Source organism: Furipterus horrens, unplaced genomic scaffold (genome assembly GCF_987537825.1).
Source record: "Furipterus horrens unplaced genomic scaffold, mFurHor1.1.pri manual_scaffold_4, whole genome shotgun sequence".
Classification (NCBI taxonomy): domain Eukaryota; kingdom Metazoa; phylum Chordata; class Mammalia; order Chiroptera; family Furipteridae; genus Furipterus; species Furipterus horrens.
Window position 1 is genome coordinate 169,929,698 of NW_028327174.1, and position 288,358 is coordinate 170,218,055.

General features: G+C 38.9%; 5 protein-coding genes, 1 long non-coding RNA gene, 1 other non-coding gene and 1 pseudogene across 10 annotated transcripts; 3 read left to right on the plus strand and 5 right to left on the minus strand.

Moving 5' to 3' along the window:
- The first annotated feature begins 47,322 nt into the window (after positions 1 to 47,322).
- On the plus strand, positions 47,323 to 102,488 carry NAA35 (N-alpha-acetyltransferase 35, NatC auxiliary subunit). Of its 4 annotated transcripts, XM_090274241.1 has the most exons (23): positions 47,323 to 47,564; positions 48,269 to 48,397; positions 54,010 to 54,043; positions 54,478 to 54,592; positions 55,423 to 55,497; positions 57,357 to 57,524; positions 66,935 to 67,001; positions 67,079 to 67,122; positions 68,312 to 68,362; positions 68,994 to 69,077; positions 69,888 to 70,002; positions 78,300 to 78,478; positions 80,923 to 80,982; positions 82,868 to 82,974; positions 86,386 to 86,452; positions 87,250 to 87,348; positions 87,952 to 88,130; positions 92,218 to 92,354; positions 93,368 to 93,435; positions 94,329 to 94,469; positions 94,854 to 94,976; positions 98,016 to 98,096; positions 98,856 to 99,245. In XM_090274241.1, the coding sequence occupies exons 2-23, from the start codon at positions 48,274 to 48,276 to the stop codon at positions 98,913 to 98,915; spliced, it is 2,178 nt and encodes a 725-aa protein (XP_090130367.1). In that variant the 5' UTR covers positions 47,323 to 47,564; positions 48,269 to 48,273; the 3' UTR covers positions 98,916 to 99,245. The 4 variants fall into 4 exon arrangements, with proteins under 4 accessions (XP_090130367.1, XP_090130365.1, XP_090130366.1 ...); XM_090274239.1 differs by lacking the exons at positions 47,323 to 47,564; positions 54,010 to 54,043 and adding an exon at positions 102,155 to 102,488 and having other exon boundaries at positions 48,379 to 48,397; positions 98,856 to 98,938; XM_090274240.1 differs by lacking the exons at positions 47,323 to 47,564; positions 54,010 to 54,043 and adding an exon at positions 102,188 to 102,488 and having other exon boundaries at positions 48,379 to 48,397; positions 98,856 to 98,938.
- Positions 102,489 to 103,975: 1,487 nt separating this feature from the next.
- On the minus strand, positions 103,976 to 156,072 carry GOLM1 (golgi membrane protein 1). Its single transcript, XM_090274242.1, has 10 exons — positions 155,926 to 156,072; positions 141,681 to 141,830; positions 139,957 to 140,136; positions 124,562 to 124,616; positions 122,103 to 122,205; positions 113,676 to 113,805; positions 109,457 to 109,616; positions 108,495 to 108,764; positions 106,680 to 106,802; positions 103,976 to 104,085 (listed from the first exon to the last, which is right to left on the minus strand). The coding sequence occupies exons 2-10, from the start codon at positions 141,807 to 141,809 to the stop codon at positions 104,042 to 104,044; spliced, it is 1,194 nt and encodes a 397-aa protein (XP_090130368.1). The 5' UTR covers positions 141,810 to 141,830; positions 155,926 to 156,072; the 3' UTR covers positions 103,976 to 104,041.
- LOC150013264 (ubiquitin-ribosomal protein eL40 fusion protein pseudogene) lies at positions 145,390 to 145,892 on the minus strand (annotated as a pseudogene).
- A 43-nt stretch (positions 156,073 to 156,115) lies between the features above and the next one.
- LOC150013265 (uncharacterized) lies at positions 156,116 to 157,977 on the plus strand. Its single transcript, XR_016510555.1, has 2 exons — positions 156,116 to 156,177; positions 157,676 to 157,977. It is a non-coding gene; the product is annotated as an uncharacterized LOC150013265 (long non-coding RNA).
- A 22,452-nt stretch (positions 157,978 to 180,429) lies between these two features.
- On the minus strand, positions 180,430 to 187,326 carry CUNH9orf153 (chromosome unknown C9orf153 homolog). Its single transcript, XM_090275236.1, has 3 exons — positions 187,261 to 187,326; positions 185,767 to 186,256; positions 180,430 to 180,656 (listed from the first exon to the last, which is right to left on the minus strand). The coding sequence occupies exons 1-3, from the start codon at positions 187,324 to 187,326 to the stop codon at positions 180,430 to 180,432; spliced, it is 783 nt and encodes a 260-aa protein (XP_090131362.1).
- Positions 187,327 to 196,741: 9,415 nt separating this feature from the next.
- On the minus strand, positions 196,742 to 210,058 carry ISCA1 (iron-sulfur cluster assembly 1). Its single transcript, XM_090274243.1, has 4 exons — positions 209,963 to 210,058; positions 203,127 to 203,180; positions 199,739 to 199,844; positions 196,742 to 198,349 (listed from the first exon to the last, which is right to left on the minus strand). Exons 1-4 carry the CDS (start codon positions 210,041 to 210,043, stop codon positions 198,201 to 198,203), a joined length of 390 nt encoding a protein of 129 aa, XP_090130369.1. The 5' UTR covers positions 210,044 to 210,058; the 3' UTR covers positions 196,742 to 198,200.
- Positions 210,059 to 213,337: 3,279 nt separating this feature from the next.
- TUT7 (terminal uridylyl transferase 7) lies at positions 213,338 to 267,534 on the minus strand. The gene is made up of 29 exons (XM_090274245.1): positions 267,387 to 267,534; positions 265,704 to 266,254; positions 260,656 to 260,837; positions 260,231 to 260,347; positions 259,561 to 259,738; positions 257,998 to 258,086; positions 256,012 to 256,063; positions 255,040 to 255,109; positions 254,115 to 254,241; positions 252,838 to 252,957; positions 249,802 to 249,954; positions 246,927 to 247,107; positions 244,430 to 245,526; positions 243,871 to 244,021; positions 242,356 to 242,442; positions 241,666 to 241,766; positions 239,751 to 239,808; positions 236,757 to 236,860; positions 236,045 to 236,134; positions 235,532 to 235,645; positions 235,295 to 235,372; positions 234,493 to 234,670; positions 231,129 to 231,176; positions 230,958 to 231,049; positions 229,588 to 229,703; positions 226,580 to 226,905; positions 224,297 to 224,373; positions 223,865 to 223,928; positions 213,338 to 215,123 (listed from the first exon to the last, which is right to left on the minus strand). Exons 2-29 carry the CDS (start codon positions 266,221 to 266,223, stop codon positions 215,056 to 215,058), a joined length of 4,638 nt encoding a protein of 1,545 aa, XP_090130371.1. The 5' UTR covers positions 266,224 to 266,254; positions 267,387 to 267,534; the 3' UTR covers positions 213,338 to 215,055.
- Positions 232,070 to 232,204, plus strand: LOC150013269 (small nucleolar RNA SNORA16B/SNORA16A family). The gene has a single exon (XR_016510967.1). It is a non-coding gene; the product is annotated as a small nucleolar RNA SNORA16B/SNORA16A family (small nucleolar RNA).
- Positions 267,535 to 288,358: the final 20,824 nt, after the last annotated feature.

Genomic DNA, 288,358 nt, shown 5'->3' on the forward strand with positions numbered 1-288,358 from the left:
AATCACCAATTTATGGAGCACCCCTTAATGTGCTAGACACAAGACTCATGATAATGCTCAACAAAATACCTAACAGCTCTCCTGTGCCAAACTGGAATGTTTATCACAAATAAACCATGTAGCAGAAATGCTCTAAGAATGTGAGCTGAACCTAAATGAATGTGGCATGGCTGGGAAATGGAGGGAAGCAACCCTAGCATTTCACACAACGGAGTTGTTCTGGAGGCAAAAGTTTTATAGTGACAACTCGTTTCCAGTAGTCATGTGGTAGGCTGTGAATGATATATGATTAAGGGACAAAAATAATTAGTTTAAAGATACATATCTGTAAACCACTACACTCTCACTTTATTTGTGAAATGGAACTTAAATATTCCTGCCACATCTAAACTTTTAAAATGTAGATACCATTTGATCCACTTACAGGAATTTATCCTGAAGAAATGACCAGGGAAGTATACAGAGATTTAGCTATAAGAATGATTATTCTGAGTGGTATTATAAACTATTTTTAACATTCAACAGAAGGCATCTGGTTAAACACATCATTATACATTCATAATATAGACCATTAGGAAGTCATTACAAATGATGTAGTAAATCAGGAGTTCTTAACCAGAGGTCCAATGGGTTTAATTCATGAATAGATGTGAACTTATCTTGAGGCTAATGAAGTAAGGAGCTAAAAGGGCTTTCTCAGCCCCTTATTTATGCAGGCCCCTGTGAGTACTAAATTGCTGAGAGTTAAAGAATTTTCAAGATGCTAAAGAAAAGCCAGATTGCAATCAGGAACCACTTCTACATGAGTATTTCTGGTACACTTCCTGACTAGATCTCATTTAAAAGGGACCTAGTTCTCCAAATACCTAGGAAGATATTATGATTTCTCAGTCTAAATGAACATCCATATAAATAATTTATATATATTTATACATTATATTATATTTTTCTTTTAGAGCGCTTCCTCACAGTGTGTGAAAAAGGCAATTTCTCATTATTCTCAAGTCAGTTTCTCAATCCTGCAGTCTAAACAAGTGTTTTGTTTTACTTCTTAATAACTAAAATAAAATACTAAACATTTTAGCAAAAATCACAAACATTAAAAGTACTTTTTCTTATTTAATAAAACTTTTCAGCATTTCCAAAAGACTACCTAATTAACAATTAATTGATTTGAGAACATTAAAGAAGTAATTTTTCTTACCAGCTAACCATTAAATTAGATTGAAACATAGACATGGAGAGTCCGAATAAATTCACTTTCTCACATTTAAGAAATACTATTAAATGTCTAATATAATATTATTAAATGATAAAAACAAGTTGTTGAACTTTACGGATTATATGATCCCATCTGTATTTTTTTAATCAATATTATAGAAAATATTATACATGTAGAGTTTCATAAACAGAGTTCTATAAGAGAAAACACCATTCTGTTTACCAGAATTACTTGGTGCCAGGTTGGGGTAAGTGTTGCCACTTTATATATTTTGCCTTGTTTAAATATTCTGAAAGAAAGCATGCAACCTAACAAAACATAAAATAGAGTTGAACGTAAAACAAATAACAGTTTCCAAAATTATATAGTGTGTATAAGCCTCAAATCTCACAAATCCTAGATCCTCTTCTGTGCATTCACTGATAAATTTCAATTGTTTATTTGCAGAGTCTTCTTCTGGAGCTTAGGAAACATAGCTTTCATTAGATTAAAAGAGGTCCTAATTCAAATGGATTAAAATCATGGTTTAAAAGGAATACATTTAATGACACAAAAACATAATCATTATATATTGTTAGGTAAATTAGCAGGTTATATGCCACATGATTCCATTTTTACAAAAATGTCTTTATATGTTTAAAAACTATACTGGAAGAGTATACATTAAAGTTTTAACAACAATTATCACCTGATAGTGGGATTATATGTCATTAAAATTTTATTATTTTTATTTTTCTATGTTTGTTAAACTTTCTACAACAAAAACTTAATGTTTTAACAAGAAAACATTATTTAAATTATCATAACTGACTTTGAATGTTTTAGAGTAGATTATTAAAAGTTATAGTATATGTAAAAACAGGTTGTAAATCATAAGACACCTACAAAGGTTGATTATTCTTTTTCTGGTTTTAAAGCAGCTACAGAACATGGGCACTAACAGGCTGCATTATCCTGAAACCAGAGGTGAGCATTGGAAAGTCTCATTCACACACGAACGTCTTTGTCACAATCAACCTTGTAGATCAAACCTTATAAAACAAGTGTTTATGCAAATATGAAGGATTTGGAGATTTTAATTACAGAGAAAAGTCATGCAGAATTATCTTAGTGTATTCAGCTTCAGGTTTAAAAACAGGAAATAAATTCTCATGAATTCTTGAAGAAACATTGTCCTTTTTAGGTTAGCATATGTTAAATTTGGGAATACTTCCCTCCTCTGAGGACTAGACCAGACTGATTCTTCCCATCACAGTGAGGTGGAAATTTCAAGACAATAATCAATCAAATTAATGAAAGGGTTTATTTAGTTTCTATCTGTTATTTGTTCCCAGGTTCAAAATCTGGATCTTGGAGAAAGCACAAGAGTGACTCACTGGATGACAGAGAAGTCTCTGGGGTGTTGTGCTGGCAGAACTTGCTACAAATCTGTCTTCTGGAACTTACTGGAAATCCATCATCTAGTGTGCTGGAGAAAGCTATTCATGGAGTGGTATCTCATCAGAGACATTCCACTATGAAACTGCCCGAAGGGTGCCAGCTACTGACTGCTGGGTACTGGTGGTCACTGTGAGCTACAGAAGCTATGTGTTGGAGAAACTGCCCAAGGGGATTTAATGATGATCTTTGCTGTTGACAGATTAAGCACTCAGCAATAGCGTTAGCCAAGTCAGCCTTAATACAGGTAAATCCACATTTCTGAGCCCATGAATAACCTCCATCTCAGTCACCACAGCCACTTTTTTCAGGGACCCATTGAGCAAACACTGGGAAGCATAAAGAAAATAACTGACATGTCAGTGAGCATCATTTTGTCCACCTGATAAGTAAGAGCCTTCTCTGCAGTAGATGCCTTTGGATGGACTTTCATGTGGAGCACAAATATCTGCACAGTTTGTGCCCATTCAGAGAGGTCCATCCACGTTTCTCTTCCCCAAACTTCTCTGTCACCAGTCTTGCAGTCCTGTTTCTTTCAAGTCCCTAACCCACCAGCGCAACAATTGGTAACTGCCCATGAAGCAGTATAGATCCACACTTCTGGCCATCTCTCATTCTAAATATAGGCAAGCAAATATATTGCTCCAAGTTCTGCCCATTGGAAGGATTTTTCTTCACTGTTGTCCTTCAGAGTCACCCCTAAGTGGAGCTGTAATGTTGCAGGTGTCCACTTTAGAAAAATTGCTTCTTTCCCTTGGGAATCCATTTCTCTTGATCCCTGTGGTAGGCAGAGTAATGCCCCCTGAAAGATGTCCACATTCTAATCCCAAGAACTTGTAAATATATTACCTTACATGGCAAAGAGACTTCGAAGATTTGATTAAATAAGCACCTTGAGATAGAAAGACTACTATGGATTATTTTGAATTATCTGGGACCAATCTAATCACTTGAAACCTTAATAACAGAGAGCCTTTACTGGCTGTGGTCAGAGGAAGGCATAACTCCAGAAGATGGATCAGAGAGATGCAACATTGCTGGTTTTGAAGGAGAAAAGAGACAGGAGGTCATGAGCCAAGAAATGTGGGCAGGCTCTAGAAATTGAAACAAGGAAGGAAAGGAATTCTTCCCTACAACCTTCAGAAAGGAATGCAGCCCTATCAAAATCTTAATTTTAGGCCTTTAAGACCTGTTGTCAGACTTCTAATCTACAGAACTCTACTATAATAAATATGTGTTACTTTAAGCCACTAAGTCATGGTAATTTGCTACAGCAGCAATAGAAAACTAATCCCACCACCATGTTGGCTATACACAAACAACGAGTACTGCCATATCTACACTGACTTCCTAAACATATGTTACCTACTCACCTCTAAATGTAATTTGCTGGGATTTTTTTCTTTTCAACTTTCTAGGCAGAAAATATAGATTCTTTACTTCTGAAATGGAGAAAATATAGTTGTTATGCAATTATCATCTTGCGCGTTGTGATCCCCAAAATCAAGATAATTCATTCTTTAAGTGAAAGTACTCTTACAAAAAACCTGCATACCATAGGGGCTTACTTCATGTTTGCTGATGATTATTTCAATAGTAATGACCATACATGAGATAGTCATAAAAGAAAATAAAGCATGAAAACAAAACAACAACAAAACACTTTTCTTAAAAATGCTAATGGATTGAAAATGTTTGAGCCCTACTTCCATATATAAACCAGAAATCTTTTAAATTAGCTGTTACATTTTACAGGTATGCTTGTATATGCTCAGAATATCTCTGAAAAATAAACAAGGAACTAAAAACAATGGTTTCTTCTGCGAAGAACTGGCAAGCTGTGGGAGAGAGACTATGTTTATTGAATACCATATAATACTTTTAGATTGTACTAAAATAACTACTTGATTTTTTTAATTTGAAGCTTTTATATTAGCCTTTATTTAGAATTTTATATAAAGAAGAGGACTTTCTTATATAGATCAACTTGCACCCATGTATAACAGATGAGGAAACTTTGATGAGAACCAGTCAAGTGCCATTACTTTGTGGACTCAAGTTTAAAACTCCTCTTTTAAAAAAAGGTATGTGTATATGAGTGAATATATGTGTATGTATAAAGAGCTAGAATATACACAATAAGGAAGAGTGACTGTCTTTAGATGGTGAATAAAGTGTTTTTCATTTTCTTCTTTTTGCTTTTGTCATTTTCTAAATGTTGATTATGGACATCAGGGTCACTTTCCTAATTAGAAGAGGAGCCATTTTAAGAGACCAAAACTTCCCATGACTTAAGCCCAGCTCATCTGACTGACTCATTTTCCAGTTTCCAGTAGCAAAGAGCCAGTTACCCAGCTGCTTCATGTAAGAGGGAGCTAACAGAAAGGAGGACCTGCTGACCACCCTGATCAAAATCCCAGAAAGGCAATTCCTCACCAGTGGGTCTGGTCCTCAACCAGGTTAGTTAAGAGACTTAAATTTTCAGTCAGTACATCCCAACTTTATCAGTTGACAGGAAACTAATTGAGGTTAACTGAATTGTAAGTAGCTGAATTATACCCAGAAAAATAATTTATTGACAGTATGGGATGTGCTTTTCTGATTAAAAAAAGAGCTCTGGCCTACTCTTTTCAAGCTATTTATTGATTGATTGAGTGATTGATCAATCCATCTATCTATCTATCTATCATTTATTTATTTCTCTGTTTATTTATTTACTTACTTTAGCAGCAGTGTGCTTTCTCCAAGCAACTGTTCTGTTTCATATTTTTGTGGACAACCAATACGTAAAACAGAGAAAATGAAGCAGCTCTGATTGCAGATAGATGAAGGACCTACTCAGCCTCATGTGATGCTTCTCCTCCCTCCCCAGCTGTCCCTTAAGAGGGCTCCTTAGAATCCCTGGGACTTCAGGGAATATCATTTAGCACCAAGTCATCTACTGGTACCAAACAAATAAGCAATAGGTTGTTTATTGAGCATAAATCTGAAGCAAGGGAAATTGGAGGAATACTAGATCCAAATTCTGGAAATGTCTGGTGAACTTTTCTAGTTCCACAACACATTCTTCTCTAAGAGATGGGAATATACATTTTTTTGACAGAATCTCTCTGCCTTCAACAGCACTAGACACTGGTGGACTGGTAAACCAGCTATCTGAAAATAAAACAAAACAAAAAGCCCTCATCTATAGCAATTACCAATTTCAATGGCATAAAGACTCCCACCATGACTGCTTTCAAGCTATCAACAGAATTTAACAACAGCTTTCAAAATTTGTGATTATTTAACAATCAGTTCTAAACCTGCACTGCTGACTCCAGAATAACATTGCTATATATGTGTGTGCACTGCTTGCAGAACATGACCTGCTGTTTCTTTATTTGCTCACATATTTGGGTTATAGTTTACTAAACTATAGCTTTCTTTGCTGACGTTCCTGTCTTGATGATATATCTAGATCACCTTTATAAAATGGAAGGGTTTTCTGAATCTCTAACAATCACATATCTACAAACCATTTCTGGATGGTTTCTGTAAAAGGCAAAATTACTTGTCATGTATCATCCCTTATTGGTTTTGTTCAGAAGGCAAACAACTTCCCATTATTTATTGATAGCAATGATTCTGACAAATTGTAGTCATCTCTTTGTCTTAGTGATGACTTCATGCCTTACAGGTCCTTTCCACCATTATGAATCATGCTACTGTTTATTCCTGGAAATGAGATGGACAATTTTTAATAAATACAATGTTTGGGTGGCCATGGAAGAATTAGACCTGAACAAATAATTGATTTAGTGCTTTTTTACTGTTTATTATCCATATGTTCTAGTTTGATACTGAGGACCTGGATGACCAGTTCTACCTTCAATGATAAAGTAGCTCCTTGGTTCAGTTTTTCACAGAATCATGTAAGATTACCATCTTGTGCAGAATCACAAACATTGTAAAGTACTTCTATTCATTTCCTCGGCAATGTTAGCTAGTGTTAATGACTGCTGTGGAGCAAAGAAAACTTAAAATAACTGTCTACCAAGATATCCAACATCAGGTACAATACATCAAGTTACCTGAAACTCTCCACGTAGGAGTCACTTATTTGAAGTAAATTTTAATTCCTCAAAGGAACTTATAGCTTTGAAATATTTAACCTGTGTAGGAGATGTCTTAGCAGTGAGAAACACAATTTTTAGACACTTATAAATTTAATGAAAAGGAAATATGCCACAAAAGAGAGATTATCACAAAGAGATGGTAGGAAAGTTCAGAGCTTGGAAGAATGCCCCGTGCAGCTCTGGGCAGAGTAAGGCACAGAGAGCTTTGAAAGTGACTAGAAACCCACAGTAATAGGAGGTGAAGGAGAGGAAGACAGACTTAAATTCTATGACTTTTCTTTTTTCCTGTTGCTGGCTTTGGTTACAGCACATACATGAGTCTGGAAAACAAACCACAGTGTTCCCTTTTCTTACTGAAGAGCTTTAAATTCCATTGGCACTGCAGCTGAAACTGAAAAGCGTATGAGAATACTACGAAGACATAGCAGCCCAGTACCTAGCCCTTTCCTCTATGAATTAGCAACAATCTTGAGTATTTCTCAATAGATTACGCCTTGAAAGGCGCCGGAGTGTTAACCGGATCAGGTATCACTGAGGACTACAGGAAGATGAAAAGAGACGGTGGCTAAAAGGGGAATGTGAACTGGGCGCGCAGCCTGGAGCAACTGGAAAGCCCAATCATAATATGTGCAAAATCAATCCTTCCAGTCAGTCTTTGGTAGACTCCCTTATTGCCAAGAAGGATTTAATTCAATTAACAAAGACCGGGGCGGGGGGGAGCCTTGTGTAACCTTGAGCCTGGATGGATATTCTTAGTTCTAAAGAGAAGTTATTTTAAGAGAATCATCATAATTCACTTGCTTCAGCACCTTCAGCTTCCACTGCCTCTCTACTGCATATCTTTATTTCACAGGCACAATCTAGTCTGTCTTCTGTATACCCCTCGCCATGTGTCATCAGCATTGTGGGCAAAATCCTGGAAATTTTTTATTTTATATATGAAGAAACTGAAACTCAGAGAGGGTAAGTAACTTACTCATGGTCACACGGCTACAAAGAAGAGCAGCCATAATAGCTATTATTTAATAAGTATTTATCATATGTTGAAACTATACTGAGCAATTTATATACCTTCTCTTAGACTCCTAGGGCTCAGCTCTGGCTTTAGTGCTCTCTGCACAATATATAAATATATTTATAGTTAATATGAAAATTTCCATAGTACAAGTCAATGTAATACACTGGGGAGGTACATAGCAGCTTTATTCAAATAGACAGAAAACTAGAAACAACCAAAATGTCTAACAACAGGTGAACGGTTTAATTCTGGCTTATCCACACATTGGAATAATACTCAGTCACAAAAGGAACAAACTACTGATACATACAGCAACATAGACAAATATCAAAAATATTACCCTGAGCAAAATAAGCCAGAGACAAGAGTTCAAATTGTTGATTCCACTTATATGAAATTCTGGAAAACACAAATATCTAATCTATAGTGACAGAAAACAGATGAGTGATTGCTTCAGGCTAGGTTGGGGGAGTGGGGGGCAGCTAACTAAAAAGAACATGAGAAAACTTTGGGATGGGCAGAGGAGGGCAAAGGGGAAAAAACTGGGATGACTGTAATAAAATAAGAATTAAAAAGTATAAAAAATAAATATCTTATATATTAATTGTGGCAATGGATACATAGGTATATACATTTGTAAGAAAAAGATTGAGCTGTACACTAAAAGTGCATGTTCACTATATGTAAATTATGTCTTAATAAAGCAATGGTTAAAGAAGAGGAAATGAATAAAAATAGAGGAAATGACTAGTTAAACAAAGAGGTAAAGGATGAATAGAAATCAGGTAAAGGGCTTTGAAGGGTGATTTGTTAAGCAGCAAAAGCTGACTGATAACAAAAATATGTGTTATAAAAATAAAATATCATGTATTGACATTAATACTTTAAACTAAAATCCAAATTTACAGTGTTTCTACTTAAGTCTTGATCTTCCACTGAAACATCTTTCTCCTCCTCCAAAAATTCTGATTTTAATCATGATTATGATTACTTACTTGTTTTATCTCAAAGTACACATATTAAAGTCTCCAAATAATAATACTAATACTACCTCTGTCACAGATTGGGTTCTCTGGAAGTACACACTGGGACAGCCACATGAGGATACATGAGAAAGGAAGGAGGACGACACAGAACCTGGCAGAAGCCAGGTAAATGTAGTGTAAAGTGATCAGCGTCCTTCAAAACTTTGGCCAACCTAGCAGGAAATACTGGAATTAATTGTGCCGATCGCTGATGCTGCACATTGAGTCAAACTGGCCAAACTTTTACATTCCTGTCCTACTTGGTCACCAAATGTGGGCTGCACCGGGAAAGGCATGCATTAGGCAAGGTGGATCTGAACTTGAGGTCAATCCTGAAGGAGCTGATAGCCTAGAGCTGTTTATCGACCATTCTCCCTTCCTTGAGGTGAATCTGAGTGGCACTTCTCCCTATCTACCACAACCTCCAACACTGACTACTAAAAAGAGTTTAGGATTATTTTTATGGCTATTTTTGTCCTTAGGGTATATACCTCTAGATATATGCAGTCAAATTACTGTATTATAAAGACATAACTGTGAAGTTATGCCATCAATTGAATCTGTTTTTAATTTCATTTGTTTATATTTTAATTTTACATTCAATTCTATATTATGATTATGTAAAACATTTACATGGTTCCAAAACCAAATATAAGAACAAAATATATTGAAGAATTCTAACTTCTAACTCTATTCTTTAGGTAACCTATAATTTTTTTAATTTAATGCTTTGTCTTTCCATGTTATTGTTAATTTTAAATTAATTAAATACTTTTAAATAAAATAAATTATTTTGTTTGCTAATAAGATAAATGTTGTTAAGTCTTAACATTTGCCTAGAACTTCCTAGTTTAGAGAAGTCTTCCTTGGTTCATGAATGCTTTGTGTCAGGGGCTTCAAGAGGAAAATGTACCATTAAATCTCTTTATGGACCTATCCTCAAGTGGGATGTGATTCTCCTCCCCTGAAAATGACAAAGCCTTAGGCAATTTTTACTTTTTGCATTCAAGCCTTCATATAGGGGTATGCATGCCAGTGTATTGGAGTGAGCCATCTGAAAAATAAAGGAAGTACTATAGGTGATCTAATCCTTCTTCCCAACTGTTATTTGGCTCCAAACGCTAAATTAAATGAATATGAATTTGTGAATCACTTCCACCATGCAGTACATATGACTTGGAACATGGTGACTGGGTGCTGGGGTGATACAACAAAAGACAAGACCCGTGCCTGACTCTAGAAGCTAGGAATCAAGTGGATTTTTAAAAAGCTGTTTCAACAAATTCCCAGCATTTTTGTTCATTGAAAACAGCCATACTTTGTATAGAATTTATATTTTCAGGAAGCCTCGCCAAATGTAAAGCTTTGAACCAGTTTGCAAGTAAACTAAAATGCTCCTGCTTCTTTTGTCTTCAGATTAATTGCTGAAAAACAGCCTTCTGACTTCAGGATTATGCCAATGGCCCTCTAAAACCCATACCCACAATTCTTCAACATTTCTGTGCAGGATGATAGCAAGAAGGTAATATACAATGGCTCCCTTCAACAGAGAATGTTCCCACTGTGAACAGAGCCTCACGAAAAACAAGCTAAACATGCTGTCAGAAAGAATTACGTAATTTTTCCACATAGCAGCAGCTGTTTTCTCTCTGAAGTTTCAAACTGGAATCTCCAGAGAACCTTTTCTAAAACAAAGCTGGTTGAAGCACTTTCACAAAGAATCTATATTTTTTTAAAAAAAGACTTATGAAATTATTTTTTATTCATATTTTATTTTTAAAACCTCCTGATTAGGAAAGAAACTAAAGAAAAAAGAAAAATGATTTTTTTTTCAATGTTGTCAACCCTTTGAAAGTTAAGGATGCAAAGGTCTGTCATTGTAAAATTTGGTAGTTATGACGGTATTATTTTGGTATTTTTAAAGGAGATTGTAGCAAATAAACAATTGAAATTATAAATCCAAATTGCATATCTTATAAACATTCACTTTCTAGCTGCTAAAAATATAAAAGAAATAGATGGTAATACTCGTTGTCGTCGGCAGCCGTCCGTCTCGAGAGACGATGGTGTAGCTTCTTAAGAGTCTATCTGCACCGCAATTACAATACTACTAAATACCTTTTGAATATAGTGAATATCTTGTACTACCTCAGGGGACAGCAAACTATGCCCTGTAGGCTAAATTCAGGTGCTGTCTGGATTTAGGACCCTAAAAGTATCCAAAGTACCCCCCCACCCAAAAGATATCTACCTCAAGTCCGTGTAACTTGTGAATGTACATTATTTAGGGAAAGGATTAAGAATCTTGAAATGAGGAGGTAATCCTGGATTATCTGGGTGGGTCCTAAACTCCATCACACATATTCTTATAAAAGAGGCAGAGGAAAGACATACAAAGAGAGGGAGGTGATATGACATGGTGGCAGAGATGGGAGTAATGCAACCATAAGCCAAGGAGTGTCTGAAGCCACCGGAAGCCAGAAGAGGCAAGGAATGAACTCTTCCCTAAAACCTTCAGACAGTGTTGCCCACCAACATACTGATTTTAGACTTCTGACCCCCAGAATTTCACTTGTGTTAAGCAACTCAGTTGTGGTCAATTGTTATACAGCCACAGCAAAGTAAAACATCTATGTATATATATATGCATAAATATTTCTATATGTGATTATCTATATTCACATTAAACTAAATGTGAGATTTTTTTTATGTGAGTTCTGACTGATGTCTCCAACTCTAATTTATTACCATGTGAATCATTCTAGCCTCTAGCCTCCTACCCTTGCTGATCTTTAAAATTCTTACGTCAACAGTAAAAAACCTGGCTCCCAAGTCTGTCATCAATTTGCTTTACTTTTGAAATCCAGTATACATGTATGGAAGCATCAGAATTCCCAAGGCAAACAACTTTATCATCTAGAAAAGTACAGTACTATGTGCCATTTCTTATTTTACCTTTTGTTTTACAGACGCCATTTGTTTCCAAAGTTATTTAGGTCAACAACTGCCCTCCCATCCCCATTACCTTCAGTAAGATTGTTTCACATATTTCTACTACAGTTAGTCTCTTGTCAGGGTCTGCATTTTTTCCTGGAATCCCCTGACCACCCAACATTTTTTCTAAATCCTCACCTGAGGACATGTTTATTGATTCTAGAAAGAGAGGAAATGAGGGAGAAAGAGAAGGAGAGAAACATCCATCGGTTGCCTCCTGTACGTGCCCCAACCTGGAACAGAACCCCAAACCTAGGCATGTGCCCTGACCAGGAATCAAACCCGCAACCTTTAGATCTGCTGGATGATGCCCACCCAACTGAGCCACACAGGTCAAGGCCCAAGTTGGCCTTTAAATTTTCATACATTACAATTTACCCTTCATGTTGTAGGTTCTGTAGGTTTTGACAAATGCATGATGTTTTGTATTTACCACCACAGTATTGTAAGAACAGTTTCACTATTCTGAAAATTCCCTACATTCCACCTACTCTTACCCTCTCCCCATATCCTTAGCAACAACTGAAATTTTACTATTATCTCTATGGTTCTGCCTTTTCTAGAATGTCATACAGTTGGACTCATACAATATGTAGCCTTTTCAGGCTGGCTTATTTCACTTACTAACATGCATGTCTTGTTATGCCTCAATAGTAGCTTCTTTCTTTTTTTTTTCTTTTTTAAGGTTTTATTTACTTATCTTTAGAGAGAGGGAAGGGAGGGAGAAAGAGGAGAGAAACATCAATGTGTGGTTGCTTCTTGCACACCCCCAACTGGGGATCTAGCCCACAACCCAGGCATGCGCCCTGACTGAGAATTGAACAGGTGACCCTTTGGTTCACAGGCTGGAACTCAGTCCATTGAACCACACCAGCCATAGCTTTATTTTTTTTTTAAGATTTTTCTTATTTCTTTTTATTGCTGAATAACATTCCATTGTATGTATATAATATAGTTGTTTTGTGCAACTTAAAAGGGTAAATTCCTAGTAGTGTGATTGTTGGATCGTATGGTAAGACTTTGTGTAGTTTAAAGATATCATTTTCTATGCATACTCTTATTCTAAAAAGCAAATGTATGTCACTGATAGCCTTACTCTTTTAGGTAAGCACCTCCTTTGTGTTTTTTAATTCTCCATGTCATTTTATTGCATTAGCAATAAAATTTTACCCATTTGTAAGACCAATTTGAAATAAGAAAAACTCTGAATTAGATAATTTTTAAAATAGTTCTATATCTTTCATATATGTAGAATTAGGAAATTAATGGCCAAATCTGCACTGAAAAATAAAGTTCTTATTGACTTACCTTTATCTAATCTTTACCTAACAGATAAGAATAATTAAATGTAGAACAACATATGTAACTAAATTTGAACACTGTATGAAAGCAATTTGTTTATTAGTATATGCCTAACATTCTTTGTAGTTTTACTAGAATTACAAGCTTGCCTATTCTCTTCCCCACTACTGATAGGGTAACCTATGTACCTATAGTCTGCATAACTCATGTTATATATCTCCTCCTAATCTCCTTGAAGGCAGGGACTATAATCTTTCAAATCTGAATTCTTAGCCCAATATCTGACATATATTGGCCACTCAATAACTGTAAGTTCATGGATGAATAATCTTGAATCTAGAAAGAACACTTGGTGGAAGTTATGGCATCTTGCAGGTAAATAACCATCATGCCAGACCTTGATTGGACTATCACATATTCTAAATGAGTAGAGTATAAATTAATAAGAAAACTGTTGAAGAATTTATGACTCCACACTCAGTTCTTTTAGATTGGACTTCTACCTAGTATTTATTGTTTACTATGAAGACAGCAATGTACAGTCAAACATAACCTGTACAATTTATCTCCCAACCACAAGAAGGCCAGCTCTACGCCTCTGATAAGTGACTAACCCAATGTCATATGCCTGGTTGGACAGGATTCCACAAAGACCAAGGAAGCCAGAAAATTTCCGGGAAAATGGACGTATTTTCAAAAAATCAGCAAAACGTGAGATTAATGAAGAGGGAGATGTGGGAGATCCTTCAAGTCCTTGCAACCAGGACAAGGGAAAACCACAGTAGAGCAGAGAAAGTAAGGCTGGAGATCAAATTGAGACAAGCTTTCCTGTCATCGGAGGTGAACCACAGTGGAAGGTTCAACTGTCTGAGAGGCACATTGTTTGGCAAGCTGCAGAGATTCAGAAGTTGACCTTGACAATGCACATAAAAGGAAGAGAGAGGCAGATGCTGTATTTCAGGATTTCTCAGATTTTAATGTGTGTATAAATCACCTGGGAATCTTGTTAAACTCCTGATTCTCATTCGGGGAATATGAATTAAGATCTTCATTGTGAATCAGGAGATCTGGGGTGGCACAAAGGCTCTGCATTTCTAAGAAGCAATTAGATGGTCTATGCTGCTGGTCCATTGACAACTACACCTTGACTAGCAAGGCTGTGTTGGACTGAATTTCAACTGAAGTTCTTAAGAAATCTCTATATTCAGCTGAGTTTATCTGGAAGTGCCTAGATTAAATTTTCTAATATCAGGCAGAAATAGGGACTTGAGATGAAAATTAAGTTCAGTTTTAGGAAAAGAAAAAGTTATATTTTTAAATGCCTGGTTTTATTGCTTGAGAACCCAGAATTGCCACCATTATTATTCTTTGGTGTCCAGGTCCAATTCACTCTCTTCCCTGAAGACTTTCCAGATAGTTCCCCAATAAGAATGAACTATTCTTGAGAATCCTTCTCTCATATGCTATGGACCGAATGACACAACATTAATATGTTAAAATCTAATCCCCAAAAGTAATAGTATTTGGAGTTGGGAGACCTATGGGAGATAATTAGGTTACAAGGGTGGAGACCTCATGAATAGAATTTGTGCCCTTAGAGAGAGTTAGCGTGCCTCTTTTTCAGCTGTGTGAGCATGTAATAAGAAGTCAGCCATTTGCCATCCAGAGAAGAGCCCTCACTAGAATCTGTCCATGCTTTCACCCTGATCTGGGACTTCCAACCTTCAGAACTATGAGAAATGATTTTCTGTGGTTGGTAAACCACACGGTTTATGGTGTTTTGTTACAGCAGCCATAGACGACTGAGACATCATGTTCATGTTACATTTTAGTATATATTTCATGTATTTCATTCATTACAGTTATTTATTATAAAGGCAAAGGTGTGGGTTTTTTTCCTAAGCACAGCGACTCATAGAAAAATACATTAGTGTTTGCTCCTAGAATTGAAAATGTTGGTTTAAAATAGATTAGTGATAGAATGGAAATAGTATCTCAAAAGCTGAATGCTTCATAAAATTGAGTAATTAATCCAAAAGCATTTGAAAAAACAGAAATGAAACCAGTGACTTTTGGCTGGAAACTTTTCTAGACAGCAGAAGACAATGTTCTCAGTTTGAAGAAAAAAGATGATTCAGCTGAAACAAGTCCAGAGTTCTTTGGATGCTTAAGTATTTAACTTTTAAGACAGCTAAAAGACTTATTTTCAGTAAATCTAAAATTATGTTGTAAACATTATAAAGCTAATAATGTCTGTAACATGCAAACTTTTAAAAATATTATCACAGTTAGTTTATAACTTACAGAAAGCTGCCAAGCTCCAGGTTTGTTTTTTGTTTGTTTGTTTTTTGGTAATGGTACTTCTTAAAAAGTAGATACAGTAGAATTATTTCATACACGTAAGTTAGGTTCTAATATAAAAGAACAAAATTGAGTTTAGTTAAAAGTCCTCTTTAAAATCCTTTAATTTGCTAATTAAATATTTTATATATACAGTACTCCTTCCTTATCAGTGGGGAATATGTTTCAAGATCCCCTGTGGATGCCTGAAACCAAAGATAGTACCAAACTCTACATATGCTATGTTTTTTCCTATGCATAAATACCTACCAGAAAGTTTAACATAAATTAGACACAGTAAGAGATTAACAACAATAACTAATAATAAAATAGAACAATTATAACAATAAATATAAGAAAAGTTATGTGAATGCGACATTGCTAAATAAGGGTTGCTTGAACACAAACACAGTTACTGTAGCATGACAGTCAATCTGATAACCAGGACTACTAAACCAAAAGGTCTTCTTTAACAGAGAGGAATGTTCGTTGTGCATTATCTGCTTATAAGCAAATCTATGATGAAAAAAAAAAAAAAAGAAACAAAGAAAACAAACCACCAAAGACATATTTCTGAAAAAGCAACAGCTCCTCAAGAAAAGCCTCAGGACATACTGATTACCAATAGACATATGAAAAGATGCTCAACATCAGTAATCATCAGAGAAATGCAAATTAAAACCATAATGTGATATCATCTTACCCCTGTCAGAATGGATTTCATCAAAAAATCAACAAACAAGTGCTGGTGAGGATGGAGAAAAGGGAACTCTTTTGCACTGTTGGTGGGAACACAGACTGGTGCAACCTCTGTGGAAAGTAGTATGGAGTTACCTCAAAAAATTAAAAATGAAACTGCCTTATGACCGAGCGATTCCACTTCTGGGAATTTAACTGAAGAAACCCAAAACCCTAATTCAAAAGAATATCAGCACTGCTGTGTTCATTGTACCATCTAGGTTTTGTCAGTGCATTCTATGATGTTTGCTCAACAATGAAAATTTTCAGAATGTATCCCTATCTGTCTTTTAGTGACACACGACTATATCTATGAATGGCAAGCAGTTCCTGCCATATCACCTCAGAAAACCATGCATAATTACAGTTATTTGAGATGCTGTTTTCTAGATGTGAGAGTCATTCAGGTTAAAAGTTAGGTGAGCATTTCACTTTGTAAGATTTGAATCTGGAAGAGTGAGTTTGCTTCCACTGTTGGTGATCTGAGATCTATATCATGGGAAGACACCCAGGCACACAACCAGCGCAAAGGAGATTGCCTTTCTTTAGGAATAGGGACTGCTGCCTCCTGGGGGATGAATGCCCGAGTGAAAATCCGATTCACTGGACACTCAGAACATCTGTGGGAATGCATTCTCTCTTGTTGTAGAATTTCACCTGCTGCGAAATGGCACATGGGCACCAATCTTTTTCTTTTCCAAGTGCCCAAGCAACCTGTAGCTGGTTCAGAACTAATCTCTGCTTCTTTCCCTCAAAAGAAATAAATACGTCTCATAAAATTACATAAATGAGCCACGTCAAGCTGTGGGCAAAAGCGTTGAGTGCTAGTAACAATGTTTTGCTGAGGGACTTTGAAACCTTTGCACTTAGACGTGGAAGAATTGACACATTTATTATGTTGATTCTTCCAATCCATGAACACAGTATGACTCCCAATTTGTTTACATCTTCCTGGATTTCTTTCATTAACATTATATAGTTTTCAGTATACAAGTCCTGTACATTTTTGTTAGATTTACACCTATGCATTTCTCTCTTTTTTTGGAGCAATTTTGAACAGTATTATGTTTCAAATTTTGGTTTCTATGTTTACTGCTAGTATATAAAAATACAATAGATTTTTGTATGTTTATTTTGTATTTTATATCTTGATGAATGTATTTATTAGTTCTAGGAGCAGTTTTGGATACCTTTGGGATTTTCTACATAGACAATCATCTCACCTGCAAATAAGGACAGTTTTATTTTTTCCATTCCAAACTTTATGCCTTTTATTTCCTTTTACTGTCTTATTACACTGGCTAAAAATTCCAGCACTATGTTGAATAATAGTGATGAGAGCAGACATTCTAGTGTGTTCCCAATTTTAGGAAGAAGATATTATTTTTGATGTCTGCAGAGCCTGTAGTGATATCTTCTACTTCATTTCTAGTATTGGTAGTTTATCAATTTTATTGGTCTTTTCAAAGTACTAGCTCTTTATTTCCTTTATTTTTTTATTGTTTTTCTGTTTTTAAATTTCATTGATTTCTAATTATCTTTATTACTTTTTCCTTATGCCATCTTTAATTTATTTTGCTCTACTTCTATATTCCTGGGAGCTTAGATTATTGATTTGAGACTTCTGTTCTAATGTATATGTTTAGTGCTATATATTTGCTCTTAGCACTGTTTTAACTATATTTACAAATTTAGATACTGCCATTTTCACTCAGTTCACTGCATTTTAAATTTTCTTTTGAAATTCCATTTTTGACCCATGGATTATTTAGAAATATGTTATTTAATTTCCAGGTGTTTGGAAATTTTTCTGTTATTCTTTTATAATTTGATTTCATTTTGGTCAAGGAACACACTGTATAATTCCAATTCTTTCATAATTGCTTATGTTAGTAGCTATTAGCCCAATATGTAGTCTATCTTTATATATTTTCCATGGACACTTGAAAATAATGTGAATTCTGTTGGGTGGAGTATTCTATAAATGTTATTTAGACTCTGATGTGTTGGTATGGATTTCTTTAGGTTTATCGTATTTGAGGTTCACTTAAGATTCTTGAATCTGTAAGTTGTCAAATTTAGGGAGTTTCTGGCCATTATTTCTTTGAATGCTTTTTCAGGCCCATCCTTCCCCTCCTTCCAAGACTCCAGTGACTCAAAAGTTAGAGCTTTAGTTATAGTCTCTCAAGTCCCTGACCAAAAGAGTGGTAATACAGTTCTTGAATTCTAAGTAGAGGCCTGGGGTGAGGTATAATAGGATACCACTAGTTCCACAGATATGATGCTTGAGAAAAAGATTGTCCTTTCTTTTGGAAGCTTATGGTAGAAAATCTACCAGAAGTGAAGGACACATACCCATGTGCCTTTCTAAGTGAGAATCAACCTAACCTAGTTTTAACAAATGGTAAAACATAAGCCAATGACTATATTTCATTGGCCATCAAATAATGGATTTAGCAAAGAGAAACAGGAACTAATGAATAAACTCAGAATGGTGCACCGATTGCATTAATGTGTGCTATCCTTGTCTTTAATCATGATAATACAAGAGCTAGCTATATAATAGGGACAACAATATTTTTTCCTTATTTATTTCTTAGTTATTGAGGTGTTCTGAAAACAAATATTTTTGACAACCCAATTTATCACATATTCTAAAATTTACAATGCATGTGAAAAAAAGAGAAACTGTTAGATGAATTACTGAAAATAAAGCATTGATTTTTACTGTGGAATGGTTTCAATATTCTAGGGTAGATATATTTGTAGCAGTCATGTGGATTGCTCTTTCAAAGATAAGAGGATTGAAGAGAGGAGAATTTCATTTATGGAATAAAATGAGTGTTTAACTTCTGTTGAATAAGAATAAAAATTGCCTCAAATTGAAGCAAGTTTTATTCAAGTCATATATTTTCAGTCTAGTATCCCTATCTTTGAATAGCATATAAGTTTCTAAGAAATAGACAGGGAGAATGCTGGATTTGCATACGAATATTGTTTATTTTCCCCAAAATTTAACTATCCAATGCAAGAAAGCTATCTGAGTTGCTGACAAAACATATTTGAATAATGGAATTTAGGGTCATAAAAGATCATATATCTGATGCTTACATTGCAATCTATAAATAATCACAACTTAATTATTTTTGCACTTTAGTATATTAGTATAAATATCTCAATAACACATTGAGACTCACTTAGCATCTTGTGTATTAATTTAGCTATCCCTTTGACATTTCATAATTAATTACTTTATTCAACAGATTTGATATGTGCCAGGCAGGCACTGCTCTAGGCATTGGGGATGTAGTAGTGAACAATATGGGTACAGTCTTTGTCCTTGGGGAGATTCCATTCTTGGGAGGTGGCAAGAAATAACTAAGCAAATGAATGAACAAGGTAATTTCAAATCGTGATAGACAATGGGACACGATGATGTAATAAAGAGTGATGTAGGGGTGCAATATTAACTGGTCAGAGGCCTTTAGAAGGTGGTTTTTTATCTGAGACAGAAGTGATGCAAAGGAGGCAGGCATGTGCATAAAAATCTTCATTCATTCCAATATGGATAACATACTCATATATAAAGGAATACTGCAGCACTAGCATAATGCCTGATTCCTTATAGCTGGTTGGTGCTCAAAAACATGTTTTCCTAAAAACTGTCACATTTACACCAAAATACTTATAACTGTAGATATTATTTTGCCATGCAAACTATGATCAAGTTTAGCTTCTTGCTTCAAGATACTATAGTCTGATGTCTGGATTGGGAGTCCCTGAGGACTAAAGGAAGATATGGGAATTACAAATTTATATTTCCAGTTGTACTAGTCAGTTTCAATTACTACAGTCTCATCAAATACTGTTTGTGTCAATGTGAGTATCTTTGGCTGCATTCTTGTTGTTTGATTTTAAGTTGGAATACAAGTTACATAACAATACAAAAAAGTGAAGAACGGAGGATCTTTCATAGGCCTCAGAAAGACACATCTCTCTTAAATATTTCCATTTACTCTCACTATAACTATGAAATTATAGACATGGTCAGAAAAGAGAAGTACAATGTGCTGTTGTCCAAAATATTCCAGTTGGTAAACCTTCACAAAAACGTATGTACCAGGAAACATTTCTATCCCTAGACCTTTCTCTAATATTATTTTTTAAAAAATCTTTAAAGCAATTTCAAGAAATAGTAAAATTTTGTAAATGCTTTAAATTATCCAAAAAGTATGAAATGGCCCATCTTGAATACAATATGTTTACATTTCCTCAAAATGAGACCAAAAATTATTCTAAGAGGACTTTGTTTTCATAAAAGTCATTATTTAACTGTTGCATTTACAAGGTTGTAAAGGGAAGCAAAATTAATATAAAAGACAGGAGATCCCACATAACCTGGTATATCTCAGACAGTTAATGGATGAGGGGGGAAATTAATGAGGATAATTAAGACATGAGAGTAGCTTCAAAAGAAAATAAATTAACTATCAAAGGATTAAGAAAGGCCTCTTGAGAAATCTGATGATATCTGTATTTTTGAAACAATATTTTTGCTGTGAAAGTCAATTATAAAGGATGGTATCTCACTCTTTTATAAAATCAATACTTGAATTCTTATTTGTTCTATTATTCGATGCTTATTTGAAATTATAATTGAAATTTTCTTGAACATAAGATCAAGTTTTTATGTTTTTTAGTTTTAGGTTTCAGGTTAAATTTCCAATTTAACCTTTTTTTTTTCACTATTTTTATGTTTTTGTTTTTTTTCATTTGAACTTATCTCACTTTAGAGACCTTTTTCCAGGGCTAGTTATCCCTGATACTGAACACCTAGGCTACTTACAAAAGATTCTATTCCTTAACCAGGTTCTCACTTGGACCTGCAGCCTTGGTTCTCTCTTAACAAATAGAAAATAATATATTTGTCACATAAGTAAACAAAGGGCAGGTGAATGGAGGCATGTTATGTGTCTGCTAATGATTCATAATAATTCTTCCACTATGACTTCTTTCTCAACCACAGAAGGAATTAGAGGAGCTAGTATGTTAACGCTGACATTCACTGAGCTGTATTATATCCTAATAAATCTCAGTACAGCTACTGATCTGTCTCCCAGACTCCATTTCCTTCTTTTTTCTATACACTCTCTGCTGGAACTATGTGGTTTTATTATTCTGTGTTCATTTAGTTTATAGACTCTCAATATTGTTGTTTTTCACATTATCTGTTTTTTACTGCTTGGCATTATTTCTATTAAATTATCAGTTTATTTTATTCTCCTTTTTACTTTCCTTTGATTTTAAAATTAAAATTATGCCTGCATTTTATCATGTCTTATTTTTTTACACCTCTTCTGTAATTCTATCTATCTGTTATATAGCTTTTTCTTGCCATTTTAGTTACACAGTATGCTGTTCAGCTGGTTTTGTAGGGGGGGGGGGTTGTATCTTATTTTTTACCCCTACAATTAATAAGCAGGAAGCCCAGACAAAGAGGGTATGTATAGTGCGAGATCTCTCTTCATCCCAAAGGAAGGACAGATGTCTCTTGAGTTAAACCTGCAGTCACCAGTCCAATCTCTGCAACACACTTTTAAAATACAGTATTCCCTCACTTATCATGGGTATTACATTCGAGACTCCACCCCGTGATAGGTGAAAATCCATGAAGTAGGAACCTTACATTTATTTTAGTATTTATATATATTTTAAGGCCTTATAAACCCTTCCCACACACTTATAAACCATTCCCAGTCCCTTATTAACTTTTCCCACTCCCTTATTAACCTTTTCCACACTTTTATAAACACTACTTATGTTCTTAAACATATTCTACACTCTTAAACCTATGTAACTTTAACGACATATGTATACAGTACCGCAAAATCCCACAATATAGCGAAAAATCCGTGATAAATAATTAAATCTAATATTTTTAAAAATCCCGCGATACAGCAAGGCTGCGATAAGTGAACCGTGATATAGAGAGGGACTACTGTAATGACTTCTGATGCAGCTTGAATGCTTCTACACCATCTGTACCTTTAAAGAAATCTTTCCTGTTTTTTTTGTTTTTACTGTAAAATAGCTAAGGTTTTTTTTTCCTCTTGAAATCTTCAAACTTAAATTCAATTTGTGACTTCATCTTGAACTTATTTGTAGGGGGATGGAGGGAGATTCGTATATTCATTTTCTTGGTAATTTTTAATGTTGATATAATTTTTAAATTGCAGAAACATTCTAATCATATGATAAAATACACCTATAATCCTTTGACCAGATAAGCCAATTGCTTACATTTTGATCCATTTGCTTTATAATTTTCTCTCTATATATCACACACACACACACACACACACACACACACATATACACATACCCATATTCAGTGTTTCTTTCTTATGAACAAGGATATTCTCTTAAATAATTACAATAAAATAATCAAAATCAGCAAAATTATAATTGATGCATTAATAGCATTTAATCCAGGTCCATATTCAACTTTTGACAGTTGTCCTAATTACGTCCCTTGTAGCAATCATACCCCTCACTCCCTCCCTCAGATTCAGTCTAAGATGACACTTAGCTGCCAAGTCTTCTTTAATCTGGAACAATTTCTCAGTCTTACTTTGTTTTTTGTGATTTTGATATCTTTGAGAAGTACAGACCAGTTGTGCTTAGTAGAATGTGCCTCACTTTGAGCTTGTCTAATGTTTTCTTGTTATTAAACTCAAGTCATGCATTTCCGGCAAGAATACCAAAGTAATGAATTCTTGGTGCATATCGGGAAGCACATAATGTTGGTTTGTTCTATATTAGTGAGATTAATTTTGATCCATTGGTTAAAGTCATCCTGTATTTTGAATATAGAGAGCAAAGACCTTTGGTTATGAGGAAAGAGCTTCAAAAATTTCACTATTTATTGTCAATTATTTTGAACTTGCTTTAACAGGCATAATTTACATCCTGGTCATAAAAAAAAGTGAACTGAAATGATTGGCACGATTACCACCATGAATTTCTCTCTTGATATTCCAGACGAACCTTTTTATTGTGCTCAAGTTATCAGATAAACATTTAAATTCTAAGTCATTAAACAGAGAAATCCTGTATTTCTATAGGCCAAAATTCTATTCTCTACTATTTTCCAAACTCCAGGAGAACTCTCTGCATTGGCCTTTTTCAATGTTTCAAACATGTCCACATAGTAACTTTTTACGCAACCATTGCACATGGACTTTCGAACTACTATAAATGTTACCAAACAAAGTGGGATTTCGCCACCTACCATCCAAAGACAGGCAAACTCTGGAAGCAGAGTTTTGGTGAAAAAGGAAAGGGATCTTTTATTGAAAAGCTACATGATTTTGGAACAGTGGCAGGCTTCTGCCTGAGGACCCAACCCCTTTAAAGAAAAATAACCCTGCCACCCTTTGCCAGGCCGAGGCAGGCCAGGCCAGTCTTAGGCTGGGTCCAGAGTCCCTTCCCCATATAAAAATACTATCCTCTGGGAAATGCAGGCAGCTTAGCTGGTTCCTGGTCACAGTCTAGCTTCAGGCATCTTTTGGAGTCTATGTGTGCAGGCGTCCTATTCACTGCGCGCTGCCCTTTTCTCTGCTCCTGCCTGCTAGCCCAGTGCCTGTGCCCCATCCCTCCAGCTGTCTGCTCCCCAGTGGGTCCTTGCACCTGGCAGAACAGGGCCACACAAGGCAGCACCAGTTGCCCGCCTCTCGTGTGGGGACAGCCCGTGAATGCTGCCATGCCTCACAATCTCCAGGTGGCCCAGGACCACTTGGGCCCCCAACCAGGCAAGCGATCCACAAAAAGGGGCAAGTCTCTGCGCTCCCTACATTTAAAAGTCCAGGCCCCAAATCCTATGACTCTGGAAGAGTCTTGCTTTTCTAGCCAATCCCAGCCAGACTGGCAGGTCTGCACTTCCCCTCACCTCTGAGGAGGGCTTTTCCCTTGGTCCATCCTCATGGCCTGCACAGAGTCTCTGCCCTGGGCAGTGAGTCACCGCAGCACTAGCTCAGTTGCAGGGCCTGGTTTGTTTAACCTACTGCGGGTATGGAAATCCTCGAAATGCTAGCTGTGGCTTCCCTGCTGCCTCTGGCACTTCCTGACCACTCCCTTCTCCAGGGAAGGCAGGCTCTACCAGGTTCCCTCCCATCTGCCCAGCAATCTGGCCAGATCCCCTCGGACATAAACTCTTGTCGTTTCTGTCCGCTTCATACTTCCTCATTCACTCACAACCCACTGATTCCATCTTATCTCGCATGTTTCTTGGTTCTATTTTTTTGTGTCATGCAATTTGTACTGCTAGAATCCAAACCAAATGCCTCTTCATTGCAAGCTCGTTTGTCGAGGGGAGCATGGGAGGCAGGGGGGGCTAAGGGATGAAACAACATTTTTCATTCAACAAGCAACTTGCCCAAGGATACTCAGCTAGTAAGCGTCAGATTCAAAACCAGTGCCCTTAATAGTATCTACCTTGAGGGTCAGCCTGGAGACACAGGCTAGAGCGGAGTGCTTCCTGGTCACTTCCTGACTCCCACCAGCTGCATGAAAACCCAAGCTGGGTGGAGCATTGTGCCATTTTCAGCTAGGAATGGAGTTAATTCTCTCCAGCTTCTAAATATGACCAACCTGAACATCTGCTCCCTCCCCTTGGTACCAAGTTTGTTCCCATCAGCTATACCCACCCATTCAACCTTTCAAAAGTAGCAGAAGGATAAGGCTGGGGACACGGGGAAGGGGAGGATTTGTCAGTTTTTCTCTCCTAAGTGTCTTGCTGCTAAGATGTTTGTTTGGAGGCTCCAGGAAGTGATTGAGGAAGAAATGGACTTTTGCTTATTCAAGCAAAAAAGTAGTATTAAATCTCTGAATAACATTCTTCAAACAAAGCATTGTGATCCCATGTTAGCCTCCCTCTTACATAATTTTCACTAAACTGGTTCACCTCCCTTCAGGTTAGTTTTTGAAAGGTTTTTCACCATGTGCTTTCTTCTGGGTTTTCCCTTCTAGGAGTGGAGGTAAGAAGAACCAGGGTCTAGTAGATTCATCAGCCCAGGAGGGCTTTCTTTTTTATCATAGAAGTAGCTGCTTTTATACACTTCTTGTACAAATAATATACAGGTCACTCATTAACCAAACTGTCCGGAACACTAAAGTTCATTAGAAATCCCTCCCTCCATGGGTTTGAAAAAAATGTCTATTATGCAATCCTATAAATTCTTTGATTCCTTCTGGATTTACTGAAGGAAAAAAGTGGCAGAGGTAAGTCTTAGCCAATCATGTTAATGTCACAGAACATGACACTTGATAGCTGAGCTTTTGTGATTGTGTAATCAAAACATGTGTCTTCTGACCTTCATTCATCTCCCCAGTGAATGGAAATGGTATGTCTCAGTATTTATATTCCTTCTGCCAAAGTGCATACATATTCTTTAGACATCAGATCTTGATTTGAGTCTTCTAAACTCAGTATATTTTATAGGAGGAAGCCTGGTATGTGTAAAAATAACTGCATGAGAGATTGTGGTCTGTTACTTAACTAATCTCTATTAAATGGAGATAATGACACCTAATTTATAATCCTGTAAATCTTAAATAAATGTATGTAAAGTGCCTGACCTTTGATGAACTTTAGTTTATTGAAATCTTCTACTCCTAAATTCAAATGTATACTTGCTTTAATGAAGGTATTGCCAAACTTGCACCCACAAAAATTCTAAATTATGAGAAGTATTTTCCCAGGAGTCATCTTTAGGTTGAAGATAGATGAATTGACGAAGAACTCACTTGGCTGAGCCATTCGTAACCTTCATGTTGATTCCCCATGCCCCTCAATCAACCACTCTATTTCTTTGCTCACTTTATAACAAAATTCCTCTAAGGACTGTCTCTATTCATTTATCAGTTTTGGAACTTGGCCATGATCTTGTTAAGTGTTGTTTCCTCCCCCTCTTTAGCTCCACCATCGGGACCACATGTAAGTGCTTCCGATCTGATGATCTTTCTTCTGCCCAGTGCTTCTTCATGCCTTCCTTTTTTTCACTTGTATGTTGTTCCAAAATCCAGGTAAGAGTCAACTGATGTTTTGGTCATTTGCGTGAGACACTGAGAGAGCCCACAGATGGGGATATGAAACCATTTTTTCCACCTAATGAGCTGTTAAAGAGGAGAGATTACCTTGTGTGGATGTGTGTCGGTAAAGCCCCTAGGAAACAGAATAGGTATGCTGTACCAGCATAAAGCTTCACAAAGAAAGGCATCAGCCTCACCTGGAAGGCTTGTGAAACCAGATTGCTGAGCTCCACCCCCAGAGTTTTTAATTAAGTAGATCTGAGGTGTGGCCTTAGAACTTGTGTTTCTAACAAGTTCCCAGGTAAGGGTGAAGCTGCTGGTATAGGGGGCACTCTTTGAGAACCACTGACCACCCAAACTAATAGATAATAGAGGCTTGGGTTGGGGAGATGGAGGGAACTTACTGATAGTTAGAGCAATTGCTTTTCTTCTAAGTTTGTGCAAAGAAGTTTTGCCTTCTTTCCTGATAGGTCTTCCCCAGCCCAATAAACCTATTTCTGGTTCCTACTTCAGAAAGTTATCGGACTTCAGTTGACTTTCACTTATTCTGAAAAGAATTGAGCTGCTAAAAGTGTGTTTTGTTTCCAAATGGTAGGCATTTGAGTAAATTGAGAGTTCAGAAAGACCCTTCTATTTAAAAATTAATTTTAAAATTTAGAGTCAAAGAGGTAAGTTCCAATATAAAAGAGGTGAATTATGAAGGGAGGAAAAAGAACTATACAAAACTTTAAGAAGCAAGAATTATCTAGGAATGGGGTGTAGTAGTTGTGAGGATTCTTAAATAGTCCTAAGGTTTTTAGTAAAATAGAATATTTAAGACTATGTGTAACTCAGTAATATTGAAGTAAAAACATTGAGTAACCTTCTCTAGGCCAGAAGGATAGAGATCCATTCATGTCCTGACTGTAATTTTTTTCCTACTTTCAAGTTACTGAAGTGCTTGGAGGGAAACACAGAGAACTGGTTGTAGCAGCTCTTGAGGTCATTACTATGAAATGATTTAGAAACATTTAGGTATTGGACTCAATAACATGGTAATTTGTGATTTTCTCATTCCTTCCCCTCAGTTGCCGAGAACTATGCTGTAGACAACCAGACACTGTCCCAGAGTCTTCTTATGCCTGCTCCTGGGTGTACTTTTCTGCTTTCTGAAGAAGCAGCAGATGGGGCTTCTTATGATCAAACACCATGATTATTAATCATATGTCCACTTGACCATAGGGTGTCCAGGAATTTGATCAAACATTCTGGGTGTGTTTGTGGGTGTTTCTGGATGAGATTAACATTTGAATTAGTAGACTCAATAAAGCCGATTGCCCTCCTAAAGCAGGGGGCCTCATCTAGTCAGTTGAAGGTCTGAATAGAATGAAAAGGCTTATCCCCATTTCCACACCCTGTGAGTAAGGGGGAACTTCTCCTGCCTGACTGCCTTCATATGTGGAATATCAGGTTTTTTTAGCCTTCAGATGCTTAACTCAAACACTGGCTCTTCCTGAGTCTTGACCGTCCTGGAACTATAGCATTGCCTCTCCTGGTTTTTCAGCTTGCCAACTGCAGATTTGGGGACTTAGCTTCCATAATCACATGAGCTACAAAGTCTTTCTTTATTTACTTTTATTGCATTTTTCCATTACCATTTATCCCCCCATATCTTCTTACACCTTCACCCACCCCCCATCCCCACCCCACAATCACCACACTGTTGTCCATGTCCATGAGCTCTTTCCCCCCCTTTTTTTTTCTATTTTGCTGGATCCCTCTACCACCACCACCCCACCTATCGCCAGTTCTATATCTAGAGAGTCTGTCTCTATTTTGCTTGTTAGTTCAGTTTGTTCATTAGATATAAATTCTTTAAAGTAAACACACACACATTCTATATCCTATTAGTCCTATTTCTCTGGAGAATCCTGATTAATAAAACCACAGATGATCCCAACCTCAACACAACTTGACCATAGAAGTCTTCTCAGAGGGCACCTGATGAGGAAACCAGCAAGGGGAAGGTGCTTTGAGCCCAGTGATTCCACAGTATGGACTATGCTTGGAAAAAAACCTGAGCCTTGTCTTCGGTATGTCAATTCTTCTTCAGCATAATCCTCTCTTTAGGCTAAACCTAGGCTATATCAGTTAAACTCACTATACAGATCAATGGTTTGGTCTCCCTGATTTATATTTTTGCCAGTATTTTTCTACAGCAGTGGTTCTCAAGCTTAGCTACATATTAGAATTACTTGAAATGGTTCTAGAAATTTCATTACCCTAACCCTACTGCAGACCAAGTAAAACAGAATTTCTGGAGGAGAGGTTTATTGATGAAACCCCCTCGTGATTCCAATCTGCAGCCAATGTTGAACCTCTGAGTCCAGAACATCCTAAATTTGCTAGAAACTTAATATTATCTAAATTACAGCCAATATTACTTTGGTTGTAGTGTTTAAGTCTCCTTGACAAAGTGGATTCAGAAGAGCAATAAATATTTAATAACTCATCCTTCTTCATTACTCAAGATTATGTTATTTTGTAAATTAAAATTTATAAACATCTTGATGATACCTCATTTAATTCTTAATCCAAATCTAAAATATGAGTAGTGACATGACTACTCCTAAGACAGTAAAACTGAATCTCGAGGATGTTGTGACTTGAGAAATTCATATAGGTAGTAAATGGTGAAGTCATAATTAGATCTCAGATGTTAGTGGACCCAAATTCATAGTCCTTTCTGCCTATTAGTATGGTAAAATAGTACATTCCTCTGTGACCTGAAAAATTACTGTTTTTACTTTGCAGTAAACTCTGGATGCCTAGTGGGAGACATGTAATAGATAATGTAAAATATAACAATTCTCAAAACTAATGGGTTACTGGCAAGTTAGTAACCTAAATAGGCTGGGCTGGGCAGAGGAGGGCAAAGGGGGGAAACTTGGGACAACTGCAAAAGGATAACAATTAAAAAAATAAAAAATGAAGTAACTTAAATAAAACTTCTTAAGGAAATAGACATGTTCAAAATACTCATTGAAATATTACATTCCTTAAATAATTATTCAATTATTGCTGGGTTTTTTTCAGACTTTATCTTTCTTGAGAATTTGTCATGGAAATGTCACATCTTATTTAAACAGAAATTGCCTTCCCTATCTTGATAACCTATATTTTCCATATGCTTGGTTCTTGATTATTAACAAATACAAAATTTGTCCTCACATAAGTCTATGCCATTTTTTTGTATCATTATATCTTTCTGCCCTTTTCCTCTTATTCTGTGGCCTTTCCTGGGAGTGGCAGAGTATCTCACTTATTCAGGAGAATAGAAAAAATGATCTCATTTCATATTAAACCAAAAAACTAAAAGACAGATGGTGTTACAGATGATGAACTTGAAGTGTAGCCAGGAAAAAGAAGCTTTACTACTGACATATTTAGCTAGTAAATGGCAGAGCAAGAACTGAAGCCCAGCTTCACGTAGCTCCAATGCCCATGCAATCTGTACCACTTACCCTTTGCAGAAGACCCCCCCCAAAAAAACTTATATGTCCCTAATTTACCCCTGGAAAGCCTCTTGCCTTAAGGACTTCCCTCCAGCCCAGTCTGAGAACTTCAATCCACACAGGTTAATAACTTGATGGGTTGTTCTAGAATGCAATCCTTCAAGTTAATTCTCTATCAATAATTTTTTGTTTTCTATTGCAAACTATGGTACTAATCTTAGATGAGGTCACATGTAGTAGACCACATTAATTTGGTTCTTTTTTCTTTACTTTTTAAAAAAAAAATTTATTATTTTTTTAACAAGGTTACTTTATTTTTATTTTGTTATTTTTATTAGTTTATTTTATTTACCTGTTTTTATAGAGAGGGGAAAGGCGAAAGAGAGGGAGAGAAACATCAATGTGTGGTTGCCTCTCACGCGCCCCCAACTGGGGACCTGGTGTGCAATCTAGTCATGTGCCCTGACTGGGAATCGAACCAGCAACACTTGGTTCGCAGGTCGACACTCAATCCACTGAGCCACAGCAGCCAGGGCATTCGTTTGGTTCTTAGTGGTTGGTAGTTCTTAGCGTAAGACCAAGGATGGTATATACAGCATTGTTTGTAGGTGCTACTTAGAGTGTTTAGAGGGACCCTTCTGGATTTAGTTGTGATACCACAGTGGATAGTTAAGCTCAAGTGACCAGTGTTGCAAATTTGACCATAAACTAGATACTTATTTTTACCTTATAAAAATTCTGTGTGCCTGACTGGCAGAGAAACCAGGTAATTAGATGAAGCTCTCCCACCGTTGTCCAAGGTCAGACATGCCTATCTCTGGGTCATGGTATATAGTTCTTTCTACATCAGTGGCTAGGCATATAGATACGTTCTGGCCTGGATGCGAAGGAATGGGGAGGGAGCAGAGACAGCAACTAGGTATCTCTCTACTTCTCTATTTTCTCTCTGACTATCTGAAAGGTATGAACTCTGACTTTTGGAGTTGTGTAGATGAACACTTCCCTCAACTTATTTGACCTATGGAATTCTCTGGGAGGGGTGGGGGGGTATTAGGCCATTTCACCCACCAGGAACTACTCCAGCAACCCCACATGACTACTGTCCCAAGAATAACTCCAGTGTAAGAAGACACCATGGATGATTGTGCTCCACTGGGAAGCCCAGTATACGTAGAGTTCTGTGCTCTGGAGGTTGGGTTGGGGCTGTAAAGACATGCTCAGCTTCACAAGTCACCCATTCTTTGCTACCTAACCACTTGAAAATCAACATATGCCTAGTTAACTGGAATTTTTGAAATCCTGTTGCCTGCAGGAAGGCCTCTGGGCCTTGTGAGTAGCCACAAACCTCTCCAGTGGTCCCAGGCTGGCCACAAAATAATGTGCCTTACAGGGAGCATGACTTCTGCTTCAGAAAGTGTGACCGTTCCAGGAATTTGAGTTCTGACCAAGAGTATTTTTTCCCTCTCTGAGCTGGAATCCCTAGCCCTCTAAGGCTTTACATTAAGAAAATGTTATATTAATGTATAATTTATATGCCACAAATTTCACTCATTTTAAGGGGGTACACTTCAGTTATTTTCAGTAAACTTAGAGTTATGAAACCATCACCCTAATCCAATCTTAGAACATTTTCACCACCCAAAAAATATCCCTTATGAACGTTTGCAGTCACTCTCCATTCCCACTCCAACTACCTCAAATGCTTTCTTCATATATCACACAATTGACCCATTTAAAGTGTAAAATTCAATGGTATTTTAGTATATTCAGAGCAACCATCAGCACAATAAATTTGAGAACATTTTCATTACCTCAACAAAGAAACCCTGTACCCCAGGATTCCCCAACCCCTGGGCCACAGACTGGTATGGTTTGTGGCCTGTTAGGAACTGGGCTGCACAGCAGGAGGTGAGCTGCTGGCGAGCAGCAAAGCTTCATCCACATTTACAGCTGCTCCCCATCGCTGGCTTCTATTACTGCCTGAGCTCTGCCTCCTGTCAGATCAGCGGTAGCATTAGATTCTCATACAGGCATGAACCCTACTGTGAATTGCTCATGCAAGAGATCTAGGTTGCGTGCTCCTTCTGAGAATCTAATGCCTGATGATCTGAGGTGGAGCTGAGGTGATGATGCTAATGCTGGAGGTTTGACTGCACAGAGACCAATCCGAAACCATCCCCCCACCCTGGTCCATGGAAAAATTGTCTTCCATGAAATCAGTCCCTGGTAGAGCCAAAAAGGTTGGGGACCACTGCTGTACCCTTTAGCAATCACCCCCCAACTCTTTCATCTCCTCTAGTCCTATGCGACTACTAATCTATTTTCTGTCTTTATAGATCTTCCTAGTCTGGATATTTCATCTACTCTGAATCATATAATATGTAGTCTTTTGTGACTGGCTTATTTCACTTAGCCTAATGTTTTCTCTTTTTTATTTTTTATTGAATTTATTAGAGTTACACAAAATTATATGGGTTTTAAGTATACAATTTTATAACACATCATCTGTATATTGTATTGTGTGTTCACCACTCAAAGTCAAATCTCCTTCCATCACCATTTATTCCTTTACCCTTTACTATCTTCTCTCACCCTCCCTTTTCCTCTGGTTGTCACCACTCTGTTGTCAGTGGGTTGTTTTTGTTGTCATTGTTTGTTTGTTTGGCTTAATCCCTTTAACCTATTTCACCAATGCCCCTCCTCTCTGACAGCTGTCAGTCTGTTTCTATTTTGCTTGTTATTTCAGTTTGTTCATTAGATTCCACATTTAAGTGAAATCATATGGTATTTGTCTTTTTCTGACTGGCTTATTTCACTTAGCATAATACTCTCCAAGTCTATCCATGCTGTCACAAAAGGAAAGCTTTCCTTTTTTTGGCTTAGTAGTATTCCATTTTATAAATGTACCACAGCTTTTTACTTATCTGTTTCATTATGATTTCTGTCTGTAGAAAGGTGTACCTCATAGCTTAAATTCTTGTAGCACCTAGACATTATGATGCATCTCCAAATTCTTTAGTTTGAATATTTCAACATTCAAATGCTGACATTATATTATAAAGTTAACTTTAAATTTCATATATTGGAACATTTGCAGCAATCCTAGTTCATGAACATTCCTAAGGAGAAAAAGGCTAGAGCAGTACTGGAAACATTACTAATCATGGTTTGTAACACATGGTGTTTTTTTCCCCTGCACACTCACCAGTATATTTTCCCTAGATTAGTTCCAAATTATTTAAGTAATTATTTTTTAAGAAAGATTGTTAGAGTAGGTTTAATTTTGCCTTCTTTCTTCACTACTGCATTCCAGTTTTGAATGATTCATATCTTAGGCTTAACTTTGTTATGTGTTCCCACTTAATGATACCAATGAATGTAAATCTCATTTTGTTTGTACTCAAGCATAGTTTAAGAATAACTCGCACAGAATAATGGAAATATATCATTCTATAAATAGCAACATTCTTTTCATTATTTTCTACATTTGTTTGAGTTGTTCAAACTTAAAAACAAACTTGACAGAGTTCTCCAGGACTTAGGGTTTTTAGGGACTATGCAGGTTTAAGTAGCATTTGATATTTTTTAAGTAAGAGGTAAACATGGTCACTTCATTTTTTTTTAAGTCTTGTCTTAAGGATAAAATGAGAAATCTATATTTTTGGTTCAATTTAGTTTAAAATAAAAGTGGTTTTACATTTTCTTTCAGGGCTGAAGATCATAGAAACAATATAAATCTTCAAGCATCTAAAAGGCTGCTTTTTAGGCAACTGAAATGATTTTTTTCATCTACACTGACTACTCATAAATAGCTGAAGCATGAGGGTCTTTATAGTTTTAGGAACTCAAATCCTTGAAATGGATTTTTGAAGAGAAAGGAATATAAAATACAGATCCTTTTCCTCAAAGATGTTTTTAAAATGGGATAGGCAACCCGTGAATCTGAGTTTGACAAACGTAAAGTACTGGTACTTCACTTTCAGTACTAGTTTTCCAGACAATGTAGTCAAGTTATACTGAGTAATCAAGACATCAAAAAATCGATAAAAGGAAACAAGATGGCGGAGGAGTAAGTGGAAGCTACACTAACTTCCTCCCAGAACTAGTCTGGATTTACAACGTAATTTTGGAGAAATCACCTGGAATAACCAACCGAACACTAGCTGAAGAGAAGTGTTATAACCACGGAGAGACAGAAAAGGCCGCTACATCGCAACGTGACCGGTAGGGAGTGCGGAGACGCGGAAGGGCTGGCTGGGCTCCCACGGGTGGCAGCTGAAGGGACTGAGAAACAGCTCAGCAGCCGGGGATTCCCCCTGAGAAGGGCAGGGTCTAAACCCCCAGCTGAGCTTCCCAGCCTACAGCAACAGAGTGGAAAGTAAAATAGTATCCAGCTGAGAAAAGCGAAAAGCCACAGGGTTTCTTGCTAGCTGGAGAGAAACAGCTGGAGAAAAAGAGCTCTTAAGCGAATCACATATGAAAGTATTCTGCCCCCACTTACCCTGGGCACAAGCAGAGGGAAGACAGAGAGGACAGGAGATACTTGGGGAGAGTTTGGTGTGGTGGCTTTGAGGGGAGAGCTGGGGAAGCGGCCGGCCGGGTCCCAGTGCTGACTCATCCCCACACTGCAGGCAGACCATTCCCGGCCAAGTGGCGTCAGCCTGAGGGGAAGCAAAGGCCCTGCCTACAGGAATTAAGCTGCCACACCCACGGTCCTTAAACCTGATGGCTAATCACAGATTGAATAGATTAACAACTAAAGGAGTCAGACAAAGGCAGTAGATCCCTGGAAGTCTCCAACAGGCTGCCTAGGCCCAGACTGGTACAGGATCTGACGCCACCAGGGGCAGACCCAGGAAGTGCAGATCATTCTAAGAAGCAGCAACAAACAATAGGAGTCACAAAAATGGGGAGACAGAGAAACAACCCCCCATCGAAAGGAAAGGTAGAGTCCCCAGAAAGAATGCTAAATGAAATAGAGGGGAGCCAACTATCAGATATGGAATTGAAAGCATGTATTATGGCTGGTTTGGCTCAGTGGATTGAGCGTCGGCCTGCGAGCTAAGTGTCGCTGGTTCGATCTTCCAGTCAGGGCACATCAGAGAAGGAAAACTGACTCCAAAAAACCTCCGCTGCCTTGCGGCATACCTCTTCAGGGGAAAGGCTAAGGGAGTAAATCCCGACAGAAAATCCGGAGCCGGAGTCCCTAAGGCGGTTTGACGTTGTAGTCAACACCGGCAACTCCTGCGGCGCACCTGAAGCCAAGCTGTATTGACTCCGTCTTTCCCTTGGATCCTTCAGCTGCGAAGAGAAGGGGGGTCTGCTGCATGGGCAACAGCAGACCCTCCATATCACCCTGCCCAGGCTCTGTAGCTTCAGCTTCACTGGAGAGGACACTCCAGCGTCATCGCAAGATGTCGATTTAACAAGGGAGGAGACAGATACCGTGTCACTCCCGAGTCGGACTGCACAGCCATTCTCGGCGGTGCAGATAGACTCTTAAGAAGCTACACCATCGTCTCTTGAGACGGACGGCTGCCGACGATTATGGAGAAGCTCAATGAGCTCAGCAGAAACTACAAAGAACTCCAGAAAAACTACAGTGAACTCCAGAAGAACTATAAGGAACTTACTGAGAATTATACCAGCATCAAAAAGGACATGGCAGCTATCAATAAGAGCCAGGAGGAAATGAAGAATACGATCTCTGAATTGAAGAACACAGTAGAAGGAATTAAAAATAGGCTAGAGGAAGCAGAAAATCAGATCAGAGAGCTGGAGGACAATGTAGACAAACACTCACAGACAGTGCAACAAAATGAAAAAAGGCTGAACAAGACTGAAGAGGCTCTAAGACAGCTGCAGGACAACATGAAACGTAATAATATCCGTATCATAGGAATTCCAGAAGGAGAAGAAGAAGAGCAAGGAATAGAAAACCTCTTTGAAAAACTAATGACAGAAAACTTCCCTAACATGAGGAGAGAAAGAATCATGCAAGTCCAGGAAGCACAGAGGGTCCCAATGAAGATGAACTCCAACAGGCCCACTTCAAGACACATCATAATTAAAATGCCAACATTCAAAGACAAAGAGAGAATCCTAAAAGCAGCAAGAGAGAGACAACTAATAACATACAATGGAGCTCCAATAAGGCTATCATCAGATTTCTCAGCAGAAACACTACAAGCCAGAGGGGAATGGCAAAATATATTCCAAGTAATGAAAAACAAAGGCCTACAACCAAGAATACTCTACCCAGCAAGGCTCTCATTCAAAATGGAAGGTGAAATAAGGAGTTTCCAAGACAAAAGAGGGTTAAAAGAATACATCTCCACCAAACCAGTATTGCAAAAGATGCTAAAGGGTCTGCTTTAAGAAGATGAAGAAACAGAGAGAGACAGAGAGGAACACGAGTACAAAGGGGGAAAATGACAATGAATAAGTACTGAAAGAAAGAAGGAACTTCTACCATTTGCAACATGATTGGAACTAGAGAGAAGTATGCTTAACGAAATAAGCCAGGCAACAAAAGAAAATTACCTTATGCTATCACCTGTTAAAGGAAACTAATGAACAACACAAACAAATGAGCAAAATTGAACCAGAGGTATGTGAACAAGAAATAAACTAACAGTAACAAAGGGGGAGATGGGAGGGAGAGAAGTGGTAAGAAGGGGAAGGGTCTAGTCAAAGAACATGTATAAATGACCCATGGGCATGGACAACTGGGTGGGGACTGAATGTGGGAGAAGGGAGGGACAGGGTGCAGAGAAGCAAGAGGGGGAAAAAAGTGAGACAACTGTAATGGAAAAACAAACAAATAGAAAAATTTTTAGTGGGGGGAAAAATAAAAATATAAAGAATAGAAATGCAAGTTCAGTGAATATTAGAAGGACAAGGATTTTCCTTCACACTGTATATATTTTCTCCCTATCTGATCCCTCCAGAATTTGGCATTCTAAAGAAGTAAGTAATGACCTAAGTTTCTTTGCATAAAACTAATAAGACCAGTTGTTAATAACGATTTTTTTTGACTAAGACTTTGACTGGAATGTCATGCCTAAAGGGGACATGCTTGGGCTTTGGTTGTTACCAAAAAGCCCTGAGCAACTGGGACTGACCTTCAAAGGTAATAAAAGTCCACGAGATAAAAGGTCTGGTACCTTGGATGGATGAGCGGTCCATAGCAATCTTTCCAGGGAAGGAACGAAGGTTGTTTTCCTGAAAGATGGCTAGAAGGGACCTTAAGGCACAATGGAAAACCAGGAGGACCTGGAAAAGACAGGTGTTTACAGGCAAGGCTGAATGCCAGGTATGTGGCTCAGCTTCTGTGCCCTGAAGGGCAGACTGAAGGTCACCCTAAATGTTCCTTGCGTAAGTTCCAGCAAAGCAGAACTAAAGATCATAAGTGATCATTTGCTGCTCTTGTTGTGTTTATGCAAATGAACAGGATAAATTAAAAATGAACTTAATGCAGTTCCTTTAATGACAAGGAGGGTAATCTTAGGGAGAAAAATCAAGATTCAAGGAAGATCACAATGCCCAGTGGTAGACTATAAAATAGTGCAGCTAACCATCTTTAAAGTTTCTTTTCAATTAAAATTTGTTTTCATTTGAAAGTTAAACTATGACTGTGGCATTATCAAAGATGTTTAATTTACAGGCAAGAAGAATGTCAAATGCCTTGCAACTGGATGTCTTTCCGATAAGACAGTCCTACAGATTTAGAGACATGTATGTGGGTTATGTTACATAAATTAACATGTGTTTTCTGTTTTCAAAGGGCATAAGCCTACGATCTCATTACCTGAGTGATTGTCTGTACGTATAGGCCTCACTTAATCCTGTCTGCATTGCTGCCTCCTGAAACTCAATGGTTTGGCTGAACTAAGTGGCTGGGTTGGTGAAGAACGGGGTGGTCTGTGGGCTTCACTTTAAAACTGGTTTCTCTTTTCTATCCTAATGGCTTGGACAGAAAGAACCCAGAGGCATGAGTGGGGGGATACCTAAAATATTTCCCTCAGTCCAAACTAAGTATAATGGGCAAAAGGGTCTTGGACAGGTGAGATGTACCTGGCATACCTTCCTCCAAAGAAACCCTTCTTTTCCCTAATGTGGGACATTGAAAAATTAATACCTGTCTTTTGTCATCTAGAGGTTACGGATTGAATGATGTCCTTTAACCCTGTTGCCCCCAGAATACAACAAGGATGCCAGCCTGTTAAACCAAGCATGCCGTTGTCCAGAGACAGCCAACCAACCTGGAGTCTGCACGATCCTTCCCCTTGTGGGAAGGCCACCCTCCCCTCCACACCCCCACTCTTATTAGGGATTTCTTGACCCAAGGGTAGGTAGGATGACGAACATGTCCAGCTTGAAGCAGCTAGAGGAGCTCGAGACCTTCGTCCATTGTCCTTTATAAGATTGTAAAGGGTCTCAAGTCTGAGAGGGAGGGATTGTTATTTTTTATTGTTAAAATATTTAACTAATTAATTAATTATTAAAAAAAAGAAGAAGAAGAATATATGAAAGGGTGAGCCATGGGCATGGACTTGGGGAGGGGATTGTTGGGGAAGGGGGGTGCTGGGCGGAGGGGAGCAAAGGGGAAAAAATTGGAACTATTGTAACAATATAATCAATAAAATATACTTAAAAAATAAAATAAAAATAAATAAATAAATAAATAAATAAATTTTTAAAAAATCGATAAAAGTAACAACATTATGTAATTTTACAATTCACTAAACTCTTGGATTCTCATAACCCTGTAAGTTATGTAAACTCATTGTTTTATAAATGATGACACTGGGATTTAGTATATTCAGGAGACTTGACTAAGATCTCTTAGCTAAACTTTCTGTTAAATATGGAGGTCTGAACAAAGGTATTATAACATCCAGACTTTCAGTCAAGATGGCGGCATAGGTAAACACAGCTCACCTCCTCACACAACCACATCAAAACTACAACTAAAATATAAAACAACTATCACTCAGAAACTGAGTTGAATGGAAGTCTCACTACTACAGGTTAAAGAAACTGCATCCATCCAGACTGGTAGGATGGGCACAGATGTGAAATGGGCTGGTCCCACATCCATGTGTGGTGGATAAAAATTCGAGAGGGACACCTCTGGAGGCATCTGGTTCCATCAGTTCTCGGGTCTTCTGGGTATTTGTATGGTACAAAAGTGGGTCGTTTCTTGGCTTTCCCCACAACTGGCCTTTGATCCGACTTTCTTGGGTCTGCCAAGTCAGTGTCCCCAAATATCTGCTTCATATCTTCAAAGATACTGTTTTTTTCTTGATCCATTTTTTTATTTTTTTGTCATTGTGATTGTGTGGAAAGAGAAAAGGAGAGAATATCTGGCAAGGAGTGGTTAGCATGGGGTAGGGAAAGGATACTAGAACAGGTGAGAGAGGGGAGTAGCTTAAGAAAAAGGAAGATTAAATGAAAAATGTCATAATGGATGTTGCAGTTCTCCCTCCTCCACCTCCCAGCCTTCTTCTTCCATTCCAATGGCTGTTTAGCTAGCAGATTTTTGGAGCATAGCAGCTAAATTGCACAGGTCTCAGGGAGGCTTTCATACTCACAGTTTGTGCGAATGACACGAATGAAGCTGTGCAGTGCCCAGGTTTCACAGCCATGCATAAAGGCCCTCGATCAGAAGGACTTTCCCTGAGAAACTGAACCAGCCCAAGACACAAGACCCAAACTTAATGACATCACAAATTCGCCAACTGAACAGTCCTGCTAAGTCTCCTAATAGTGAAGGCAACATTTGACAAGCCTGTACTAGGGACACAGAGCCTTAGATCTACTCTTTGAAACCCCAGGCTTCACTATGAACTTTCAGCCAAGAATCACTAGACTGAAGAAGTCTCTAACATGAAAAACAGAGACTAAAATAATTAGAAAAAAAAGTTAGAGGAAATAAAGTCTGCATGGAGAAATGAAAATATCATTAATGTTATCAGAGAGATGAGAAGATAATGCATATATGGAAAATAAACAATATTTCACTCTGGTAAGGAATATCTATGGAATAAAAAAGACCTTTTGGAAATTAAAGAATGGGTTAGCAAAAATGAAAACTAGATAGAAAGTTTAGAAAATAAAGCTGAAAGGCTCTCCAAGTAAACAAAGCAAAAATCAGCTTTAATTTACAGATCTTTTTTAAAATACAGAAAATATTTTTTAAATTAAGGGAACAGTTTAATAAATCTGACATCTGGATAGTAATACTTTTAGAAGTTGACGACAAAGGAAAAGGAGGAGGATACAATAAAATACAGTTTAAGAAAATTCCCAAGAGCTAAAAGATGTGTATTTTCACATTTAAAGAGCCTATTTAATGACCAGAAAAATGATGAAAATAAAGAAAATAGATTTATACTTTAGTATGCCATTGTAAAAGTTCAGTACTTTAGGATCCTATCTTACTACTAACCAATAAAGTTTAAAATATATAAAGATAAAAATACATAAATAGGTGGTTCCTCAAATTTTTAAACAAAAATAACCTTAGATCAAGGAGGAATTTTAAAAAGATGAAATCAAGAAATCAATGGAAATAAAAAAATGTTATAAACAAAACCTATAGAAGGAAACTTTATCATCTCAAATGTCCTTGCTGTTAGATACAAATAGTGAAAATTAAAGGAACTAACTGCTCATCTTATGAATTTAGAAAAAGACTACTTGCCTTGGCTGGTGTGGCTCAGTGGACTGAGCACTGGCCTGCAAACCAGAACATCTCCAGTTAGATTCCCAGTCAGGGCACATGCCTGGGTTGTGAGCCAGGTCCCCAGTTTGGGGTGTGCGAGAGGCAACCACCCATTGGTGTTTCTCTCCCTCTCTTCCTTCATTTCCCTCTCTCTAAAAATAAGTAAATAAAATCTTTTTTAAAAAGAAGAAAAAAAGAAACAAAAAGACTACTAAAAGAGTCTTAGAAGGCTGGGAAGGACAAAAAAATAAAAATTAGTTCAGGGCAAAAAACACAAATAAAAAAAATTGCATGAGCTAGATAAATTTTTGCAAGCCTTAATCAGGTGAAAAATTTGACAAGATTAGAAATCACAAAGGAGAAATAATCACAACTAAGAGATTTTTGAAAATCCTGAGTGGAAACAATTTTTATTAATCTGAAATATATTTATAATCCTTTTTGAAGTTAAAAATAGAATAGAAAATAATATGTACAATGAGGACCCATTTTTAATAAAACAAAATAAAAGCATATGTGTATATTCATAGAAAAATAAAGGTTTTGAACATACTTAAACAAAGGTCTTCTTTCAGCCTAGAATTATGGGTGACTTTCATATTTTGGCATACAAATATAGGGTTTTTGTTAAGTGTTGGTTTTATAACAAATATTCCTAAAAGTTATTGTAGTAAGAATTTAATAGACATTAAAAAGGAACTTACATAACTGAACAGTAACTATTTAGTGTAATATTTGAGGGAGGGCAATTTTAAATTTCCCAATTTACTTTGCAGTATCTACACTAACTTTAAAAATTATTATTATTATTATTATTATTATTATAAAGAGGGGAAGGGTGAAAGGAGAGTTAGAGAAACATCGATGAAAGAGAGAAACATCAATTGGTTGTCTCTTGTATGTGCCCCAACTTGGGACTGGTCCTGCAACACAGGCATGTGTCCCTGACAGGGAATCAAATCACCGACCTTTCATTTTGCAGGATGTTGTATAAACAACTTAGCCACAAGGATCAGGGCCCAACGTGTTTTATTTTGCAGCAACATACTCCTTGCAATGTTTCATGTTACTAATATTGCTGGGACTATGATAATAGAGCATAGTAAAGATCATTTTCTCCTTCAATTTGATAAAGCCATTAAGGATAGACATTTGGCTATTAATTTCTTTCTTAAAGGAAACTCCTGTTATGGAAAAATTAAACACATACAAAAGTAGAATAGTATAATGAACTCTTATATTCATCACCATCTTCCACAATTATCAACAAATCTTATTCCTGCCCTGGCTGCTGTGGGTCAGTGGATTGAGCAACGGCCTGCGAGCCAAGTGTCGCTGGTTCGATTCCATGTCAGGGCACACTACTGGGTTGCACGTCAGGTCCCCAGTTGGGGGTGCGAGTGAGAGGCAACCACACAGTAAAAAAAAAAAAAAAAAAATCTTATTCCCTTTATCCATTTATCTGCAGCCCCACAAGGTGATTTTGAAGTAAATACTAGGCATCATATATTTTCAGTTACAAATATTTCAGCACAGATCTCATGAAAATAAAGATTATTGCTTTTGAAAAGGTTACTACAATATTATACTACAAAAAAATTCATTTCTTAACATAAAATATCCAGTCAGTGTCTAAATTTGCTCAATAGTTTCAAATTGTTTACAATGTATTTCAATTAGGATCTAAAGTTTATCTCATTCATAAGGTTGTTTTTCAATATTTCTTTATCTTCTCATTTTCTTTTCCAATTCATTAACTTCATGTTTAATCTGCAATTGGTCATGTCTGCTATGCACACTTCCTTCTTAATAGAAGTTTAAGAGTTTCCATATCTGTGCCTTAGACAATTCATTAATGGAATATAAGAGCCCTACATACATAGTTAATCTTTTCCTAGTAAAAATAAATCACTTGATAGGTGTCAGGAAACTGATTAAAAATCATTCATCTTGGAATTTTGAAAAGATTTTTTATAAAAAAAACAATGCTATAAATTATGTTATGTGCATGTGTTGTTATCAAACAGATAATTGGGAGTCAATATTGATCTTAGATTCAGTGAATCACTCTCCTGTTTTTTTCTTCTGATTCAGTCTTTATTCTCAGAGTCCTTCACTAGGTCTTCTTCCTTTACCTGATCTCTAAATGTTGGGGTTCCTTAAGACTCAATTTTGAGTCTTCTTCACTCTCGACGCCATCTTCTTATGAGATCTCAATATCCATGACTCCAAATGACATTTTTGTTGATACACTTGACCAAAAAATACTTTCAGGTAACAAATGTAAACAAAACAAAATAAACGACCAAAAAACAACGTAAAAAGACAAATGATACACTGGCTTAAAAAATTCAACTTAAATCACAAAGAGTTAATATAGAGATTCTTAGAAGTAAAAAAAAATAAATTATAATCCTATAAAAATGAGCTAGACATAAAAGCAGACATACCACAGAAAAAGATGCAAATTGTGCTTTCAGAAAAATGTTCTACCTCACTCATGATAGACAACGCAAATTAGAACTACACTTAGACAGCATTTAACAAGTTGGCAAAATTCCAAAACTTCAGCCACATTATTGATGAGATAAGAAAGTGAGCACTCTCATATGTTGCTGGTGGAAACATGAAAAAGGAACAAACTTGATACAGGCAAAGTTGGCAATAGCAAAATTACATATGCATGCATACCCAAATTCTGCTTAGGGAAATTTAGCCCTAAGATCACAAGCAAAACCATGAAAAGGTGAATGCACACGGATATTCATGCTAGTACTATTTACAATGGTAAAACCCTGAAAACAACCTAAATGTCCCTCAATAGAGAATAGGTTGAGTAAGTTATGGTACATTCACTCAGTGAAGTAAGGTAACTAACTTTTTAAACAGTCAATCCAAAACACAGCCATACAATGAAAAGAAAGATATACAATAAATATACACATGTGTTAACATAAAATTATGAAAAATAGATGTTTCTTGAAATTATATATTCTGTATTTAATTTTCTGTTACTTAAATGCATTTATTTAAACAAAAAAACAGAACTAGTTAACAGTGGCAATTAGTAGTAACGGATAGTAGGAACAACTAATTTAAAATATGTGTGAACCCGGACCAGTGTGGCTCAGTTGGCTGGGCGTCATCCTGCAAATCAAAAGGTCGACGATTTGATTTTGTTCGGGGCACATGCTTGGATTTAGGGTGCAGTCCCTGGTCGGGGTATGAATGAGAGGCAACCAATCAATTATTCTCTCTCACATAGATGTTTGTCTCCTCTTCCTTTCTCCCTGTTCTCTCTAAAAATAAAATATTTAAACAATATATATGTGAGAAAACTATATTTATAATGTTACATTATGAACATTATAGCAAAGATAATTATATATTATTTTAGTACAGTTTAACTTTTTAATAACTATGAAATTACTGTGTGTTCTTAAGGTACATAAAATTAAGATTTTTTAAAAAGAGAATGTAAATGCAGTAGAACTAACTAAACATTATTGCCTATACCTAATAAAAAAATAGTATCATGTTTCTTTCTGTCACATGATACAGTAGGATATTTTTATTCTTTCTATTTCCTTTTCTGAAACATTTCTCTGAACTGCCTAAGCCTTTAGGATACCCTTAAGTTCCTTTATATAGTGGTAAAACTGAATACAGTCTAATTATAAAAGCAGCTCTGCTCTTTTTAATATACACATGACAGAATCAGACCATTATTTATTTTTAAATTTTGTATTGTATTTTTTCCATTACCATTTAGTTCCCTTTACCCCCTACCCACAGCAATCACCACGCTGTTGTCCATGCCCATGAGTCTTTTTCATTTTTGCTCAATCCCTACACCCCTAACTTTCCCCCATTAGCTGTCATCCTGCTCTCTCTATGAGTCTGTTTCTGTTTCGCATGTTAGTTCAGTTTTTTCATTAGATTCCACATATGAGTGAAATCACATACTTGTCTTTCTCTGATTGACTTATTTCATTTAGCATAATACTCTCCAAGTCCATCCATACTGTTGCAAAGGGTCAAAGTTTCTTCTTTTTTACAGCCAAGTAGTATTCCATTGTGTAAATGTCCCACAGTTGTTTTATACACTCACCTACTGATGGACACTTGGGCTGCTTTCATATCTTGGTGACTGTAAATAAAGTTGCAGTGAACATAAGGGTGCTTATGTTCTTTCAAATTAGTGTTTTGGATTCCTTCAGATATATTCCCTGAAGTGGGATCACTGAGTCAAAGGCAGATTCATTTTTAATTTTTTGAGGTATCTCCATACTGCTTTCCACAGTGGCTGCACTAATCTGCATTGCCACCAACACTGCACTAGGGTTCCCCTTTCTCCACATCCTCACCAGCACTTGTTGATTTCTTGATGACTGCCATTTTGACAGTTGTGAGATGGTATCTCATTGTGGTTTTAATTTACATTTCTCTGATGATTCGTGACATTAAGCATCTTTTCATATATCTATTGGCCATTTGTATGTCCTCTTTGGAGAAGTGTTTATTCAGGTCCTTTGCCCATTTAGTAATCGGTGTTGAGTTTTGTAAGTTCTTTATAAATTTTGGATATTAACCCCTTATCAGATATATTGACAAATATGTTCTCCCATTCTGTGGGTTATCTTTTATTTAATTGATGTTTTCCTTTGCTGTGCAAAAACTTTTTAGTTTGATGTAGTCCTATTTTTTAGTTTTTTTTTTTTTTTAGCAGTTCTGCTTTTATTGAATCCATGTCATACTTGTTCCTGGTGTCATCAGTCAATATGATGATATCAAACTAAATTTTCTCTCAACACAAGTGTTTAAGCATGGAATATTTAGGATTTTACAAGTCAAGATTTATACTCCTAGGAATTATTTTCCAACTCTCCAAAAATGCCTATCAGCTCTGTAACTGTAGGTTTATTTAGGTAGACCAACTATTTGTTAATCAGTTTTTTCGCATTTATTTATTCATCATGTGGTATATCTAATGTCTAAAATGCCCATAATTTTTCAACACTGAACCATATAGGATGAGGATAAGTTAAATGTTAAATTAAACTCTCAGAAAAAAAATGTTTTTTACAGAAGAGGTAATTAGAACTAGTGAAAATAAGCTTGAACTTCAAATAAATTAGAACTTAAGTAAAGAAATTAAGAACATTTTATTTCACTTGACTGCCTTGTTCTGGTAATTTCTTTCTTTCCAAAAATTGGTGTTTTTTTTTCCCCCTGGACCAGTTTTTATCACAATCTACACATAATACTGAAAAACTTAGATGCATTTAGTTCTTCCTTTTCTAGATTACTTGTGGCTCCTGTAAAGATCACCAAATGGTTTTGGAGAAACAATATAAATTTGTTTTATTGTCATTCTTTTCCACATTCTCATATCCAGTGTATAATACTTAGTGAGTATCTATTATACTATACGGCAACCACTGTCCTAAATGCCGCGAATACAGATTTAGTCAAATCAGGCAAAGCTCCTGCCCTTAGGGAAACATATTACCCTGTAAGAGATATAAAGATATGTTCTTTATTTTTTTCAATCAATTTTACCGAGGCTTGGCTCACGAAAAATAAGTGCACATTGTGTTTATTTCAACGAAATTTTACACATACATTCACCCACATAACGATCACTATAATCAAGATACAGAACATTTCCGTCACCTCAGATCACCTATCTTTTTTCCAGTTAATCATTTCTTGACACTCCCCCACCTGCCCACCCTCCCAGTCACTGTTGTTTTCTATCCCTGTGATTTATTGTCTTTTTATAGTTTCATATAAATAGAATCATACTCTTTTGCTCACAGTCTGATTTTCTTTGCTCTACATAATTTTGAGATTCATGTTTTTGCATGTGAAGTAGTTCACCCTGTTTGTTGATAATTATTTTTAATTAAATCGATGGCTATGCCCCAGGTTCTTTATGCATTCACCATTCGATGACCATTGGGGTTGTTTCCAGTTTTTGATCGTTACAAATCAAGCTATGAAAATTAATGTACAAACACATATTTTTATTCCTAAGTGAATAGGAGTGGAATTGCTGGACCATATAAGTGCATGATAAACTTTACAGTAAAAGACAAACTTTACCTAAGTAGTTGTAACCCTTTTGCATTCCCATCAGCAACGTGAGAGGTCCAGTTGCTACACGTCCTAATGGACATCTGGTATCTTTTAAATTTTAATGGGTATGTAGTGGTAAAGATGCGTTTCTCACTTGTACCATTCTACTCATGTAACCCTAATTTAAAACTGATTATTCTATTATTAATAATTTTTTAGAATTTAAAACATGTAAGAGTTGAAAAGAAAATGGCTGGCTTAACCCTGCATGTATTTTGTTTCTATTTTCCCTCACGAAATCCCCAGGCGCTCTCTAGAAAACTTAAATCTGGTGTCATGCAGCATTAGTTTGGTAGAACTCTTAAGAGCTGGGCTCTAGGGTCAAGACCGCAACCGCGAGGATATGCTCGTACTTGCACGATATCCTTGGTCCCTCACGTCACCTTTCTGAAAAATTTCCCAGGGATCACTGCGGGGCTGGGCGGACTCGGCGGCTTCAGGCTCCGCCCCTTACAGGGACTTGCCCACTACCCAGGGACTTGGCCGGGGGCTGGAGAAGAAAGGTATCTTCCGGTCTCGCGATTAGCTTTAGTCCCGCGAGAAGAAAAGACGGCCGCAATCGGCCGAACGGTGGCGGTGGCGAGGAAAGGGGTGTGGCCGCGGAGCACGAAGTACCCTAGAGTGAGGGAGCGGGGGCGGGGTCGCGCGCACCGGGCGTACGCATGCGCGCACGCAGCCGGTCGGGCTGAGCTGGGAGGGTAGGGGGCTGCGGCGGCGGCAGAGCGGGCTTCGTGATTTCCGCGGTCGGGCGGTGCGTGGCCGCGCAGGTGGACGTTGTTGTAGTAGGCAGCGGTCGCCCGTGCGGAGCCATTGAGACTTCCTCTCTCCGGTATCTGAGCGCTTCAGTCCCTGCTCTTGTGGCAAACCCTGGGGACGCCAGGTCACACTGCGGCCCCGGCCCTCCCGCCGCGTCTCAGGTAGGAGCTGCGGATTCCCGGGTGCCCACCGCCCGCCGAGGCCTCGGCTTTGACGGGTGTTACCAGGGCGAAGACCCGGTACCAGGCGTGCCAGCTCTCTCGCGCGACACTAGCCCTGTCCTTGCTTTCGCGCCCTGTGGGGCCGGGACCGGGCCGAGCTGACCTGTGGGGTGGGAGGGGGGGGCGGGTTCCCGCCTCAGGTGCGGCCCCGCTCTGGGCCTAGAGGGTGGGACCCCGCGGTGTGCTCCGGCACGCCCTGCACCTTGGCGAGGCTGTGCCTGTGTGCTGCCGGCCCAGCCAGCGCCTGGAGGGCGAGGGACCACCTTGACTTGAATTGTTGCGAGAGGGGACCCTGAAGAATGCGTTGGTCATTTGTGGCCTGTGTTGAAAGTTGGAAGCTCCGGAGTTGGTTCTGTTTGGCCAGTGGTAGGATGGTTTCTGATTTTTCTCCCTGAATAGCGAGAAGGCAAACTCTTTCTGAGCTCTAGTAGGTGGTTGGCCATTAATAAATGAGCAGCAGTCGTGTTAATTATTGTGCGATTTAATTGTATTAAGGTATGTTTCTCCAGTACCAGCCTCAAACTCAGAAGAGCTCAGCTTAAACAGTGCAGTAAGATTTTCATCCAATTCTTAAATACATATGGTTGCAAACATGCTGGCCTTGCAAGCTACATTCTCTTTTTTAAACTGTATTAATTTTGTAGGCATAATGGTTATGAAAGCTTCTGCAGAAGAGGATGATTCAGGATGGGAACTCAGTATACCAGAAAAAATGGAAAAAAGCAATACAAACTGGGTGGACATAACTCAAGATTTTGAAGAAGCTTGTCGAGGTGAGTTTGAATTTTTGGAATAGAAGTTCAGAATCTGGGCAAGGGTAAAATCTTAATTGTGATTTCTGCATTGTGTCAATAAGTCGGATCAGTAGGTAAGTGTGGTTTATTTAAGTTTGTTAACCACTGTATTCATTCTGTCATGTAGTTTTAACTTTCATATAAAGCCAGTATACACACACACAGCATTTAATACTGATGTTGATGCAATTTTTTTCTGTTAAATATTATAACTTTTTAAGTAAAGGTTAGAGAGTAACAGTAATTTTGGACTGTGGAAACAGGCATTATGTGGACCTGAAGACAGTAGTGTTATTTGAAGTTTGAAAATGATTAGATTATATTATTCTCTGCTTAAGATCCTCCAGTGGCTTCCTGTTGCACGTAGAATAAATTCCAACTTCTTCTCTATGACCTATATGATCTGGTGTCTGCCTACCACTCAGATCTACTACTACTTTTTTTTTTTTTTAATCACTCGAGGACATGCTTATTGATTTGAGAGAGAGAGGAAGGGAGGGAGAAAGAGAGGGAGAGAAACATTGACTGGCTTCCTCTCTTACGCACCCTGACCAGGCACCAAACCACAGCCCAGGCATGCACCCTGACCTGGAATCTAACCCACAACCTTTCGGTCTGTGGGATGATGCTCTAACCAACTGAGCCACACTGGCCAGGGCTCAGACTTCATTTTTGTACCACTGCCGCACTGAGCTCATTGTGTTAGTTATAAGTCCTTCTTATCTCATTAAACACTCCAAAGCGGTCCCCCTTCTTTTGCATGTTTTGTTTCCTATATCTTAAGATTACTTTGCCCCCAGATCTTCACATAACTGATTCCTTCCTAACCAATTAAATGTTACCTTTCCTGTGAGGACTTGTCAAAACAACCAGTCTAAGCAAATTCACCCCTTCATTCACTTTTGTCCAACTCTGTTGGATCACCCTGTTTTATTCTCTTCATAGCTTTTATCTACTGTCAGAAATCATCATTTTCAGTATTTGTTTATGGTCAGCCTCACCCACTGGAATGTAAGCTCTGTGAGTGTAAAGGTGTTGCCAGTAACCCTAGCACACAGCACTTCCTGGCATATAGTAAGTTCAATAAATGTTTGGGCATAAATGACTGGAGAAGCAACCTTGTTTGTTGTTTGAGGGAAAAGAGCCTTAGTGAGGTGGGAGGTTGAAGATAAGAGAAAGGAACAAAGAGTGAGAGCTTGAACTTTGAAAGAGAGGATTGGATCAGAAACATGGTAGAGAAATTAACAGGGTGGAGAAGAACAGAGACAGACTGAGGCAGGAGGAAGGGAGTTTGGGATGGTGAATTTATAGATATATTCCTAAGTCCTAAGTGAATGGAGAAGAATGGTTGAGAGATTCACACCTTGATGGCTTCTATATAATTAGTGAAGAAGAAGGGTAGGTCTTTGGTGATGGTGAGGTGGAGTGTTTAGAACAGGGCTGTTAGGGAGAGGAGTAAAGACTTGGAGCATCTGCAGGTAGAAAGGGAGGCAATTAAGTTATAAGCAGAATGATAAATCATGTGCCTACCTTTCACTTTTTTAAAATGCACATCCAATTAAAGTGACTAAGGGAGATAGTGGAAAGAACATTAGACTGGGAGTTGGGTGACTGCCCGTATACTTCTACCTAAGGGAGAGAGAAAGTGTAAGTTACAGTGTAGTTTTTCTGCTCAGAGATCTTAGACTATTAAGTGGATCATACCTTATCATCTTGCACTGATTGTGAGTGAACTGTATTAGAGGACCATCATTATGAACCTGAATAGAAAGGTTTTATGAAGTACCTGTGGCTTCAGTTGGGCCTTAAAGGAGCGATTGAGTTTCTCTAAGTGACTATAAGGCAATAATTCTAGATTGACATGAACCATTAGAGCCAGATAAAGCTTTTATGTTTGAGGAACAGTGAATAATTCTGCTTCTTCATGGAAGGAACCTGGAGTAGGAGATATGGGTTAATCTTCCTTCAGTGTGGATTGAGAGAAGGTGGCATGTCATTTTGTTGCAAACATGAAATCATCCTGTTAACTCTTCCATAATTAGCTCTTGCGCTCTCTCAGGTGGACCAAATGTGAGGCGTACATCTTGAAACTAAAAAGTTGATATAGAATTAATCTTCCTTTACATGTAGATTTAGGACTAAAAGCTGTTGGCAGGTCTTGAGCCTGTGGTATTAATAATTTGTTTTCCCCTCTTGAAATAATCAGATTTATTGCCTGGATTATAATTTAAACTTCTAGCAACTTTCGGAAAACTAAATTTAAAATAGACATCATTACATCCTTTTTCTTTAACTGTTGCAGTGGTTCTCCTGTTAGGTGACAGTATAATGGCATTTGGCTAGGTTTTGGTGGATTTTTTTTTTTTGGTACAGTAAAATTATCTACATAAGGATGGCAGTGTTTTCCATGTACATTTCTACTTATAGTGGCTCTTCAAAATCCTCTGGATCAAAGGATTAATTCTAAAGAGGTGGTTTATTATCAAGATTTTCCAAAAATTTTCTGTATCTAATTTTTTCCTTTGCTCTGAGTGGTTTAAGCCATGTACTGTTGCATCTACTTAAGGCTTTAACTTAAAAATAGAAGTAACTTTTAAAAAATCATTATGTTAACTTAGTTTAGTGGTTTGGTGTAATCCATGATTCGTGGGATCCCCAAGACTGTTTCATTGGGATATGTTAGGTCCAAATTATTTTCATGTTAATAAGACATTAACTTCCCTTTTGACTCTTGTTCTCTTATTAGTGTACAGTGGAATTTTCGATACTATGTGATGCGTAATGATGTCATTGCCTTGCCTGCTAATGATAAATGTAAAACATTATCCTCAATAAATTTTCTGAGAACAGCTGCCCAGTTGGATAAGACCTAAGTTACTTGTGTCTGTTAGTGCTATACAAGATCATGATTCTATGTCCAGTTATTGATCATGCAGTGAGTGCTGGTACTCTGCTTAGTGAGTAAATTTTAGAGTTTACTGCCTGTGATTTACTAGTGAGTGAACTGATTACTGGAGTTCTAAGGGACCTTATGAGGGTCATCTAGTTCAACCCCTTGTTTTAGAGATGAGGAAACCAAGTCACAGAGAGACTGACTTGCTTCTAGGTCTGTGGATTGTTTTTCTTTTTGGTGAAGTTATTTGGTACCCAAATATACTCTATGTATATAATAAATTATTATATCAGTTCTTAATTATTTTTGGTCTCAGGACCCCATTACATTCTTAAAAATTACACTCTTTTATTTTTTCCCATTTTTTTAATAGTTCTATTACAGTTGTCCCATCTTTCCCCTATTGCTCTCCCCACTCTTACACTCTTAATTATTTTTTATGTGTGTTATGTATAGATGTTGACTATTAGAATTTGAAACAAATTTTAAAATATTTATTAATTCATTTGAAAATAATAATAAACCCATTGCATGTTAACATCATGTTTTTCTAATGAAAAATCAATGTATTTTCCAAAACAAAAAAAAACTTTGACGAGGGGAGTCGTTTTATATTTTTTTAAATCTCTTTAATGTTGGCATAATAGGGTGCACCCGAATTCCCTATCGGCTTCTGTAATCAGTTGGTTACCCAGGTTGTTTTGGTTGAAATATATGAATTAAATCTGACCTCACCAAATATGTAGTTGAAAGATGGATTAAGTTTTTTATGTAATTGTGAATATTCTCCTTTGACTATTCTTTACAGATGGTAGTTTCGTAAAGATTCATTATGTGGAATCTGAAGCCCTATAAATGTATTTCTCATGCTCTGTTAAATTAAAATCCATTGGTCTGTCTGGAATTTTGAATGGCTCTTTTACCCATGCCTAATTTTGTAACATACGTTGTCATTTACAAAATACTGGTTCAGTGAATTAAGCAGATCCTCTGAATGTTGACTCACTTCATTATACAATATTAAAAAGCAATATTTGTTAATATCACCAACAGTATCATCACAAAAAGTATAGGTATTAGGATATTGTCAAGTTCACAGTGGCAAATTAAACATCTTCCAAAATTTTAGTTTTTGCTTGAAAACTCAAATTTTATTATTGGCAACAAATGTCAGTTGTTTTTCCTTAGAGCAATAAACATTTATTTTAAGAAAATGTCATATTCTCAAGTCTGAATATCTGTAGTTTGTCAGTTCTTTCAGGTAAAGATGGTGTTCTGATAATTGTGTAAGTGCTTTTCCTTGAGACAGCCTCTTACACTGGTTATGCATTGGAAGTGTTAATATATACTTTCCATTTTATCTAGTAAATATTAAAAAGACGTGTACTCAAAGATTGAGATTTAATACACTAAATCAGGGCTGGCACTAGGGTGAACCAATAGGGCACTTGGAGTGCAAAATTAAAGGCACTACGGGAAGCAAGTGCCTCGTTAAATTTTGTACCATAGGTGCCTTGCTACATCCTAGTCCTGCCTCTGAGATTAATTTTTATTGTTTCATCAAGGACTTCTTGAGTGAAATATTTCTTAAAATTTTGTCTTTTTTAACTGCAAGTACATGGAGTTGGAAAACTCACTCTTTAGCTTGGGGTCACTGTCTTGATTTGTGCCGAAGCTACAATTTTGCTCAACATTGCCTTTTTCCCTTCCTCTTCACATCATTGCTTTTGTAGTATCTGTGCAAATGTCAACACAATGAGAAAGAGAACATTTTAGTATTACTAGGAAAACAGTTTTAACATCACAGACTTTCGGGTTCCCAGACCATCTTTGAGAACTGCACTTATGTTCTATTATGTGCTTTATTGTAGCATATTGATATATGCCGCTCATTGATTTGGTACATAGAACTGTTAAAAATGATTGTTAATTTAACTGTTAAATAATTACCTAGGAGGATTGCTGTTATTTAATTTAGGAATAGCTGGGAAATTCTGAAAACTGCTTTTTACCTTCCACGGGATTTGACTATCAATATTTAAGCTACTTAAAATGTCACAGTAGTGGTTCCCATTTTACCTGCCTATTGAAATCACCTGGAGTACTTTAAAACCATTGCATAAACCCCACCCCTCGTTGGTTTGGGGTGCTGCTTGGACTTTGAAGTTGTCAAAAGTTCCTTAGGTGATACTAATATGCAGCCACAGTTGAGAACTGCTTTAAAGGGGATGAACACTGTTTGGATAAGCTTTCTATGAAAGTGTCTTCTATATTGTTTAAATAAAATTAATTTTAAAAAATAGTTTTTAACACTTTCTGGGACAAAAGTAAATTAGATTGACAACAGCGGGTTTGTAAACAATTTCAGAAATAGTAATCAGTTCTATGAAAAAGTTTATTTAGAGGAAATACTAGTAATTTTTCTAAAATGAGGTCGGTAATCTAATTGGATTATTTTGGCCCTTGATGGGTCATTTCTTCTTAAAGGTTTAGTTTCTGGTTAGTATCTAAATATTCACTGTGTAGAAGGCATTATGTTTGTAATTGAGTGGAACTAATATAACAGTACCTTAGAATATTAAGTTTAAAGTATGTGCAAGCACATTCTTCAGGTGATAATATTTTGTTTCACTTATTTCCTAGCATTAAAAGTTAAATATGGTATTATTCAAAGCATTTTTCTCTTTCCTTCTTTTAGAATTAAAATTGGGAGAACTGCTTCATGATAAGCTGTAAGTATTTGTGTCCTTTGAAATAGTGTGGTATGATATTTCCATCTGTTTTTTTCTCATGTGCAGCAGAGTTCCTTGAAGTCTGAGTACTTTTACATTCAAAGCTATAAAAGTAAAACTTCATTATAAATATCTTTTTAACCTTGGTGAGCTATTTTGGGGCAGCTGACCCAGGTTATGATACAAAATGTTTGTATCAGTGAAACTGTGACTTAATGGTTCTTTCCTTGAGTAATTTTAGTGACAAGTACATGAAAGAATTTTTATGTTAAAGGAAGGTTATTTAATTGAAGTAGAAGTGTTAGCAAGTTCAAAAGACTTAAATACACCAAATACTGTAGTTATTTAAAGTATTATAAGTATACCATTGTGGGAATCTTGAGTAAGCTTACTAGTTCAGAAACAATTTGTGGAGTCAATTTTTTTTTTTGCAGATTTGGTCTTTTTGAAGCCATGTCTGCCATTGAAATGATGGATCCCAAGATGGATGCTGGCATGATTGGAAACCAAGTTAATCGAAAAGTTCTCAATTTTGAACAAGCTATCAAGGTAGTCACCGTTGTGCTTTTTGTGCTTTTTTTATTCATATTTTAAAACATTTTGATTACTAATGGAAATGAAATTTAGTATATTAACTTAAAGTATACTTTTCTAAAAGTACCAAATATATAAATAAGAATTAGGTTACATAACCTTTAGTGATCTATATCTCTTTCTTTTGAAATCTGAAAATAATTATTTAAGGTCTTCAGTAAAAGTTTGCTCTAAATCTGTGTGTGTTTTTAAAATTGATCTTTGAAAGCATCTGAGTATACAAATACCAGAGTAATTAGCTTAGGGATTAAATCGTATCTATTAATATACTAAGTAAAATGCTTGTGGTAGTGAATTTGAAATGTAGTCATTGAGAATTGAGTTAGAAATATACTCATAGTTACCACAGTTTAATTTTGCATATTTTTGAAGAAAAATTTGCTGAATAACGATATTTTAAACAAAATTTATAAGTACTGAAGTTAACCAACTTAAGGGAAGTATTTTTAAAAATGTTTATTCTTTGTAAGTTTTGGTTCATTAAAATGATTCATATTAATGCTTGAAACTTATTTGAACTGTACTTTTAAAATACATCTTGGTTTAGCTTTTTATTCCTTTATAAATTTTATTGTTTCAGATGTAAGAGCCTTTTATTTTCTTACTGAAGAATTGTTTTAGATCTCAGTTTTATCAAATAATGTGATAGTTTCCTTAGAATTGTTCTTTTTAAATACTTAATTTTTAAAAGCCAGAATGTATGAATTTGATATGTCATTTGCAAAATGCTTCTTTATATACATTTAAAAACTTCTTTTTATATGTCATATTTCCCTCCTCTTTAGGATGGTACCATTAAAATTAAAGACCTCACCTTGCCGGAATTGATAGGGATAATGGATACATGTTTTTGCTGTTTGGTAAGAGTTAAAATAACACTATTAGTTCATTTTAAAACTGTGACTTACATGAATCTTTAAATTTAAAAGTATACACACCTATGTTGAGTATGAAATAATATGTAATGCTTGACCTAGTAAGGTGTGCATAAGATTAGCAAGCCAAGTATGTTGTAGGAAACAACATTTTGTCTTCTCATCTGGGGATTTTAGGTTCTCATTTTCTGGGATAATAATGTAGCCATCACCCTAAGTACCTTTTTTGTTTTCAAGGTATCCAGGGAAGCAACTCTAATTAGAAGTTTCCATAAATAAGCATAGAATTGAAACAAAGGATTGGCTTTGGAGAGATGTTTTTCTAATCTAGAATTAATTGTAGTAAACTGGCCATGTTTTTGAAGACAGACTTTTTAGTGCTTTCTGTATGCTAGATAAGTTGTCTTCGCTAAACAGTGTTGGTTAATTGTGGCAAAATTCTCATTTACTGCCTGTTTTCTTATCCTTTTTTTGCCTACTTTCTAACCATCCGGTTTTTTTTGTTTTGTTTTGTTTTGTTTTGCTTTTTTTAATTTTTAATCATTGTCCTTAGAAATATGTAAATTTTGTTCATTTGGTCATTTAGTAAGTATTGATTGCCAATGTGTATGAAGTACTTCTATTACATATTTTATGTGTGTATTTTTCACTTAGGTCATATGTCAGCTCTATTCAGTATATGGCATTGTCTTATTTGCCTAAGGTTACATTGCTAGAAAAGGGTATAACCAGAGTCCCAATCCTGATCCTTCTTCCTCCAAAACTATCTCTTTCCCTCAAAGATACCCTTCTTGCCCTTTATCAGTTCACCGTCTCAGTGGAATAGGACAAATTGAGGGAAGCGGGAGGATTTTTGTCATGGTTGAGCAACCGTTGTATGATAGTTCTTGGGACTGTATCTAAGAGTTTGGCCTTTAGAGGGTTTTTGGTCTGGAAAGTCTTCTGCACGCTGGTAATACAAAATGCATTTATTACAGTAATTTTCATGTGCATTTCTCATTTTGTAGCAGCATTATGTGTCTTACTCTGTTGCAGAATTCTTGGACTTAGTGTAAAACATAAGTATATAAACTTGGGCAAAATTATTTACACCTTTTGAGTGTTTCTTTATATGAAAAAGGAGAAAAATACCATCCTCCTCATGTTTAGGAAAAATGAGATAAGATATATGAAAATACCTAGCATAGCACTTGGCACATAATAGTTACTCAAGTTTGGCTGCTATAGGTATTACCAGCTTTGAGTATCTGGTACTTGGCCCATTGTAAGTACACAGTAAAATAATGTTGAATGATTATTTTTGTGTTTTAGAAAGATTCCTCCAGTTGGAGGTATTGAATTAGAGATAGGGGCAGTAAAACGATTATATAGTTTCTTGCAGTAATATAGGCGAGATGATGCTCTTAACTGAGTTGGAGTCTTAAGGATGAATAGAATTAAATGAGTGGTTAGGCACCTAGTTTGTTCTAAAATTATAAATTCCCAAGTTGATGGGTTTTTATTGACTACATGTGGTATTAATTGCTTTTGGATGCTATATTTGGAGGCACTCTAATTTCATTAGTCTCTAAATATATTGAAAACTGAATTATATATAAGACTTTTCCATATTTATATCTTTCAGCTAATCATATTTATAGTATATGGATTTAGAAAGACATTAGTGAATGAAAGTGAATTGTAATTTTTTTTGTCTTTCCTGACCTTTAATCACCTTTTAAATCTTGTATTAATATTATATTTATTTGGGTCTGTGGCACTCTGGCCTTTGACTGTTGAATCAATTTAGACTTTGCAGACTATGTGTCACCTTAAACATATCCATTCTTTTATTTCTTTTATAGATAACATGGTTAGAAGGTCACTCCTTGGCACAGACAGTATTTACATGCCTTTACATTCATAATCCAGACTTTATAGAAGATCCTGCCATGAAAGCTTTCGCTCTGGGAATCTTGAAAATCTGTGACATTGCAAGGGAAAAAGTAAATAAAGCTGCTGTGTTTGAAGAGGTAAGATTTTGTAATATAAGAATTCCTGAAGTTCATTGACCACTTTATTCACTGTGATGTATTTAAATGATTTTATGATACATATTTTTGTAACATATATAATTAAAAACAATCTTTAAAACTGATGCTTTCCAGCCAAGATAAAGGTGTAGGTAGGCATATTTCTCCTTCCACAACCATAAGAAGGATTACATCTACCTCAAAATCAAAACAACCAGAACTACCAGAAAATCAAACTGCATGGAAGTCCAACAAAGAAATAAATAAGTAATACTCGTCCAAATGAGTAGGAGGGGCAGAGAGGACATGGTGTAGTGGTGGCGGCAGCAGCAGTGGCAGCAAGGCAGTAAGGCAGTGGCTGTGACCAGCCTGTGGAAAAACTAAAAACACATTATAAAAATAGGGAGGGACACTTGGGGAGCAATCCCAGTCCCAGGCTGGACCACACAGCTCACATTTCCAGTGCCAGGAAAATAAAGCCTCATTATTTCTGTCTCTGAAAACCAGTCGGGGTTGGGGTGGTGGAAGAAACTGCTGGTCTCCAGAGAGTCCATTTAGAGGTCCCCCACAGTCCTAGAATGTCTGTAAACCCACCCACTCTGGGAACCATCACCAGGGCAACAGCTACAGGGGTGCCAGTCCCATACGGGAAATGGGTGAAGTGACGGGAAAAGGGGCAAGTGCTGAGCAAGTGGCATTGTTCCCCCACCTACAGTGCCACAAGGCGGTGAAAAGGGTCTCCTGGCACTGACGAATACCTAAGGCTCCGCCTTCTACAATGTAACAGGTGCAACAGCTCTACCTAAGACATAGAGGCAAGCACAGAAGGCTGTCAAGCTGAGGAGACAGAAGTATGGCCCAAAAGAGGGAATGGATCAAGGTTCCAGTGGGAGAACTAAATGACAAGGAGATAGCCAACCTAACAGATGCAGAGTTTAAAATTTAAAACACTGGTGATAACGATGCTCACAGAAATAATTGAGTACGGCAAAAGCAAAAGAGAAGAAGTGAAGGCTATGATAAGTGAAATGAAGGAAAATCCACACTAAACCAGTGGTGAAGGGAAGGAAACCAGGGTTCAAATTAACGATTTGGAACATAAGGAAGAAATACAGTCAAACAGTAAAGAATGAAGAAATAAAAATTGAAAGAAATGAGAGACTTAGGAACCTCTGGGACAACTTTAAATGTGCCAACATCTGAATCATAGAGGTACCAGAAGGAGAAGAGGAAGAGCAAGAAATTGAAAAATTATGTGAAAAAATAACGAAGGAAAACTTTCTTAATTTGGCGAAGGAAATAGACATGCAAGTCCAGGAAGCACAGAGAGTCTCAAACAAGGTGGACCCAAAGGGGACCACATCATAATTAAAATGCTAAAGGTTAAAGAAAATCTTAAGACCAACAAGAGAAAAAAGTTACCTACAAAGAAGTTCCCATAAGACTGTGAGTTGATTTCTCAAAAGAAACTGCAGGCAGGAATGGACTGATAGGAAGTATTCAAAGTGATGAAAAGCAAGGACCTACAACCAAGATTACTCTATCCAGCAAAGCTGTCATTTAGAATGGAAGGGCAGATAAAGTCCTTCCCAGACAACGTAAAGTGAAAGGAGTTCATCATCACCAAGCCCTTATTATATGAAATGTTAAAGGGACACGTTTAAGAAAAGGAAGAATATCAAAACTATGAACTGTAAAATGACAACAAACTCACAGCTATCCACAACTGAATCTAAAAATAAAAACTAAGCAAACTACTAGAACAAGAACAGAACCACAGATATGGAGATCATATGGAGGGTTATCAGTGGGGAGGGAGGAGGGAGAAAATGGGGATAAAGGTACAGGGATCAAGAAGCATAACTGGTAGGTACAAAATAGACAAGGATTTAAGAATAGTAAAGTAAATGGAGAAGCCACAGAACCTATATGCACAACCCATGGACGTGAACTAAGAGAGTGGGGGTTTGCTGCAGGGAAGGAAGGTACTGGGTAGAGGGGGGGGAAAGGGAAAAATAATTGGGACAACTGTAATAGCGTAATCAATAAAATATACTTAAATATAAATGTATGTCTTGTGAGTTATTTATGAAATACTATTTTTTATACACTCATGGTTACTTCACTATATATTTAAATTGACATAGTTGCCATTATGGAAAATCTAATCCATTAGGTGGAATTTTTAAAAAGATTAGTTTAAGTTAATAAGTGAGAAGAGAAATACAAATTATTACATTTTCAAAGTACACCCGAAGGACATCAGAAATCAATGGGGCAGAGAAATGATTCATTTAGCAAATCATGCTGGAACAATTGATTATCACCCTTGAAAATTAACTTATTTCACATCTGCCTTAGTCCCTTTGGGCAGCTATAACAACAACATAGACAGATGGCTTATAAACAACAGAAATTTATTTTTCACTGTTTTGGAGGCTTAAGTCATCCAAAATCAGTGTCTGGTGAGTGCCTGCTTCCTGGTTGATAGGCATCCATCTTTATACTGTGTCCATGCATGGAGGAAGGGAAGAGGGAACTCTCTCTGGGGTCCCTCTTATAATGACAGTAACCCCATTTATGAGGTGTCTGCCATTGAGACCTAAACACCTTCCAAAGGCTCTGTATCCAAATACCATCATGTTGGGCTTTAGGACCTAACATAATGAATTGGGGGGGGGCAGGCGGGTAATAGCAAAATAATTTGCATAGATGAAATATTTTGTGTTAAAATTTTTTTTTTTTTTAATCAGAAGATAGTTGCCGTGGCCACATGGCTCAGTTGGTTAGAGAGCCGTTCCATGAACCAAAATATCGCTGGTTCAATCCCTGGTCAGGGCATGTGCCTTGGTTGCGGGTGTGATTTCAGGTTGGAGTGTGTCTGGGAGGCAGCCACTTGATGTTTCTCACATGGAGTTTCTGTTGCTCTCTGTCTCTGTCTTTTGTCTGTCTCTCTCTCTCTGCCCCCTCTCTCTCCCTGTCTCCCCCTCTCTCTCATTCCCTCCTTCTCTCCTCTTCCCTTCCTCTCCTCTCAAATCAGTCAATAAATGTTTTTTAAAATCAGAAGATAGTTTACAAAATAGTTTTTAAACATAAAAAAAGATACTTAACCTTACTTAAGAGAAATACAAATTAAAATATAAGATACCATGTTTTACCCATTATTGGCAAGGATTAGATGTTTTTTATAATACAGTAGTCCCTCTATATTGTGGTTCACTTATCACGGCCTCACTGTATTGCAGGAGTTTTAAAAATGCTATATTTATTTATTGTGGATTTTTTGCTATATTGCGGGATTTTGCAGGACTGTATACATATATGTTGTTAAAGTTACATAGGTTTAAGAGTGTAGAATAAATGTAAGGTTCCTATTTCGCGGGGGTGGGGGGGAGTCTAGAATGTAATACCTGCGATGAGTGAGGGAATACTGTACACCATGTTGAAGATGGGAAAACAGTCATGCACATGCTCTGTGTGTATAATATGAATGGTCATTGTTTCTCTCTCAACTTTTTTTATTCTCTAGATAAATTTGTCTCAGTTGTATAATTAGAAAAAAAAATTGCATAGTAAAAGTCCTTAAGAAATATGGTAATGAATAAACGAGAATGACATAATCATTTCTTTCTTTGAAATGGATGCTTCTGAAGTTCCTAAGTGCTGGTGTATTTTGTCCTCAGATATGCCTCTTGCTTTGTTTTAACTCCTGAATAGGATATATTTTTAGCTGCCTAAAGATGTTTCATTCTTAATATCTTGCTCACACATACAAAATGGAAACTATAATTTCACCCCTTAAACCGTTTTTCCTCTTGCATTCTGTATCTTGGAAAATGGTATCTAGAATGTTATCTTTGATTATTTTTTTTTTTTAACCTTCTACATCAAGGTTCTTTTGTTTTTCCTTGCAAATATCTTGAATCTGGGCACTTTTTGCTTCTCTCTCATTGTTCCTGTTTTAGTTCATTTCTTTGTTAGCTATAAGTTTAGGCAGACCTCTTCTTTCTGGCCCAGTCTTTCCCTCTAGTTCATTCTCCACTTGTCCCTCTCAACAATAGGTAATCTGGTCATGTTCAGTTTTGCTATTTAAAAGTTTTTCCTGGGGTATATGTTTTAATGAAAGTGATAATACTTGTACATAGTCAAATAGCCCACAAATTATTTGTGATTGTATGCTTTTTATTTCCATTCTTTATTAAAATTTGATTCTTTTAACTTTTTTTTAAGTTGTACATATTTAATATATAAGACTTGATGAGTTTGGAGACAAATACACACCATGAAACTATCACCACAATACCATTAACATATCCATCACTTCCAAGTGTCCTTTCACCCTCTGTTTGTTTATTTTTGTGTTATAAGATCACTTAACATAAAGTCACTGGATACATACGCAGTTTGAACATAATGGTGATACTAAAAAAAAAATTTTTTTTAATTTATTTATTTATTTTTCACTGTGTGGTTGCCTCTCACTTGCGCCCCCAACTGGGGACCTGACGTGCAACCTAGTAATGTGCCCTGGCTGGGAATCGAACCAGCGACACTTGGCTCGCAGGCCAATGCTCAATCCACTGAGCCACAGTATATTTTTGTTTTTAAGATTTTTATTTGTTTTTGAGAGGTGGGAAGGAAAGTAGAGAGGGAAAGAAACATCAATGTGTCAGAGATACATTGATCTGTTGCCTCTCGCACAGCCCCAGCTGAGGACCTGGCCTGCAATCTGGACATGTGCCCTGACTGAGAATCAAACTGGTGACCTTTTGGTTCACAGGCCAGCGGTCAGTCCACGGAGCCACACCAGCCAGGGCCTCTTTTGTTTTTTTTTCTTTTTCTGCACTTTATTCTTTGACATTATTACCATAATCTTACAGCTTTTTCTTGCTTCTTATTTCCATATTTCTGGATAATAGTTTTATATTCTAATTTCTGGATTTAAGAGTTTAACAGTATTTAGCTATGGTGTATCAGTACATCTTTAGCAAGTATTTAGCATTCATACATTACTCCCTCTCCTACCCCAAATAGTCATTCAGTTTTTGGTTGTCATTATTCGTTTCTGACATTGTGATTACGTAAATATTAATGACAGATGAGCCAGAGTAGTGTATGGCTACATTGTCTTTCTCATACAAATTTTTGTTTTTCACCCCCTGGCATATTGTTCAGATGTTCTCAGTATATTATTCTTGTTCATTATTTCATGCTAGTGCACAGGATTTCTTCCTGCTCTTGAGCCTTTTCTTCCCCCCCCCCCACCCCCCAGGTTTTAAAACATTTATTTGCACATTAAAAATTGTGCTCTCCAATAATTAAAATCCTTTTAACAAAAATGACACACTGATTTAACTGCATTTTACAGCCTGCAGGACACCTTGGACCAGCTTGGTTTTTACTCTAGATTTCACTGTCAACCCACCCAGCTTCTTCCTTGACCAACATGCAAGTTCTTTTCCTTCGCTGCCAGATGGAGAGGCAGATGGGAGAGGCAGGTGTGGTCTTCACTGTCAGTTCTCTGCTATGAAAAGGAGCTGCACAGTCATTTAGATTGATCCAACCTCTTTGCATCTTACAAAGTTCAACAGCTAAAAAAAGTAAATTGTGGAACATACATTGCATATTGGCGGTGTGCTCCCTCATTACATTTTGCCTGCTTCTGCTCAGTCTTTTGTTTAGAAGGCAGTGTTTTTTTCTCTTGCATTTATGTCTTCAATTTTGACTTACTGAATTTCTCAATCTCAGCCATATCAGGTTTGTCAGACATTGTTGCAGAGGAAGCGTTTTGGAGGTCAGAAGTACCACACAGGTCTCACAGGGCCCAAATCAAGGTACCTGAGGGCCATGCTCCTTTGCAGAAGCTCTAGGGAAAGGTCTGCTTTCTCGCCTTTTGCAGCTTCTAGAAGCCTCCTGTGTTCCTCGGCTTGTGACTCCATCATTAAAGCCAGCAATACCGCATAACTTTGATCTTTCCCTGTAGTTAATTTTCCTCTGGTTCTCCTTATGCCTATTCTCTTTTACTTGCCTTTTAGGGAAAAGTCCTCCTTATCTTTAAACTTGTATCCCACTCTCCTGACTTGCCCAGATAGACTTCAGTTTTCTCCTCTGCCCTTTCTTAGCACATTCTTTTGCAATATCTGGCATCTTTCCATACTGGTTTGCACAAAACAGTTCTAATTGACACCTTTTATCCTGGTGTGATTATTAATAGCATCCTCTTCTACTCTCAAGAATATACCAGTTTGACTAACAGTGGTGTGGTACACCCCTAAGAATCTGCTCACCTCCAAAATCTTGATTCAAGCATACTGCCTGTAATTGCTGCCTCTTTCTTATTTACTCTGATTTTTCTACTCTCACTATCCTTCACTTCTATAGAGACCTTCAATTTATGGGCGCTCTTTATTTCTCTCTGTTAATCACCTCATGTCCTCATTTCCCTGATCCTGTGCTGAAATCAATCAACTCCCTTGCCCCTTCCATTTCATCATGTGTCACTTACCTGGCAAAACCCCAACCATCTGCCTGCTCACTGCTTGTACCCAAACAGTAGAAGGCTGCTAGAGAAAACCCTTATCTGTGTGTCTGTTCTCACTTTAATTTTAGGACTGCAAATCTCAGACGGGCACTCAACGCTAGCGACAGTCCTATCCTATAACTTGCTGTAGTGAGCTTGCTTTTCCAGTCTCTAAGGTGACTTTTCCACATCTTTTCTTCTCAAACCTCTAGTGCCAACCCTTCTATCAGCTTGCTTTGTACCTTAATGAAATATTAGATGAAATCATACCTAATTAGAAGTACACCATCTTCTATCACAAGTGCTAACCTGTGTTAATACCCATATACTGTGCCTTCTATCTTGTGAAAATTTAAAGTATCCCTATGACATTCTAAGCTCAGTCCCTCTACTTGTGTTCTAGATTCTGTTCCCTTCTCTAATGCAGTTATTAACCCTTTCTTTGTTTTGCATTACTGGTGTTTTCTTCACTTCTAGATTATTCTTTTTGGCATATAAATGTACTTTAATATTACTCTATTTAGAGCAAAACACCAGTTCCCTTGATCCCATGGTTCCTTATGGTTATCTTCTCATTTCTCTGCTACCCTACACAAAAACTCTTTGAATGAGCTGTTAACCCTTACTTATTTTACTCTCTCTAAGTCTTTTCTCACAGACATTCTTCAACAGGACATTCTTTTCTACCACTACATAGAAACTGGTGTTAACAAGGTTCTTAATGATATCTACCTTGCTAAATCCGTTGTTCTCACCCCAGTCTTTTCAGCCTGTCAGCATCATTTGACCCAGTTGACCGCTCTGAAATACTGTTTTCTCATTAAGCCCTATCTTAGATTTCCTTCCTCACTGGTTATTCCATTTAAAAATTGGAAGATTTTACATTAAATTAGGTTTTTGTTCTGAAAAATTAGGAGACCTTACCACACTAACCTTGCATTAATTAATGGTCACAATAGGGTAACTAGTGACCAACTTCCTTTAGATGAAGGATATGTTCTCTGGTTTGCTATAGTCTCCACCATTCCCCGAGGTGTCTTGTAACCAGCCTGATGTGCTCAGGAAGATTACCAGCTGTTTACATTTGTGGCCCTAGCCCTACAGTACATTCACCGAATGTATTTTGAACAGTATTCTGTGCGAAGCACTATTCTTAAATCTTGGAATAAAGTAGTGAATAAAGCAAAGCCCTGATCTCATGGATTTTGCATTCTTTTGGATAGTGTGCAAGTAAACAAATACATATATAATGTCAGGTGGTGATTAGTTTTATGAAAAAGAAAGTATGGGAAAGGGATAGAAAGAAGGGGAGGGTGCTGTTTTAGAGAGAATGCACAGGGGAAACATCTGTATGAGGAATTGACATTAGAACAGAGGCTGGAATATAGTGAGGATGGGGCTTTGTAAATATTTTGAAGAAAATAATTTTGAGGAGGGAGCCAGTAAGTATAAAGGTCTTGAGAAGAGATGTGTTTGATGGGTCTCAAGGACACAAGAAGGCCAGTGTGACTGCAGTACAGTGAACATGGAGAAGAGTGCTAGGGAGGAAATGAGATTGGAGAGGGAAACCAGAGCCCCATGTTGGGAGGGCTTTAGAGGCCATGGTGGGCTTTTGGATTTTCCTGTGAGGAAGGAAGCTAGATTTTGAGTAGAAAGTGCTGTGAAATGACTTATTTTAAAACAATGCCTTTGACTTCTTGTGGCAGATAAATTATAGCAGGGACAAGTGTGGGAACATGGGGACCTGTCTGGAGACAGTACAGAAGTCAAGGATGGCAGTGACTTGAACTAGAGACAGCTGTGAAAGGAATGAGATGGTTAGATTAGAGATTGAAAATAGAACCTACAGGGTTTTCTGATGGATCTGATATGGACTGTGGGAAAATTCGAGAACTTGAAGTGCAGGTTTTTTAGCCTGAGTAACGGTGGATAGATAGAGGTGCCATAGCAATGTGGTAAATACTAGGAGAATTCGTTTTTTTAGACACATAAAATCTGAGAATCCTATTCGATGTTCAAGTTGAGATAGAGTATAAACTTCACCTAAAGGATAACCTTACAGCTCGTAACATACCAAGTTCTTTGAGACCAGGGGCATAATCTGTTTCCTTTCTGTTTGTAAGATTGTAGTACCTGATGTGAATTGCATGGTCACTGATGTTTTTGTCAAGACTTCAGAAATTTTGCTATAATCCTGGCCACTGCTATAAATACGTATTAGTCCATTATGTTAGGCTTATATATAAATATTTATAAGAATTGTAATATGACAGAAACACTTCTTAAATAGAGCTTCTGACTTAACCAAATCATCCAAATGTTATTAAATTTATAGTCTTCAATGTAAGTCAGCAAGCCACTTAATTTGTTAATATCTCAGTAGTGTTTTAAATGATTTTAGGGGTGGGAATCCATGTGTGAATAATTTTTCTTTAGAATGGGGCTGAAGTAGGAATGTGGTTTTGCTCTCACTTTGAATAATTCTATTTGAGAAGGCTTAACCTTTGTATCCTAACAGTGAAATAGGCATTTAATAATTTTTGAAGTAAGAGTCTTATTTAAATCTTGCAATCTTATAATCAAACAGTAATTACTATATGATACTGTTCACCTGTGAATGTGAGAATACTTTGTAAGTGGGAATTCCCTTGTGATATTATCATAAGCGTTGCCTAAGGAAAAGCAATTGAAATTAAGGACATAAGAATATTAGAATATTGTGTTTACAGATACAGTGATAAGGAAAGCTTGGCTGTTTGACAGCAATATTTAGACAAGCAGGCTAACATTCCATTACTGTTTTCTTATTAGCAAATAGTGATTTTATAAGAGAAACATAAGCAAAGGTTTTGCTACTACTCAAGGACTGAATTACTTCTTTTCTCTTTAGGAAGATTTTCAGTCAATGACTTATGGATTTAAAATGGCTAACAGTGTGACAGATCTTCGAGTTACAGGTAATACCATTTATAAAGATTATTCACAAGTTTAACGTTTGGATTTGTTATCCTTTTAACCTCATGTCTCTCTTTAGGCATGCTAAAAGATGTGGAGGATGACATGCAAAGAAGAGTAAAGGTATATATATATTTTCTCTTTTCTTTGGTATAGGATTTTTGTTCTCTTCTAAATGGCAGGTTAACTTACCTTAAGTACAAATAGCTAATGTAGGTAGGACCATCAGCTTCCTTTGTGCTGTGTCTTTTTGGTAATGACTTTGAGGCTGTTATATGAGCTAATAAGTTACTGTCGCTTTCAAGTATTGAAAACTTAACCCTCAGTTTTTCAATTTTGGGCCAATGTTTTAGAATTTTTATATGCTATTTTAAGAGTAGCATAATACTGTAGAGTTTTAAGTTACTCTAACCTGAGGACTGTCTTCATCTTCGTATCTTTAATAGCTAGGAGAGTGTCTACAACACAGTGGAAAAGCTCAGTAAATGATGGTATCCCAAGTCTGGTAAAAACCTTCTATGAATGACATCTTTGAGCCAAATGATCCTGATGATTTGGTTCCCACAGAGATTAAAAAAGGAAAAAAGTTAATGTATCTACTGTTTTTTTTATAGTTGTATAACACAGCATGGTTGTCAAAGCAATTTTACATTGCTATCTTACTTGATATTTGTAATTAATTACTCATTGACATAGACAATAAAATGCACACAATGCCCCATGTTTAGATGAGGAAAATACAGCTCAAAGAAGTTTAGTAACGTTCTAAATCTTACTTAAGGACATGCCACTAGTCAGTGGCAGCTCCAGTGCTAGAAACCAGCTCTTCTCCCAGATCTTCCTAGGATTTTGTCAAAATAGTCAACCATGTATTTCTAGTGTATAAACAAGACGTTTTGGATTTTAGTGCAGAAGAGATCAGTATTTACTGTGTGACTTAATTTTTATCACGTGATTTTGTAAAGGTTACTTTTGTTTCCTGGCAAGGTTAGTTTTAAAAACAGCAGGAATTTCAATGAGTAGATCTTTTTAAAAGAAAGAAGTACCGTGTGCCATGTGCTTTGACTTATTTTACTGTTTGCTTTTGCTGTTTTTAATACCATTTTTGTGTGATCTTTGCAATTTATATCAAAATTAACTTTATGTGCATAGTATTAATAGGAGAAAAATAAATACTAAATACACCTTTTTCCTAAGACATTTTTCTTAAAAATAGATTCTTACAATAAATTAATTTAGTGTTTTACCTTATATATTTATAATTTACCACTTCTAAAGTTTTGTGTTTAATTCACCTTTTTTAAAATTTTAGAGTACTCGAAGTCGACAAGGAGAAGAAAGAGATCCAGAAGTTGAACTAGAAGTAATTGAACTTATTTTCTGGTAGATAATATCAGAGAAGTCTACCTCTTAATGTTGTAGTTTTATGAACTGCGTTATAATTTATGGAAGCCCTTTTTAAGGTATTTCTTTAAAAATTGGACTTTGCAAGGGATTTTATTTCCCTTGTATTTATTTTGATAGAATGATAATACAGCTCTTTCAAATACATGGTTTCATTGCTGAATCTTCAGTATTCCTATGGAGGTAGGAAGAAAAAGTGACTTTTTACAGATGGTACCTCAATTCTTGGCAAAACTCAAGAACTTGCATAGTATCAAAAGTTGACAAACCTTTGTTGAGATCCTAAGTTTTCTAGCTCTGCTTAAAGTACTTTTTTAACCATCCTTTTTAAAATGCTGATTGGATCCTTTTTAGAGATGATAGTGTAACTTTCTTTTGATTCAGAAGCCTTATGTTTCTATTTCAATAAGAGTTGGCTTTGTTATGTTTCCTGAAGCTCTGGTTTTCAGGTATATAAAGACTGAGTGAAGGTGTTGTTATGTAGTAACTTGTATACTGAGATTTAGGACTTAAAATATTGTATTTTAAAAAGAAATTGTTTTTGACATACTTTACATCTTTTAACTTCCAGTTCTTCCTTTATTTTTTAGCACCAACAGTGTTTAGCGGTATTCAGCAGAGTGAAATTTACTCGAGTGTTACTGACAGTGCTTATAGCCTTTACTAAGAAAGAGGTAAGGGCATTTACTGTAATCTATTTCAGTGGTTTTTTTTGTTCGTTTTCTTTTGGATGGAGTCCTATATTGAAGTAGTTCTCAGACTTTTCCATTGAAATGCCCCTGGTTGTATATATACAGCACCAACATTTGGTGCATTTCCATCAGAGCAGCCCTGATGATTTTCTCAAAAAGTCACATGAAGTTTACATTCTGCTCCATAACATATGCATGTATGTTGTTTTAAAAATAGGGTAGTCATATTTTGTGAATTGAAAGGGGAAAGTAAAAATGAGAATTTTAGGGTGTCTTCTTTCAGGAAATAATTAACGTTAGATTTGCGAAGACCCCGGAGTAAGCCCTAGAGGGTGGATATTTTCTTTGTATGTGTGTGTCTCAGTTACAGACCAAGTATTGCATAGTTAATAGGTAGTGAGTAAAGAGCCAACCTTTACCATTGTTCTAACTCCTATACTTTTTTTTTCTGCCCTTTTTTTTTTTAAATTTCTTGTTGATGAATGACAAAGTAGAAATGTTGATATTTTCCAGTTGGCTGCATCTCACTTTTTTAAACAAAAGATAAATGGCATAAAGCAGAAATGCCTTTTTTAAAATTTTTTAAAATGGTTTCTACAAAACATAGATACAGGTAAAAAAGAATTCTATCCTAACAGGATATGGACATCCTGTATTAAGTGAATAGTTTGTGAAAACCAGTGTCATTACAACAAGCATTGAATTTCATTATCGTTTATAGGATTTTCCTATTTAATGTATATCTTTCAGTGAAAGAATATGTAAGAATGTTTTTGGTGATTTATTTGCTAGACCAGTGCTGTAGCAGAAGCTCAAAAATTGATGGTGCAAGCAGCAGATCTTCTTTCTGCCATTCATAACTCATTGCATCATGGCATCCAGGCCCAGAATGATACTACAAAAGGAGGTAAGTATCTGTTTTGCTCCTACTCTCTTCTTCATTCTTTTCTATCCAGAGTGTATATATAGTGTTGGTTTGTTCTAAAATCTGGACCTTGGAATGTTTTTATCCATAGACTTATAAAGTGTGTATACCCCCTCCTTTTAAAATTTTTTCTAGAATAAACAATAGTGTATCTCACTCTCTGTGCTCTGAGTACATACCCTGTCTGGTGACATGTTGTGATGTCAGTGGTACCTTCTTTTTTAGTCACCTCTCCCCTTTGCTTCTCTGAGAGATCATCACCTCCATTATAAAGTCTTCCCTGACTGCGCCAGGCAGCCTCAGTATTCCCTCATTGCACTGATACACGCCTGTGTTACAGCATTTTTTAGTGTATCATATTGTGGTTGTTTACCTATTTGTCTTTCCATGACTTTTTGGTACTTTAGGCCATGGACCATCTCATTTGTATATACCTATAGTGCTTGGCACATTGTTGATAGAATTCATTTATGAAATAAGCCTTAAAGTGAAAGGAATAGTGTACTTTTAAAAAAAAAATTATTTATTTTATTTTTAGAGGAAGGGGAAAGGAGAAAGAGAGGGAGAGAAACATCCCTGTGTGGTTGCCTCTCACTCATGCCCCCGACTAGGGACCTAACGTGCAACCTAGTCATGTGCCCTGACTGGGAATCGAACCAGCGACACTTGGCTCACAGGCCGATGCTCAATCCACTGAGCCACAGCAGCCAGGGCTAGGAATAGTGTACTTTTGTTGTAGACATTGCAACTGAATTAACATTTTAGATAATTGTGGCAATTTTGATTACCCTTAAAACTTATTAAAAATGAACCCTGGCTGATGTGGCTCAGTTGGTTGGGTATTGTCCTACAAACCAAAGGTCGCTGGTTCAATTCCCTGGCAGGGCACGTACCTGGGTTGCGGGTTCATTCATTGCATGCAAGAGGCAACCAATCAGTGTTTCTTTCTCACATTGATACTTCTCTCCCTCCTTTACCCTCTCTAGAATCAATAACAAAAATATATATAAACTTATTAAAATGAGATGAAATTTATATTCTTTTAATTTTTTTTCCCAGTTGTTGGTATTGTAACCAGAAAGGCCAGTTATTACTAATTTAAACTGCTTTCATTTTGCACCCCTCACATTTTAAGGACAGCAGTTGGGTATTCCCCTTCCACAAATTTTTTTCTTACTCCAGCATTAGGTAGTGTGTCAATGCAAAGGTAATTTGGTTTAGGAAACCAGTTTTATCATAATTTTATTTATCTAATAATTATAATGAGTATATTAATTCATTAACATTTTTTCATTTTATCCAGGAGGGCAATACATATATAAGGTGCCTATCTAGGTGGCATTCTGTAACCGTGGTACATTAAAAAAGGTTGTTATGCATAGCAAGTGATCTAGTACCTATTTACAGAGAAGTATAACACATCTACAACTCTTCAATACTTGAATTCTAGTGCAAGAATAGTTTTGTGAAAACTACTGGATAATACATTACTTCAAAGTAATTTGTTGAATTATGAATCAAGAAGTATTAATAATGAAAAATGAAAGTCTTCCAGATGATATTCCTTTTGCCATATCCTGACTACCATGGGCTGTTCTGGTCCATAACTGTGAGGATAATAATCACCACAGGATCATTAACTGTCTGTGTGGTTTGTGGCTTCTCTGTATTGCAGACTAGTCAGGGCTTAAAACGTATCTATATCACCGGTGTGTATATCCTCCACTGTTTGGTTTTATAGTCTGCCCAAAGTAAGCTTCAGGAAGATGTTTTGCTTAAAGTTGCCTTGATGACTAAGAAGTGAAGTTTTCAGTTTAGGGAGTACTCACTCTGCTTAGTTTTCTGTCTAAAACCTTTAGCTCTTAATTTAACGTTGTAATTATCCCTTAAATGTAAAGCTAAACAGTTCTGTAATAAAAAAACTCTTTGCCTTCCCAATAATGTCTTTTAAGAAGAATGATGATAAAATAATAATGTAGATTAGTTTTCATCTCAGATTACTCATTTGCTTTCTTAATATTATTATGACTCCAACTGGTAAGAAAATGGCTATGTAAAGCTTGAAATCACTGAGCATTCATTTTAATTTCTCAGTGAAATATATAACCAGTAGAACTCGGAAACAGTGGTGTGAAGGGAAAAGTAGGAAGAATCAAAGTTGATCCAAGGATTACTTTAGTAGTGGGTTTACTCATGGATATGATGTCTTAAAAATGCAGAAAGCAGAAGTGGTTTGGGACAGGTGTTAAGGGGGGCAGCTCAGATACAAGGAATGGGATTTTTTGATGTGACATGGAGCATTCCACTAGTACAGTAAATATTTGGCTGTAGAAAATGGATGAAAAGGCAAGTTTTGGGAGTCCAGACCTCGCCTTTTCATCCATTTTCATATTAATTGCTAACTGAAGCAAATGTTGCTCTTTTCCTTTGCTTATACTGTCCTGCTATTCTTGAATTCTATATTTATTTTTATATGTTTTTGGAATTCTAACCCATCTTTCAAAATGGTATTCAGATAATTTCTAATGAGACTTTCTTGATTCCACTTGTCAAAATTTATTTCACTCTTCCATGTTCTTTCATAGTTATCTGGATTAAGTTTGGTTTTACTCTTTAGAATGCAAGCATCTTTAACAGTTGCTAATAAATGAAAAATTTACTTAAACTTAGGTTGCATGAAATTGATAGGTACTTTTGAAGTGTATTTTCAAATCTGGCACTCAGTTTCACGGGGACTTGTCATCCTTTTAAAATAAATTTTAAAATGATTGAAATTGATAGAACACATGCATTTACCTTGTGAAATCCCGATGAAACAATGAAGTATTGTTTTTGTGTTTTTTTATAAGTAGGCATAATCGATAAAGAGGAACAGACAGGGAAAGGAGACAATGGCAGCAAAATTTTAGAACCTGTAAAACAGAAGGACATTGATCTAACTGTCCCTAAATAACTGAATTCTTAGCCAATGATAGGGAAAGTCAAGGGACAGCCCACTTTGTACTGCAGATTCGCTTAAGAGCCCCATTTTTATATAATAGGTACCTCAGAAAATGAGGTTGAGAATTATGCTAATGACATGAGAACTGGTTTAAAATCTGTTTAGAAGCAGAGGTTTCCTCCCTATTTCTCCTGGATGACATTCCTGAGCTTCAGTAGGAGAACAGAGAGAGTTTGGACTGAGGATACCAGGCACAGTGGAATGGTACACATTATGGGAGAGTTAGGTAAAAATTTAAATATTTACTATTGTGACCAACCAACTTCTCTTTTCTCCCAAAGGCTAGCCTTATTTTCTTCCATTCTTAGCTTCCAAAACAGTACAGCCTAGCTCTTAAGAGTTTGGAAGATTCTTTTTAGAAAAATCTGTCACCCAGAGGTGGGAGAAAACAGCAAAATTTAAATGTACTATCATGATAGAATGGCTTGGTGGAAAAGCCTAAGTTGTACTTACAGAGCTCTTAATGGGTTTTATTTTATCCTTCAGCATCAAATCTAGTCAAAGGTGGAAATCTCTAGCCTGAAAGTAGGAACAAAACAGAGAAACAGACCACAAACTTTTAAAAAACAAGAAAAAAGAAGTGCACATTAAAGTAAATATAGGAATTTTTTTTTTTTTTTTTTTTTTTTTTAAGGATAAAAAGCCCTGTGCAAATGACTCGGTTGGAGTGCCATCCTGTATACCAAAAGGTGTGCAGGTTCAGTCCCCAGTTGGGGTGTGTACAGGAGGCAGCCAATTGATATTTCTCTCATTCATGTATCTCCCTTCCTCCATCCCTCCCTCCTGCCCTTTCTCCCTTCCTCTCTCTAAAATTAGTGAACATATCCTTGGGTGAGGATTAAAAAGGAAAAAAAAGAACACTGAGATGCAAATGTAAGCAGAAATGATAAAAATGAATAGAAAACAACACAAAGTTGAGGAAAACTTACAGAAAGTAGAGTAAAAAATGTGAAGATGGAAAATAAGGAGAATGAAGAATATTATAGGATCAGTCCAGAAGGTCTAATATCTAATAAGGATAATAAGTAAATAAGATAAATGAAGGGTTAACTAATAAAAGTTGTTCCAGAAATAGAGGTCAGAAAGTAGAAACAAACAAAAAACACACAAAAATTATTTAAGAAAATACCCTGGGATTTAATGATACAAATACTTAGATTGAAAGGGCCAATAAAGAACTACCTGGCACAACCAGGATGAACATAGACCTCTTTTAAAGCATATCATCATGAAACTTCTGATTGGTGGGTTAAAACTCGGGGCCCTAAGAAATTTGAAAGAGACAAAAATAAGTTACGAATACAGAATCAAGACAGAATGTCATTAGATTTCTCAGGAACAATAATGGAAACTATAAATCAGTGGAGCAAAGAACAAGATGAAGGAGTCATACTTCCTGGTTTCAAAACTTACTACAAAGCTATGGTAATTAAGACAGTGTGGGACTTGTATAAAGATAGGCATAGATCTGTGGAATAGAGTTAAGAATCCAAAAATTAACCCTCACACTTATGATCATCTTGAAACCTGTATTACTTTATTTGAAAAAAAAAGGTCCTTGCAGATGCAATTAAGTGAGGATCTTTCAATGAGATGGATAATCTTTGATTATCTAGTTGGGCCCTAAATACCATCCTAAGTGTCTTTCTTAAAAGAGAGGCAGAGGGAGATGAGACACTCAGAAGAGAAGATGATGTGAAGACAGGTATAGATTAGTATGAGGCAGCTAGAGGCCAGAGGATTCCAGCAGCCACAAAAAGCTGGAAGAGACAAGGAATAAGTTTTCCCTTTAGAGTCTTCAGACAGGGTGCTGCCCTGTCAATGTCTTGATTTCAGTCCAGTGAAACTGATCTTACACTTCTGGCCTTTAGAACTGGGAGGGGGTAAGTGTCTGTTGTTTTAAAGCACCCAATTTGTATGTCCCTATACATATGTATATTTTCTAGCTCTATCATCTAAAGGACCTGGGAGACCTATCATCCAGATCTTGCTTCCTAAGGACTATTGTCCACTAAAAGTATCTGAGGGTGGGACTTGATCAAGATGCTGACATAGGAGGCTCCTGAGCTCCCTTTCTCCCATGGACACAGTGAATGTACAGCTACGTACAAAGCAATTCCTATGAAAGAGATCCAGAAACTAGCTGATAAGCTCCTACACATTAGATGAATGAGAAAATACCCACATCAAAATGGGTAGTATAAACTGAGACATCCTCTTGCCATAAACCCCCTACATAGTGCCATACAGTCAGAAGAGTACCCCCAACTTCCAGCTTCTACCTGAGGAGTGGATGGTTTGGACCCCCATCTAGCATCCCAACTTTTAAGACTCCTTCTGGAGAGACAGGCTCTCAGAACACCTAACTCTGAAAGTCAGCAGGGCTTGTGTCCATGAGACCCACCAGACAGTGGCAAAGAAGCAAGCAGTTCTTAACAGGTTCATGAGCACTTGCCATGGCTGTCCCTACAGGGCTTTAGTATAGAGGGAGCAGGCAAAATTACCCTTCTCTCAGGCTATCTGAAATAGGTTTATCTGTATACTTCAAAAGCTGCTGCCTAAGGGGGCCAAGTGTCTAACTTAGCAGGCACTAGTGGCTGGTTGTGATCCTTCCCAGAGACCAGGGAAGCCCAAAGATACCTTGCTTGCCTTCTCCCTCCAGCCCACTCCAAGTCGCCAGTATCTCCCTGGAAGGACCTTGTTTATACAACTGCACCCCAACTTTAACTGCTACTGGCTGAGGGATGGAAGCTGGATCACCTAGCTCTGGTAGCCAGGGGGGGCTTCTATCCAAGAGTCCCAGAAGACTATAGCAAATGAAGAAGCAATTCATTTAAAAAATATATTTTATTGTTATTCTATTACAGCTGTCCCCATTATTACCCCTTTGCCCTCTTCCACCCAGCCCACCCTCGACTCCTACAGTCAATCCCCACCCTATTGTCCATGTCCATAGGTCATTCATACATGTTATTTGACTATTCGCTTCCCTTTCTTTCCAACCATATCCCCTTCTGGTCGCTGTCAGTCTGTTCCTTATCTCCATGCCTCTGGTTCCATTTTGCTCATTCATTGTTTGGTTCATTAGGTTCCTCTTATAGATGAGATTGTATGATATTTGTCTTTGACCTCCAGGCTTATTTCATTTTTTTACGGGCACTTGCTGTGGCTGTCCCTGCAGAGATCAGTGCAGAGGGAGCAGTCAAAATTACTCCTTTCCCAATCTTTCTGTGAAATAGATTTGTCTGCATACTGTAAAAGCTGGTGCCTGAGTGTTGGGCTTCTAATTTAGCAGGTATCTAAGGGCTGGATGAGATCTTCTTGAGACTGGGAAAATCAGCAGGCACCTTTCCCGCCTTCTCTCCAACTTGTCGCAATAATAAAACCCAGTTACTGGTTTCTCCCAGGAAGGAGCTTGTACACACACGGCAGGTGCTCAAGCTTTTGCAGCTGTCCAAGGGCTGAGCCCCCCGATCACCTGGCTCTGCTAACCCCCAGGGCTTGTGTTCAGGAGTGCCACGGGGCTATAAAACAAAGAAACAGTTATCAGGTGTGGGAACACCCTTCTCCCATGGGTATACACCCAGACCCAACACAGAGGGATTAGACAAAAATGCCCATCCCCCAGTTTCTGCCTGGAAGGGGCTTAACTTCGTACTTACCTAGCTGCTACATGAGGGTTTAGCTTCTAATTGGCCTGCATGTAGGTGCTGCTTTGGGACACTGGTGGGTCTTGGCACACCCTCAACTACTACTAAGAACTGAGGAGGAGGTGTGGACAGTCACAGAAGATCGAGGGGCAGCTAGCAGCCTGGGTGGGGCTGAGAATATAGGAAAGTATAAAACTGTTAAAGGTAAGTAAATACAGTCATCCTTTTGTATCAGCAGGGGATCGGTTCCAGGATCCTCCCTTGATGTGCAAGTCCCTGACAAGAAATAGCATAGAACAGTGCATACATGGGCCTTCTACATCCACAGATTTCCAGCTGTGGATTGATCTGTGGTTGGTTGAATCTATGGATGCAAAATCTGTGGCTACCAAGGGCCAACTAGTTTAATTCAGAATACTCTAGTATTATAATGGTAGTGTGCAGAGCACTTTAACAACTCTTATTTATATGAAGGTTAGAAAATAAAAGTATTTAAAATAACTATAACTGCAATAATTTATTAATGGATACACAATGTAATGAGATGCAAATTGAGACATCAAAAGCATAAAATATGACAGCTTTTAGGTGTGTTTGAAATTATTATCTGCTAAAAATAGACTTCCTGAATACAAATTATTTCATGCAAGCCTCATGGTAACCACAAAACAAAAGCCTATAGATATACAAAAAATATATATAAAGAGGAAGGAATCAAAGCATAGCACTACAGACAGAAAATTACCAAATAACAAAGGAAGAGAACAAGAGAAAAAAGAAGGGAACAAAGGAATTATAAAAATTCCAAAACAACCAGAAAACAGTCGACGAAATTAGAATGTCAGTTCCATATCTATCAATAATTAAATATAAACTCAATTCTCCCATCAGAAGACATATAGGAATAGCTAAAGGTTTGCCAATTTTGTTAATCTTTGGTAAACCAGCTATTTTGTTGATTGTTTCTGTTTTTCTGGTCTCTTACTTCATTTATTTTCACTCTGATCATTATTTCCTTCCTTCTGCTAACTTTGGGATTAATTTGTTTTCTAGTTCCTTGAGGTGTAAAATTAGGTTATTTGAAATCATTCTAATTTTTTTAATATGTGCATTTATTGCTGTGAACTTCCCTGTTAAAACTACTTTTGAAGCTCATAGGATTTGATATGTTTCCATTTTTATTTGGTTTGAGATACTTTTTATTTCCTTTTGATTTCTTCTTTGATCCATTGGTTGTTTAGAACTGTGTTGTTTATTTTTCACATATTTGTGGATTTTCCATTTGCCTCTTGGTGCTTCTTAATTTCATACCATTGTGGTCAGAAAAGAGAGTTGTTATGAGGGAATATATTAACCCTATTTTATCCCATTCTTGGCTTGGAGGTAGAAGCCCCTCTCTGTCACCACTACCACCACCATGACACAGGAAGTACAATTTTAAGTTATTAAATATACTTATCTACTATAAAATATTTGTGCATAGCTATATTAATTGTAAATTATAAAATCTAGAGAATATTATTAGAATTTGTTTGGAGATGCATTTGAAACCAGACTTTTTCACATGTAATAGTGTTTGAGGTTTAAAAGTTTGAGAAACATTGAAAATCTTATTTTTTTCTTTTTAGATCATCCAATTATGATGGGTTTTGAGCCCCTTGTTAACCAGAGGCTACTTCCACCCACTTTTCCTCGATACGCAAAGATAATTAAAAGAGAAGAAATGGTCAACTATTTTACAAGATTAATAGATAGAATAAAAACTGTCTGTGAAGTGGTAAATTTAACAAATTTACATTGTATCCTGGTAAGTACAAATCTCTATTCTCAATATAACTATTCATTTTAGAGATTAAGAAACTAAAGTTGAGTGGTTAGATAATTTATCCAAGTTATACAGATGGGAATTTGAACTCTGGATTCTGTCTTCAAAACCTTTTATATAAGTGCGTGTGAGTGTGTATACACTTAGTGCGTGTATATCAGTATTATTTCATACAAAAATTGGATCATGTTGTTTGGTAACCTTTTTCTTTAATTACTATTCTCTATATCATTAATATTTTTTCATGTCAACAAATACATATATTTCCATATTATTTTAATGGCTATGTAGGATTCCACTGTAAGCATATTTTCACTTTTTTTCAGTTCATTGAAATTGAATTGCATTTAATTCTCTTTCAGTGTTTTACTACTATAAACAATACTATGGCGAATATCTTTATAGATAAATCTTTATATCAGATTTTTTTTGTCTTCTTAAGATAAACTGCTAAACAGTGAGGTTGCTGGGTAAAAGAGTATGCTGGCATTTTTTGGATTACTCTTATGGATTTAAATATAGAAAAAATATAGTTTCGTTTTGGGAATATTAAAACATTCAGGGGCGGAGTTTTGTTAATTGGTAAGGTTATAGTGATATACATAAGGTTAGGAAGGTAGAAAATATGCAAAATAATACTGTTGGTATTTAGATAGAAGTACACTAATTTATTTTGCATTACTATATGTAGATATGCATTTGACTGTTGTTCCCTCTACATGCTGAAGTTCATAATTTCTAGCCCTATGTCATTTGCTCTGTGAAGTCTTCCTTGTTGGGTCTAGGTTTCTTCTGAACCCGTGTTGTTTGTGATGACAGATAAACCAGTTTATATTCCTAGAATTGAGCAGCTGCCTCCAGGATATAGCTGATGGTCAATAAAGAATTGCGCTTTTGTGCTTTTATTTATGCTCTGTCATATAACTTTATATTTTCTTGCACTAATTCTTTGTCATTAATGCCCAGCTTAAGTCCTCACTCCTTAGTGAAACTTTCACTGAGTATGCCTTTATTACTTCCCTTTGTATTTGCTTTCTTTTTAGTAGTCTGTCCTTAAGAATCAGAATATTAAAGGTAAAAATGTTCCCAGACGTAAGCCAATTCATTTTGCAATTCATTGTACAGCTAAACAAAGCTTTAGAGGGATTGTAAATAAATTAGATTGGTTAGTGACATATCTGGATAATAAATGGAGATTTTCTTACTCTTCTGCTGCATCTGCTTTTCTGTTCCTTAATTGTTACATGGATACCTATTTGTGTTCACCAGATTAATTATAGGGTTTTAGGAGAGGAGAGGTCAATGTGCATTGGAATAAGAAAGTATACTACAACAGTTGGAATTTGTATTCTGTCAGAAGATTATGGATTACTTTGTCAGAAGGATGAGTGCATAATGACACACCATAGAGTGTGGAGGGAGCCAGGCCTGAACTGCTGGTGCTGGACATGAAAAGAGCCTAGTAGGAGAAAAGACTCGATCCCTGGAAGACTTGGAACAGAGGAATGGGTAGTAGGGGTAGGGGACAGGGGTCCGGGGGTGGCAGAGGCCAAGAGTAGAGGAAAAGGGAAAAGTTAGGGAGGATAAGGGACCAAATGGTCTGGTGGATCCGCATAAGAAACTTGTTATTAGGATACAGTGCCAGATTATAAAGAATGTTGACACAGCAGTAAGATTTAATATTAAGCATCCACATGAAAAATTGGGAAAGGACATAGCATCCACTTTTAAAAAGAAGTAAACATTAAAGATGCTTAACCTGACTAGTAATTAAAGAAAATTAATTTATAACAACTAGGTTGAAAGTATAATAATTAATGTTGGTAAAAGGGAATAGTCATTCTCCTGTATTTCAGTGGCTCTTTCCAAAGTCTTAAAAATGCGTATACTTTGACCCAGCAGAATGCAGAAAAATATTAAGATGATAAATAACTATCCTACAACCTATAGATATTAACATTTCAGTGTGTTTTCTTATCTTTTTCTTCCATCTGTGTATAGACCCGTGTATAGCTTTGTAAGCATATCTTTTGATCTTACCCTAGAGTCAGAAACAGTCAGGCAGTAATATGAATCCAGGTGGCCTGGTTACTTGGTATTTATTTAGGTGAAATAGGAAGTAAACCTCTAGCATTCATTATTAAAATATTATTGACACTGTTATTTTCATGGTGTACAAATTTAGTATGAATGTCCACAAAACACTATTATTTGTCAGTTTGTTTAAAAAAAAGAAAATGAAGCTCTAAAATTATCCAAGGTCTCACTGATACAATTTAGATAATTCCTATAAAGATGATCTTTAGCTATTTGTCATATTCTAACTCTAGTAATATATTGTTTCCAATTAAATTTACACTCTGGAAATGTTTTCTACTTTTATTTAATCTATTATTGACATTACTTTTTCTCTGTTTATGTCGTAGGATTTTTTCTGTGAGTTTAGTGAACAATCACCTTGTGTTCTTTCAAGATCTCTATTACAGGTAAGTTCCACTTAGTATTGAAAATACTTTAAACATCAAATTATATGTCTGTTGACATTTTTTTATTGATTGATAGAAAAAAAGGCTGGTGCTTCTTTCTAAAGGCTGTTCCACAGTTAATATTACATTTTTAAATTAGAAGACTTGGATTGTTAGACATTCATTAAGGTCATAGCCTGGGCCATAAAATAAACCTTAATTTTAAAACAATTGAAATGATACAAAGTATGTGCTCTTAACTATTTTGGAATTTTCCATAACATAGCTGGAAAATTCTCCAAATATTTGGAAATTAATGTGTGTCTGAAGAACCTATGGACCAAAGAGGAAGCCTTAAAATAGAATGAAATGAAAATATAACAATTAACATGGTCAGTTTTTGACCAATCACAAAGGTAATTCAATAGAGAAATGGTAGTCTTCAATAGGTGGAGCAAGAACAAATGGATAAGCATATGGGGGGGGAAATTGACTCAGAATACATCATAAACCTAAATGTAAAATGTGAAACTAAACTTTTATAAGAAAGGATAGGAGAAAATCTTTGTGACTTTGGAGAAGGCACAGAGAATTCTCAGGGGTGGTGTCAAAGCACAATCTTTAAATTGATAAATGTAAAACTTTAATTCTGTGGAAGACATTTAAGAAAATGAAAAGACTGGAGTGGGAGAAAATATTTGCAAATCATGTCTTGACAAAGGATTTGAATCTAGAACATATACAGAACTCTACAAATATAATAATAATAAACAGAAAATCCAGTTTTTTAAATCAGCAAAAATTTGAACACTTTAATATGAAAAAATACTCGACATCATTAGTACTACTGAAGTGCAAAGTAACACCACAAAGAAATACCACTATCCACCTTTCAGAATATCTTTTTAAAAAAGAAAATAAAGTATCAAGTGCTTGTAAGGATGCAATACAGATGAGAATGTGAAGTGCTACACACATTTTTGGAAAACAATTTGGCAGATTCTTACAAAATGAAGTGTACAAATCTCACTTCTACTTGTTTATCCTAGAGAAGTGGAATCTGATGTTCTGGAAATCTGTATGCAGATATTTATTGCTGTTTGATTCATGATCACCAAAAACTGGAAACAACCCAAATGTGTTAGGAAATCAAATAATGTTTAATATAGCAAATATTAAAATGCACTGAGGTTAAGAGAAGAAATTAAATGCAAATTATTAAATAATATTTTAAATGTAATAATGTATTTTTTAATAATTATTGTTTTTTTTCCATTTTGGAAAGTATGTATGCGTTCCACAGTGTTTATTAGAGATAAAGGTTATTTGACTAGCTTAATATTTATAGCCATTTACTGTTTCGTAATTTCTGAAGCCTTTCTTACGTAATTAGCTCATTTGACGTATTTAGACTAGTCAGTTTATTTCTGACCAGTTCACAATTACTGCTCTTGACTTGGAAGATTTTTTTCTGCACTTTTTTAATTCTCCTGCATCAAACAACACCTTTAATAGGGATTAATAAGTAATATTTATTGTGGAGACAGTGAATTATAAAAATTTGCCACCAACTTTTTATATTTGAATCTCTTGTATTTTGTGGGTTTTTTTTTTTTTTTTATTAGAGTGGGAGGGAGGGAAATGTCAATGTGAGAGAAAAATGTTGATCAGTTGCCTCTCCTACGCTCCGCAATTGGGGACCAAACTTGCAATCCAGGCAAGTGCCCTGGTGGGGGAATCAAACCAGTAACATTTCACTTTGTGGGACAATACCCAACCAGCTGAGCCACACCAGTCAGGTCATCTGGTATTTTTAATAAGTATGTTCATGTCACAGTAATGGCCGCTATATGTGCAATATGTCAAGTTTGTGACAGCGTCACTAATATATAACATTTGTTTCAAGACCACTTTCCTGGTTGATAACAAAAAGGTCTTTGGAACTCATCTCATGCAAGACATGGTGAAAGATGCACTTCGGTCTTTTGTCAGTCCTCCAGTGCTTTCCCCAAAGTAAGTATCAGTAGATGTTTGATAACATGTCTCTTAAAAGCCCAAATTCTCTGTCCTTCTCCTTTTTTGCCAAGGCATAAAAAGTGTTGAAATCAAGTCTCTATATAAAAACAACAAATTTAATCATGTTAAAATTAATTGATTTATGCCACATATTGTTTAGATTTAAATTGGGGTTTTTGTGAAGTTGACATTATGAGGTCCAATATGAGTAGAAAAACTTCCAAGGAGTTATCAGAAATTCTGAAAATTGACTGTTACTATGTGCAAAGCACTGTGTTAGGTAGGCACTTTGGGAAATAATTACAAAAAACAAGGTAAGGTCTCTTCTCAATGAGCTGAGTCTAGATAGAAGTAGAAGATGAAGATGATTGATTCTTAAATTATGTTCTGATAGAATCACTTCCCCGAAAATGTGCTGCCATTAGAGGCTGGAAAGCATTTCAGGCAGAAAGAATCATCATTTGAGTTGGCATTTTGGAAAATAATAGAGCTTTCCATGGTGGAGGAAAGAATGGAGTCTTTTCTTCTAAACAGACCAACGTGTGTGAAGATGGGGTGTATGAGATTATGTATTATAAGAACAGTTAGTGGCTCAGCATTCAATTTGTTAAATGATTGATGCCACATCTCACATAGAACTCTTTGGTAGTGCACTTTCGTAGGTTGAGTCCCCTGGAAGCAGACCCTGTGACAAAGATTCATGTAAACGTAATTTTAAATTGTTCCCAGGTAAAAGCAGTCGAGTTGTGGGCAGGTGAGACATGACGAGGAAAAAAGCTGCCACACAAAGGTGTGCTCTATGGAAAGTAACTCCAGTTCAGTCCTGTTGGGGAGCCCTGGAGACAGTATGGGTGACACCTCAGAGCTGTTCTAGTCAGGGGCAAGGGAGCTTGAGCGTTTACCCAGGCACCTCTCAATTAACTACTGCCCCTTAGGGAGGAAGTAGATTCCCAAGCATCCTCAGTGTTGGTTAATATTCACTGTTTGAATCACAGTGAAAGCCAAAATCTTTATAACTGAGACCCCTCTCCTGATGCCTGTCTGACCCTCACCTCCTTTGGTTCAGCCACACTGACTTCCCTGCTGTTCCTGGAATGTACACGCTCTCTCTCATGGCCTTTACATAGCTTACATAGGAACAGGGGTGGAAGATGTTTTCCTCAAAAATTCCCAGGCTGGCTCCCTCACTACCCTCAAGTCCATTCACTGTCACCTCAGTGAGGGCTACCCTAATGGGTCTATTTAAAAAGTGTCGCCCTCCCCTCGCCCATCTCCCATGGCCCAGCACTCTATTTCTTTCTTCCATTATTTTATGGTCAGTCAGGAACTGCTTTGAGTTTTTAGAAAGGAATTGGCATGGTAGAGTAGGTATTTTTTTAATAGGAAGCAAACCAATAGTGATAATGGAGGCAAAGTGTTTAGCTAGGCTAATTTGGTAGTACAGGTAAGAGATGAGGAAGAATTAACCGGAGTACAAAGGAGAGGACAGATTTCAATAGTAAAATTAATAGGAATAATTTTTGTAGTAAACTTAGTAGAATGTGACAGCTTATTCAATCGGGGATGGACAGGGAAGAGAATGTAACTGTTGCTTTAAAATAAAAAAGTAAGCTGATTATAGTCGTCCCCCACTTATTCATGGGGGATACATTCCAGGACCCCCAGTGGTTGTCTGAAACCTCAGATAGTACCAAACCCTATATATACTGTTTTTTAAATATATATATATCTTTTCACATAAAGGAAACACTTTACAGCTTCTCTTAGGCATATCTGAATCTCCAGTATAGGGGAGGGGAAAATTTCACTTTTCCCTGTTTGGTTCGTCTTCCTGGTCAAATAATTAAAATGACATAAGACAGATTAACAGGAGAATATAACCAAATTTAATTACATATGTATGTACAAGGGTTCCATAAGAATATAGAGCTTTAGGAGAAATCAGGCAGTGGAGGCTGTGTGCCATCCTGAGCTAAGGAGAAAGGGAGGTAGTGGTTTGGGACTTCATAGGGGAGGAAGGATATTCACATGGAGATGGAAAAGCAAATGTTTGACTAATGTTTTCCTGGGCCACCTTTAAAAATGGAACACAAAGAGGACTTTGATCAAACAGCCCTTGCTAGGTTCCTCCCTGATTGCCACACCTCATTAATATTAAACTATAGTTATCTATGATGATAGCTCCTTTCCTGGAGCAGATCCTCTATCTAAATTCTTTTAACAGTTGGGGGAGAAGGGGATCAAAGGTTCATCCTGAGTCTTGTTTCTTAAAAATAACCAGCTTAAGGATACCATCTCAAAACGCTGCTTTTCTTCATCAGCATCACTACTCGTGCACTTTCAGGTCATTATAAAGTGAAATAAAGTAGTCCCTCCCCTTATCTGTGGCTTCACTTTTCGTGGTTTCAATTTCCAAGGTTACCTGCGGTCTGAAAATATTTTGAAAAATTCCAAGAATAAAATAATCCATAAATTTTAAATAGCTCACCACTGTAAGTAGCATGATGAAATCTTGAGCTGTTCTGCACTGTCCAGCCCAGGGTCTGAAGCATCCCTGTATCCGATGTGTGCACACTCTGTGCTGCCCTCCTGTTAGTCACTTAGTAGCCGTCTCACTTAGCAAAGAGGCTGCTGTGGTATCACAGTGTTTGTGTTCAGGTAACACAAAGTGAAAAGACGAGCACAGTACAATAAGATATTTTAAAAAGAGAGACCACATTCACATAAACTTACCAATTATTTATTTCTGTAATTTTTCATTAAATATTTCTGAACCACCGTTGACCATGGGTAACCAAAACCACAAGAAGAGAAACTGAATAAGGAGAGATGATTGTATATAAATAATGCATAGTTACACTTGAAGTTTTTTAAGATGCAGAAAAATATGTGAAAGAGAATAAAAATCACCTGAAATCTTAACTCTGTAATAACTGCATTTTGATGACCATCACTGCATATATCTTTGTGTATAAAGATACACATATATATGACTTTCTATGAATAGGATCACATTAACAGGCTATTTTTATGAACTATGGATTGCTTTTGAAGTTAAAAAAATTACTTTTATTTTAAATTGTTTACCTTTTTTCTGCTCATTGGAGTAGGGTCAGGAAAAAGTGTAGCTTTGGAATTTTCCTTCTTTCTTTGTATCCGATTCAACTCTTAATTTTCCAAATATAGAACTAAGGAAATTGGAAATGATGTGATTTATTGTGTGAACAACACAATAATGGTGAAATATTTCTTAACCTACAGCCACCAGACTTCAGCTTGGCAATGTATTTTGCTCCATTTTATTTATTTTTTTCCACTATCCCTGTTCGTTGGTAGCACCTACAGAAATCACTGCTGCTTTTTTAGGCCAAATAGTTTGATTTTAATGGCATGAATATTATATTACAGGTGCTGCCTATATAATAACCACCAGGCTAAGGACTGTATTGACTCCTTTGTTACTCACTGTGTTCGGGTAAGAACTACTGTTTGGATAATTATGATGGGTACTAATAAAGTGTGGGGTATAATTTCTTCAGTAGCTTTAATTTGTGCTATTTTCTCATCTAGCATTTCTTATTCATTTTCACTGAATAAATAGAAAGTTTCTTCTTATGCTTGACTTGATAGCTTCATAACCTAGTGTTTTCGGCAGGCTGTCAGGTACAGAGGCTCCTTTTTGGTGCCCTCTTACAACTCAGGAATCACAGAAATGGATTAAATTGGGACCCCTGTCTGTGAAAGCATCAATTCACATTTTCTTATAAATACACACAAAAACTTTTGACCTTATAAACAAGAAATATTTGTAACATTCCTAGACACATACCCTTGTGAATTATAGTAAAATTAAAATTATTTAGATGAGATCACAAACTTTTTTCAAATTTCAAGTAATTAGGAAAAAATTATAAATCTTGTCGTGGATTAAATTTATGATATCATTCTCATTTAATTATAGGCTCTATAAAGATAGCTCTTTGGGCCCTAATTCCAATTACTAAGCGCACACACACACACACACATAAAATGAAGACAGCATGGTATGGTCAAAGGAGAGTCAATGAAAAACCAGATCTCATTTTTATCAACTAACATTCTGTTATCAGGCAGATCACTTTACTTTTCTATAAATTTCCCAGGCATGATTCTTATATACACAGTATTTTTTTTTTTCCTCTTTAAACCAGATTTTGGAAACTTGGAATATTCATTTTCTATAGTTTCAGGAAATTTTGTATTGACAGTTAACAAATTTTATTTGTATTGCAGCCATTCTGTAGTCTTATTCAGATCCATGGGCATAATAGGGCTCGTCAGAGAGACAAGCTTGGTCATATTCTTGAGGAATTTGCTACGTTGCAGGATGAGGTAAGAGCCAACAACAAGTAGCTCTCCCTTCTAAAATTAAACAATTCATATGCCTTGATCAGGTTTTTAAAAACAATTCTTTGGAATAATATTTTGACTATTTAATTTTTCAATATGGTGAATTTTTTTTTTTTATGGTGTAACAGTTGCATATACCAAAGTAAGAGTTTACAAAAAAGAAACAATAATCCAAACTGAGAAGCATCGTAAATTATTTATTTGATAATCATGATGAATTATAAAATGTGTATATCTGTAATTTTATAGCAAATTCACATTAATATAAAAGTATATTACATGTTAACCTTAGAGTACATTTGTGAGCAGCAGCAGTATTAATTGATAATATAACTAAAGATCTGAAGTCTATCATTTTTATTTTTGTCCTTTAAATTGGATGTCTTTTTAGTTTTACGACTGTTTAGCTAAATGTTATGCATTGTCAAATGAAAAGTTTGGGTATAAACTTAACCATACTGCTTTTGTAAGTATGAGTTCTCTTAGTGGCAAGATTTGTATTTTCTGTTCATGCTGTTTTGGGCTGTTTATTTTAAATTCTCCATTACTTCACAAAGTAAATGTTATGATGTTTTATTCTGATAGGCAGAGAAGGTTGACGCAGCTCTTCACACTATGCTGTTGAAACAGGAACCGCAAAGGCAACATTTGGCCTGTTTAGGTACCTGGGTCCTTTACCATAACCTTAGAATTATGATACAGTATCTTTTAAGTGGCTTTGAATTGGAACTCTACAGCATGCACGAATACTACTACATATATTGGTAAGAGAACACTTTCAGTTAAAATTGGTAGTGGGTGGAATAGAAAAGATCAGAGAGCATCTGTATAGTATAATTCCACGGTACTTTTTTCAGTCAGTGTGTTTTAACTTTAGTTGTGGGACTGTTGGAAGAGCTCTTACCTACCTGTTGGTAGGAAGTACCTAGCATCACTGAATGTATTGGGTTGGCCAAAAATCTGTTTAGTTTTTTTCCGTAAAATGAAAGACATTTTTCTTTTTCACCAATAACTTTCTTCATTTGGATATTTTGAGTATGTTGTCTATCTCCCATGAGGTACAACGCTGATTGTTCTCAATGTCTCGATTTGGTTGCTATCAACTTCAACAGGTGTACCTGACCATGGAGCATCATCTGGCAAGAAATCTCCAGTATAAAACTTAATAAACTACTTTTGACACATTAGATCAGTCACAGCACCTTCTCATACATGGCACAAACCTTTTTTTGCATTTCAGTTGTGTTTTTACCTTTCTAGAAATGATAAAGCATAATATGCTGAAAATGTTGCATATTTTCCTCCATCTTCAATATTAAAATGGCTACATAAAAGTTTACCAATTTTGATGTTTTTTTAAAGTATATTTTATTGATTATGCTGTTAACAGTTGTCCCAATTTTTTTCCCTTTGCTCCCCTCATCAAGTATCCCCCTCCAGCAGTTCCACCCCACCCCCTTAGTTCATGTCCATGGGTCGTGCATGTAAGTTCTTTGGCTTCAGCCTTTCCTATATTATTCTTAACTTCCCCCTGTCTGTTTTGTACCTACCAATAATGCCTCTTAATCCTTGCACCATTTCCCCATTTCTCCCTGTTCCCCTTCCCAGCTCATAACCCTCCAAATGATCCCAATACCTATGATTCTGTTCCTATTCTGGTTATTTGCTTAGTTCGGTTTTGTTTTTATTTTTAGATTCAGTTGTGGATAGGTGTGAATTTGTTGTCATTTTACAGTTCATAGTTTTGATATTCTTCCTTTTCTTAAATGTGTCCCTTTAACATTTCATATAATAATGGCTTGGTGATGATGAAGTCCTTTAGCTTTACCTTGTCTGGGAAGCACTTTATCTGCCCTTCCATTCTAAATGATAGCTTTGCTGGATAGAGTAATCTTGGTTGTAGGTCCTTGCTTTTCATCACTTTGAATACTTCTTGCCAGTCCCTTCTTGCCTGCAAAATTTGTTTTGAGAAATCAGCTGATAGTCTTATAGGAACCCCTTTATAGGTAACTCTCTTCTTTTCTCTTGCTACTTTTAAGATTCTCTCTTTAACCTTTGGCATTTTAATGACGATGTGTCTTGGTGTGGTCCTCTTTGGGTCTAGCTTGTTTGGGACTCTTCTGTGATTCCTGGAATTGTATGTCTATTTCCTTTGCCAAATTAGGAAATGTTTTCTTCATTATTTTTTCACATATTTTTCAATTTCTTGCTCTTCCTCTTCTTCTTCTGGTACCCCTGTGATTCAGATGTTGGTATGTGTAAAGTTGTCCCAGAGGTTCCTGAGCCTGTCCTCGTTTCTTTCAATTCTTGTTTCTTCATTCTGTACTGGTTGACTGTTGATTTCTTCCTTTTGTTCCAATTCATTGATCTGAACCCAAGCTTCTTTCCGTTCACCATTGGTTTTGTGTAGATTTTTCTTCATTTCACTTACATAGCCTTCACTTCTTCCTTTCTGTATTTGCCGACTCAAGCATACCTGTCAAGTATGTGAGCATCGTTATCCACCAGTGTTTTGAACTCTGCGTCTGTTAGGTTAGCTATCTCCTAGTCACTTAGTTATCCGACTAGAACCTTGATCTGTTCCTTCTTTTTAGCCATACTTCTCTGTCTCCTCATCTTGACAGCCTCTTGTGTTGGCCTCTGTGTCTTAGGTAGAGCTATCACACATGTTATGTTAAGGGCAGAGCCTTAGGTATTTTGTCACTGTGGGGTGTCCCGTTTCACCACATTATGGTGCTATGTGTGGGGTAGTGGTCAGAGAGGGAACAATGTTGCTTCCTCAGCCCTCGCCCCTTTTGTAGGTACTTCCCCTGTTTTCCATATGGGACTAGCACCCCTCTTACCTGTTGCCCTGGTTGTGGTTCCCAGAGTGGGTGGGTTTCTAGATGTTCTACGTCTAGGGGGGCGCTCTAAACAAACCATCTCTGCTGAGAGACTGGCAGTTTTTTCCACCACCCCAACCCCCACTGGTTTGCACAGTCAGCAAGGAGGCTTTATTTTTCCCCAGTGCTGGAACTGTGAGCTACGCGGTCTGGTCTGGGACTAGGATAGCTCCCCAGCCAGGTGTCCCTTACAACTTCAACTTCTTTAATGTGTCACTGCTCTTTCCGCCACAGCCATTGCTGCCACCACCACCGCCACACCACATTCTCTCTGTTCTGGCTCCACCCCGCCTACCTGTCTGGATGAGTATTACTTCTTTATATCTTTGTTTGTTGAACTTCCATGCAGTTTGATTTCCTGGTAGTTCTGGTGGTTTTTAGTTTTGAGGTACAGTAGTCCCTCTCTATATCGCAGTTCACTTATCACAGCCTCACTGTATTGTGGGATTTTTTTTTAAATATTATATTTAATTATTTATCGCGGGTTTTCCGCTATATCACGGGATTTTGTGGTACTGTATATGTATGTTGTTAAAGTTACATAGGTTTAAGAGTGCAGAATAAATGTAAGGTTCCCACTTTGTGGGGTGGGGGGGTTCTAGAACGTAATACCCACGATAAGTGAGGGAATACTGTAGAAGTATTCCTTCTTTTGGTTGTGGAAGGAGACAAAGCATGTCTATCTACACCTCCATCTTGTCTGGAAGTCGAGCACTGTTGGTATGACAGCTGTCACAATACAATCTACCAAAATTGTTTCAAATGAAGTTAAAGACCACAAAGTACTACTGTAGTCATCTTACAGAAAAAAAACAAACTTTTTGGCTAACCCAATACTTAAATGAATTAAAGTAAAAAACTTGAACCAGATCTGTCTATTGAGAAGAAATCAAGGCTAAGATCATCACTAGGAGCATAATTATTGCAAACTGTGGCCCTAAGAATTTGTTTCAGGAGGTTTGAAGATGCTGATAAGAGATGATCCTAACTAAGCAGAGTATATTTAGTTCTTTGCTTTCACTTAGAGATGAGATGAAGAAACCTAGTAAGTGAATGCTTGAGAATATTATAGTCATGGAAAAGCTGTCATTGAAAGAAAATAAAATTCTGCACTAATGAATACAGTCATCTTGAATCTTTCTTAGTCTGGCAAAATGCGGTGGTAATTTTAAAATAGTAATAACCTATTATTCCTCATCACAAACAACTTAGTATATTAGCTCTTAATATAGTTCATTTTTTTAACTCATTTAAATTATTTATATTAGTAATTAAGATACTGTATGTTCCCTGGAGTAACTACTATGAAGGAATGAAAGTAATTCTCTTCCATGTTGACATGGTTTTGTTATGACTACTAGGGTTCTTTAACAGAAGACTTGGCTATGCAAATTGGAGTATCAACTATAGTAATAATGGGGAAAATATTCGGTATATTCTCCAGCATTTCAGTAGATAACAACTCTTACCAACAGGTCTTGGTATAGATATTTGGGATACATTTTGTTAACTCATAGTAGACAAAGACAGTTTATAGGGAAAATGCTCAAATTCTTTGTGGTTTGAGGCAGTTGATTCGAAGCTTTTGTGCTCTTGGTTTGGATTTATTTGCTTTCTTTTGTAATTAACTGGAAAATACAATATTTACATAATAGGTTTAAGTGAACAGTGCTGATATAGTAAAACCAACATAATGGACATTCATTTGATTTGCATGTATGCATCATTATCAAGAAATCTTTTGTAAAGTTGTAAAATGCATGGTATGGCAGCATAGATGGCTACGAGAAAGGGAGAGTTAATCACTTGTAATGCTCATTTTTATGAGCTCTAACCTATCAATTATCTGGATAATTATTTTTTAAAGACTATAGCATTATGAAAAATCTCTTTATTAGTACAATACATGTGTTGATAAAGCTATCTCATTTAGACATCTACTATTAACTAATATTTTTTATCCTGCAAGGTATCTCTCTGAATTCCTTTACGCGTGGTTGATGTCAACATTAAGTCGTGCCGATGGCTCTCAGATGGCAGAAGAAAGGATAATGGAAGAGCAACAGAAGGGCCGTAGCAGTAAAAAGACAAAGAAAAAGAAGAAAGGTGCCGTGGGTTATTTTTAAACCTAAGAAATAAATAACATTGGAGACACTTTAATTTCTACAAATAAATACATGGAGTGCTACCTGTCCCTTTTAATGAATGAATTAGTCATATTTTAATTATCATCTTCTCTTTGGAAAGTATAAGGTAGAAACTGAGTCCCGGTATTAGTGATATAAGCCTTATTGGTTCCTTTCCTTGTTTTTCCTTTATTTCTTTGCAAGTCCATGTGTCAGAGGACCTTAAGACAGGAAGTAGCCACATGGTGCCTACAAGCAAGATAGGTTAAGGAACAAGACAGAAGGCTGACAGCTGAGGGGGAAAGTAGATCTGGAGCTGTGCTGTTAGCACAGAAGGATAATTACATAGCACCTTGGCACACTACCCAAGGACCACGAGGAGAAAGAAAGGTTTCAGAGGGACTGCCTGGTCACTTATGGGAGGGTACAGATATTGCTGCAGTTGTTATAAAATATTACTCTGTATTTCCTTAGGATTTCATAAGTTTGGGTGGGCTATTAAATGACCATTCTTGGGTTTCCTATATATGAAGTTAAGTCTCTGAGCTATGTATGGTGCCAGGTGGGTACTGGAAATATTGGGAAGAACTCTTTTTGTTAAGTATATGATTGTCTTAACCACTGCTGTATACCTGGAACTGATACAAAATAATTTTGAATATAAACTAATTGAAAAATAAAATAGCATTTATCAGAACCATTTGGGATTAAAAATTCGAAACAGCATATAGAAAAAAAATGTCTCTATGTGATGAATTCAGAAGTTAAAATTACTTAATACTATAATTTTATCGTATTAGCCATTTGGGGAACATGATTTTTGTTTAGACTTTCAGTTATATTTTATTATTTGTAGATTTGGGTCATAAAATAAAATGTAGCCTGTGGGAACAAACTGTTTGAAACATGGTGGAAAATATTTTTTAGATTTGCTCCTGCAGTAATGCAAGAGGAAGGGTAAAAGAATATAGATGATTTTCTTTCTAATTGCAGTTCGCCCTTTGAGCCGAGAAATCACAATGAGCCAGGCCTATCAGAACATGTGTGCTGGAATGTTTAAGGTAAATTGTTGAAAATAAAGTTCTTTTTGCTTTTTAACTACATTGCTATTATACAGTTTAATTAAAATGGACTCTCTCCATGATATTTTTCTAGGTTCTAACTTCACCCTTGTTTTTATTAACCATCTGTTTGAAATTACCTTTTTTTCCAAGTCTAGTTGTTTTATTAAAATTATCTACCAGATACTTGAACCCATGTTGTATGCCAAACATTGTGTACTGAGTACATTTTGGATACCACGTCTAATCAGATGTGATCCTTTTCTCAAGTGACAAGCCAGGCAACATGTGTGACACAATAGTCAGAGAAGGAAGTTTACTTCTGATTGATGATCAACAAAGGTTTCTTGGACAGATGGGGTTTGGAATTTCTTAGGCATGTATTAGGGGTGGGCTCCACATTGAATGGCTTGAACAAAAGCAGGCATTTTCCAGGAGGTGTAGTGAGTATTGAGTCTTAACATGTACTGGGCAATTCAAGAAATGATTTAAAGCAACTTACATTAAAATACATAGAACATGGACTCCTATTTGGAAAACAGGCCCTATGCTTTTCTTACAAAAATTTATATGCTACTTGTTGCTTCAGAAGCTTTTACTTGAAGGTTTCAAAACTATTGTAAAGCATGAAGCACCGAAAAATTATGTGTATGTGGTATAATTTCACCGGGAAAAGTAGTAACATAAACACTAGACCTTGAAAACTTTATATAAAAGATGGCACATAATAAAAATGAATACTAAAGCCAGTTTTTCTCTTCCTGTTACTGATTTCTGAGCTTTGTTTTAGCTATCTGTTAATAGCTGTTTCTTGTTTTCTATTGTGAATTACTAAGAGTATTCACTTTTTTATATTGGTATCTTTTTTTTTTTCCTTCATTTTCTTCCTTTAGACCATGGTAGCATTTGACATGGATGGCAAAGTACGAAAACCCAAGTTTGAGCTTGATAGTGAACAAGTTCGATATGAGCACAGATTTGCTCCGTTCAACAGTGTAATGACACCACCTCCAGTGCACTATCTGCAGTTCAAGGTGAATCTGCTCATTAAAATCACTGTAAAATATTTAGTCTTAGACCTTCTTATAGATGTTTGTACCTAGCCATTTTGTTAAAGTCAGTCAAATCAGACTGTTGTTGGACCAATAGAACAAAGTGATAAAATACCAGGTTAAATAGTGTGAAAATTATTTGGCATTTTTCCAGATTATTTATCATGTTAACAGTTATTTAAGTATGAGAATAATATGAGGTAGTATATGAAGGTTGAGAATTTGTCATTATGTAGGGAAAAATAGGCACGTGCTGAATGTTTTAGTGTGTACTTATGAATGGATAGTGTAAAATTCTTTAAAAATGTAGTTTAGAGTTGTTCATATTAAATATGTTTTTGAATAATAGTACCTCCCCCTTCTTAGGAAATGTCTGACCTCAATAAATACAGCCCTCCTCCTCAGTCTCCAGAACTGTATGTGGCAGCTAGTAAGCACTTCCAGCAGGCAAAAATGATATTGGAAAACATCCCAAATCCAGACCATGAGGTAAGAGTTCAGTCACAGTAATTCTAGAGGAAAAGGTTAGTGGGAAGTACATCTCTCACTACTGGATGCCAGTTTAATTATAAAAACGAACTCTATAGTATTAGTAAATGAAGCCTGTCATGTTTCTGCCAAGGATTCCGACTGGCTTTGCTAACCTTACCTTGTCAGACTTAAAATAATTTGATGAGAGAGGTAATGTAAATGCCTCCTATGGATAAATTAAGAAATCAGTTTAAGGAGAAGTTAAAAATTAGAACCGTGGGCGGCCCCGGCTGGGTAGCTCAGTTGGTTAGAGCATCAGCCCAATGTGCTAAAATCACAGGTTCATTCTCTGGCCAGGGCACATGCAAGAAACCACCAATGAATGCATAAATAAGTGAAACAACAAATCTCAGTATCTCTCGTCTTAAATCAATTTTTTTTAAATCAATTTTTTAAAAAAGACTTAGAACCATGAAGAATAGAAATAAGATCCAGATTGATCCACAGCTTAGAAATGTTAATATTTAAAATATTTTAATCTGTAGCTTACTGTATTCAAATATAAATCTTAAATCTGAAAAATATCTGGTCATTTATCACAGGAAATAAAAACCATTTTCTCCACTTGACCATTTAAAATAAAGGTTATTGTTTTTGATGACTTTATTTTGAGATACCACTTTATAGAGTTTAGAACTTATAAATATTGTTTCAGGCTTTCATTATTTCCACAATTTGCTACATACCTAATTTTGTTGAAATGCATTTATTCTGTTAAGAGAGTTACCTGTAACACACACTACTTGGGGGAGTATATCTTGGTACAACCTCCATGAAAGGGGAATATAGCAGTAACTGTCAGAAGTCACAAATTCTTAGGCAAATTCTGCTTCGGGTTTTTCTTAAAGATAATGAGCACATGTGGGAAGTGATGAATATAATGGAGTATTGCCAACAGGATTCTAATAGCAAAAAAGTGAACTTTAGTGTTGTTGTATTTTTTAAAGATTTTATTTATTTATTTTTAGAGAGGGAAGGGAAGGAGAAAGGGAGAGAAACATCCATTGGTTTGCCTCTCGCATGCCCCCAACCAGGGATATCGTCCACAGCCGTCATGTGCCCTGACTGGGAACCAAACCAGCCACCTATTGGTTTGCAAGACGACACCCAACCCACTGAGCCACACCAATCAGAGTGGACTTTAGTGTTCTTCAACAGAGGACTGTTAAATAAATTATGATACATCATACAGTGAAATATTATGCAGCCTTTAAAGGGACAAGGAAGACCTTTATGTACTGTAATGGAACATTATTTAGGATACAGGAAGTTTAAAAAGCAAAATAGCGAATGGTATAATATGCTGCCGTTTCAGTCCAAATGGGCAAGTAATTTCTTAACATGTTTGTGGAAACATCTGTAAGAATAAGTGTTTCTTTGCAAGGGAGCTGAGTACCTTAGGGAACAGAGATGGAAGAGAAATGACTTGTCATACGTAACCATGTAATAAAAATAAAAGGGGGGGTATAAAAATTAAAGGAAGGTATCTGTAATAAATGGCATATTTCTTTTAGTGGACTTCCTTCCATGAATATTTCTTTAGTGGCTCCTGTATTTCTAGCACTATTGTAGAGTCCAGCAGTGAAAAAAAGAGGAAAAAAAAAAAAAAAGACGGAAATTCCAGCCCTCCTTGGGGTAAATAAATGCAGACAGTAAATAAATGAAAATATTTAAAAAGTAAAAATAAAATAGTATATTAGAAGACCCTAAATATTATAAAAAAAACCTAGCTGGCAATGGGATAGTGGCTGCTATAGGAGACAGGAGGTAGAGGGATTGAGCATTTTTAAATAAGGTGGCCTTTGAGCAAATCCTGAAAAGGTGGAAAAGCAAGTCATGTGGCCATCCAGGGATGGAGCCTTCTCAACACTGGGATCCACGTGTGTAAAAGTGCTGAGGCAGAAGTGTGTCTGGGTATCTGAAGAACAGCCAAGGACTGGTGTGTGCTGGAGTGAGGTATACAAGGGGTGAATTATTAGAGGGTTTTGAGCAGAGGAGTGACCAGATCTGTTCTGAAGAATCATTCTGACAACTTTGCTGAAAATAGACTGTAGTGGGGCCAGCGATGGAAGGACAGGAGCCAGTTAGTTAGTAGGCCACAGCAGTATCCCAGGTGAGAGTCGGTGGTGACAGTGGAGGTGATCAGAAGTGATTGCATTCTGTATGTGCTTTAAGGTCAAGCCAGCAGGGTTGATTGATGGATTGGGTTTGGAATGAAAGGGTCAAGGATGATTCCAAGGTTTTTGGCCTGAATACCTGGATAGATTACATCACACGAGAAAGAATGCAGGTGGAGTAGGAGCAGGTGGGGAGGCAGGGCTGGGAAGGTCAAGCAAGAGCTCAGTTTTGGACATGCCTATTGGATGCCCACCCAAAAGGAGCAGTCATCTAAGCAGGTGGATGTGTGATCTGGAGCTGAGGCATGGTTCTTGCACTTAGGGTGATCTGTTTGCTCAGTAGTCAGCAAGACGACAACAGTGGGAACTACTTTCATTCCATGATTATTCATGTGTTGCAGGGAAGCTTTTTAGAGGGCTGCAGTCAGAAATAATAACAGGCCTGGTTCTCAGCTCACAATATATGTGAATTCTTTTAATCTTCACAACAAATCCTTGTGGGATAAGTTAAATTATCATCCCCACTTTTGCAGGTGAAGAAACTGGAACAAAGAGGTTAGAGAACTTGGCAGAGGTTTCATAGCTAGCAGGTGGCAAAGCTATAATTTAAAGCACCCTAACTCCACCAGAGTCCACGCCCCACTCTGTGGTGCTGCCTTTGCAGCCTGGTGTCCTTCTGTTTTTATGGGAACAGGCGACAGTAGCCCTTTCACGTTTTCAGAGTTGACTAAAAATAGGGTTCTGTTATTAAAATAAATACATTTTAAAATTGTCTTTAATAAAATATCAACACGTAGTATCTATTAACACTTAGTATCTATTAAGACATTTTGACTATGAATTTTATGTTCTGATAAGTTTAATGTTGCTCCTTGTTTAGGTCAATAGAATTTTAAAGGTTGCCAAACCAAACTTTGTGGTTATGAAGTTATTGGCAGGAGGACACAAAAAGGAATCTAAGGTAAGTATACTGTGAGGAAAATAGATGGTCTCCAATTATTGTAAAACTTCATTTTTGTAATATTTATACATCTTATTGAAAAAAGCTAAGCACTCAAAAATTATTTTTAAAAAAGTTTTAACTTAAAATTTCAAGCCTGCTCTTTCGTTCCTCTCCCTCCCCATGTAAATTACTGAATGACTTGGGGTAAAAAAGAAAATGTATATAAATACATTTATGGGAGAGGTATTTAAAAAGTCATCTACCTATAGAAAAGTAAATCCTTCAATAAGGTATTCTTAATGGCTTGGGACATGGAAAATTCCATAAGCTTCCTTAGTAATGTTTTATCATCAGTGCTATATAAACATTCAACACAGGTTCTGCATCTTCTTGGAAGCCACCTGTGGAGGCATTTTTGGTGGCACCTGTCCATTATATGTGTTTTTCAGTCTCACTTCCTGTCCTGCTTTACCAGTGACTCATTTCATTGCTCAGTACAATCAGTGACTCTGGAACTAAACTTGCTGACCATGACTTTTTCCTGTAATTTACGTCCATTTTCCTTTGTTAAGTGTTCTAAGATGGAAAACAGAAGGTCAACTTGTTTTCTAATGATCTTCATAAACCCAGAAACAAGCTAGTTATATTTCTCCTGCAGGTTAGTTTTTGTCATTTAACTAGCTGCCTCATCTTTAGAAATACTTTAAAAGTAGTCTTTATGTTGTTTACTGTCTTAGTGTTTGTTAGATACATTGACTTCCTGATTTTTCTTTACAGGTTCCTCCTGAATTTGATTTCTCTGCTCACAGATATTTTCCTGTTGTGAAGCTTGTTTGAGACTGAAAGATGACCATAAAGGGGTAAAATCTACTTTTAGATTCTACTCTTAGCAGATCCATCCATCAGTCTTACCAGCTAATATGAAGTGAAATGGATTTCTTGGATTACTACCCATTATAAGGAATTCTTTTAGTTTCACAGCCTTATAAGACATGAATGAAAACTGCTGTTTTAAAGTGGTTCATTATGTCCATGGATGAAACTGGTCTTGTTGAATGCACTGAGGAACGCTATATGGTTTTATTATAGATGTAATCATAAATCATTTTTTATGAATGAGTGAAATTAGTGTTTGTAGAGGTTAATAAATTTCTTGACAAAAATGTATTACTGGAGATAAAAACAACAGCATTTTGTTGATACATGTTAAAAACTGAAGGTGTTTATTACTCTTTAACATTATTACTCTTTAACATTTTGGTAATTCAAATTATCCAAAAGAAGCTTCAAATCAAGTGATTTATTAAACACTTGTATGGGATTTTGGCTAAATACATTTGAAGGGATTTGAGGAGGGACTTTTAAGCTACAGAGGGAGGCTCAATTACATGGGGATTTTGATTTTGTGTCATGACATCTTAAAGTCAGGGCTCCCTCCTCTCTCCCTTCCCTGCCCCATCCATCCACAGCAGGTGAGCAGGCAGACTTCACTGAGCTTAAGTTCTTGGCCTCCTGTCCCCACCCCTCCTCACCTGAGCTCTGCCTCCTTTCCCCAACCACCCCATCTTCTACAAAAGTCTTCTACAAAACCACTCCCTGCTGCCAGAAAGGCTGGGGACCCCTGTCTTAAATTATATACCTGTAAAAAAAAATGCTATTTTAAAAACGTCTTTAACTATTACTTTGGTACTTTTAAAAGATTATAAAATTTAGACCAAGCCCCTGAAAAGTACTTAGCACTTTCAGTTGTAATTCAGTTACTTGTTTTTATCTTCCAAATGTAATATAAACTTGAGAAAAGGACTTCATCTTTCTAGAATCTGCTCATGGAATGTGGGCTTTTTTAATATGTAAAATGCATTCTGATGGCAGTGAGCTGTCCTGAGGTAAACTGAATAGAGAAGGTAAAAAAAAACAAAACAAAGAACGAGGCCACTAGGGCAGTAGGTTGGCTGCCTTGTTCAGAAGGAGGAACACCTGAGTCAACACAGGGCTGCTAGACATGCAGAGGAATTTGGAGGCAGCAAGTTGGAGTCTGGTACCTTGCCCTTAAACAGTTTGCTTCAGCAGTGAAGTTGGATTATTTGATATTTGCAAATCAATCTAAGCAGAAGTTGGTATATCAAATACCTCCAAATCTTAAGGAGAATAGGGAACCAGAACCGGTTGCTTTTGCAATAAGGAGTCATAAAATAAAACTTGAGATGACTATTTTTGTCATCCTACAGCTGCCAACAGTGTTTTAAAATTTTGCTTTTGAAGACATGAAATGACCTGGCTGATACTAAACCGGTCCATCTATGCATTCATTTACATTGTAAGATTTTTTTTCTTCAGTCGTCTGCTAATAATGCTTTCTATTCCTTGCATTTAAAAAGAGGATATAGCCCTGGCTGGGTGGCTCATCCCATGCACAAAAGGGTTGTGGGTTTGATCCCTGGTTGGGGGACATATGGGAGGCACTGATCAGTGTTTCTCTGTTTCCCTTCCTCTCTCTAAAATCAATAAACATATCCTTGGGTGAAGATTAAAATTTTTTTAAAAGAGGATGTATCTGCCTTTGGAAGGTCACAAAGTTATTTGACAACCCTGAACTTCTAAACTACAAAAATGCAGATATAGTATCTGTAACCTTCTGCCTATAATTCTAACATTAAGCCATGCTTAAAGGAAGGTGTGGTACTTCTGTTTTGATCACAGATACGTCACCTACTGAGTCCCGGAATAAATTGAATGAGCCCATCTCAAAAAACTAGAGCAGGACTGTCCTTTACAGAAAAAAAAAAAAAAAAAAAAACAACTGGCAGTTGTAGGCTGCTGATTGAGGTCACAGAACTACTCCTTTAAGTGATACTCAGATGTTAAATGTTAATAACCAACAGCTTTTTCAGAGAGTGAGTTAAAACATTCAGGTGAATGTTTAAATGTGAACATAAGATAAAGGCAGATATGGCAGGTACATCAACCTGGACGTTCTGTTAGTCATTTCACAACAGCTTCGAGAGAGACAAATTATTAAAAAGCAAGGAACTCCTTCACAAAGACTCTGGCTTACCTCTTACTGCCAAGTGGATTTTCATCTGCATTACTGTGTTTAACATTCATTCAAAAGGCATTCGTTCATTTAAATTCGTTTATGAAGGTTCCTAAAGGCAAACCTCAGTTATATGGAAAATTAGGTCATTTCATTGAGGACCACATCTCTGATCAATCACAATCATTTATTTGGACTTAAATAATATTTAGCAAGCCCTCATCATAGAATTGGAATCTTTGTAAGGGTAAAAGTTATATAAGCAATTTACGGTCTGTGTCATCACCTCAGGACAAGATAGCACTTTGTTCTAAGGAGTAAGAATAAAAAGCACTTGTCTCAACTGGTTAGGGCCTTGGTTTGTAAAACTCATTAACTGAAGTGTATATATATTTTAAAAGATTCAAAGTCATTTAACTTTCCCAGAGATGCACACCAACAAAGATAAAAGCCTTTTTGTTTTATGTACATGGGAAGATACCTACTTAAGAGTAATGCTTCAATGTATATATACAAGAATTTTACAAACCAGTTTTTAAAGAACAGTGCCTTAGTACACATTAAAAAAGTATTGCTCTTTGAGCTGAGAAATAGCCTACAAATACACAAACATTTAAATACACAATGAAAATAAAACTTCCCAACTTCCTGACACTATGAATGGATAACCAGCTCTTAGCAATTAAGTCATGTTAGTTATCAGTCTAGTTACTTAACAACAATGAATGGTTTATTTCTCAAACTTCACACAAAAGTACATACATTAAGTATGTGCCATGATTAATTACTCAGGAAATCTAATCCAAGGTCGCTTAGGCGTCTCCACCTGCAGTCTTACCTGCAGGAGAAAAGATAAAATGACTTCAATTCTGTCCAAATACCATTTGAGAGGAGAGAAGACAGTGGGGATTAAACAGCTTATGCCTATTAAAAATTGGAATAGCTGCTGATTTAATTTTGGATAACAACAAAAGGTCAAGGTCAGGGGTTTGATTCTACTTGATGCTTACTGCAAAGGTTTCTGTTTTGTTTTTTTAAACAGCCATGATACCTCTGAATTGTTGCCTCGGTATAGGTGCCTGTGATCCCAGCGGAAGCCAGTGGTCACAGCACGAATGCCGGGAGAAACCGTAAAGCGCACACCTGCTGAACGAACGGCCTTTGGCTGCCTCTGTAAATGAAGATAGTCATCATGGGTTATTCTTTCTTTATATTGACATTCCATCTCCACAATTTTAAAGCTGCTTCTTTAGGGATCATATAGGGGATGAACGGAAAAGTGAAAGCAGTTTTAAAAGCTGAACTAACAAATTATTTCATTTCTCAGCAACTCTATGCACACTGATTAAACATGAGATGAACAGAGGCTTTACTTGAAAAAGAGAATATCATCCCTAAGACTAAGGGATGTTGAACAAGGACTTAGATAAAATCTTATAAAGCTACTTTGACAGTCTTCTCTAGTTGCCTTTTCTGGGTGAAAAAGTTTAATCTTAGTGATTAGGTAAAAGGATATTATACATGGAGAACATCCAAGTTAGATACCTTAACCCGAACACAAAGTACATCCTGCCTCTGGTGACTGCCAGGGGCACAGCAAGTCTACGTGGGTGTGAGGCGGCTGGCTTGTGCTCTAACTCCTCTGGGCCCCAGTGTCCTCTGAAAACAAGGCAGTATCTACCACATGACCTGCAGAGACTGTATCTCAAATCCCATAATTCCAAAGACATTTTAGTAAGCGCCACCGCCCACTTACCCTTTAGAAAGTCCTCAATGAAAGTCCTTAGTGTGACTGCCAGTCATCCATAAGAGACAAAAGCTTATTTAGCTGAAATATTAAGGGCCAATACAAGCCAAATCTAATATCACTATTAATGGTAATTATGATTACAGTCATTTTCAAGGGAACATTAACTTTCAACTTTTTAATCAGTTTTGATACAAGCTAAAGGTGTAAACTATGACCAAGTACTATTGATCTTTCTCTTGCCTTTCTAAACTAGTATATACCCTTCAACATCAGCTTGCTCTTCTTTTCCTCTAGTGAAGCAGGCGGTCTGTCCACAACAAAGCTACCCTCGCTGCTCTACGAGAGGTCCCTGGGGTCACCTCTGCTCTGGCCCCTGTTGTATCCAAAGTCTAACCCACTCGTAGCTTTTCTTGGTAATATGGACTTATTACAGAAGATTTTGCTTTGCCCACACATTCGCTAAGTATAGATCACACGTTTTTAAAGTGCAAGCCACTAAACAGTAATGACAAGGGCTATTATACAAGTAGTATTTTTTTAAAATTTTTTTTAAATTCTCCTGCAAAACACGTGGGTATTTAAAATGACTGTTAGTGGTGTTTAAGAGTCAGAACCCAGACCACTGAGTGCAGGAACTAGAAATGGACATGCGCGAGCATAAACCCATAATCCAGTGCTGACAGAATGGAAAGGACAGGTTGGCGCCATCACTCGCCACAGCATTTGCAGAAGAGAAGGACCCCAGCAGCACTGAGAAAAAGGAGTTCTCCAAGTGCAGCAGATCTCTCCTTCGCATCAGAAGATGGTCTCTTCCCACAGGCTTGCTTTTATTTCAAACGGATTCTAAAATAAGAAGTGCCACTGTCGATATACTTGGAGACCTTGTGTTCTATTTTTAGTGTTGATCTTCTCATAAAATACCTATTAGCCAACAAATTTTAACATTTTTAATAGATATGCTTCACAAGTAACCCACCAAAAAAGTCTACAAGATATCATTTTCCTACATAAAGTACATGCCAAAATTCCATGATAATCATCTTCAGATGCATATTTTACTTAGTACATTTCACAGTATTCTGTCCCTCGTGAATATTTTGTGGTTATCACTGTTCAATCCTGACATGAAGTATGTGATCCCAGTTTGATTCAGAGTATTTGTTCCTCTCTTCATGCTGATCAAGTAAATTTATTGTCTCTCTTCTGATTTTCAGCATTCAGAACTAAAAAGGGGGGAAAAAAACCCATTATATTCTAATAAAACATTTTGAGAAACCAATCCAAGCAGGTCTCATTGAAGTATCTAGAAACTCATAAAGAAGACCATCTCCCATAACCACATTATAATGGGGAATTGCATTCCTACCAAAGACAAGCTAGCAAACAAGACCACACATATGGCCAACAAGGTGCCATGAAACAAAGGTAAAATATCTGAAGATGTATTGTTTGAAACAGTGACATAATATGCCATGTCCCATAAAATAGAAAACATAAAATTAATCTCAGAAAAATGTTGATGCTACCAACCTTCATATGCTATGTGAATGCCCCCACTTAGGCCCCTCCAACAGGAAGCACACTGCCTCCTCAGAGCCATTTACAGCTTTGGTCGGCTCTTGTTATTCCAAAGCTCTTACTTCACAGAGCTGAAGTGGACTGTGGCTTCCACCATCCTTACCTTATCCTCAAACAATAGACAACATGAAAGGATGTGTCACAAATAAGACCTAAAACCAGTACCAGATTTACAACTATTACACATTAAATTTTTAATGATTTTATTAAATTCATTAAATGGCTGCCTTATATTAATTACTACTGTCTCATGAAGTTGGAGCTAATGCCTCTACTATTCGCCCTAGTGCAAGCGGGGCCTTAAACTATTTCAATGGCAATCTTAAAATGATGTTGATGACATTTCTTCAACTTGAAACTCTTTAACGTTGTTGACTGGCAATTTTATACAAAAGGTATTCCATATCACAGGCTGTTTTCATAATTGAATATGAAAATGAAACAATTTACAAAAACTTTTTTACAAAAGCCTACATTACTCTGTTTTATGAATTGTTTAAGCTAATGCAAGTACAAACCTGAGTTAACTCATCATCAGTCAACAACATTAGGACCTGAAAACATGAGTTTATTCATGACCGGTCGACAATGTGTTAAAAAAGCTGACAGAGCATTCATCCTACCTTGCTTCCTCCTTTTTTTTAAAGTTGTGCACAAAGTCAGATCCTTAGGACAACTGGGTTGTAGGAAATGGGAGAGCACAAGCCTTCATTGCAAAGCCAAACATTTAGGATGATGCTAGGCTCATTTAAAAGTATGGTAAACAGATGTAAGGCAGTAACCATGTCAGTGAACATGTTATTCAAGAGTTGAGGTACTACACAAATGAGTATAAGCATTTTTGAAATCTGGCAACGTATGCCATAGGCAAAATCAAGATAAACTGGAAGAAGGTATTTGCAACTTAACGTCACAGATAAGGAGAAAACTCTGGCACATAAGTGCTCTAAAAAATGGAGAATTAAAACAAGAATCTGATAGAAAAATGTTAAAAGAAAACCATAAGTTCACAGTAATACTAAAACCAGTATGTATGAGTGTGTGTGTTGAGGGCAAGGGGTCCTTAATTAACGAATGGCAACTAATACATGTGACGGTGACAGAATCAGAAAGTCACCATGAGACTGGTTTTCAGGGGATGGCAAAGCCAACCATGTCAAAGCACCCCCTCTCCGGGGATGGGGTGTGCAGTGTGATGGGAGTGATTAACATGCCTTATGATACACATGAAAGTTGAGAGTGGGTCCTAAGTGTTCTCATCATAAGGAAAGAAACCTTTTGTATCCCTATGAGATGATGGATGTTAACTTATTGTGGTAATCATTTCACAATACACACAAATCAAATAATTGTGCATTACAACCTAAACTTACACGAGGCTGTATGTCAATTACATCTCAATAAAAATGGAAAAACATCCCATTCTAGATGACAAATTAATTACATGGGAAAACGGACTTGTGTAAGGGAGACACCTGGTGGGCACCCCCTAACCAAGCCATCAGCCTGCCATCACAGGCCTGGTGCAAAACAAGGACACTGCAGCTGCAGAAACGTCCAACCGAATCCAACCCCACCAAAACAAGTCCAGAATCTGATACATCCCACTGCCTGGACTCATCAAAAATTCAAAATCATAACAACACAAAGTGCCACTGTAACAAGCTGCCCGGACCCTGGCTGGTGAGGCTCAGTGGCTTGAGTGCTGGCCTGCGAACCAACGGGTTGCCGGTTCAATTCCCAGTCAGGGCACATGCCTGAGTCGCGAGCCAGGTCCCTAGTTGGGGGTGCACGAGAGGCAAGCACACACTGGTGTTTCTCTCTCCCTTCCCCTCTAAAAATAAATATTTAAAAACAAAAAAGATGCCTGGAAGCTCTGTGCATATTTATTAGGGCTTCTGATTGATACTATAAAGTGATCACATGGTGACCCGGCCATTTTGTTGGGAAATCCTTAAATGTCACTGAAGACAAATCCTCCAACTAACTTCCTCCTGAGGGCCTGAGCCCCATTGAACAGGTGGACTTCTTCATCCCAGACTCCTTAATCCTGCACCTCCCTCCACTGCCCCTACAATCAAAAGGTTCCTAAAGAAAAGATAGCCTTCAAATGACTGACCACTTACAGTGTTACTGTTGGGATTCATTGTATAGTCACTCCCAAAGCAAAGGACCACAGAGTAGATGGTTACAATTGCCCCGAGGAGGAGAGGACCCCACCACCCACCACAGCTATTACCATTGAAGTTTTTGCCATTCCCGTCATTCCCTGCAAGGGCTGCCTGCTTGTCTGTTTCAGATTCTGCCTCATTTTCGTCCATGTTGTAGTCGTCATCTCCTCCCATTTTTGGCTGGTTTCTCCCTGTAAAGTCAGTGCAGACACATAAAACACGAACCATATCATTTCTCCATCATTTCTCTCAATGCCGCAGAAACACCAGAGCCCAGACACGGGTTATCCCAGTCACGGCTTCCCAGTCAGATCTTTTTGCTGCATCGCAGGAACTGACAGGGACTCGTGTATCTGCTGCTAGTACAGACTGTGTAGGAGTGCCCTACTTATCTATGTCCACAGCAACTCTGAGTCCATATAAAATGGAATACCTCGCTAGCTGAACCTAATTCCCAGTTTTTTAAGAGACAATCAAGTCAAGGTTAGAAGACGCCGGCACTGTTTTTGGAAACACCAGGTTTCTACTGAATGCTGGCATCTCCTTAGATGAACTCACTGCTCCAAAAGAGGGAAACAGAACAACTGTCGTGAGCCAAAGGATACAATTTTCTATCATACATTCAGAATTAGATCACTCATTGCTACATTCATCCCTGGGGGGAACAGCAACCAGAAAAGATCAGGACAAAATGTATTTAACAGACACAGTCACAGGGTTTAATGTAAATATGTTATATTTGTACAGAATATAGTCTTTTTTTTTTAAAGCATGCTGGAAAAGTCAGTTGTTGTTATATTTCTCTGTACTCACTGCCTGAAATGGAAACAAAACCAGGTTGTGCGCCTGCAGCTTTATTTTGCAAAGCAGATCACTGAACTGCCCCTGGAACAAGGTGTATCCTCATGCCCGTGGCATCACGGCCCTGCTGGCTGGTATACTTTGTGATCAGCTGCTGAGTGGTCTGACAGCAGACTGCCACTGAACCAGCCACCTGAGTTTTTCCGTTTTTCAATTATTTTTTTAATTTTTTAAATAATTCTTTTATCCTCACCTGAGGACATTTTTTAAAACTTTATCATTGCTTTTTAGAGAGAGAGGAAGGGAAAGAGAGAGAAGCATTCACTGGTTGCCTCCTGTGCACGCCCAGACCAGGAGTCATATAAGTCAGGACTGGGGGTCACACATGCCAGGGGCCAGTGATCAACCTGCAACCTAGGTATGTGCCCTGACCAGAGTCCAACCTGTAACCTTCTAGTTACGGGATGACACTCCAACCAACGGGGCCACACCAGCCAGGGCTCAGTTCTTGAACTGAGAACACATTCTTCAGAAGGAGAAACATGAGTGAAAATTAGATTTAAATGGAATCAAGATAACTCCTATAAATAGGCATGTTCCCCAGCTTCTGTTACTTGGTCATTCCCAGAGCACAGGTGTCTTCTATTTTAAGTGGTCCTGGCTCAGCTGGGATACAAATTTCTCACATCTTTTAAGAAACCAAAATACATACCAGAATATTCTGTTGATCTCAGTTTCCCACACTTTATTTTTAAAAGAAGTCAACCAAACCAGAAAGGTGGGATTCATATGTCCCTTTGCTGTAAAGCTAAATTCCTCCCTCCCTCCCTCCCTCTCTCCTTCCCACCCTCCTTTTATCAATACTAAGCACCCATCAAGGTTTCCCACCTGAAATGCCCCCTCACTCCCTGTGAATGTTACTTCTGAAAACTCCCAAGTGCCAGGGAGGGCACTACTCTCCCCTCCTGCCTCCTACACGTGATAACGGATACCAAATAGAATGACTTCATGGGAACTCTTCCTAGGTCAGCAAGGAGACTGGGAAAGCAGGCAGCGGGCAGCCCACAATGCCTCTCACCTACCTTCCTCGCCAGCTCCCTGGTCCTCCTCCTGCCCATCCTGGACGACAAGCTGGTCCCGCTCAGGCTCCTCCGCCTCCTGATTTTCCTGGCTCACCAACAGGGAAGCTGGCACCTGTGGGGTTGGGCCAAGGTCTCCAGCATATCCCATTGCTCTTCCGCCCGCATGTCTGTCTTCTTCCACGGCCTGCTCTTGGCCTGGCTCCCGCGGAAGCCCCAGGCCGTCCCTCCGAAGCTCCTCCTCACTGCTGACATGAATGGCATTGGTTTCCTCTGTGCACAGAACATTGTTAGCTGTGACCTCAGTGGCATTTCACTTAAGACAAAAGCCCCCACACCACTCAACTCCCAGAGCCCTCCCAAGAACTGTGGACGGGGTGTGCTGGGGATGTGTGGGGTAGCTGGGTTGTTTATTTAGTGACCTCAGGAGAAGACTCTACTCCTCTCTATGCCTGTAGCTCATCTTCAGAACAATGAGGGAGCGGAAGAAACGTGGTTTAGAAAAAAAAAATCTAGAGGAAGTTATCTTGATTACAGTGAAAACCTACATGCGGAGGAAGGTGTACTGCTGAGGTTATCTGATCATCGTTTGTTCAAGACAAGTACTGGGGAGCCAACAGGTGCACAGAGCTCAGCCACCTCCCCTTCATCCCACAGTCCGCCCAGTGTCCTGAATAAAGGCACACCTGAGACCCTTCTTTACCCAGCTGCCATAGAACAAGGCACGCAACTTCACAGGGACGAGGCCAGCACGACAGAGAAAAAGCCCTGCAGCCCCAGTTCAGGTGCCCAGAAAGACCTCTGCCACCTGCAGCCCTGTGACCGAGCTCACTGACCACCTTAAACAGCGCATTCTGCCCTCGGAGTATTTGTACAGAGGGGAGGGCTTACACAGCCACTATGTTTTTTTATTTGAATGGGGCTCTGAAGAGGCTTTAAACATGGGATTGCCAAGCTTCACTTACCTTTCTCACCCTCTCTCCTCAAATCCAAAGCCACCTCAGAAGTGGGGGCTGGTATCTGGGGTTCGCTGTTACTGGACATGTTTGCTTTAGTTTGTGGCTCCTCTCCCTGGGCCAGGTCAGCTTCCTGCGACCTTGGCTGAGGCTCACTGGACGCTCGGAGCTGAAACAAGAGCACAGGATGGCCAGAGCAGGGGCTCCGTGACTAGAAACCTTGTAATGACCCCAAGCGATGCAATGGATCACCACGTCCTTCTGACAAAGGAGAGCTGAAACCCCGAGAAGCACCAGGCCAGAGTCTACCCCGATGGTGCCCCTCACCTGGCATAAATCAGAAGATCTGAGGTTGAGTCAAGATCTCCCAGAGTGTACTTTCAAGAATTAATCAACAAGAAGGCAGAAGGTCAACAAGGAAAAACAAATCTTGAACGACGTTAGAAACTTGACAAAACAAACATCGACAGACACTCAACCCAACAAGAGCAAAATACATTCTCCTCAAGTGCACACTGAGTGTTCTCCTGCACAGACAGAGGCTAAGCCACAAAACAAGCCTCAACAAGTTTTAAATGACTGAATCATATAAAATGTTTTCTAATCACAGTGGAATAGAATGAAATTTGAGGAATTCACAAATATGTGTAACTTAGGTAACACATTCATAAATAACCAATGGGTCCAAGAAATCACTGGACAAATTAGTTAAGTACTTGAGAAAAGCTAAAACAAAAAAACAGAGCATATGCCAACCATGGGAGGCCACTAAAGCAGTGCTTAGCGGGAACTTTACAGGCCTACGGTAAGAAAAAAAAAGATCTCAAGTCAATAATATAATCTCTCACCTTAAGATACTGGCAAAACAAAAGCAAACTAGTCCTAACCCAAGGAAGGACATCATAAAATTAGAGAGGGAATTAATAAAATAAGAAATAGAAAAATGGAGAAAATCAATGAAACCAAGTTAGTTCCTTGAAAATAGGAACAAAACTAGCCAGATTAACTGAAAAAGATAAGAGATTAGACTCAAATTACTAAAAGTCAAAAATGAAAGAACACTATTAATCGTACACAAATAAAAAAGTATTATTTTTAAGGGAATACTATGAACTCTTTGTCAACAAAACTGACAGGTGAAACAGACACATTCCTAGAAAAACACAAACTACCAAAACTGACACAAGAAGTAGAAAATCTAAGCAGACTTATAACAAGAGACTGAATTAGTAAGTTAAAAATTATCACCACCCCACCCAACACAAAAATAAACCCAGGCCTAAATGGCTTCACTATGAATTCTACCAAACACTTAAAGGAGAATCAATATCAAATATTCATAAACTCTTCCAAAAAACAGAGGAAGGAATATACCCCAAGGCATCTTATGAACCCACTGTTACCTTACCCTGATACCAAAGCCAGACAAAAGCATTACCAAAAAAACAAAACAAAACCAAAAAAAAGCTATAGACCAATAGCCCTTATCTAGACACCAAAATCAACAAAACACTAGCAAATCAAATCCAGCAACACATAAAAGAATTACAGACTAAATGGGATTTATCTCACGAATACAAGGTTAGTTTAACATCTACAAATCAATTAATGTAATACCATATCAATAAGGACCAAGGACAAAAAACACACGATCGTCTCAGCAGATGCAGAAAAATGTGGCAAAATTCAACACCTCTTCTTGATAAAAATCACTCAACAAATTCAGAGGGGAACTTTCTCAACTTGGTAAAGTATATCTATGAAAAATATGCAGCTAACTTCAAACTTAATGATAAAAAGACTTAATGCTTTCCCTCTGTGATCAGGAATAGGGCAAGGATGTCTGCTCTTACCACTTCTATTTAACATTGTACTGGAGGCTCTAGCCAGGGCAATTAGGAGAGAAAAAGAGAAGGCACTGAGATTGGAAAGAAAGATGTAAAACTACCTGTATTTTTATATGACATAATCTTGTATATAGAAAATCCTAAGGAATCACACACATATACAAAAAAGCCTATTACAATAAATATGTTCAGCAAATTTGCAAGATACAAGATCAATATAAAAATAAACTTCATTTCTCTACAATTTAAAAAACAATTCCATTCATAATAGCATCAAAAATATTTATAAATAAATTGAACAAAAGAAGAGTAAGACTTCTGAAAAATATAAAACATTGCTGAAAGATTTTTAAAAGACTTGAGTGAATGGAAAGACATCCCACATTCATACATCAGAAGACCTAACATTGCTAAAACGTCAGCACTCCCCAAACGGATCCTTGGATTCAATGTGATCTCTCAAAATTGACCAAGTGATACTAAAATTCATATCAAAAGTCAGTGGACGCAGAATAGCCAAAATAATCTTGAAAAAGAAGAACAAATTTGAAGGAATCACTCTTCCTGATTTCAGAGACTATAAAGCTACAGCAATCAGGACTGGGAGGTGCTGAAGAAAGGACACACAGTGCAATAAAAACGAGAGTCCAGAAATAAACCCTCACGGTCACAGCAAACCGATTTTGACAAGGGGCTGAGATGATTCAGTGTGAGAAAGATTAGATTTTTTTCCCCCACAAATGGTGCTGAGACAACTGGATGTCCAATGCAAAAGAATCAAGTTGGACCCCTACCCTCAGAGCATATAAAAATATTAAAGCCACTCAAAATGGATCACAGGACTAAATGTAAGCACTAAATGTGAAGAACCATAAAACTCTCAGAAGAAAATACAGGAGTAAATCTTCATGACTGTGGGTTCAGCAAAGTACTTTTAGATAATGACATCAAAAGAATAAGCAACACAAGAAATAAATATGACTTCATCAAAATTAAAACCTTTTGCTTCAATGAACACCAAACAAGAAAGTGAAAAACAACTCACAGGATGGGAAAAAATGTCTGCAAATCATATATCCAGTAGCTTTATATACGTATGAAGATATAAAAACTCTTACAACTCAGTAAAAAATAACTTTAAAAATGGACAAAGGGTCTAGATAGACATTTCTCTGAAAATATGCAAATTGCCAATAAGCGCATGAAAAAGATGCTCAGTATCATTAGTTATTAGGAAAATGCAAATCTAGTCACTTGAGGTGCCACTCCACACCCACTAGGATGGCTATAATGTAAAAGATAACAAGGGTTGACAAGGACACGGAGAAGCTGGGACCCTCACAAACTGCTGGTGAGAATGTAAAATGTTATGATCACTTCCCGAAAATAGCCTGGCAGTTTCTCAATATGTGAAACAGTTACCATGGCCCAGCAATTCCACTCCTAGGTATATACTTAAGAGAAATGAAAACTTATGTTCATACAAAAATGTGTACATGAATGTTCATAGCAACATTATTCGTAATAGTCAGAAACCAGAAAAAACCCAAATAACTATCAACTGACAAATGAATAAAGAAAACTGGTACACTCATACAATGGAATATTATTCAACCATAAAAAAATAATAATGATAAAGCTACAACATGGAGGAACCCCGAATGCATTATGCTACGTGAAAGAAGTCAGACACCAAAGGTTGCATATTGTATGATTTCACTGATATGAAATGTCCAGATTAGGCAACTTTCCAGAGACAGAAAATGGACTGGTGGTTGTCCAGGGCTCTGGGCTTTTGGGGTAAGGAAGAGGTGAGCTTATGAGTATGGGTTTCTTTGGGGATAATGAAAATACTCTAAAATTGATAGTGATGATGGTTTCACAACTTTGTGAATATACTAAAAACCAATAAATTACATGCACATAGAGTATATGGGTGAATTATATGGTACATAAAGTATATCTCAATAAATATATTTTTAAACAAAAAGGAAGATCTCCCAGGAGCAATCTCACGGGTTGCGCTTCACGAAGGAGGCAGCCTGAGGCACAGGCTCTGACAGCTCCATTGCTGACCACGTGTGACCTTGGCCATGGCATTTCACCGTCCCACGGGCCCCAACACCCTCAAAGCAGGAAAACAACAGCGCCTCTCTCCCAGGGTGGCTATGGGCTTTAAATGAAGTGATCCTGGCAAAGCCTGGAGCAGGGGACTGGGACCAGAGGCAGCCCACCCAGCCAGAGTCCCAGCATCCCAAGACCAGGCTGTGTGCCTCAGGGAAGCAAACCTGCTAGCCAGAGCAAAGAACAGAGCAAACCAGACAGTAGATAAGGGAACAAAATGACTTCTGGAAATCCTTGACAGAAAAACCCAGAATTACCTGCAGGCTTTGTTCCTTTTTTCCACTGAGGTCTCTGGAAGGCACAGCTTCGTTCCCCTTTTTGGTGACTTCTTCTATCTGCTCCTCACACTGCTCCTTCACCTCTTTCATCTGATTGATGCACTGACTCCTTTGGTGAAAGAAGGAAAATACAAGTATCTACAAGTGGGTCAACACACCACACGTGGCCCTGCTGTGACTGTGAAATCCACTTCCCTAAGACACAGCTCATCCTTTTCCTGCTCTGGGCAATTTATCTAAAGGCAATACGTAAGGCAGGGCAGCTTGTGTTTTCAACTATTAAATGACAAGAAAACAGTAGTGGACTGAAACTTCCTAAGAATATTACCTTGTTCTAAAACAGGTAAATGGCACTGGTTAGAAAAAAATATTTTAAAAAATGTAATCCATGGTATAATTTCTTTTTAATTCAGTCTTTGTCCTCAGCTACTGGCACCGAGCCCCTAGTACCCTTGGAATTTCCTGAGCAATAGGAGTGGCTTCTGTTGTCAAAAGGAGCCCATGCGGACCATACCTGAGCCTACAAGCTTTAGGATGGGGCTGATGGTCAGAGGAACCAATCACCTGATTAGAGGGCTAGACCTTTCAGCCCCATCCCCATCCTCCAAGGAGAGGGGAGAAACTGAAGATTGAGTTCAACCATGTGACCAAAGACTTAATCATGTCTATGTTAATATTTCTAAAACCTCAGATGAAACTCTGGACCGTTTCGCTGGGCAAACTTCCTGGTTGGTGAACATACCTATGTACCAGAAAGGTGGCACCCCAACCCCCACAGAAACTCCTGCCTGTCCCCTCCAACCCCAGACATTGCCTTATGAGTCTCTTCCATTTCATTTCACTGTTCCTGGGTTGTATCCTTTATAATAAAACTGTAATTGTAAAATACAGAACTTTCCTGAGTTCTATACGTTGTTGCAGAGATTGCTTGAACCTGAGGGGGTTGTGGGAAGCCCTGAATATGTAGGTAGCCAGTGCGGGGGCGGGGGAGCAGTCTTATGGGACTGAGCCCCTTAATCTGTGAGGTTTGTGCTAACTGAGCAGTGTCAAAACTGAATTGAGTTTCCTCTTCCAGGAAGATGGAACAGAGATATTTTCCCTATTCTTCCCACCAAGCACAACTGAAAACTCTGGTCATTATAGTTACAACAAATATAAGAAGATTCTGAACAGAGGAGAGAGGAGGGCAACCAGCAGAGAACCTCGGAGCTAAAGAACAACGCAGTGGTGTGAGTGCAGCTGTGTGGGAAGCTGCATTTCCCCTCCTTCTCCCTGAGGGCAGCAATGAAGAGTCGGGGTGTTACAGAGTGGGGGTCCCCAAAAATCCCCAGACCCTGCGGGTTGGGGGATGGGGAGAAGGGAACAGCTTTTAAGATTCCTTTGCATAACTATGGCTGGTAGCTAGTATCTTAGTTATGCAAATAGCTTTGGTTCTTCCAAGGCCCCAAGGAGATGGGAAGGGTTTTGACCATAGAATGGTGAGGAAAGAGCATACAGAACCTGCGCAAGGTTCTGTGAATGGTCAGAACTGGTTACCACGCCCTCTGCATCACAGGACACAGTCAAGGATTTAAAAATAGGCGGCAGGCATTTTGGCTAGGAGAATACCATGTGGCTTTGAGAGGGAAAGGAAAACTCCATGCGGTTTACAAGGAGGCTGGGAACTTCACGCGGTTCTGCATTAAGAGCTGGAGGGCACCGCAACACAGGCAAAACCTCCCCAGTCAGGCTCGAATGACTGGGAGCCACCAGTAAAACTGAACTGTGTCTGGGAAGTAGGAAAACTGTATCTCTGACTTTTCTAAAACTAGCCTGGTTTGGTAGCAGGAGGCAGAACTATGTGTTTGTGGGTGTTTTAAAGAAAATAAGACTTAACAGCAGAAATCCGCCAATAATCTAAATCTGTATAACCTTTAAATATTTTTCTTTTCACCAAACTCTGGTATTGAGAGTTATGCTTCTGGCGGTGGGCAATCAGGCCCCTCATAACTGAACAGCCCGTGGGTTCTGTTACAAGGGCTTTCACTGCCCAGAGGCTTTGGATCAAAAATCACTCCTCATATCAAGAACCAGGAAAATCTCACATTGATCAGAAAGAGACAATCAATGGCTACCAACACCGACATGAAGAATGTCTGACAAAGATGGTAAGGCAGGCACCAGAAAAATATTTCAATGAGCATTGAAAACATACTTGAAGCAAATGAAAAAAATAAAAATAGTCTCAGCAAAGAAACAGAAAGTCTTAGGAAAGAAACAGAATATTTAAAAAGGAATCAAATGGAAATTTTAAAATTTAAAAATGCAAAAACCAAAATTTAAAAGCTCAGCGAAGAAAGCAATGAGTGAACTGGAAGCTAGAACAACAGATGTTATCCCACTGAACACAGAGATAAAAACTGACTGGGGGAATTAAAAAACAAACAGAAAACATAACTCCAGAGACCTGTGTGACTAACTAAAGACCTAAGATCCATGTCATCAGAATCTGAGAAGGAGATTTCCCAGCAGGGCTCACACAGCTAATCATTTTCATGCCCACTCCCAAGATATCAGTTACTCACTCACCCCCAGGACAATATGATAGTATCTGCCTTGCCCAGATAGAGCACTCTGAGCTCCTCGGGTCCCCCCCACCTCTTTTATCGAACATCAACACCTCAATGTTCACGTGTAGGCTATGCACAATATCTTTCTTCCAAAGATTACAGTATGGAGGGAGAAAAAAGAGGGTAACTTGATTGTGAAGGAACATGACAAACACCACCTCAGTGAGGGACCAAGATTCACATCAACAGTGCTGAGTCATATTGACAGGATGTCCCCTGAATGTGAACCAATCAGAATGGCACTTGACCACTGTGGCCTTCCTCCCAAGGTGCTGCCATGGTTTAACCATAAGAAAAACATCAGATAAATCTCAACTGAAGGACATTCTACAAAATACCTGACCAGTACTCCTCAAAACTATCAAGATCATAAAATTTAAAAAAACAAGGGAAGTCTGAAAAACGGTCACAGCCAAGAGGAGCCCAGGGAGACATGATGAATATATGTAATGTGGGTCCTGGATGGGATCCTGGGGCAGAAAGGGACATTACGGAAAAACTGAAGAAGTCTGAATAAAGTATGAATTTTATTTAATATTAATGTATCTATATTAGTTCATTAATTGTGACAAATACACACTAATGCAAAGTGTTAACAACAGGGGAAACTGGGTATTGGATATACAAGAACTCCCTGTACTATCATAGCAATAAATCTAAAATTCAAAAATTCAAAATTTATTTTAAGACATAAAAATAATTGAACCCTGGCTGGTGTCGCTCAGTAGACTGAGCGCTGACCTGTGAACCAAAAGGTTACCAGTTCAATTCCCAGTCAGGGTACATGCCTGAGTTCTGGGCCAGGTTCTAGTTGGGGGCATGTGAGAGGCAATCACACATTGATGTTTCTCTCCCTTTCTCCGTTCCCCTCTCTAAAAATAAAATAAAATCCTTAAAAAAAAAAACAAAACATTGTTTATGCAAGCAGTTCGTTATCTATACTCTTAAAAAAAAAAAAAGACTGAACCGAATTGGGAGATACCCAGTTGGTATGAGAGCGCTGCTGGCAGAACGTACAGTCTACTTCAGCCTCAGCTCCCAGGTAGTGAAGATACTCTGAGCCATAACTTCAGCCTCCTACCTGGAATTTATTTTAAGAGTTCCTCAAGTATCAGTTATATAGTAATTGAGTTACCCACTTGTATAAATAAGGACGCTAAGCGGTGACCAGGTCTCACAGAGAGAGAGAGAGAGAGAGAGAGAGAGAGAGAGAGAGAGAGAGGTTAAAACCAGAAGCCAGACTTGTTTCTCTCTACCACACAGCCGGCTCTTCTGAGTCACACGCGCTTCAGAGCCAAGTGTAAGTGCACTCAACCTCTAACTCTTGGAATATGCCTTTTAGTTCAAAGGACTCACTGGATCTCAATGTACCACACACAGAGAGAGGCATCAGGTACTATAGAAATAATGAAAGACAGAGTTCCTGACCTTGCACAGCTTGCAGATCAAGAGAAGACCTGGTGAAAATTCACTTAAATAAAATTCTTACACACATGCAAGCCACAGGTGGTAGACTAGTGCCCAGTAGCTTCAGCATGATGAACAAAAAGACATCTGTATAATGAAAGAAGCAGATGTGTCTCCAATTCATTGTTATCCCCCAATTTCACAGAAGCTCGGGATTAGCAAAGGAGCAGGTGCAGCGCTGTTCTTAGACCTTTAAACCTACCAAAGGGAAGCACTGTCCTAGCCTGCCCTCAGCCCTGCCAGAATCAAGTACAAAGAGCCTCTCTCTCTCAGCCTCGCAGATTAAGAGCAGCTTTCCACATTTCAGCTCGACAGCAATGAGGGGAACAACCTCAGAACGAAGCTCCAGTTCTGAGACACAGGTCATACAGATCATGACAGTGTTACTTCCTGGAGGCCTCAGGCTGGCTTTTTCTTACGTGTACATGGTAAATGTTCAGGCATTAACTGGAGCTAAAATGAAGACACACAAGTCTTGGCCACCAAAGATTAAACTAACTGGTGCAAGTGATGGTCAGAAGACTATGAATGGAATGTGCTCAGTACATATAGGAATCTGTCAAGGTGGACAGCCTGATGATCCAGGATGCTGAGGTCCAAGTATTACTAATTACATCTCACCAACTCTACCTACTTCCTCATGGAGGTGAGATGGCAGGCAGTTCATCTCATACACCACCTCCAGGTGCTTTGGGGAGAGAACCCAAGGCCGTGTGTGGATCAAGTACAGTAATCACTTAGTGACTGATGTCTGCCATAGAATAGGAGTAAGAAGTGGGGAACGTGTGCTGACTCTGATATTTAAAGAACACTAACTGGTCCATCAGGAGACCTGGCCTTTCCACCAGCTTCTTCATTCTCAGCATTGCCTTGTACAAAATGTTGAGACCAGAGAGGGTGTTTTAATGAAGGATGGGCAAATTTATAAATGGGCGCATACACAAAGTTGGGCATTCAATTTGTGGGGCCCTGATGCACAAGTTTGTGTATACATCTATTTATACATTTGCTAACAAGATGATCATACCTTTTATCAGATCTTCACAAAGGGGTTATAATCCAAAGAAAGTTAAGAATTAACTCTTCCCAGTTTTCAACATTCCATGAACATAATCCCTTGGAAGCTCCAGGATACTGGTTCAGGGCTTTGGATACAGCTAATGAACTAGATGTGCTCAGCCAGAGTTTTCAATTTATCAACCTCCTAACAGGAAAACAGTGCTTCCTGCACACAGAGCCAACCCAAGTTAGCACACTCTGCTCACTGGCTCATCTAAATGCTCCCATCAGGAAGCAGAGCTGCCTTCCCTGTCACTGGGCCCTGGCTGATTTCCAGCTACAATCTTCTGGGTCAAATATATTAACTGAGGCCATTAATGGCTTACTGTAATCCAGTCAATGGAAAGGAAATATGTGCATTAAGGTGTCTTTCAAGGATGAATAATAATAAGACTAGGGTACTTCATTTTTGTCTGAAAGTGTTCATTGATTACCAGCCTAGCTCAGGGTTTCTCAACTCAGCACTACTGGTATTATGGGGCAGATAAAACTTTGTTCTGGGCGGAGCCCTGTGCTTGTAGGATGCTTAGCGACATCCCTGTTCTCTACCCACTAGATGCCCGTGTTCCCTCTTCTGAGCTGTGACACACAAAACTGTCTGCCAAAAGTTTCCTTGGGCAAAATGCCGCCCACTGAGAGCCATTGGCCTAGCTGAATAAGGTTTCATGTGCATATTTTCTCAGTATGTTCCTTTGCATTGGCTGCGAATGTCCTTTGTGTATTTATGTATTTGGAGATTCCTGGTTTGAGTTGTACTGGGTTTGAAAGTGATCAGGAAGATATTACAGTGAGTGGACAATCCTTTAGAAGACATCAGGATCCCTACAAGGGGTCGTACATTGCTGGTCACCATGCAGATGGCCAGAATCTTCTTAGAAGACAATTTGGCAATTTATACCAAATAACACACTAAACCTAGAATTGAGTCTTTTAGCAGGAAATAATCCAAAATAATAATTTTTAAAAAGTTATAGACATTCATATCAGGCCAGTTACAATAACTAAAACTTAAAAGTCAACTAAATATCCAACAAAGAGGGAAATGGTGAATTAAATTTGATACCTCCATAGTATGGAATATTAACTAGCCATTTTTAATGATGAAACATTTTAGAACATATAAATTTTTATACATACATAATGAAAGCTAAGTAAAAAATGACTTAAAATTTTAAATGGTGATGCAATTATGCAAAAAATTTGTGTGACCTTGGGCATAAACTAGAGAGGAATAAGTCAAAGAGAAAAAGGAGCTGGGGTCATGGGTGGCTGGATGTCTCTGAATCCCAGACTTCCTGGGCTTTAGTTATGTTGTTTTTATGAGGGAAAAAAATACTACGACTTTATTCTTTACCCTCAAAATTGGATTTTTACTATCTTACTCATTGGTTTAGCTAACCTTTTAAAAGTTTACTGTTCCGTCTTGATCATAAAAGTACTCCGATAAGTAAAACTGTAGGTTTTTTGATGTGACTAAAGTTGTAATCGGCAGAAAACAATGTCACAGAGCTATAAGCCAGAGGCTAACGTAGAGCACGGTGACCAGTTACTAGTAATGTATTGTACACTTGGAACTTACTAAGAGAGAAGCTGAAGTGTTCTTACCATACACACAAAAAAGGTGAGATTTTGGATGGTTAATTAGCTTGACTGGGGTACCATTTCACAATGTATATCAAAACGTGACATTTTATACTTTAAATATACACATCTGTCAATCAACCATACCTCAATAAAGCTGGAAAAATAAATGTACTCCATTCTCACTGCAGAAATTTGGAAGGACACTCAAAAGTCTCAAGAAAATAAAAGCGATATACCATATTGATACGCTATGCCAACATGCCTCTTAGTCTAGGAGTTGGACTTAGGTCACATCTGAACCCTACTGGAACACCTTTTTAAAGGCTTTAGAGTTACTGACTTACCCACTTCACCCGTGCTTTATAGTTTTAAGCTACCTTAAGTTTGAGAGTACGTTGAGGAGAACTGGCCTCTTATTTATCCTGTATTATGAGCCCACTGGCTCACACTTCCACAGCTTTCTGAAGCTCTACTGATGCTTAACCCTTTGAGTGCCAACATCACTGTGAGTGATGCTGACAAACCTTCCCAAAGTCTCAGCGACTCTTTTTTCGATGGCTATAAATGTAAATAACAATGGAATAATTCGTATTTTATGTTTTGTTCTCTTTTTTTGTACCTCAGGTTATATATTGATAAAACTTTTCCTCATGTTGATCCAAATTTCAAATTTTTATGCTTATTCAAATACTAACATATTAATTTTGTTATAATTTTTACTTATATTTTAAACGGTCCTTTTAATTTAATTTCATTCGGTAATAATTGCCGAAGTTCTATGTAGTGTGCATGACAAGGAAATTGCTAATGGACATTTTCATTGCTTCACGGTATAGCGTTAGCATTTTGTTTATAAACTGTTTTTCACTGTTGATAGCTATTGATATATGTCTCTAGTGTGAATGCCATTTGTGTTCATTTTTTTTGTACGTTATGAAGTTGTTTTTTTCAAAAATTTATGCAATATTTGGCATACTTCTTGCTTGTTATCCATGTTGCTATGTGTTTTTTCAAATTATAATCATAGGTTTTATATTGTGCCATATATTATACTTCAAAAGCCATATTGAAGGAAAGAATTTATTTTTTCTAAAATAATTGTTATAATACACCCTGGCTGGTGTGGCTCAGTGGATTGAGCATTGACCTGCGAACCAAGTGTCGCTGGTTCGATTCCCAGTCAGGGCACATGACTAGGTTGCATGTCAGGTCCCTAGTTGGGGGTGTGAGTGAGAGGCAACCACACAGTGATAAAAAAATAATAATAATAAAATAAATAAAATAATTGTTATAATAAAATAATTTTAATGCAATAAATTTTTTGCTAAGTTGCATCAAAGAACACTGCTTACAAAAGAAGAGTGTATCTACTATATGTCATGAAATTTTCAGCAAATTATTATGAATAATAATGTTTTTATAGACACTTTTCATAAACTCTGCATTTCTCAGCAAAATAGCCTGGCATTTCTCACACAAATTTTACCAATTACGCAAAGGGTTAAAAGATAAGATGCGTTATTTCTGTAGGCTCTGACTCCCTGAAGGGACTGGGCCTTTCCCGCAGAGCCCTGTGTGCTCTGTAATGAGCAGGGCAAGTGGAGATTATGCTGGACCCAGTCTGCTGGCCCTGGGCTAAAATTCAGTAGCCGCCGAGTACATGCACCTGATGCTGAGACACACTTACAGGTCATAGGAGAACTTCCTCTCCAGGTGGGTCTGGTTCTTCTGAAACTGGAGGACGTCCTGCTGCAGCTTGCCGTAATTCTTCTGCAGGGCCTTTAACTGGTCTAAGCCAAGAGGAGGACAGGAAGTCACAAGGTCACCAGGACAGCAGACACATCAAAACCCACAACCAGAACACAATGGGCAGTGGCACACCAGAGAATGAGGAGGGGGAAGAGGAAGGGATGAGACCACAGCCCCCTACCAGCACTCCTAACACCCCAGCCACGAAGTGCCCCTGCAAGACCTATGATCCTACAGGAACATACACCCTGTTTCTTTTCCAAACATCTCTTTTCTCTTCAATCTCCATTTTGACCTCCAGCCCTTAAAATGCCTGTTTCTTTTTTAGACACCATAAACCCTGAGCTGTCCCACAAGGCCACACATGCTACCAGGTACCCCAGTGATTTCGACACATGGTCAGATAAGCAGTCCGTCCAGCCGAACCCCCATCCTTGGCTGCCAGGCTCCCCACCAGCATTCTTCTGTCATTTATTCACAGCCAAGCTCTCAGAGGCCATGGATTCATTTAATCGGCTCCCCCTCTTATCTGGGAAACTGCAATTTTCTTTGAGGAAATTCAGCCCCATCCCTGCTGCCCGGCCAACTTGGCTCATGAAAGCAACATAGTAGGAAACATAGAAATTAAGTAGATATTTGCAAGTCTGAAAAGAACTGCAAAAGAGCAAGGATGGGGTGCTACAGGAACACTGAAAAGAATCTTGTAAAAGCGCTATAGAAAAAAGCAGCCGCTGGCAAAGGGTCAGGCCAGAGGTGGAAGGACAAGCTGCCACAGAGGTGATACCAGAATGGGCAGACGGCGGCAACCAGCGCCCAGAGCACAGCCCTGAACAGCCCTGAGTTCCCCGAGACCTGTGCGCACAACTCTAGACCTGCAAGGCTCCCTGGGGGGGAAATAAATGAAAGTGAAAGATTCAGTGAAAACACAGGTCTATCTCAAAAACATTTATGTAATGTCCTTGAAAAGACAAAACTGGGATGGGGTGGGGCGGAAAACTGCTCAGTGGGTGCCTAAGGCTGAACTGGGGGCAAGGGGTTGACCATGAAAGGCTTGGGGGGAACTTCCTGGAGTCATGGACATAAACTGTGTCTTGGCTGTGGTTGTGGTGGTTTAGGGGACCCTGCATTTATCGACACATACAAAAAGGCACATTACAAAGGGCAGACTTTATTGTGTGTAAATTATAGTTCAATAAACCTAACCTTAAAAAAAACAGATTTCATAACCAAACCGAGCATGGGGCAATGGAATACTACTCTGCAGAGAAGCGGAATATACTGCCATCTACAACAGCATGCACGTGGAGTGAAAGAAGCCATACAAAAAAGGATATGTATTGTCTGACTCCATGTATACAAAACTGTGAAAAATGCAAACTAATCTACAGAGACAGAAAGCAGATCAGAGGCTGCTGGGGTGAATGACCAGGGAGCACAGAAACTCTTCTGGGGGTGATGGATACATTCACTGCGTTGATTTTGGTGGTCATTTCTTGACATGCACACTTACATCAAAACTTGCAAAGTTGTGCACTTTAAATTTGTGTAGTTTACTGTATGTCAATCACACCTGATTCGAGCTTGTTTCAGTACAGTCCTGCTCCGCATAACAATGTTTGGGTCAGTAGCGGACCACATGTATGACAGTAGTGTACCACACAGCCTCGGCGTGTAGGAGGCTGTACCGTCTAGGTTTGGTGAGGGCCCTCTGTGCTGTTTGTCCAAGGACAAAATCGCCTAACGACACATTTCTTAAACCATATTCGTCGTGAAGCAGCACATGGCTGTATAGGGAAGGCGGCAGACCGTATTCCCTTCCTGACGTCTGACCAGGAACTTCAGCTCTGAGAAGCTGCCCCGCAACCAAGTAACCCACACTTAACTTTGTGTTACCCTGCGTTTCCCCTATTGATATTCTTAGAATTCTAGACCAGCACTGTCCAATCAAACTACTTTTGGAGGTTTACAGCTGTGAGTTTACAAAACAGTTTATTCTTTATTATTTATTAATTATTGTATTATTTTCCATACCTACAACTGTAAACCTACTTTTGCCCCACCCAGTATATATTATATATATGTATAAAACATATAACAGGTCACATACATATCATATATATGTGTGTGGGTATATATGTATTTTTTTTTAACATATCAAAAAATGAGTGTTAATTCTTCTGTACAGACCAGTTTGCAATGTAGTCACTAATATCTTAAAGGGAAAGCTCTTTAAGGAAATATAGTTAGGCAAAAAGAATGAATTAGAAATTACTCAGTCACTGGTAATCACACCCATCAGATTAGAACAAGAAACCCTGGGGAAGGACAAGAGGAAAGGCAGGTTTCTCCTTCCTTAACAGCCTGACATCTGGTGTAATGAAGAGGAGGGGAACTCACCTTGCAGGGTTCTGATGAGCCTCTCCCCTGTGGTGATATTATTCACCAAAACGGCCTGCAAGGGAGATAAACACAGGATGAAACACCCAGAAGCTAACAACTCAGAAGAGCCCTAGTAAGATGTACCTGCAGGGGTCCAGGGGTGGGGATTGAAGGGGAGCAGCCCCTCCCCCACCCAAAGCAGATGTCAGGAAGGTCCAGGCCGGCTCTCTCTGAGCTCCAGGATAGGCTCTTCTCCCTGCAAGGCTCTGGCCACGCCTGTCTGGAGCAGCCACTCTGGCCTTTCTCGGTGGGAGCCTGGTCTGGGTACAATCACATCCTCCATCAGGAGTCAAACTCTGAATCCCAGGCTGGCTAACCGAGCCAAGAGAAGGGCACTTGGTGACCACTCCCACCAGCACCACGTCCTGAGTCGTTTCAATCTCTGGCCTCTTCCTTCTGTCCACAGAGTCTACAAGCTTGGGGAGTGGAGGGTTCACACCCAGTTAGTTTCACAAAGCTGGGAAAGCTGATGACAGAGGAGGGAAAGCGCGACACAGGACTCAGGATAACCATGTAAAAAAAGTCAACAGAAAAGCGCGTGTGCAGTTACGCGTGACCAGCAGCCTGTGGGCACAGAGGAACCGCTTTACAGCAGCAGCTCTGCTGAGAGCTTCAAACCAGCTGTGTGAGGTGGGCAGAATACTATTCATCTCAGGGCGCAGGAGACTGAGGCACGGACTGCTTAGGCAGCTCAACGTCACATGGCTCTCTCCACAGCAGACAGGCAATGCCAAGCCGAAGCCCCCGCAGGCCGGCTCCAGGAAGCGAGCCCTCCGTGGCTACTTGCCAAATTGGATCTAAGCCCCACGCAGGACACCAGTCCAGTGGACTGCACCCATCCAGGGCTAAAAGCAAACAAACCAGAAAGAGAGGGGACTAGATTATTAAATATCAGAGCACAGAGCACTGGTTAAGCGTTGTTTTGCGAACACACACTGCGTATGGGGCCACGACAGGACAGTTTCTGTGTTACATCCAACAGAGCTTATAAAACGCCATACACTGGATATGCTGCCCATCACTTGGAGCCACATTTCTGTCCCATTCCTGGTTAATGGGGAGAAAGACAACCACACCACCTCCCCCTTCTGTGCCTCTGGTTTCCTCCTGGACCTCTCTGTCCAGCCCTCATCCTTTCTTTGGCCTGAACAGTTTTTTGAAGTAAGGTGTTGATGAATAAGGGGTGTGTTCGCAGAAATGAAACTTGGCCAAGCTACTCTGATGTTTATTTTGGGAGATCTGAGCACAGAACACTTCCTGGTACAACAGGAAAGCAGTCACAGGGATAATATCCTGTATGATTAATCTCTCAGGGAGAGACTGTCAAGAGGGGTCTTTATAGATATCCTATGCCAGCAAAAGAAAAAGAAAAATCTATATATTTTCTACATGAGCAGCAGAGAGAAAACCTGCAGTGACAGGCAGGTTCGCACAGCAGAGCATCAGATTTACACAGGTCACACACATTCCATTAAAAAATACAAAAGATAGCCATACAATCCAGCATTCTCACTTCTGGGTCTACCTCTGCAAGAACTCAAAGCGCGATCATGATGAGATGCCTACATCCCCATGTTTTCCAGCAGTACTATGCACAAGAGCCAAAAGCTGGGAACAACCCACTGACCTTCCACGGATAAAGAAAATGTGCACATAGTGGAATACTGTGCAGCCTTTAAAAATGAATGGCACAGCCCTGGCTGGTGCGGCTCAGTGGATTGAGTGCCGGCCTGCAAACCAAAGGGTGGCCAGTTTGATTCCCAGTCAGGGCACATGCCTGGGTTGTGGGCCAGGTCCCCAGTTGGGGGCGCATGGAAGGCAACCGCACACTGATGTTTCTCTCCCTCTCCCCATCCCTTCCTCCCTCCCTTTCCCTCTCTCAAAAAAATAAATAAAAACTTAAGAAAAAAAAAAAAAATGGCACATGCCACAACATGGATGAACCTTAAGGACAATCCAGTCACAAATGGACACATACTGTAGGATCCCCCTCAGCGAAGTATCTACAGCAGTCATCATAGGTACAGAAAATGGTGAACAGTTGCCAAGGGCTAGAGCAGGGGAGGGATGTGAGGTGTGGGGGGATTACAGTTGAATGGGCACAGAGTCTCAGTGTCATGAGACAAAAAATTTCTAGAGGTCCTTTGCACAACCTGAATATACTGAACACTAATGAACCGTACCCTTAAAACTTCACCTAATTTAGGGACCAAAACCTCCTTCTCCCTGAACATCAGAGCTGAAACACACAGAAAAAGAAACACTTAAATGGTTCTACGCTGATTATGTCTCAACAACTGTTATCTTCTGGGTAAATCATTCCTAAACTATAGCAATATAAAAAGTATGGTGATATGACTTTTGACCCTTCTCCACTTATTCCCCTCAGCCCCACCCCGCAAAATCCACACTGGAGTCTGCAACTACCTGGGTGTTCAGGAAGATGCAGAAATTGCTGCATTTGGAAATATCAGAAGATTTTTCAGTCTCCCACGTAACTTTATTCTTCCAAACAAAATATATTTTAGTTACCTCCCTCTACCTACTTATACATGGAAAAAGTCTCCACTTAAGTAAATGAGAAAAGGATCATAAAATGCCATCAAGACTTTATATGCAGTTTTACTATTTATTGTAAATTTCACTGAATCATTTTCAGGAAAATAATGCAAATGCTTATACTTTTTTGGTGTGTTCAACAAAAAGAACATTTGCATTAAATGAAATTATTTTTAAATGAATGACAGTCTACTTTAAACAACCTGGTTGTTTTTCACATACTGGTGCAGTGACTTCGGGGGGCACTGCACTTCCTGGTGCATATGAACACCCCAATGGGAACACTCGGCAGCAGACAAGGAGGCCCAGTAAGAGCCACAGGAATGTAACCAAAACTCAATTCAAAGACCTCAAGATGACTCTTCCAAGTACAAGTTCATTATAACCCATTCTATTCTGGGAAACAAGTGTATTTGATCAAATTATTTCTGCATTAGATTCCTAGAATAGGAAGTTCAACATTTCACAGTAAATTTCCAAAGCAGTAAATCTACCATAAATTATGTTCTGTAAGCTCAGTAAGATGTAAATGACTAAACTTTAAAATTACTAACTTTTGAAAAGCTCCCTTAAGTGTGATGCTGACTGCATTATAAAAAGGTGACTTTTACAGCGGTGTTTGTTTGGCTTATTAACATAATCAACTTGCCTTGAAGGTGAGGGTCCACCCTCAGGTAAGCCTCACTGAAGTCCTCAAACCACCTCACCCTTGTCAACCCATCTGCACTCAGGTGCCTTGATAACATCTTCATAATGACATTCTTGTTGGTGCCTTAGGGAGATGAACCTTAAAGTAAAAAACTTAATCTTAATGACCTGGGCCTGACATTAAGAATGAAGGGAAGCCCTGGCTGGTGTGGCTCAATGGATTGATCACAGGCCTGTGAACCCAAAGGTTGCCGGTTCGATTCCTGGTCAGGGCACAGGCCTGGGTTGCGGGCCAGGTCCCTGGCTGGAGGCAGGTGAGAGGCAATCGGTGGATGTATCCCTCACGCATTGATGTTTCTCTCCCTCTCTTCCCATCTCATTAAAAATAAATAAAATCTTTAAAAAGGACTTCCGGCCAAGATGGAAGCCTAGACTGACACGCTCCGTCTCCCTCCATAACTAAGAAGGAATACAACTACCGCAAAACCAGAAATAACCAGAAGTTCCAGAACATCAAACTGCATGGAAGTCCAACTTATGAAGTTATAAACAAGTGGTGCTCATCCAGATGGGTAGAAGGGCAAAGCCGGGATGGAGAGATCAAGCTGTGCTGGCGGCAGCAGCTGCAGTGATGGCGGCGAGACGACAGTAAGCAGAGACACCCGTATTTAAGGGGAGGCAAGAAGCACCTGGGGAGCACTCCTGTCTGCAGACCAAACCCATCAGCTCACAAGTTCAACGCCGAGGAAGGCAGACCCCCATTGCCTTGGACTGTGAGGCCTGGTGGGGGTAGGGACGGAGGAGGAGGCTCCCAGTCTCTCAGCGGAGAGTGAATGGCAGGAACCCATCTGGGACTCCCGCTCCAACACAAAATGCCACAGTGTGGTGAGAAGGGCTGCCCAGTAGTTACGAGTGCACAGGGCCCCGCCCCCTATAGCACAGGCGGTGTGACAGCCCGGCACAGGAAGCAAAGGTAAACACAAAACTGTCAGGATGGCACAGATCATGACAGAGATCCCAATCATGAAGCTGACCAGCCAGCAAATATCTGATCTAAGGGCTCGGCAGATAGGAAATCTTTCTGAGGCACAGTTCAGAGCTTTGGTTATATGAATGCTTACAGACCTAACAGCAGATCTTAAACAAGACAGGGAAGGAATGAAGGCTAGTCCTGCTGAAATGAATGAAAACACATACAAAACTAGTGGTGAGGGAAAGAAAACCAGGGATCAAATAAACAAATCGAAACATAGGAAAAGAACAAACAACCAGTGCAGAAAGAGGAAACGAAAAGTGAGTAAAATGAGGAGAGGCTCAGAAACCTATGGGACAGCTATTAGTGGGCCAACATCTGAATCATAGGGTTGCCAGAAGATGAAGAAGAACTAGAAATTGAAAAATTATGTGAAAAAATAATGAAACAGAACTTCCATAACTTGGGGAAAGAAATAGACTTACAGGTCCAGGAAGCACAGAGAGTTTCAAAAAAACTGGACCCAGGGAAAACCACACCAAGACACATTATAATGTCAAAAATTAAGGATAATGTCAAAAATTAAAGATAAAGAGAGAATCTTAAAAGCAGCAAGAGAGAGGAAGAGAATTACATACAAAGGGGTCCCAATAAGACTATCAGCTAGCTTCTCAAAAGGAACTCTGCAGGCAAGAAGGGACTGGCAAGAAATATCCCAAGTAATGAAAATAAAAAACCTACAACCACGAATTACTCTATCCAGCGAAGCTGTCATTCAGAATAGAAGGGGAGAGAAAGTGCTTCCAGGACAAAGTAAAACTGAAGGAGTTCATCAGATCCAAACCACTGTTATATGAAATGTTAAAGGGATTTGTTTAGGAGAAAGAGGATCAAAACTATGAACATTAAAATGAAAACTGTATCACAACAACCAACAACAGAAACTAGGGAATCAAAACAAAGGCAAACTAAGTAGGCAATGAGAGTGGAAAATGAATTATAGGTATGAGGAACATTTGGGAGGGAGGTCACCAGGGAAAGGGAAGTGGGGAAAGGGAGGGAGATGGTACAGGAATTAAGAAGCATAGCAGGAGGGAGTGGAGTAGACAGGAAGATGCTGAGAAGAACTATATGCACAACCAATGGACATGGACTTGCAGGGGGTGGGGGGGACAACTGGAGGGAGGGGGTCACTGGGTGGAAGGGAGCAAAGGGAAAAGAAATTGGGACAACTGTAACAGCATAATCAATGAAGCATATTAAGAAAATCTTTAAAAAGAATGAAGGAAAAATATGAAGTATTCATTAGTGTCTTCTTCTTACCCTTCAGGAATTTCAGAATCTCCCAGAGCAGTGCCATCCAACAGGAATATGTTATCACATATGGGAATTCTAAATTCTCTACTAGTGACATATAAGTAAAAAAGAAAAGGTTGGGCAATGGATTTCAATAGACATTTCTTTAAAGAAGATGCACAAATGGCCGATTAATACATAAAAGATGCTCAATGTAAGTCATTAGAGAAATCAAATAAAAACAAGAAGATACCACTTCACATTCACCAGATGGCTACAAGTTTTTAAAAAAACAACAGGGAAATAAGTATTGAGAAGGATTTGGAAGAACTGGAACCCTAATACACAAGCCGATGAGAATTTTAAATGGTACATTCTCTATGCTAAAGTTTTGTGGTTCCTCAAGAAGTGAAAAAGAATTATCACAGGACCCAGTAATTCCACTCCTAGGCATGTACCCAAGAGAGCTAAAAACATACATCCAAACAAAAACTCATCCACAAATGATCACAGGATTATTCTTAACAGCCAAAAAGTGGAAACAACTCAAATGTCCATCAAGTGCTGAACGGATAAACAAAAAGTGGTCTATCCATATAATGGAATACTATTCAGCCATAAAATGAATGAAGTATTGATACAGGCTACAACAGGGATGAATCTTGAAAACACTATACTAAGTGAAAGAAGCCAGACACAGAAGGAAACAACATGTATGATTTTGTTGATATGATATGCCTTGAACAGGCAAATCTATAGAGATAAAATAAATTAGCAGGGGATATGGGGGGTGATTGCTTAATGGTACACATTTTTTGCAGGGCATGATGAAAATGTTCTGGAATTAGATAGTGGTAATGGTTTTGAATATACCAAAACCACTGAATGGAAACTGGTTAAAGTAGTGAGTTTTATGTTTTGTGAATGTTATCCCAATTAACAGAAAGAAACAGCATTAATAAAATATCAGTATTTAATTTCTTTTAATATATATCCACATTATAGTATAAAGATGGCATCAACATATAACAGTATTAATGAGATATTTTACTTTTTTATTCATACTAAGCCTTCAATCTCTAGCATACTTTACAAGACAGCACATCCCAACTGGGACATTTTCAGTGCTCAATAGCCACGTGCTGGTAGGGACAGCACAGTCCTTGAAGAATAAGAAAGGAGGGCAGAAAGAATCCCAGTAGCAGAGAAGTGTCAGTTATTTATTTATGGCTCCCACTAAGTTTACATACTCAGGTAATTACCAGACCAAAGTCCATGTGCCTGATGCTTCAAAAGGCCAAAACTCAAAATGTCAGAATCTGGAGGAAAGGGTTATTGATTGAGAAGGTACCAACCAAGAGGATGTGAGACCTAGTGGTACCTCAAACCCATCTTAAGACTTCAATACAGAGTTAAGGCTTCCTTTATGTCAAGGGAAGGGGAAATGGGACAGGTAAGATGGGACTGGTGACCACAGACATCTGAGTACCAGCCAAGTCAAGAGGAAGACTATGAAACTTCTTTGTTCCTGGTCATTATTTTTTATCCTGACCTGACAATATGTCTGTTGATTTTAGAGAGAGAGGAAGAAGGAGAAGGAGAGAGAGAAACATTAATGTGAGAGAGAAATGTTGATCAGTTGCATCCCATATGTGCCCTGACTGAAAACTGAACTCACCACATTTTGGTGTACAGAACAACATTGCAACCAACTAAGCCTCCCCACCAGGGCGTATTCTTACTCTTTTGATTCTCGTTGATGTGAATCTGGTCAGGAGATTCCTGCAAATCTTTGATACACTATCATTATTTTCCGCCCTGACCAGTGTGGCTCAGTGGGTTGGGTGCCATCCTGCAAAGAGTATCACCATCTATCCAGGAAAACACACAAGCATGGTTTCTCTACACACCCGAAACAGCTCCTGCCAGAAGGTCCTTGTGTTATCAAGCCGCACCAGTGACCTGGAACATTCCTTGGCTCTTCTTTAACCAGCCAAGAAATTCCACAGTGACAGTGTTGGGCTCGTGCTCACAGCAGCAGATTCGAACCCCACCCAACCCCACCACACTGATGTGGGAGACGCCCTGGCAGAGCCCCTTCTGTGGCTTTAGTTCTTTCCTTCCCAAATGCGAATCCCAACAATGTCTCCGTTCTCAGCTGTGGGAAGGTCAGATCCTGACTTCCTGCAGACAGGTATACACAGACTTGGGGACTAAAGAGAAATGAAAACTGATCTAAGTGCACAGGTCAGAAGGCTGCGGCCAGTGCTCCTAACAGACCCTGCACGCTGATCTTCCACAGGAGGAATCGCAGACTCCCCCACACGCACCCTTGTCAGCACCAAAGAGAAAATAAATGAAAAGGCAGCAAGGTGAAATGTCCTCTACATATTTCACATCAAGAACTCGTCCTGCGGTGCTGGATTAAGTACAGAGGTGAACAGAGGGGCAGGGAATTCTGAGTGAAGAGAGAACAGGACAGCCAGCACAGGAGCACACTCTCAAGTGTCCGCCGTTACACCTTTCACAGCTCCGAAACATGGAAGGGCTCTGTGTAATAAGGAAGACACCAAGTTCAGGAGCGAGCACCTCCGCAGGCTTTGCTCCCATCCCTGTAGAACCAGAGAGCAATGCACAGAAAATGCAGCCACATCTGCTCAACTGCCATCAGGACAGGCAAGTCTCACTGCACAGCAATGCCCTCGGCGGGGAATTAATCCAAGGAGCCTCATAAAATCGAATCAGCCTTAAGTAAGCCTTCCTCAAGTTTCCACCCGAGGTCCAACAACAGACCCCAGGCCTGTTCCCTTGGCAACGACGCACAGAGCAGGCAAGGGACGGAGAACGCTTGATGCCATCCGGGGACAGTGCAGTAAAAGGGCGTCTGTGTAAATGTGATGCCTTTTGCCATTTCTCTTAACACAATTTTTTTTTTCAAATGTGGGAGGTAAATTACTCGTTTAATTACAAAGATGTCTTTGAAGGCTACATCCAATGACAAATCAGAGAATTTACAATCTGAAAAGATTGAAAAGCTTCTTAAATCCACTCCCCGCCCTCCCAAGGGAAACAGACTTTTGATGGATTCATTCCACCTGCCTTCCACTTTCTGCCTCTATGCAGACCTCCCCCTCACCTCTGCCAGGTGCACCTGTCACCCAGGCCTGTCATTTCCCCTGCTGGCTGTCGCCTGAATCTACTCACTTCTCAGAATTCATTCTATTCTTACATCAATTCAGCAAATAATTTTTGCTTCAAACATTTTAAGAGCTGCCTAAGTGACTGCCTCCTGTCTGCCCTGCTCCTCACTCCAAGGATGCCCCCCAAGAGCCAGGGGCCTACCTTTTAAACCCCTAGATCTGATATGATGACCCTGATTCACAGCTTAAACCCTATGATGAGGCCCCTGTCCTCCAACTCATGTTCAGACTCCTTAAATGGCTTAAAAGACCCCGTGTGAACGTGGACCCCCCAACCCTGCCTGCCTGGTGGAGGACGCAGATCAGCTCCTCCATGTCTGCGGCACACAACTTCCACTGCCTTCCTGAAGAGGCTTGAAAGCTAAAGTACATTTTCCAGACTCATTCCCAGAGGGACTTAGACCCAGTCAGAGGCATTCACTTGAGACTCGAATGCTGAACAGGGTCAGGGGGCTGGAGGTGCAGAATGGAGCAAGGAGTGTGGTGGGCCGTCTCTGAGCTAAGCCTGCAGCAGCGCTCCTGGCTCAGCCTCCGGGCCGGGCCCTGGGCCGGGCCTGACATGGTGGGCCGTCCCAGCAAGACTGCTCCTCCAGGCCCTTCCCACCACTCCACTGGCACCCACTTCCCTGTAAAGATCCTTTTCACTTCAAACTGCTAGTGACTTCTCTAAGACACATCCACTCCTCTTTCTCCAGCACTCACTGGGAAACGCAGACACAGACTGGTCCACACCTGGGCACGAGGCCAGCACCCAGCAGACTACTGAACGAACAGACAGAAATGAACACAGAAAATTAATGGGAATAAAAACAAAAAAGCTTTTCTAGAAACCTTGATTCTTCCATCAATCACAAGGATGAAAGGTGATAAAAAAAAAAATCAGAGAAACTACATTCATCTGCACAAGACCACCCTGGTCCTCCAAAATAATTAATTAATTAATTAATTAATAAACAAACAAACAAACAAACAAACAAACAAACCACCTCCCCAGAAGAGGCAAATCACCACGTTCTCAGGCGCACAAGAAAGCTGACCTGGAACACCCCTGAGAACCATGTTCTGCCAGCAGCCTGGGCCCAGCCCCCGCCGGCCACTCTGCAAGTCCCTGGAGCCAGCAAGGACCCCTCCGGGTGCAGTCTTCACCCCAGCCAGGGTAATGCCTGTCTCGCTGTCAGGCGCTTTCAGAAATTAAATGAGCTCTTACATGTGAAAGCACTTTGAAAATTCTAAAGTAGGACAAATAACCAAACATTTTCCCCAAACTTCTTAACATCAGTCATTTCTTCTTTAAGAGGCAGAGTCTTAGCGAGGAGGTCACTCACAGAAACAAACGCTGCTGCAACTGAAGGGAGTGGCCCGGCCCACGTCCAAAACATCCAAGAACCAATGACGTAAACCAGTTCAGCTCTTTGGGCTCTCACCACCCCACAACCTCCGCAACGCCGCCAGCTAGTCATTTACAACAAAAAAGTCCTCTGTAACACGATATTTCCATGCCGCACACCCTCAAATAACACTGGCCAGCGTCTCCTCCTGTCCCAAGTTACTGGGCAAGAGAGGAGAAACCTGGAAGCTTACTGAAGCCGCCTCAGCGTGGGCGCAGGTCACACAGGGGAGTGACTTAGGAAAGGTGAACGGCTGCTTGTCCTCCCTCCACCTTCCCAGCAGCCTCTATCTGTGAGCTTCTCTCTCTGGACACAAAACAGTTACCATGTCCTCAGCATCCCCTCTTCTTTCCTTTCACTAGTTTTTGGGTATGTTGCTTCCCTCCAGGAATGATACAGGAACTGTATTTCCATTACAAATGAAATGTTATTGAAATGATTTTCTTGGTACTACTGTACCGTCAGTTTACATATCTTAACAATAAATGAAAAGTCTGGATTTCAACATCAGATAAATGGCTGCAAATAAACCAGCCTAGCAAGAATGTCTCAAACAAAAACGCAGGAACTGAAGCTGCTTCAGACTCTAGCTTACGGCAATCAAAAACAAGCACAACAGCACAAACCTGGACATTCCCTGGATGACGTGCTACCAGGTAATACAGGGTCTCCCTGATTCTTTCCCCAAGCATTTCAGATGTTAGGTAATTTGTCCCATGCCTGCATCTAAGGCCACTGTGTGGCTATGAAGCAGCCACTAGCCAAGAGAGGACCCAAGACCTTGGTAAGTCTTAGACCCAGAAAGACTGAGCAGCCTTCTGACAACAAAATAAAAGAATGGACTAAACCACTCTGTGCCAACCTTAGAAGATAATGCAGACCTTTACAGGTGAATCTCTTATTAGCTTTTGCCAAAAACTAACTAAAACCTGAGGGTTTGTTTCTACTTAGGCCCCTTAAAAACTTGTTTTATACACACACACACACACATAAACCTAAAAAGAAAATAGTATTTCATTGGCGGCTGTGTAAAGATTATTTATAGCCATACAAATTTGATGGTTTAAAATGTGACCTCAGGTTTTCTGACACTGTCCAAAAATAAGAGTCTAATTTCCTCCCCTTCCACTTGGGTTGGCCTGAGTGACTCACTTCTAAGTAATGCAGAAGAAGTGGCCCTATTGGCTATAATAAAAGGTGTCGTGGGTTGTACTATAAAAATCCATGTCCACCCGGGACCTATAAATGAACCCTATGAAAAGCCTATTCAGAAACAGGGTCTATGCAGCTGAAATTAAGTTAAAATGAAGTCTCGAGGGTGGATCCTAAATCAACACGACAGAAGAGAAGAGGCAAAGACACAGAGACGGGGGGGGGGGGGGGGGGGGGGGATGTGGCCGTGTGAGAACAGAGGCAGAGACTGGAGTGATACCCGTGCAAGTCAATAATGTCACAGATTGCCAGCAAACACCAGGAGCTACGAGAGGCGAGGAAGGGTCCTGCCACAGAGCCTTTGAGGTTCTGCTGACACCTTGATTTTGGATTTCCAAGCTTTCAGACCATGAAAGAATAAATCTTAGTTGCTTTGATCCACCTAGTTCATGGTAATTCGTTATGGCAGTCCTGAGAAACTCTTACAAAGGGTTCAGCGTCCTCCTGGCTCATTCCCTCCCTGTCTCTGTCAGGATGCTCAGCCTGGGAATCCGGCCTCCATGCTTCAAGGAAGCCAAGCAGCCACGTGGAAAAGCCACATGTAGGTGCTTCAGCTCCAGCCTTACTGAGGTCTCAGGCCACTCATACCAGATACAAGAGTGAGGAAACCCTTCAGGCGATCCTGCCCCCAGCCTTCGAGGTTCCTAGGCAGTGACATGGTGTGGAATAGACATAAGCTGTCCCCACTGAGCCCTCCTGCATAGCAGAGGTGTGAGCAAAATAAACGTTGTCTGTCATGGTTTTAAATCACTGTTTTGGAATAATTTGTTACACAGCAATAGATAACTGAAATAACAAATGTATTTGCAGTCCTGTTCACCTGAATCACCTGTAGATCTTTATATCCAATACCTAGTCACCTAAGCCAATTAGCTATCAAGATAATTTACTGAAGTTCCTTTCAGCAAACTTTTGTGAAGAATTACCTTATCTCAAACTATACCCCCAATTTTCTACCTTTGAAGTGGTTACCTCAACAGCCCTGAAGTAATAATACAAAATAAGCCAAGAGTTTCTGGGTCTTTTCTAATGATGGGCAAAAACTAGATGTGTTCAAATATGTTCATCATTTAAAGAACCCCCTTTACATCCTACAATTTTCATGGCACACCTATCTGCATCACCATGATCTGAGAACTTCAAAAATAGGGTGCGTGTGCCCATGTGACTGTGTATGTAGAACCTTTAAAATAAAAATTTCTATATTCTCAAAGACCCAACACCCAGAGATTCTGATCCACTGTGTTTTAAAAAGCTGTCCTTTTTTTTTTTTAGAGAAGCAAGATCCCAGGTGATTGCTCCAGTTGAGGAATGATGGCTCAGCACAACTTCCATAACGAATTAGTTCAAAATCCGAAGATGTGTCATAAACAGCAAGTCAATCTGACAAGCTGGGTGATAACCTGCTTCACCGTACACTCGCAAGCAATGCACTCTCACCGGGGCACAGCCACTGATCAGAAGGTGAACTTGACTACCCGGCCTCACCTCATGCAGCTGAGGGACACAGACCTGAACACGCGTGCGCCTGACCACAGCCCCGTGCCTTTCACCAGCACACAAGCCTAGGGGAAAATCCTCCTGGAGCTAAGAACCTGCCCCCGCTCCCAAAATGAAAAGAATTATAGATCACATAGCCGAAAAGTCAAAAACTCTGAACGTAAAGGGACCTTCCAACCTTTTTCAACAGCTATTTGACTGTCTTTCAAATGTGTATTTTATCTTCTTTACTGGAACCCTTTGGTTTTCAACACACACCAGAAGATATTTACTGTGACTATGAGAGGCCCCTCAAGCAGTTCTGAACTTGGGGGTGGGTGGAAGGGCTCCAGTCACACATTGTGCCCCCTGTGTTAAAACAAACAAACAAAAAAAATCACCATAAAACTGAAGCATTAAGAACAGAGGTCAAACAGCCGCCTGGTTTCTGGCTAAAAGATGTTTTCCCTCTTGTTTCTTTCTACATGAAAAGATGTTTTTAGTCAATCATATTTCAAAGAAGTCCAAATTATGCTCTTATCTCCACAACAGATGGCACTCAAATGAACCAGCATTTCTGTCTTAGGACTTGCCTGTGGTGAAGACACTTCATTGACTGCATTACCAGAACTCTCTAGATCAAATGGTTCTGTACAGCACATTCTAAGGATTCTGTCCACATGACATGGGAGGCCCAGGTGTTTATGTTTCACAGGGGACTGGAGCCCCGCAGGCTCACACCCAGGCCAAGGCAGAACGCCCGTGAGCAGAAATTACCCTGCAACAACCTCTGTCCCCCATCTCCACCCAAAACATGCACACATACTTTTATGCAATACACAAAAATAACCAGAAGCTTGGAGAAGTATGAAAGAGATTAGTCTAGAATTTTGGATTTCATAGTTCTAGTAAAATTTCAGGAGCCACTGGTAGACTGATGGAATTACAAAAAGAAAAAGAAAAACAAACTAAGACACTTAAAAGCAACAACGGAACACCACACACAGATACACAAACAGAGACACACACACACAAACAAGCTATTTTCTATCACTACTATTTCAAAAAGAAAAAAAAGAGAAACAAAAACGTAGAATGGCCAGAGGCTTACAGTAAAACACAAATCTTTCTAAGGAAAAGGGCATTAAGTATTCAGGTAATGACATACACACAGGTTGGAAAGGCAGAGACATGCAGTAAACCTTGTTCCTCCCTCCTTACCTATGGAAAAAACTGCTCTGACTGGTCCCAGGCCCGCTTCTTCAGCCAGGGACTAAAGCAGCACCAAACCAGCATGAGCAGTCCTTTCTCCCCACCCAGTTCGGGGGCCCATCTCAGCCCAGGCCCTATGGGGCAATCACTGCTGGTCTCTGCTGGGTCCCCTTTCCCAGCCTAACGTTTCCCAGTTCCGGTCACTCCTCCTTCCTAACCAGGCAGAGGACCTACGTGCCAAAGACATTTTCCTGTACAACCTTACAAATACAAGAGGGAATTTCTGCAAACGCCATTCCTTGAGAATAAACTCTGCTTCTTCTCAAAAATGTGCTTTAAGGGGGTTCTGTCTGTGTTCGCCGGTGAGAAAAGTCTGGGCACTATTCTATTCGGTTAAAGACAACTTCATGGACACAATCAGTGTCACCCACATATGAGATGAGAGAAGTAAAGCGAAATTACGAAGCACTTGACTGTAATAGCATTAAAATTGGAAGAAGCCCCAGAGGAAAAAAAATATACATTTGTGGATATGGGAAAGTACTCTGCAAATAAATTTTAAAAAGTATCTCTCACATTTTTATACCAGTTAGGTAAGAAAAGTCCGAGGCCCTATCTAGAAGTGGCTCATTTTCTGAAGTGCTAGCCACTAATTCATACTAAAATCAAGTCATCTTCGAGATAATGGATCACAGGATGCAACCTCCTTCCAATAAATCAAGTATTTCAGAGACAGAGGTGCATGTATTAGTAAGAGCCAAACCCTCTAGGTAATAAATAGTCATGAGTTTGACACACTCCAGAAGAGACATTAGTAACTTGCACGGTTACACAAGTTAATAAACAAGAAGAAAAACAGAAAACACCAAGACATAGAAAGCTTAGATATGTACGTTAATTAGTGGGAAGCCCCTTCCTTTTTAATCTGTGTAGGATCTGACTTTTTTAAACTTAAAATCCAGTGTTCTTGAGTCCCCTACTCTCTTTGTTATTTCTTAGAGGTCTGCAACCCTTCCAATCCGTGAGAGGTCACAAGGGCACAAATGTTACTCTTCTCTGACACACAAACATCCAGCACAGGCCTGGCATAGAGTTGGGACTTAACACATTTGTAGACAGTAAGGCAAAAAAGCCAACAGGAGGATAAATCTGATACTAAGATAGTTCTTTTGCATTTCTCTCATTTATCACCACTGCAAAGGGTTTTACAAGAAACCCACCCGAGGACTAATGGGTATATGGGACAAGATACTCAAAGCTTCATCAAAAGGCTAACTCCATACATTTACATAAACACATACACAGCCGCTCATCCTCCCATCGAGAACTGGACACGTGTAAACGGGTATTGAGGACAGATGCAGGAGAAAACCAAGCAGGCCTTGCCTTTTCATCCTGGTGTAACCTGTTGACACTCTCCATCTGAAAGTTGTGGCTGGACTGGATCTTGTCAAGCTGCTCCCGCTGCTTCTCCAGCTCGCCCTGGAACTCGTTCTTTTTCAGCTCCACAGCGCCTCTCTCGGCGGCCGCCCTGCGCACCCTGCCTTCCAGCTCCATGATCTGCGTCTACAAGGACACCACAGCGTAAGGGCAAAAGTCAAGCCATCTCTGCAGGTCAGACCACGTGAGCAAAGGCAACACAGGCCCAAAGTCAGCAGCACGCCCTACACACACAGTGTGTCCCCAATGCTCAATCTTTAAGGTCGACTGTGGAGAAGCAAGAGCAGGTTTTTCTAAACAAATGGTCTAGAAAGCATGAGTATGCCTCCGCTGCATGTCTCCATGGAAACACCCCCACACCCCACTCAGGGAGTTTGTGAGGTTTAAATAAGTACATAAAATGCCTCCTGTTTCCCCACTAACAGAGCAGCACTTAACCGCTCCTTATCAGACAAAGGTTCTAAAAACAGATTCAGTTCTCCAATTCTGGACACCAAGACCACATCTGCAGAGAGAACAGGGCTGCGGTGGAAGCTCAGACAAAGGCACTACATCCCTGGTGTGTAAGCATGAGAGGAGGACAGACAGACATTCAGGTGCAATGAAGTTCCAGAGCCCAAAAGCTCTGACAGCAGAAGGACTGGGTGGAATCCCAGCTCCCCTGGTACCTTACCTCTCTGTGCCTCAGGCTGCCTACCTACAAAATGGGGAAAATAAAAGTCCCAACCTTGTAGAGTTGTGTACAGAAGATGACGATGTGTATAATGCACTGTTAAGGAAAAAACTATTCTGATGCTTATTAAAACAGTATGGAAAACTGTTTGAGACGACCACGAGAGGGGTCATGACTACGGCAGGAGGGGAGAGAAAGAGTGTTCAACTCTGAATACAGCAAAGATAGCAGAGGATTTATGGCCAAAGAGCAGACTGAGGGGGTCAATACGTGGACAAGTATTAAAGGAAACATCAAGGGTAAGGGGATTCTTGCTAAAGGCAGACCGAGGGCTTAAAGAATGAGGGATGAGGAGCTTGATCAGATATGCGTTGGGAGATACTTAGCAGGAGTCTCTGCTAAGTCCAGGCTGGGCAGGTCACAGACAGGAAGGGGTAGGGGGTGGGGGCAACACGGAGGCCTAGTGGAAAAAGGGGCCCAAGGAGCCCAATAAGTTTGGTCAAGGAGGGTGTGTGTCACTGCTAAGCACTGCTTGACCCATGATGGGCAACAATGGATGGGAAAGCTTAAATTATTACTATCATGAAGCAGTGATGATAAAGACCTTTTCACACCCATTGTGCAACCTCCTTTTCATCACCAGGGTTTGAGATCTAGTACGATGGGAGGACAAGAATGGGTGTGGCCAGTGCCCTTCATCAAGCTGTCTTCGCAGCACCAGCCCAAATGGTCCAACTAAAAGTTCTGAACTCATAGGAAAAGCAAAAAGGGATGTCCTGGCAGCAATGCTAGGGAGTCACAAGGGCCCAGAAGCAAAGCTGGTGTGGAGCGTCAGGGCCCAGGATGACTAGGGGCACATGCAGAGCCTAGAACTCGCACTGCAGGGAGCACACACCATTGAGCGCTACGCCTCAGGCAGCGATAAAGCCAAACCCCTCAGGCACCCCCCCACCCAGCAATGTTAAGCATATACAAACGAAACAAACACGCAGAACACCTGGAGGTCCACGCTCCGGGAGTTCGCCATCCAGTAGTTGAAGCCCAAGACAATGTTACAGGCCACCAGGGCAGCCAGCACAAAGGGCGGTGACTTCATGGTCCGACGCCCGTTTCCCAGTCCCATCATCTCAAAGGCCAGGCTGAGAATCTGCCAAATAAACACAAATATATAAGCCTCAATATTACTGTCCCATGCCCAAAGCAGGCCACGTCCATTGTCACAACCAACAGGAAAGCATCCTGTCCCACGGCGCAACTGGCATTTGCTCTTTGAAACGTGAAGCTGTTGAGAGAGAGAACAGAGAGCAGCACCCACAGTGGGCCATGTGGGTGGCTCCCCAGGACAGGTTCACAGACCTCAGGCAATTAACAGTTTCTCTTACGCATCAGCTTCCTCCTCTGTAAATCGGAGACAGAATTACTGATAGCACCCAGTTAAAGCCTTTCTTTAACAAAGCAGGAAAGCGTCCCACAGGAGTGTGAATTCACACTGGGCGAGTCAGGGACAGACAGGGCCCACAGGCAGAAATGAGGCCGCTCGTTTCTCCTTCTTCAGCGCCCTTATTTGTGCAACAGCAGCACGCTGAGCTGCGCGGCACATCCAAGTTACGGAGACTTCGAGAGCTGCAGAGAAAACGAGCTTCTGAAAAGAAACACAAATACGGCTTACAAGAAAGGAGCCATCCATTTGGCTCATGGACTTCAACTCAACACCACGTCTGGCTGGATCCCAGCCCTGATCACCAAGGACAAGGAAAGTTGACTTTGCCAAAAGGCTTTTGCTGAGTGGGATAAAACAGGATCTTATATGAGGGAGGGTAATAACCATTTTTATACCAGGTGGGGTCAACAATGGAGGAGGAGGGGGCGGGATGAAAGGGAAGGGGGTGGAGGGGGAGGAAAGACCACCGGGGACACACCTTTTAAGAAAAGTTTTTGTGAGTGAGAACACAGAAAACCTGACAGAGCCCACTCTTACCCTACGGGAGGTGTCCTCTTTCTTCATACAGGCACACCTTGTTGCATTGCTCTTCGGTTTATTGAGGTTCGTAGGTGTTGTATTTTTAACAAACAGAAGGCAAGGCCCTCCACCAGCAAGAAGATTGTGACTCACCTTCTTATAAGACCTGCTTTCTGCGGTGGCCTGAAACTGAACCCACAGTTCCCCTGCGGAATGTCTGTCCAAGGCACGGTCCCCACTCCTCCACTTCTAATTCTAAACGGGCAGGGCCCAGGTGTTGGTGTTTTTCAGTCTCCCCAGGTTATTCTCATGTGCAGCCACTTTTCTCGATCTTTCTTGACACACAAGGAAACAAGACCATTGGCACTATTCTGTACATATCATGAATCACTTAGTAATACATCTTGTCACCCTTTTCCTGGTAGCACATGATAGTTTGCTCTGTTCTTTTTAAAGGGCTGACTCGGGCTCCACTGTGCACCAGGATTTACTTAGCCAGTCTCCTACAGATGGCCATCAGGCTTTTCTAGGCTTGCTTCCAACAATGCTGCCACAAACACTCTTACACATCCGCATCTGTGTTTGCAAGATCTTATCCAGGTGTACAATCCCTTATCAACAATTCAGAAATCCAAAATGCTCTAAAAACACAAAGGAATTTTGAGTCACTCAGTCAGCAACAAAAAAATGACCTGAAATCAGATAAAGTCTGACCAGAACTCACCTGAAACTACTACTAATAGTCTTGATCTTTCTCCCTTCATATGAATACTCATATATTTTGTTGCAGAAAGACTGGTGTTTGACTGTGGGATGCTGCTGCAGACCTTCCTGGCGCTGTCACATACTATATAATAGATTGATCTGCTTTGACTTCATGCCTTTGTGGTGTGACCTCATGTAGTAGGAGACCTGTGGGATTCAGTGGTGCAGTCTCCTTGACCTCCTGAACCCAATGTCCTTCGGATGCCCTTCATACTGTTATTTGGGCTGTTTGGTTGCACTTGGGTTTTGATTGTTATTGTGCTGCCCTTTGGTGGGTCCTTCCCTCTGGCTAGCTGACTGAGACTCACTCCTCCCACCACGTATTATATACTCACACACTATATAATAAATATATTTTATTATCCTCTGAATTCTGAGAAAATTCTGAATTTCAAACCCATCTGGCCTCCAGGGGTCCTGGGAAGGGGGGGTAAACCAGCAGGGAGCTTACTATGTGTGAGGCACTGATCAAATTCTCCCAATACAGGGCTCACGGATGCCTCCATCAGTGTGAGGGAGCATTCTCATCCCCATATTGCAGAAGATGAAATATCACAGACAGCTGTGGATAAATTTCAGTCAGTGGAATTGCTGGGCCGAAATATATATATATGTTTAACATTGACAGCTCTTATCACCCCTAAAATATTTAGGAAATTACAGAGGAAAAACAATACCTTTACAGTGGAGAATCCTAGCAGACACCACCTTAGCTGGCTATGTGGTCAAGGTTAATATCACCAGTCATGAGGTATGTCAGCATCACGGACCACCTGGTAGGATCCATTAGGAGAAAAAGTCCAAGGAACTCAAATTGAGGGACAGTCTATAAAACATCTGACCAACACTTTTCTAAACCTGTCAAGATCACGAAAAACAAAGAAAAGGCTGAGGAACTGTCACAGACTTAAAAACTACAAAGACATGACAACTCAATGCAAGATGGGATCCTAGACTGGATCCTAGATCAGGAAAAGATCACTAGGGGAAAAACTGGTGAAATTCAAATAAGTTAGGTGCCTTGGTTAATAAAATAGGGGCCAAGTCAATTTCTTAATTTTGGCAAACTCTCTGAGAATGTAAGAGGGTAACATAAGGAGAAGGTGGGTATAGGATATATGGGAACAACCTGTACTATATTTGCAACTATTTCATAAATTAAATTTCTAATAAAGTTTTGATAAATCTTACCATGTTGCTTCCAAGTCATTTCCAATAATTTACCCTTCCATCAGCTGTATGAGAATATCTGTTTTCTCATACAATAACACATGAACTTTTTAATGTCTGGTAATCTCATTAGTAGTGATATTTAAAATAAATTCCTTTAGTTACGAGCATAAATGAACATCTTTTCATTCACTGGCCATTTGTATGTTCATTTTAGTGAAGACCTTTTCATAGCCTCTCCAATATAAACTGGGGTGTTCATCTTATTGATTTGTAAGAGCTCTTTGTATATTAAAGACAAACCTTTGTTTTTTCGTTAAACACTTTTCCTCAATTTTTCATCTATTCTTTAACTTTCTCCATGAAATTTCCTGCCCACAGCTTTTGGTTGTTGGCAGTGCTTTTAAAATAACCTAATATGCCCTGGCTAGTGTGGTTCAGTCGATTGAGTACCAGCTTACTGACCGAAAGGTTACCAGTTCGATTCCCAATCAGGGCACATGCCTGGGTTGCAGGCCAGGTCCCCTGTTGGGCATGCACAGGAGGCAACTGATGGATGTTTCTCTCGCACATCGGTGTTTCTCTCCCTTCCTTTCTCGCTCCTTTCCCCTCTCTCTAAAAAGCTAAATAAATAAATAAAAATAATCTAATCTTGTCAATCTTTTATTGCTCTGGACTTTCAGAATTAAAAAGACATTTCCTACTCTGGGTTTCAAAATACATTTACCCATATCTCCTCTCAAACATATTTATGGTTTCATATTTATACTTAAATTTTTCATCCACTTAGAATTCTTTTTTTTTTTTCCAGTCAATGAAAGGGAAACTTTATTGAGGCCCCAGGGTCACAGGGATTAGGCAGAAGACTGCCCTGTAGACCAGAGGTGATGGAAGGGCCTTATTTAACCTTCTTCTTGGGGCACAGGTTGTTGGTGTGGCCGCACTTCTTCTTGCGGCAATTGACAGCGCGTGGGTGCAGGCAGGCATAACACTTGCGGCAGATCATCTTGTCACAGTTGTACTTCTGGGCGAGCTGGCGGAGAGAGGGCTCAATTATGCCACCACGCAGACGAAGCACCAAGTGCAGGGTAGACTCTTTCTGAATGTTGTAGTCCGAGAGAGTGCGGCCATCCTCCAGCTGTTTGCCCGCAAAAATCAGACGCTGCTGGTCAGGCGGGATGCCCTCTTTGTCTTGGATTTTAGCTTTGACATTCTCAATGGTGTCACTGGGCTCAACCTCAAGGGTGATGGTCTTGCCAGTCAGGGTCTTCACAAAGATCTGCATCTCTGTGTCTGACACTCCGCCGCCTCGTTGAAAAGCGAATTCTTTTTTAATGTAAGAAGAAAATACAAGTTTTTTTCTTCTTTTGGAAATGGCTAGGCAGTTCTTTCAGTATCCTTTATCAAACAACCTATTTTTATTTAGTGCCTTGAAAGGCTATCTTGGTCATATACCTAATTCCCTCACAGTATAATTTTAGACGAGATCCTTCAATGACCTTTTGTTGTTCCAGCAGATACGTTAGTGGGTAGGTGTACTTTTAAGTCTGAAAACGGAATATGAAGTCAGTTCAGTCAGTTCTCACTTCCAGGGAAGTGTATAGATGACTGTTTAATATTCTCCTTCCTTTAGCCAGTCAATAAAAAAACTTATTGAGCAACCACCATGAGTCAGGTGCTGTGCTAGCAGCTCAGGGAGGTGTTAAGAGAACAAATACTGAAACTCACCTCTCCGGGTTCCACCCTTCAGAAGCCAGAAGACCCATGTGTGCCTCACCATCCTCCATCCAGGGTTTTTATGAGGATCAAATGAGCTAACATATGGGAGGTGCTGAGAACCACATCTGGCACATTGTAATTACTCAGTAAATGCTATCACCATTATCAGAGCTGAAAAGACGAATAACAAATTATTTCTAGATCTAGGCTTTTCCTACTTTACAAGGAAAAGGTGATGAATGTTTTCTTCCCACAATCATTCTACTGAACAGAAAGCAGCCACCTGCATTCCTGTCACTGCTGCAGCAGAACTGCCATCACCTGGAGCTGACTCACAGCGGCCGCTGCAGCAGCAGATGCCCCAGACCAGGCCCATGTGATGAAAAAGAGAGGTTCAAGGAAGCCACACACAAGGCCAGGCAGGTGTGCCGCTGCCCAGAGGGCACGGTCAGGAGAGCCCTGGGCTCCTGAAGGACACAGGGCTGCCCAGGTAAGAAGGTAACCACCAGGGAGGAAGGGCCAACACTCATCCTTCAGGCCTGCAAGGAGCTCCACCACTGCCTTGCAGGACTGAAGAAACCACTACTGCTGAATATAAAGGGACAGTTACAGGTAAGAAATGACAAAGACCGGTGAAGACTTCGCGTGGTAATGCAGCAGAGCCTGAGTTTCCAGTTGTCAAACACTATAAACACTCTCCTTTCCCCCACCTTAAATTCAATATATGTGCACTGAGGGGGTGATGAAAGTGGGAGGGAGATACACTGCGTCAGATATATTAATATGCTTCAGACTGTGTTTGTCTATTTGATTACAGGCATCTGAACATACTTAAAAAAAACAATTAACTTAAACCAACTATACTCTTGAAACCCCAGGCTTCCCTGCGGGTGAAAGTAGTGTGTTTCTGCATTGACAGTCTTGATAAATGGAAAAAATCACAAAAACACTGCAGATTCTTTCTTACTGGCTTAATTTTTAAAATGTGACCTACTGGTTAAAATTATTGGTGGCTGATAAGACAACATTTTCTATAAGAGAACACAGACCTCTAATTACTTTTTTAAAAAAGAAAAAGCACCTAAAAATGGGGAACCCGACAAATGCATCAGCCCTTTGACCCTCCTACTTAAATACTTTTTCTTTTCATTTCCTTATTTTCACATAGCGGTTTTTAATCATATGGGCAAATATATTTGAGCAATCAAATCAGATTAGCTTGTCTGGCCCACGTAGTCACTGCGGAACAATGCAGGGGCCTCAACGTCCAAGCAGTGGGGGAGCTGCACCTTTATTCCGTCTCAGGAAGTAGCATCACCTGGATATCAGATTGGCTTACTGCCAGAGAGCTGGAGGAGCAGAGTAGGGAGTTCAGAAATCAGGGCATGAGCAAACAGACCTGGAATACTCCAGCCCAGTGCTGGGGGCAGTGAAGGACTCAGCCATTGACATTTTCTTGAGGGTTTAAAAACATTCCACCTGGTCTCAAGAATGTCAGGTGAGCAAACTGAGGCCCACAGGCCAGAGTTGGCCTGTTGTGTAAATCCAGTTCTACTGAACACAGCCTTGCTCACCCTTTTAAGTATCGCCTGCAGCTGCTTTCTGGCTGCAAGGCAGAGTTCAACAGTTGAGACATCGCTCTCATAGGGTTATTGTGGGGATGGAACCAGATAAAATATTTATTACCTGGCCCTTTAGTTTGTCAACTCCTGCTCCAAACCACGAGGGATTTGAAATAACCAACTCCATCTGTTCTCCTTAAACTGCTTTCAAAACTTACTAGGAAGTACATAGAATCTCCTCTCACTTCCCAAATCCACAAGTATATTATATATATATGTTCTTCCCAATTCTGGAAGCTGATAGTTTATAAAGAAAAGACTTCAACAGTATGGTGACTACAGTTAATAATAATACTGTAACGCATGTTTGAAAGTTGCTGAGATCTTAAGAGTTCTCATCACAAGAAAAACCCTTTATAACTGTATATGGTGACAGATCTGTTGTGATCATTTCACAATATACACACATACAACTACTGAATCATTACATGGGAAACTAACGTTAGATGTCAATTACACCTCAATAAAAATTTTTAACTTTAAAAATTAATGTGCATTAATGTCATGTAGTAAAAATACCAAAAAGAGAGACAGATGAGTTACAATGAATGAGAGGAACCAAATTCCATCCTGTTTTTTCCAGCACTTGGAATTTACTGAAGAAAAACCACCTCCCACATGCATACCAAGACTACACCTTGGCAGGAGCGCCCAAATTTTCTCTCTAGTTCAAGAGTGGACAAAATGCAGCCCAAGGACTTAATCCTCCCAGCCACCTATAGAAACAGGTGCTTTCTGCACACAGAAAAGCCCGTGAGCTTATTTTTCTTTTCTTTTTTTTTAATCCTCACCCAAGGTCATGCTCACTGATTCTAGAAAGAGGGGAACGGAGGAGGAGAAAGAGGGAAAGAAACACTGATGTGAGAGAGGAACATTGATAGGTTGCCTCCCATACACCCCAACTGATGACTGAACCCGCAACCCAGGCACTGACACTGACCGAGAATGGAAACCACAACCCTTCAGTTTACAGAATGACGCTCCAACCGAACAAGCCACAGTGGCCAGGGCAGAGCTTAGTTTTTAAATGGGTGAAAAAAAAAATCAAAAGAATAATTCTTGATGGTACATGAAAAGTACATGAAATTAAAACTTCTGTTTCCACAAATAGTTTTGTTAGAACACAACCGTGCACACTCATCTACTCATTGTCTGTGGCTGTCAGACCACGAGAACTGAGTAGCTGTGACACAGCCGGTATGACCTGCAGAACCTAAAATGCATCACCTAGCCCCTTACAGAAAAGCGTTGCCAGCCTCTGCTGTAGCCCGTGATTCTCCAAGTGTGGCCAACAGCATGAGCATCACCTGGGGATGTTAGACATGCACATTTTCTGGCCCATTCCAGTCCTACCAAGTCACAGACTCGGGGTGGGGCCCAGCCAGCTGTGTTTAAAGTGCTGCAGGTGATCCTGATGCAGGACAAGCCTAAGAACCACTATCCTCTCTAGCCTACCCTGGACAAGTCTGACAGTGACCTTTGTTCTGGCTGCACTCATTTATTTTCCAGAAGCAGAAAGGCATGTGAGAGGGATGTTTAACCTTTGAGGAAATATTTGTACTTCCCTACTGTTCAAGGGTTGAGTTTTGTATGTTATGCCCCTCCGCCTGCCCCCCTCCACACACACCCAGCTGTTTTTTGGCCTTTGGTTTTACGTATTCTTCTGTTGTCTCCCATCTCCCATCTGTGCCACAAACATTTTTCCCAAATCTTATCTACTACTGCCTGCCCCAGAGAAACAATGTTTCCATTTACTTCTCTATGAAGTAAAGAATGACCTAAAATGGACTCCATTTGAAGTAACTTCTTAGTCTGAGGTTCTTTTCTCCTTTGAGGGGATCACAAAGTCACTGTATGTATGTGGATAAAGGTATTTGTTATTTAATCAGAATGAAATGTCACTAAGTCCAGAGCAACAGTTTATACAGGACCCTCCCCCTCACTGACATAGGAAAAAATGGGGAGACCCTAGCAGGGTAACTCAGTTGGTTAGAGTGACATCCCAATACGCCAAGGTTGTGGGTTCGATCCCTGGTTAGGGCATATAGAAGATTCAACCAATGAATGCATAAGTGGAGGCCCTGGCTGCTGTGGTTCAGTGGATTGAGCATCGGCCTGCAAGCCAAGTGTCGCTGGTTCGATTCCCAGTCAAGGCACATGACTAGATTGCAGGTCAGGTCCCCAGTTGGGGGCGCGAGTGAGAGGCAACCACACAGTGATGTTTCTCTCCCTCTCTTTCTCCTTTCCCCTCTCTCTAAAAAAATAATTTAAATAAATAAATAAGTGGAACAACAAATCAATGTTATTTTCTTCTCTCTCTCTTCCTCTCTCTCTAAAAATAAATATTAAAAAATAGGAAAAGTTAAGGAATAATCCATTAGATATAAATGAGAACAAGATCTGATGGGCTAGACTCTCCAGTTCTGACAGCACTGAAACCAGAGAACTATAGTTAATTTTTTTATAAATCTCTCATTAGTTTATAATTTTTTCTCTTCTAAAAATGTGTCAAGGCAATACTTTTAAAAACTGATCATTGCCAATGAGTCATCTTTAAACTTCCAGCCCAAATGAGCCTCAAAAGACTGCAGCCCTGGCCAATATCATACAAAGTAGAAGAACCATCCAGCTGAGCCCAGACAACCCACAGACCCTTGAGCAATAAAAAATAAAAATAACAAAGTGATGGTTTTAAGTTTAGAGGTGATTTGTTATAGATTAATAGTCAAAATATAAACAGTCAAGTGAAAAAAGTTCCAAAATACTAATTATCACATGATCCCATTTTTGCTGAAAAAATTTAAAAAACACACTCAATAAACGAACATATAGCAAATGTTTATAAGGATGGATACATACAAGGTATGTTGAAAGCAGAAAATATAGAGGAGAGGAAGATAAGAAATGAAGCTTTCGTTTTTTTACTTTATACAATATTTTTCTCCTCAATAAGCATATTTTTAATACAAAAGCCCAACAGTAGCAATAAAAAAATTAAGATGTAAGGAAGACATACATTGGTAATACAGTAGTCCCTCTCTATATCACGGTTCACTTATTGCAGCCTCACTGTATCTTGGGATTTCTTAAAATATTATATTTAATAATCACGGATTTTTTGCTATATCGCAGGATTTTGCAGTACTGTATACGTATGTCATTAAAGTTACGTGCGTTTAAGAGTGTAGAATATGTTTAAGAACATAAGTAGTGTATATAAAAGTGTGGAAAAGGTTAGTAAGGGAGTGGAAAAGGTTAATAAGGGACTGGGAACAGTTTATAAGTGTGTGGGAAGGGTTTATAAAGCCTCAAAATATATATAAATACTAAAATGAATGTAAGGTTCCTACTTCGCAGATTTTCACCTATCATGGGGGGGGGGGTGTCTAGAACATAATACCCGCGATAAGCAAGGGAATACTGTATTATCAAGTTTTAAAGCTGTATTTCTAGCATTCCCAGGTTAAATCATGGTATTTTATAGCTTCCCCTACAACAAAACTATTATACCACAGGTATATTCACGAAGTAGGGGAGAAAAAGTGAACTCATTCAAACATATCCTAAAGCTCTCTTCTGTGCTGGAACCCAGTACTGGAGACACCAAGGTGACAAAGGATCTCACCCTCATGTGACACAGAGAAGACCCAGGTCCCCATCTAGACTTGGGCAGGTAAACAAGAGGAGATGTAGTGCCATGTAAGGACCCATTTCTAACTAGGTGCTGGGCAGTGATTCATCTTCTCCCAGGCCTCTGGAATCATCTGTAAAGGAATAACCTTGGTGTCTGTCTCCTATGGCCGGTGTGAAAATTAAATGCAAGCATTTACTTGCCACCAAGTAATTACTTAACTGAAAGGAATTATTGTGGTATTACATGAGATTTTTTTAAAGATTGTATTTATTTATTTTTAGAGAGAGGGGAAGGGAAGAAAGAAAGGAAGAGAAACATCGACTTGTTGCCTCTCATACGCCCCCATCCAGGGCCCGCAACCCAGTTATGTGCCCCAACTGGGAATCGAACTCACAATCTTTTGGTTAGCAGGCCAGCACTCAATTCACTGAGCCACACCAGCCAGGGTGTTACATGACTTTTTTATTCTTAATTTATTCATTTTTAGAAACGGGGAGAGATTAATTGTACCTGTCTTCATGAGGTTCTTCTGATGATCAAATGAAAGAATTATCTGAGGCTAAAGTAAGAAACCAGCTATCTACAGAAGAGTTCATGCATCCCACAGAGTGCAGAAGATGCTCCACAGAGCTGGGGAAGGGAATCTCAGAAGTTGCATTTATTTTTTTATCCAAAAAGTGGTATAGCAACTATGTTTTAGTGATATAACTATTACATATAGTAAGTATATATTATAGATATACTAATTATGCTAATTAATTTAGTATAAAATACTAATTTTATTATACTATCGTAAAATTCTGTCCAGGGTTACACATCACCACCCTTCTGAAGTGCCTTCAGGACTTGCAAAGTGAGGTGGATTGATATATTATAACCAAACTAAACATTACAGAGGATATGAAGTTTTAAGATTCCCATAAAAGGCACAAAGTAGTTATACTAATAAACACAAGCCCAGGCAAACACAAGCCCGGTTTTGCACGTTTCTACCCCTATAAGTCAGCTTTGCATGAACCACACCAAAGTAAAAACCTATCCTCTGGCCCTGACCAGTGTGGCTCAGTTTGTTGGGCGTTGTCCTGCAAACAAAAGGTCACCACCAGTTTGATTCCTGGTAAGGGTACATTCCTAGGCTGCAGATTTGACTCCCTGGTCTGGGTGTGTTAAGAGAGGTACCTGATAGGCATTTCTCTCCCTCTCTTTCTCCCTTCCTTCCCCTCTCTAAAAACAAATAAATAAAAGTCTTTTTTTTAAGAAACACTAATCTGATAGAGAAAACAGATTGACAGCTGTCAGAAAGGAGGCGGGTTGAGGCGCTGGGTGGAAAAGGTGAAGGAATTAAGAGAGAAAAAAAAACCTCACAGACAATAGTATGTTCATCACTAGAGGGAAAGGTGGGGCGGGGAGGTAGAAGAGGGTAAAGGGGGGTATAAATGGTAAAGGAAGGAGACTGGACTTGGGGTGGTGAACACACAATACACATGAAACCTACATAATTTTATTAACCAATGCCACCCCAATAAATTCAATTTAAAAAAAGAACAAACTATGATTGGATCAGAAACAGGCAAAATATATTCTAAATTCAAGGAGTATCTGAAATAGTTTTACTTCCACTGTTATTAACAATGAATCCAGCCCTAAGTGTAAACTGGGTCTTGAGATACAAGATAACAATAGAACATGGGGAGAGCTAAAAAGTTATTTCATTGATATATAATTAACATATAACATTGTATAAGTTTTAGGTGCTTAATTTTTTTTTTTTGCTATTGATAATGACCAGAAAAAAAAAAAACTGGAAGCCAAAGCGAGTTTCAAAATATATCACTGTAACCATTTTATATAGTATTTTTACATATATTTTCTTCCTGTCAGGCATTAATCAGTCTTCAAAAGCCTTAGCTGGGGTAAGTATTATTAATACAGCCCTGAAAAGTTTGAAAGAAAAATAAGATTAAAATGTAAAAATCTGAAAATCTGAGAAGGCATGCCTATTTTTTTTTTTTTTTTTTTTATTCCTGAAAGTGTAGGGAAATTTGTGTGTGAAGCAAAGTAGACTCTTGGAGTTTAGGAAACACTTATTTAACTTCAAGCCAAGTCTCTCTTCCAATGATATCTCATCAGTAACTTGAAAGTCTACAAAACAACCACAATCAAATAACTTTTTTGGGGTAGCCTAGCAAATGAAATACCATTCACACTTTCCTAAGGCGAAAGCAAAAGCATATCAAGAACATTTCTTCTACTTTTGCAAATGTTTTTTAAAACTTTAACAAAGTTTTCTTTTGGGGGGGAGGAGAAACTGTTTACAAAAAAAGCATTCTTTTTCTTACTCCATTTATGGATACTATCTCCCATGTTAAGTCATTGAAAAAGAAATTTACCTCTTCCTAAAGCAACTTATTTTTTAAAGATAAACATAACAACATTAACACAACTGGAATGAAAGCCCAGTGCTCAGGGGCTCTCATCCCTCATCACAGCCTCCCTTCCCTCCCTCCCTCCTGGCCCCTGCACGCAGTTTTATAAGGGGGTGGGGGGAGGGCTTCCGGGACCACGTGGGCTTCAAGCTCCCTTTCACTAAAGCCCCTGCCCAGGAGCCTTACATCCCTGCTCATCACAGCCTGCTTGGTGACACTCACCCTCCCCACCCCTCCCTGCAGAGGCAGTTTCCTCGGGCTCTGCCCAGCTAGCCTGTGTGCTTCAGATGCAGAAACCCAGCCTGCACATTCCCAGAACTGTCAGTAAGGTTCAGCAACGCCCTCCATGCTGGCGAAGGGGGTCAACCATCCCTCACTGTTGTTTTTGCCTCAACCCTGAAAAAATGTGTAAATGAAAAATCTTTGCATCCCACCATCAAAAACTGGGCCAGCAGCTAGAACGCAGAAGGCATCCTTAGCTCCTAGTAGCAACGTCTCTGCTAACGGACCCCTCCCTCACCCCCCGCACTCCTTCCTCTCATCCTTGGTCTTTCATTTTTGAGCAAAACTGATGAAACAAATGGATCACCTTGCCATAGGAGAACAAAATACGTCTTGAAGAGCTAACCTTTCCCTTTAAACATCTTAAAAATTCAGTGTCTTTTAAACCACTGACACTTTAAAAACTGTTCTGGCCTAAGAAGAGTAAGTGTTAGGAAGTTATGGTTTGTATTTACAAGTAAAATTATTCTCCCCCATAGCATGAGCTTAGTTGTATCTCTAATGACACAGGAAGACCTAGGAAGCCCTAGGAAACCAAACGGACCTCCAGGAGATTACAGTGCTTCCCAGGTCTCATGCTCCCAGTAATTCAGAAATACTAAAACTGCCTAAATTTGAGTCCATCTGATTGCAATAAGCCAAACACAGAGTCACTCTGGAGCTGTTAAATATTTCATAAGGCTATTGGGCATCTTGATAATCCACCCCCAGGAATGTCCCTCAACATTCGCATAATCTCAGGCTGTATGCCCTTGGAGACCCCAACCAGACAAAGGAAATCTCAGAAGGCGGTGAAAGCCACACAAGTTTGTTAAGGCAAATTTAGAAATGGGACATCTGAAAATGTCTAGGATTATCATGAATTCTGAATATAATGACTCTTAAATTCCGCTAAAAAGATCATTCATCAGAATAGGTATTTTTCCCATTTTGTTTTACCAACCAAAATAGCCATTAAAACTCTTAACCTGGATGTGAAATAATAAAAGAGTATATAAACCCAGGAACCTCTTTTTACAGAAGAGCAAAAGTTTTGTAGATCCTTCACCACTGCCAATGGTGGAAAATATGGGAAAGGACCTGGATGGAGCATCCCTGAAAAGGGATCCACATGGGCTCCAGCAGAGCGGTCCGAGGACCCGGCCCCCAGCTCCCGGTCACCTGCCAGGACGCGAGTGCGCCGGGCGTTGGGAGGTGGAGAGAAGACGAGAAAGGAGGTGAGCGGCGCGACCAGTCCTCCCTCCCTGCTCTCGTGCCCATCACGCCCATAGAACTGGCACCGGTGCGACTTTGGGGACGCACGCTTTTGACTCTGGATGCCACCGCGCGTGACCAAGCTAAGAACAAAAAGAAAGGCCCCGCATCGTCCCAGACTGGCCTCCGCAGGCAGGGAATCCTCGCACGGCCTCTCGGCGCCGGGGGACGGAGCCCAGCGGGTCTGGGCGACCCCGAGGCGAAGGCTCGGGCGCGGAAATGTACAGAGCAGGGGCCGAGCCGACTCCAGGAACAGGCTTCAGCCGGGGCGTAAGCCGGGCGGTGTCTTCCCGGACCGGCACAGAGTCCCTGGGAGCGAACCCCAGGCTGAGAAAGGAGGAAGAGAGCGAAGGCAGCCAGGGCGCAGGGTAACGACAGGACGCGCCGGAGAACTAATGGCATTCACTCACCTCCTGCTGCGGCTCTGCTGGCCGCTTGGCGCTGTAAGCCTGGCTCCCAGGCCACGCGGCTGCTCTTCAGCTGCCGCCGGCCGCGCGCTCCGCTCTGGTCGCGCCGTGCGCCCAGCGCCGCAGCGTCTTCGTCCTCCGCGGTGGCGAGTCCCCGCCCCTCGGCAGCGCCCGCGGCGCGGGAGGAGGCGGCGCCGCAAGCGCAGGGAGATGAGGTGCGTGCTGCCGGGATCGCGCCACAACGCCGGCTCCAAGGTACAGAAGCCCGTCCCGCAGCCGCCTTTCGGAGGGAGCAGGAAAAAAAACATTGCTGGCCCCCCTCCTTGCCGCCGTACATCACCTCTTCTCGGCCAAGTCCACCGGGCGTTCGTTCGGGACACAGCTCCGTAGCAGACATTGAGCGGTCGGGACGCTTCTTAGGGAGGCGCATAGGTGGGAAGTGGCAGCGGAGCCAGGGGACCTGGAAAGACGGTTTCCCCCCCCCCACCCTGTGGCCACCAAGGAATTTTCCGGAAATCAGAGCCAACCACGCTCTGCGCCACGCACCTTGCCACACTCAAGACTCCTTCAGTGGTCCAGGCCCAAAGTGCCCAGAGTAGGGGAGCCAATGAAAAACAGAAATTGGGGGGGGGGCCTATACTCACGAAATTGTCTATTTGTCTGTTTGTTTTAGAGACAGAGGAAAGTGTGGAGAAAGAGAGATTGGAAATTGTCTATTTTTAAACGGCACACTCCTTCCCTGTTGGCCATAATCTCCGCCCCCGCTCCCCCCCCCACCCCCCGCGACTGTTATCGCTCAGGCCTTAGTTTGGGGGGCTATGACACTCCGATTGGTGGCAGACGAAATGAAGGTTGCTGGGCGCCTGGAAGTTTGGAAAGCACTGTTAGGACATACCTCCATGAGTGGATGCTACAAAACTAATATCTTACAGGGTTCCTACACCAGAAAAGCCTACAGCGATTGCTCTTACCCCTGACTGCACTGGCCAGAGGTTAGAATTATCTGGGAGCTTTTAGAGTATTCAGAGGCCACCTCTGGAGTTCTGAGTCTAAACGCTGGTATTTTTGTTTGTGTAAAGCTTTCCAAGCAATTCTAACATTTGGACGGGACTAAGAAAAGTTCTCATAGGATTATCTCTTTTGGAACCTACCTAGACCTGGTGTCTGGGGCAGGAACCCCTTCCTCTCACCCCTCCCAAATCCCAACAACAGAAAAAATAATCAGCGAAATATACAAACTCCTAAGGGAATGCTTACAGCCAACATTGTTTTCAACCTGAACAAAGACTCACCTTGAAAAAGGTGGCCAAGATAATTTACTACCACCTGACGCTGGATCTCCTTAAATGCCACAAAATACCTTTATGAGCTAAAATCTGCTGAACTAAATTATGGGCTGACAGTAATGACCCTTTGGAGTCATGTTCTACCATATTCCAAAGCAATATTTTCACTTCTTAGTGTTAGACTCTTACCTGGTCAGACCAAGGTTCAAAAGCGGAAGGTGTGTTAGACATCAGCCCTGCTTTCCAATGACTTGATTTGTATCACTTTGCTCTGATCTTCTAGTAACCTTAACTGACCACATGCAGGGGTGGGAGTGATGGGGGACTCAAATGTTCGAAAATTTTAGTTTCAGTAACAGCTAATAAGCTTAGTAAAAAATTATGTAAAAAGCTATTGTTTCAGGAAGTGGAGGTATGACCCACCTTGACTCCAGGAAACCATAAGCTCTTCCACCTTTGTGCCTCAGGGGGACTGCAAGCAACCAAGATGGTACCTGAGTCATTGCACTCCAGAGTGAAATGACCACCCCCAGGACACAAAGACCAACGCCCAGGACAGGAAGACTCACAGCCCAGGACACAGATGAAGGAATGCTGCAGCTTTTATCTGATTAACCTTTTTCCTGCATTCCAAACCCTTTACCTACACTTTTCTTCTCCTTATAAAAAGGGCTTGTTTATAATGGAATGTAAGACAGTCTGTTAGGGTACAAACCCTCAGTCTTCTCAGATTGCGGACCATCTGAATAAAGCACCCATGAAGATTCAATCCCTGTCTCTGCTTATTGGGTCTGGTAGATGACAGGCAGCATGGACACCAGCTTTTCCAGTTTCAGAGACAGATACAGTAAATTCCCTTTATTGTTCCTTTTGGCTCTCCTGGTTATGTTGTACCTTCTTAGACTGGTAGACCATAACTTTCATCCTATTTGCCTCTAAGTAGGTCTCCATTAATAACCTCTCGTTTATCAGCAACTAGTCAGTAGTGACTACACCAGTGATTCTTTTTATGGAACAAGTCCATATGTCTAAGTATTAAGGCAGCTGGCTGAATTAACTACATCTTCAGTGAAAAGGAAGCAGTCCTTTTCAAGTTGCATGAGAACCTTTACTACAGAATTTGGATTTTTTATTTTTTAGTGAGTTTAGAGAGAGGAAGGAAGGGGGGGGCATCTATTGTGTTGTTCCACTTATTTATGAACTCAGTTGATTCTTGTTTGTGCCCTGACCAGGAATTGAACCTGCAACCTTGGTATATCAGGACGATGCTCTAACCAACTGAGCTACCTGTCCAGGGTCTCAGAATATGGAATTTTTAAGATGAAGTTTAAAAATGTTTATATATATAACATATATAAATATATCGTCGTCGGCAGCCGTCCGTCTCGAGAGACGATGGTGTAGCTTCCCAAGAGTCTATCTGCACCGCCGAGAATGGTCGTGCAGTCCGACTCGGGAGCGACACGGCATCTGTCCTCTCCCGTGTTGAATCGACATCCTGCGATGATGCTGGAGTGTCCTCTCCAGTGAAGCTGAAGCTACAGAGCCTGGGCAGGGTGATATGGAGGGCCTGCTGCTGCCCATGCAGCAGACCCCCCCTCTCTTCGCAGCCGAAGCGTCCAAGGGAAAGACGGAGTCAATACAGCTTGGCTTCAGGTGCGCTGCAGGAGTTGCCGGTGTTGACTACAACGTCAAACCGCCTTAGGGGGACTTCCGGCCAAGATGGAGGCTTAGACGGACGCGCTAGGTCTCCCTCTACAACTAGAGAGGAATACAACTACTTCAAAACAAAGGATAACTAGAAATTCCAGAAAATAAAACTACACGGAAGCCCAACATATGAAGTTATAAACCAGCGGCGCTCTTTGGGCAGGTAGGACGAGCGAAAGGGGGCGGTGCTGTTTGCGGTCGCACCTGGGACAGCGGCGGGGAGAACAACCCCGGCTGCAGTCGAACCCCCGGCAGCTCGCGACCCCAACGCTGGGGAAAGCAGCCACCATATCGCCTTGAACAGTGAGGCCCAGGGGGGCGGGAGGACGGATCCCGGTCTCCTAGCGGAATAACTGTGTGAATCCATCTTGGACCCCCGCCCCCACACAAAGCGCCACAGGGCTGCGAAATAGGTCGTGGACAGGCACCGGTCGCTGGATTGTGACGACAAAGCACCACGGCACAACAAGAAAGGCTGCTGAACGGCGCCGGTCGCTGGGTCATTACGAGTACACAGGCACTGCCCCCTACAGCCGGCCCAAGAAAACAAAACGCATCTGTCAAAATGAGGCAGACAACTATAGAAATCCCGGTGGCACAGCTCACCAGGCAACAGATGTAGAACCTGACAGATGAACAGATAAGAAACCTGTCAGATGCTCAGTTCTGGGCCATTGTTATCAGGTGGCTTACAGAATTCACAAAAGATCTGGAAAAAGATGAGAAAGAAGCGAAAAACACTCATAACGAAAGGAACAAAACCACATACGAGACAGATGGTGACGAAATAAAATCCAGAGTTCATCTCAACAAACCGGAATATGGAGAAGGAACAAGCAGTCAACCAGTGCAGAGAGAGGAAATGGGAAGCAACGATGAGAGGATCAGAAACCTCTGGGACAGCTATTAAAGACCCAACATAAGAATCATTGGTTTGCCAGAGAGCGAGGAAGATGAACTAGAACTTGAAAAATTGAGTGAAAATATAATAAAGGAGAACTTCCCAGACTTGGGGAAGGAAATAGACTTACAGGTCCAGGAAGCACAGAGAGTTCCAAAAAAACTGGACCCAGGGAGAACCACTCCAAGACACATTATAATCAAAATGTCAAAAATTAAAGATAAAGAGAGAATCTTAAAAGCAGCAAGAGAGAAGAAAAGAATTATGTACAAAGGGGTCCCAATTAGACTATCAGCTGACTTCTCAAGGGAGACCCTGCAGGCAAGAAGGGACTGGCAAGAAATATTCAAAGTAATGAAAATCCAAAACCTACAACCACGAATACTCTATCCAGCGAAATTGTCATTCAGAATAGAAGGACAGAGAAAGTGTTTCCAGGACAAAATAAAACTGAAAGAGTTCATTAGATCCAAACCACTGTTATATGAGATGTTAAAGGGACTGGTTTAGAAAAAGGAGGATCAAGACAATGAAATCTAAAATGAAAACTGCATCACAAGAAACAACAGAAGCTAGGGAATTGAAACAAAGGCAAACTAAACAGGCAACGAGAGTGGAAAAAGAACTTTAGGTACGGGGAACATATTGGGGGGAGGTCAACAGGGAAGGGGAATGGGGAGAGGGAGGGAGATGATATAGGAATTAAGGATCATGGTAGGAGGGAATGGAATAGACAGAGAGAGGTTGAGAAGAACTGTATGCACAACTAATGGACATGATCTAAAAGGGGGGGACAACTGGAGGGAGGGGGGCCACCGGGTGGAGGGGAGCAGAGGGAAGGGAAATTGGCACAAATGTAATATTATAATCAATAAAACACATTAAAAAAAAAAAAAAAAAAAAAAAAAAACCGCCTTAGGGACTCCGGCTCCGGATTTTCTGTCGGGGTTTACTCCCTTAGCCTTTCCCCTGAAGAGGTATGCCGCAAGGCAGCGGAGGTTTTTTGGAGTCAGAGTTTTCCTTCTCTGTATAAATATATATTGCATATATAAATATTAGATTAATGTTCCATATAAAGTTTTCTATTCCCGCAAGGCTTCTAACCCAGAATATTTAGCATAATCAGTTGCTGGCCCTAAAAATTCAATTGGACAGATTTTGATTAAGTGATGTACAAGGGGCTGTGGTGGTTGGTGGCAGTGGGGAGCCATGTTTTGCCTGTTCAGTTGTTGCGGCTACATAAGCGAGACTGAACACTCCAGAGCGGTGGAATAAAGCAAAGTTTATTAGCTGGCTGTTGGGCAGAGAACTTGTCTCAAACAGAGCTCCGACAGACCTGGGATTTTTAGGCTGGGGCTTATATAGGATCTGACTTTCTCTAGTGAGAAGCAGCTTGTTGGGGAGGGGAGTGGCAGGACAGGGCTGCAGGAGTGTCAAACAGAAATAAAGTTCTCAGGGCCAGAAGTTTGCAGGGCCAAAAGTTTGCAGGGCCATAAAATTATTTCCAGCGGCAGCATAGCTCTCCAGCCAGGGATGAATTCTCTGAGAAGCAATTTATCTTCCAAGGGCTATTACAGAGACAGAGGTGTCCAAAAACAAACCCCATAGAGGGCTCTCCGGGCTGCTTTAAGAGGCTCTCGCCATGTGGTTTTGAGAAGGAGAGGAGATCCACATGGTTTGCAGGAAGAAGGCAGTTTACAAGGAGGCTGAGAATCCAGGTGGTCCTGCATTGAGAGCTGGAGGGCACCACAGCGCAGAAAGGACCTCCCCAATCAGATCTGAGTGATTGGCAGCTACTGGTAAAGCTGAACTGTGCCTAGGAAGTTGGGAAACGACTTTTCTAAGACTGACCTGGTTTGGTAGGGGGAGGCAGAACTATGTGTTTGTGGATATTTTAAAGAACATAAGACTTAACAGCAGAAATCCACAAATAATCAATCTATTTAACTGTTAAATAAACTTCTTTTTCTTTTCACTAAACTCTAGTACTGAGAGTTGTAATTCTCTCGGCGGGCAATCAGGCCCCTAACTAAATGGCCTGTGGGTTCTGTTTCAATCAGAGCAGCCCAGAGGTTCTGTTACAGGGCTAGATATCCTGTAAAGTATAACTTTCACAAATGTTATAAACAAGACACAAGCAAATGGAAGGTGATAGAGGCTGAGGTCTTTTTAGCTTGTAAATCACCAGTTGCTACTACACTCCTCCCTACATTCCTCTCTCCAAGGCTTTTTAGCAAGTCCTTGCTACTTCTTACAAAGAACATCTGAAGCCCCTACATATTTACATATTTAGCAAACCTCTGCAACTTTTTACAGAGAATAGCTGATGCCTCTGCACAGTGTCTGCTCCCTCACTTGCTAATGGCACCTGTTTTTCAAATAGGAACCTCCTTCCTACTCTTCAAGGGATACAGCCTTGCCTTGATAGAACTGTCAATCAAGGTGATGTCCTCTCTAGCTCAAGGCGGGTTAGGTGGGGTAGGGGTTGTAGAATCTTATATTAGTTTTCTATTTGCTGTCCTACCAATTTATCACAAATTTAATGAGTTAAAAACAACACAGTTTTATAGGTCAGAAATCTCAATGGTTGCATTCCATCCTGGAATCTCTAGGGAAGACCCATTTCCTTGTCTTTTCCAACCTCTAGAGCAGTGGTTCTCAACCTGTGGGTTGCGACCCCTTTGGGGGTCGAATGACCCTTTCACAGGGGTCGCTTAAGACCATCGGAAAACACATATATAATTACATATTGTTTTTGTGATTAATCACTATGCTTTAATTATGTTCAATTTGTAACAATGAAAATACATCCTGCGTATCAGATATTTACATTACGATTCATAACAGTAGCAAAATTATAGTTATGAAGTAGCAACAAAAATAATTTTATGGTTGGGGGTCACCACAACATGAGGAACTGTGTTAAAGGGTCATGGCATTAGGAAGGTTGAGAACCACTGATCTAGAGTCTACCTGTTTTTCTCAGCTGTGACCCTCTTCTTTTATCTCCCAAATCAGTAACAGCTTTCTAATCCATTAATATAGACACATCTCTCAGCTCCAGCTGGGAAAGGTTCTCCACTTCTAAGGACCCTAAGGATTATATTGGTCCCACTCAAGTAATTCAAGATAATCTCTTCACTTCAAGATCCTTAATTTAATCACATCTGCAAAGGTCCTTTTGCCTTGAAAGGTAACATTTTCAGGTTCCAAGCATTAAGACATGAATGTCTTGGAGGGCCATTCATGCCTTAATGACCACTAACCTATCTACCTAGGCTGGTTCATTATACTATGTTCCTAGAAGGAACAAAGTGAGGACCAAGGACTGAAAAGTATTGATGTGCACCTACCTCCATGATGGCTCTCCCATCATTCTTGGCACATAGACCTATAGGCCTGACTCTCCAGTTTATCCTTCAATTCTTAGAATTTTTTCAAAGGCTAGAACTTGCTAGAATTAAATGTAAGACATCATACAGCAGTATCAGTGTGGTATCAGAACACTTGGTTGTAGACAACAGGAAAAGCCTCTATCAATCTTAAGAAAAAAGGCAATTGATTAAAGATGTCAGTGTCTTACAGAATCAATGGTGAGAGTCAGTGTAATTCTACTGATTTCCAATCAATTTGGAAAATCTAGGCAACAAAAGTCACTGCAAAAATGACACAGCAGAAAGAGTGAGTGTAGTACGTATATCTGCCACATTCTGCTGCAGCTTTAAGAAACAAGACCTTCAACTGATCCCTCCCAACACTTGCTCAAGCTACAAAGTATCAGGAAGGAGCTTCTGTCTGGAGGAATTTGATTCCTCCCTCAGGCTAGTAGGGACAACCCCTCTGGTTTCTCTAGGGGGATATGGGCACCAATTTTCATCAAGGCTAGCACCATGGGACACTACCCCAGGAAGGCAGGCAAAAAAACTAGCAAACATCCCCCACAAATATTCTAAGAGAAATTTAGAGAGCTATAGGGGAGACAGAAGTCATATATCCTTAGGAAAATCAGGAAAGTCGATTTGGAAAATTGCTATAGAACAGGGCTGTCGTATAGGAATAGAATTCATGCCATGTATGTAATTTAAAATTTTCTAGTAGCCACATTAAAAAAGAAGTAAAAAAGAAACAAGTGAAGTAATTTTAATTTATTTTACTTAACCCACTCTATCCAATATATTATCATGTCAACATGTAATTAATGTAATAAAATATTAATGAGACATTTACACGCACTAAAGTATTTAATGAAAAATTTTACAGTCTCAATTATTTTAATTTAAATAGAATTCAAAATTTAGTTTCTTCTTAGCACCAGCCACATTTCAGGTGCTCAATGGCCCCATGTGGCTACTAGCTACCATATTGGACAAGGCAAGCCTAGAAGGGCGTATCAGTTTGGGTCCACTCAGAAGAGGGCAAGTTTAATATAAAGAATCATTAACTATAGCAGGGTTACACTAATGGGAGTGTGACTCACAAGAAGCACAGAGAACTTTAAAGGATACATGAATGGCAGAAATATGGAGCAGCTGCCACCTCTTAGGGCTCAGATGGAGCATCTGAGGAAGTGCCCCCTCTCTGTCCTCCCACGCCCCGGAATGAAATCGAAACCTCACTGGAAAGGATATGGCTCCCTGAATATCAGAGAAGTTGCTGCAGTGCCAGTAGAACTTACTGGAAATCTGCCCTCTGGAACTTTCCTTCTACAATGCCAGGAAAGCTGTTCACAGGTTGGTTTCTCATGGGCAATACTCTGCTACAAAACTGCTCCGGGTGCCAGGGGAGGTGGCCATGGGTTGCTACTGGCTGTCGTACACTGAGGAGACTGGACCCTGGGGAAGACGTGTGCACCACAGTAGCCAGACACAGGCCTAGATGGCTGGCTATTTTAATAAAGGAGAATACTCCAGCATGGTGACAGATCTGGAGGGACCAAAGCCTGAAGCAGAAAAGCAAGGGGACAAGTTTGCATTGGGGAATCATTGTAGATGGGACAGTAAGATAGAAATGTTGTAACATTGAAAGATATACCTAAGGCTTCATTGGCGCACCTTAGACTCAAGAAACATTCTGTACATTATAATCTTCCCCAAACACCAATCTGATTACATTGTCCCCTCTTTAATACACTTTAGTGTGTGTGTGTGGGAGGGGGGTTCTTGCCTATAAAAAATCTTAGCTTAGCATTCTTGGCTCTTTATCCAAATTTCCTCACACCAGGGTTCCCCACCCAGCTTTTGCTCTGCTATTTTGCCTGCAGTGGCTCCCTTTACCCTTTCATGTCTCACAGTTCAGTTCAAGTTCTCCAATCAAAACCAACTCTCATAGCACACACCACATTTCTAACCCACCCCGTAAAGTCTGCAAAGTTCCCAAGGGAGAGACTCTCCTTTGTTAGTTTGGTATCCTCCCAGGCACTTTACGTGGTATGTGCTGGATAAGTACTTTGGTTTGGACTACAAGCTCCTGTGAGCTCTCCTAATATTAAATACATGAGATCAATGGAGTAGAATAGAATAGAAAGTCCTGGTCACAAACATCTTGTTATGTTTGCTTCCCTGCATTCATTTTTCCCTTTCTCAAGTACCAGCATCACATTTTATTTTTTGAGAACTCTTTCTCACTGACTCTTCAATCTCAATGTCTATAGTGAGTTGAAAGGTGAACCCCCGCCCCCAAATGATATTCTTTGTGTGTGGGGAACTGCTCCTTGTGGTTTAGGGAATTGTAGCCCTGACCTGAGCATGACCTGCCGCTGGCACTCTGGCTGTGCTTGTCTTTAAGTCTCAACAATGGCTGCATAGGAGACATACCCAAAAACCATTCAGAGAGTTTCCATGGAGATTGGATTCAAAGAATATTAATATGCTTTAGAATTTGCTCTGCTTTCCTTTATCTTATAATTAAGTATAAACAATCTCTAGCAGGGAGTATTTGAAGCCTTGTATCTAATGCCAATGTGGGGTCAAAATGTTTAATAGACCCTGGCACAGATTATTCGTTGTACCCGCTGTACTGGAACTTGTAATCAGTTATTGTTGATTGTAACCTAGGTACCTGAAAGCTATTGATGATTTATGAATGTTGATCTTGTATCTCCCATGGTATCCTTCTCGATAAAAAGCATGAGGGACGAAAGTCTAGCTGCTGTTCTCCACTAGAGAGGCAGTCACCTTCCTTCCCCCAGACATAAAGAAGTGTTCTGGGTATAAATTTCTTCCGCTGTGGTCACGAAGCCTCTGCTGGACAGAGCAACTTCCAACCAAGCCTAGGGTGTGTGAGGCACCTCTGCCATATATATGCTAATCCCCAGAACCTGTGAATATTACCTTCTAAGGCAAAAGGTATGATTAAGGAATTTGAAAGGAAGAGCTTATTCTGGGTTATCCAGGTAGGCCTGAAATACAATCATAAAAGTGAGTATTGAGACAGAGAGAGGTGGAAGCTATGTGGCCACAGAGGCAGAGATTAGAGTTCCAAGCCCAGGAACACCTGGAGCCACCAGAAGCTGGGTGAAGCTTGGGATGGAGTCTCCCCATGAGCCTTTACCATGACAGAATAAAGCTCCTGTTGCTTCAAGTTATCTGGGTTTGGTAATTTGTTATAGCTTCCATAGAAAGCTAATACAATGTCCAATTCCAAAAGCAGTAGTGATTGGTTCACAGATGGGTACATGACCCAATTATCTAAATGAAACTCCATAATGGGACATTTGCTGGAGCTACTGGGACAGAGATGTTCTTTTTTCCACTAGGGCAGCCCTTACTAGAGCTGCTTAGGGCCACCATGTAGAGACATTGGTCTAATATGTTGAAAAAGACAGAGACAAACACCTCATGTTGATGAGGTTGTTTGATTTGGATCCATCCATATCTGAAGCCAGCATTATTCTTGGACTTTTCAATTATATCATACAATTAATTCCCTATTTTACTTAAGCTAACATGAGCTGGGTTTTTACCACAAACAGCTCAAAGACTTCTGACTCATAGAGTCCTTTTGATACCTGTATAGGGTTGTCAGTTATATATGAACTTCAGATAGGAAACAAATAGATGTTTAGTATAAATGTATCTCAAATATTGCATGGGTCAAATGCTAAAAAATTATTTTCTGTTTATCTCAATTTCAAATTTAACTGGACATCCTGGTGTTTTGGTTTTGAGCTACTTGTCTTTTGCTAAGTCTAGCAATCCTATGTTGGAAAGTCATCTGAAACCTTTGAAAGGCAAGCCTGTTGTAGGACAAAGGGAAGTAGGAAAAATTCTTATTCTAAAGTAGATGCCTCTTGTAATTTTAGGCATTCAAACCACTAATCATCCGTGTCCTGCACTGACTGGGGTTGTAGATCATTATGGACTCATAGTATCATGAATTTTAATGTGATTTGAGGTTGAGAAGGAAATATTACCAATTTTTTAAAAGCCTCCTAGAACTGAGCAAAGCAGTAAAAAGGTGCCTTTAGGTGTTTTGAGACCTACATCATCCCTTAAAAGTGATGTCCTTTCAGAGCAACGACAGCAGTTTTCTCTGCTTGGTGGGACATACAGGTTAGGAGTGGCTCCGAAGCAAAGGCTTGTGGAGGAACCGGCTGCAGGGGCTGGTAAGAGGGCCTCAGGCAATGCCTTTCTACTACCCCAAGCAGGTGTGAAGAAAAATGGCCATGCTGAGGGTATTCTGATTTAAGAAACACATTAAAAGAAACTGCCCAACTGTTTCTCAACATAGTTGTACTATTTTTTATTCCTACCAGGCATGCTTTTGTAAAATTTGTAAAAGTAAGATTTAATTTGGGATATGAAGCAGGAGATGGGTCTATTTTGTATTATTTGTAATACAGTGTTGCCCTCTCCAACCTAACATATTCTCCTACACTTCCTTCTAATTTATTCATTCAGTCATGTATTCAATATTCTCATCACCTGTTGCAATGCCTGATAAATAGCAGAATTTTTTTTTGTTTTAATGTAGGAAAGGTCTTCTTAAGATCATAGTAAACCCAAAGCCATAAAGCAAAAAGATTTTTATATTTGACAGCATAAAATTTTTTAAAAGATTTTTGTATTTTACAAAGGCTAAGAGAAAATTGAGACAAAAGAACAAACATGAAGAGAATATTTCCCATATCTGACTTTCAAAGAATTAATTTAAATGACTCCTGTAAATCAATAAGAGTAACACAAACCATCAGGTAGAAAAATTGACCAAGTCCATGAATAGGCAATTCATAGAAAACAAATACAGAGATATGCAAATTAAAATGAGTTTGCTTTCATCTGTAAGATAAGGTGAAGAAAGATTATTTTTTTTAATGGATAATATTCAGTGATTGTCAGGATGTGGGAAAACACATACGCTCAAGAAATTTTGATGGGAGTTTAAATTGGTAAAACCTTTCTGAGACTCTTGCCTCACATTTCCACCTGTAGGAATCCATATCACAGCAATACTACATAAAAGATTATTTCATTATATTAGTAAATGGCCACTGTAACAATGGTGAATGATTGACAACAATCTGAATGTCCATCAGCAGAGGAAAGGATGGGATAAATTAAAGTAATTATGGTAAATTATGTTAATCATAGTATGTAGCCACTGCAAGTAATCAGACTTGGAAAGAATTTAAGGACATAATGTAGAGTATGTTTTTATAAAAACTAAGCCTTCTGTTTGTACATGCTACAAATGCAAAAATGTCTGTGCCCAGAAAACAAATGGAAGTTTATAAACCAAGTTGTAACTGTGGTGACCCCTTGGTGGGATTGAGAATGTGGGGAATAAAGGAAGACTTCATGTGTTACTTTTTATAGTTCTAAGGTTTAAATTTTTTACAATGAGATTATATGAGATCACATCATATAAAATTGCTAATGTTCAATCACTTTGGCCTACAAAAATAGCAATTTCTTATGGTTCTACAAAAATGCAGGCTGAAGTTTTCAGAATGAGAATGTATAAATATATTGTGCTAATAACACAAAAAAAATATGTTAAATGGATATAATAAGAACTCTTTCCAGAGCAATAAAGCCATTCTGTGATTCAAAGTGGGACCTAAAAATTCAGATTCATGGAAACTGTATTTGAAATGAATTTACATTTTTCCTTCCTCCCTTTCTTCAGCAATACTTATTGAGCACCTCCTGTATGCCAGACACTGTTTGATGTACTGAGCATACATCGGGGTCTCAATTTGGGACAATTCTGAAGGAAATTCCCAGCTTCAACTTGAGAAGGTCTCTGTGGTTGGCTAAGACCCCTGTTGTAACTATACTAATTTCAACCTCTCCTTTTGCCCAGTCCTCCTTCCCACTTACCCTTAGAGCTGATATTTCTCAGAACGCTTCTCAAAAAAATCACCCACATACAAATCCTTTTCAAAATCCACTTCATGGGGAAACCCAGCCTGTAAACAAACACCCCCATGATTATATGGTAAATACCATTTTTCAACTCTATTTTATTACTTAATATAATGTGAATCTTACCACATCATTTTTAATGTTGGCATGTTATGCTATTATACCAATTTATTTAATCAGTCTCTATTATAGAGCACTTAAATTGTTTCCAACTTTCCAATTTTGTAAATAGCATGACAGCAAACATTCTATTATTACACTCACTTTGCAACTCTCCTTAAAATTCCCTTGAAAAACATTCCCCAACTGAGATTGTTGAAACAACCAGAGAGTTTTTATTCTTTTGTGTTTTAAGATGTTTTACTTGCAAATAACTTCAAACTTACAAAAGAGTTCCAAGAATAAAAATAGTACAAAGAGCATTTTTATGCCCTTTACTCAGATGCATTTATTGTTAACATTTAACTCTCAGATACTTTGGTATATATTTTCTAAGAATAAGGATATTCTCTTACACAAGCGCAGTACAGTTATCAACTTCTGTAACTTACTTCTGAGATGATACTGTCAACTAATCTGTTGTTCAGATTCTACTCACTAATATCTATAATATTTTTATAGCATTTTCTCCAGTACAGGATGCAGATTAGGATTATGCATCACATTTGGTTGTTATATCTCTTTAGTCTCCTTTAATCTGGGACATTTTCACAGTCTTTTTGTGTTTTTATGACATTAACATTTTAAGAGAATAGAGGTCCCCCCAACTCTTTGAGAAAATAGAAGGTTTCTCATTGCACATCTGTTTGGTGTTTCTTCATGATTAGATTCTGGTTATGCACTTTCAGCATAACCTGCTGTTGTATGCTTTTCAGGGTATCACATCTGGAGGTAAATGTCCCTTGCTGTGACATTAATTTTGATCATCTAGTATTGTCTAATTTTCCTGTGTATGGTTATTGTTTTCTCTTGGAGCTCCCAGCAGCTTGTAGAAAAACACTCAAATATCTAGCTCTTCATCAAAATTTATCCCTAGATTTAGCATTAATTGATCCTTACCTAAACCAATCTTTATAATAATGACTAAAAAATGATGATTTTCCAGCTCTGGAACTATGTCCATATTTATCAGTTGACACTCAGCATTCTACTGTAAGCAAGAACTCTCTTCTCTGTCATTTATTAATAATGTGTATGGATTCATGAGTTTCTATTTTATTTCCCAATAGTTTGTAATTCATTATTGTACTCATTTGCTTTCATGTTCAAATTGTCCCAGACTTGACTAATGAAAGCCCCCTTGAGCTGACTGCCTCTATCATTTTTTTGAGAACTTCCCTACTAGTTTATTCCAGGCTCATCTTGTACCCATCCTGCCCCTGCCTGGAATCAGCCACCTTACCAGGGACCCCTGGTTCTTTTTAGTGGAGAATGGTATTAGAAACCAATATCTGAGTTCTAGATGTACTCACTGGTTCTAGGATGTTTTTGCTGCTGGGCACTTCCCACGGTCAGAGATAGGAAATATATGCATGTACAGTATATATACCTATAACAAATGTGTATGCAAATATACTTACCCATATGCCAAATGCATATGCAAATATGCATGCATACATATATGGGAAATTCTCCTTATTTGCAGTAGTCATGTTCCATAAAGCTGCCACAAACACTGAATTAGAGAATACTGGAGCACTGCTAAGAAGAGGCACATACAGGGTTAGGTTCCTGCAAGCCTCTGATCACATTTTCATTAATTGATCAATATATAAGTTTGTTTTATATATTTTTTTAGAAGCATCTTATTTACTATATTTTGTTGATTCATCAATGTTGAATTCATGGTCAATAGCACATCACAGCCTTTTTGGACTAAGGAATACTGGGCAGCACTTCAGCACTGCACTTAGGGGCCATTTTAAACAGCAAAATCACTGACAAAAAGCACAGAAATTGGGAAAGTGTGGCACTAAATAGACTGTAAAAAGGATACTTGTTTATAGTGTGAGAGTTGAAGCCAGAAGGCAGAGAGACACCTGTGCCGCCTCACTGAAAACATGCAAGTCAGGGGACTCAAAGGTTTTGCTGCTTTGTACTTACCTGCAAATGACCACAAAACTGGTGTGAGTATTGCTTTGGGGGTTACAACTTCTTTTTAGTGAGAAGAGACACCTTCTGATCATGAGGATCAACTACTTGTTTTAGAAGTCATAAGTTCACACTGACACCTTCAATTCTAATCCATCCCTCCATTCCATATTCGTAAGTCCCTCTTCCACAGTGAGAACCCTGGCTGCCAAACATCAACACATTTACTTTTTAGTTCAATCCTATTATACATCTAAAAATTGTTTCAAAATTGCTTCCTCTATTGACTACACAAACAAACCTACTAAAAAGAACTCAGTGTATTTGTAGTTCTCCTACCCTGCCAAATAACACAGGTCCTTAAATAATGTCATCTTTTTCAGCATTGTTTTGTTATAACATTGATGAGATGCATAGGAACTTAACTCTTGTTTACATCAATTAGCCTCTGGTAAAATTGGTTTCATTATATGTATCATAGTTTCGCTTAAAGACATAGAACCGATAGACTGTGTTAAGTCTCACTGTACTGTGTGTATGTTTTCTGGATTGGTTCTTCCTCTTTCTCGCCTTCGGTGTAGTCACGACAGTCATTGGATATACAACTGAGTTCTTTTATTTTTTCAGTTTGCTTTCAGTTTCATATATTTTTTTCCATCTTTTCTTTGTTAATTTTATTACATGACTACAGAACATTAACATGTTTCCAAAAGTCAGAACTATATAAAAAGGTCCACTAAGAGAAATGTCCCTCTGTTTCATATTCCTTCAACCCTGTACCTCCTTACCTTCTGTAGGCAGTCAGCTTCCCTGAGTCCCGGTTAATCCTCCTATGTTTTTTTTTTGTTTGTTTGTTTGTTTGTTTTTAAGATAAGCAGGTATGTGTATGTTTTGTTATTCTCCTCCTTATATAAAACATAGCTTACTCCATATGCTCTTTTGCACTTTGCTTTTTTAAATCAAGTGTCTCCCAGAAATCACTCCACATAGTGCATAGGTGTCTTCCATGTTATTTTTTATAACTTCTCCATTTCATTGGTATGTATATTTAACCAATTTCATGTGCTTACATGTGTATTTTCATATTGTTGGAGAGATATCTTCAGAATATGTATTTATATATTATAAGAGATTTGAGATTTTCATATTCATTGCCTAGTTGCCCTCAAGAAAACTGTATTAAGTAATAATTCCACTTCTAGTGCTGTAGGCCGTATCATCTTTTCAAAAAATAAAAATAGACTCATTGACATTGATGGAATATTTAGTAATGTATAATTTAAATTTATTTTTTTCTAAGGCAAGAGCATCTGTCTGCTGCTTCTGTGTCTAGGTAAGGCCAAAATTTCAACTTGGAGCAAAGTCTTTTTGGTAGTGATAGTCCTCTCTGAGTTACAGTGAGTGGAAAAATATGTGAATACTATTTTGTGTCCATCTCTTAGTGTATTTGTTTGCATAAGCAGCAAAACTGTCTTAATACAGTATCTCAAGTGAGATAAACTGAGATAATGCTTTACAAATGGTAGTCATCATCCTTACTACTGCTTAAAACCCATAAAGGCACATCAAATAAAAGGCATACTGTAACATAGGGATCAATAAAAGCCTGGGCATTATTGGGGGCAGGGGAGCATTTAAATAAAAGTTACCACATCATAAGTCTAAAGCTCAACGTACCAGGTTGTTTTGTGTTTTTAAAGCCTCCAGGCTTAGTTCAGCACAATAGGTTTGTGTTTTCTTCCTTTTTTCCTTTCTGCCTTTGATCCACATGTATTCCAAAGGCTTTAATTAGTGTCACCAAAAGGTCCGGTTTCCTTATGCCTCTGGTGACCTGATAAATAATTCCCTTTCTCAAGACCACAATGTCTATTTCTGTTTTCAGACATGATAGTAATTAGATCATTTGTTTTGGTTTGGGACCTGGCAAGAGATCCCAGTCATTGCTTTTCAATTGGCCCTTTTCCCTTAATAATCACTTCTTAATAGGAAGCCATACAAATTCAAAACCATTATGCTTATTATTGTCATATGATTGTATCATTCAAGCATTAATTTTCCCACGATAATTTTGCAGATTACTACATTTTAGTTATCTCATAATCCTGATTATGTGACATACTCTTTTAATGAAACTCCATGTGTACCTGCAGTCTCTAATCTTATTTTTTTAACATGATTTAGATTGATTTTATTACCATTCTAGAAACAGATACAAATTAGAAGAAAATTAGGAACATAAGTGGCAGAACAAGTTCTTGATTTCATGATGCATTAAATTTGGAGGCAATTTATTGTAAGTGGGAAAACTTCAAGTATTGGCAATGACCAAGAGGTATAATTTTATCTCCATGTCTAGAACCAAGAAAACTCATCTGTTAGTACCCTGAATATAACTGAGTTCACAGGACCCGTTTTCAATAGTGAAGCATGTAGATTATTCAGGGATTGATTTAAAAAAATTTTACTTTCCAAAATAATTCAACACATGAGTCATTGTACCTGCCGTGATGGGGTTAGTAGCCACATTTGGAAGTCTCTGGGGGCACTTCAATAGCTGCAGAAATTTAATTTTCTCTGGCAGATTTCTGGGAAAATGGTTGTGAGAAGAAAATGTGTTGTGTAGTGAGGGGAAAGGAGTAGTTCCATAGGGATGCTCTCATTCATTCAATAGCTACCTAGAATTATTTGATTCATTCATTTATTCATTCCACAAATAATCATTGAGTATTTATTGCATCAATAAGTGTTCTACAAAATAAATAAACAAAATTGAAACAGATTCATGGACACAGAGAGTGGACTGGTGGTTGCCAGAGAGAAGAGGGGTTAGGGGCCTGGCTGAATAAGATGAAGGGATTAAGTACAAATTGGTGGTTACAAAAGTCACCAGATATAAAATACAACATAGGGAATATAGTCAATGTAGTGATAACTATGTATGGTGCCAGGTGGGTACTGGAAATATTGGTGGGAGGGGACCACTTTGTATGTGTACAATTGTTTAAGCACTATGCTGTACACCTAAAATTAATACAAAATAATATTGAGTATAAATTATAATTGAAAAATAAGAATAAAGACAGTATAATACTTAACTCCAAAAAGTACTGACCAATAGATATTAGTGAACAAGAAAAAAATCAGATAAAATTTTGATAAGCATATAGTTGTATGTATAATTTGTATGTTCAATCATGTAAAAGCTAAACAGAGAATTAAAATAAGATGGTGTGTGAAAGTGTGATGGCGTAGCCTCTTTGGACTAGCTGGCCCAGGATCCTCTCTGAGGTGGAATCTTAGAATCTGGGATGCGATGGTTGAAGGGCAGCAACCACGTGAGACTGAGGGAACACATTCCATGAAAACGAGAACTCAGTGCCAAAATCCGAAGGCAAGAACAAGCTTAGTGAGTTGAAGGGACAAAAGGCAGTGCGGCTGGAGGACCTGGCTAAGGAGCAGTGAGCACGAGATGTGGTCACAGGATATGGAGGGATCAGAAAATTAGGACTGTGGCCTTATATCCCTTGTTGTTGGCACTGCCAGGTGCCTACCCTGTAACCATCCATCCCCATTTCTTCCCTTTCTAAAAGAACTACAGTTTTGTTTGGGGTTGCCTTGTATCCAAATAAAAACCCGTAATTTCCCAGAATCCCTTGGGGGTAGAGCTGTTAACATTTATTGTTCTGGTTAATGGTGTGTATCCAGCATTTGGATGGGAAGAGCTTCCCTTCCAGAATAAAAAGAACAACTTCCAGGCTGGCCTGGGCCCTTTCTCTGGCTCTGTCCTCATAAGGGCAGACCATGCTGCCAGTGTTGACGCTGGAACTTAGGAGTGGACAATTACATCTTCTGGATGAATAAAACTTTTATGATTAGTATAAGCGATCTTCTATCTCTAATAATGCTTCTTATCTTAAAATTGGCTTTGTCTGATATTAGTATAGCTATACCAAATTTTTGAGAAGGAAAACTCTGACTCCAAAAAACCTCCGCTGCCTTGCGGCATACCTCTTCAGGGGAAAGGCTAAGGGAGTAAACCCCGACAGAAAATCCGGAGCCGGAGTCCCTAAGGCGGTTTGACGTTGTAGTCAACACCGGCAACTCCTGCGGCGCACCTGAAGCCAAGCTGTATTGACTCCGTCTTTCCCTTGGACCCTTCAGCTGCGAAGAGAGGGGGGGTCTGCTGCATGGGCAACAGCAGACCCTCCATATCACCCTGCCCAGGCTCTGTAGCTTCAGCTTCGCTGGAGAGGACACTCCAGCGTCATCGCAAGATGTCGATTCAACACGGGAGGAGACAGATACCGTGTCACTCCCGAGTCGGACTGCACAGCCATTCTCGGCAGTGCAGATAGACTCTTAAGAAGCTACACCATCGTCTCTCGAGACGGACGGCTGCCAACGACGATACCAAATTTTTAAAAAATGTTTAGAAGATATATTGTTTTCCATCTTTGTATATTCAACCTTTTTGCATTATTATACTTAGCTTATGTCTTCTGTAAGCAGCATGTCGGAATTTTTATGCAGACCGACAATCTTTGGCTTTTAATTGAAGTATTATTCCATTCACATTTAAATTAATAATTGAGTCCTGGCTGGTGTGGCTCAGTGGACTGAGCGCTGGGCTGCGGACTGAAAGGTTGCAGGTTTGATTCCCAGTCAGGGCACATGCCTGGGTTGTGGGCCAGGTGCTCAGTTGGAGGCATGCAAGAGGCAACAATTGATGTTTTTCTCACACATTGGTGGTTTTCTCCCTCTCTCTTTCCCTCCTTTCCCCTCTCTCTAAAAATAAATTTAAAAAATCTTAATAAATTAATACTGATATATTGATATCTAATATCTTACTATTTGCTCTGTTTTTCCTACCTGAACTATATTACTGGGTTGGCCAAAAGTTCATTTAGCTTTTTCTGTAAAGTAAAAGACACATTTGCACCAATAACTTTATTGATTTTGATATTTCGAGTATGTCAGCTATCTCCTACGTGGTATAACACTGATTGTTCTCAATTAATGTCTCAGTTTGATCACTATCGACTTCAACTGGTCTACCCAACCGCGGAGCATCATCCAGCAAAAAATCTTCAGTACAAAACTTTGCAAACCACTTTTGACATGTTAAATCAGTCACAGCACCTCCATACACTGCACAAATCTTTTTTTGCATTTCAGTTGCATTTTTACCTTTCTTGAAATAATAAATCATAATATGTTGAAAATGTGTATTTTCTTCCATCTTCAATATTAAAATGACTACACAAAAATTTACCAATTTTTATATATTTTTAAATACATGCTGATATGACAACTGTCAAAACACAATCTAACAAAATTGTTTCGAATGAAGTTAAAGACAACAAAGTGCTGCTAGAGCCACCTAATGGAAAAATGAAATTTTTGCCAACCTAATTCTTTTTCTTGACTTTCTTCTCGACTTTTGGGTTAATTAGATATTTTTTATTATTCTTTTCCTCTCTTCTATTTGCTTGTCAATTGCTCATCATCTTCTTATTGTTTTAGTGGATACCCTAGAAGCTACATCCTTAACTTACTAAAAACTGATGTACATTAGTTCTTTTACCACATCTCAGACACACTTTATCTTAGGGTCCTTTACCTCCCTTTACCTCCATCCAACTTGTGTGCTATTGTTTTCATGTATTTTAATTCTATAGAGAGAGACCCAACCCCTAACATTTTTAGGACTCAGAGAAAGAATACAATGGAGACCCATACATTGTGTATCTAGAGTGTTTAAAGTATAAATCAAGCCAACAAGTAATTGAATAAAATGTGTGCTATTTTTCTATATTCACCAATAATCCTTCATGACAATTTAGAAGGCCAAATTTAAATTTATAGTTCTAAATTAAAATTTAGAACTTTTTTGCAAATGTCCCAAGTATTTGTCAAAAGCAGAATAGATAAACAAATCAGGCTATATTCATGTAATTCAATACTAAACAGCAATGAAGATAAATATTATAACTATTGCTATAGGTAGAACATCAATGAATCTCACAAACATAATACTAACAGAAGCCAGATCAAAAGAATCCATATGTATGTATACATTTGTATAGAAGAATGCAAAAACAGACAAAACTAACTTATGGTAAATACTGGTTACTGGAGATTAAGGACTAGGAAAGGGCAAGAGAGAGGTTTGCGGGCAGTGTTTTATTTTATGACCTGTGGCTCCACAGGCATGTTCAGTTTTTTATAATTCATGAAGCTTGTGCTATTTTAAAAATATAAAAAGAGAAACACTTCTTTGCCCACCTTTGGAAGTAATTAGAATATCAACTCCTTTATCTGAAAATTGGCAACTAAAGAAGGAAACTTAAGCAATTAAGCATCCTTTTTGGTGCAGACTGTATTTTAGTGAAATTAAATAGCCCTACTTGATGAGGGAAAGATTTTCTTTACAAATTATTCCCAATTACTAAATGTGGAATTAACAATAAAATTAGCAAACATACAATTTACAAGGAGTATGGACAATAGAAGAATAAGTTAAATGTCCACATGAGGATAGAAATCTAGATTGTGGGAACTTCTATGGGACAATGAACCTATTTCTTTAGTAAACCAATTGCATGGAAAAAAGAGTGAGGAATTGCTCTAGATTAAAAAAGTTTTGCCCTGATTGGTGTGGCTCAGTTGGTTGAGCAACATCCAGCAAAGCAAGAAGTCACCAGTTCGATTCCCAGTCAAGGCACGTACCTGAGTTGTGGGCCAGTCCCTTGTTGGGGCATGTGCGAAAGGCAGCTGATTGATGTTTCTCACGCTCTCTTTCCCCGTCCCTTCCCCTCTCTCTAGAAGTAAATAAATAAAATCTTTAAAAAAAAAAAAAAGAAAGAAAGAACTCTAAGAGACTTAAGAATCAAATGCAGTCCTTAACCTTACATGGATACTGATGAAAATAAACCAACTGGAAAAAGACAGTTTAGAAATGCACACCAAAGCATGTAAGGATCGCATCTTAGACCAGAAGCCCAGCAAACACAATGATATGAACAGATGAAAAGACCGTGGTAAAAAAATTTTTTTAAAGATCTTATTTACTTTTTTTTTTTTTTTAAGAGAGAGAGAGGGGAAGGGAGGGAGAAAAAGAGGGAGAGAAACATCAATGTGTGAGAGATACACTGGTTGGTTGCCGGTCAGTTGCCTCTTGCGTGCCCCCAACTAAGGACCTGGCCCACATGCAACCCAGGTATGTGCCCTCGTTGGGAATTGAACCAGCAACCTTTTGGTTCGCAGGCCAGTGCTCAGTTTACTGAGCCACACCAGCCAGGGAGTGTGGTAAAATCTTAAGTGCTGAATCTAGTTTAAACCTTTTCATAATAAAATAAGAAAAAAAAGATGTCAGGACTAGATGATTTTATAGCTAAGTTCTGTCCAGATTTTAAAGATCTAGCTTTAAAATATTCTAATATTATTTAAATAGACATAGCCTCAAAAAGAGATGAAAACTCCCCAATTCATTTTATGAAGGTAGCATGACTTGTAAACTTTTTTGTGTGTGAAGTATAACATACATAAAGAAAAGTTTACCCATGGACATGTACAACAAAGTGGGAATTGACTGTGGGAGAAGGAGTGGACTGAGGGGGGAACAATGGGGGAAAAAGTGGGACAAGTGTAATAGAAAAACAATAAATATATCAAAAATTTTTAAAAGAAAAGAAAAGTTTACAATTGTGAAATGTATAGCTTGAGGAACTTTTGCATAATGAACACATCTGAGTACACAGATTTTAAAAACACGGTATGTTATGAAAACCCCAGAAACCTCCTTCAGGCCCATTTCTAGACAGTATCTCCTGCTGAAGATATCCACTATGCTGAAGCCAAAATCTGATTTTTTTAAATGGTGAAAAAAAAAGAAAAAGAAAAACTAAACTACAGAATAATTTTACTCATATGGATGCAAAATTTTAAAATAAAATATTAGGAAATAGAAGCTAGAAATATATTTTAATATTGGCACAATTATATACCTGTATTATTAAGAATTTAACCAACTACACCAGTTTCTTGTATTCACTCTGGCTTCCTACTAAAGTACATATTTGCTAGTAGTTTTTTTCAGTAAGGGATAATAAACAATTTGGACTCTTCTATGTTTTAAGATGTATTTATTTTATTCTTGTCTTTAAAGAGAGTTTGGCTGGCCAGTGAATTTCAGATTGACAGTTGTTTTCCCTTAGCATTTTGAGTTATGACATCATCACCTTCTGACATCTATTGTTAGTGAGAGGAACACCATCATTTTGTCATTTGTTTCTATGTCATCTCTCTTTTCTCTTTTGTAGATTATATTTTCCTTTTTCTGTTTAATGTTCTGTGGCTTTACTATAGCATTTCTAGGTATAGATTTATTTTCTTGCTGATCACTTAGTGAGACTTTTCAGTTCACATTTTCCTGTGTTTCTTCATTTCTGAAAAATTATCTCTCATTTTATTTTCAAACATCATCTTTTCTCCAATCTTCTTTTCTTCTGCAACTTCCATAGGATATATTTTTGAACTTCTCACTCTACGCTCCATCACTCTTCACTTTTTCATAATTTCCTCCTTTATCTTACCTTGTTGTGATCTGGAAACTTCTTTCTCCCTGCTGTCTTCCAACTCATAAATCCTCTCTCTTCAGATAGATCCAGTATACCATTGAGATAATTTATTGAGGGTTATTATTATTATTTTATTTTCAGCGAGCACATTTTTCACTTCTAAGATTTCCAATTTGTTCTTCTTCAAATCTGCCCATTCTTATTTCATAGGTACTACCTCCATCCTCATGTCTTTGAGCTGTTAGCATATTATTAAGTTTCATATTGAACTCTATATTCTCAGGTATTAATTCTTCCATTTGTTGAATTTACAATGATTTTTATAACTTTTTCATATGCTTAAAAGTTTTAGAGAGTTATTATTGCTTGTATTTTTTCTTCATACACACCCTAGCATGTCAATGTGAATTTTTAACTCCATATTAGTAGTTTAATTTTAGATCTGACATGCATATCAGAGAGACTCAGTTCCTATGTTCCATGGAGCCGCTGCTTCTTTACTTTTTGTGTATAAATTCAATGTTCTCCAAAGCAAAGTCTACATCCTAAATATTTTAATAAACTACATATCCCATTCAAGAAGAAGAAGTTACCTTTTGGGGATAATCAACTTGAGGATAAATGACTAAAGACCTGTAAACGAGTGGGGGGAAAATAACGTCAGGCATCTCCCGGCTCTCTACAAATCTCTTCTCACTGTTGTATTCTATGTTTGTAAATGAATCTGAAGTTTTGTGTTTCCACGTTGTGATCCCCTTATAATATTTCCACTCCATATCCCTTAGATCCATGAATTGTTTTTCTGAAAAGAATCAGATTTTCAAAGAATCACATGGTGGTGTCATTTAACTTTCAGTGATTCAGAGGTACTTCATGACAGAGTAAACCTTTGATGAATTTGAGTCTCCTCCTTTCTGGTAGGAAGTCTTTTCTGGATCTTTATAAATCAAGGGGGTAGCTATGGTGCTCACCTCATTTAAAACTTTCCTCCAAATAGAATGCTGGGTGGGTCTGGCTAACTGGGCTGGAGAAACCTCTGCAGGTAGAGAGAGTGTCTCATTTGGTGCTTGGAAACTAAGAATGTGCAATGGAGAGACCTGCAGAGCACTGGGTCAGTAGGGAAGAGAAAAGGATCCTAATGAGTGGTTAAAACAGGGAGGAAGATTTATCAGAAGTACATATATTGCTAGTGTCATTTTTCCAAGGTGCTAATGTAAACCCTGAATATAAAAGGATGGTGTCTTTCAGTCAAGATGGAGGCAAGGTAAATACACTTTGTCTCCTCGCATGAATACAGAAAAAAACTACAACTAGACTACAAAACAAATACCACCCAGAACCGTCATGATATAAAGCTGTATGGAAGTCTGACAACCAAGGATTTAAAGCAGTCACATTCATCCAGATGGGTAGGAGGGGTGGAGCTGTTGAATGGCGTGGAGAGGAGGTAAAATGGGTGCCACCCCCCCTTCACAGGTGGTGGATAAAAACCAGAAGGGACACCTCAGGAGTGAGGTATTCCAGCCCCAAACCAGACCACCTAGCAACCCAAGGTTCCAGCGCCAGAAAGATAAATCCCTATAACTTCTAGCTGTAAAAACCAGTGAGCGTTTTGGTAGCAGAAGAAACTGCCAGATTCTCAGGAAACTCATTTTTAAGGGCCTGCATGGATTTAGGACTTATGCAGACCTGCCCCCTCTGGGATTCAGCACCAGGGCAACAGCTGGAAGGTCACAAGTGGTATATTAGGGAGAAAGTGAAGTGACTGGAAATAGGGTGATTTCCAGAGACAGCTTCCTCCCAGAGAAAACCTTCAGAAGCCAGGCAGTGGCACTGTTCCCTCTCTGAACCCTCCCCCACACAGAGCCACAAAATGATGAAACAGGTTATCCTGCCCTGGCAATCACCTAAGGCTCCGCCCCACACAATTTACAGGTATGCTCTTCTACAATAGACCATGCTACTAAGACAGGGAATCAAAGCAGCTCTACCTAATATACAGAAACAAACACAGAGTGGCTGCCGAATCGAGGAGACAAAGAAATATGGCCCAAATGAAAGAACAGAACAAAACTCCAGAAAAAGAATTAAATAAAACTGAAGTAACCAACCTATCAGTTACAGAGTTCAAAACACTGGTTAGCATGATGCTCAAGAAGCTCATTGGGTACTTCAACAGCATAAAAAATACCCAGGCAGAAATGAAGTTTACATTAAGTAAAAAAGTGAAATAAAGAAAAAAACCTACAGGGAACCAACAGTGGAGGGGATGGAGCTGATAATCAAGTCAATGATTTGGAACATAAGGAAGAAGAAAGCATTCAGTCAGAACAGAAAGAAGGAAAAATAATTTAAAAACAAAAAACAAAAACAGGACAGACTAAGGAATCTTTGGAACATCTCCAAATACACCAGCATCCAAACCATAGGGATGCAAGAAGGAGAAGAGGAAAAGTAAGAAATTGAAAACTTGTTTGAAAAAATAATGAAAGAAAACTTCCCTAATTTGGTGAAGGAAGTAGACATGTAAGTCCAGGAAACACAGAGAGTCCCAAACACATTGGACCCAAAGAGGAACACAGCAGCACAGATCATAATTAAAATTCCAAAGGTTAAAGATTAAAGAGACTATCTTAAAACCAGCAAGAGAAAAGAAGAGAGTTACCTACAAAGGAGTTCCAATAAGACTGTCAGCTGAAACAACCCAATTAAAAAATGGGCAAAGGACCTGAACAAACACTTCTCCAAAGAGGACATACAGAAGGTCCATAGACACATGAAAAAATGCTCAACATCATTAGCCATCAGGGAGATGCAAATAAAAACCACAATGACATAGCATTTTACACCAGTCAGAATGGCCATCATCAACAAATCAACAAACAACAAGTGCTGGCGAGGATGTGGAGAAAAGTCAACCCTAGTGCACTGCTGGTGGGAATGCAGACTGGTGCAACCACTATGGAAAACAGTATGGAATTACCTCAAAAGATTAAAAATGGAACTGCCTTTTGAACCAGCAACTCTACTACTAGGATTATACCCGAAGAATCTTAAAACCCCAATTCAAAAGAACTTATGCACCCCTATGTTCATTGCAGCACTGTTTACAATAGCTAAGTGCTGGAAACAACCTAAGTGCCCATCTGTAGATGAGTGGATCAAAAAACAGTGGTACATTTACACAATGGAATACTATGTAGCAGAAAGAAAGAAGGAACTCCTGCCATTTGCAACAACATGGACGGAACTAGAAAGAATTTTGCTTAGTGAAATAAGCCAGGCAAAGAAAGAAAAATACCATATGATACACCTAATACCCCTGGCTGGTTTGGCTCAGTGGATTGAGCGTCGGCCTGTGAGCTAAGTGTTGCTGGTTCGATCTTCCAGTCAGGGCACATCAGAGAAGGAAAACTCTGACTCCAAAAAACCTCCGCTGCCTTGCGGCATACCTCTTCAGGGGAAAGGCTAAGGGAGTAAACCCCGACAGAAAATCTGGAGCCGGAGTCCCTAAGGCGGTTTGACGCTGTAGTCAACACCGGCAACTCCTGCGGCGCACCTGAAGCCAAGCTGTATTGACTCCGTCTTTCCCTTGGACCCTTCAGCTGCGAAGAGAGGGGGGGTCTGCTGCATGGGCAACAGCAGACCCTCCATATCACCCTGCCCAGGCTCTGTAGTTTCAGCTTCACTGGAGAGGACACTCCAGCGTCATCGCAAGATGTCGATTCAACACGGGAGGAGACAGATACCGTGTCACTCCCGAGTCGGACTGCACAACCATTCTCGGCGGTGCAGATAGACTCTTAAGAAGCTACACCATCGTCTCTCGAGACGGACGGCTGCCGATACGATACGATACACCTAATACAGGAAACTAACGAACAACACAAACAGAAGAACTAAATAGAACAAAGAGCAGAATAGCAGTCAATAGGGGGGAGCGGGGAGGGAGAGAAGGGGGATAAGTAAGAGAAGGGTTTAGCCAAAGAACATATATAAATGACTCATGGACATGGACAATGGGGAGGGATATGATTGCGGGAGAGGGGGTGGGTTGGGTGGGGGAGAGAAATTGGGAGAAAAGGGGACAACTGTAATTGAAAAACCAAAAATAAAAAAATATATAAAAAAATAAAAATAAAATAAAAAAAGACTGTCAGCTGATTTCTCAAAAGAAACTTTGCAGGCAAGAAGGGGCTGGCAAAAGTATTCAAAGTGATGAAAAGCAAGGACCTACAACCAAGATTACTCTATCCAGCAAAGCTATCATTTGGAATGGAAGGACAGATAAAGTGCTTCCCAGACAAGGTAACGCTAATGGAGTTCATCAGCACCAATTCATTATTATATGAAATGTTAAAGGGACTTATTTAAGAAAAAGATCAAAACTATGAACATTAAAATGGCAACAAATTCACACTATCAACAACTGAATCTAAAAAAAAACAACACAAAATAACCCTAAGCAAACAAGAAGAACAGGAACAGAATCATAGATAATGGAGATCACTTGAATGGTTATCAGTTGGGAGGAGGAAAGGGAAGAATAGGAGAAAAGGTGTAGGGATTAAGAAGCATAAATTTGTAGGAACAAAACAGACAGGGAGATATTAAGAATAGTATAGGAGATGGAAAAGCCAAAGAACTTACATGCATGACCCATGGACATGAACTAAGAGGGGGACTGTCAGAGGGAATGGAGGGTTCTGGGTGGAGGGGTACAAAGGGGGAAAACTGGAACAACTGTAATTGCATAATTAATAAAATATATTTTAAAAAAATGCCAATGAACCACAGCCAAGATATAGGTGCATATTCCCCCATTCAGCATAGCATTAGGCTGTGTCTAGACATCAATGTAGGGAGTTAGAGCAAATACATGGTGGGCAAAAGTAGACTTATAGTTGTGAGTATGCAAAACACAGTTTATTCTTATATTATTTATTAATTATTGTATTATTTCCCATATGAACAACTGTAAACCTACTTTTGCCCACCATGTATGGTCAGAGTGATCAATCTATTCCTTTAAATTTGTTCCTGTCTCTCCCACTACTTTTAATATAAAAGTTGTGGTGTCGAAATATTTAGTGTGCAAATGGTTTTATCTTGGGTCAAGAACCCACTTCTGAAACATTCAAATTTTTATATTATTGATTTAATCTATTTTTAATTGAGTTTAGAGAGAGAGAGAGGAAGGGAGAGAGGGCAATATCAATTTGTTCTACTCATTCATACATTTATTGGTTGAGTCTTGTATGTGCCCTGACTGAGGACTGAACCCACATCCTTGGCATATTGAGACGGCTCTCTAACCAACTGAGCTACTCAGCCAGGGCTGGTTTAATCTAATTTTTATACCTATACAGAATAACAAAATATTACTTCCCTCAAATTACATGAGAAAAATGGGAACCCTAGGGATACTTCTTTCTCATTAAAACTTATAATCATATGTTTTATGTATTTTTAATTTTCTCTGTATGATCTTTGGCCTTTTATGGGTACTTCCCTATCAAAAATGAGAAATGGAAATTTTCTTCCTCTTTGTAGACATATAACCATAGGAAAGAGTAATGGTTCTTAAGAAAAATCTATAATAAATTATTATTCAGTAAATACTTCACTAATTTCATGGGTGCTTTACAGTCCAACTTTAACTGGCTCATTTTATAAAAGCAAATTTAAGTGTTGTGTCTAAATAATACGTTTTCTGGGAAATAAATCTGAGACTTGACCCTGGAAGGTTTGAGGCTCTGTATTTCCTGTGGCCTTTATATGTAGCAGGAGCAGCAGCACTGCAGAATTCCCATGGATCAATATTTGACTCTTTCAGCTCTAGAAACCTAGATAAAATTTCCAGGAAGGTTTCCACCCTTTTTCTCCCACATGGCCTTATCTGTTCGGATTACCTGGTTCAAATAATAAGTATTCAGAAATTCTATCTTCAAAGATAAACTTTTCTGGGTTGACATAGGAAATGCCCAGCCTGGATAATTTTTTGGTACTCTGACTCTTCTGTGTGGTGGCGGAAGAGGTGGCCTTACGGGCGATAATCTCATAAGGGAAGGTGTGTGAGGGAGGAGGGATGCTATGCTGAGCCAGTCTCTGCTGGGATTTTGAGAGTCTGTCTGCTGGAGAGAAGGAGCCGGTCAGTAAGCTGTGGTGCAGGAGCTCAGTCATCGACAATGCTGGCCTCTCCTCGTCTTTTCTAACCACTTTGCATGTGAAAGCTAGTTGGGGATCTTCTCTCAGATCAGTTCTGCTGGTGGATGACATGGCATTCAGGTTTTCACTAAGTATTTTCCCTGCTTCACTTGGTGAAATACCATGAGTTTTTAGGCGATTGGATTTCTTGCTCTCCTTATTAAAATTCTCAACAAGTGCATATAATTCTGGCAGCTGTGGCAAAAAAGAGTGGAAGTCATGATACTGATGAACAGTAATCATCTGGCAGATCCACTAACCCTAAAACAAATAGCATAACAAATAACCATGCATATAGAAGCCCCTATCCGTGGACGATATTGTTGCCTAATTAAACAAAGTCAATTGTGGCAATGGGTCAAGTCTCACATTCATTCCCCAAAAGAGGTATTATTTATACATATCAATTAAAGCCTATCTTATAAAACCAGCTCATTAGACTTGGATTCTAAAGTCTTTAAGTTCTTTCTAACTCAAAAATTCTGTGAGTTACCATGGAGAGAGAGAGAGCTTTGGGGGTTTGAAACATTTGTCTTGGGTAAGGCTACCTTTCTTTTAAGGAAGAAAGGGAACCAGATAATCTAGATATCAAAGCTTCATCCCAGTGTCCAAAGGGTTTAGAATGTTTAGGAACACAGTGCAAAGGAAGCTGTAATTGTCCTTCTTAACTGGAATATTCTAGCAAAGCAAATGGTTACCCTGGAGGAGTGTTTGGGAATAGTTGTTAACAGAAAAGACAATAACTGTTCCTTCAGAGTCCCCTCCTCTATCTAAAATCCTATATTAAAGGAATAAAACTTTATTTTGTAGAGCATTCTGCCTACTAATCATATTATTCCTAAGAGGCTTCTTAGGTCATCCAATTGGAAGGACAAAGGGAGAGCGCAAACTTGGGTCAATTAGCCCAGTGCAGTTTCCCTTCAATTCTGTCAGTTATAGGAAGTGGGCTGAACTGGTAAATGGCTCTTTCAAACATGTTACTATGATCACGAGAACATGTCAGCACTCACCCCCACCTGTGCACTGAAGAGCTGTGTTTTGCTGTGCCCCAAGAGGTAAGTCATGGAAGTGGAATGTTTGTGTTCCCTATGACTCCCCCAGGCATGCTACTGAGGACTCAATAGTTTGCATTTTTATTTTTTACAATTCTTGAATGTACAGTTACCAGTGTACAATACTAGAGAACTGTAAGTACATACCGAACACCTGGGAAACTCGATCTCCAGATCATCTTGACTTGGATCAGTACCTCTGCTGAGGAACATTGTGCTGCAATTTTATTCTCTAGTTCCTAAAAAATCAATAAAAGGGAAGAGGAATGAAAGATCAAAAGTCAGATAAAGTACAAAGTGGGGGTAACACTTTTTAAATCTTCTGAACTTTGTACATGGGACAATTTTTATACCATTAAGCTTTTTTCTTTTGTTTCCCCCTTACTCTAGGTCTGCCAAATTAATCACATTTCAATAAAAAATTTTCTCTGAAACACCTCAATTTCTTATATGACATGTATGTTCAGGCATTTAATGCTAGTTCAAAGAATACTATATGAATTTTTTTTTTTGCCTTACATATTTTGACTTTCAGGTCATCTAAAGAAAAACTTACTTACCTCCTTACTCAAGAAAAGTATTTTTTTAACTGGAAGAAAAAGGCTAATAACAACAATAACAATTAACATTTTAAAATTATTCACTTTGGGCCACATATGATTGTAAGTATTTTACACATGGACTTTTTAAAATCCCTTTTGGAGAGATTAAAAACCAGCCATAGAATTTGTACTCATCAGTAAGAGGCAGCTAAGTCCACTCTCACATTTGCCTCTGGGCCAACATTAGGCTTGACTTTGCCCAATAACATGAGATGGAAGTGATGTTTTGTGAGTGTCATAAACTGCTAGCGGGGATAAAATATGGTGCAGTCACTTCGAAAAACAGGGTGGTAGTTCCTCAGAATATTAAACACAGAGCTACCTTATAACCTGGAAGATTCACTCCTAGGTATATAGCTAAGAAAAATCACATGTCCATACAAAAGCTTGTACATGAATGTTCATAACAGCACTGTTCATAATAGTCAAAAAGTGAAAACAGGCCAAATGCCCATAACCTGATGAATGGATAAACAAACCGTGGTATATCCACATGACAGAACACTATTCAGTAATAAGAATGAAATATTCTGCAATATGATAAATCTTGAAAATGCATGCTAAGTAAAAGAAGCCATCCACAAGAGGCCACATATTGTATGGCACGAAATATATGTGATTGGCAAATCTATAGATACAGAAAGTAGATTAGTGGCTGCCTGGGTCTGGGAGCATGGCATATGGGAATGAGAATGACTGCTAATCAATGGGAGTTTGGGGGGAGTTGAGGAGATGGTTACACAACTCTGTGAATATACTTAAAACTACTTAACTATATACTTTGAATGGGCGAGTTTTATGGTATGTAAATTATTTCTCAATAAAAAATATTAAAAATGATTTAGGAAGAAAATGATAGATGTAGAAGATAAGCTGAAGAGATAAAATATGTCTAGTTGGATATCCCAAAGGGGAAAAAACCCAAAATCATGGAAAAGAAAAAGATTTAAAATCAAAATTCAAGAAGACTTTCTTGGAATTAAAGTTTTTAATATGTATATCAAAAAAGCACACTATTTGCCAAGGAAAAATTGACAAGAATGGCTAGCACTAAGACATATTCCAGTAAAGTAATTGGGTCAGGGGAAAAAATTCAGCTTTACTTATAGTAACAAAGAGAAAAAGTGGGAACCAATGATTTTTCTATTTATTTAAGCTATTCTGAAAAGAATAATAGATAAAGAAAAAATTTTGATCTTGCAAGAACCTACGGAATATTGTTCCCATGAGTCCTTCTAGGGAAAACTATCAGTACATGAACTTCAGACAGCCAAGAGATTAGTGGATTTCAGAGATAAAAAAAGAATCCTTTAGCAGTAGGGCAGAAAGATGAAGTCACTTTTAAGGGAAAAATTATAAATATATATACTCTCTGAACCTAGAATTTTCACCTCTGAATATTATTTATTTTTACATTTGAAAATATATTTGCATATATGAAAATGGAATATAAATGAGTTATTCACTGTAGTATTTTTAAAAAATAATTTATTTATTTATTTGTTTATTTATTTTTAGAGAGAGGGGAAAGGAGAAAAAGAGGGAGAGAAACATCACTGTGTGGTTGCCTCTCACTCACACCCCCAACTGGGGACCTGACACGCAACCTAGTCATGTGCCCTGACTGGGAATCGAACCAGAGACACTTGGTTAACAGGCCGACACTCAATCCACTGAGCCACAGCAGCCAGGGTTGTAGCATTGTTTTTAACAGCAACAGGCTGAAAACAACCTGAGGCTCCTACAAGAATGGGTTCCAAAGAACCTCAATGCCCATCAACGTATAAAGAATAACCTGTGGTTTATTTTTACAATAAAATGATGTTCAGCAAGATTCTGCACTTCATGTTTCAATGTACTTAATATTCAAATATGAGCAAACCTTACCTATGAGTTTAAGAGTCAGAATAGTTTTTTTCTTTGGGAGAGGTTAGTGCTCACTTGGAGCATGAAGATCCTACAGTTCTACTAGTGTTCTGATTACTTGACCTGAACGCCAGTTACGTGTAACTTACAGAAATTCATTGGGCTATGTCTTGATAACTTGTGCGCATTTTTGTGTGGTATTAGACATTAACATAAACTTTACCTAAGGGGGAGAAAAACAGAAGGAAAAAGGGAAGAAAGCCAAGAAAATTCCATTAACACTGCTTTTGGGCAACCGATGAGTCTGGGTACTCGTCAATATTGAGTAATTATCATCATAACAGAAAGGATCAACTCTGTAATCCCGCGTGTGCCTGCCGCAGCCCTGGCCCTCCTAACTGCACCCTTGTGCCACCAGGTGGCGCTCACTGAAGTTTGTCTGATAATTCCTAGAACGTTTTCTTTCTCTCCCAACAGCTCCCTCACCTCCCCCTCTCTCTCCCTGGGGGTGAGATCATGTATAGACAGACATTCAGAGATAGTGTCTTTATTTGTAGAGCAATCTGATTTTTTGTTGCTCTTCTCCAGGTGTTCCTTCAGTCTACAGCCCACCGGCCTATAATAGCTTTTCACTGAGTTTTTAGTGACAAAAGGAACAAAGCATCGCTGTGGCTTTCTTCTTCATGCATATACAGGGGTGGACAAAACTATGTTTACAGTTGAAATACAAATAAATAACACAATAATAAGAAATAACATAAGAATAAGCTCTGTGTTTTGCATACTCACAACTGTGGATATACAGCATATATATCAACAGTTGTAAACTAGCTCACCTTTGTCATCAGACGGGCTCCATCACATTGTGTATTGTTAGTATTTATACAATAAGACCTATGATAAAACTATTTTCCCAATGGCTCGTTTTATTTCTTTCTGAGCACAACATGTGGTTAACTCTGTAGCCAGGTTTACAAGATTCTTTTTGTCTTTTCATTTTATGTATTTATTTTTAGAGAGAGCAGAAGGGAGGGAAAAAGAGGGGGAGAGAAACAGTGCTGGGTTGCCTTTCATATCCCCACCAGGGGCCTGGCTTACAACCCAGGCATGTGCCCTGTCTGGGAATTGAGCCAGGAACCTTACGGTTTGTGGGAAAATGCCCAACCCACTGAGCCACACCAGTCAGGGCTAGGTTTACAAGATTCTTAACAATAATGTAAAAGGTACTTATTTTTGCTTCAATAAGTAAAATTTCTGAGTAATGTGTTGGACATTTTTGTCTTCACTGTGTTTACCAATGAAATTAATTTTGTCCCAGAAAGCAATCTTTTGTATGTACTTGTTCTGGAAAAACCCCATTTTTAATTTAGAATGTACGCTGCCTTTGCTTGGTGAATGACTCAAATGCATCAGCAGTATCCTCTGACTAGGCTGATGACTTTGCTGGGTCGGGGGAGGCCAGGGGAGCTTTGATCTAATCAAAACTCAGTTTTCAGATATTCATTGGGGCATCTCTTACTTGGTTTCAATTTTCAACGACTTTGTGTAAAATCATCACACCTGCAGGTTTGCTTGACCCTGTAAGTCCTGGCTGACAGTTTGCATCATTTGGAGTCATAGTTACCCTGTGTGTTCATAAACTTAGTTTGATCTGTAGAATATACACATACATTACAGTTTTCATTACCATTTCATGCTTCAAGGAACACTTGTAAGCACTAATCCCCTTTTTAAAATTGAAGGTAAGTTAAATAAAACTCATTAGCAATAATAAAGATTGTAAATTCGATAAACATAAACAAGCAAATGGTGTGAAAAATAGCAAGATGAACCCTGTTAACTGAATGTTATTTAAGACAATCTGATTAATGGAGCTCTTGTGGAAAATACTCAATACTTAAGAATGCAATTGTTACTGAGAACAAAATGAGATTTCTGTGAAAACATTACATTCTTCAATTTCTAATTCATGAAGTGACCACACTGTTCCCACTGCTTTTTTTCCCCTCTGAAAACCCCAAAGCAGCAGTAATCCATTGGAGAGATCGCTTGGTTCCATGCTTTGGGAACCATGGTCTAAACAAGAAGAGGGTACCTCAGAAAGCAGGTGAGAGCCCACAGGGACCCGAGGCTTTGTCTGGACTTCATCGACTCTGGATTGGTCGATTACCAAAATGCCCAATGGGCTTTTCCTGGCTGATTTCCCTGGATCCCTTAGCCTTAGTGTCTGTCTGCCTATAGACTCCACTTGCCTGGCATATTGGCTGGCACAAAGTAGGTCATTATTATAGGCCTTCTGTTTGGCTTGTCAGAAGATGAGTATAACACAACTGATTGACTAGAGGATGCAATTTGCTACTGTGGATTATAGCCCCATTAGAATTGGAAGCATGGAGCAATCAGATTCAGCACCTCATTGGCTAAGAGGAGGATAGTTGAACAGAGACAACACTGCCTCAGGGCGTGGGTGGTGGAAGGCAGAGCAACCTTCCTGCTGTGCTGGTGCTGAGGTGCCAAGTCAGCTCATCAGTGCTCAGCACATTTTAGATGCAAAGGCCAGATTGCTTTCTGGTGCACGGATGTTATGGCTACAAACACCCAACTGTTAAAAATGACTTTTATTATTGAAATCTTTGTAGGAAAAGTGAACATTGTATTTGAGCATGTGAAACTCTCAATTCCCTCTTTGAAATAATTGCTTTTACAATGCAATGTTTAAAAAGCAGAGCTTTCTTTAGGACGGCAACTATCCTATTATATTGCTAATTTAACACAAGATTTTCTTTTTACATAATTAATAGGCTTTGTTTTTTTAGAGCAGTTTTAGGTTTAGAGAAAAAATTGGTTGTTAAGTACAGCGTTCACATATGCCTTTCCATGCCATTATACAGTTTGCCCCAATATTAACATCTTGCATTAGTGTGTTATGTCTATTATAACTGGTGGGCCATTATTGATACATTATTACTACCTAAAGTCTTTAGTTTCCATTAGGGTTCACTCTTCGTGTTGTACATTCTGTGGATGTTGACAAATGTATAATGAATATCATACAGATGGTTACATTGACCATTACATATCATACAGAATAGTTACATTGACCAAAAATCCCTGGGGCTCCAACTATTTATTTTCTATGAGCCAAGGTGAGTTACCCTTTTTGAAAGGGAATTCTGATCAAGATTTGCTAATGATGAAGACCTTCAGTGATTTCCTCACAGCAAGCTCATTAGCCTGGCGCTCAGGGCTTTTCACCGTCCAGCCATAAGCTCTAGCGTCCCCCATCCCCCCCTACTTACTTTGCAGGTGGCTCACTCCTGCCAAAGTATGTGACATCCCCCCCCCCCCCATCTGCGGCTCACCATCCTACTTCCCTGCCTGTTTGTGCCCATCTCAGGAGCTGTTCCCATGACATTCTCTGTTCCCTCATGGTAGTAGTCTCCAGCGGCTCTGAGCCTCCCTGACAACGTCCCTGTGTCTCAACCACATTTATCACTTTTTATCGTGTTCAATGGTACTTGTCTTACCTCCCCAGTTGACCAGAGTAGATAAGAGCACATGCTCTGGAATCAAAGCCTTTCTTGATCATCTTTGCCCTCAGTGTCTGGTATACACATATGTAACACGGGGGTGATAACTGTGGCTTTGAATACCTAGAGTTGTGTGAGGAGTAAGTGGGCTAACGTGTGCAGAGTTTACAAGATGCCTGGCCCCTGGGCAGTGCTCTGATAAGCATTAGGTCCTACTGTTACTGCTGCCAGTGGCTACAACTATCCCCTTGTCCACAGTTTCACGCTACAGTTTCAGTTACTCCTGGCCAACCACGGTCCAAAAATATTAAATGGAAAATTCCAGAAATACACAATGTATGTTTTAAATTGTGGGCCATTCTGGGTAGTGTGAAGAAATCTTGCACTATCCTGTTTGTCCCTGTGCCCTCATTCTGGGAAAGGGGAGAGGCACTTCTCTACCATTCTTTGATCTCCTCCTCCTGCAGGCTCTCCTCCCTACCAAGGCTGTGCACGCTCAAGGATGGGTGTGCGGAGAGGGAGGAGAAAGGGCGCCAGGCGTGGTGAGAGCAGAGCCAGGGCAGGCTCATGCGTTGGTGGGAATGTGGTCCGGAAAGGAATGTGGAAGGGGAAGAAGGCAGGGCGGTTAGTGGAGAAGGCCCCGAAGGTAGAGGGAGATGGTACAGGCTCAGTCATGACCAGCTGGGTCCAGCTTCCTGTGACCTGCTGGAAGGAGATGAGTCTCCCAGCCACCATCTCATCTCTCGGCTCTGGCCTTTCCTGTCCCTCTCTCCACTGCCCACGTACCCCTCTCCTTACCAAGCCCACTCACTTCATTTTCCCTCGTGTCCTCTCACTGCCCATTATCCATCACAGCACTTACTGTTTGCTTTATGATGATCTGTATCTGGGTGCCTTGGGGCGGGGGCTGGGTCCCCTTCATCCATAGTGCTATGGCCTAGGCTGGCACCTGACCCATACTAATGCTTAATAAGTGTTGAGTGAGTACCTGTCCTTTGTGACATAGGGACATCCTCAAAGTCACATAAACAGCTATGTGACACTAAGGGTCAGGGGTTTATCTTCCTGAATGAGAGTAATGGGGAGACAGTAGAGGATGGAAAGATATATATATATTTTAATGAACATTATATAGCTGAATTGTGAATATAATGTCTAATCAGGTAGGTTTTCCATCCACAGATAGGGGCAAGGTGTAAAAGAGAAACTGAGGCATTTATACAGGAGACAGGCCTGTGCTTCTCCCTATATAATTGCCCAGATGATCCAGGTGAAAATAACCTGGGGACGGCATGGCTGTGCTGACTCTACATGAGCCAAGGAACCGTGCTCTGGACTGCGTCCCACTCTTAAATTGCTCAAAATCCTTGGGACGGTTTTGAGGCAATCATTAAAAACATTGCCAAAACAACAATTTCTCCAGATGGAGTCTATTGGTATACTAGTCAAGGTTCTCCAGAGAAACAGAACCTAAAGATATGTATATGTGTATATATGTATATATGTAATATATATGTATATATGAAGTTTGTCCAGAAAAAGTCCAGCCACTGTTACTATAATGAGAATGGTTTGTGCAACATCAACGTAACCTGGCAGCCAAGGAGAGTGAACTGGAATGTGCATGTGTGAATAATGACGACTTCACTGTATGTCAGTGGGGGCAGTAGATGCCATTGAGTGAGCATGTGTATTGTGTGGCTGTCACATTCAAAATGACTGAGCAAGCACAGCAATGAATCTGCATCAAATTTTGCATTAAGATTGAACATTTCTCTGTGGAAACTATTTGGATGATTCAGAAGGCTGCAGCTATGGTAACAGGTGATTGGCAGCTTCATCATGACAACACATCTGCGCATGTGTCACGTCTCATGCAGTTTTTTTGCAAAATATCAAATCACCCAGGTGATTCTGCCCCTCTACAGCCCCAATTTGGCCTCCTGTGACATGTGGCTTTTCCCAAAATTAAAATAATCTTTGAAAGGGAAGAGATTTCAGACCATTGATGAGATTCAGAAAAACATCATAGGGCAACTGACAGCAATAGGGAGAACTGTGTGAGGTCACAAGGTGCCTACTTTGAAGGGGACTGAGGTGTTATTGTCTTATGTACAATGTTCCTTTTTAAAAAAATTTAAAAATATATTTTGTGGATTATGCTATTTCAGTTGTCCCAATTTTTCCCTTTGCCCCTCTTAGCCAGGTACCCCCATTCTCTCCAACAACCCCTCCCTTAGTTCATATCCATGGATCATATATATAAGTTCTTTGCTTCTCCATTCCCTATACTATTCTTAACATCCCTGTCTATGAATCATTTTGCCAAAATTTGATGTGCCTGGTGTTAAATGAATAGCAAAGAAAATGATAGTGCTTGTGTCAAGAACCTTTCAATGTGGTGTAAGGGACAAATGAAAACCAAAAAACCACTACAAGTATTGCTAGTGTGATTAGCCAAAAGCCACAAAATCACAGCCCCTTTGGGCCAGTCCGTTAATGGAGTCCTGCTGACCTAACCTAAGCCTTCCTTACACTGGTCCCTCCCTCAGGCCCTACTTGGGGTTTTGCAGCAGTTCCCTCCAGTCTGCCTCACCATGCAGCCTTCTCCACGCTCCACAGAGCAGCTCAGTTGACACTTCGAAATGCACTTGTTTTGATGACTCCCTTGTAAAAACCTTCAGTGGGCTCCCAACATCTACATTACCTGGAGAAAACTCAATGTCTCAGGCCTGCCCTGTCCTCTGCCTTCTGTGTTTCATTCTTCTGAATGCTCGCTCAGCTTCCTGAGTATGTTCTCGATCCTCTTTAGTTTTGTTCATTCTCTTTCCCAAATCTCTAACATCTTTTAAGACTTGGCTCAGGTGCTGTATCCTCTAAGATACCTCTTTAGAAGTGCGCCCCCATGTTGGTTTTCACTGTGACATGCAATGCGGCCTGCCAGGAGCATGGGGCTGCAGCCAGAAGGCATGGGTTGTCACTGACTTGGCCACTTGCTGTGTAACCTATGAAAGAGACAGGAGTCAGACCTGTTTCACTGGGTTGCTGTGACGATTATGTTAATTACAACAATTCTGGGCATGTAGCAAGTCTGCAATATTTGTTAGCTGTTCACAACACTTAGCATATTTTCTTGATTGGTGCCCGTCTCATTTGTCAACAATAAGATCTCTGAGGTCTGGGGCTGTTGCTGGTCACCTGTGAAACCTCAGGACGAGTGGAGAGCAGCTGCTCATATGAATGTGTCTCGAGTGAACTGTTAAGAACCTTTTTGGAGGTGAACATAAAAGTTGAATGACAGATTTGAAAAAGCATTCCAGGTAGGAATGATGACACACAAGAATGTAAGGAAGAAGTCTGTGTAGGAGGCTTGAGAAGCAGCTTAAAGGAAATGGATGTCCTTAAGGTGAGAAAGGGAGAAAGGGAGAAAGGGAGAAAGGGCTGGAGAAATAGAATGATGAGGACTCTGAAGCCAACAGCAACTGAAACACTGAATGCAGAACAGGTGGAGAAAATTCTGGCAGCAGGGAGACTAGTTAAAAAAGTATGGCAATTATTTCTAAGTAGCCATAATAGCTACTATTCCCAAACCCTTCTTTCTTAAAAAGAAAAGGCAATGCTACAATCACAAAGAGGCCACATTTTTTTATTGACAACTCAATCACTACATACATTCAGTATTGCACAAATTATATTAATACAAACTCATGAGCGTAAAGCTACTACTCTAGGTTTTGGTGCATTTTGTGACAGGTACTTTAGCAAATATGACAAACATCGAGGAACTCAGCTACTTCATAAGACTTGGCTTTCAAAAAAAGCATATGGCATCTCATAAAACACTTAATATATCAAACCCAGGAAACCCAATAATTAAATTACAAAAGGAACACTGTTAAAAAGAAAAATTGATGCCAAAAATGTTAGGTTAAAATATTATATTTAAAAATTTTAGCAACTGGACTTAGGATTCAGAAAGTGTATGCATATTGGGAATTTTAGGAAAGACCTCTATGTTCTGCTTCACAATTGCTACTACATTCCAAAAGGGTATTTCTGGGTGGCTATAGTATCTTCCCTGCTAGTATAAACCACTGCTTCATACTTGAAAAGAAACAGCATGGCAATTCACATAAAGGGGTTTTAAAATAAGATTTTTCTCACTTAAAATAAGAATTAGATCTCCATCAAATTACACAGAAATCTCATCAAAATGTCCGTCAGAGAGAGAAGCCAGATGGTGCATTTACCTTCACTGCCAGCCGCTGGGCACCAGGCTGGAGCCTCAGCCCATGGCTCTGTGGTGTGCGGTGGGTACAAGCTCTCCCCACCTCTTAGGCAGAGAATTGAGGTGGTGGGCTACATGGCTTGTTCAAGACCTTTCAAATAAAAGGATCTAAGCTTGAGATCCCATCTTGAGCAGACCTTTAGGGCAGCAGAGGAAATGGATGGAAAATGGTAGGCGAAGTGTTTCTTATGCCATCACTCAAAACCATTCAAAGAAATCTTTGACACTTGCATCTAATGCCTGATGCTGCTAACAGGTGAGCACATGAGGCATCTGACAATGAAGTTCTGGATAAAAATGCAGAAAGGCTGTGCCAACCTTGTGTAGAAAAACAATGCAGCATCACGTCAACCCAGCAGTCAGGACTTGCTGCCTCTGAATTTTAAGAGCCGTCCATCTGGCCTGGAGAGGCACATTCAAGCCGTTCAGCAGAGCTCTGTAGAGTGGACACCTATTAAGAAAGCGTTTACCGGAATCCTCCCAGGAAGGTACCTTCCATAAAACTGGTTCTAACAGAAAGGATGCAAGAGAACTAGTGTAGGATAGGACTTTTTTCTTTACAGATCAGAAAAATGACCCAAAGAGAATGATGGCTTCTCACATTCTGTTCCCTAAAAAGAATACAATTATCACTTCTGAAATCTCACACACTGGTTTCATTTTCAAATGCATCACTTTATTTTCCTCATAGGCAGCCATGCATTATAAGCCTTAAGTACGTGACAGTCCCATGATTTCTTCAGTGAGCCCAGGGCTTCCACAGGCTTTCCTGGAGCTTACGGCCAGGGTAGTCCTGAGGAGTCAAATGTTAAAGCTTTCTCCACAGCCACATGTTCCTTTGATGTTCGGGTTATTGAACACAAACTCACTGGATAATTTGTCCTCGACATAGTCCATTTCTGTTCCCAAAAGTGTCAGCTGAGCTTTCTTTTCGATGAACACTCTGACTCCTTGGGGAGAAGAAAACACATACATAAAGCCTGCATGCCAACAAAACCTGCTGCTTCAAAACACAAGTCAACTTTAAATAGTAACCACTAACAAAAATCAAACAGGAAGCTTCTGAATCTGTCTCATTATGTCCCTTAAATCGCTCATTTCCTGTCCCCTCTTTCTACACAATAACCTATGTCAAAAAAATGTAGTATTAGGTTAGAAAGTTGTACACAAGCAAATTCCATAACAATGCTATGTAAAACTAGATAGAATTTGCCTTTCACTATATTTCACCAATTTTCCCAATTTGCAACATAAAGAAAATGTGTATATTCTTGGGGAGTCAATAACATTTATGAAAACCCTGCAATGACATCTGCACACACGACACACGGCCACACCTAGACACATAAAGGACTCTGGTACAGCCGGCTGGTTTTAGAAGACACAGCAGTTCTGTTCTTCTGCAAATGGGCTGGAAAACTGGTAAGAACATACTCTCATAGTAGTTATATGGGCAGAAGTTGGCATCTTTATACATATGACCGGTTTAAGAAAGCTTTCTTTCTCAAGAAATTGAGTCATTACTTAAATATAAACTATACATATTTATTAGATCTCTTAAGATGAAAAATTTAAATTTATGTACTGATTTAAAAATTAAAATATTAATCAAAATCTTTCTTGGTTAGTAACTTCAATTTAGTAAAATGAACTCACAGTAAGAACCCAGGAAAGCTAGCCAGCAGCGCACTTCCGACACACAAAGCCACCACTGCAAAACTCTCCTGTTACAAAGTTCCCTCAAAGTTGTAGCATTAATTTATTTTTGTTTTAAATAGGTTTAATCAGACTATTGCATAGGAGCAGGAAGTGGGGGGAAATATAATTAAAAAACTGAAAATTTTAATTTGGAAATTAAAATTAGAAATATAGGGTCCTCAAGAGTATGAGATGACATTACTTATTTGACATATATGTAAAACTGCTACTTCACACAAAAGTAAGTTGGGTCATTTTGAAATTTTATCATCTTAAAATCTTTTGGCACACAATGATAATCTTTCATAACTAAAAACACACAAGTTTATCCAATAATCTGCCAGAGCACAGCCTCTGGAGTAAATCTGATTGTGTTCAAAGGTTCACAAGGCCACTTCCTAGCTCTGTGACCTTACGCACATCATTTCATCGCTCCATGCCTCAGTTTCTCTTATCTCCAGAATGGGGACAGTAGGGTACCATCCTCATTTGGTTGCTATGTATAAAGCAGTTACTACATGAAAGTCGCCAAGTCACGCCCGCCTCTTAGTGAGCACGACATATGCCTTCCCTGCCGTTACCATTACTTTAAACATTTTAGGCAAAACAAAGTGCCCAGAAAAAGTTTGTATAAAACTTACCATCTTGAACAACTTCTTCATCAGAATCTCCTTTTGTCTTTGTATATTCTAGAGTATAAGAAAGGCCATTACAACCCCTGGTTCGGACACCGACTTTCAGACCTACCTGAAAAATAATGTAAATATAAACTCAGTTTTAAAATAGTACAGATTAAACAATCATATTAAACAATGATATTATGGACTTTTTCAGAAGTTCAAAGATATATACTAGAATACTGGCTATAAAATGGCCCTTTAGGAAGAAGTGGAATGGGAAACAAGCATTTTATTTTTGTATCTTCACCTGAGGACATTTTAATTTACTTATTTTTTATTGCTTTTAAAGAGAGAAAGGGAGAGAGAGAAACATTGATGCAAGAGAAAAGCATCAAGTGGTTGCCTCCTGTACGTGTCTGGACTGGGGGTCACAGGTGCTTGTGCCTGGACCAGGAATTGGACATGCAACCTAGGTTTGTGTCCTGATCGGGAACTGAATCCGCAACCTTTTGGTGCACAGGAGGACGGTCCAATCAACTGAGTCACACGGGCCAGAGTGGGAAATAAACATTTTTACTGATTGTACAAACATCATCATGACACTAGTGATGACCCAAAAAGAATAAAAACCCATTACATACAAAGAAAACAACATATAGAGGGAAAAAAAAAAAAAAACAACTATAGTCACTACTACCCTAAAAACACAGCTTATATGTTTTTTACTGTTTTCTTCCAGACTTTGTCATATATATAATCTAAACATAGTTTTTATTATAGCAGAAATTTTTTTTCTCTGCTTTGTTTTTTTCACTTAAGACATCACCCTTCCATTTAATTGCAGGTAATGCCGATAAAATATTCCACTATACCAACGCGGGCCATTTAGGTTGGGGATAACACTTTTATGGAGTTTTAATTCAAAAAATAAATGATCATTTTTTAAAAAAGATTTTATTTATTTACGTTTAGAGAGAGGTGAAGGGAGGCAGAAAGAGAAGGAGAATAACATCAATGTGCGAGAAACACATCGATCAGTTGCCTCTCGCATACCGTAACTGGGGACCTGGCCCACAACCCAGGCATGTGCCCTGACAGGGAATCAAACCGGTGACCTTTTTGGTACACAGGCTGGACTCAATCCACTGAGCCACACCATCCAGGGCTAAATGATCACTTTTAAAAAAAAAGAAAACAGAAAAGCATCTGATGGCAGAGATGACAATCTAATAAAACGAACTTGCTCAAAAGCATTTTTGCTCCACCGCGCTGCGTGAGGTGTTCTCAGGAAGTTTCCCTACGGTTAGGTTCGCCAAGATCGGCAGGCCTGGTGATCATGCCACCTCTCCAAGGAACCTTAATTTAGGGCAAGGTCGTGTAAACATTCTCAAAGACCGGAAAGCACAAGACTGATACCAACACAGATGCAAGACATTTAACATGTGACCAAACAGCCTTGGCTGGGTGGCTCCATTGGTGGGAGTGTCATCCCATGCACCAAAGGGTGGGAGTCCCCTGGTTGGGGAGCAAGAGGAAGGCAATCGATCGACGTTTCTCTCTCTCTCCACCTTCCTTTCTCTCTAAAAATCAATGAACATATCCCTCCAATGAGCATAAAAAAAAAAAAAAAAGAAAAAAAGGGACCAAAAGCACTTTTAAAATACCAAACGTCCACTTCAATGTAATTTTCAAACAATGTCTACTGAATTTCCATTCTTGGATCCTATTTGCTTTCTAAGTATACAGCAAAAGTGTCATCATAAAAAATTAGTATTTCATCAGGCAGATCCTGATTCTCTAAAAAGCAGTAACGTGTACTTCCTTTAGGAAAGCAATCATGAAGTGGCAAGATACTGATGAAGAGTGTGAGTCAAAATGTTAAGCTGTCTGGGGATTCTGATGAGCTAAAATATTCAGAGAGTAGTCTCTTCCGTCCTTAAACTGAAAGGAGCCAGACTACAGTTTTATTCACCTTCAAAGTGACAGCTTAGAGAGCCTAGGAGGGAATTTAGCATATTCAGCATGATAAATACACAATAAACTGCCTAGCTCAAATTCTAGAGCACAAGTGTTAATATTTAATTTAGTGTTTATTTTTGTAAGCAGGAAGAGTCAAGCAAGCAGGAAGTCTAACTATCAGAATGGACCTAGACACTTCACCAGCATGTGGAAGTACAGCTTTAGGCAACTGGAATTGGGAAAAGGGATTGCTGTGTCATAGTGACGGCTGATCAAGTGTTGGCTCAGTCCTTTCCATGTCAACATAAACAAACATCCCTCAAATCTACAAAGCTAAATTTTTGTTTATTTGGTCAATTAGTCTATCCAAATGGAGCTGGAATGCTGACATACTTTAGCATTTAACAATTCTTAGGAGGAAGGTGCTAGAACTCCCGCTGTAATGATAGGTTGTACATGGCACCTAGAAACCACGCTGTAGTTAACCACTAAATGTTAATAGACTTGGAAGTAATTTACAGTATTCCTTAGGCAATCAGCAATGCAATAAATAAGATTAACATGACGCACACACCCCCTACTCCTCGATTCCACAGCCAGGAACACAGCCTGTGTAGATGCACTAAGCCACGCTTCCAGGCCTAGAACAACGGGCCTGGCACACCACAGACACTAAACAAACGGTGAGTGATGTTTATGGCAGCACTGAAGGAAAACACCACCAAAGACCTATAATACGGGGCACTGGTTAAACAGATCAATTTATTCAACGGAACATACTATTATATGCAGCCATGAAAAAGGAGGAGGTGGATCTTGATGTAATGATATGAAAAGGTCTTCAAACTGTTTTATTAGGGGCAATAAGTCAAGTGTAACCACAGCATGTATGGGATGCTCTTATCCGAGCAGGAAAAAAAGACACACATGCAAGCAGAGTTGACACCAGCGGTTCCCATTAGGGAAATACTTTTGGCTGTCACAACTGAGGGGCGAAGTGGAGTCACTGGCAGAGGCCAGAGATGACACTACACATCCTACAATCCACCCCCAACAAAGAATTACATAGCCCAAAACATCAACAGTGCTGAGGCTGAGAAATCCTGGTCTATAAAATATACAGATTATCTCCAAAAGGACACTAAAAAATGGCGTCTTGAAAGGGAGAATAGGATGAAATGTCCTGGTAAGAGAGTGACTTCCTTTCCATTGAGCATCCTATTGTATTATTTGAATTTAGGGAGCATTTGAGATCTTGCTCCCAGGCACATGTCATCACTTTGGCTCAAATAAATTCTTATAAAAATTACAAAAAATATCATGAGCCTATTTTACTTTAAAATAAACCCCCCTAAATAATGAAAGCATACTATTTATCACAAGCTAAATTCATTGTGAAAATACAACTTTTTTACCAAGTACAATAGCTTGTTTGATTGGTTTTACTTACGTGTTCAGGCTTATCTTTAAGAAGTTGTTTTATCTTGTTTACTGCTGAAGGTGTCTGAAAAAGAAAATGTTAAGTTTTTAGCTACAAAATCTGCATTCTTTAAAGCCTTATAAGACTACTCAAGTCTATCAGTATACCTTGTGGATTTCATACACAAATATATGAACTCTACTTAATTAAAACCATTCTCTTTAAAGATACCTTCTAGCAGCAGCTTTTTCATCTTGCACCATCCAGTAAACATCCACTCCCTGTCAAAATCTCTATGGTACTACCTACTGACATCACAAATGTAATCTTCCCAGGCAGCATCTATTTTGTGCTCCTACTATCTGCCCAGCAATAAATAATTGGTGCTCAGTAAGCCAACAAATGAATCAAGTCCCTCACTGAAAAAGCCAACCTTCAGGCATCCTTCCTGTTGATTATTAACCCCATTGCTCTTTTCCTCACCCAAATCTATATCAAACCACTCGGACTGCATTCTGAGATGAAAGTGCTACCAGCAACAAGTAACCCAGAGTGTGCCTCTCGTCCCAGTCCCACCAAATGTTCAGATTCTAAAGTTGGCTTAAATCAGTATTTCAGGGTGTTTAAACTAGTCAATGACAAAAACAAGAACAGGGAGTTTTTAGGGAGAAAGCTTTTAACCTAGCCCAGTTTTCCTCAAAATAAAAACATCACAAGGTACTGTCTGTGTACAGGTGAGCATTACCAATGCCTTTCTTGAGATGGAGGCTGTTACAGATGAAGTCTGTTCCAGGGCATTCCTGGTCCATCTCCTAGCTGTGTCCCAGCCCATTACTTGGCTTAAATGGATATACTAGTCCCTCTTCCTTAGGACTCATGAAGAGCATTTAGGACAGAGCCAAATGTAAGCCAGCTGTTGTTACAATGAAGAAATCACGTCCTTCCAACTTTATTAGGTTCTCTAGCTGGCAGTGCTGTGCCGGTCCTCCAGTTTTTGGTATTGCCATTTCCCCGGTGTGTGAAATCCCAGAGTGGACATTATGACCTGTGACTGGGTATTAACTGTAGCCAGAACTCAAGGCTGTGCTAAGGGAGCAGAGCTAATGGATGGCCCCAGAGCATGAGCTTCCGCGTTGTCTGCTGGGGGCTCAGCCAGATGAAGATGTTTAAGCAAAGTCTGGACCCAAATTAGAAAGTTGAGACTAGGATTTTGAAAAAAAACAGAAAATAAACACAAAATAGAAAACAATGCACTGCACTTGATAGAGATGACTGTGAAACTTTCAGTTATTAATATACTGTATATACATATGTATATATATATATTTCTTACTGTGTGTCACTGTAAAATATTTTAAATTCATAAAGGCTTTTTCTTATGATTTTATCAGAACAGGAGGCAAGCAGCCCAACAAGACATGAAATAGTATGCAGGGGTGAGAAAGAAGGAAATGGTGAAGAGAACAAATAAGGCTTTTATTTTTTTTGGAAACCATAGCATACCAACCTCAAATAGTTACAAGAATATTAATACAAATATTTTTAAAGTGCTCATTTACCCTTCTAAATGATGGCCAGTAAAAACTAGCTCCCATAATTTTCATGGTCATATTTCCCACAGGAGTCTGGGAGAACTTAATCTAACTGTCAAAAAGCAAGATATCTGGTAAGTCACATCAAAAAGGCACAGCCATGGGAAAAATAATTCTTGGAAGTACAACCCAAGGTATAGCCTTCATTGAAAGCTGGGGGTCAGCCCTGGCTGACGTGGCTCAGTGGATTGAGCACCAGCCTGAGAACTGAAGGGTTGCTGGTTCGATTCCCAGTCAGGGCACATGTCTGGGGTGTGGGCCAGGTCCCCAGTTGGGGGCGTAAGAGAGACCACCGATTGCTGTTTCTCTTGCACATCACGTTTCTCTCCCTCTCTTTCTCCCTTCTTTCTCCTCTCTCTAAAAATAATAAATAAAAAAATTAAAAAAAAAAAAGATTTACCAGTCTTCAGTGCTTTAACAAAAAAAAGCTGGGAGGGGGGGGCAAACGTATAGAGGGCGCACCACTGCATGATATAAACAAAACACAAGGGGCATACTCACTAAGCGGTCAACAAGTCCCAAGGTTATTTTTTTTTTCTTTATCTCCAAGTGATTTTCTAAGTGATGTAATTTAGTTTTACAAAATAATACATTTTCTTCTCAGGCATGTCTTAATTTTCCTGCGTCAGGCAAATATCAGATATATTCCATTGGGAGGTATTACTAATAATAAATAACCCAGTTAAGTACTCATTTAAGGGGAAAGATATGATTCTTATAGCTTTCCAAGTGATGGATCTGATTTTCAGAACAAGTTAGAATGACTCAACAGGTAACATTTGGGACTAAAAGAAAACTTCTGGCTACAAAAGGTACATTTTGTGTCTTACAACCAGGCAGAAACTAAGGATTTTACTTTGCTCTAAATCTATTTGCATACTCCAGCAACTTTGCACTTAAAATCGACCCGAGAAATAGTATGAAAACTACAACCAAACAATATGCCGCAAGCCTAGCAGCATTTCCATTTAACTACATTTCCCCAAACAACTAAGAAGCCTGTATGGTTTAAGAAATTTATTTATAATTAATGACTCTAACTCACCTGAGGTCTGGCCAGTGAATTAAAACTTAAAGAGAGTCTTAAAACTCAGTGAAATATATTGATAGTTTTTAATCTACTAATACATGTATCACAGAATAAGATATTCTTTTGAATAAAAGAAAAATCTTTGCATGAGATAGTTCAACCTTTATAAAAAAGATTTCCAGCCCTGGCCAGGTGGTTCAGTTGGTTGGAGATTTGTCCCCATGTACCAGGGGTTGTGGGTTTGATCCCCCGTCAGGGTACATGCAGAGTCAATAAATGCATGAAAGGGTGGAGAAGCAAACCGATGTTTCGCTCTCTCTAAAATCAATTAATTAAAAAAAAATTTTTTTTCAGTCTATTTTTGGTATTAAAATTATTGAAAAAGGCACTGTAGATGATACATTTTTCACCTACTTCATGGCAACATATTTTTATTCAATGCCATAGGGTTTCTACTCCTTGTAGCAGAAACTTCTCATCCTCAATACTGTTTCCTTAAGTAACTACCCAGGCAAGTTTCACTTCTTGCTGCGTAAGAAAATAAAATTAAAACTCAAAGTTAACTCCACGATTATGTATACTAAACATAATATAGGTTGTACCAACAACTACAACCTATATTAATTTCATTATAAATCTAGCATTTTAAGGTTTAAAAGATGGGAGATAAATAGCAGCCAATGGACAAATTATAGTCTTATTTTGTTCAACTAATTCTTTAACAGCTATGGTTGGCATTATGGTGCTGCTTTCCTTTCGTTTTTTCCTATTCCTGTGTCTGTGTCTGTGTAATTGGAGTTACATATACATGATTTTGTAGCCTGCATTTTAAAAGTTTAAGGTGTTTCTTGTTTGAGCCCTGGCCAGGTAGCTTAGTTGGTTAGAATGTCGCCCAAACATGCCCAGGTTGCGTGTTTGATCCCTGGTCAGGGCACACACAAGAATTAACCACTGAATGCATAAAGAAGTGAAACAACAAATTGATGTTTCTCTCTGTCTCAAAATAAAAAAAACGAATTTCTCATTGGATACATATGTCACCATTTACTGTGTATCTTCTAGGTGCTTAATGGTTTATACGCATCACCTCTTTATTTTCACAATTCTGTGATTTCAGTACTAAAGACTATATAATTTGTACAGGGCTAGGGAAGTCAAAGAATTAAGAGATGCTCCCAAACTTTCATTTTTAAATCATTATTTACAATGACTACATAATATTTCATCAGCATGATCTACTCTAATTTACTTAACCAATCTCTTACTGTTGAACATTCAGGTTACTTCCCTTTGTTTCCTGTGCAATAACCCTTAAATTCCCTACAGATACAAATCTTACTGCTTGGACACTTTTCCAAAGGCTAGTCCTTCAGTGAATTAACAGCTCCTTATTGAGCACCAATATATTTAATATCCCGTCTCCCAGCCCTTTTCAACCAGGTGCCACCAGAAAGTTAAGCCTGAAGGCACCCACAGCACATATGAGTGAACTTCTCTCCTGTGCATCAAGAATGATGCTGGCTCTGTACCATCATTCTCTCCTGGCTTTAGCTTTTATGCACAGCTGTGGGTATCCTTAATAATAAATTAGGGTTGCACTAATTCTGATTTATACAAACTTGGAAATAATGGCCTCAGCCAGCAGGGTAGTGTTAACTCTTCAGGTTATTTAAACATACTTTACCTGGCTGCTACAATACCATTTGTCAACTCCTCGGTATGTAGGAAAGTAAGGATGGGGTGTGTGTGTGTGTGTGTGCTCTCTGCAGGTGTCCAAGGGGACTCATTTTGTGTGATGGGTTGAAGTCTTAAAGCTTCCAATCCTGGAACCATCTCTGGCTTGCATAAAAGTGTCATGGCAGCCTGTCACCAGTCCTTTCAGTCTTTCTCTCTAGCAAACCACAAATCCTCTCCTCGATTTTTAACATCACTTCATGCAGATAATTTGGTGATGACAACACAGAACCATGTTTTCATTTCATGAATCCCTTTTCCTGGCTTCTCACTGAACTCTGGTACACTGTACAGGTATAGCACTTCTCAAAGGCTGCAAACATGTTAAATTTCTGATATCAAAATCTGTGTATCTAGGTAACATTGAGCTCTTCTTATCCATTTCATTGAATTATCTCTAGCTTCATTTGCTCTCATCTGTTCCCACTCTTTCCCCTGTGATAACTTCATTTCTTTTATACTTCACAGAACATGCTGGAGTTAAAAATGTTTGCACAAACATCTGAAAACTAAGCACAAACAGCAACACACGCACGCCACAGTGTCTTAAGAGTAGGAAACATGCTAGGATTAAAATGACTGCAAGCCTGTTACTCCACACTGTTGGCGGAAAGCAGCACTAATGTGCTGTCTCTCTGGCACCAGCTTCTATGAAGATCACAGGAAAAAAAGAACTCCTAAAGTTAGCCAGACAGTTAATTGGGTAAGATGAGTTCAGATAATAGACTCCTTCCTACCAGTTAACCAGATCAGTTCATCAAAGGCCACATGGAGCCTTTAGGAACTGAGAATTGATAATAATAAAGTAATGCTGGTAGCAGAATTGGCCTGATAAGTAGTAGCACTAAGACTTACTGGTAAATAAGGAGAGCGAGCCCAGGTTTGAGGAGGTGGGCGGTGTTAATTCTTCCTAATAATTCCTAGAGGTAACAAAGGCCTGGCCCATGATTGTGTCCCTGGGGAGTAGGAACTGGGTAACATTTATTTCTTATCCAGAGACATAGTAGGTCTTAGAAGTCTGTGGAATTGAGAGGAAGGGGATGACTCAGAAATTTTAAAGGAACAGGTAACATGTCAAATGGTGGAGAGATAAAACAAGATGACGAAAAAAGTGTCTCTGCACTTCCTGGCTCTACCATTACTAGTGGTAAAACTTTTCTATTCTGAATAATTTTTACTGAGATTAAAAGGAGACACAAAGTATGAGTCATGCCCTCTAGTTTTGTGATTTCAAAACCTTAGAAAATCTGAATAATTGATGGTGTAGCTTCAAACATGAAAACATGCTTGGTGGCACATAAAAAAGGTAATATGAAACACAGCATCTTATATAATCAGAATAATCTTCTTATGGACCTAAAACATTAATCCTTGTAAAAACAAATTCTCCCACCTGATGATGACTTTCTTCTCTCTTGCTACAATTAATTTTCTGGCTTATGGCCCTACATTGATTGAAATCAATGATTTCATTTAAATACAGTAATCCATTTTCCTAGCCTCTAGGTGATAAATGCTTGCACAAAGTCTTCTTAATCAAGGTTTTGTGTGTGTGCGTGTGTGTGCGTGCGTGAGAGAGAGAACGCTGACCTGATGATCATAAGCTTTCCAATGAAATTAATCTTTACAAACTGTAAACACAAGTGACTGCTTAATAAATACAGGGTTTTCTTTTGGGATGAAATGTTTTGGAACTAAATAGAACTGACGGTCGCACAATACTGTGAATGTACTAAATGCCACTTAATTGAACACTCTAAAATGATGAAATTTAGGTGAATTTTCCCTCGGTTGAAAAAAAAATAAAAAAACCAAACACCGCTAAATTCTTGTACTCTGGTGCCCTGAGGGTCAGACCTCTCATCCAGAAAACGCCGTAAACAAACTCAGGGTGGGCAACTTGATCCTTTGTTCTCTATAAGAGCTGACCGAGGCCTAGGAAAACCGAGGCACAGAGGGTGTTTCAAAGAGCCTCAGCTAACCCCAACACCAGGAAGTAACCCTTGAAGCCCAGCAGCCTTCACCCTAGCAAGGGGGTGGGCTTTGTTGGGGACGCGACCTCACTACCAATCACCGCACTCAAACTGTCGTCTGTCGGAAAGCTCCCGTTCTCCCCAAGCACCTCAAGGGTAAATCTGGGCTGTTCACCCAGCTATGCCCCATGCCTGGGCGTCCGACCTCTAAAGCTGCGACCTCAAGCACGCCAGCCCCAAGGCCCCTCCGGAAGATTCTGGGCTCCAGACAGGCCGGTGCGGAGCGCACGCACACCACCCCCTCCCCCCGCACACGGCGCGCGCCGCCTGACGGGAATCGTAGTCCCCGCGGCACCAGATCGCGCAGAGCCTCCGGATTTATTCTCCTAGCAGGGACGTGGGGGTGGGGAGCGTAAAGTTGCGGACTGGGTCTGGGCCCTGCCGCTGGGCTGTGACGCGCCCTGACGCCGTGACATCCCCTCGCGGAACGGAGGTGAACCAATGTCAAGGGCCAGGCCGCGCGCAGCGTCCACTCACCAGCGTGAGGGCGGCTCGGGTGGGCTGCAGCTTCCTCTTGCTCACAGCCCGGACAGTGGCCCGGACTAATGAAGCCGACATCCTCGCCGCCCCGCGCCCTAGTGCCTGGGGTCGGACCTCAGACACCTCAGCCTCTCTCCATGGACACAGCAGCGCATTGACGCCACAACCTCCGGCGCAGGGAACCTCACGCCCCGCCCTGCACGGGCCCACCTCCGCCACCGCCATTGGGTGGGCCGCGTGAGTGACGGGCGGAGGGCGGGGCGCGGGCAGTGTGCAAGTGACTGCGGCGCAGGGGCCTGGGAAGAAGGTCGTCACGGCGAGGGCGCTCTCGACGGGACATCGGGAGCGGGGCTGGGGCACGGGAAATGACCTCCGACGGGCGTCGCTCCAAGCCCTGTCCCCTGAGCAAGGTGCACCGCCACCAGTTGACGAGGAATCGTCAGCCCAGCACGCGAGCTGGTGCTCTCAAAGGCAGAAAGGTTACGAGCCCCGAACAGCTAAACAGTTAATCTTCTTTTGGGGTCCAGCTGGCAGTTCTTAAGAGCGTAGAGCTATCGCTGAGTCATACAGTAAATAAAGAACCCTCCCCCGCTCCCCAAAGCGTGCTGGACTGCCTGGATGTTAAAAGATGGTCCTAACGCATTTTTTCACTTCACGTGTTGATGTCGGAATCCTACACTACCCTAAGATGTGACTGGGCAGCTCGGTGGGTAGTTAAATTTATAGCGAGACTCAAGCAACACGCTTGATTGAACGCCGTTGTCTGACCTTGTCATGGCTGTTCAGGGGCCCTGCCTTTTAATTGTTAGTTCTGCAAATATTCGAGAGCACCAGCCGCTATACCTGAACACACACAGGAAGCCTGGTAAATGGAGGGCCTAGGGAAGAATGCGAAATCCTGGTTGGACAGACGTGCAGCAGGAAGGTTGCAGATGGGAGGACATCAGGATGGACAGTCATTTTTCATGAAGTGCCAGAGGTCAAGGGAAAAAGGTTCCGTGGCATGGTGCTGGGAGGATCGATTCTTGCTCAGTGTTTTGACGTGTAAAGAACTAATCGGTTTATCTTTAATGCTCTAGAACCTACAGGATTGTATAGTTCAAAATTCCGTTAAGTAGGTCCCTCTCCCTGCTACTGAAATGCAATTGCATTGCCAACAAGGGGGTGTAAGTTGTTTTTCCCTAAGCTCCAAAGCACACATAAGACACTGGGATTAGGAGATAGTAGTGTGGTGGGACAGTAGCTTGGTGATTTAGGGACAAGGTATTTTACTTCTCACGTCCTTGCTCCTACAGATACCGTGGAGATTAAATGAAAAGCCCTTAGAAGAATGTATGGCACATGGCAATGCTCAATAAACGTTGCTAATTAATGGATAAAGATGTCATGTATCTTGAAACTATCCTTTGTAACACTACAGTGGTGCATACGTGCCATTATGTATTTGTCCAAACCCATAGAAGGTACGACGCCAAAAATGAATTCTACTGTAACCTATGCATGGACTTCAGGTGATAGTGGTGTGTCCCTTAAGTTTGTGAATTGTAACAAATGTCCCACCCTGGTGCAGGATGTGGATAGTGGGGAAGTTGGCTTGTGGGGGCATATGGAAACTGTACTTTCTGCTCAGTTTCTCGGTGAACCCAAACTGCACTAAAAAATAAGTTAATACAAATTAAAAAAAGGACCTGTTACCATTTTAATCAGTTATTGAAGTATCAGTTGTGTAGCACTTGACAGCTTTCAGAACCGCTGGGCACTGTGTCCCAGTAGCCTCACAACTCACCTGTACAGGACCGGAATGTTGGTGCGGCTATTTTACAACGGGTGCTTTAAACTCAAGCCTTTTAATATAAAGCATCAGGTACTACTTTTTAAAAAAACGTCTACTTCTAAGTTTTCTGATTCAGGATCCTGTATGTACTTAACAGCCTTCTTTTCTTTATTTAATACCCACTACTCAGTTTTTAACTTGGTTAGGTGTTTTGCATATTAAGTGCTGAGTCACAAAATCTACCTGTCAGTGGTTCAGTAATACCCAGTGCTATTTGAAACTGGTACAGTTCCCTTAAGTTGGTGTTAGAAGAGTTTTTGTGACTGAGAAATATGTGCACTGCTTTATCTCAGAGCAGCAGCTGTTACGTGGTGTGGAAACGAGGCGGGGCTGGGAACTGTTGAAGATTGCAAGCTGTAACCATTTTTAGATTTCCACTAATAGGTTAAAAACTTTCAATAGGGATATGTTCAATACTGTGCCTCAGGATTTAGTTTCAGGGTTCTAGACATTTTAAAACATCTTTTCCTAGTAAGGCCTCACCTGATCCTCTCTACATTGTGGAAAGGCACGCATGTTTTCCATTTTATAGGTAAGGAAACGGAACTGCCAACACGTTAAGGAGAGTGCCACACTTATAGCTGGAAAACTGGCAGAGCTAGACCCCCATTAAGTCCAGAATATCACACAGTGAAGTTTGCCAGTCTTGACTGCTGTCCATACAGGCCAGCTTTCAAAGAAAGAAGCACTGGGCACATTTTTACATTTTTATGGGGGGTAGGGATCATTAAATTCTATTTTTGCTTTTCAACATTTTTTTATTTTTTGGCTTGTAACACTATGAACCCTTTTAACCATAAATTTTTCTACTCAAGAAAAATTTTTTTAAAAAATAGCACCATTTGTGAAATAAAATTTAAGATAAAAAAATAAACTGAGGTTATCTCAGAACATTTAAACAACATCTCTAAGTGTGTACATTGCTGATACTGTACAAATTGAGTAAGAGATTAGTAAGTATTGATTGGAGCTACAAAAATGGATTTCATATTTTTGCCTGTTCCTGAAAGAGAAAAGGAGAACCCCAATAGTGGGGCATTTGTAGAGTGTGTTAAGAGAGACGGCCAGCTGCATTTAAAAGATAGCTACACCCTGGGAACTGGACATGGCATGGAGCAGATGTGTCTGTCCCCAGGGTACACTGAGAAGGGGCTCTGACCAGCATCCAGATAAAGAGAGCACAAAACCAAGGGCAATCCATTCTCCAGGTCTGCTGGCAAATACTGGTTACTGTCCCAATGACCAAAAAGCATAATACAGTGGGTAGAATCTACTTTGGAAATCAGAATGGAATGTGGGAAACTTTTAACATCCTTATAAGAAAACACGGTCTCTATGAAAAGAAAATAAAAATTAAAGTGAGAAGGAAAGGAAGGTGAGTGAAGTTCAAGAAAATTAGATGTCAGATGACAAAATTTATGTTTGAAACAGCAAACAGCAGAATGACACTAAAAATAAAGCCAGTCATGGGGAAAATACATTTGAGAAGTTTTCTTAGCATGAAGGAAAAAAATGAGAAAAGAATACTAAGACAAAAGTATTTTTGAAAAAAAATATTAAGAACGTTTAGGGAGATACATTGGATTCCATTTTGTTTCAGGCAAAAGTCACCGACACAAAGGTTACAGGGATAAATAAACACAGAACCATCCAAGCAGGAAAATGAAATCTACAAAGGGATAAAAATTTGGCTGGCCTCAGACTTATGCTCTAATGCCGGAAGACATCAGCATCAATGGGCTTTCCACAGAAAGTGTGACAATAACTGTATGCCCAGTCAAGCTGACTTCCATGCATGAAGGCAAGAGAAGAGCTCAGAAGAGCAGCAGCTGAGGAGTCAGGTAGAGCAGATTCCAGCCCAGGCTGCACAGTCCACTTACGGTAATTCATGCGTTTGTGTTCATTCAAAGTGGGTAAGGAGGGATAACTGATTCTTTCTATTTTTGTAGTTCTAAAGTTAATTTTTATATGATTCTTCTTTAGCTGGAACATCTTTTCCAGCAATGCATTTAAAAGAAGGGCCATGGGTGTGTATTTTTTGAGTTCTCTTCTCTCTGGGAATGCTTGCCCAGCAAGCACCCTCTGCATCTCTCTAACGTATCTGTCTCCCTAAGACTGTGCCTGTTTATGCATTCCCAACGTTTGCCACACAGTAGGTGTCAACGAACACCAGGTCGCGTGAGCACAAGCAAAGGGAGCACAAGCTAAAGAGTGGATCTGTACTGCCCTTGCTCCTTGATCTAGTTTCCTCATAAAATTCAGGATTCCTGCTAGAAATGGAGGTGTATAAAATTACAGGTCAAAATTTTGCTTTTATTTCAAAATCAAAACGAAGCATTGTCCTGACCATGTACTGCTTCTGAAGGGCTTGTTAAGTTACAGAACAGTTCCATGAGGGTTCTAGTCAGACCCAAAATGACAACCAAATTTGTGATTGGCAGAAATAACCTCTTTAATTGCCAGGGATTTTTTTGAAGTTCTCCACCCTAATTTCTGAATATCATAAAAAGTAAAAAGCACTTTTATCATTTTTCCTTTGAAAATGTTTTTAGCAGCAAACAGGTCTACTTGTTTTCCTCACTTCATTTTCATGAGCATCATAGTTATATGTTGACATAATTAAAATTAGAGAGGGAAAAAACCAAAGAGCCTCTTGTTGATATTGCTCATCCACGGAAGACGCACATAAACAGGTAATCATGTTCATGTTATCACTTCTACAAATATCAATAAAATAAGGTTTGTAAATTGTAAATACAGTAGTAGCAGTTCACACATATTTGACACGCTTTCCCACGAGAATTCAGTAAACAATAAATATAATTTCCAATTTCCCTTCTTCAAAACAACAACAAAAAAAAGGGAATTTATAGGAAAGAAAAGATTAATTTACTTGGGGTTTATCAACACACCATTTTAGTGTGATCTGAAAAGAATTAAAAACCATGAAATTGTATTCACTGAATACTGGCCCATAGTTACATTTAAAAAAAAAAAATTACCTAGCTTAAATACATATATCATGGCTTTCTATTAAAACCCTTAAATCTATGAGGATTTGTGGTAGGTAAGACTACATTTAAAAAAATTTTTTTTTCCTTATTAAGAATTTCATTCAGTTTAAGAAAATTTGACATTTCCCTTCAATGTTAAGTTGAAGCCTGATCTATGCTGCTGTGTCCTGCAAAATGAACTTAATTTTGAAAGTGATTAAGAACGCCTGAGCAGCCATGGAGAGTGCTGTGTTTTCCTTCCCTCATGATTCTTGTTGGGTCCTCTTCGCTGAGGCTTTTCCCTGAGTCATATATTTACTGGAAAGGCTACCTAGAGGAGGAGAAGAAACAAAACCCAACATAAATAAAATAAGCCTCATGTCATTGCAAAGTCCGTAACATTACTTCTTATTGTTAATTATTCACAGAAACTTTTCATATTGGAATTGGTCACTTGTTCTGAATTAAGTAATTAGACTAGACATAAAGAAAGTACACAGTATATGGAATGTGATCTAGTAAACATACGCCTAAAGTCTGTTTAAATGTAAACAAGATGCTGGAGTGACATCATTTTAATACGGTTGCAGAAAGAAGGATTACTAATTAAAACCACACACAGATCAGTTAATACTTTCTGTTCTGGATTCTAAACAAATAGATTGGTGAGACAAGAAAATTGAGAAGTTCTTACATGATTGTGCCTAAGAAAATAGGCTGCATTTCAAATCAATAGTAGAAAGTAAGGATTTTTTTCAATAACTGGTATTGTGTCAAGTAAGTAATTTTGGCGGGGTTAGGGAGAAGTTAGTTTCCTCCCTCACATCATACCCTTCCTCTCCATCCAATTCCAAATGAATTAAAGAATTAAATATCAGGGAGTCAAAGTATAAAAAGTAGTGAATATTTATATAATATTGAGGTGGGGAAGTTTTCTAAGCACATTACCTTATGAAAATGGCTTGCTATGCTTAACAAGAAAACTTACAAATCAATAAGATGAACAATAGATACAAGCACTATATGAAAGAGAAAAAATAGCATATGAGTATATAAAAATTTTCAATATCAATAGGTAATCAAAAACTAAATTAAACAAGACATGAATTTCTGATCAACAAATTGTTTAAAGGAAGATCAGGACAGAGAGGTGGGTAGAAATTTTGCTAAATGAATATTCACATATACCTCAATAAGTATGTCCAAAACTTGTAATATGACTAAGTGTATTATGAACAGAGTATAATACCAGGTATGCACAGAATAACATGAAAAAAAGCAGATTATAAACCCACATGAATAGTATTTTCATAAATAAAAGTTAAAAACAAACATACTCATGAAAAACCCCACCAACCATATATACAGGGATCAGCAAAGTACGTTTACAGTTGTGAGTATGCAAAACACAGTTTATTCTTGTATTATTATTTATTGTATGATTTACTTGTAAACCTACTTTTGATCACCCTGTATTTGGTGCTCCTTTTCCTCATCTGTAAAATCAGGATGCTAATACCTACTCCCTTGGCATTATTGTAAAGATTAAAAAAATACATATAAAGCAAATAAAATAGTACCTAGCACACAGAAAGTACTCAATAAATGTTAAATTATTATCACATTGATATAAAAAGATGGAAAGACTTTACCTCCAAAACCTAAATAGTAGTTAATGCTCTAGAATGGAGCAAGTATAAAATGGTCTTTATTTAATTTCACTTAACTATATATACTTTCTAAGTTCTCAGAAGCAAACATATTAAGTATGCAAATAAAAACTTAAGCTCTCAAAAGCAAACTTTTCAAAGGAGGGAATCATCTAGACAGTCAACTCACAGTGAAACAAGTGTTAAAGGTCAGGAAGAAACAAAGTACTCTATTGGAGCTTTGGTAAATCACAGTGTCTACCAGTCTATAGGCACACATCTTTGATAGTCTGAACTACACAAAGTATTGAGGATAGGCTTTTCATATGAGGGGAAAAATGATTAGATCACTCTCTCATACTTTACACACAATCCAGATATATTAAATACCTAAATTGGAAAAAGAGTTTTAAAGATAGTAAAGAAAATATAGATGGATATCTTTATGACCTCAGGTTAGGGAAGAATTTCTTAAAGATGACTTTGGAATCATGAACCACATATAACTATGATAAAAAAAACTACTCATAGAAAACCAAACATTCGATTATCACAAAATTAAAAATTAAAAATTTTGGAGTGGCAACACACACAAGCTAGAAGACAAAATACAGTGGAGGGAGATACCTGGAATGTATATAATAATGGAGCAGTATTCAGGATAAATGATGAACCCTTACAAATTAGTAAGGGAACAGACAAATGAGCAAATGATCTGAACAGGAAATTAACAGAAGAGGAACTCCAACTGGTCAGTAAATATATAAAGAGGAGCTTAGCTTTACTGGAGTCAAGAAAATATACATTAGAACAACACTAAAGTATTTTTCACTAATCAGATATGCAAAAATAAACATTGCTGGTGGGAGTGATTTGTCAGCATCTAACTAAACTGAAAATACAAATATGCTATGACCTAACAATTTGACTTCTGGGTACACAAACCCAATAGAATCTCTCACCTATGCTCAAGGATACTCACACAAGAATGTTCACCACAACACTTTATAACAGCATAAAATCAGATGCAGTCTAAATGCTCTTGTACTAGGTAATGGATACATACAATAGTCTGCATTCATATGATGGAATACTGTAAAAAAGTACCCCTAATCTATACACAGGAACATGTATAAAATTTTTAAACCATTTTGTTAAAAATAGATATGAAAAAGCAGGTTGCAAATAATTTTATACAGCACAATGTCATTTAATGAAGAACTGAAGGGTACCTGAACTCATAAGTGTGACTGCCTCTGGGATGGTGGGGCACGTGACGAACAGAATGGGCTTGGGGGTGGCAGTGAAAGGGCACTTTCATTATTTTAATCTTTTATTAAAGAAAGATTGAAAAGAGAATGTGGAAAAAAAAAAAGCCAGTTCTCTAGTAGATGGGTAGTTGTTATATCTTTTTATGTTTCCCAAAATGTTAAGAAACCATTCTTTTCTAGTAATTTACTGTATCATCTATTCATGTAACCCCCTATATATAAAAATAAATCTCAGCATACTTAAAGAAACTTCAAAACCAACAGAACTAAAATATGAGTGAACTTTAATCTGGGGAAAGAACATGACATTCGTAAGATTGTGTAAGCATGACTTGAAACTACCCAAAAGTTTGTTTGAGATCAAACTACTAGAAGAAACAAACAAGCAAACAAATGTCTGTCTGGCAAAACAAATCATAAATAAGGTTGAAAAAATAAACTGGGGATGGAGATGTGGAAGGATGTTCTAACACATTTGACAAAGCATAAACGAGGTTTCATGTAGAAAGAACTAAAAACAAAGATGGATACTCTGATAAAAGATGTAACACGAAGAAATACAAATGAAAACATGTAAAAAAAATATTATAGTTCAATGGTCATAACGGAAATTCAAGCATACTGAAAAACAGACTATCCCAATGAAGTGAGGGTATGAGAAACAGGTTGTGAATGACTCTGGGATTGCCAACAATGACAAGCTGGCATTATTGATACCACTGTTGAAATGTGCCTATTTTTAACCTGTCATTCTAACTAGGAATTTATCCTAAGTATATATGCCGAGGCAAATATGCAATTATTCTTTATAGTGTTTTATATACATAGTCATCTTCAAACCCGGGTACATGTATTCCTGAGCTGACTTAACAAGAAAAGTGGGGAAGGGGTTTCAAGAGAGTTGATTGCAGCCTCTCAATTTCTGTCTGAATATTTTAAGAATACCTTCCCAGCCAAGGCTTTGGGCTAGCTCCTAGGAATCACACCAGTTTTCCTTTCCAGCTTCCCTTTTGTAATTCCTCTACTGTACATGCCCATTTCCTAGGGTGAGATCACTGTAATATAAAAGGCACATCTCCTAACCATCCAAGCCTTAATGTGGTATGTTGCTCTGGAGTGAAAAAGCCTAGAGAGGTAAGGAGGCAAACAAAATGATGGGTCAGTGATAAATGCAGATGCCTCTACTGAAAACCCACTGTTAAAGTACATTGATAGCTGATAATCACAAATAGCTTCTGATGATATATTCTTATGTGATTTTCGGACACGTAATGAATGAAAAATAATTAAGAGTCACTGTTGTAATAAATCTCCTATTCCCAAACTGTCAAAAGAATTTCTATTATTTTAATTTGCTATCATAAAGACCACTGAGGTTTCTATATATCTACCAACCATAAAAACAAAAAACAAAAAACAAAAAAATAGAAATAGTAATGAAAAGGAACACTGTTTTCATTCCTGCAATAAGGAGTATTGGTCCAAAGATACACAGATGCACTGGGGAAAATCCCATCTATTTAATTAAATGACAGTCATTTTTAGTATGTAAACATAAAAAGTAATTTTGCATAAAAATCTGTAACATTTGCTTTGATCAGTTATATTCTGATAATTGAAAATTTACACTTTTACACTTTGAAACTAAATAAAAGCTTAAAATTCCAATTTACATAAATATTTTTGTTACAGATAACTATGACAGGCTGATCAATAAAATGCTTGAAATATATGATAAAAAATATATCATCTTAAGATGAAATTCTGTGGAAGTGAAACAAAGGTATTCAAGGATTAAAAGGAAAATGATACAAAATTTCTGAATATTTATATTTCATTTGATACATTTAAGGCTTATTTAGAAGTTGTATTTTATAAATCCAATATTTATATTACCTCCTCCAGAAATTACAAACTTTCTAACTATGATGAAAAATTTAGAAATCAAGTTAAAAATATACAAAGAAATATACAGACTTCCAATATTTTGCAGAAGAGTATATAAGCAAAACAATTTTGAAGATAATACTCTACCATATATTTGAAAATAGTCCCTTAATCAGGAATGATTAAATAAATAATAATATAGTAATATACTAAAATATCAAAAATACCTGATATAAAAAGAATGATCTATATATTCACAGATAATAAGATCTCATACTATTTAAAAATATATACTTCTATTATTTTAAATTTACTATCATAAATAGTTTTTTTTTTTTAATAAGTAAGTTTTAACATTCTGGGCAAGGGAAAACATTGTATAACTATACATCACATGGGGGAGAAAAGATATCCATTAATCTCTTTATATATAGCATCTTTAATTTTTAAGATTTTAAACCATGGGATTAAAATGGAATAAATGAAGAGATAGGTAGGTAGTTTCTTTAGAAACTTAATTTTCTTTACAAAAATGGAGGAGGATTAAGGATTAAAAAAAAGTTTTTTGAGACTCTCATACTGAATAAATTGTTATATTTAAACCAGAGTAATTAACTTACGCATTAAGTCAGTTTATAATCATGATTCATTTAATTTTCTACTAAATACTAACTCGTTTAGGAGTTAAGAACTATATGTATCGTAGCTTAGTGGAAAGGAATGGAGGCACGTATTAGGAGAGGAAAGGGAACCTGGCTGAGTGCTTACTACAAACTGGGTGCATCTTCTCAGCACCCAGAGAGATAGATGATGCGACTGCAGTTTTATAGTTGAGACACCTGGAGCTCAGAGAAGCTAACCTCCTACGTAAGGTCGACACAGCTAATGTGCAAGAGCAGGGGCTGTACATACCAACAGACTATGTTAGAAGGAAAGTTTTGGGAAACTTAATATAACTTACAGTGGGGACATTCACATTTGTAACATAGATAATTTGGGTAAATTTATCATGGATAAATTTGACTGCCTTACCAGCTATCTTATTATTTCCTTGAAGAATTTAATTTATTGGAAAAAATAGATTTTAACCATGTAAAACATTTTTTTTCTGGTATAGTAATTTTTCTTCTGTAGTAAATTTAAGTTTTATAGTTGCTCAAAAGATTTATAAATGTCAGCTTCTTACTTAAATATAGTTAGAGAAATCCTAACTTACAGTCAATGGGTAATGCCATTTCTATGTCTAACATCTATTCCTCCAGCAATTAAAAAATTACAGTAATATTCTGCTTTCAAGATGTGTAAAACCTTTAGCAGGAACAATGATGACATATCTCTGCAGAAATATCAATGAATCACCACCCCCACAAACCTCTGCTCTGTTCTTGCTATATGCAGGTAAATGCTTTTACATGGATTTCTCAACATCCCTACGAGTCAGGTATTACTACAACTACTACTACTACTACTACTACTACTACTATTATTATTATCCCCTTAGAACAGATGAGGAAACTGAGGCAAGTAGAGGCTAAACAGGTGTTTCAAAATTATGAAACTATAAATTATACAATGCAATCTGAGTACAGAGCTGATGTTCTTAAACATTTTACCCTTTGCAAAATGAACATCTAAACTAAGCAAGAATCACTCTAAGCAAGAATCGGTCTTTTTCCTGTAGAACATGCTCTGGAAATATCTGTTCAAGGGTGAAGCTTATAATAGCAACCCTCTTTTGGCTTGTTTACATATGCTGACCAAGTGACCCTCAAACTCTGAGAGGATTTCTGGGAAACAATCCCATAAACTGTGTTGGGAGTCTGTTTCCCATAGGTTTTCATCTGTTAAAAGGTGCTTCCAGGGGCAGCCTGTCAACCTCCTTATCCATCTTTCATGGCTGCTTTTCTTGTCAATCAAATCATCTCACAATAGGCCCATTCTCATTTCACTTCCATTTGATTTGGGGGGTTTTCCCAGTAGCACTTTTCTTGTTTTTAAGTCCATGCATTCTACTGAAACCAATTACAGAACTTCAGGAAACAGCTGCTCTTGAATTTCCTCACTGCGCCTCTGTGTCTTTCTTTACCTTTCACGCACACCATTCCCCTTTTGGGTAAGGGTGGCAGTTCTTTAAAGATTTCTGTTTCTTTGAATTATCTGGCCTCACTCTGTATACAAATCTCAGTCCCCATGCTTTTGAAAAGATTTAATGCCATTTCAAATGTTTTCTCCAATCATTAAAAAAACCACCAACTGTAAAGTTCACAGATCATAAAAATAAATGCCCATTTCTTTTTAGATGATTTTATATATTTGAGATAACTGACCCTGGCAATAACAAATGAAAATAATTAAATAACTTAATAATTCCATTTATTTTTCTCTTATTAACAACATTCCAAGTAGAGACAAGCAAACATTCCTTAGCTTTCTTAGCTCTCCTGGGACGATCACTGCGGCCTGGCACTGGGCTGGAGAAAGCAGGGAGGAGCTCTCTCTCCTGCGGGGCTGAGGCGGCTGCTGAGGATCTGAGAGTGCAGTTTCTGACACAAGATTGGTAGACACACACAGGTATCTCTCTAAAGGCAAAGAGTTGCTTGCGCTTTAGCATAATATGATAATGTAAAAGCTGAGCAAGAAAGATGTGAGTTGTGTGACATTACATACAAAAATGTCAGGTTTCAATGAAGTTTTAAAATTTCAAAAACTTAACTTTTCTCATATATTATATGATCGAGTTCAAAAGACTACACCTGCTTATAAAATGTCCCTCCTTTAACCCTACTCTTTTGAATAAGATGAGAGAGGGAGAGAGGAGAAAGGAAAGGGGGGAGGCTGAGAGAGAGAGAGACACCCCTAAGCAGTTACTAAGGATGTCTGCAGGCCAGATTCAGGATGTTTGCATCAAGTTTATAGTTTCATCCCTTCTTAACAAAAAAGCTGAAAAAGTAGTACATTAAAATTACTTTATTTTTCTTTTTGGACCCAATTTCCTCCCTTCTGTTTCAGGACTCAGAAGCCCTCTTGAACCACCAGAAAAAGGCCTTCAGTCTCCTTGTTTCCCCTCCCTTTTAGTATCTGCACACAGACCTAGGGACCTGGCACTGTGCACCCACAGCTCAAGTTACATTGCTTTCAATTCCTCTTCCAGCATTCCTCACCAGAACTCCCTCCAATCAGGGTTTTCTCTCCCCTACTCCAAAGGAGTAGCACTTTTCAAAGTCATGAGTAACTCCTGCACTGCCAAATCCCATGCTTAATTCTCTCTACCTCTGCAGCGTATCTACGAGCAGCAATTCATAAAAACGGTCCGTCCATTCTCTTTGAGGCACTTCCTCCACTTGGACTCTAGGATAGAGCTCTCTTGCTGCTTCTGCTCCCTCACAGACCTGTTTTTCTGTCTCCTTTATTTTCCACCTGAATCTCAAAATGCTTTCCTCTTCTCTATCTGCATATACTTCCTAGGTGATCTCACTCACACCCAGGCCTTTAAATACTATTATACACTGTTACTCCTCAAATTTATATCTGCAGCCTGGACCTCCGCTCTAAAAACCAGGCTTGTATATGCAACTGTCTGTTTCGCATCTCTACCTAGATATCTAGCAGGTTTCTTAAACTTTCATGTCTAAAACTAAGTGCTCTTTCTCCCCACAACCTGATCTTCCTGAGTATTTCCTACCATAGAAAATTCAACCTCCATTCTTCTAGTTGCTCAAGCCAAATATCAGTGTCATCTGATTCATTTTGTCATACTCTGTCACCCAATTCATCAAAAATCGTATTGGTGCTACCTTCAAAAGACAGCAGTCCTCACTTAATGCTGTCAATAGGCGCTACATGATCCAGACAGACCCACCTACCCTGACCTAGTCCGGGCGCCAATTACTTTCTTTCCTTACTTTGGTGCAGTGAACAATCTCCATGAAGAGATTACACTGCTGGCAGCGCAGTGGCAATATCAAAGCAGAAACAAAAAGCATGGAGGAGGAACACATAAGAGAGGACCATGGTTCCTACTCAGGGTTGGTATAAGAATCATCTATAACATGAAAAAATACACAGGCCCAAGCCTAACCCTTGAAGAATGTGAATCAGGAAATGAAGGTGGGGGCAGGGCAACAGTATTTTTAAAAGTTCCCCAAGTGATTCTGATGTCTAATCCCTGTTAAAACCACCTAGTCAAAGGAAGTGTCTCAAAAGGCATGTGGTAAACTATGCAGTAAATAAAATAACACACATTTGTTTTTTTTTTAACCACATACCTGACTGGGGACTCAAAAATATAGTTGCTTTTTGTTTCTTTTTGTCTTCATGTAAAAGCACTGCCTAAAAAATGAAATACACTGGTTTACAAAATCGAAAGGCATAGCATCCGAAACAGCTTTAAAACCGTAACCGTATCCAAGGAGAGCTGCAATTAGGCATGTGGGTGGCAGAACTTTGCAAGCTACCTGAAAAGCAAGACACAGATGCAGGGATCCTTCCAGCACGCCCTGCCGTCCCAGGCATAGCAAGTCCCTCACCACATGGGGCTGAGGGCAGAGTGAGGGAGACAAGGGTTAGCCAGAAGGAGAGTCAGGGCTTTGGCCCGCCCACCACCTCATGCCCTGGCACAGAGCTGCTAGCACCCAGTAAATGTTTGCTGAACAGACAGTGACGGAAGGCCTTCTTGCTCAGGTCTGAGCTAAGTTTACCTGAACAAATGTGTCACTTGGTTTCAAAGGACTAGGTGACAAAAGCGATCCAAATACAAAATCTGATTTAAACATACCTAAGAAAGAAATCAGTACTTTTTGTTCCTACTTTAAACTGAAAGCAGTAGCCTTGTTTTCAAACTTTTACAGAAAGATTTTATTTTTTTAAAGTTTGACATTTTCTAAAGAAATTTTATTTTTGATTTCTAGAGAGAAGGAAAGGTAGGAAGAAAGAGAGGGAGAGAAGTATCGATTGGGTTGCCTTCCACACGCACTCTTACCGAGACCAAACCCACAACCCAGGCATGTGCCCTGACTTGGCTCATGGGGCACAGAAAGATTTTCTGCTGATATGACAGAAGCTCCACTCAGTATGTCATGTGGACAGAATAATAATGTATTTGAAGAAATGAGAGAAAGCATGACTTTTAGACAGGAAGGAGCAGCTGATTATTTTTAATTGCTACTGGAGAAAATTCACTACACTCCAGCCCCACTCCTCATTTTACTTTTACAATATGACAACTTCTTGATTTAATGTGTAAATACTGCATTCTAGAGTGACCAAGATTCTAGTGCTTTTCCTTTGGTTGGATAATACCCACTCTCGCCCCAGGATATCCCTTCTCCCTTTGATTAGCTGGTGCTCCAACCCGCCAGAACCACTCCTCTAACGACTGTGAGAGCTTCACTAGTAGGCAACTTAAAACTTGCTGCCAGCTAGAGGAAGAAAGCCCTCAGCGCTGGGGCCACAGGGGCTGAAGAACCCAAAGACAATGTGCTTCAAGCTGCTAGTAACACAGACCTGAGTTCCTCTGAAGGGTAGCCTACAAAAATAATTTTGGCAGAACTCCATTACCTCTTATCCATACTGTTTCGTTCCCTCATCTGTAAACTGGGGCTATCTGTAAACATTTGATGGGGCTGTGGTGAAAATTAGATGAAATTACCCCAGTAGTTAAAATAGTTACCCCAGTAGTTAAAATAGTGTCTGACCTATAGTAAGCACTCAATGAATATTAGCTATAGCTATTATTTTAATTTCGGTTAAATACATTTACCTCTTATACTCATAAAAGAAACTCATTTTATTCTGGCATATGTCCCACATCAGGACAAAAGAGCTAGAATTTTAATTTGTCTGAGTTCTTTAAGTCGTATTTTAAAATCAATTATTAGTCTAAAATTATAGTTCTTTGTATATAAAGCTTTTTTGGGGAGAAGAAAAAAGTACAGGTCTAAAACTTCCCATCTAAAAAAGAAAGATACCACACTACTGATACAGTAAAATGGGGAAGAGGTATTCGTGTTCCAAGAATAATAAACACTAGAGTGAGCATTTTGAGGAAATTGTTAGCAGTGCTAACTTTTCATATGCTGTCCACAAACATGTACAATTGAGGACAGAAATAGGGTTACTGTTATAATAAAAAAAAGTTTCTTTTCTAATCTAATCATATTTCATTCACATTCACAGGTTTGCTCTGAAAAAGTGAGTGCATAAATCATAACTGTAAATCATAATTTACTGTATATATGTAAGACCCATACTCCTAACAGTCCATTAAAAAGGTAATCTCAATGAACAGTAGGCCCATTTAATACAATGGGTCAATTCAGATCCAATAACTTAAAGAGGCAAGATTATGGATGATTTTGAACTACTGACTGATAATACACTTTTCCTCATCATAAGAATAATCATGCTTACTGCAGAAAAATATTTAAATGATAAAGTCCAAAGATCCTCCATAATTTTCTTCTGCAGTTAGAACCACTATTAACTGTATAACCTATTTCCTTCTAGCGCCTTTTCTATGCATGTGCACGAATGTATTCAAATAGAAATACTGGTGGGTCACTGAACACGAGGATGACATCTGGGGATAACCTGAACGATAGGCCTTCATGGCTGGGCAGCACTTTGATTTCAAAAGTGCACATACTAGGTAGTGAAGCACAAGTTATAACCTGTTTTATGGTCACTTAAGCTACATTTTTAAGTACTGGGGATGACAAGTTTTTCGTTTCATTGATAATCTTATTTAACAAGTCAACCAAATGACTTTCATAAGCCCCTAAATAAAACCAGGAATAAGTGTTTGAGACTTATAAAATATAAGAATTTAAAGGGGTCGGGGAGTTAGTTTCTTAAAAACAAAATCTTTCTGAGTCATTAGATTTCTTAAAGAAATAAATATAACTGAAATAGTAAAGAACTCTAAAAAAGAGATTTCCCTTGAGATGTGATTGTAAACATCAAAGTGTGGCTGGTGTCCATACCTGGAGAGCCTTTAAACTGCGGGCATTCTTTTTTAATGTGCCCCTCTCGTCCACAAATAAAACAACGTTTTTCTCTTAAGTCTCTGTCATCTGGTCTTTTCCACTTTTCCACAGGCGGCCTGAGCGTCCGTTCTCTCACCAGATCGACAGCGGCCTTCCCCGGCCTGGCTTTCTGAGGTGTGCACTGCATGGGCTTTTCCTCTTTTGCTGACACCTCCCTCTCTGTGTGCTTGTTTTGAATTTCTTTGTCCTCTTTGCTTCTTTTATCTTTGTTCTCAGGGTGTCTTTGGTTTGGGGTATCTTCCTGATCTCGCCGTCGCCTCACCCTGTAGAAGAAGACATGTCACTGGTAGGAAAAATCTAAACAGGAACTTAACAAAATAAGACAACTCCAGGTTGAGGAAATAACCAGAAACAGAAGATATCAGAGGGCAAGACAAGAAGTTAAGAAACGTAAGTCTATCCTCTCTATCAGGAAGCAACCACAGGGCTTAAGGGATGTTTTTCCTTTTTGTTTTCACAATTATTCCAGTGCTGTAAAACCCGTTTTTATAGTTAGTGGAACTCTTTGGTTTAATATGTACTTGTGATATTGATGTAATGAAACCTACCTTATCCCTGGGGTGATTTTTTTGAACCTTTCTAGTCCTCTTTACTAGGCACTGGAATTTTAATATGTGAAACTTTAAATATATTTATGTACATGCTTAGAAGAGGAACTAGAAAGAAACAGGTTCATAAGGAAGCGATGGTTATAAGGAGATTTAGGTTCTTAAAATATTAAAATAATTTCTACCTTGTCCAACATGATCAGTGACTATTATTTGAGTAAAAAACTAAAAATGTACTCAATAACAGCTACACTTAAAAAACTTTTTTATTTATTATTATTTTTAATCCTTACCTGAGGCTATGTTTTTATTGATTTTAGAGGGAGAGGAGAAGAGGAAGAGAGAGAGAGAAACACTGATGTGAGATAGAAACACTGATCAGCTGCCTCCCTGTATGCACCCTGACTGGGGATCAAACCTGCAACCTAGGTATATGCTCAGACCAGGAATCAAACCTGTAATCTTTTTTGTGTATGAGATGATGCTCCAAATAACTGAACCACCTGGCCAGGGCCAGATGACAACCTGTTTTTAAATGACCATATTATTGTCCAATTAAAAACACCACTACCACCCCAAACAATAATATGTCCCAAGCAAGCAACCAAGATCATGTCCTCTGATCCCCCTGCAAACATCACGTGGAAAAAGCATTGTCACCAAACTGAGTAAGTCGCTACAAGTAAAGGGTCCTAAAATTTGGTAAATTGTTAGTGAATCCAAATCCCAACATGGTACACCTCAATTATTGTACCTAAGAAGTGTAGCTGGGACCTGAACAAACACTTCTCCGAAGAGGACATACAGAAGGTCCATAGACACATGAAAAAATGCTCAACATCATTAGCCATCAGGGAGATGCAAATAAAAACCACAATGAGATACCACCTTACACCTGTCAGAATGGCCATTATCAACAAATCAACAAGCAACAAGTGCTGGCGAGGATGTGGAGAAACGGGAACCCTACTGCACTGTTGGTGGGAATGCAGACTGGTGCAGCCACTATGGAGAACAGTATGGAATTACCTCAAAAGATTAAAAATGGAACTGCCTTTTGAACCAGCGACTCCACTACTAGGATTATACCCGAAGAATCTTGAAACACCAATTCAAAAGAACTTATGCACTCCTATGTTCATTGCAGCACTGTTTACAATAGCTAAGTGCTGGAAACAACCTAAGTGCCCATCTGTAGATGAGTGGATCAAAAAACTGTGGTACATTTACACAATGGAATACTATGTAGCAGAAAGAAAGAAGGAACTCCTACCATTTGCAACAACATGGATGGAACTAGAGAGAATTATGCTTAGTGAAATAAGCCAGGCAAAGAAAGAAAAATACCATATGATATCACCTAATACAGGAAACTAAAGAACAACACAAACAAAGGAACTAAATAGAACAAAGAGCAGAATAGCAGTCAATAGGGGGGAGGGGAGAGGGAGAGAAGGGGGATAAGTAAGGGAAGGGTTTAATTAAAGAGCCTGTATAAAAGACTCATGGACATGGACAACGGGGAGGGATATGATTGCGGGAGAGGGGGTGGGTTGGGTGGGGGAGAGAAATTGGGGGAAAAGGGGACGACTGTAATTGAAAAACCAAAATTAAAAAAAAAAAAAAAAAAAAAAAGCTCCCCCCCCCCAAAAAAAAAAAAAAAAAAAGGTTGAAGCCAAAGAACTTATATGCACAACCCATGAATATGAACTAAGAGGGGTGGTACTGCTGGAGGTAAGAGGGTACTGAGAAGAGGGTAGCAAAGGGGGAAAAAATTGGAACTACTGTAACAACATAATAAAGTATACTTTAAGACTTTAAAAAAAAAAAAAAAAAAAAAAAGAAGTGTAGCTGACATCCTGAAGGAACCAATTTTACTTTTTATTGACTGAAATTATTCTGAACTTCTCACTGCTCTAAGAGGGAAGAATTTTAGTTTTCTCTTTTCTCTTCCATCCTGGCTGAAGAGGTCAATGACTAAACAACTGAATAATGTTTAGGGTCATGAGCAAAATCAGTGCAAGGGACTATGCCTGGGAGACTGTCACCTGTATACCTGAGTCGATCCTCGTCATCTGCACTTAAGGCCGTATTTTATATCATTTTATTTTTATGGTAAAAAAATCTTAAATTTATCTGAGAACTGAATTTCCTACAAGTTTGTTTTCTGTTACAAAAGAACTTCATTTAAAAACTGGTATCCCAGTCAGAGCACATGACTAGGTTGCACGTCATGTCCCCAGTTGGGGGTGCGAGTGAGAAGCAACCACACAGTGATGTTTCTCTCCCTCCCTTTCCCCTTTTCCCTCTCTCTAAAAATAAAACAAACAAACAAATTATTTTAAAAAGACTGGTACATTTTAGAAACTAAACCACTGCTTTTGAACATTTACTTACTTTCTCCTCAGAGGACAATCCTTCATGAAGTGTCCAATTTTCCCACAAATTCGGCAACATCTATCATTTGGGGCCAGCTCTCCTTCAGTTAGCACATCTGGATCAAAAAAGTACTCCTAGCAAAACATAAATATATACAAATATGAACTATTAATATGAAATCAAAACACAAAAACACATCTGACAGCAATCAGGGATCATATATATCAGCATCGACATATCATTATTATAATTAATATTACTTAAACTGTTTAATTTTGAAATCTAAAACCATTATGAGGTCTAATTCAGGATAGTTTTACCTAAACTCCATTTCTGTTTATTTCTTTTCATCATGCAGGACTGTTTTATCCTAAACCACAAAGGCAGCTTTTTCTCCCAGCACACTTCTAAATAAGAGCATTACACATCCTCAGGAGTTAGCTGCCCCAGGAGTTGGGGGGAACTGAGGCAAGGACAAAGGCTTCACTTTTCTCAAAAAAATGTGAAGGCTAAAACCTAATGAATTGAGGAACATGATTTGCATTACACAGATTACAGAGAAAAAGCAGCTTTGTGCTGCTGGTTTGTTTTATTGTGGCTTCTGGAGGAAAATATCAGAAGGAAGGAAGGAAAGATAATGGTCTGGACTCCAGCCCCTTTGCCACTGAGATTAAGGTGGGGACTAGCAGCAACAGAATCGCCTGGGAGCTTTTAAGAAATGCAAATTCCTGGATCCCAGCCCAGACATCCTGAATCAGAATCTGCACTTAACATCCCCCCCAGGTAATATGCTTGGACAAGTTTCAGGAGCACTGAAAGACTGCCACAGCATCATCCAGCAAAAACCAGATGTACAGATGTAATCAAATTCTGAATATGGTTATAGACCAAACAGTTAGGGTTCATTGAAAGTGTCTTTATTCAGAAAATTAAGGCAGAAAAAAATAACTTTATATTCTAAACATAAAACTCTCTACTCCTAACCCTCTTTTCCCTCACTTTATGTTTATAATGCAATTTTGTTTAATGACTGTGGTTTGATAGAAACCTGAGTATCAGGTTATATGAGACCAGACTGTTCTCTAGCACAGGCAGCATTGTCCCACTAAGGGATTTACTTATTACTCCTTGCAAGTAAAGTAATAAATAAATAAAAGGAATAATCTAGACCTCACATGCGAGGGCAGGATGTCCTAAGGTATGTGTAAACTGTGCTTGGCAGAGGCTGGTCCTGATGAATTGCCTTAAAACAGAGATGTTTTAGAAAAGGTTTTTATAATTTTGTGTTGTAATTGTTTATCTTGGCTAGTCTCAACAGACTTTCAGAGTATTTAAGTAATAAGGGATTACAGAAAATTTTTTTTTTGGTATTTCCAACAGACACTTACCATTTTTGAGGGGCAGTCCTTTGGAAATCCTTTGACTGGAATACCAAATACTCTTCTACCATTAATGAATGCTTTCATTATAAAATTTGTCACTAAGAAAAAAAGAATAAAGGCTCAATTAAATGAATTAAAAGGAGATCACTTCAATGTTTACAAAGTAAATTAACTTACTTTTCCTTGACAATCCGGCTCCAAGATTATGATTCAAATCAAAAGGATCTAAGTTAAAAAAAAAAAAAAAAAGAGAATAAGATAATCAAATAGAAGATACCATTATTCATACAGTAAGTGGTCTAGATAACAAGAGAGTGTTACATAATTTATCTTTAATAAAAGTATTAAATGACTGCCTTTTTAATGAGTTTCAAATCTGTTATACAGCTAAATAATATATATTCCCAAATATAAGCCAAGTTTTTTTTCTCAAAAGTGTTCATAAGAAAAGAGGGTGTTGCCCTGGCTGCTGTGGCTCAGTGGATTGAGGGTCGGCCTGCGAGCCAAGTGTCACTGGTTCGATTCCCAGTCGGGACACATGACTGGGTTGCACGTCAGGTCCCCGGGTCGGGGCGCAAGTGAGAGGCAGCCACACAGTGATGTTTCTCTCCCTCTTTCTCCTTTCCTCTCTCTCTAAAAATAAATAAATAAGCGAACAAATTATTTAAAAATAAAAAAGAAAGAAAAGAGGGTATTTCTTTATATTTGAACCCTTTTAAAATCCTTCTGATTCATATTATGAGGAATTGCTGTATTTTGAATAATAAAATACCATTAGGAGAAGACTAACATTGGCCTGACATTACTTGATGCTAGTTTTGGATGCATATAGAGATCGCAAATATATTTAAAACATTTTAGCACTAAATGTTCCTGCTAATTAACAAGCCTTTCAAAAAAAAAACAACAACTTTACTTTTAGAGAGAGGGGAAGAGAAGGGCAAAGAGGGAAAGAAACATTGAGTGGTTACCTCTCATAGGTGCCCCGACAGGGACTGAACCGGCAACCCAGGCATGTGCCCAGACTGGGAATCAAAAGGGCAACCTTTCGCTTTGCGAAATGGTGCCCAACTGAGCCACATCAGTCAGGGCCAAACAAGCTTTGTAAGGATCACTTTAGTGGCCCTTATCGAAGCTGCTGCTGCTTCCACATAGCTGTTGCAGTCAAAAAGGAGCCCAGGGTGACAGTTTTCCTTGACGGTCGCTGTTCTGTTTGCTGTAACTGATCTGCAACATTTTGGGAAAAGACAGTTTTGAAAAAAAAAAAAAAAAGAAAAGAAAAAGAAAAAAAAAAAAAAAAAAAAGCCCTGGCTGCTGTGGCTCAGTGGATTGAGCATCGGCCTGCGAGCCAAGTGTCGCTGGTTCGATTCTCAGTCAGGGTACATGACCAGGTTGCACGTCAGGTCCCCAGTTGGGGGTGGAAGTGAGAGGCAACCACACAGTAAAAAAAAAAAAAAAAGAAGGATCACTTTAGAAAATAATGCATCATGGATATCATAGAATGCACTTGTAAGATAAATTAAAACATACACAGGCAATGGCTAATTGAATCTCAATTTCCAGTAAAGGCTTCATAAAAGAATTCCCATATGATCTTAAATATTTGCAGTCAAACATTTTAGATGAATGGATGTATGCTGTGTTCTGGAACATTATTTGTTAGATGACCCAGAAAGTGGTAAGAATGATGAAAAAGATGCTGATGCCAAAGATGCATGTGAGATCTGAATAACCTGGTTCATAAAATAAACAGTATTTGATTTATAAATGATTTAAAATAAATATAGGTTCATGATAATTCGTAATTGAAACATTACATGCAGATATTTATTTCCTCGAAATGCTTAAAAACATAGTCAAGAAAGAAAAAAAACCTTTTTGGAGGATCACCTCATTTAAAAAAAGGGAAAATTTCATATATTAGTATGAGTAATGAGGCAAAAAGAGGCACCATTTTAGTTGTCTGTTATGCTTCCCATGTACGATAATTGGAGTATCTCAGGTAGGGATTTATATTCACTAACAGCACTGAAGCAGAGGACTTTTCTCTCAGCTCAATCCTATATTAATAATTGCTATGAGAAGGTTCCTACCTGGCAGGTTTGGTCATGCTTTCTTCTGGCAATTTCTGTGTAATTTTGGTTGTTTGCTTGGGATAATAGAGCTACTCTAACCTTAACTCCTACAGAGTTATAAACAGTTTTACCACCACTAAAATTTCTCAACTCTAGAATAGCCAGTAAAGTCTTCTTTCTAGTTTAGCCTATTACTAATGGCTAAAGATAATCAGGCTTCCCAAATTAAGAACAATACAGTATTCCCCCACTTATCGTGGGTATTACATTCTAGACACCCCCCACCCTGTGAAGTAGGAACCTTACATTTATTCTATACTCTTAAACCTACATAAGTGCATTAATAATTGACAGACCATGAATACCCACTGTGATAATGGAAAGGATAAAACAAAGCTCTGTGTTTTGGACACATGAGATCCAAAGAAGTTAAAACTGTATCTACAACCCATTGTGACTTGAATTTCATTTTAAATATGTTCTCAATATCATAATACTATCAATAGGCAGCAGTAATGATGAAAACGTATCGAGAGCAGTGATTTTTAACTGGTGTAATGTAAAATTTTTTAAAGCATGCAATACCTGACTATGTAGTTAGGGACACTGACCACTTTTCCTTTAAATTGTAAAAAAAAAAAAAAAAAAAAAAAGCAATAGCTAACACAACAATAGCTACCCAGTGTGAATGAATCAAAATTATACCTATTTTTTTCTTGCCAGATTGGCAAAAAATGTATTTTTTTGGTGTGCTGCAGAATTTTAGTAATTAGTTTATGTACCCTACGAGATGAAAAAGGTTAAAAATCACTGACCTAGAGCAACACATTATTTAGGTGGTATAACATTAAAAAATAAAAGACTAAAACAGTATGATTAAATTCAACAAAATATTTCTTAAGTCATTTCTCAGGTCATTATAAGCACTTAAACTTCGTTTGGTCTTTTTATCATTAAAATCCCACAAATTAAAAATAATAAATTACAAACATCAATAGTCCACGAATCCCTGCATTCAAAGGCAAGAAAAGGGATCACCATGGTCAAACTAAATGTCAAAATTTATATATAATTACTAACAGGTAAAAATCATCCATCAACAACAAATAAAGACCTTGAAACTTCACTCTCATTAGGAAGATTTCTAAAGACCCACTTATCTTGAAGCTGGCTTATCTCTATTGTAACCTCTCTTATTCTCTAGTTAAGTGTTTGGTAGGAGTAATAGATCTGTCATGGTGACCAAAGACTTAGATTTGTGAGAGGGCCCACAAGAGGACATCGGTCATTTAAAAATAAATCTTTGTGCAGGAAACAGACAACTCCTTCTGACGCAGGCAGTGATGGGGAGGCTGTGCTGCACATCCCAGTGGCTCAGGCTGCCCTGGGAGAGCTCTGGAAGGAGGGAGAACAATGCCCTCCTAATTAAAATCTATATTCCATTCCATTTTAAGTTTTGATTTTACCTTCAATAACAATGCATTTTGAGGTCCATTGTTTCTTAAAAGTTGTAAGCAGACTTTTTCTTCTGATGCTAATAACATGTTCTTTAAAATCAAATTCCTCTGTGTAGAAACGAAGAAGTCCCAACCAGAGCTGCCCAACAGATTCTGTATTTTTTCCATATTCTGGCCAATAGGTGGGCTAGAAATAGAATAAAATAAGGGATATCAGGCTCTATAGTAAAGTGTTAATATTAATATTCACTTATAATTTATGAAGTAAATTTGGACTTGTTTCTAATTAACTAGTTTAAATATACAAAATATATAATTATATAATTTCCTTTCACATTTTATAATACCATTTCCATGAGTTTTTAATCTCTACCTATGAGTTGGAGATAGGGAGAGCTTAGGGTTTTAAATATCATCCTCAGAATACATGTTACATGTTAGTGGAGGAATCCTGAAATAAACTATTAAAGAATCTTGGTGATAATTCAGAGTCTTCCCAAATTCTCCTTACAAAACCACAGAGCAGATATTCATTCATTTGGGAAGTTACCATTTGGTAACTTTTTGCTACAATTTGGAATTACTGGCATTAAAGAAATCCTGGAAACAGTCCCTAAAAACTCACTTGGCTTAATAAAAATGTCAACTTCAATGAAAACATCTGTATATGCTAGTTTTTAAACTATCATAATATAAATAAGTATAATAAGTGATAGCTGTTGACCATCTATATACTATAGCATAGTAGAGCTATCTTTCAGTCAAGGATGTAAAAAAAAAAAAAACCAAACTCTGCTATTCAAATACGTACCAGTTCATCAATTTGATCAAAAAAATAAGTATTCCAGCCATCAACAAATATTTCAGGTTTCTTTTCACCTTTGTATATCTGCAATTAAATTTTGCACTATTAGTATGGATTATAAACTTAATGCACTGATAAAAACACTTGCTGAAAAATTATTTAAAATTTAACTATAGAGCCACAGAATTTTCAGGAAGGAAGAGGGCTCCAAGATCACCCAGCTTTAGTTTCTTTTACCAATACCTCTTGAAGGACAGGAATGACGGGAGGGCTCCTTTGCTGCAGGAAGTAGAGCACCATAAGCGTGTACGCATATGACGACAAGCTGCCCCGGGAGGCATCGCCGATGTCGCACATCTAGAGGAGAAGAAAACGAGGAGCACAAGGAAAAGATCACCAATGTCTTCTGTTGGCAGCTAGTCCATTCTCAACACAAGTAGGGTGCTCTTATAAGGCACTAATATATAAATTACATTTTCAAATGCTAAAATATGCCAACAAAACCAAGTGAGACCAATTTAAAAAAAGCAAAACAAAACAAAGAACCCAACAAAGCAGTGGAACAGTCACCAGGAAGATCAGATAATCATGTAAAATTTACGACAAATTTTGGCTTGCTGGGCAGGGCTTCCCAAATAGTTAAAAGAAACTTTTGACATGACTATGGTTCTTTAAAAAAAGATACACTTATGTTTTCAACAAGGTCTGAAGATGTAATAACATTTTCTGATAAGTCACGACAGGAAGCATACTCACCTTTGTAAATACTTTCATGGTATAGCATAAATATTTCACTCTGGGATCAATAGCTGAATAAGCAGCTAAGAGTCTCGTGTTATGAAGAGCCTGTTAAAAAGGAAATTACACTATAGGCTATCATTTAGAAGAAAAGATTTTAAGCTAGAATATTCTGAAAAGCTTTATACTGTAATTCATTTTAGAATAAACACATTTAGACTAAAACTAATATTTCTCCCCCAAAGATAAGCTTCATTAACTTACTAGGTAATAATTAAGAATTATAAGTGATATTTGATTTCATAATTTCCATTATGTTAATACATCCTTAGCCTCAATATTCCTAAAAAATAAGGGTTATTAAAAGAATCAGTTTCCTGTAAGTAGATGGACAATTCCCCAACCTGCCCTGGCATTATTTAAATCAAATAATGGGGCCAGAGAGGTCCCATAAAGCCCTGAGGCAAACCAGGTGTGAGACCAGGTACACATGCTCCAAAATTAAAACAAAGTTCAAGCCGAACAAAAGCACCTAACACTCTGACCTCATTTTAAATGAATACTAATATTAACTTAATTCTTTGTTATATCCCCTGCCTACAATCACTGCCAGGCACACAGCAAGTACTCATAAATAACTACTGAAAGAATAAATAAAATGAAATGAATGGCTTAAGAGATATTTGTTTCCCTTAACCTCTCTAAAGAAAAAACCTAGACGAAATCTTACCAATGTGTTATACAAACTGATGTCCACTTCCAGACCACTTCTCAAATGAAAGAACTTTACAATTGGCACCTTTGCTGTTGTAATAGGCAAGATGTTTCTCAGACCTAGGTTGAAAACAGAGAATATCATTAAAACACAGTTGGGCCCAGAAGCTCTTATGTGAACATTTCAATATAAAATGGATATAAACCTAGCTTTGCCTTGTTCACTGTAGTCACTAGGTCTAGTAAAAAGAACTCTCTGTCACTAACAAACATCTGGGAAGATTCTTCTGGCAAAGTTTATATCTATTAAACATATACATATATGAACAAGAAGACAGCCACTGCTCTCCAGGAACTCAATGGATCATGTGACTGTGTGTAGCGCTGTCAGTTTGATCAACACAAAACAGAGGAATCTGTTAGTCTGGACTATGTGGGCCCCACATATTTTCTTCATGACTATCTAACATGGAGAAAAGTCTTTGGGGCAACCATGTGAACCCTTAAAGCAAAAGTTACTTGTCTTGGAGCTAGAAGTTGTGATAGTTAATGGGAGAAATCAACTTTAACAGGAGAGAAGGAAATTGCCTGAGCTAGGCTTTCATAAAGAAGAACAGGCAAAAACAGGAGGCTGATGGATTTAGCGGACAAGGAAAGCTGCACGTGGGAAGGATAGATGTCTGAAACCAAATGGCATGTTCAGGGAACTTTGATGGAACTGTGCAGGCTACAGAGCGGACTTGAGGTTAAGAAATAACAAGTAACAGGAGAATGGGCAGAAACTGGGGAGAGCCCAAATAGTGAACATATGTATCCTACTAATTATCCTTAGAGGCAAAGAGAAGCCAATGAACTGGTATAAGTTGAGGAGAATCATTGACCACATCTATTAAGACAATGCCCCTGGCAACGAATGGACTGGAGACACCTGGACTAGAGGCACGGTGACCATTACAAAAAATGATCTGGGCCTGAACTATCATGGGGGCAAGGAAATGTAGAGAAGCAGCAAGACATGTCTGGAAGCTTCTGTAACTAGATGAGTTGAGGATGTGGAGGCAGGGTGGTAAGGGAGGAAGGCTGTACCAGTAAGACTTACCATTTCCCGAGTACCTAGAATCCTTTACAAACATAACCTCACCTGCACCTTACAGATGAGGAAACACAGACCCAAAGTAATGAACTTGCTTGGGAATGCACAGCTGGTAAATTGTGGAGGTGGAACTGAAATCTAGGTATGACTGGTGCTAAGCTTCTACTGGACCTAGTCCAGGACAGGCTAATTATTACTTCATTCTATCTGATGATTCCAGGGACGCCAATGTCAACAACCAGGAAAGAAGACTCGGAAGGAAGAGAGCAGAAGGAATGCAGAAAAAAGCAAAATGAGTTAATTCTGAGATGCTGGAGTTTGAGTTTCTTATGAGAATGAAGTGATGATATCTAGAGAGCAGATACATGTTGATTTGGAACTTGGGGGTGGGGAAACTGGATGTATGTAGATCAAAGAAATTTCAGCGTTACAGGACTGTGTGGGAGACAGAGGAAGTCTGACTTATATTGAAGGAGAGGAAGGGCAAGGAAGTTCATGTTTACTGAATACTTAGCATATGCTAGGACCCTATTGCCTTTCTTAATCTTGAATGCTATTATTGTTATTCCAACTTTGTAGATAAGTAACTGAATGCAATAAGTGAGGAGGAGCGACTTCTGAATCACAAAGCCAGCAAGTGGGGAAGTCAAGATGTAAAACCAGAAAGACTGATTCCAGACACCCCCCAAACTTTGCTATACTGCCTCTAAATTATAGCCTTTTTCTACACCTGCTTCCATTGTAGAACTTGACACTTATGACACTTAATATAAGCCCATCCTTTAGGATTTATTCGGAGCACATCATCCCGGTTCTTATTTTATCATTCCAATGGTTCCTTTTCTAGTGTCCTTCCTTAATGTCTACACACAGAAATTAAAGCACAGTTCTCAACTTCTCTCAAACAATCCCTTGGAATTCTTTTATTCTTGACTTCTCTATTTTTTTCTCTTTCTTTAAGGTCTTCAAAGAAAAACTTCTATTTAGTTCTTCAATCCTGATTGACAACTCCATATTTTCAATTTCTTACTAGACTGCTACTCTTGGAGATTATACCTTTATGGGAAACTAAACACGCCCACACTGGTGTTCTCTGCAGATATTCCTGTTTCTCAAGCACCCAGACATTAACCTGAACCCTCATATTCTTTTCCTTTTTGAACCACTGGGACCTGGATAAGGTCTTTCTGCTCCGTTACTTAGATTATACCCTCCATAAGAGACTATGCTAGCTGCCTAAAAAGCTTCAGTTATGCTTTTATTAGAACCCTTTTCTCCTGAAAAAACTTCAGTGGTTTCTCGATATCTACGGACTTCACCGTATCTTCTAATAGTTCCCACTTGAAACTCCTATCTAAATGTATCAATCTTGTCACTGTTCTCCAAAATATACTACAGTAATTCTCACGTTCACATCCATGCACTCTAAGGAATGGCTTCTCTTCCTATTCTTTTCAAGTCATATTCACCATAATCTGATATTAGAACAAGCCCATCTTTTTCATGAACCTTCCCTATATAATCATTTCCCACTCTCTCATCAGAAGTTATTTAATACTTACTATTATTAAAAAGACACCGATACCATAAATATGCTATAAATAAGCTACTATACTGTATTATTATTATTTTTTGGCAAATTACTAAATTCTAAGTGTGCAAAACACTAAGAAAAAGATAAAATTATTTTTAGGGCATGCTCTGTCTCTCTCTAGAGCTGCCTGTGCCTTTTTCCTTAGGCGTGTCTCCTTGCCGTTCCTTCCCCTAAGCTCCAAGGGCCCTTCTTTTGCCTCTGTAACTTGTTTCCTGAGCCCACACAGCCCAGCTGGCTCACGTCTTCGATGGCTCACTTATTCTGCCTCTGTCACTTTATAAATAAACATCTGCTTGTAAAAATATATAGGTAAAATAAGCTACCTGAATGTTTTTTGAGGACTCTTGCCAATTCTTCAATAGTTCTTACACAGTCCAACCCCTGCAACAAAAATGGCATAATGTACTGAACCAAAAATGGAAGACAAGTTTCTAACCTGGTTATAAATAGTTTCTATTACCTTCAGAAATAATGAAAATAATTTCAACTTATTCTATACATATTAATTGGTATTCATAGGAAATATCCTAAAGATAAAAAAAAAACACATACACCCTACTTACTAATTGCTTTTGGAGGCTCAACAAAGGCTGAAATAAGAGCCCCTAGAAAAATCTCTGAACCAGTAAGGACTTCCATTTTTCCCCTGTAGGTAATTATGTAACGAAGGAGTAACCAATGTGCCAGCATAAATAAGAGGGAGCTTCTGTGCCCTGTCTAATGCATTCTTGGTAGACCTTCATTACAGTTTCATCAAGAGCTGATGAACTGCTGTAAAGTGATTAAGCTCAGATTATTTCTCCATAGGACTAGCCAAAATGTAACATACAACATGAAAGTCATACAGCACATATGAATATTCCAAATAGATCATGCTTAAAAATATTTGGGCTGACCCTTTCCAACATAAGCCTTTTTGATATACATATACCAGAAATATTTAAAATTTTATTTTAGAAATACCTTCAAAACTATTTATAAATCATATAAAAATTTAATCTTGATGATGTACATTAAGGTCATTCTATCTATGGAGCCCAATATTGTTTATCTACTTTATTCACCAAAGTCGGGCTAGATAACTTGGCTATTTTCCCAAATCAGGTACATCCTCAAAAAACAAAGACTTGAAACTAAGAAAAGGCATAAAAAGATCTTGGCCAACAGAAGCGCCACTCAGGTGGATATACAGCATTTGGACTATTAAAAAATTTAAAGAACAACACAAACAAAGGAACTAAATAGAACAAAGAGCAGAATAGCAGTCAATAGGGGGGAGGGGAGAGGGAGAGAAGGGGGATAAGTAAGGGAAGGGTTTAGTCAAGGAACGTGTATGAATGACTCATGGACATGGACAACGGGGAGGGATATGATTGCGGGAGAGGGGGTGGGTTGGGTGGGGGAGAGAAATTAGGGGAAAAGGGGACAACTGTAATTGAAAAACCAAAATAAAAAGAAAAAAACCATTGGAAAAAACAAAAACAAAAACAAACAAAAAAAAATTTAAGAGTAGAGATTCAGTACTTCTCAGACTTTATACCTTTTGACAGTATTTTATATTTCATAAATGCCTTCATATTCACCAGAGCTGGCAAACCTTTTGTTTTGTAGACAATATGCCTGTTGCAGTTACTCAATCCAGCAGTTATAGTCAAAGTGGTAGCAGACAATACATAAATGAGGTGGTGTGGCTATGTTCTAATGAAACTGTGCTTACAAAACAAGCAGTGGGCAGAATTTAGCCTGTGGACCATAGCGTCTGCTGACTCCTGACATACATGATCCAAGCTGATGTGCCTAACAATCTCTTGAGGCAAGAGGACCAGAATTAATATTTCTATATTAACCAAAGATCACATGTGTAGGGACTGATGAAACCAAGTTTTTCTTGAATTCAGGTATCTGGACTGTAAATTAGCACTCCTATCACTATAGCACATTGCCTGCTTGCTAACAAACTCAGAAAGCTTTATGTGAGTCTATGCATCTAAATCAGCCTAGTGGCCATGCCACTGGAGAGGCTGGCTTGGCTTTCTAGAATTCCCAGATGTCACTTTCAAATCCACTTTGTACTACAGGTTCAAAGTACAAGCCTTTCAACTCCTCATTCACCTCTAAATTTCTTACTGTATTTGGCCAGACTGTGTCCTGATAAATTTGGAAAACACAAAGCTGTATGTCAGTCAAGGTTGTCAAATCACTCTGCCACAGCAAATGGAATTTTATGTGTCACTGTACCTCAGCAGTTTCAAGTCCATTAATTGTCATACAGATGTCAAGGTCACTCTGTTTGAACCCAAATCCATTTTTGGAGGAGCCAAACAAGCTCAATTTAGTTCCTGTTAGGGATATACGAAAAGTAATAACTAATTACCTGAGCACATTTAATTTTCAGATCTAAAGGGCCCTCTCATGAATCAAAATACCCAGTTAGCTATCCTATATTAATCTCATAATTATGCTCTTATTAATTAGTTACTTATTATATTTTCTCTCAAATTTTACTTTAAATAAATTCAAGCTCCATATGGCATGAAAGATTACCAAGTGCCACTTGATTCTTGAATCTAAGGACATTTTGAGGAAAATGTGGACCACCTAAACTTATTTAATACTGTAAGCTTACTACTCCCTAAATAAATTCATTTTTTAGAGGCATGAACTCTGGCTCTAAACATAATACTCAACGAAATTCACTTTGTGGCATCTGCTAAGAGAAATCCTACACTGCAACCGTCTTCTCTGTTGGAAAGCTAGGATGGGCAGACCAGTGACCGTCCTAGGTCTATCACACAACTGAAACCCTGTCCCAATCACTGCAAGATTACATTCTTATTCTCATAATAAAGGTGACTGTAACACATGAACACTTTCTGAAGGAAGGTCATGCTGCTACCCTTCTTTTCTTAAACGTAAAGAATTATTTACCTGGAAACTCTTGTCTTATGAAACTTTCCAGGTTTTGCCGAATATGTTCGCGAGCCTGATCTTCTGAAATAGTTGGAGAAAAATCCTCTGTTTAAAATAAATAAAAACGTTCAGAAACAAAGATTGTTCTCATTCTCTGAAAACTATATTTTTAATAAAATAAAACCTAACAGGTTTAAAAACAAAAGTCCTACATTTTTTGTGTTTTCTTGGTAGACAGCATAGGCAATGTAAAATAAAGAAGATGCCTTAAAAAAAAAAAAAAGATTCTATCAACAAGAACTGCTTCTGAAGTAGAAACTAATCTGAACAAGGGTTCCAGTACTGGGTTTCAGAGACCCGGGCTTGAAAAGGGCAGCTTTCATTCAGGGAACTCTCCCAGAGTTTGAATACAAAAGTTTGTGTGTGCATACGTGTATATATTTAAGGAGGACCTACAGTTTCTTTTCATAGAGTATAACCTCCAAAAAGGTTGGAAAACAGTAAATCACTCATTACGAACGGCTGTCTCCTAGCAGACAGATACCTCAAGATGTAAAAACATGATGCCTCAAGTTCTACTCTAAGTAGCTGCATCCTCTAAAAAAACTTTTTGTATAAATTTAAACCTCTGTATACCAATGCTTCCCCAAACTGGTGTCTGTTAAAGGGCTGCTACGTAGGTTATTAATTAGTGTTAACCAAACAAGTATTCTGTGCTCAAATATTGGAAATATTGGGTTAAAGAGTTAAAGAAATAAGTTATTTACCATAACATTTTTCAAAAGCCTTTATTATGCTAATGTACCCTGTGACTCTCTGAGGGAAGAAAGGGTAGGGTTAGGATTATTCCATACTTGACCTGTGAAATACTTCTTGTCACAAAATACTATTAACTGTACCTTGAAACACATTTCAAGAAACACCAGTTGGGAAATGAAAGTACTCTAATCTTAAGACTTTAAAGACCCTCCCTCTCTGTCTTTAACAATGTTTTATTGTGTGCTGGGAACGGAACCGGTTACACAGAACACAGCAGATACAACAGAGGATGAAGGAGACTTAGTCCCTATAATGGGACTAAGATTAGTGATTCAGGTGATTCTCAAAAAAACATGAATATACTACTTTAACAAATGAAAACAAATGTTAGTACAGTATTCCCTCACTTACTGCGAGTATTATGTTCTAGACCCCCCCCAGTAATAGGTGAAAATCCGTGAAGTAGGAACCTTACATTTATTTTAGTATTTATATATATTTTAAGGCTTTATAAACCCTTCTCACACACTTATAAACCATTCCCAGTCCCTTATTAACCTTTTCCACACTTTTATAAACACTACTTATGTTCTTAAACATATTCTACACTCTTAAACCTACGTAACTTTAACAACATACGTATATAGTACTGCAAAATCCCACGATAAAGCGAAAAATCTGTGATAAATAATTAAATATATTTTTAAAAATCCCGTGATACAGTGAGGCCGCGATAAGTGAACCGTGATATAGAGAGGGACTACTGTAACTTACTATAACACTGGAAGCAAACTTGATCCAGGATACTTAAAAATTTGGGTGTTAATGGTGGCAAAGGTTCCAGCTGGATTCTTCTGAAGTCTTCAGGGCAGTCCTTTTTTCGGTGACCCTCTCGTTTGCATAAATTGCACACTACCGTAGGAGACTGCAGGAAGAGGGCAAAGCAAGATAGGATTTAAGATAAAACTTTATTTGCCAAATAAAATAGTCCTGAATCATTTTTTTTTTTTAAGCACACAGTCTACTCTTCTTGTTCCAAAGGAATAACAATGTAACGTGCAGCCATTCCAAACTATCTAGGACAGGGACATCCTGAAGGCCTTGAGAGGTGGAAAAGGCAGTTATTTTCACTATCAACAGCATTCCCTTTCTCCTATGCAAATTCCCAGGAGCTTAAGGAGGAAAGCAGACCAGGTATTGGAATGAAAGACCAACTAATTAACCACTATCAAAACGGGAGAGCCCCGTTCCAGTATATGAAATTGAAATCACATGCATTACCACTGTTTCAAGTCTCCCAGTTCTATGTCTAGGACTGGCACTGATTACCTACCTTGCCTTTGGTGAAGGTGAGTTTACTAAATTCGTAGAAGAAATCAGGTGGACCCAAAGCTGAATTTTCTTCACGTACACCTTCTTCCTTAAGACTGATTTTATTAAGTTCCATTAGTAGAGCTCCATCCACACCTTTTCCAGGTTCTTTCAAGTCTTCATCCTTAGACTCGCCTACCTCCTCATCCTCTTCAGACAGGGCATCCTCATCCCCTGACCTGGTGTAGACATTGTCTAACTCATCTTCATGAGCAACACCGTCCTCATCTTTTTCGTCCTCATCTTTTTCGGTAACTGACAGCCTGGGTTCTTCATCTTCCTCCTCTTCCTCTTCACCGGAGTGAATGACTCCTGATGTCTGGCCCTGTCTTGAAGGGGCAAAGTGGCTTAGAGCATCTTCTAGTTCATCAGTACCTTCTAAGCTTTCTTCACCAATATCAGCGATGTTATCTAAGGTAGCAAATCCATCACACTCTTTAGCTGAAGGATTTTGGAAGCTTTCTAAATCCAAATTGCTATCTATCTCAGTATTTTGTGTGCTACCAGAGACGACAGGTGATCCATGTTTGCTACTGCTTAAATCTTGAGCATCAACAGTCAAAGGATGCTTGCCCTCCCTTCCAATTTTTCCTTTCTCAGTTTTACTTCCTGTTTCTTGAAGGTGTTCATTAATATCCTCATGATCACCAAAACTGACTTCTGCATTGCTACAGTCTGAGTTTTCTAGATGTACGCTGATGTGTGTGTTTCCCGTTTCCTCTGTTGGAGGGGTTGCAAAGCTTTCAGCAATCTCTTCACGAGTAAGCGGCTGTTCCTTGCAGGTGTTTGCAGCTGAACTGGGAGCATGGGCACCCTGAGCCACAACTGGGTTTTTGAGTTTATCATTTTTTGCTTGTAAATCTGGATCAGTCTTTGCTACTTCTTTAGAATGTTCTGAAATACATCTAACAGTACTCAGAGGCTTTGGAAGGCTAGATTTTGTAATTATATGTGGAAGAGCAAAATATTTATATGTTGTCCTTAAACAATGAAGTATATATTCAAAAACAGGTTGATTATTGAGGGTCCTTGCCACATTTCTTTTAACAGAGTAGGGATCTGTAACAACAACAAAAAAAATCCATCATTTGTATACAAATGCATACATTTAGCCTGCTCAAGATAAAAACAGACAACAAATAAACAATTATAAAATTAAGCATGTTATATTAAATATCCTTTAAAAAACTTGGGGATGAGGAGTAAGAAGATATAGTTTAAGAACAAAAAGAAATGTTTTCTTCTGCTTTATAAGAGTACCCACTCTGTTCTGAACCAGTACCCCTTCCCTATTTTGTTCTGTGACTGTGGAGGTAAAAAAGATGTCAAAGATGTCAAGAGTGTGGCTCTTGTGCCCTGGGGAAGTGAGGACTTCCTGCCAGGCTCTGCTGAGTGTTCTGCCTCCCCACTCAGCCAGGCCCTGTGGTTTGTAGAGCTTACCTCCGCTCTTCTGCCCTGGGAAGCCCCATCACTGAACTGGCTGGACTGAATTCAGGGGTGAGAGGGAGGCACCAGGAGGAGACACCACTTCTCTCAATCTTTTCTCCTCCCCTAGACTCCAGCAGGTTAGGCAATTGGCCAGAAGAGCTGAGCCAGAGAAACTGCAGGGGAGGGTTTAAAAATGTGAGATCCCTATGACTGCACACAGAATTTATGCAAAATGCAAAATGCACCAAAAAACAAAAAACAAAAAACCCCAAAAATCCTCTTATGCAATATAAAGCTTGAAAAAAAAAAAAAATCAAGCAAAAATAAGAGAATTCCATTTAGGAGTTTCTTTAAATTATTTTGAGGAGGAGAATTGAGATTTCTAGAGAGGTTCCAACCTCCTGACTTTGAAAAGCTGAGAAGAGCTAGTCCATTTAATGAAGTCTATAGGGCACATAAGTGTATATTTCATACAATGTTTTCAATGAATGAGCCTTCACTAGAAAAATTGTTTTTATGACATAAGTTCTAAATGTTACTGCAGATGTTCCAAAAATAACTATCCTTTCTATGGTGAGGAATCTAACAGAGAATGTTATTTTTCACGAGTAAAAGCGTTTTCCTCAACCTTGTAAAACTAAAGAACATCAACAACAATTCATGAAAGAACTGCATCTAAAAATACAGAAATGAGAAAATTAGAAGAGGGAAGGGGACTCATACATCACTGGGAGAGGGTTCAAGTTGTTAAGCAATTTACAAAGAAAGCAAGGATTCAGCCAGCCATTATTTTAGTAGCTTAAGTAATTAAAATGTCTTACTGATGCATTTAAAAAACTTAAAATGAACAGTTTAGTCCCTTGGAATGACCCACTGTAACACATGCAGGATTCTAGCTATTTATTTCCCTTTCGGTGTCAGGCCTACCTTACATGTAGGAGCTGAAAACAGACTGAAATAAAAATCATGCTGTTAGACTGGTGCCTTAAAACAAACAAAAAAAGAAATTAAAGATAAACATTTTGAGATACCTTCAATGGCAATGCGCTTTTTGGGCCAATCCTTTGATTCACGAGATATCATTTCTTTGACCCGGACACTTATCACAAAATCGGCCAAATTAAATTCTAAAGCATAGAATCGAAGCAATTCCACCCAGAGCTGCCCAACTGGTACTGAAGGCTGGTGTTTTAAATCAAATATTAATGATACCTATTAATAGCGAAGAGAAAACACAGGTTATTTCAGATGTCAGCACAATCTCATAAACATCATATTTTAAAAATATGAAAAACTTTAGCAAAGACAGGAATTTGACAAACCATTTAGATAAACCATATTCCAGTTTCAATTTTGCTTGTGGAAAAATAGCACTCCTTCATTACACTGCTGGTATTAGAGTATTTTAAAATCTTGTATTATCACAGGAATAGACAGGCAGTTAGTTGTACGTAATCAGGCAGCGCCCCTAATTTCAGTTTTAATGACAGGTAGAGAGAACTGTGCATCTTTCTCCTCTTGGCACTGAGCTCTCCCTTTTTCTGCAGCTAGAGGGTGCTTTTTCAATGTTACACACCGAAATGGGGAGTAGCTAAAGGCACAGAGTAGAAGGAAAAGTGCTCCTCTCATTAGCTCTGAGAAGCTACGTAAGTTCACTGAATCTGCCAGTGATTTTAAAATTGATTTTAAAGTCAAATAACTCTTGATCCTATCAGAACTTAACGCTAGTTTTACATTCACACTCCTGACAAGCTGGAACACACTGTGCTGTAATATACTAGAGAAAGCACACAGGACTTAGAATAGAAAAAAAAATGTGTTCAATACTAATTCTGCCACATCATAGTTCTTACTGCTCTGGACTTTATTTCTTTATTCTCAGTTGGCAGCACAGTACAGTGAATAAGAGAACTGGCTCTGGAATGAGACATACTTAGGTCTGAAACCCAGTTCCGCCATGTACTAGCTGTGTATGATCCTAGTCAAGGTATACAAAGCTGTCTACGCCTCGGTTTCCTCATGTGAACAATGGGGATCACAGTACCCACCTCACAGGGATGTTGGGAGGACTGAGTGAGAGAGTGTCTGAAAAGAGCTTAGCACAGTGCCTGGCACACATGTTCAAAAAATGGTCGCTATCATTATCTGCAGAGTAGGGATGATACCACCTATAACACAGGATAGTTATGAGGATTAAATCAGAAACGAGGGAAAGCAGACTTGTTTGCTCTCTGTATTTGTTCACTTAGATATAATCTTTTAGTACGAGAAATCCATTTATCACTGAAACATAATGTTACAACTTTAAGATGCTCTTAAGAGGTAATCTAGTTCAAGAGAAGAGACTGAAGCCAGGGAGTTTACGTGACCTGCCAAAGGTACCACTGCCTGTCAGTGGCCGAATGAGAACAATGTCTCCCATGCCTGTACAGCGCTTTCACCACACCATGTAATTTCGACAGTGTCCAGACCTCACTTTCAGAAGTGGCAGCATGATTACTCTACCCAAATAGCATAAAAATGTAGAGATCAAGTATTCAGTGGGACTTACAGTGATAGCTTTTCCTTCTAAGGCATACAAATTTGTTCCCAATTGTACTGTATTATATCAAGCTTCAAAACAAGAGGTATGGTATTTTATTAAACACCAAATCTGAACCACAAAGGTTCTGTCTAATAAGACAGTCATCAGGTGGATTTATAAAGAACTGGTTGAAAATGGAAGCTGTTTAGGTCCCAAACACTATAGTTGAGGACACAAAGAAAATCCCCAGAAATTGAAAGCCTCTTAAAATTTCACCTCTTTATAAGCCTTATTCAGCATTACTAAACATTTTTAGGCATCTCACTGAAATGACTTGATAATACCAAAATATGAGACCTAAGAGACCCTTGACCTATCTAGACTGGTGGCACTTAAGCTGTTTTTTTGTTTTGTTTTGTTTTTAAGTAGAGAACATTTTCTTTTTTGGCACTGAATGAAGCATTCTATAAATCAAGCCCTTATGAGAGGATACCAATAACATACCCATTTATAGGTGAGGAAACTGGGGCACACAAAGATTAAATGACTTGCTCAAGGACACACACTAGGAAGCAGGGGAGCTGGGACACGAATTTGCATAATCTGGCTCCACAGCCTGTGCTCTTATCCACTACTGGAACCCCAATTAGGACACATATGTGTTGCTGTGCTGGTGGCAGCCGAGGAAGAGAGGCGCCACCTCCCACCCCCACCCCCCCCGCCCTCCCAGGAGTCTAGAAAACACAACTGAAGCACCTATGATTCACACTGTCCCTCATTTTAGGCATGGACTAGAAGAGTGACGTGACTTACTGGTGTAAAGCTGGGATTAAAATCCTGGCCTCAGAGGTATTTTGTGGATACTATTGTCATTTTTTCACCCCAAAGGATTATAAGGAAGGGTTGTGGGGTCTTATTACTAGTATAATTACACTGCTCAGATTTTTGTTTATAAAATTCATATGACATTTCTTTCCTTATGCATAAATTACCCTTCCCACCCCTAATAGTATAAATGGAAACAAGTTCATATACTTATTCATTGTTACTTTAGTAATCTGAGGTTAACTTTTCATATATTTAAACCTCATAATACCATCTAAGACAAAACTACTTTGAAGATAGACAGAAATTTAGCTTTGAAATCTCAGAATCTTTCACAGGGCCTTGCATATAGACCTACATCAATAACTGTGAATATAATGATCTAAATTTTCACCTTTTCTCATTGTCTATTCAAAGGATTGCAGAACCTAGGAAATGAAACATTCATGAAACTGTTAAGATAGTTGAAGAAAGAGAGGACTGATTAACTCATAAATTCTACACTTAATGACTGAATTAACAACAGATGGTAAAATTAGAAGTAGGAGAGAACAGACCTGTCCCCTTTTAACAGGTACTTTTTTTGGTGTCTCTTCTTTTGTTGTGCCTGCATCTCCTGAGGCATTATCAGTGTATTCCCAGACCACAACATCTTTCTGAATATCTTTTAGGCTGAAGTTGCCTAGTTTATTTAATGAGAATCCTTCAATCTAGAAAAAATTAGACACGTTATCATAAGGTAGAAACAATTTTATATCAATCAGAGCTTATTAAATCCTGGAAGGAATGAAAAGATAACATACCCATATAGTTCACTGAAAATAAACAAGGTATCAGTTATGAAATATCTTGAGATATCTACAAATTTCAAAATATATTTTTAAAGTAAAAAACAAAGTTTTGATTTGCAAAAGAAATGGTGATTTGTGAAATAATTCTTTAGTAAATAATGTAAGAGAAGGCAACATGGCCTAGGCCTAAGGCCATAAGTTCTGCAGTAAAACAGTCTGGGATCAAATCTCAGCTCTGGGGGTGGGTGAGGTAGAAGAGGGTATTGTAAGGGGGATAAATGGTGATTTAAAGAGACTTGACTTGGGTTGGTGAACACACAATAAGCAGATGATGTATTATAGAATTATACACCTGAAACCTACATAATTTTATTAACTAATGTCACCCCAATTTATTTAAAAAAATATGAAAGGAGAAAAAAATTTCAGCTTCCTCATCATGTACTTTTTTTTAGGTGTCACGTTTTTATTAAAAGGGATAACACTGGAACCTCCTTCATGGGATAGTTGTGACATGAAATAGTGAAAATAAAGGATTCAGATACCCAGGGTATGGCATGTAGTAAATGCTCATAAATGTAAGAAATTGTTTCTACTCATATTGTTGAGATGTAAAATGCTGAAGGACAGTCTGGATTCAAAAGGTCTAAGAAACATGAAACCAAACTGAACAGGATTCTTTAGTGTACCGTGGAATTTACGACAGCCTTTAAACAGATTAATGTACACAATAAATTGTGGGGTAGGGTGTGGATGTGGTATGCCATCTCACAAATGTATTTCCACATCAGATGGGCTACTTCTTTGGTTTAGCAGAGCAATCCATCCAAAGACAAAACCAAAAACATGTTGCTACCAGTTATAATGATTTCCTTCAGACTCAGGATGAAATTCAGAGTTCTTTCCAGGGCCTAGAGTGCCCACGTAATCTGGCCCTTTGCTACTTTTCTGACCCATCCTGTTGGCTCACAGCTGACATGCTACTCCTTCGGCTTGGAAAATCCTTTCCCCCCACAAGCAGCCCACTCTCCCTTACTGCATTCAAGCTCTGCTCGAATAGCTTTTTCTCTAAATAGATCCTCCCCATTCACTTTCTGTCCTTCTTCCCCTGCTTTATTTTTCCCCAGAGAAATTATAGCCACTCGATATGTACTTATCTTTCTCACCTCACTGGATATGTAACTATGAGGATGAGAATGTTGTTTTATTCACTGATCTAACTCTAGCATCTAGAACAGTGCCTGGCACAGGTAAATGCTCAGTGAGGACTTGCTGACTGACTGAAAGATCAAACCACTCTCTTATAGAAAACACTCCAGAAAATATAAGGTACAGTGACTGTTTGTTAGATGTATGTATGCAATTATTTTTCTTCAATTCTGTGGTTAATGTTTTTGTTTTCCTGATGGGTTTTGAAGACTAATCTTCTGGGCATTTTATAGTTTTCACTATGACATTTATGTCTTTAATTCATTTTGAGTTAATTTAGGGGCATATTATAAGGCAAAGATTTAATGTTCACTCTTTTCCCTTATGGATATCTAGTTTTCGCAGCATCAATTGTTGAAAAGACTTTACTTTCCCCCAATAAATTGCTTAATTCATTGCTTAACTGGAGGAGTCATTCAGACTTCCGGACTCCTACTTGTGTCTGACTGGAAAGGTTATTTATCAACTAAGGGTTGGCTTTGTTTTGTTCTCTCACTCTTTTACACCAAGATAGTAGTCTATAGCAGATACCTTTCCAAGGTCCTGAATTCTTTCATTTCAGTACTACAAACACAAAGAGATCTCCCTTTAGACAACTGGGGCACACACTGAACTGTAATCCCTTATACCAGGACAGAGTTTTTATGGGGCTTATTCTGCTTTAGTCTTTATTCCTAAATCCCTGCAGATTAAAGGGCACTGCTTAATCCTCAGTTTAAGTAAAACGAACAAATTCCCTATAATTATATTTTTTTCTATGTATTCACAGTAAAGAACTATTGCTCTGGTACATGCTCCTTAAATAATGAGAATTCTACACATAGTAAGGAGAAAGGTAGTTAAAATACCCAAGGTGCCAAAGTTAGCTTTTCACCAAGTGAGCCTTTCTATAGAGATTTTATCAAGAGAAATACTTAGGGATTAAACGTGAGGTTTCTAAGAGGATGACCATAATAATATTTTGACTTTAAGATGGCTTATTCCTAAATCTTATTATATGAATAAATCAACTAAACTCTATCCAAAAAGAAAGAATGGTCACATAACTGAAGTCTAATTCTTCTTCAAGATTCAAGATAATACCAAAGTATTTTTCAAGAGGTGACTACTAAGTTCTGCATCAATAGCAATACTTATATTTTCTTTGTTTCATAGGAACTGGGAAACAAGATAACTAAAGGCTAGAAATAGAAATTAAGTTATAGGGAACCAAATGCTTCCTACAGTGGGTTTGGAGGAGATATGTAAATTCAAATATCAAATTATAAAACTGTACCCAAAGCAAGTGTGTACCAAATGATAAATCTAATACAGGTCCACATCCTCTTTGTTCAAAACCGTCAGGATCATATGCATTTCACATGTTGTTTTCATCAGTTTAGACAAGTTCTCCCAACAGAGTATAGGGCAGCATCTCATAAAACAATTCATTAATATTTCATCAGTGAAAGGTATGAATGTTCACACTAGTAGGATAAACATAACTCGTGTCAGTTCTGAGTAGATTCTCAGATTTTGAAATTATGCACAGATATTGTGTGGCCCTGTAATAAAAACCAATATTGAATATACAACCAAAAAAAAGTTTTATACCCATGATCCTAGATAAACAGGCAGAAGGGGTTCTTTCCTCTGTTGAAGAAAGAAAACAGTCATCAGGGCAAAGACATAAGGTGGCAGACCTCCTTCTTCAGGGCAATCTATACTGCAAAGCTGCAAAGGAGAGAAAGGAGGATAAGCATTCTTTTGTACCAATTTATCATTTACACAATGTGGTCTAAAACCTGTAACTTCCTTTACTTGTATTACATGATTTACTCTTTAGAATAAAACACCACAGTGACACAATGGAAAAACTCCTTATACTTTTGGGGCAACCACATATCCTGGTTTTGAGTAAGAGCTTCAATTTCAAATTTTTAATCTTGCCTACTATATTTTCTCGTGAAGGACCCTAAAATATTTGCCGTTTCATTTTTTGACATCCATAGTAATCCACTCACTTGGTTAAAACACTTGCTAATGAAATCAAAATGATGGTTTGATTCCAAATGCAAGCCAGATGACTTTGCTCAGTTTAATGGCCCCCTCATCCTAACCTACTGCCTTGAAAAACGCACGCTTTGACCACACAGGTGATCAGGGGAGAGAATGTGGGCAGATTCATTAACACGAACAGAAATAACTTAAAAAGCATGGCCTATTTAGTGATAAAGCAGGAGGCAACTTTCAACGTATGGCATACTGTAATTACCAATTCACCCAGTTAAGAGGAGGGTATTCTCTGTTCATCTTGGACCCAAGCCACAGGAATTATATGTGTAATTTCTACAATATATTAATCGGTAAAGCTTTGGATTTTCTCTAAAAGCACCTGCACAGCAATGCAACTTGATAATCATGATGGGCTCTTACATTTTGGGGCAATGTTAAATGCTCTATTGGCATTTCAGTTGGGATACTATAAAAATGTAAGCAGGACCAGATAGCCAGTTTTCATTTTGGGGAGTCTCTGGGTATATTATTGGAAATAAAGCTTCATCTCAAACTTTCCTGTGCCTAAGAATCACCTCATGAAACCAGTTAAAATATAAATTCTTGGGCCATATCCTATGGGATTTGACCCACAAATTTGACTTTTAATAAGGATTATAAAGCCTTTTGATCTTTTGAGCAACACAGCTATAGAGAAACAGTGAATTTCCCTTTCTGTGCACATTAAAATTTCGGTTCCAATATTCAGATGTCTACTCTCTTGATATCTATAAATATGCATCCAAATGTTTAAGATTAAATTAACCATGCAAAAATCAAGGCATACTGCTTATGCATAAATAAAATGTATTCGTGTATATAAGCACTAAACATACCTTTGCCCAGTACCTAAATGCAATCACCAAAGGAACCAGCTTCGATTCCAGTTTTCCAAGGGCAGTTAAGTGATTTGTTGTCAGACAAGCGTTTTCATTTCCTGCACTGACTTTACAAAAAAGACCACTGGTGGGGGTTGAGGGTGAAAAGAGAAGGAAAAAGAGAAAGAAAAAAGTGTTACATAGGTATCAGGTATCTTTTATGCCAATAACAACTAATTTATATTGATAATAAGTACTTTAAAAAATGAAAATAAAGTAAAAAACTCACTAAATCTTTGAGTCATTTAAGAAATTGTATTTGTTTTTTAATTTTAAAAAAGGACAGCTGTTTTCTGAGTACATTTTATTTTTCAGAACTAAAACTTGTATTTTCATATATTAAAACAATTTTGGAGGGAAATGAAAATAAGGAAAATACTATAAAATGTTTCAGAGCATGAATTTATATTTGTGAGAGTGAGTGTTCTCCCAGGAGTTGGAGAAATCTGCCTAGTGAACAATCATTACAGCCTATAAACCACTCATTTATAGTACTGAGAGTAATACTTCCAGATGGAGGGACAGATACATAGGTTGAGTCACACTAATTGCTATTTGGCACTGCTAAAAATGCTGCTAAAAGAGATGGCAAATGAAGGTGATCAGAGCAAGTAACTATTTGATAAAGTTGTTTTTTGCTATATTGAAATGGGTCAAAATGTTTCCTTCCTCCATTTTTTCTTTTAAATAATTTTATTCTTTTTAAAACACTGTTTCCTTTTGCATCAATTGCCAAAGTATAAGGAGAATGCTAGCAGTAAAGCCTATGAAATTAACTACATAAGGAGTTTATCATTCTAGAAATTGGACACTAACATTGAGTGAAGTACATGTGCTTTTGGCAAGTTGATATTTAATATATAAACAGCTTATAGAAACAGACCTTTGCTTCTCTCTGCACATTACCACCGGCACCCTAGCATGGAAATCTGCATCAACATCAATAAAAGAATCTGAGGAAAAAAGAAAACAATATTAAGTAGGTCAATTATACTTAAAAAAAAAAGAAAACTATAAAAGAACTAGATAGAGTACCAAGTTCCGGTTGTGACTTCTCTGCTCAGCCTTTGTAAAGACCATTACTAAGTAAAGCTCTGAGATGACTTGAAAAGGAAGAGTATATTCAAGAATCAAGTACTCACATTAATTTGAAACCCTTATTTTGTAAAAAACTAATCTTTGACTGGAAATGACTACATTATTGAATTAGAATGTTTAAACATTATATGAATAATAATTAGAAAGATGGATAGGATATTCAAACAAAATTGCTACAAAAGCTACTACAGTATTTGGGGGTCAAAAAACATACTGACTATAGTAAGAAAATATGTTTACATGTTTAATTCAACAAGAACCATGGGAAAGACTAATTCAAGAGATAAGACAGTTGGGTAAGACCTATGGGAAGCATAAAGCTCCAAGCTGGACAGTACCTGGGACAATACTTGGGAACAACCATTTACTGATTCATAAATCAGAGTTGGGTCACACCTATTTGCCATTATAAAGTATCAATTTAAACCACTGAATTAAACAGATTATCTTCAGTTTTACCCTCAGGAGTAAATTTTACATGTTTTGTTTCTTTTCAGTCTTGGTCTAGGACTCATTTTATCTTTATAAATTGTGACACTGTGATCAAGCTAAAAGTTTTACTTAGAAAATGATTATTCTGCATAGCTGAACAACTAATAGGACCTAGTAGGCATTTGCTGTGTTTTTTTGTTTGGATATTACCCATATAATTTTAAAACCATGACTTCCTATTTTCAAAGTTTCAAAAATGACATACTCAAATAATAAGACAAAAGAAATATTTTAAGAGCAAAATGTGGAAAAAAATTGACCTTACCACTGTTCTTTAAACATTCCTGAACAAGTAGGAGAACATCTGGCTGAGACATCTAGAAAATAAGTCAATGAATATGTCAAATAATCTGTAAGTACTTCTGCTTCACTGAGATAATACACAGTCATCTGAAGTTATCCAAATTAGAAAGTGCATTACTACCAGCATAAAGAAATTAATCGTTACACTGTGTGCACACACTGGTCAGGGACAGAGATGAGCATCAAATGAGGGTGAGCATGCGCAAAAGAAGCTTACTACACAGTTAACTCCCGATTAACTAATTCCTGAGTTACTTAGCCCCTCAGCAAATCTCAAAAGTTATGGCTAATTGTCAAACTGAGTAACACTGGCTCTCACTCTATAAGGCTACTACCACAGATCACTTGTTCAGTCTCCACTTCAGTCTTGCCTTCCTCCAATCCTTGCTCACAGAGGAATCAAAACCATTTAAAACCATGAATTCGATCTAGTGTGCCCCTCCTTAAAACTCCCAATGGCTTTCTACTGCCCTTAGGTCAAATGAAATTCTTTACCAGGGCCTACAGATCATGCCTGTTGGGCCCCAGCCTACTGCTCTTTCCTAATCTTAGGATCTTCTTTTTCCTGTTCCCTTCACCATAGCTATATAATCCTCCTTGAATAGGCCAAGCTCTTTACTGATTTACGGTGCTTGTGAATGCTATTGCCTCTGCCTGAAACACTCTTATCCCTTTCACTCCCCTCACCGCTTTTTATCTTTTAGGGCTCTGTCTAAATGTTATCTCTTTAAAGAGGCCTTCATGCCTGCTGTATCTGCACAGCCCTTGTTGTGTCCTGGCAGAGAACCTTGTTCTCCTGCATAGCTCTCATAATTAATGATACATATGTAATTACCTATCTCCTTCACTAGGTATGCATTCTATGAGGGTGGAATCATAACTGTTCTGTCCTCTAGGATCTGACATACAACACAGACTCAGTGAATATTGCTAAATGAGTGAATGACATGACATCAAAATAACTGCTATGCTAGTAAATTACTAATCAGAATTTAAGGTTAAAAGAATAGAAAGAAACATCTATTGGTCAGTTGAAGCCAGGGATGGCAAAGAAGAGGGTTCTGTAATTGAACAACTGAAGGGTGGAGCCCAGGAATCTGTATTTTAACTACCAACCCAGGTAAATGGGCATGAACCATTTGCAAACTGGGCTACAGGAACCACCAGTGAATAAATGGATCATCTACTAAATAAACTATACTCCAGTTTTAAAATTCTGACTCATCAAAAGCTTTTTGAATCATGTTTAATTAAACAAGAAAGCTAGGTCAGGTGTGGTTCTTCAAAAGCATAATTATATTTACAAAGTAGGTATATAAAAGAGGAAACCCTACCCTGGCTAGCAATGTGGCTCAGTTGGTTGGAGCACTGTCCTGTACACCAAAAGGTTGAGAGTTTGATTGCCAGTCAAGGCAGGTACCTCTCTCTTTCCCTCTCCCTTCCTCTCTCTCAAGTCAATAAACATATCCTTGGGTGAGGATAAAAAAGGAAGGAAGGAAGGAAGGAAGGAAGGAAGGAAAAGCAGAAACCCAGGAGCAAATTAAGCTTTCAGGTCATAAAACTTTATATAGCTACACTGCTGAAAATCTAAAATTCTTTCCTGCCATTAGAAAGTTGAGTTTACCAAGGTAATCAAATCTTTTCAAGTTAGCAGAACCTAAACTGCCCCATTAGATTCACATGGTAAGAATACTAGTGTCTGAAGAACAAAAGATCTAAAGAGTAAAGTAAGTATGAAAAGCTGTAGAGTATTGAAGGAAATGCCCTAAAACTGAAGACAGGCAAAAGAACATAAAAATGGAAATTTTAGGAAAAAGACCTGCCACCATCACACTTAAAATATCTTCAAAGCTCTACAATATATTTATATCTGAAATATAGCTCACATTTAAAAATAAGAATTTCCAAACCACTCTATGAGAATTCTGGCATTTTCTTTTGTACTTACAATGGCTGGAAATTGAATGTCAATGTTTACATCCGAATTTTTGAAACCCAATCTGCTACAGGATGACCCATATAATCTCAGAGAACAATCTAAAAAAAATTTAGATAAATGAAAGTTGTAAATAAAGTAAAATTTCTCAAAAGTTACAACAAAACTATTTCACAAAAGCAAAGCAGTATTGAAGTCTGGCATATACAAAGAAGAGCATTGTGACTCTTAGCTCTTCCTCATTTTATTTTATTTAATAGAGAAGGCTTCACTGACCATGGTTTAACTTAAGGGCTACCCTTTTCAGTTGTAAAACATGTTTGAAAGTTTCCTAAACTATCATTTCACATTATGTGCAGAAAATACTATTTGCTATAATTTTAAAAATGTTGATATCTGAAAGTTAAAAAGAAATGCTTATCATTGTTTTATATTTATAAACCTGACAGTATACTAAACCAATAATGATAAAAATAATCTTCAGTATGAAGTTACTTTTAAAAATGAATAGTCACTACATTATAAGCAAAAAGCATTTGACATAATTCCTTTAGGAAAGATTTTAAAAAATAATTATATGACTGATATAATTTAAAATGCTAGACAATATGTAATTCACTTTTCAGAAAAAATGTGTGCATTTTACTGCCTATATTTATTTATGGCATTTTTTCTTCAATGTTTTTAATCACTATTGTGCTAAAAATTTATCCCTTCTCATCAGGGAATTTTGTGGGGTTTTGTTTCCCCCCAGGTTAAGTCAAGCAATTTTTTTGGGCTTTACAAGTTTCTCATTAAAAAATACATTCAATTTTCCAATGGAAATCTGTGGTAAAAATTACCAAAATTACAAGTGACTTTTCAGGAACTGCCTATAACATAAAGGATGAGGTTCCTATATAGTAAAATGAGCAATTATTATCCTTTATTTTTATGAAAGCATAGATGAATATGAATGATATAATATATAATTATCTTTCAGTAGAACAAATGGTTCTGTGGGCAATACCATGATAATTTAAGCAGTGATTCCAACCCTAACTGTGATTCCAAATCACTTGTGGCTCCTTCTAAAAAATGGTTTTCCATGGCTCCACAAACATAACATGGAAAATGAATTCAACAGTACATAAAATCTATTACAAATTAGTCTGCAAAGCTCATTTTAGATGTTGTAATTCTTTTAATTGTGGTTGAATGGAACCTTTCTGGACACAGATAACTGGAAATGATTCCAGGATACTTCTATTTATTTTAACTCAAAATATTGTGTCAATTTAAATAGGTCAAAAGGTATGCAAATATATACACATGAGTCCCATAGTGCCCCAATAATAATGGGGCATTTAATTTCAAGTACATGCACATAATGAAATTCATAATGAAGACAGGTTTAATGACAATGCATGTAAAAGTTTTTGCTACTTTGGGGGAAGCCAGGAAAAACAAACCCATGCAAAAAATTAAGAGCTTCAAGGTATGGCAAGTCCATTTCTATTAGGTAAAAATTATTACTATTAAAAATGAATGAGGTACTTTTAGGTAGCTAAATAGAAAAACAAATCTAGAAAATACCTGGTAACTTGTGTTGGAACACATTTTCCATGATACGTTTAATTTCTAGTCTCTGTTCCAAGTTCTCATTGTGTAAGCCAAAATCCTGTACCACTTTGTCAATGGCAATACCAATTGCATTTATCTGGGAGGGCGTAGGCGGGGGTAACGTAGTGAGCAACTCTTCCTCCTGCTTTTCCTTTTAAGATCAATGTTGAGATTAAAAATGACTCACACGTTTTTAACTTTCTACCATTTACCAAGACAACACCCTGTGGAATATTATGGAATATTTTTCTTAGCCCTCCCTTTCACATGAGCTGTGTTAATCTTCATGCTATCAAAGTTAAACACATTTCTTCATGCACATAAAGTGATAACAGAGGGAAGGCAAGAGTAAGAAAAATGTGCCAAAAAAGAACATTAAAAACAGCAATGACAAATTATTTTCTTTATTGTTACTGGCATAAGGATATATACTTAGGTCCTATCAATGAGTTCATTCACCCTTATACTGTACTTCATAAATTCACAAGAGTACCCAGCAAAATATATATGACCAACATCAAGTATACTGGGTAAATTCAATTCAATAATATAAGCAGTAAATCATTAAGGAGAGAAAAGTCACAAAAAAGACAAGTAATAACAACTAACAAGGTAACGATTGTTTTGGTGAAATTAAACTTACCTTAATGTTTTTCTTGTGCCTCTTCTCTTTGATATGCTTATGGGCAAATGCAATGGATTCAATGAAAACATCACAAAGTTTGCAGGTGTACTTTGCTGTAGGGTAGTTTCTCGGTCGCTAAAATTTGAAGAGATTTAGATGGATAGATATATGTATATATCCTCAAATTTACAGGTCAACAAAAACTAGCCAGAAGATGGTTTCCCCTTCACTTTCAAAGTTGTTAATGTTAGTCACTCTTTATCACTATCCTAATATTCATTTTTATTTACGTAATTCATTAAATCGAACTATCACTTGTAGCTTATACTGTGCTTTGATACTAACAACCAAGTAGGAAACCTAATTCATCAAAGTACATATTCCCAATTACTAACATAGTTTAAACAAAATAAGGATTTTAACTAACAAATGAAAGATGTTACCCTTTTCAGCCTATCAATGCAGTCTCTTTTTAATCGCTCCTCAGCTTGCTGTAAACCCAGGAGTTCCTTCGTTGAAAGCACAGACTCATCAATCACAGGGCCTTCCAAGTCTCCGTCCAGTTCACTTTCCCCATTTCTTGTCCTCCGTGGCTTCCTAGGCCTGGACTTCTGCTTCTTGTTTTCTTAAGTTAGAGGGAAAATATTATTGGTGATATTGAACAACAGCACAGAGTGAAAAGCAGAATGTATATATTAATGAAAACATGTAATAGCTGAATGATATCTGAACACAGAGCAGAAGAAAGGATAGCTCTCCTATGCATAGAATGCCTGAATACTCACTAAGCACCCCATCTAGGCACATTAATCCATATACATCACCTTTTTGGAAAACACAAAAGGAATTCTACTTCAACCATACAATTTAATATTACCCTCATTTCTTGGTACATGGCTGAGCATACTCAAGCAATAGTAAAAATCACCCTCTGGTAGTGCTCTCTGTCTCTGAGCATGCTGGAGCCTTTCCCGTCCCTCCCTCTCTTCTTCCCACTTGGGGCATGTTCCCTCTCCTAAGCTCCCAGGGCCCTTCTTTTGCTTCTGTATCTTGTTTCCTGATTCCATGCAGCCCAGCTGGATGAACTTTTACTACCTTTGTAACTTTCTAAATAAACTTTCTCAAGTTTATCTGTAATACTAACATACCGAATGTCATAATATATAATGTATATGTATCTACTGTATTCTAGTGTACTTGTAAGTATACCTGATATTCTAATGAAAACTATCTACATTTGCTTTCATTTTTATAAGTGAATAATGTCAACAGAGCAAAGATGGACAATAAAAATATCTCCAAAGAATTCACAAATCAACTACATTTTTATCTGGAATGAAAATCCATCATTTAATTGTAAATTTAGTCTTCACATAATTGTCCCCCACCCAACATTAATATCAAGAAGTTTAAGCTAAAATTGTATTTACTGAGGACAACTATTTCCCATGTTATCTGTACTTTCATTTTCGCTTCTTGATGGCATACACATTGGCACATTCCAAAGGAAAAAAAAATTGGCAATTGAACTAAAAGTTTTCTACAGGTATAGACTAATTCATTTGTTTACAAACTGTGCTGTTAATTCTACAATCCTTATAATAAATGAATCTGTTCCTTTAAAAAAAATGTATAACTTTTCAACCTGTGAAACCGAAGATGGCTGTACGATTGCTTTATTAAAGTCTTAAATAACTTTGATAACTTCTATCAAGTTCTGAAAATGAAGCTATTACTAACACATTTGATTAAAATTAATTTCCCCAATTAAAATTGTGATAAATGGATTGAATAATTTATAAATGGCCTACCAATAACTTGTCTGAAAATAGAAATCTACTGCAATGCCCTGCAGGAGGCAATTCCTTTCAAGTTTCCAGTGGCACTTACTACCTGTACAGCAGTTACAAAGGATCAGTTGATTGAGAAAAATTCTGTCAGAAAAGGGAGGTATACGACTTTTATTTTTAAAAAGCTACTGCCAACAGTTCTAAGGGAAAATCAGCAAGCACTGTGCTCAAACTACCATAAGAGGAATATAATGAAATTCTCTGAACAGCTTCTACACTATAGTAAGTGGCAATTAAACAAAATTAAACTATTAGGACAACTAGTTTTTCTTTTTTTAAAGCAATCAAAATGGACCAAACAAGAAAGTAAAAACGTAAGTAGTCATTGGAAGAAAAAAAAATCAGTCTACTTTAGGACTTGCTTTTAAACACTCCCCCTACTCCCAATTAAATTATAAATCTTTTAAGGACAGTACCACTGGTCTGCCTAAACTTTTGAGAAAAGCATTTTTTTTTAACTTTAAGAGATGTGTCTATTTTCACTTAATTTGCTTATCATTACAAACTCTATTCTCAAATAATTGCATCTGACTTCAGTATTCAGGACGGAAGTTTTTTACTAAGCCAAACACTCATTAGAAAGTCGCACCAGTATGTGCAATACCCATCAGGAAAGTCCATATTAGTTCACAAAACACTACCTGATACGGAATCAAATTCCCTTTTTAACCCCTCTCTTTCCTGATCACAAAGGCTTCTAAATATAAATGTATTTGCTATCATTTTCTAGAAAGAATGACTTCAATTTCCCACAAAAGAATATAGTTAACTCCTTATTGTTTTTATACAGAGTAGATGGTTGCAGAAATTCTGTCTGATGATGATAACAGCAGCTATTAGAGTATTTTCTTATGTGACAGATGCAATGCAAGCAGTTTATGTGCACTGCCTCATTCAATCTCCACAGTGATCCTGTCATGGATGCTAAAATTATCCCCATTATACAGATGGGGAAAATGCTGGTCCAGAAAATAAGTAACTAGTCCAGGGACACTTAACTAAACCAAAGTAAAGGGACTTGAAATAGAGATTAAAGCATAGATGGAATTCTTAAATTCAGCCTTCTATCTAACAGTTTAAGAACTAAAATTAATTAATTGAAATCCCTTCTTGCAGCATACCCACTGACATCTAGAACAGATTAGAACTGATAAGACAAAATAACCTTCTGAACTGAGTCTCACAGACCTGTACAGTAAAAACGATCAAATAAAATCTCACAGCTGAGAATCTTGGAAGGCGAAGTTGGGTGTTGCTACAGGATTCCCATAATCACTTAAGACGGAGACTACCTGGCTTATCCCAGGTTTCTGTAATACATATTCTCTATGTACAGTATTCTAAGATTCCTGTATTTTATTTGCATATGGACCACTGTTCTGTTCACAAATGATGTGTATTTGAGTGGTTGTTTTCCAGCTAGAACCATTAATGGCATTGTTCTAAATATGCTACCCTGGCAATCTAAGATTTTTAAGGGATATAGACAAGTGGTAACCGAGAACTGAAAAACTGAAACTGACAGCATTAAAAAAAAAAGCAACTCCTATCAGTTAATAAGACCCTTCTTTATTAAGACAATTTTAAGGAAATTTTCAGTTCCTTTAATGAGTTCCTTTTTAGGAATCTGAGTGCAGTGGTTTAAATTTCTCTCTACAGTAAGCAATGTTAAACCAAAGCTTAAAATCTTCTGTATGAAGAGTTTCGAGGGATAGAGATCGAAAAGTCCTTCATTTAACATTTGTGAAAGCACACACCTGTATTTCATACAGAGAAAACACGGGAGCTTTTGCATTGCTTTCAATAAAAAGATAGTACAGGTGTATTTCCTACTCAAAACCACTTAAAATCTACTTCTTTTAAGATTAAACAAAAATATGTATAAGAGATTTTGGGTATGTAAACAGTCCCTTTTAAGACATTTCTGGTTGCAAACTCTTGATCTATAAATCTTTTTATAATGCTGCTCAAGATCAAATTTTTTTTCTCTAAAAGATCAACTACTGGTAACTAAATTAAAATGTCCACATCCCACAGACACAGTAACACACAAATACTTAAAAATGCGCAAACTTTAAAAAAGAAAAACACAAACCGAAAGCTCAGAAATAATCAATTATCTTTTCAAGTTACCTCTGTCACATTTCCAGGTCTAGTGATGCTGTGTTAACAGGCAGAGCAGCAGAGCGTATGACTTCAGTTCCACCTCCTCATCTACCATTCTAAGTAAACAAGTTTGGATAAATGTAACCTCTCTGAGCCACAGCTGCCTGCTTTGTAAAACTGTGGTGCTACCTTTTGATATATCATGACAGAGTACTGCATCAGACAATTCCTTCAAGTTCTTTACAGCCTAAAGATTTACGAGGCTAAGGTTTGATCTCTTCCTACTCTTTGATTCCTTTCTAATACTTCATTCTGTTTTGGCTATTTGATTCAAAGCATTTTCTTCTACTTTTCCTATTTTAAAAAACAGAAAGTAACACCTTTTCTCCCATTTAATACTTTTATAAGACCCACTGAAGACAGAACATGACTTTTTCCTTACTAAGTCTTCTAAAGGTCCAAGTCACAAATATCCTACAGGACACACAAACACACTGATCACTGTGAAATAACATGAAGGTAAAGGGCCTCTGGAGACCTAAGAAGTGCCAACATTGCCTAAATGCACTTAAATTAAAAAAAAACAAAAACAAAAAAACACCACAACAAAACTTTGAAAGTGTTGGCCAGTTTGCAACCCATTCTGTACGGCCATTTAAAAAAAGGCTCACAAAGCCAACAAATGTAACAGCCCATTTTTCCAAGTATAATTTTCTAAGCATACTATGCATTTTCAGACTAAATATTGTTTTATTTTTCCCTTCAAATTTATGACTTTATTTCATTTCAGTAATTATTGTCCATTAGATAATAACAATTTTCCTATTTATAGATATCACTGCTACATAGACAAAATCTATTCACCTTTTAGAAAACATATAATCACTTTGAGGCAATTACTATCAAGCACGTAGGACACTCAGAAAAGCGTTTTGGTATTACTGAAACTAAAAGGCAAAGTTTTAATCTGTATTTCTGATTTTCTATACTTAATGTCTTTCAGCCTGTCTGCCATACTCACTTCGGAGAAAAAGAAAAGAAAATCTTGGACTACCGCTCCCATCCCTCTGTGGTAGAAGATATATGCAATCTGTATCATGCTTCTACAATTGAATAAGGTTATTTTAAGCTTCATGTTCTGTCACTTATATTATGGACCCATTGATTATTCAAATATAAAACTGGGATACACAATTTAGAAATTATATACACACTACTCAGAAATTATGATAACAGTCTCCAGGAGGATATGATCACCCTTTTCTGTAAAAAGCACCAACGGGAAATATGGTGCATTTTACTATAGTAAAATGAGCCTCGTGGCAAAGAAAACTCTCAAAGAGACCAACAACACAAGTGTTGAAATTGCCCAAATATCTCAACTATAATCCTTAAAATAGTCACATTAAATAAGAAGAAACTACGAAAAATTTAAACTTCACTGCTGATAATAGTAACTCATTTGGATGAAAAAGACATCGCTAACTGTGGGTTGTAACTTTTACTTGAAACTTTGACAAGTTGTAACACGTTACCATGGTTTCCTGCTTCCACTTCTGTCATGGTTTCTAGGCTGGTCAGGTCTTTATGAAATAGCCGTCTTACAGTTCTACAGCCTCTTCCGTCCTGCCACCTATAACCATCTTCACTTTCTTGAAAGGAGTCTTTTCTTGGTCGGTTTATAATAGGAATTCTAGGTCCAGGTTTGAATTCTCTCCAAGTCTCTGAATTACCAGCAAGTTCATCAGACAGCCATCTCTTACTCTGATCTTTGTGGTTGTCATTGATCCAGGCAGGCTGGCTGTAAATTGGGTTTTTAAATGCATATGGATTGCTGGAAACAGCATATGGTCCTTTTCTAGGGGTATTTCCATAGTTCCCTGGTGTTATTTTTTTCTTGGGAAGGCCTTTTTCCATTTTACTGCTATGGCCTTTAGCATAATCATCCATTATTAAATAATCTTGTTGAGGGTGACCCCTTCTGAAATCCTCATCATCTATAGTCCCTCGGTCTTTTGCACGCTTCACAAAATAAGGTTTTGCTGCATCTCCCATGGTCTTTTACTTCAGTTTTCTTACTTTGCACCTGAAAGAGAGCATTTTTGGGGGGGAAAAATCAAACCATAACCAGATATCAAACCAAGTGTACAAAACACCACATATGCACAGATGCTCAAAAGCCTATAAAAACCCACCCCACCCCCCGGCAATTTCCATCACATTCCAATAATCAGTGCATTACACTATAAGTTAGAAGGCTTAGTTTTATGACATTCTTCATGAAAATTAGTACTATTTAACATGAAGATTAAATCTGTGAATAAAAGAAGCTCTCTATAGTCTTTTGAGAACTGTAGTATAAACACATTACTCATACCAAGTGGGTTGGCTTTTACCTATATTGAGAAAAGCACTTCTCTTAAAAACAAAAACAAAATAAAACAAAAAAACCAATCTTCATCCCACATGTATTGTTAGAAAACTCCCAAACAGTCCTTTAAAAAAAAGTTGGCAATTGCTTTTAAGTTTTGTACAAAGCAACCGAATCTTTCTCTTAACGTAGTACATCTGAAAACAGCACGTTTCCGCCCCTTCTCCGAGCCCGGGGCCTCGGCTTTCCTCACCACTATTCAGAACGACAGGCTTCGATCGCTCGCGTTACGGAGGGTCTAGGCTACAAACCACGACTCCAGTCAAAGGCGCTGGGTTTCCTACCCAGCAACAACTCCAACTATCCTCCCCAGTCCTCATTCTCCACCCCCAAACAAGTTTGGTTTTGCCCCACCCCCCGATCAGCCTCAGTTTCCACCCTCTAGGACAGGAGGCGGAGAAAGAGGAAGCGTCCCCGCACTCCTGGCCACGAAGCCACCGCTGGGACCAGGAAGCAGGAAGTGACCTACCTCCTTGATGGGTTCCGCGACCCCACCGGCTAGACTGGAGGCCAAGACGGAGTGCCTTCACCCAAACCCCTCCTCCTCCTGCCCCAGCAGGATCTGACACAAAGTGAAGATGTGGGCTCGAACCCGAGAGGTCAATCCCCGCTAGGCTGGGGGCTTCCGGGTCCTCACCACTGGGGCAAGGAGGCCGCCAGTGGATGGGTCCTACGTAACTGCTGGGCGGGGCCCGCCCTCAAGTCTGGAGACCAGGGAACCAACCGCAGACCCGCCCCTGAGGCGAGTCCCGGAGGGACGCGGGGAGAAAACGCTTGAAACACTCACCACCTCCGCAGCGGTCCTCCTCCTTTTCAGTCCCAGCTCGGCTCCCACTCTGTGTTTTCCTTCGGCCCCACTTCCGGCGCTCAGCGCTGTCTCATTGTGCGCGATTGGGAGCCGCCGGTTCCCCTGCCGGAGCGCTCAGCCACTCACGCCGGAAACGCGCGCCCCTCCCAAAGGGCAGCCCGCCGCCCCGCCCCTCTTCTACAGCGCCCCGCCCACTTCCGCCGTCGCGGTTGTGAGCTAACGTTCCTGAGGCCGAGCGTTCTAGATGGCCCGGTCTGTCCGTCCGCTGTCCTTCCTCGCTCTGAGCTGACCTTGCCTAGGTCTCCTCTTTTTCTTAGGCTGTGAAAGCAGCGGAGAGGCGTAGGGAGACAACATCTGGTTCTCCGAGTGAGACGCGGGGACCGCGGTACGGGCGCAGCCACTGGATGCCCCTGATTGTTTCAGGGCAAGTTTAGCCTGGATCTGAAGCCTCATGGCACTCTTGTTCTTTTTTTGGTAATTCCGAGTGATTTAACGTCTCAGGGAGGTCTTGGTTACCTGGCCTGTAGAAATGCCAGCTCTCAGTATGGTCAAGGGAAATGCTTTGCTTTTTTCTTAGATTGTGTACGTGTTGTACTTAAACAAAAACAAAACAAAACGTTATTTTGAAGAATTATGTGTAATGTAAAAGGATGATCAGGAGACTTTGTACTCGAACTTTTTAACAAAGATTGCACACCTGGAACTAGCAAGCACCCTGGAGCGTTCAGAATATTTGACAGGTTTTTATTTCTCTGCTTTAAACCATTTAAATTTAAATTAATGAGATTCTGTGAGGCCTTGGTCTTAGAATAATTATGAACATATAAGTATTGCTAGGCACTGGTCTAGGGGCTTTACAATTATTAAGTCATTTAATTCTCAAAACTGCTCCACTAGGAAAATACCGTCGTCGGCAGCCGTCCGTCTCGAGAGACGATGGTGTAGCTTCTTAAGAGTCTATCTGCACCGCCAAGAATGGCTGTGCAGTCCAACTCAGGAGTGACACGGTATCTGTCTCCTCCCGTGTTGAATCGACATCTTGCGATGACGCTGGAGTGTCCTCTCCAGTGAAGCTGAAGCTACAGAGCCTGGGCAGGGTGATATGGAGGGTCTGCTGTTGCCCATGCAGCAGACCCCCCCTCTCTTCGCAGCTGAAGGGTCCAAGGGAAAGACGGAGTCAATACAGCTTGGCTTCAGGTGCGCCGCAGGAGTTGCCGGTGTTGACTACAACGTCAAACCGCCTTAGGGACTCCGGCTCCGGATTTTCTGTCGGGGTTTACTCCCTTAGCCTTTCCCCTGAAGAGGTATGCCGCAAGGCAGCGGAGGTTTTTTGGAGTCAGAGTTTTCCTTCTCTGGAAACTACTCTATAGGATAATATAATGAACCCTTTCAGTGCACACCACCAAGAGTGAGTCCTGAAAGACTACAGGCCAAGATGGAGGCCTAGACAGACACGCTGCGTCTTCCTCCACAACTAAGAAGGAATACAACTACCTCAAAACTAGAGACAATCAGAAGTTCCAGAAAATCAGCTGCATGGAAGTCCAACAAAGATATAAAGAAGAAATACTCATCCAGACAGGTAGGAGAGGCAGAGCCAGGGTGGAGAGGATGTGGTGTGGTGGCAGCAGCAGCAGCAGGCCGGCAGAAAGCGCAGTCACATATTTTAAAAAGCAGGAGGGACACCTGGAGAGCACTCCCAGTCCCAGACCACACCGCACAACTCATGGTTCCAGCGCCGGGGAAAATAAAGCTCCATTGCTTCTGACTGTGAAAACCAGTTGGGGAGATGGGGCAGAGGAAGAAAACTGCCAGTCTCTCAGCAGAATCCACTTGTTTAAAGGGCCCAAATGATCCTAGAATGTCTGCAGACCCACCCACTCTGGGAATGACGGCCAGGGCAGCAGCTAGAGGGACACCAGTCCCATACAAAGGAGGGAGAAGGACCTGGAAAAGGGGAAAGTGCTGAGCATTTGGCAAGGAAAATACCACCATTTTAAATAAGAGGAAATAGCATTTATGGTGAAGTAAAGGGCACTGCTGGAATCCAAACCCTAATGAGGCAAATGTTCTACAATAACGTCTGTGCTAAAGGTGTTTTAAAACATATTGGTACAACTTTTGTATAATGCCATATCTAGATACTTTGGTTCTGAAAATACGTGGGAATCAAGCCAATAATCTGACTCGCAGATGGTGGCCTTTAATAGAGTCCAAAGGGAGCGTGGTGATACGATACATGGTTGCATTATGGGACAGAAGCCTTGCCGCACCCCGTAGAGTAACTTTCTTTTAATATTTATTTATTTTTTAGAGAGGGGAAGAGAGGGAGAGAAACATCCATTGGTTGCCTCTCCCTCTGGGTATGTGGCCCACAACCCAGGCATGTGCCCTGACCAGGAGTCAACGGGCTATCAGTTTGCAGAACGGTGTCCAACACACTGAGCCACACCAGCCATGGCAGGTGGAGTAATTCTTGTGCACAAGAACTGCTTTAGGAAAAGTTATAGAGGAGCAGTAGAAGATATATCTTTTTAAGGATTTAAAATATTTTTTACTTGTATTCTCTTGAATATGTTTCCCCAAACCTAACTTTTATTCTAAACTTGTTTTTAACATTGCTAAAAAAGAAATACAGACCCAAAGTGAAGCCTCACCAAGACTTAATACCTAACCTAATTAAAGATTCAGCCTTTCCCAAGAGGGGAATTTTAATCCAATCAATTTGGAATTTCTGATCAATTCTTGAGAGGTAATCTGCCTAGTAAGACCCCCTGACTTTCTGTAAGGGAAGGTGAACTTGCCTGAAATTATCCACTCTTTTACCTTTCTTGTCTCACCCTCTTTCTGCCTAAAACAACTTCCCATTTTGTACAACTCCATGCAGTATCCTTCTAGTTGCTAGATGGAGTGCTGCCTCATGCATAAATCAATAAAACCAATTAGATATTCAGATTTACTCAGTTGAATTTTGTTCTTTAACAAGATTCATCTTGAGGATAAATGAGGCTCTCTAAAACAAGATGCAATATTAATCAAAGGATAGTTAATATACCTCTTTCTGTCCATATCATATATTACAATGACAATTTAAATTTGTCATAGGACCCTTGAAATCCAATTGAAAAGTTTGATTTTTGTTTGTTTGCTTGTTTTGGTGGTTACTGGAGGTGTTACAGAGCGAAAGGGGGTTCTTTCATATGGCACCTTGGTATGAAACCCAACAACTAGTGTTAAGGAAAACAGGTCTTTATTTACAATATTCCAAGCTGGGATGGGCAGGGAGCACTTCAGCTCAGAGCCCTGTTCTCCCACGGGACCCACCACTTCTCTTGCTCCCCAAAAGGCTAGGAGCCAAAAACGTGCTTCCCCATCCCTTATATGTCAGCTGTCTCCTTCAGGATCTGGGGTATGATGTCATCAGCCTCCATATAACAGTCCAGGAAAATGTGTGCCTGTTCCACCGGATCACGCATGGTTCTCGCTTTGCCCTTTCAAAGCCGTGTGGATCCCCCCCACCCCCACCTTCAGACCTTATGGCGCTCCCTTTCTACGTCCTTGCAAACTGCGTGCCTCACTCTACTCTGCAAAAATGGCTGCCACCTTATTTTTAAATCCTTGACCATGGCCTGTGACGCAGTGGGCATAGTAACCTGTTCTGACCGTTCACAGAACCTTGCTCAGGCTCTGTAAGCTCTTTCCTCACCATTCTATGGTCAAAAACCCTCCCATCTCTTTGGGGCCTTGGAAGAACCATATTCATTTGCATAACTAAGACACTAGCTACCAGCCATAGATATGCACAGGCATCTTGAAAACTGGCCCCTTCCCCCATCCCCCAACTGCAGGCTCTGGGGATTTTGTGGGGGGGGTGGGGGTAGGGGGGGGAGTGGGGAGTGGACCTGCTCTGTAACAGAGGGACTACTGAATTTCTTAGAATATTTGTGATTGTTTCTCCAAATGGACATATTTGCAACAACCTGGAGAAGGAATTTGGGGGCTTTTTGGTTACATTAACGCTGCGCCAGATGTTACTGTGTGTCTTCTCTCTTGAACCAGGAGGTTAACATTGTGGTACCTGTTGACAAGCTCACCTTTAACAAACCCTGTGCCAGTGCTGTTTTTCCTGTAGGACCACGCAGTCAGAAGTGCAAAAGTTGTGTTCATAGCTTTGTCAGCCAATTTTTTTACCTTAGTGATTTTTATCCAATTTGTTAGCAAATTATATTGACTCCCTCTTCAACTATGTCCAGAGTTCAGTGACTCCTCACCACTTCCATTGCTCGCAACCTGATGTTAGTCACCACCATGGCCTCACTGCATTGTTGCTATCATCAGCTTTCATCTTTGTCCTCCTCATCTATTCTGAACACCATAGCCAGAAAACTTGTGTTAACACCTGAGCCAGCTTATTGTTACTGGGAAGGGACCTGGCCCTGAGCAAGACAGTAATGTGTGGGTTCTCTTTGTGTAGGAAAGATTTCACAAGATGAGTCCACTTGATTTTTAGAGGAAGTTTATTAAAGTTGGGGACAGTGAAACAAGGAAGGGCTTGCGATATTGGAAGCAACAGGAGAGCTTAAACTGGGCTGCTTGGTTCCCTAAGAAGTGAGAGAAAAGAAGGCCTTAGGAATGGGATCAGGGGGTTATACTGGGATGAGCTGCTGCTTGCCTATTGCTCCCTGGTTGAGGGCCTTGTGGAGGCCCCTTAGAGCTTAGGAGATGCATGCCTGTGAGGGAAGAAGAGGAGGAGGAGGAAAGGAAAGGCACAGGCACACTTTTGGAAGGGAGACCACAGGCTACGGGACTTTCATTCTGAGGATTTTTAAAGGCTAGAATTTAGGGGAGATCTTTGGGGGAGGATCTGAACAGAATATTCATTAGTTTTATGTTGATGTGCCAAAACAAGGTTTATTCCCTTAACTTCATCTGTCCTAAGATGTCGTTGGCAAATGGCACTGATTGGATTTCTGTGCTCTATCTCCCTGAGTGGGGTGTTTAAAAACTAACAGGTGTGAGAAATGCTCACAATAAAAACTGGGACACAGGACTTGAGCAGTAAAGCGAGGCCTTTATTCACGAGTCTGCAGAGCCGGGCGCAACCTCACAGCCAGGAGAATGTGTGCGTCAAGTAGACAAAGGAACCTGGTTTTATAGTTTTGGCTTCCCCACCCTGAAATTGCCACCCTAAAGTGATTATCTTCTCCACCCTGAAATTGTCACCCTAAAGTGAGAGTGATTAGCTTCTCAGCCCCAACGCAACTAGCTCCCCCTCCTCTCTCCGGAGTTACAACCTAACGCGTTCATTTAAATGCCCCTATTGTGATTTGTAGATATGCTAATGCTGTCAACTTCCTTCTCAGACATCCTTTAATTACATTTGCCCTTTGTTACTAATGACTTTTTACTGGTTTGGGAGTCACTATGACCTTGTTTCTTACACAGGGGGGAATGATAGGGGAACTCAAGAGTTACAGATTTTTTGGAGAGAATTATGCTTAGTGAAATAAGCCTGGTGGTGAAAGAAAAATACCATATGATCTCACCTAATACAGGAACCTAATGAACAAAACAAGTGAGCAAAATAGAACCAGAGGCATGGGAACAAGGAACAGACTGACAGTGACCAGAGGGTAGGCAGGAGGGGGAGAAGGGGAAAGAAGGGGAAGGGATTAGTCAAGAAACTAATATAAATGACCCATAGACATGGACAACAGGGTGGGGACTGACTGTGGGAAAAGAGGGTGGGTGGGACAGGGGAAAGCAATGGGGGTATATAAACAGCTCCCGCTACACCATGTTGTATTTTGAAACATGTCAAACCTACAGAAAATATGCAAGAAATATACAATGAACATCCAAATACTATTTACCTAATTCACCAACTTTAAGATTTTTTCACATTTTGTTACCTAAATCTCTTTGTGCATGTGTGTATTCTTTAGCTGAACCATTTGATAGTTGCAAACACTCATTATGTATCTCTCAAAAATGAGAATATTTTCCTACATAGCCACAAATGTAATTATCACACTCAGGATATTTGGACATTTAGACATTTAGTATTGACACAGTACTATTTTCTAATATGCAGTCCATTATTAAATTTCTGCAATTGTCCCAATGATGGTAGACTTTTTAATTTAACACTATCTTTTACTCAAGATTTGAACGAGATTCATACATTGCATTTATTTTCATGCCTTTTTAGTGTTTCTTTTTTTTTTAATCATTCATGATGTTGACATTTTGAAAGAGTCTAGTCCCATTCTTTTGCAGTTGTTTGATTGTTTCCCCATGATAAGACTTAGGTTAAACATATTTTTTGGCAGGAATATTACATAGTTGATGTTGAGTCACACATCTCCGTGTATCACAACAGAGGACATATAACGTGACAATGTTTTTTTAATAATGATAAATTTGATCTTTTGGTTAAGGTATTAGCTACCATATTTCTTCTCCATTATAAAGGTTCTTTTTTTCCCCTTTGAAATTAATAATTAACTTGTGATGTGATACTTCGGGCTGTGTGAATATTCTGTTCCCATCTTTCTCCCAGTGGTTTTAGTATTAAAAAATTATTCACTCCTGAAATCAAATATTACTATGGTAGTTGTGTAACGGCGACTTTTTATTTCTATCATCCCTTCTATGTTTATTAGTTGGTATTCTTCTATAAAGGAGGGCTTTCCTTTCTCCCAATTTCTTTAAAATTAAAAAACATATCAGTGTGGTCATGGATTATATTTTACTAAGTGTGTTATATCTTCCTCAGCTTTGAGCATTTCCTTAGTTTCTGGCACAAGATAGTACAGGTCCACCTTGAAATTAGGCATTTTCTCAGAGGGTTTGGGAAGTGGTGTTTGGAAAACAAGAACTGGGTGCCGTGTGTACTCATTGTTCTCAGCTGAAATTGCTTTTAGGTCTTCTCAGTGGACAGAATTAGGAAACATTTTAAAAACCATTAATTCATAATGATAGCTCTAATTGTTACCAAGTTCAATAGGATAGGATTCTTCCTTTCCTTCAACTGTCCCATATATGTGTCTTTGTTCTCCCACAATTAACTACCTGCTTTCTCAAAAACGTCAATAATATATTTACTCATTTGCCCAATCCTACAATTGCCTCACCACCTCACTACCAAAAATAGGCCTACTATGTTCAAGATATTTTTTTTTTACTTAGAATATATCCCACTGAAAGTGTATAGTCAGAATACTATATGTTCAAATGTGCTTGGGATTAATTTTTTTTCTTTGCAATGGTGTTTATAATCAATTTTATTTTTTTCACTTTCAGATCTTTCTAACCACCCCGCCATCATCTTGTCAACTTAATTTTATGTTTTGAATATGTAAAATGCTAACATGTTTCAAAATCCAGAACTATATAAAACATTATATTTGTATAGTTCCCCTTTCTATCTTTTCTATTCCATTCCCACAACTACTATGGATAACCAAATTCAGTTGTTTTTTATTTATCTTTTCTGTGTTTCTTATTTGTAAAAATAAATTAATATACATTTTATATATTTATTTAAATATATATATATATCAAATGTAGCATGCTTTTTTTTTCACTTAATAATATATTCTGGTGGAGACTGGTCAAGATGGTGCAGGAATCAAGAAGCATAACTAGTAGGAACAAAATAGACGGGGGTGTTAATAACAGGAAAGGATGAAGCCAGAGAACTTACATGCACGACCCATGGACATGAAGTAAGTGGGGAGAGATTGCTGGAGGGAAGGGAGTACTTGATGGAGGAGAGCAAAGGTAAAAAACATTGGGACAACTGTAACAGCATAATCAATAAAATATACTTAAAAATAATATATTCTGGAAATCAGTTTATGTCATTTCATAGAAATGTTTTTCATTTTTTAATTTTCTAGCTGTTTAGTAAATGTACCATAGTTTATTCAACCAGATTCCTACATATGGGTCTTTAGGGTGTTTCCAATATTTTGCAGTTATAAATAATGCTGCAATGAATAACCTTGTGAATGTGCTTTTTTGTATTGTTAAGAGGTGTATTTTCAGGGTAATTTCCTAGGAGTGGGATTTCTAGGCCAAAAGGTAAATGCATATGTAGTTTTGCTAGATATAGTAGTCCCTCATTATATCGCAGTTCACTTATCATGGCTACACTGTATCGCGGGATTTTAAAAAATATTATATTTAATTATTTATCATGGATTTTTCACTATATTGTGGGATTTTGTGGTACTGTATACGTATGTTTTTAAAGTTACGTAGGTTTAAGAGTGTAGAATAAATTTAAGGTTCCTACTTCGCAGGGGGGTCTGGAACGTAATACCCATAAGTGAGGGTATACTGCCTAATTCCCCTCCATAATTACCCACCAGTAGTGAATAAGAGTGTTTGTTTTCCTAAAATCTGTTCAGCAGACTGTTTCTTCAAGAGTTACACTTTGCCAATGTTATGGGTAGGAAATAGCATCTCATATAGTTTTAACATGTGCTTCTCTCTTTATGAGTTGAGCATATTTCATATATTCTTTTTCTTTTAAAAGTGGATCTAAAACTTTGGTGATGATACTTGAACTGAATCTTTCATGTGTGCTAAAATAAAGTGAAACAAAAATTTTTTCTCAAAGACTCACTCTGGGTGGTTCTATGTACACAAGTAGTTTTATAATGTGTTAGAGGGCAATGACTTTCAAGATAAAGCATTATTTTGTAACAATATTGCAAAACAGTTTGATATGTGATGTTAAAAGAAACATTATCTGAATGGAATATGTTGTGTATTTGCCTCTGCAATTTAGAGAAAGGTTAATAATAATCTCTTTATTTGCTGTTTTGCTCTATTACAAAAGGCTTTCTAATTCTGTAGGGCTTGTTGGGCAAAAGTTATTATCCCTCCTTATAGATGAAGAAACTGAGACTAGAGAGGTTTAGGGACTTGCCCAAGATCATGTGACTAGTAAGTGGTGGAGTCAGAAGTAGATCTTTGGCTGTTTGACTCCAAATCCAGTATTTTTAAACTAACTAAAGGTTAAATACTGAATTATGAATTTATATACTGGGATTTGTGTTTCAATGGTGGGCCAGAATTGAGGGCTTTTCTTGTATGGTAATGGAAACTTCATTTAAAAATAATAATTATTTAAATGAAATGATGAAGTTAACAATTAAAAAAAAAATTTTTTTTTCTGATTTTAGGCATGCTCAGTTTACTCAGGCTAAGCCAGATTGATAGTCAATGGAGGTGCAGAAAAAGGGGGGATAAAGTGTAAACTGGGATCTCATTTACCATTTGGAGGCTTTTTCTGGGGGAGGGAGCCCTATCAATCTCCCTTCAATAACTTCCCGCTGCCCTTGAGATAGATTCTGACTCCATCATGTGGTCTGCTGTCCCTGAGAACCCGGTTCTTCCCTGCCTTCTAACTTCATGTTGCCCCTTCTCCCTGGGCTGTCTCTGCCTCAGCCGCACTTGGCCTTCTTTCAGTCCTCAAACCTGCCATCAAGGGCCTTTACACATAGTCTTCTTCCTGGGCTGATTTTCTCTCCTCTCTGAACACAGTTAACATATCCTCATCTCTCAGTGCTAACAGCAAACGTCACTTATTTGGGAAGATCTGATCTCCCTGCCGGGGCCAGTCTCTCATAATAGCATGTACCCCTTCTTCATAGTGTTACAGAAACAGGGGAGTCCAAAAATCCCCAGAGTTTGCTGCTGGGGATGGGGAGAAGTAAGCAGCTTTTCAAATGCTTCCACATGCCTGAGGCTGGTGGCTACTGTCTTTCTTATGCAAAATGGCTTTAATGCATCCAAAGCCTCAGGCAGATGGGAGGAGTCTTGAACCAGGGGACGGTATGGAAAGCACACAGAGCCTACCTAAGGGTCTGTGAATGGTCAGAACTGTTTGCAACGCCCACTGCGTCAGAGGACGCAGTCAGGGATATATAAGCAGCTGCAGACATTTTAGCTGAGACTCTCTCAGACTCTCGCTCTGAGACTCTCTCTGGCTCTCGCTCATGCTCTCACTCTGAGACTCTCTTGCTCTCTGACTTGGGCTCTCTCGCGCTCTAGCTCTGGCGCTCTGACTCTCTGGCACGCTCGCGCTCTCACTGGCGCTCTGGCTCTGGCGCTCTGACTCTCACTCGCTCTCTCGCTCTCTCGCTCTCTCGTGTGCTCCCTCCACGTGGCTTGGTGAAGGGGCCTTCTCCATGTGGCTTGGAGAAGGGGTCTCCAGGCTGCTTTAAGAGGCTCTCGCCATGCGGTTTTGAGAAGGAGAGAAGACCCACGCGGTTTGCGGGAAGAAGGCAGTTTGCAAGGAGGCTGAGAATCCAGGTGGTTCTGCATTGAGAGCTGGAGGGCGCCACAGCACAGAAAGGACCTCCCCAATCAGATTGAATGATTGGCAGCTGCTGGTAAAGCTGAACTGTGTTTGGAAAGTAGGGAAACGGTTTCTGTGACTTTCCTAAAACTAGCCTGGTTTGGAAGGGGGGGAGGCAAGGATATGTGTTTGTGGGTGTTTTAAAGAGCATAAGACTTAATAACAGAAATCCGCAAATAACTAAATCTATATAACTGTTAAATAAACAATTCTTTTTCTTTTCACCAAACTCTGGTATTGAGAGTTATAATTTTGGCGGCGGGCAATCGGGCCCCTAACTAAAGAGCCCGTGGGTTTGTTTTCAACTGGAGCAGCCCAGGGGTTCTGTAACAATAGCACTTCTCGCAATTGCAAGTTTACAAATGTTTGTACACTTACTTGATCCATGTCTGTCTCTCCCACTAGTGTGCAAGCACCAGGAGAGCAAGAACTTTGACTTTGCTCACCATGGTATTCCACAGCCTAGCAGAGTGCCTGACACATATAAGGAGGTCAGCCAACATTGGTAGTGAGTGATGGTGTGCATGGGTGCATGCATGCGTGAGCACAGGCACTTTCCTGTGCTCAGCAGCCCACTTTCTTACCTTTGCATCTTATTTAGGTTTTATTTTCACCTTTCCATATCTGCTTATGACATTTTGAGCCTTTAGTAGATGTTTGTTGGATTGCAATGCTCTCTAGCTTCTACTTCTGCATGCATATTCTCTGTTTTATAAACTATCAATTCAGACACAAATTCCACACATGCTTGCAGCACACTTCTAAGCCTTCATGGATTTAGGGGTTTTGGTGAGAATTTGAGGAGTTATCTCCTCCATCACTACACAGCCACCTGTCATTTCACGGATTCTTCCTTCTTCTCTCTTTCTCCCTTCTGACTTCTTCCTCTTCTACTTCAGGAGTGTCATAGGCATCTCATCCCACATGGGGTGATATTGCAGAAGACATGGCACAAGCCGACATCCATGACCCCATGGATATTCCCCTTCCCCAAATGATCTGTCCCGGGTGTTTCCCAACGAGATTTGTATTGTGCAAGACAAATTCTAGTACCAGCTACAAACAGTAATAATAAAAGGATGCACTTCATTATGCTATATTAGAGGGAGAAGATTCCTGGTTGAGTTTGAAGGAGGTGCCCTGTCCATGCCATCTAGGGGAGACGGGTGGAGGGGAGGGCTAGAGGAAGTGTGAATAATGAACACCTCTGTATGCTGCCTGAGAGGCATTTCTCCTACTACAGTCCTGCCTCAGGTCCTTCCTAAGATTTCTTTCCAGATAATCCCTTCTCTCCCCATTCCTACCCTCAGGCAAAAGAGTAGTAAAGGTTACATCCTCAAGAGTTCCTCTGAGGACACCTGGGCAAAATCAGATTCAGATCAGGACTTTGAATTTCTGGAATTACCAGGTAGGGCCTCCAGCCAGTTCCGGGAGCCCTGACCTTAATATGCCGTCCTCACTTCACAAACACTTAAGTGTGTCAGAGTTTTCAAAGTGCGTATTTCTACCAGCCTCAGTTTTTCAGGTTTTGTTGCATTCCTTTACCCAACGCTGTCTTGTGCAAGAATTTCACATGATGTTGTCATCCCTTGAGAGTTTGAGGTTTCATTGCCCATACCCTGAGAGCTTTAGTTTTATTCTGTACCAGATGTTCATAAGTGCGAGTTTTAATTTAGGTCAATCAACAATAAACTGCCATCCCACTCTACAACAGCCACTGAGCACTTTTTGTGTGCCAGGAACTGTACTGTGGTGGTTACCCACATTATATCATTATTACTTACGACTGCCCTTTGACACAGATTAGGAGACTATTATCCCTATCCCACAGATGCAAAACCTGGGACTTTGGTTAGGAGGCCTCTCCTAAGACACACAGCTGTTGAGTAGCAGAATTTGGACCTCTGACTCGACAGCAAAGCCTGTGAGCCTGCATGTCAGACTATTTACCATGGTTGCTGGGGAGGGAAGGGAGAGAAATGAAACCCGTGTTTTGTTAAGTCAGCAGATATGTTTACATGTCACTGTATAAACAATGAAATTTCTCCATAGGAGTTACACAAGAAGAAACAGTAACTCCTAAGAATACACTGGTGAACTTGGCTGCTGTGAACTCTCGATTTCACTCATCAATGTTCTGTTTTCTTTTGTCAACATCTTTTTGTTACTCATTAATCAAAAAGCCTCAACCAGCTCTTTTGGAATAACTATTTTTATAGTTTTTTTAGAAAAATATCTGCTTCCCTTTTCATTTTTTCCTAGGATCTTTTCCCACAAAAGACAACATCTTTACATTTGTATCATTTCAGGCATGAGAAAAATAAGGTCAGAAACCACTATGGGATTTTTAAGGTTATTTACTTCCTTCTCCCTGCCAAACACACACACACACACACACACACACACACACACACACACACACACACTGCTTTTGCGTAGTCAGTATGCAAAAGACTGGGTTTAAAACTCTTGACTGCAGTCGATAATTAAGCTGACTTCAAAATATGCTGAGTTTGTGTCAGTGGAGAGGGGGTCAGCTGCAGTCTCAAGATGTAAGCACACTGTGAATGAGTGCTGGAGCCTGTTTAAAGACCAAAAAGGTTTATGCAGCAGGAGGGCTAATGACCTCCTTTCTAGAAGAATAGGGTGACTCAGAATACAGATGTTCCACCCCTGCATTTGCAGTTGTCAGAGAGTCTTCGAATCATCTGTTCTTATATGTTCTCATGCTGCCGCTCTTTTTAGAACAATCTAGGACATGTCAGCTGAAAAATGCACCAGTTGCTTGCAAAGAGAGAATGGCTTTTTATGTTGGGTGGGGACATGGAACTCTCACTCTCCCTCTGCTTTGGAACATGGCAGGGAGAATGAACTAATGTCGTCGTCGGCAGCCGTCCGTCTCGAGAGACGATGGTGTAGCTTCTTAAGAGTCTATCTGCACCGCCGAGAATGGTTGTGCAGTCCGACTCGGGAGTGACACGGTATCTGTCTCCTCCCGTGTTGAATCGACATCTTGCGATGACGTTGGAGTGTCCTCTCCAGTGAAGCTGAAGCTACAGAGCCTGGGCAGGGTGATATGGAGGGTCTGCTGTTGCCCATGCAGCAGACCCCCCCTCTCTTCGCAGCTGAAGGGTCCAAGGGAAAGACGGAGTCAATACAGCTTGGCTTCAGGTGCGCCGCAGGAGTTGCCGGTGTTGACTACAACGTCAAACCGCCTTAGGGACTCCGGCTCCGGATTTTCTGTCGGGGTTTACTCCCTTAGCCTTTCCCCTGAAGAGGTATGCCGCAAGGCAGCGGAGGTTTTTTGGAGTCAGAGTTTTCCTTCTCTGGAATGAACTAATAATTCTCTGAGAAATATATGAGTTCTGATGAGCCCAGAGAGCTGGAGAACAGCAGGAAGTAAAGGCAGTTGAATATAACTTCGAGCTCTAGTCCTGGCATGAAAAAAATGAGGAAGACACGATAATTTCACATTAATAAATAAATACTAACACAAAGAGAAACCTGAATTTGCAGGCAGCCTCATGAAGTAAAAACAAACTGGGGAGCTATTGCAAGATCATTTTGGTGCAGTGCAGGGCTATGTCAAGTTTTTATCGGTACAAAGCATTCTGTGTGGCCCTAAATCATGGTGTTCACTTCAGTCTTCTATTGTCATTTCAATTCCTGGGACTCTGGGAGGAGTGGTGGAAACAGGAGCAACAGTATTAGCAGCACAAAATTTTAGAGCAAAAAAGGACTTCAGAGGAATACTCCTCAAATGTTCCTCACATGCAAGTTCATGGATTGGTGATAGGAAATTTTCATCAGTTTAGATAAAATGAAAAACAGAGAAGCAGGGCCATGAGTTCCGTATAAAGCAAAATGTATTCAATTTGGTGGGAATGAAACCCTTATCCTCTACCCTTTCTTTGCTGCCCCCTTTGCTGAGAAAGAAATGAGAATATATCATTCCAAAATATGTCTCTTTGACAGAAAAATTATTTTGAGCTGAAAACAGTTAAGAAGCAGAAAATGCAGGAAATGTCCCCCCCCTCTTTTTTTTTTTTTGCCTAAAAGCATAGTATAAATTCTCCTTTTACTGGAGATAGATTCTTATTAGTCCAGAGACACCAGAGAAATCTGTAAACACACCTTACTTCATTAGTTTCCTCCCATATATTTACCTCCCCACAGTTTTCCATTCTTGGAAGCCTAAAACAGCTTTGCTTTGTCCTGTCATTTCTCTAGAAATTCATTATTTTTGGTTGAAAAATGCTGTATCAGTTGAACTTCTAAGCCACTGCTTTGAGTTACTTGTCAATTATATTTTTCCCACTGATATGTGCTGCTGCATTTTTTCCCTCCTGTTAATCTGCTTCCCTTCCCTTCCCTTCCCTTCCCTTCCCTTCCCTTCCCTTCCCTTCCCTTCCCTTCCCTTCCCTTCCCTCCCCTCCCCTCCCCTCCCCTCCCCTCCCCTCCCCTCCCCTCCCCTCCCCTCCCCTCCCCTCCCCTCCCCTCCCCTCCCCTCCCCTCCCCTTTCTCCCTCTCTTTTAAGATAGGAGAAGAGGCCTAAGAAATTAAGATCCAGGTAGGGAGCAAACGGTCACTTCGGCCCTGGACTGGGCAAGGGCCCAGGAATGCTCTAAGTCCAGTTCAGAAGGCAGCCTCCTCCTCACTGCCCACACCTAAATCCGACCAGGTTTATTCTACAAGGCTGATCTGACTCATTCCCAAGTCAAAGGCATAGGATGTGGGACAGAGAGATAATTATGGATTGCTAGAATAGGTAGGCTTAGTCTCCTTAACCACACAAAGAGAAGGACAGGTGCAGTGAACTCTCAGGACCTTGACTGCCTGTGAACCATGCCTTGTTAATGTCATCTCTCACCAAGCAGATTCAGTACTTCTTTATTTTATTTCATTTTTTTATGGCAAGAATGTGGAGTGGAAGCTCTCTTCCCAGCCTTGGCTAAAGGTGAAAATGTTGGAGAAAGAGCCTTCCCTCATGGACCAAATGGGGTGTGTAGGAGGACCGGGTAGGTTACAGAATTCACTAAAAAAGGCCTTGAGATGTCCTGACAGTGTCATTGCAGCTGCCATCACTGGGCACCTAAGGATTGTAGAGAATCATAGGAAGGTATTCTTAGTCCCACAATCCAACTAAGTAAGAAAGATTTTCTAACTTAAAAACATTTAATTTGCGATAATGCACATAACAAAATTTATGATCTTAACCACTTTTAAGTGTATAGTTCAGTGACATAAGTACATTTACATTGTTGGACTGCTGTCACCACCATCCATCTCTAGAACTTTTTCATTTTCTCAAATTGAAAATCTGTCCCCATGAGACACTAATTACTCACCCTTCCCCAGCTCCTGACAATGACCATTCTACTTTTTGTTTCTATGAAATTGACTATTCTAGGTACCACATAAGTGGAACCATAAGGTATTTATTTTTTTGTGACTAGCCGCTTATCATCATGTCTTCAAGGCTGATTCGTGTTCAAACATGTGTCAGAGTTTCCATTTTCTTTTTTTAATTGAATTTATCGGGGTGACATCGGTTAATAAAATTATATAGGTTTCAGGTGTACAATTCTAAAATACATCTTCTGTGTATTGTATTGTGTGTTCACCACCCCAAATCAAGTTTGTTTCCATCACCATTTATCCCGCCTTTAAAATCCTCTTCTACCTCCCCCAATCCCCCTTTCCCTCGGTAATCACCGTACTGTTGTCTGTGTCTATGAGTTTTTTCTTAGTTCCTTCGGAATTTCCTTCATTTTAAAGGCTGGCTAACATTTCATTGTATGTATTTAATTGATTGTTCTTTATAGGAGCTTGAGCTAGACCCTCAATGTGGCAGCTGATACCTGTTGCACCGATAGCTCTGGGAATGGCCTGAAAATGCATGGACAGTCCTAGCATTTTCTGAGCAGAGCTGGGGAGTGGAAGATGTGAGCTAAATTCTTTTCCTCAGGTGAGAAGCAGAGTTATAGCAATCAAGAAGGTACAGGAATGCCTTTCAGTCACTGAGCACTGTTTCAATGGCTTGCATGTTGCATCTAACCTCTCTGGCTTGTTCCTAAAAGTGCCTTTTGTGCCACTGGATTCACAATCCTCTGTCTTTCTGATCTCCTGATTATGTACTTGAGAAGAAGAGTCCTATGATACAGCAAATGTGAGTGGGAGAAGATGTTGAACATTAATGTATTCAGACATTTATTGACCAAGGTCAAAGGATTTCGCCTTTGGAGTTTAGCCTCCTTTTGGAAATATAACCATTGAGGTGAGTTCATGTTAAAATTTGGGCATTTTTGTTTTGCTGCTTCTACATTATTTAAAGTATTTTAGACTTTAATCGGTGTTCATTGTAAGATCTCTGATGAGTAATGTTGAGGATTGAGTGGAACATCATTTGAGATGGAGAACAGAAAAGGGAGTGTGAATGACCGTGAAGTTATCTGAAGATTCTGTTTTGACCTGTTTCAGGATCTTCTGGGGCAAGAGCTGAGCTGCTTATGCCACACTCCCCAGAAGCAGCCCCCAGGAGCAGGTGTAGGGAACAGAGGCCCAGCCTCATCTAGGTAGATGTGACACTTCCTTGATAGGCTGCTCTGCATCTGACTGACATCAGGCATGATTATTAAGTAGAGATATTAGGTAGAAAGAAAGGAAAACAATGTTTTATAACTTGCATTTTTCGCTCCAGAACTTTCTTTCCAAGATTTAGCCTGAAGTGAGGATCTACATATTCTCTAGTTTGCTTTGTGGTTTCTAAAAAGTGATTTGATTCTAGAATTACATGGCTTCTATTGATATGTTTATTTTTGATGTCAGGATTTGACTTTCAGAAGCAATGTTTATTTGAGTGGAAATATAGCCAGTGATTTCTATGAAGTGCTTATCTCCTCAGAAGGGAAGTGTCTCAGGCCATTCAGGCTGCTATAACAAAATACCATAGACTGGGTGGCTAATAAAGAACACCAATTTATTTGTCACAGTTCTTGAGACTGGAAGTGTGGGATCAGGGTGCCAGCATGGTCGGATGAGCACCTTCTACCAGGTTGCCAACTTCTCGTTGTGTGGTCACATTGTGGAAAAGGCAGGGGATCTCTGAGGGGTCTCTTATAAGGGCATTAATCTCCTTTTTCAGGGCTCCACCCTCATGACCTAAGCACCTCCCAAAAGCCCCACCACCTAATGCCATCCAGCATGCTGAGCATTTGGTTTCAATGGATGAATTTTGGGGAGACATAACATTCAGTCTATGGCAGAAAAATATGTTAAAAACCAGGTGGCAGCCTGCAAATAAAAATGTGCTCTGCCCAGGAGAAAATGTATTACAGTCACAAAGCAAAACAAGCATTGCAAATGTATCTTCTTGTCTATTTCCTTCATTTATTCAATAAACATTTATTAAATGAATGTGGTATATGTGCAAGGCATTGCTCTATACACTAGGGATATTCCAGTGAACAGTACAGGGGGAAAAAAGGCAATAATCTCTGCCCTGTTGGAGCTTACATTCTTCCATAACAAGTCAATTATCCCATGGGAAAGGAGGCAGTGAGCACCAGGGAAAGGACAGAGCAGGGTAGGGGTCAGCAACGTGTGTGGGGTACGGAGGGATGTGGGGACAGGGAGGGTTGAGATAAACTGCCTGAGGTGTGTGGGTCTGGACTGCTGGGTCCTCTTCAGGTAAATCAGTGAACAGCCAACTGACTAGCACAATTTTTGTCTTCTCCATTTCTTTCCTTTTTCTATTTTTATTTTGGATCCTTGATATTTCCCCTAGTATAGCTCTGTCTTTCTAGGCTCTTGAGTCTTTTATTTTAACAGTGAGTGGTTTTTCCTTCTCCACTTTCTTTCTTGTGTCTTTATTCCATTTTTTTAGTTTTTATTATTATTATCTCCTATTATCTACACCCTCGCCTCATTCTCTTCCTCTTTCCTTTGACTTTCTCCTTCTTTCCTGCATTTCTCTTCCCTCTTTCCAACCTGCCCCGCCGTGACCTGAGTATGTGATTGGAGTGAAAGGGGACAGGTGGAGGAATCCTTTGTGAGACAGCCTGGAAGAAAACCAAGCCTTATCACCTAGCTTGTTTTCAGGATGATGTGAAATACAGTTTAATTTTAGAAGTATCTTTTTTTGTAAGAAATTTTACTTCATCCAAAATAAAGCAAGATGATCACGGTAGGTATAGTTTTCAAGAATTCACTGCAGTAGAATAGGTTTTGACTCCCGTTAAGTAAGCAAATAAAACACATTCACTTTCTCTGTTGTTAGGGAGCCCAGACTTCTCTTTCCTCCACACTAGATGGCAGTAGAGTTTTAAAAAAAACCAAGTATCTAAAGCAGCTTCGGTGAATTTTCCACAAAGCTGGGATGAGGATGTATCAGGACAAAACCTATGTAAAGAGAAAGTTAAATTCCAACAGAGGTGTGATATGCACTCTAACATGTCACATGTTCATTTCGACAAAATGTGTCTGGGGCAGAATCTCTCTCTCCATGTTGGGTGATCATTACAGGATAAGTAAAGCATTAGGATCTATTAAATCTAATTCCTAATATATAGTGTAATTTTTAGTTGGCAAGGTGAAGCTTTTAATTTGAACTTGTCTTTAAAAATAACTGGTGTTTATATATCTCTCTCTCTATATCTATATCTATTTATCTATCTTTTTTTTTTTTTTGTCTTTTTCCTGCCACTCAAGATCAGTTGGTCTCAGAGGACATTTAATATAAAAATTGGAAACCCTGAGGATGTCAGCTCTTCAATCGTTCCCAAAATGCCTTAGTAATAAATTTAAGAGTAATGTTAAGATTCTAAAATAACAATAAAAATAATAAATATATGGGGGAGGGAGATAAAGCAAATGTATGAAACTGTTAGCAATTGGCGAACCTGAGTGGAAGGTATATCATGGCCATTGTTCTACTCTTTTAACTTTTCTATAGCTTTAAAAATTTTCAAAATAAAAATTAGAAAATAGAAGAAAGTAATCACAAAATGTGCGTGTTAACTCACACACATTATAGATGTGTAGGAGGAATTACTGTGCAGTATAATCAAAACTATAGCAAATATACCAAATACATGAGTGTAAGAAGTCTTGAATGAGCTCTATATCTTTCTAGCAAATCGAAGCTAAATCTCAAACATTCCATGGACCCCTGCCTGGTATTCATTCATTTCATCATTCAACAGATATTTATTGAACAGCTACTAAGTGTATAACTCCAGGGTTACAGCAGTGAATATTACAAAGTCCCTGCCCTCCTGAATCTTATCTCCAACTAGAGAAACAGACAAAGGCAATGAAATATATGCTAGGGTGGGTAGTGGTGAACAATAGTTTGAGAGAGTAGAAAGTTAGGATAAAGAGTGACAGGGCACAGTCACTCTCTTAAGATAGTCAGGGTAGACCGGCCTCTCTAAGGAGGTGACATTGGAGCAGACACCTGAGGAAGAAAGGTGTAGACCCTGTGCATGTGGGGAAGACTGTTCCCAGAAGAGGGAGTTTGCCTGTGGTATCAGAGATGAGCAAGCAGCCAGTGTGACCTGCATGAAGTGAGGGATGTGTACCAGGTAGTAGATGAGGGTGACAGATACCAGGGCCAGATCAGGTCTGGCCTTGTGGGCCAGCAAGTCAACAAAGAAGCAATAAGAAGAAAAATTCATTAATGCCCAGCATCTATTATAGAATATCATTGTTTAAAAAACAGTTTGGTGGTTCCTCAAAAAGTTAAACAAACATACATTTACTGTATGATCTAATAATTTCACTTCTAGGTATATACCACAAATAATTGAAAGCAGGGACTGAAACAGGTATTTTTACACTAGTGCTCATAACAGCGCTATTCACAGTCAATAAAAGGTAGAAGCAGCTCAGATATTTATCACCGAATAAATGGATAAACAAAATGTGGTATATACATATATACAATGGAAAATTATTGAGTCTTAAAAAGGAATGAAATTCTGTTATATGGATGAACCTAAAAAACATTATGCTAAGTGAAATAAACCAAACACAAAAGGGCAAATACTATATGATTCCACTTACAATGACGTACCCAGAATAAGCAAATCCATAGAGATAGAAAAAAGCTAACTGGGGTTGGGGAAGAGGGTAATGGGAAATTATTGTTCAGTGGATACAGTTTCTGTTTTGGATGATACAAAGTTCAGGAAATAGGCAGTGATAATACACAACATTGTGAATATACTTAATGACATTGAATTGTACACTTAAAAATGGTTAAAATAGTAAAGTTTATGTTATGTATATTTTACCAAAATAAAAAATTTCATTTTCTTATTAATATTAATCAATTTATTCTCTCAAGATGACTTATTTTCAAGGACTTGCACAATATGGAATATTTTCCAGAAATAGTAATAATCAATTTTTACCATCTCCTCTTTCTCTCATGAAAGAAACACATATTCAAAACAAAATTGCATTATTTACACTTGTCACCAAGTGTCTTTTCTTAAGGAGGAAATACATTACTAGATTAAAATCATATTAAGAAATTCTTATTCATGTGGGTGAAAAAATAGAAACAAATTAA

What these genes read in the sequence shown, in the direction of transcription:
- CUNH9orf153 (XM_090275236.1), bottom strand. Translation starts at nt 187,326, where the DNA reads ATGTTCCTCAGCAGAGGTACTGATCCAAGTCAAGATGATCTGGAGATC. An exon ending in TCGAGTTTCCCAGGTGTTCG is followed by an intron (nt 186,257 to 187,260) that starts GTATGTACTTAC and finishes TTTTTGCCACAG; the next exon opens with CTGCCAGAATTATATGCACT. An exon ending in ATACTTATTATTTGAACCAG is followed by an intron (nt 180,657 to 185,766) that starts GTAATCCGAACA and finishes GATTCTTTTCAG; the next exon opens with AAAAACAATTCATGGATCTA.
- TUT7 (XM_090274245.1), bottom strand. Translation starts at nt 266,223, where the DNA reads ATGGGAGATGCAGCAAAACCTTATTTTGTGAAGCGTGCAAAAGACCGA. An exon ending in TCAGTTTGTATAACACATTG is followed by an intron (nt 236,135 to 236,756) that starts GTAAGATTTCGT and finishes CCTTTTTAACAG; the next exon opens with GCTCTTCATAACACGAGACT. An exon ending in CAAGTGACACATTTGTTCAG is followed by an intron (nt 223,929 to 224,296) that starts GTAAACTTAGCT and finishes TTCATTTTTTAG; the next exon opens with GCAGTGCTTTTACATGAAGA.
- GOLM1 (XM_090274242.1), bottom strand. Translation starts at nt 141,809, where the DNA reads ATGATGGGACTGGGAAACGGGCGTCGGACCATGAAGTCACCGCCCTTT. An exon ending in GGTTACACCAGGATGAAAAG is followed by an intron (nt 124,617 to 139,956) that starts GCAAGGCCTGCT and finishes TCTCCCTTGCAG; the next exon opens with GCCGTTTTGGTGAATAATAT. An exon ending in GCTCATCAGAACCCTGCAAG is followed by an intron (nt 122,206 to 124,561) that starts GTGAGTTCCCCT and finishes CTCTTGGCTTAG; the next exon opens with ACCAGTTAAAGGCCCTGCAG.
- ISCA1 (XM_090274243.1), bottom strand. Translation starts at nt 210,043, where the DNA reads ATGTCGGCTTCATTAGTCCGGGCCACTGTCCGGGCTGTGAGCAAGAGG. An exon ending in CCCGAGCCGCCCTCACGCTG is followed by an intron (nt 203,181 to 209,962) that starts GTGAGTGGACGC and finishes TTTCTTTTTCAG; the next exon opens with ACACCTTCAGCAGTAAACAA. An exon ending in TTAAAGATAAGCCTGAACAC is followed by an intron (nt 199,845 to 203,126) that starts GTAAGTAAAACC and finishes ATTATTTTTCAG; the next exon opens with GTAGGTCTGAAAGTCGGTGT.
- NAA35 (XM_090274241.1), top strand. Translation starts at nt 48,274, where the DNA reads ATGGTTATGAAAGCTTCTGCAGAAGAGGATGATTCAGGATGGGAACTC. An exon ending in TAGCCTTTACTAAGAAAGAG is followed by an intron (nt 69,078 to 69,887) that starts GTAAGGGCATTT and finishes TTTATTTGCTAG; the next exon opens with ACCAGTGCTGTAGCAGAAGC. An exon ending in GACACAAAAAGGAATCTAAG is followed by an intron (nt 98,097 to 98,855) that starts GTAAGTATACTG and finishes TTTTCTTTACAG; the next exon opens with GTTCCTCCTGAATTTGATTT.